This window comes from Microplitis demolitor, chromosome 4 (assembly GCF_026212275.2).
Source record: "Microplitis demolitor isolate Queensland-Clemson2020A chromosome 4, iyMicDemo2.1a, whole genome shotgun sequence".
NCBI lineage: Eukaryota > Metazoa > Arthropoda > Insecta > Hymenoptera > Braconidae > Microplitis > Microplitis demolitor.
In genome coordinates, this window is record NC_068548.1 from 695,319 (window position 1) to 941,683 (window position 246,365).

The 246,365-nt window shown below is 29.4% G+C and overlaps 38 protein-coding genes across 57 annotated transcripts; 19 read left to right on the forward strand and 19 right to left on the reverse strand.

Annotated features, from left to right (window-relative positions):
* The first annotated feature begins 1,325 nt into the window (after nucleotides 1-1,325).
* LOC103574651 (conserved uncharacterized protein) lies at nucleotides 1,326-8,255 on the forward strand. Its single transcript, XM_008554150.3, has 5 exons — nucleotides 1,326-1,622; nucleotides 3,748-4,349; nucleotides 5,606-6,003; nucleotides 6,079-6,417; nucleotides 7,557-8,255. The coding sequence occupies exons 1-5, from the start codon at nucleotides 1,417-1,419 to the stop codon at nucleotides 8,061-8,063; spliced, it is 2,052 nt and encodes a 683-aa protein (XP_008552372.1). The 5' UTR covers nucleotides 1,326-1,416; the 3' UTR covers nucleotides 8,064-8,255.
* A 292-nt stretch (nucleotides 8,256-8,547) lies between these two features.
* LOC103574650 (alkylated DNA repair protein alkB homolog 8) lies at nucleotides 8,548-12,175 on the reverse strand. The gene is made up of 4 exons (XM_008554149.3): nucleotides 11,449-12,175; nucleotides 10,534-10,925; nucleotides 10,317-10,472; nucleotides 8,548-9,733 (listed from the first exon to the last, which is right to left on the reverse strand). Exons 1-4 carry the CDS (start codon nucleotides 12,110-12,112, stop codon nucleotides 9,194-9,196), a joined length of 1,752 nt encoding a protein of 583 aa, XP_008552371.1. The 5' UTR covers nucleotides 12,113-12,175; the 3' UTR covers nucleotides 8,548-9,193.
* Nucleotides 12,176-13,770: 1,595 nt separating this feature from the next.
* Nucleotides 13,771-31,624, forward strand: LOC103574649 (mucin-17). The gene is made up of 9 exons (XM_008554148.2): nucleotides 13,771-13,915; nucleotides 23,395-23,495; nucleotides 23,584-23,853; nucleotides 25,296-25,477; nucleotides 26,600-26,737; nucleotides 28,363-28,741; nucleotides 28,832-28,988; nucleotides 29,472-30,042; nucleotides 30,309-31,624. The coding sequence occupies exons 2-9, from the start codon at nucleotides 23,456-23,458 to the stop codon at nucleotides 31,473-31,475; spliced, it is 2,904 nt and encodes a 967-aa protein (XP_008552370.2). The 5' UTR covers nucleotides 13,771-13,915; nucleotides 23,395-23,455; the 3' UTR covers nucleotides 31,476-31,624.
* A 265-nt stretch (nucleotides 31,625-31,889) lies between these two features.
* On the reverse strand, nucleotides 31,890-34,315 carry LOC103574678 (tetraspanin-2A). The gene is made up of 5 exons (XM_008554179.3): nucleotides 34,113-34,315; nucleotides 33,630-33,827; nucleotides 33,373-33,549; nucleotides 32,971-33,156; nucleotides 31,890-32,359 (listed from the first exon to the last, which is right to left on the reverse strand). Exons 1-5 carry the CDS (start codon nucleotides 34,203-34,205, stop codon nucleotides 32,282-32,284), a joined length of 732 nt encoding a protein of 243 aa, XP_008552401.2. The 5' UTR covers nucleotides 34,206-34,315; the 3' UTR covers nucleotides 31,890-32,281.
* A 1,837-nt stretch (nucleotides 34,316-36,152) lies between these two features.
* On the forward strand, nucleotides 36,153-39,822 carry LOC103574647 (calumenin). Its single transcript, XM_008554145.1, has 3 exons — nucleotides 36,153-36,655; nucleotides 37,521-38,091; nucleotides 39,313-39,822. Exons 1-3 carry the CDS (start codon nucleotides 36,563-36,565, stop codon nucleotides 39,618-39,620), a joined length of 972 nt encoding a protein of 323 aa, XP_008552367.1. The 5' UTR covers nucleotides 36,153-36,562; the 3' UTR covers nucleotides 39,621-39,822.
* A 1,278-nt stretch (nucleotides 39,823-41,100) lies between these two features.
* On the forward strand, nucleotides 41,101-42,560 carry LOC103574677 (conserved uncharacterized protein). The gene is made up of 5 exons (XM_008554178.2): nucleotides 41,101-41,184; nucleotides 41,252-41,392; nucleotides 41,679-41,801; nucleotides 41,890-41,969; nucleotides 42,383-42,560. The coding sequence occupies exons 1-5, from the start codon at nucleotides 41,127-41,129 to the stop codon at nucleotides 42,527-42,529; spliced, it is 549 nt and encodes a 182-aa protein (XP_008552400.1). The 5' UTR covers nucleotides 41,101-41,126; the 3' UTR covers nucleotides 42,530-42,560.
* Nucleotides 42,561-42,792: 232 nt separating this feature from the next.
* On the forward strand, nucleotides 42,793-48,108 carry LOC103574646 (DNA polymerase delta catalytic subunit). Its single transcript, XM_008554144.3, has 4 exons — nucleotides 42,793-42,962; nucleotides 43,071-43,185; nucleotides 44,277-47,296; nucleotides 47,888-48,108. Exons 1-4 carry the CDS (start codon nucleotides 42,907-42,909, stop codon nucleotides 47,982-47,984), a joined length of 3,288 nt encoding a protein of 1,095 aa, XP_008552366.1. The 5' UTR covers nucleotides 42,793-42,906; the 3' UTR covers nucleotides 47,985-48,108.
* A 235-nt stretch (nucleotides 48,109-48,343) lies between these two features.
* On the reverse strand, nucleotides 48,344-50,761 carry LOC103574645 (ADP-ribosylation factor-like protein 1). The gene is made up of 5 exons (XM_014439542.2): nucleotides 50,466-50,761; nucleotides 50,213-50,312; nucleotides 49,995-50,111; nucleotides 48,731-48,842; nucleotides 48,344-48,649 (listed from the first exon to the last, which is right to left on the reverse strand). Exons 1-5 carry the CDS (start codon nucleotides 50,467-50,469, stop codon nucleotides 48,440-48,442), a joined length of 543 nt encoding a protein of 180 aa, XP_014295028.1. The 5' UTR covers nucleotides 50,470-50,761; the 3' UTR covers nucleotides 48,344-48,439.
* A 3,041-nt stretch (nucleotides 50,762-53,802) lies between these two features.
* Nucleotides 53,803-58,642, forward strand: LOC103574643 (fructose-bisphosphate aldolase). 3 transcript variants are annotated; one of them, XR_001345050.2, is made up of 5 exons: nucleotides 53,803-53,921; nucleotides 55,537-55,744; nucleotides 56,399-57,199; nucleotides 58,102-58,326; nucleotides 58,441-58,531. XR_001345050.2 is itself a non-coding variant. In XM_014439541.2 (4 exons), exons 2-4 carry the CDS (start codon nucleotides 55,538-55,540, stop codon nucleotides 58,531-58,533), a joined length of 1,101 nt encoding a protein of 366 aa, XP_014295027.1. In that variant the 5' UTR covers nucleotides 53,804-53,921; nucleotide 55,537; the 3' UTR covers nucleotides 58,534-58,642. The 3 variants fall into 3 exon arrangements, 1 of the variants encoding a protein (XP_014295027.1); XR_549255.2 differs by lacking the exon at nucleotides 53,803-53,921 and adding an exon at nucleotides 55,234-55,345; XM_014439541.2 differs by lacking the exon at nucleotides 58,102-58,326 and having other exon boundaries at nucleotides 53,804-53,921; nucleotides 58,441-58,642.
* A 1,261-nt stretch (nucleotides 58,643-59,903) lies between these two features.
* On the forward strand, nucleotides 59,904-63,998 carry LOC103574642 (protein king tubby). Its single transcript, XM_008554141.2, has 7 exons — nucleotides 59,904-60,362; nucleotides 60,433-60,568; nucleotides 62,252-62,517; nucleotides 62,584-62,751; nucleotides 62,949-63,297; nucleotides 63,572-63,724; nucleotides 63,792-63,998. Exons 1-7 carry the CDS (start codon nucleotides 60,321-60,323, stop codon nucleotides 63,923-63,925), a joined length of 1,248 nt encoding a protein of 415 aa, XP_008552363.1. The 5' UTR covers nucleotides 59,904-60,320; the 3' UTR covers nucleotides 63,926-63,998.
* A 2,741-nt stretch (nucleotides 63,999-66,739) lies between these two features.
* LOC103574641 (uncharacterized) lies at nucleotides 66,740-70,937 on the reverse strand. 6 transcript variants are annotated; one of them, XM_008554138.3, is made up of 7 exons: nucleotides 70,047-70,937; nucleotides 68,815-68,959; nucleotides 68,603-68,734; nucleotides 68,352-68,557; nucleotides 67,890-68,119; nucleotides 67,392-67,799; nucleotides 66,740-67,141 (listed from the first exon to the last, which is right to left on the reverse strand). In XM_008554138.3, the coding sequence occupies exons 1-7, from the start codon at nucleotides 70,602-70,604 to the stop codon at nucleotides 66,862-66,864; spliced, it is 1,959 nt and encodes a 652-aa protein (XP_008552360.1). In that variant the 5' UTR covers nucleotides 70,605-70,937; the 3' UTR covers nucleotides 66,740-66,861. The 6 variants fall into 6 exon arrangements, with proteins under 6 accessions (XP_008552360.1, XP_008552358.1, XP_008552359.1 ...); XM_008554136.3 differs by having other exon boundaries at nucleotides 66,740-67,147; nucleotides 70,047-70,892; XM_008554137.3 differs by having other exon boundaries at nucleotides 66,740-67,147; nucleotides 68,352-68,551; nucleotides 70,047-70,888.
* Nucleotides 70,938-72,922: 1,985 nt separating this feature from the next.
* Nucleotides 72,923-78,655, reverse strand: LOC103574640 (probable cyclin-dependent serine/threonine-protein kinase DDB_G0292550). 2 transcript variants are annotated; one of them, XM_008554134.3, is made up of 5 exons: nucleotides 78,368-78,655; nucleotides 74,844-77,379; nucleotides 74,577-74,697; nucleotides 74,349-74,398; nucleotides 72,923-73,414 (listed from the first exon to the last, which is right to left on the reverse strand). In XM_008554134.3, exons 1-5 carry the CDS (start codon nucleotides 78,475-78,477, stop codon nucleotides 73,259-73,261), a joined length of 2,973 nt encoding a protein of 990 aa, XP_008552356.3. In that variant the 5' UTR covers nucleotides 78,478-78,655; the 3' UTR covers nucleotides 72,923-73,258. The 2 variants fall into 2 exon arrangements, with proteins under 2 accessions (XP_008552356.3, XP_008552355.3); XM_008554133.3 differs by having other exon boundaries at nucleotides 74,502-74,697.
* A 1,838-nt stretch (nucleotides 78,656-80,493) lies between these two features.
* Nucleotides 80,494-82,952, forward strand: LOC103574674 (odorant receptor 9a). Its single transcript, XM_014439515.1, has 6 exons — nucleotides 80,494-80,848; nucleotides 81,110-81,590; nucleotides 81,658-81,757; nucleotides 81,856-81,978; nucleotides 82,689-82,844; nucleotides 82,899-82,952. The coding sequence occupies exons 1-6, from the start codon at nucleotides 80,494-80,496 to the stop codon at nucleotides 82,950-82,952; spliced, it is 1,269 nt and encodes a 422-aa protein (XP_014295001.1).
* A 2,299-nt stretch (nucleotides 82,953-85,251) lies between these two features.
* Nucleotides 85,252-107,179, forward strand: LOC103574672 (tubulin alpha-8 chain). The gene is made up of 5 exons (XM_053738576.1): nucleotides 85,252-85,279; nucleotides 85,370-85,398; nucleotides 105,381-105,813; nucleotides 105,874-106,142; nucleotides 106,532-107,179. Exons 1-5 carry the CDS (start codon nucleotides 85,252-85,254, stop codon nucleotides 107,177-107,179), a joined length of 1,407 nt encoding a protein of 468 aa, XP_053594551.1.
* On the reverse strand, nucleotides 85,809-89,380 carry LOC103574639 (uncharacterized). Its single transcript, XM_008554132.3, has one exon. The coding sequence runs from the start codon at nucleotides 89,301-89,303 to the stop codon at nucleotides 85,884-85,886; it is 3,420 nt and encodes a 1,139-aa protein (XP_008552354.3). The 5' UTR covers nucleotides 89,304-89,380; the 3' UTR covers nucleotides 85,809-85,883.
* On the reverse strand, nucleotides 89,609-94,838 carry 35a-13 (uncharacterized). Its single transcript, XM_008554126.3, has one exon. It carries the CDS (start codon nucleotides 94,830-94,832, stop codon nucleotides 89,640-89,642), a length of 5,193 nt encoding a protein of 1,730 aa, XP_008552348.3. The 5' UTR covers nucleotides 94,833-94,838; the 3' UTR covers nucleotides 89,609-89,639.
* On the reverse strand, nucleotides 95,051-95,937 carry 35a-12 (conserved uncharacterized protein 35a-like protein-12). Its single transcript, NM_001414870.1, has one exon. The coding sequence runs from the start codon at nucleotides 95,911-95,913 to the stop codon at nucleotides 95,074-95,076; it is 840 nt and encodes a 279-aa protein (NP_001401799.1). The 5' UTR covers nucleotides 95,914-95,937; the 3' UTR covers nucleotides 95,051-95,073.
* 35a-11 (probable kinetochore protein NDC80) lies at nucleotides 96,264-97,454 on the reverse strand. Its single transcript, NM_001414772.1, has one exon. It carries the CDS (start codon nucleotides 97,421-97,423, stop codon nucleotides 96,287-96,289), a length of 1,137 nt encoding a protein of 378 aa, NP_001401701.1. The 5' UTR covers nucleotides 97,424-97,454; the 3' UTR covers nucleotides 96,264-96,286.
* On the reverse strand, nucleotides 97,726-99,618 carry 35a-10 (uncharacterized). The gene has a single exon (XM_053737972.1). It carries the CDS (start codon nucleotides 99,513-99,515, stop codon nucleotides 97,830-97,832), a length of 1,686 nt encoding a protein of 561 aa, XP_053593947.1. The 5' UTR covers nucleotides 99,516-99,618; the 3' UTR covers nucleotides 97,726-97,829.
* Nucleotides 102,536-104,569, reverse strand: 35a-8 (uncharacterized). Its single transcript, NM_001414770.1, has one exon. It carries the CDS (start codon nucleotides 104,567-104,569, stop codon nucleotides 102,581-102,583), a length of 1,989 nt encoding a protein of 662 aa, NP_001401699.1. The 3' UTR covers nucleotides 102,536-102,580.
* Nucleotides 107,180-108,443: 1,264 nt separating the features above from the next.
* On the reverse strand, nucleotides 108,444-116,301 carry LOC103574631 (Kv channel-interacting protein 2). 8 transcript variants are annotated; one of them, XM_008554120.3, is made up of 6 exons: nucleotides 116,259-116,287; nucleotides 114,686-114,731; nucleotides 110,103-110,330; nucleotides 109,152-109,222; nucleotides 108,873-109,091; nucleotides 108,444-108,794 (listed from the first exon to the last, which is right to left on the reverse strand). In XM_008554120.3, exons 1-6 carry the CDS (start codon nucleotides 116,280-116,282, stop codon nucleotides 108,684-108,686), a joined length of 699 nt encoding a protein of 232 aa, XP_008552342.1. In that variant the 5' UTR covers nucleotides 116,283-116,287; the 3' UTR covers nucleotides 108,444-108,683. The 8 variants fall into 8 exon arrangements, with proteins under 8 accessions (XP_008552342.1, XP_053593949.1, XP_053593948.1 ...); XM_053737974.1 differs by lacking the exon at nucleotides 116,259-116,287 and adding an exon at nucleotides 116,101-116,209 and having other exon boundaries at nucleotides 108,445-108,794; XM_053737973.1 differs by lacking the exon at nucleotides 116,259-116,287 and adding an exon at nucleotides 116,005-116,084 and having other exon boundaries at nucleotides 108,445-108,794.
* A 155-nt stretch (nucleotides 116,302-116,456) lies between these two features.
* On the forward strand, nucleotides 116,457-119,702 carry LOC103574630 (hypothetical protein). Its single transcript, XM_008554119.3, has 3 exons — nucleotides 116,457-116,724; nucleotides 117,034-117,252; nucleotides 117,330-119,702. Exons 1-3 carry the CDS (start codon nucleotides 116,641-116,643, stop codon nucleotides 118,932-118,934), a joined length of 1,908 nt encoding a protein of 635 aa, XP_008552341.1. The 5' UTR covers nucleotides 116,457-116,640; the 3' UTR covers nucleotides 118,935-119,702.
* Nucleotides 119,703-124,158: 4,456 nt separating this feature from the next.
* Nucleotides 124,159-144,121, reverse strand: LOC103574629 (disintegrin and metalloproteinase-like protein-1). The gene is made up of 13 exons (XM_008554118.3): nucleotides 143,710-144,121; nucleotides 136,372-136,463; nucleotides 135,190-135,345; nucleotides 134,485-134,674; nucleotides 134,028-134,071; nucleotides 133,294-133,458; nucleotides 132,552-132,721; nucleotides 132,263-132,454; nucleotides 130,954-131,550; nucleotides 130,489-130,690; nucleotides 130,207-130,411; nucleotides 129,704-129,839; nucleotides 124,159-127,358 (listed from the first exon to the last, which is right to left on the reverse strand). The coding sequence occupies exons 1-13, from the start codon at nucleotides 143,873-143,875 to the stop codon at nucleotides 124,235-124,237; spliced, it is 5,439 nt and encodes a 1,812-aa protein (XP_008552340.1). The 5' UTR covers nucleotides 143,876-144,121; the 3' UTR covers nucleotides 124,159-124,234.
* A 2,349-nt stretch (nucleotides 144,122-146,470) lies between these two features.
* LOC103574671 (cilia- and flagella-associated protein 206) lies at nucleotides 146,471-150,412 on the forward strand (the record flags this gene model as incomplete). The annotated part of the gene is made up of 11 exons (XM_053738577.1): nucleotides 146,471-146,615; nucleotides 146,694-146,874; nucleotides 146,935-147,104; nucleotides 147,540-147,765; nucleotides 147,830-147,959; nucleotides 148,025-148,132; nucleotides 148,354-148,456; nucleotides 148,538-148,754; nucleotides 149,292-149,390; nucleotides 149,469-149,604; nucleotides 150,199-150,412. Coding segments are annotated over 11 exons (1,716 nt in total), but the record flags the coding sequence as incomplete, so codon positions are not given.
* Nucleotides 150,413-151,410: 998 nt separating this feature from the next.
* On the reverse strand, nucleotides 151,411-156,220 carry LOC103574628 (ADP-ribosylation factor GTPase-activating protein 2). The gene is made up of 7 exons (XM_008554117.3): nucleotides 156,081-156,220; nucleotides 155,539-155,730; nucleotides 155,200-155,331; nucleotides 153,705-154,007; nucleotides 153,354-153,628; nucleotides 152,270-152,669; nucleotides 151,411-151,848 (listed from the first exon to the last, which is right to left on the reverse strand). The coding sequence occupies exons 1-7, from the start codon at nucleotides 156,153-156,155 to the stop codon at nucleotides 151,585-151,587; spliced, it is 1,641 nt and encodes a 546-aa protein (XP_008552339.1). The 5' UTR covers nucleotides 156,156-156,220; the 3' UTR covers nucleotides 151,411-151,584.
* A 1,922-nt stretch (nucleotides 156,221-158,142) lies between these two features.
* On the forward strand, nucleotides 158,143-160,061 carry LOC103574627 (probable basic-leucine zipper transcription factor S). Its single transcript, XM_008554116.3, has 2 exons — nucleotides 158,143-158,334; nucleotides 159,179-160,061. Exons 1-2 carry the CDS (start codon nucleotides 158,278-158,280, stop codon nucleotides 159,863-159,865), a joined length of 744 nt encoding a protein of 247 aa, XP_008552338.1. The 5' UTR covers nucleotides 158,143-158,277; the 3' UTR covers nucleotides 159,866-160,061.
* A 1,771-nt stretch (nucleotides 160,062-161,832) lies between these two features.
* Nucleotides 161,833-165,836, forward strand: LOC103574670 (putative uncharacterized protein DDB_G0286901). Its single transcript, XM_053738106.1, has 3 exons — nucleotides 161,833-161,944; nucleotides 162,770-164,761; nucleotides 165,320-165,836. The coding sequence occupies exons 1-2, from the start codon at nucleotides 161,891-161,893 to the stop codon at nucleotides 163,763-163,765; spliced, it is 1,050 nt and encodes a 349-aa protein (XP_053594081.1). The 5' UTR covers nucleotides 161,833-161,890; the 3' UTR covers nucleotides 163,766-164,761; nucleotides 165,320-165,836.
* Nucleotides 165,837-166,544: 708 nt separating this feature from the next.
* On the forward strand, nucleotides 166,545-169,228 carry LOC103574624 (putative leucine-rich repeat-containing protein DDB_G0290503). Its single transcript, XM_008554112.3, has 2 exons — nucleotides 166,545-166,719; nucleotides 167,210-169,228. The coding sequence occupies exons 1-2, from the start codon at nucleotides 166,669-166,671 to the stop codon at nucleotides 169,109-169,111; spliced, it is 1,953 nt and encodes a 650-aa protein (XP_008552334.3). The 5' UTR covers nucleotides 166,545-166,668; the 3' UTR covers nucleotides 169,112-169,228.
* Nucleotides 169,187-171,620, reverse strand: LOC103574625 (STAGA complex 65 subunit gamma). The gene is made up of 7 exons (XM_008554113.2): nucleotides 171,321-171,620; nucleotides 171,062-171,125; nucleotides 170,902-170,993; nucleotides 170,353-170,566; nucleotides 170,122-170,279; nucleotides 169,878-170,042; nucleotides 169,187-169,296 (listed from the first exon to the last, which is right to left on the reverse strand). Exons 1-7 carry the CDS (start codon nucleotides 171,515-171,517, stop codon nucleotides 169,224-169,226), a joined length of 963 nt encoding a protein of 320 aa, XP_008552335.1. The 5' UTR covers nucleotides 171,518-171,620; the 3' UTR covers nucleotides 169,187-169,223.
* LOC106693162 (MIT domain-containing protein 1-like) lies at nucleotides 171,546-173,524 on the forward strand. The gene is made up of 5 exons (XM_014439548.2): nucleotides 171,546-171,630; nucleotides 171,979-172,194; nucleotides 172,470-172,708; nucleotides 172,827-173,026; nucleotides 173,249-173,524. Exons 2-5 carry the CDS (start codon nucleotides 172,074-172,076, stop codon nucleotides 173,400-173,402), a joined length of 714 nt encoding a protein of 237 aa, XP_014295034.1. The 5' UTR covers nucleotides 171,546-171,630; nucleotides 171,979-172,073; the 3' UTR covers nucleotides 173,403-173,524.
* A 124-nt stretch (nucleotides 173,525-173,648) lies between these two features.
* On the reverse strand, nucleotides 173,649-180,981 carry LOC103574623 (protein inscuteable homolog). The gene is made up of 4 exons (XM_008554109.3): nucleotides 178,162-180,981; nucleotides 175,488-175,943; nucleotides 175,224-175,428; nucleotides 173,649-174,844 (listed from the first exon to the last, which is right to left on the reverse strand). Exons 1-4 carry the CDS (start codon nucleotides 178,752-178,754, stop codon nucleotides 173,894-173,896), a joined length of 2,205 nt encoding a protein of 734 aa, XP_008552331.1. The 5' UTR covers nucleotides 178,755-180,981; the 3' UTR covers nucleotides 173,649-173,893.
* Nucleotides 180,982-183,045: 2,064 nt separating this feature from the next.
* LOC103574620 (T-complex protein 1 subunit beta) lies at nucleotides 183,046-187,500 on the forward strand. Its single transcript, XM_008554106.3, has 4 exons — nucleotides 183,046-183,225; nucleotides 183,458-183,767; nucleotides 184,762-185,498; nucleotides 186,161-187,500. The coding sequence occupies exons 1-4, from the start codon at nucleotides 183,223-183,225 to the stop codon at nucleotides 186,713-186,715; spliced, it is 1,605 nt and encodes a 534-aa protein (XP_008552328.1). The 5' UTR covers nucleotides 183,046-183,222; the 3' UTR covers nucleotides 186,716-187,500.
* On the reverse strand, nucleotides 187,429-190,135 carry LOC103574621 (NADH-cytochrome b5 reductase 2). 2 transcript variants are annotated; one of them, XM_014439546.2, is made up of 4 exons: nucleotides 190,082-190,135; nucleotides 189,000-189,317; nucleotides 188,743-188,934; nucleotides 187,429-187,880 (listed from the first exon to the last, which is right to left on the reverse strand). In XM_014439546.2, exons 1-4 carry the CDS (start codon nucleotides 190,091-190,093, stop codon nucleotides 187,497-187,499), a joined length of 906 nt encoding a protein of 301 aa, XP_014295032.1. In that variant the 5' UTR covers nucleotides 190,094-190,135; the 3' UTR covers nucleotides 187,429-187,496. The 2 variants fall into 2 exon arrangements, with proteins under 2 accessions (XP_014295032.1, XP_014295033.1); XM_014439547.2 differs by lacking the exon at nucleotides 190,082-190,135 and adding an exon at nucleotides 189,512-190,012.
* Nucleotides 190,136-192,138: 2,003 nt separating this feature from the next.
* On the forward strand, nucleotides 192,139-195,651 carry LOC103574668 (NADH-cytochrome b5 reductase 3). 2 transcript variants are annotated; one of them, XM_014439545.2, is made up of 4 exons: nucleotides 192,139-192,230; nucleotides 193,691-194,008; nucleotides 194,074-194,262; nucleotides 195,128-195,651. In XM_014439545.2, the coding sequence occupies exons 1-4, from the start codon at nucleotides 192,219-192,221 to the stop codon at nucleotides 195,509-195,511; spliced, it is 903 nt and encodes a 300-aa protein (XP_014295031.1). In that variant the 5' UTR covers nucleotides 192,139-192,218; the 3' UTR covers nucleotides 195,512-195,651. The 2 variants fall into 2 exon arrangements, with proteins under 2 accessions (XP_014295031.1, XP_014295030.1); XM_014439544.2 differs by lacking the exon at nucleotides 192,139-192,230 and adding an exon at nucleotides 192,272-192,679.
* Nucleotides 195,652-196,318: 667 nt separating this feature from the next.
* LOC103574667 (uncharacterized) lies at nucleotides 196,319-198,071 on the forward strand. Its single transcript, XM_008554168.2, has 3 exons — nucleotides 196,319-196,548; nucleotides 196,738-196,884; nucleotides 197,567-198,071. The coding sequence occupies exons 1-3, from the start codon at nucleotides 196,497-196,499 to the stop codon at nucleotides 197,851-197,853; spliced, it is 486 nt and encodes a 161-aa protein (XP_008552390.2). The 5' UTR covers nucleotides 196,319-196,496; the 3' UTR covers nucleotides 197,854-198,071.
* A 750-nt stretch (nucleotides 198,072-198,821) lies between these two features.
* LOC103574618 (ubiquitin-protein ligase E3A) lies at nucleotides 198,822-206,783 on the reverse strand. Its single transcript, XM_008554104.2, has 8 exons — nucleotides 206,531-206,783; nucleotides 206,102-206,260; nucleotides 205,880-206,015; nucleotides 204,195-204,504; nucleotides 202,337-202,702; nucleotides 200,291-201,644; nucleotides 199,206-199,655; nucleotides 198,822-199,112 (listed from the first exon to the last, which is right to left on the reverse strand). The coding sequence occupies exons 2-8, from the start codon at nucleotides 206,146-206,148 to the stop codon at nucleotides 198,992-198,994; spliced, it is 2,784 nt and encodes a 927-aa protein (XP_008552326.1). The 5' UTR covers nucleotides 206,149-206,260; nucleotides 206,531-206,783; the 3' UTR covers nucleotides 198,822-198,991.
* Nucleotides 206,784-207,190: 407 nt separating this feature from the next.
* Nucleotides 207,191-220,560, forward strand: LOC103574615 (ionotropic receptor 93a). Of its 3 annotated transcripts, none has more exons than XM_053738805.1 (14): nucleotides 207,191-207,542; nucleotides 208,948-209,139; nucleotides 209,258-209,353; nucleotides 210,538-210,687; nucleotides 210,744-210,967; nucleotides 211,028-211,360; nucleotides 211,854-212,099; nucleotides 212,165-212,332; nucleotides 212,395-212,628; nucleotides 212,930-213,615; nucleotides 213,673-213,836; nucleotides 219,041-219,243; nucleotides 219,303-219,627; nucleotides 220,421-220,560. In XM_053738805.1, exons 1-14 carry the CDS (start codon nucleotides 207,500-207,502, stop codon nucleotides 220,558-220,560), a joined length of 3,204 nt encoding a protein of 1,067 aa, XP_053594780.1. In that variant the 5' UTR covers nucleotides 207,191-207,499. The 3 variants fall into 3 exon arrangements, with proteins under 3 accessions (XP_053594780.1, XP_053594781.1, XP_053594782.1); XM_053738806.1 differs by having other exon boundaries at nucleotides 210,762-210,967; XM_053738807.1 differs by lacking the exons at nucleotides 208,948-209,139; nucleotides 209,258-209,353.
* Nucleotides 220,561-220,705: 145 nt separating this feature from the next.
* LOC103574616 (serine proteinase stubble) lies at nucleotides 220,706-228,620 on the reverse strand. The gene is made up of 9 exons (XM_014439554.2): nucleotides 228,343-228,620; nucleotides 226,222-226,311; nucleotides 224,689-225,485; nucleotides 223,687-223,883; nucleotides 223,419-223,629; nucleotides 222,576-223,192; nucleotides 222,211-222,508; nucleotides 222,020-222,145; nucleotides 220,706-220,930 (listed from the first exon to the last, which is right to left on the reverse strand). The coding sequence occupies exons 2-9, from the start codon at nucleotides 226,301-226,303 to the stop codon at nucleotides 220,772-220,774; spliced, it is 2,487 nt and encodes an 828-aa protein (XP_014295040.1). The 5' UTR covers nucleotides 226,304-226,311; nucleotides 228,343-228,620; the 3' UTR covers nucleotides 220,706-220,771.
* Between the last annotated feature and the right edge of the window lie 17,745 nt (nucleotides 228,621-246,365).

The following is a 246,365-nucleotide window of genomic DNA, read 5'->3' on the forward strand; positions in this document are numbered from 1 at the left end:
TCGGTAGATTCTACTAAGTAAAAGGTCAAGTTGGTCACTGAAGACAATTTTAGAATTTTTGTAGAAAAATGGAAAATTTTGAAGTTGGACTAAACGAAAATTTCAGGTTTCGAGGTAGAAAACGGAAAAAAATATTTTTTTGACTTTTCGGTAGATTCTACTAAGTAAAAGGTCAAGTTGGTCACTGAAGACAATTTTAGAATTTTTGCAGAAAAATGGAAAATTTTGAAGTTGGACTAAACGAAAATTTCAGGTTTCGAGTTAGAAAACGGAAAAAAAAATATTTTTTTGAATCGGTTGATTCTATAAAGTACGAGTCAGTCAATTACGAAAATTTCATGTAGGGACAACCAGCCCCGCCTTTAAAGAACAAATCATTTTCCAAAAAACATGTTTTCCAGAAAAATGCATCCTTCATTTTTTTCCGTTCTCTATAAAATTTCTATATATGAATTTTAGACACATATAGATATAGATGTGTAAGGTTATTGTCTTTCAAAGAGCCCGGTTAAAGAGATCAACATCCTTAGAAGAAGATCGGTATGCGGGTCACTAGGTCACTATTATTAGAAAAATAACTTAAGTATCATCATTTTAATTTTCTTCCGCTTTCTGAAGGAAATCTTGTTTATTTTACAAATTAAGATTTTTCTCACTGATTTCTCTTTAAATTACCATTGTTATTATTTCCCTCCAGGCAAATACTCCATATATACACATATATATCTATACATACATCCTTATAAATTTTTCAAGTTATCATAACTTCCAAACTATCAAGATTTCATAAAAATTCATAGACTAGTTTTTTATTCAAAATTTTATCCTCTACAAATTAGGTCCTATCCATTTTTCCCCTATCTTCAATAGTTTAGCCATTATTTTAATTCTAAGTCTCCATTACAAAAATTAGATTTTTTTTTTTTCATATATTTTCATATATATTTTTAGCTACTCATGAAAAATAATTCCTTTCATTTCCACATAAGTGGAAGCACTTTGAAAAATTTTAACCCTGGCCATTTCACCCCAAGATCATAAATAAATTGTCCCCTAAAATCTCTGGCTATTAATAATTTTTTTTTTATCAGCCGCAAGTACAAAAAATGAAGATGATCTACAAGAATATATAGGATAAAATATATCGTGTCAGTTAGCGAGTTGGCAATGAGGTCTCGCGGCTCGCGAGTGAGTCGCGATCGGCGATAAAGCGAAAAATTTCTTTTTCTTTCTCTCTTAACGTATGGCAATACAACAAAGTAATAACTTTCTCAAGTGTACAGTAACTCACGATGAATTCGCCAGTCTTGAGTTGTACGGCCTACTCGTTACTACGGTGTCACTTTATTTTAAATTAAAATGTTGTTTATTTTATTAAACACAATTAATTATTTGATTTATTTAATTTTATAAAAAATGAGCAAAAGAACCACCACGGGTTTTATTAACTCGTGTGAAAAAATAAGACCTGAGCGATCAAGGAATCCTTGTTTGCAACGGCTTGTTTGGACAAATAAATCAACGGATAAAATAAATATCAGGGGAACAAGATACTGGGGATTTGATAACGCGGTTATTGGTGATGATCTTCAAGTTACTAATCCTCGGGTCGCGTTAAGAAGGTTTGATTCGTGATAATTATTTTATTTTTTCGTTAAAAAATTCTTAGTTCAAGAAAATTTCTTCGTAGAAATTTATGTTCTTAATTCAAGAATTTTTTGTTTATGTTTGATCCAAGAAAATACAATTAAGTGGACAAAACCACATTTTTTGAACCAAGTACACTTTTCTTGAGTCAAGAATAATTTAAAAAATTTTTGAATACTTGAATTTCTTATTTCAAAAAAATTTCTTCGTAGAAATTTATGTTCTTAATTCAAGAATTTTTTGTTTATGTTTGATCCAAGAAAATGCAATTAAGCGGATAAAACCACATTTTTTGAACCAAGTACGCTTTTCTTGAATTAAGAATAATTTAAAAAATTTTTGAATACTTGAATTTCTTTGTTCAAAAAAATTTCTTCGTAGAAATTTATGTTCTTGATGCAAGAATTTTTTATTTATGTTTGATCCAAGAAAATACAATTAAGCGGATAAAACCACATTTTTTGAACCAAGTATACTTTTCTTGAATTAAGAATAATTTAAAAAATTTTTGAAAACTTGAATTTCTTTGTTCAAAAAAATTTCTTCGTAGAAATTTATGTTCTTGATTCAAGAATTTTTTATTTATGTTTGATCCAAGAAAATACAATTAAGTGGATAAACCACATTTTTTGAACCAAGTACGCTTTTCTTGAATTAAGAATAATTTACAAAATTTTTAAATACTTGAATTTCTTTGTTCAAGAAATTTTTTCTTGGATCAAGTACAGAAGGAGCTCAACTTGAACCAAGAAAAATGAACCTTAACCTAAAATATCTTAGTTTAAAAAAAAATTTTCTGTAAAATCGGGTCTTAATTAAAAAATATGTTGTTGATACTTGATTCAAGAAAATGTAATTTTCAGTAACGAAAATTTCTGAACCCAGTGCAATTTTCTTGAATTAACAATAATTTAAAAACTACTAAAGTAAAGTAAATTTGAATGACTTTTTAAAAAAGAGAAACTGTTTTTACTATTTTTCAGTGACAATGATTACGTTGAAATTGATTACTTTGAATTAGTTTGTATGTTTGTCTTTTTTATAAAATGAGTCGTGTTATGTTAAATTAATTCGAAAGGTTGTTGTTTAATCAGATGTTATAAATTGTCGATCGCAGAGGGTTTTACACGCTCATTTCCTATGCAAATTGTTTGGGGATGATGCTTACGGGTACATGAGATTAATTTTAAACACACGAAAACACAGTTACCCACTAAATTGTCTTTTACACAAATATGCTAAGCACGTATGTCACGATATATTGCTGTTTAGAACATTTGATATATATATATATATATATAAAGTATAATTTAACGATTTGATATGTTAATTTAATTATCAATCCCTTTAATTAGTAAAAAAAAAGTTTTATGAATTTCACCTCTCGGCCTTCGATCTTTTTTAATTTTTCCTGTCAATCTTTTCGTAAAATGGTTTCCATAGGGACGTCCCTTATCAAATTCCCTGTAAAATGAGTACCCACACTGATATCTTATCATTAATTACTTTAATTACCAATTAATTGCTTACGAAACTGTTTTTTTTTTAATTATATGAAACAGAAAACTTTTTTTCTCAAATTAAGTCAAATTTTGGAGTTATTGATAAAATTCCACGTTGATTGAGTACCAACATCAATACTTTTAAAAAATTATAATTATTGATTAATTGAATCATTAATTAACAATTTTTTTGTATCTCAAAAATTTTTACTCCAAATATACTGTTGTGGGTACTCATTTTACTCAGCATCACATTCTTAATACCTAAAAATTATTGATTTTTCAAAAAAATTTAATTAATCAAAAATATTAATTTTTGAACTTTTTTTTTTTTCTAACACAAATATATCGATGTGGGTACTCAAACTTCATGAAATCACCCAACTAACACAGCCATACGATCAAAATTACAAAAAAATTTATTTAGTCATAAAATCAATAATACGTACATATAAGCAATGAATTTATTAATGTGATCCAAATATATCGATGTGGGTACTTAAACTACAGGAAATTACCTCAGAAATTTTCCCTTAGCATCCAAAATTTTTTTTTCCCATTTTAATTAATTACATAACAATAATAATAATAATTACAGATTGTTAAGATTGTACGAAGGACGTCAGTACCGCGAGGCGGCAAATTTTCTAACAAAACTACCACGATGCACTTTAGCATCAACATTAACAGACTTTCCCGTGGACTTGGTGATCGAAACTCTCCCACGAAGTTTATCACTTCTAGAAGCTTTGTATTCCCGGTTGCCTGAACTTGGTCTCAACAATAACAATAGCAACAATAATAACAGAGAAATACAACAAGATGAATTGTCACGTTTACTGAGGGTCGAACAACTACTCTGGAAAGTAGTTCATCTTATTTCCGTCTGTCAAGATCAACAGCGCATTAAAATTTGGACAAAACTTATCACATATATTTCCCATGTTTATCCTAATACGCGCAAGCTTTTAGTTAATCGTAAAAAAGCTCTAGACGAAACGATTGAGGGCTTGGGAAAACACGGGCCGATACCCTGCCAAATTACCAGTGAGGATAAACGATCTGGACATCAGCAGGATACTAAACTTTTACCGCTAACAGCTAAATTCAAGGATGAACTTGAAACTATGATTGACGCTTACAAACTTGCACTACACAAGATTGATAATTTTGGTAAAGATGCTTCCAGGAGATCGAAAGGTAAGCTGTGAGCTTTAATATGCATTAAAATTATTAAAAATTAACAAAAAGCGGGAAATTACAAACTTTTGAATTTCGTCCAAGACCAAAACTTTGATAACTTGGTGAAAAAAAATCGCAGATTAAAAATTAAAAATTTATTTTCAAGCTCTGGGTATCTAGTTTTGTAGGTGGGCTACCAAAATTTATTTCAAGTTTATTACATGGGGTAATTTGGGTTAGAGTAATAAAAAACAAGTTTCCAAAATTTAGTTTTTGGGTTTTGGAGCCTGTGGGGGGTGGGGAAAATTTTTTTATGGGATTTTGGGGATGGGGGTGGGTAGATTGGAGTTTTCTCGATGGGTTTGACAGCGATGGAAGCTATGGGGTATGATTTGGTGAGGAGTTGTGAGCTGAGAGGCTGAAGGGTTAGGAAAAAAATTTGAAATTTGTAAAATTTGATTATAAAAAATTAAGGGGGAGGATTCTAAGGTTTTTTGAGGGTTGGAAAAAAATTGAGGGCTATTAGGTGTCGAGTAATCAGTCGGTGAAGTCAAAAAAGTAGTTTTCTCCCCAGATAATAAAGGCGACAAATAATCTCCCAGAGCTCATTAAGATCTAATTAATCTTGAACAGTCATTTAACTTACACACTTGAAAAATTTTTACGCGCCTGTAAAATTAACGTAGACTCGAGTCTATATATATGTATACATTTATATATATATTTTTTTTTGGAAAATGACAAGTATTTATAATTGCTATCTATATAGGGCTGTAACTTTTAAACTATTGATTTTATGGTAATTTTTAAAGAATACTTTTTTCTAGGAAATTAAATTTTCTATAAAAAAGTATTCTTTAATAATTTCCGTAACTGTCATAGTTTCGAAGAAATTTTGATTTTAAAAGTCAGTAAAAAATTTTGATCAAAATTACCAAAAATTTTTTCATACATCAAACCTCTGTAACTTTTAAATTTTCAACTTTACGGGAAAATTTATAGAATACTTTTTTGTAGGAAATTTAATTTCCGACAAAAAAGTATTCTTTGATAATTCCCATAACTATCATAGTTTCGAAGATATATTGATTTTACAAGCCAACCAAAAATTTTTATCAAAACTCCAAAGAAAAAAATCTAAAATAATTTCACTACTCAGACCAACTTACCCCAAGTTTTCCTAAACTCTCCAAAAATATCTTTGCCCTCATACTTATAGATAAGATTCACTCGATAAAATATTTTCTCAATACCAAAATCTAAAATTTTATCAGGCGATCCCCATGGACTTAAATCTGCTTCACATCAGCGACTTTTGTCATTGAAATACAGCGAGGTTCAACAACGTCTCATTGATAATCAGAGTCTACTGAATACCCTAGAGAAGGCCAACGGGCGTAACTTGACAGAGTTATCTACCGAATTGTTACGTCGAGTCGAACAGGACAAAGAAGCTCTGCGTCAGTGGACATCTTTAAGGAAATTCACTGGGGAAAATAACATCGAAATACGTTCCAGCTCTACTCACACCCTCTACAACTCAGCCGGTGCCAGTGCTGGTGTTAGTGCTGATAATGCGACCAAAGAGCAGCCATCCCTGGCAGCCCGACTCTTACAATTTTCCCGAGCTTGCGGGATCGTGCTGGAGATGATGAACAAAACTCACGACTCGGTAAATTTCCATACCAACAATTTTATTTAAAAAACCCGCCAATTAAATTTTTAAATTTCAAATAAAAATCTACAGAGGTCTGATTGGTCCTGCGATTTTCTCGCTGCCGAGGATGAAAAATACGACGTGGCTGAGTCTAGTAGCGCTGGGTATCACACTGACGACAGCTACAGCCCCGAACCACCTTGCCCCTACTTCACTGGGTTACCTGGAGAAATTTATAATAATAATAATAATTATTATGATGGCAATAAAAAAGCTCATGCGGTCACAATGACTACGGAGCAACTGAGGGATAAATACGCAGCGCTGTACGCGCAAGCACATTTGCATACTCTTGATGCTCTAGACGCTTTGGAACCTCTCAAAGAAGCTACGGATCTAAAAGCCAAAATCCTCTTTTCTGTTATCGTTGTGAGTTATTATTTATCAGAGTAATTGCATTAGATGAAGCTTTTCAGGCGCTTTGAAGCTTTTTTTACGCGGCACGATAAACGATAAAGCGATTGAGAAAAGCAATTTTCTAAAAGAGCTTTACGTAGATTATGTATCAGTTGTCATTGAGAATTGATGTAAAAGAAACGTTTAGAGTGTAAGTAAATGTAAAAGCTCGGGTAGTTATCGATTAGATTGAGATCGGGGAGTACAAAAATGCCCGAGCTTGCGGGAAGCTTTCATGTTTTAACTGATTAAAAGCTCAATTAATTTTGCTAATAATTTTTTTAGGTATTTTTTGAAATTTTATAAATTTAGTTTTTGAAAAGCTCCAGAAGTAAAAGCTCTAGTGAGTGTAAAAGCTCGGGCATTTTTCTAGTGTGACAATGTCATAGAGTTCAGAAATGATTGAGCTTGCGAGAAGCTTTCATAATTTAAGTGGTCGAAAGCTCAATAAATATTGTAAATATTTTATTTAGATATTTATAAAATTTTAGAAATTCAGTTTTCGAAAAGCCCGAGAAGTAAAAGCTCGAGTAAGTATAAAAGCTCATGCATTTTCCGGTTTGAATTATGTCGGAGACTACAGATATTAATGAACTTGCAAGCAGCTTTCATATTTCAAGTGTTCGAAAACTCAATCGACATTGCCATAAATTTTGCAAATATATTTTCTGATAAAACTACTAAAAATAAATTTTGACTTCAGTTCAAATTCATATAATTTATAAAGCTCAGAGCTTACGACTGAAAGCTTGAGTGACAAAGCTCCTTCACGTCTTAATAATTTACAAAAAATGATATCGCAGTTTCTCTAAATAAATTAACAAAACTAAAAATTAAAGCTCTCTCCGTACGCTCTAGTCTAAAAGCTCTTGAAAGCTTCTTACAAAGCTCAAACTACAAAATTCATATAATAAATAATCTTACTTTTGTAATTATTTTTGATAGCTTTTCATTTTATTAAAAGCTCCCTCATAAAAGCTTGCAGAAATCCGAAAGCTCGGGTATACTTCTATGTAATTTTTCCCCCTGATTCCAAAAATGGCCGAGCTTTCAATCTATCTTATCATTTTCACCGAAAAAAAGCACTAAAACCAACGATAAAAATATTCCAGCTATCCTGGCGAATCGCTGACAGCATCCAATCATCCCGAAAGCACGAGGCGGTAGAAATCTTATCCGGGGCTGAGTCAGCATTAGCCGAGGAACAAGGGCTCATACTGTCGCTCGATGTGGAAGCTTGCATGCGCCGCCAATTAGCAACAGCTGGATACTCAACAGGTACACGGCAAGTTGCATCGCGAGTTATGGACCAACTCAGAACTACACTATACGATTACCCGTGCATCGAAAATTGCAAGGAGCTTAAAAATTACGCCCTCGAAAGCGCACATCTTGCCTGGTCATGCCTAGCACACGACACTCCACTAATTATCGATACTGTCGAGTCTTCGAGAGTGAGATTATCACTCGATGTTGAATTCAGGCGTGAATTACATTCAAGACATCACACATCACCCAATCCAATGGGTAAGAAAATCGTCGGGGTAATTTGGCCAGGTCTACGTCAAACAAACTTACAAGGCCCTTGCTTGTACCGAGCGGTTGTTCTCACCACTTAAACTTTTCACTACTACTATTACGTATATATGAAAGTTGTTAAAGTTTACGATCAGGTGTTGTAGATTATTGGAGCTTGCAAGCTTCCCAGAGTTTAAAACTTCACTTGTTGATCTATTTAAGTTTAAGATTTTTTTTTTATTTATTTATTTATTACTTTTTTTACTTCGCCTTGCATTTATTTAATCAGGTGAATTTAATTTTACGGATGAGTAACTTTAAAACTTTTTAATTTATTTAAGTTTTCCAAGTTTTTTTTTTTTTTTTTTTCTTTTTTTTTTTGTCAAAGTTTGTTAATGGTCACTTGTAGGAACAAATTAAAAGTTTAAGTTTTTTGTAATGGAAAAAAGTTTTTATTTTTTTTTGAGGACATAAATGAAAATGAAATTTAATTTGGGAAAAAATTTAATTTTATAATTTTGGAGGAGCTAAATGAATTTTTTTTTTTTTTTTTTTTGGTAAAAAAAAATTAGGATGAGGAAAATAGGGAGGTGAAATTAGCAGAGCTAAAAATTTTTTTAATTTAGATTTTTGATGATTTGTGAATATTTTGTAAGAGAAATAAAAATTTTTTATTTTTTCAAATTTTTACGAGGGGGTAAAATGGGCCATTTGTTATTTTGGAATTTCAGTCCGTGTAGGGGTAAGTCGGGTCCGAAAAATGAGGTGTGAATAAATTCTGTATAAAATAAGGAAAATTTTTTAATTTTTTTTTAATTTTTAAGTGGGGGTAAAATGGGTCGTTTGCATCTCCGAAATTTTAGTTCATCTAGGAGTAGGTTCCGACAAATCAGACTAGTGTCAATAAATTCTATATAAAAAAAAAAAATGTTCTTTAATTTTTGAAAATTTTTATGAGGGGGTAAAATGGACCACTTGCTATTTTGAAATTTAAGTCCATAGGGGTAGATTGTTGGTCTGGAAAAATCAGTGTGAATAAATTCTGTATAGTAAGAGTGGCATTCTGTAATTTTTTCAGATTTTTCAAAGGGGTAAAATGGACCATCACTTAAAATTTTTTAAAAATAATAAGGATGTAGTCGATTTTAAAATCCATAAGTAAATTTTTATTAAAATAAAAAAACATGAAATTGATAAAATTTAATTGATATATTTTACAAAAAATAATCAACTATTTTTTTTCCAAAATGCAGCACCAATTTCCTTGATCATAATAAATATCTCTCACAATAATATCTTCCAAGCTCTCGCACAAGCTTCTGAATTCACTTTCATCAAAAACATGATAATATCTCAGGAATTCTCCGCCATCTTTGGTCTTCCATGGAACCATGACGTCGTTGTGGCAAAAATCAGTCCTGTTCTCATGGACCGGAAGTTCTAGATCCTCGAACAATTTAATATTTTTATGATTAACGTCCTTAACTTTACCTGGATTTAGTTTGAGGTAAGCGGAGTCCTGTTTATTGCGACGTTGCTCTTTAGCCCAGACGTAGATGAGACATTTTCCTTGGGGCCTGAGGACGCGGATCAATTCAATGAATGCGTCCCGACGACGATCCGGAGTCGATAGATGATGAATTACTGCGATGCTTATCGCAGCGTCGCAGGAATTTGATTTAACTGGCAGTTTTAGACAGTCGGATTTGAATACTTGGTATGATTTTTTTATGCAAATGTTCAAGAGTCCGCTGCTTCGGTCGCAACCGATCTTTAATAATTTCATTGATTAATTAGTCAATTAGCTGATTAATAGAAAATTTAAAGTGAAACTAGTCAGAATTTTTTCAAATTAAACTACTGAATAATTTATATATAAAGAGGGGACACATATTTATGTATATTACATATATATGTAATTAATAAATGAAAAATGTATGGCATGTGGGTACTCATGTGAAAGCTCAGAAAATTCTCTGTAAAATGAGTACCCACAAGCTATATTTATTTTTCACATCTACATATATTTATATATATTAATATATATATATGAAAATAAGTATAGCTTGTGGGTACTCATTTGAAAGCTCACAAAATTATCTTCAAAATGAGTACCCATAAGCTATATTTATTTTCCATACCTACATATATTTATATATATATTGATATATGTATGAAATAAATATATAAAAATAAGTACAGCTTGTGGGTACTCATTTTAAAGCTTATTAAATTCTCTTTCTTATTATATATATGTACATATATGTATACATACACATACCTATATATATTTGCTAAATTTAAAAAAAAAATTGACTAGTTAACTCGACAAAAATAAAAAAACCAAAACTTACTTTAAATAATCCATTTTTTGTAGTCAAATATTTACCATTACCACAGCCGACATCTAAAATTATACTCCCGGGATCAATGAAGTCAATAAATTTAATAACATTTGGCCATTGTTTGTGTCTGGTTTCGTCAAAATGACTTGAAATTTCATCATAAACCTGTATTTTATTTTATTAATAACCCAATAATTAATTATTATTATAAATAAATAAATTTTACTTGATGGACATAAGAAGATTCCAGTAATGAAGCGTTTGATTTATCAATTTGTCTCTTAGATTTTTTTGAATCGCAATGCTCGTGATAATTACACTGACAGTCACCTGTCCGAATTTTACGAAATGTGAAAGATATTCGGGTCCCTCGTTCTGCACTGGTGGTTAATATTTTATCAGATTGTTTTTGTTGGACAATGTCATGGTGACGAGGACAGATCCCGTGGGTCCATGCGTAACGTGATTCGTCGGACATTATTAGCAATGAACGGGCTGGTAAGTTCACTTGGATTTTTTTATTGTCACGTTTAAAATCCATTACACATGAACTGCCGCATGATAAGGATAGAATTGTGTCTTCAAAAACACTGTGGGTATCAATGTGTGGTGGGATGCCTGAAAATTGAGAATATTTTTTTTTATTTTGTGGACAGTGTATTTTTTTGAGAATTTCCTTTCGAATGAATACCAACAACCCCATGTTTAAAATTCAAAATTTTTTCAAAAAAATTTAAATTCAAAAATTATTTTTGAAATTATTATCACTTTCATGCAGAGAATCAAATTTCCTTTCAAATAAATACCAACAACCCCATGTTCCAAATTAAAAATTTTTCAAAAAAATTCAAAATTTTAATTTCAAAAATTTGATTTTTTTCAAAAATTGACATTATCTTCGTGTAGCAAATGAAATTTCCTTTCAAATGAGTACCAACATCCCCATGTTTAAAATTCAAAATTATAATTTCAAAAATTTGATTTTTTTCAAAAATTATCATTATTTTCATGTCGAAAATGAAATTTCCTTTCAAATGAGTACCAACAACCCCATATTAAAAATTCAAAATTTTTCCAAAAATAAAAATCGAAATCAAAAAAATTAATTTTACTACAAAATGAAAAAAAAAAAAATAATTACCTTGTCCTGGTAAGTATCTATTAACTGTCAATTGGTCATATTTGAATTTCCCCCACTCATATTTTTCAAACAAATCATAGAGAAAATTCAAATTTCCCGGTATTGGTTCAATAGGCTCAGGATTAATTCCATTGGTCTTGTAACAAAATTCGTACCCAAAATGTTTAACCTTCCGATGTTTAAGTTCTGAATTATCGTTATTTTCATCCCAGTCGACTAGTTCCAACAATCGATTCTCTTCCTCTCGACTGATAAAATTTTCCAGAACCTGCAGCCCACCCGGAAGTCGATCATCGCCAACTTCGCTCTCACTTTCCCTCGGAATCGATTCGCAATAAATAAAATACAAAGTGATTTTCAAATTTTCATCGAAATTTCCATTCAATTTTTCATAAACCGTCGACGCGAAATTTTCATCCGAAAATTGAATAAAACAATAGGATTTCCCTCGCGGCAAAATTATTTCATAATTAACTGAAATTATTTTGTTTAATATTAATTCTAATAATTCACGTTTTAGTCCGGTAACTAGTCCTGCATTACAAAGTAATAAATATTTTGTCGGTTTGTCGCAAGATTTAATATTTAAATCACGCGCCAATCTTTCGCTCGCTTTCCTCTGTTTCAAATTTATTTTCCGTAATTTTGAATTATTAAGTTCCATTTTTATTTTTAAATTTTATTTTTATTTACAACCTTTCTCAATTATTTTTTAGATAAATTTGGTTAGAAAATAACCTGGAATAAAAATTAGTTCAGATTTTTGTTCAAAGATGGCGCTGTGCGTTTGTTCCAAATTATCAACTAGCGACGCCATGGCATTGATAAGTGGTCAAAAAATCGGGAATAAAAGATTTTATTATCAGAAAATGGTCAAATAGTTCAGAATATTGTCAACAGATGGCGCAAGATGGCGACTTGGTAACGGATCCGTTATTTTGTTGGTCATAGAGGTCACAGAAACTTGATATCTAGTATAGGTGCTGAGACGTTCTAATGTTGGGAGTTAGTCAAAACAGGATGTTTTCACGTAGAAATTTTCTTATTGGGAAAATCATATTATTTTTGACAATTTTCCAGACACAAATAACAATATAGTCGATTATTATGAAATAAACATAAATATAGTTATAAAATATACCTACAGCAGAAACCGACCTTGGAATCATCATATTTAGCCTTTTTTTGTAAAATGAAGGCTTCAGAGATAAAAATTGGGCATATAGGCATGTAGCCGCACGCAGCGGGTTCTGAATTTGATGCTACTATTTACTATTCAGTAATACTATATTCTTAAAAGTTGTCTATAGTTAGAACTGATCCCAAAACAGTCAGACTTTTTCCAAATTGGAGGCTCTAGAGAGCAGAATAGGTCACGAGCATGTAGCTACTCGCAACGGGTCTTAAACATCGCTAATGAATTTACTCTTTCTCACCTCATAACAGTCATTTATTCTGAATTTCCCGCGAAATTGAAGCTTCAGAGCGCAGAATAGAATATAGGTAAGTAGTCTCACGCAGCGCGTGCAGCTACTCTATCCCAATTCTGCGTTTTAAAATTTTTAAAAAATCCCTCTGATTCCAATTGACCCCCGACTTGCCAATTTTTCCAAATTTTCCGCAAAATGGCCCCCTGAGAAGGAGAAATAGGACACAAGCCTGTAGCCTCTCGCGCCAGGGCTCAAACTTCATACCAGTGCATCTACTCCTTAATTTTAGAACTTCTACATCTTTTTTGTCAAATTTACGATACTTCTGACTATTTCTACTCTTTTCTTGACTTAAAACCAATTTTCGTTGCCTAATTTCGATTTTTTCGAGCTCAGATCGATTTCAATGCATCTGAAAATCGCAAACTTGGAAGCTGCGCATTCAAAATTTATTTTTTTTTTTATTTGTCGTCTTTTTAAATTAAATTACCAGTACTCGCATGTTTACTATTACAGTATAACAAGTGCACAGAAACTGAATAAGTGAAAGCAATGAGAGTTTGCGATCGGTAATCGGGTGTAGGAATTGAACAGACTTTAGCGTTACTGCTTAAACTTATTCAGTTTAAATAGTGTTTGTTACTCATGTATATAGACTAGACAATACTTAAAGAGTTGACTGTTAGAGAATGTCAATAAGCAAATACTACAGTGCTTTGCTCACCTTTTTATTCATTTCATTTCACTGACAAGTTACCTCCAGTTGTAGAGCTGGAGGATCTAAGAGGGAGAACTCTCTTCTCGAGTTTTCTCTCTCTTCTTGACTCTTTAGATTCTTTTATAGCTTAACGTTATTTTACAGTCACTCCAGTCAACGTCGAGACAACTAACGTGGAATGTAATAGAGTGCTGTTAATTTTTTTTTTGTGATTTTTTATTAATTTAATTTTTTTTTTTGTGTTTTATTTTGAAATTTTTTATCTTCATATCGTGAATTGAAAAAAATTTTTACGGAAGTTTTTAAATTTTTTTTGGCGGTAAGTTTGAAATTTTGAATTTTTTTTTTTTTAATTTTTTGCCGATTTTTATAGGGAAGTTAAAAATTTTTGAAAATTTTAATTTTGATAGTTTCGAAAATTTGGTATTTTGTTAGTTTATATTTGATAAAAATTGAGGATGTATATAAATATATGTAATTATTATTATTATATGTAAAGAAATTCATAAATAAAATTAAATCGAGAGTCTTACTTCAGTTAAATCGAGAAAGTCGTTGAGATAACTTTGTAGGTCGTGATCCAGAAAAAAAAATATAAGGAAGACTTTTACGTTAATAAATTTTCTTTTAAAAATTATTTATATATTTTTTTTTTTAATTAAAATATTAAAATAATTAATTATTGTTTTATTTAAGCTATAATTTTTTTACCAATTTATTCAAATCGATATATCTATTAAACTATCGAGTTTACAGAAAAATCATAAGAAATCTTTTTTGTAGGAAATTTAGTTCTCTACAAAAAAGTATCAATTGATTTTTTTGTATTTCAAACCATTAACTCAGAAATTGTATTCCAAATTTCAAAAAACCGGAATTTCGTTATTTTTGATAAAAATTTTATTCGAGTTAACTTTTAATTAAGATATCTATTAAAATATTAAATTTAGAGAAAAATTATAAGAATTCTTTTTTGTAGGAAATTTAATTTTCTACAAAAAAGTACTGATTAATTTTTTTTGTATCTCTAACCATTAACCCAGAAATCGTGTTCCAAAATTAGAAAAACCGGCAATTGTCATTTTGAACAAAAATTTCATTACAATTAATTTAAAATCAATGTAACTATTGAAATATCGAATTTACAAAAAAATCATAAGAAATCTTTTTTATAGTAAATTGAATTCCCTACAAAAAAGTACTGATTAATTTTTTTCGTATGTCTAACCATTAACCCAGAAATCCTCTTCCAAATTCAAAGTTTAGAAAAACCGCAAAAATCTTTACAATGTTCACTTCAAATTCTAATTTACACCTCATATATTTCAATAAATATATGACAACAAGTATACATGCGCAACAATAATCCGTCATTACAACCAATATTATTATTACCATAATGATAATAATAATAATAATCTTCCATTAATAAAATTTCCATGCCCTCAAAGGAAAAAAAAAATCTCAAGACCGCAATTAATAAATTTTTTTAACCTTTTACGGTCATGTTCTCACGTACATAAACATAAACATAAACATAAATAATGTGAATAAACTTTTATTTTTTATAAAATTGTCTATTATTTATATTTAAATGGGAAAAAAATAATTAATTTCACTTTCTTATGAATTATTTTCAAAATTTGTCGTTTTACGGTAACATTTTTTTTTTATTACAAAGAAATAACAATAATAGTACATATATACATATAAATATATAATTATAAAATGTATGTGTGTCTAATGTATGATTGGAAAGCTGTGCGAATGGTATATTATTGTTATTATAGAGATAGAATATGAGGATATTTTACTTCTATGGGAAAGATCACGCGTGCCTGACTGCGCTACAACTTTTTATATATATATATATATATATATGAAAAATATATATGAGTATTTAATAATTGTATGTATGTGAGTAGGTACGAGCTAGCTTCCTTAGAAAGAATTAGAAAAAAAATATAATGTATGATGTACACATGATTTTAAATTACGTGGGTGCGTTGTAATGTAAGATTGTAATCTCTGTTACATTATTTAATAATTCATTTTTATTTTTTTAATTATTTTATTAACTTTTGAATCAGATACTTTGAGGAGAGTTAATATTTGTGTATATTTATAATTATATATAATAATGCTCTGAGTAAATAGTTTGCTTTGTTTAAACTTACTAGTTACGATTTTGCAATTAAAGTCTGCAGTTCGAATCTTAAAGTCGATTTTGGAATCGATAATCGATTTTTGAATCAATATCTCGATTTTTGAATCAATTCATCAATTTTTGAGTCGATATATTGATATTTGAATCATTATCTCGATTTTTGAATCGATAATCGATTTTTGAATCAATGTATCGATTTTCAATCAATATATCGATTTTCAATCAACATATCGATTTTTTAATCAATACATCAATTTTTGAGTCGATATATTGATATTCGAATCAATATCTCGATTTTTGAATCAATAATCGATTTTTGAGTCGATATGTCGATTTTTGAATCAATAATCGATTTTTGAATCAATGTATCGATTTTCAATCAATATATCGATTTTTGAATCAATATCTTGATTTTTGAATCGGTACATTGAGCTTTAAATCGATAAATCAATTTTAGAATCAATAATCGATTTTTGAATCATTATATCGATTTTCAATCAATATATCGATTTTTGAATCAATATCTTGATTTTCGAATCGATACATTGAGCTTTAAATCGATAAATCGATTTTTGAATCAATATTTTGATTTTTAAATCGATAAATCGATTTTTAAATCGATACATCGACTCTAATCAATTAATATACTTCTCAATCGATTACTCAACTAATCGACCTATTAATCAATTAATCGGTGTCTTAATCGATAAATTGATTTCTAAATCAATGAATCGATTGTCAAACCGATGCCTCGATTACTTAATCGATTAATCGACTTCTTAATCAATTAATTGATTTTCTCATCACGACATTGAATTCTTAATCAATAAATCAATTACTAAATCGATGAATCGAGATTTTAATCGATTAATCGATTAATGGACTTTTAAATCGATAAATTCATTAATATCCTACTTTCCTTGGAAAAAAAGTCTACTAATTACTTAATTATTTTAACAAGATACAATTAATGCATAAATATAATAACTATAATATATATACGGAAGTTATATTATATTTTTAAAAAAATTATTATAATCATTACATATTTTATTTTTTTTCTTTAATTATTTGTTTGTTTTTATTGAATTTTTATCATTATAATTATTTTATTTTCTTGTTAAATTAACTGCTTACAACCTCTTACATTCGCGAGTGTTATTTCCTCACCAGCGCAAACAGTACTTAGCATTTTGCCTTCTTATATACCTTCTTACCTTCTTACCTTCTTACCTTCTTACCGTATTACCGAGCCGAGTTGAGGTATACCCACTCAGCTCAGATCGGCTTAGAGCTCCGAGACATTTTATAAATTAAATTCACGTACTTTACAGGTATAGGCACAGGAAAAATAAAAAATAAAAAAAAAAAAAAAAAAAAATGAAAAACTCGTTTGCTCATATTGGGTGTGTAAATACTTACATTCTTACATTGCATACCGTTTTTTTTTTGCTTGCTTTAAATTACTTTCCTCGTCTTTTGGTTACAACTTGCACCGTCTTCCTGTTCTATAATTCAGAGCTTGACGTTTTTTTTTTTTTCTAGTCGACAAACTTTCGATTTAATTATTAACTAATTTATTTTATTTCTTTATTAAAATTTCTTAAAGAGGAAAAAAAAGTATTTCAATATAATATTAAATAACATTATTTTATACATTAATTGGCATTGTTACAATTCAAAACAATGAATAAGTGAAAGTTAATATATATATATATATATATATATATTTCGTCACACGAAAAAAATATATAAGATTAATTTAGAATAATAATCAATTACTTAATCTTATAAATATGTAATTAAATTAGATAAAAAATTTAATTGCAAAAAAAAAAAATTTTTGAAAAATCGATTTAATCGATTTTTTAAATCGATTATGGTCGATTTGATAAATCAATAGGATGAATGAAGAAATTCAAATATTATTTGGTGTAATTGAATCGATATATGGAATTTTCATTAAATCGATACATCGATTTGGCTAATCGATATGAATCGATTTATTCGATTTATAAAATTACGAATAAATATTTTAAAAAAAATCCAGTTTATTGTAATTTAATCGATTTATTGTATTTCCACTGAATCGATACATCGATTTCTCTAATCGATATAAATCGATTATGGTCAATTTGATAAATCAATAAAACAAATATAAATTTTTAAAATAGTATTTAGTGTAAAAGAATCGATGTATGAAATTTTCATTAAATCGATAGATCGATTTGTCTAATCGATATAAATCGATTATGATCGATTTCATAAATCAATAGAATGGATAAAAAATTTTAAAATAATATTAATTGTAATTAAATCGATATATCAAATTTTCGTTAAATCGATACATCGATTTAGCTAATCGATATAAATCAATTATGATCGATTTCATAAATCAATCGAATGAATAAAAAATTTTAAACTAATAATCATTGTAATTAAATCGATATATCGAATTTTAATTAAATCGATACATCGATTTAGCTAATCGATATAAATCGATTATGCTCGATTAAAAAATTTTCATACTGAAGTTAATGGACTGAAATTTTATTAAATCGATATATCGATTCGTCAAATCGATATATCGATTTAAATCGATTTTACAATATTTGTCTTGAAAAATTCATTTTTATTCAAATCAATTTATCACAATTTTATCAAATCGATCAATCGATACATCGAAGATCTAAAATTTAATTTTTAAAATTCTTCTGTATTAAAAAAAATAAAATTCATTTAAAAAATCCATCAATTAAAATAAAAAAAAAACTTTATTCACAATAGCAATAGCAATAATCGATCTATAAATTTAATTTAAGGCCAATCTATAATAATAACAATAAAAATAAAGACCTAGAGAAATGACATTAAGTAGACAACTTCTTAAATACGGTATTTATTACACATTATCATATAAAATATATATATATATATATACATATACATATTAACTTTTAGTCCTTGAGAAGAAAGAAGGAAAGAAAATCACGTGTATTAAATCATGCGTAACGCAATTAAATAACACTCACTACTCTATTTCAAATTTAACGATACAATAAATAAATAAAAAAAAAAAAAAAAAAAAAAAAAGTTTATTGAGAAATATTATCGATTTACACGAGCGGCAACGGTATGTTTGTTAGTGTCTGCAATTGAACCGTATTTACTGCAGACATTTTAAAATACTTGACACGGCTCTCTGGATTATTGCTAAATTTATTATTACATTATAATTATTGTTACTGTTATAATCATTATCATTATTATTATTATTATTATTTTGAATCGAACGGGCGAGTTTTTACTTTCTAACAAATTGTCACGTGCCAACGGTTACTAGCCCCAGCTATAGTTCCTCGGTAAATATACGGTGTGTGTAACACGTGCGTACACACTATGGATAATTTATTTATGTAGTTTTTTTTTTTTTTTTTTTTTTTAAATGTATGATCAATGACGGAGATCAAGAGACTACGAATCAAGGCCTCACGTGTTTGATACACTTATATTTATCTATTACATATATATAAAATGTATGTTTACTAACTTGATATTATTATCCCCATATTATGATATTTAGTAATAAATACCAAAGTCATTTGCAATTTATGTGTAAAGTATTGATTGATCAATATCGATTAAATATTTTACGATAATTATTTTTATTTATTTACTTTAGATATTCATAGATAATATTTCAAATTATATATATGTTCATATTATTTGGAGTATCCATAATCGATATATCGATTATCTAAATCGATACATCGATTATCTGAATCGATACATCGATTTCATAAAATTTCACTCTGTATGTATATTTAAATATAAATTTTGTTAATCGAACATAATCGATTATATCGATTAGCTAAATCGATTCATCGATTATTTGAATCGATACATCGATTTAATAAAATTTCAATCTGTATATATATTTAAATATAAATTTTTTTAATCAAACATAATCGATTATATCGATTAGCTAAATCGATTCATCGATTATCTGAATCGATACATCGATTATCTGAATCGATACATTGATTTCATAAAATTTCACTCTGTATATATATTTAAATATAAATTTTTTTAATCGAATATAATCGATTATATCGATTAGCCAAATCGATTCATCGATTATCTGAATCGATATATCGATTTACCTTAATCGATTAAATAAAATTCATATGCATCAATCTAAATATAAAATTTTTTTGATCGACTATAATCGATTAGTTGATTTACTGAATCGATTAGTCGATTTACTGAATCGATTAGTCGATTTACTGAATCGATTAGTCGATTTACTGAATCGATTTATTAAATCGATTTAATAAAATTTCAATTCAACAATTTTAATTAAAAAATTATAAATCGAAGATAATCAATTTATATCGATTAATCGAATCGATATATCGATTATCATCTAATCAATATGAAAAAATATGAAAATTACGATATTTTTTAAAAATTTAACCATTTCAAATTGAAAATTTAAAAAAATCGAATTTACACCTGATCGATTTATCGAAATCGATTTAATCGATCTATCTAATTTAAAAAAATCAACGCGGAAATAACAGATTCATAATAAAATATATAATTACTTATTTAATTAATTAATTATAAAAAAACCCGTAAATTTTTTTTTTTTTTTTTTTCATATATTTATTTAATGCCGTCATATTTATTATTAATAATGCAATATAAGATAATTATATTTAAATAAATATAATAAAGAAAAAAATAAATTAATTAATTTATTCCACCAAAACAAACATAAAAACGCGAGCTTTGACCTCATGTCTAAATAAAAATTGCAAGGATACGCGAGGATGAATCTTCACTTCGCACAAAAGATTCCACAGGATCGAGATGAAAAATAAAAAAAAAAGTCAAAGAAAAACTTTCGAAGGACAACACCAAGATGAAGATACAAAAAAAAAAAATTTTAAGGAATGTCGTGTAGGAGTAAGCGGGCTCTGAAAAAAAGTCGTGAATAAATTAGCCGGGTTTGAAATATATATAGGTATATAAATGTATGAGAAAACACAAGGTCCGTGTTTTGTTAATTTTTTTTAACTAACGTTAATTTATAGTCAAATTTTTCTTAGAACTCTTATTAGTAATTTATTTTTAAAAAAAGACAATTTAGATTATTTTCCCGCCTTCTATTCAAAAATTTAAAATTTATGTTATTTGTCCATTAGTTTGACAAAACGACTTTTTTATTCAATTTTAAAAGTAAAATGTTTCTTAGCTCGGATGATATTTATTTAAAATTTTTCATTATGTTTAATTAACATGCGCATTAGTGATAACGGATTATTATTTATTGCGCGGTGTATTTTTATTATTTGTATCATTGGCTTTGAAAATGGTGAATTAATAAAAGGTACGACAACCTTTGGCTTATGAATAAAACATGAGTGATTATAATCTTGAATTCTTAAAAAACTCTTCTTATATATTATATTATACATGTCCTTATGTGTCTCATGCTTACTAATCACTTAAGGAATATAAATATATGTAAACATTTTTTGTTATATAAAAAGATCATCTTACCCCATTTTGCTAATATATATTTTATATATATAGATATATGACTAAGTAAAGTGATAGAGAATTTCATGCCCTTTAAAATGAGTACCAACAAGCCATATTTATTTTTAATAATATGATAACGATATATTCTTATATATTTATATATACATATAAATTTTGAAAAATAACATAAATAAATATGACATGTTGGTACTCATTTTTAAGGGCATGAAATTCTCTATCATTTTATCAATTCATATAAATATATAAATATAAATATATATGTATATATATATATATATATTTATATGTATATATATGTAAATATATTTGAGTACGTAAAATGATAGAGAATTTCATGCCCTTTAAAATGAATACCAATATGTCATATATTTTTGATGATTCAAAAACTTGACATATATTTATATATATATATATATATATATATATATTTTCAAAAATATGAAAAATAAATATGGCTTGTTGGTACTCATTTGAAAGGGAATTTAATTTCCTATAAATCTACATAGAACAAATATAAATATGTATACATGAAAAAGCGGGGTAAGATGGTTTTAGATAAGAGATATTCAATTATAATGAAATTTTTAAAAAAAATGATACTTCAAGCCCCAGACAACCTATTATTCAAAATTGCATAATAATTTTGAATAAAATCTCAATACTTTATATATATTTGACTAAAAATAAAAATTAATAGCAAAGTAACATAAGTAGAAAATTAGAAATCGTTAAATCGTTATTTTCTCTTCCGCTAATAAAATACAAATAATAAAAAAAAATTTTCAATACTATCATTAGTATTAATATTACTCCAAATAATTATTTTTTTGAAAAATAATTTTTTTAAAAATAAAACATAACATTTAAAGTTAAAAGGAACTAAAATCTGTTGCAATATCGTGAGATAAAATACGCGAGTGAAAGGCATATATTTAACTCACTCAATAAGTTTACTTACTCATGACTTAAACTCATGCTCATACTCATACCTGAGCTCATATTTGCGCTAGTGTTTCATCGCTTGTGATCTTATTCAGCTCCGAGCAATTTAATGCCAATCTCTTGTCTATTATTCACATAACATTATTGTAAATAAACTCATACATACATATACCACATATATACAGTATATATTTGCATACAAACTCATCAATAGAATAACAAAATAATAAATACTTTCATAATTATTTTTTTACTTTATTTATTTAAATAATTAACTTGATTCTTTACAATTACTCAAGTTGAAATAATTATTATTATTTTTATTTATTTACTTGTCGTCTATTTGTTAATTAATTAATTATTAACTGTTAATAATAATAATAATAATAATAATAATAAATATATTATACTGTCGTGAATAAGTAATTTTATGATTCTCACGATAGCCAGGGTCAAGACGAGCAATTATTATAAATTATTAACGGTATTGACACATATATTTAATATATTGTTTATAATAATTGTAAATTATGTTTTTTTTTTTTTTTTTTTTTTTTTTTTTTTGGAGACGAGATGAGAAAAATAATTAGTTTCATGTGGGGGCGGGAATGTCGTCTAGGTTTACGAGGTCGTGTAGTGGGGGAATAAGTGACCCATATTGGCCCGTTAGTGATTTTTTGTTTGAGGTAATTTTTTGTGGCCCATTTTAGCCCGATAATGAGTTTTGAGACCAAGGGTTGAAATTGGGCCACTAATAATAAGTGGCCCATAATGCCCCATTATTTAATTTTGAGACAATTTGACCCATAGATTAAATTGAGTTACAAAAATATTAGTGGCCCAAATTACCCTGTAATTTTTTTGAGGTGATTTGGACCTAGGATCAAATCGGGACACATTAGTGGCCCATATTACCCCACCATACATTTTTATCGTATAAATTGAGTCAAAATGAACCACTAAAATTAGTGGCCCATATTACCCCATTAATAATTTTTTATTGTAAGGAGTATTGGGACAAGTGGGGGTAATATGGGACACTAGTATTAGATGTCCATAATACCCCATTGATAAATTTAAATATGATGTAATTTAGATAATTTTTTTTTTTGTTACAGAAAAATTTTCAATCAATCGATTATAATTCAATGATAATGATAAACTGATATACAAAAAAAAATGAAGTCAAAATATATGATATTTATTATTTTCACCTGCGGTAAGTATATTTAATTAAGTTATTATACTTTCAATGCCAAGTACAATTAAAAATATAAAATAACGGTAATTAATACTTTAAATTACAGTGTCAGGAATTTTATGTCAAGTATACAAGGCCTCTAGTTCAAATAGTAATAGTAATAATAATAATAATAATAATAATAATAATAATAGTAATAGTGATAGTGATAATAAAAATAGTGATAATCATGTAGTTGAAGTAGTGGAAAAACCAGCCGAGGCAGTACAGCCAATTAAAAATGACTTAATAACACAAACTGTTTATGGTTTTCTCGATTTTACAACGACTATTGGTAATACTGTTATGGTGTTTAGTCCAAATAGTGCACCAGCTGGTAATTATAATTTTATTTATTTATTTATTAATTTCCCGAAACAAATAATACTTATTTATGACCATATATGACCAGCGTGACCAATATATGATCATATATGATCATATATGATTCGTATGAACACAAATTACCATATGTGGTCAATATCTGATCATATGTGACCAATATGTGATCACATGTGACCAAATCATAGTTATCTATGATCTGTGAAATCAATATATGATCATATATGACTTGTGTAACACATATGATCATATGTAGCCAATATCTGATCATATATGACCAACATATGATCATACGTGACCAATATATGATCACATGTGACCAAATCATAGTTATCTATGATCTGTGAAATCAATATATGATCATATATGACTTGTATAACACATATGATCATGTGTGGCCAATATCTGATCATATATGACCAAAATATGATCATACGTGACCAATATATGATCACATGTGACCAAATCATAGTTATCTATGATCTCCGAAATCAATATATGATCATATATGACTTGTATAACACATATGATCATATGTAGCCAATATCTGATCATATATGACCAACATATGATCATACGTGACCGATTCACGGTCCTCTATGATCTGAATGATCAATATATGATCATATGTGGCCACTATCTGATCATATGTGACCAATATATGATCATATGTTATCATATATGATTAATATATAGACATATGTGGTTATATGTGGCCACTATCTGATCATATATGATCAATATCTGATATAAATATTGATATATGATCATATATGACTACATATGGCTTATATTTTGAGGTCAAAGACTTCAAATTCAAATTATAGCTTAAATATCAAAGATACGACAAAATTTAAAGAGACAAAATTTATAGGAAATTTAATTTCCTATAAAAAAGTACTGATTAATTTTTTTGATAAAATCGTTAGTTTTCGAGTAATCTTGATTATAATTCAGATAACAATAAAATTTAAAAAATACTGTTTCGAAAGTAAATTATTAACTTTTTAAAATAAAAAATAATTACATAATATATTTTTTTGACCTTGAAAGGGCGTGTTTTAAACTGCTGTATCACTTTATGATCATATTGTGTAGGTATTTATTTAAAAGTAATCATATTTAACAATAGATTTACAACACCGAGGGTCAAAGTGATATCGACAATAAAAATAAAATTTAAGGTATTTTTATACCCACGAAAATAAATAATGCCTCCGAGAGTGTGTGCGTGGATTTATTATTGCGAAATGTGTCAGGGTTTCTCGATGAATCATTCATCAACCAAACAATATTTTTTTTTATTTTGACGAAAAAAAAATTTTTCCCGCTTCTGTATTAAAATAAATTGAAAATTTTTTGAATTTTTCGATTTAAAGAATTGTTGCTTAGTTAATTAATTAATTAATCAATTAAATTTGAATTTTAAATTTTTAGAAGGTGAAAAAAAAACTACGTCATCACCAATCACGACAAAGCCGACAACTACTAAAAAAATAGTTGACATACAACCAAGTAAAATTCACAAAAATAATAATAATGAAGAAAGCAAAAAATCTAAAAATACTAAAGTAATTGTTAATTCAAGCGTACAATCGAAAAATGAACCAAAAATTGAGGTATGTATTTTTTTTTTATTTCATTTAAAATTTTTAAATTTTCGCGGGTAAAATAACCAGGCGGTTAAATTACCGCGTGGATTTACGGCTAAACTATTGAAGATACGGTAAAAATGTATAGAGATAAATTTGTAGAGAATTTAATTTCCTAGAAATTTGTTCTCATACATTTTTGTCATATCTTTTATAGTTTAGCCAGAATTTGGATTTAAATTTTTAAAAAAATTTCCCGGTTATTTATCCCCGATTCTAGGCTTGGGAAGTTCAATCGAAGATTCCGGGCAAACTATCGAAGATACAACAAAAATGTATAGAAACAAATTTGTAAAGAATAAAATTTCCTACAAAAAAGTTCTCTATACATTTTTACATAAATTTAGTCAAAACATATTTTTTTCTAACTTTTAACTTCTCGTGTAAAATTTCCGTAATTTAAATTTCAAATTCCAATTTCCGAATTAAATTCAATTGAAACAGTTTAAATTTCCTTAAACATGTCAATAATATCCCATAATTACATCATGTACCCGTCATACATTTAAATTATACCCGAACTATTCCACGCGCATTAATGGCGGCCGAATCAACTTCCCGGCCTCCATATTTATAATTAACTCCCATTAAATTACATAAATTAAGACAAACTGAGAAAAAGAAGTCATAATATATATATATATATATAATAATTTGACGGATGATTAATCCCACAGTCTTCAATTCTATATAATTATTTATTAAAATATATAACTCCCGGTAATTTGATACCGTAACCTAAAATTTAAAACTCCTTTATATTTTTTCCTATTATAGAATTCATATATATAATTGCAGTAATGATTAGATCGCTTTCATATAATTGATTTATACAGTTTTATTGTGTAACAGCTAACCGCTAATCGCTTTATAAATCCTTTTCCAACAGTCATCACTCTACTAAATAAAGAAATGATTTAAAAAAATCTATTGCGTAAAATACAATATGGATTTTTTTTATTACATTTAATAATAAGTAATTATGTAATTAATCTTCCACTGAATTATTTACATAAATAATTTAAAATTAAGACGAACTTTCTTTGTATGAAAGAAATTTTTTACTACAGTATTTTTATTTTTTTAAAGGCAACTAAAAGTCCGGTTTTGTCGTCAGTCGTCCAAGTGCGCGCTAAAGATGAGACTGCTGTGAAAAATAATTTAGCTGAGCCTGAGTATGATTTTTTGTCGAAACAACCCGCTGAGATTGTTGACGAAACTTACAAGGTAATTTTTAAATTATTTAATTAAGGGACAGCGCAGTCGTGGGTTCGATCCCAGCGCAGGTCACTAAAGTCGCACATTTTTTATATGGGGTAATTTGGACCCCATATTACAGAGAATTTGATGTACTTTAAAATGAGTACCCACATGCCATATATATTTTTGACAATTTAAAAACTTGGTATATATTTAAATATACATATATTTTGAAAAATATAAGAAATATATGGTGTGTTGGTACTCATTTTAAAGAGAATTTTATGCCCTTTAAAATGAGTACCCACATGCCATATATACTTTTGATAATTCAAGAACTTGATATATATTTATATATATATATTTTGGAAAATATCAGAAATAAGTATAGCTTGTTGGTACTCATTTGAAAGGGAATTCAATTTTCTATAATTCTACATAAGAAGTATATATATGTATGTATGAAGAAGCCGGGGTAAGATGGTTTTTATTAAAAGATGTTAAATTTTAATGAAATTTTGTTACAAGGGAGTGGGGGATTTACCGTAAATATTTCGTAATGATCTGGTTAGGGGGGGGGTGTCCGTTTTTCCCCGTTATTCTCTATTTATTAAAAAAAATATATGAGGATATGATGATTTATATTGTTCTTATAGTTAAAAATGTAACAGAAGTAGGTTTGTAAATAAAATTACAGAACGTTGCCTATTAAAAAAATATAAGAAGGTTATAAGTTGTGAGAAAATAAGCGAAGACTTAAAGTTTAAAAGGAGTTGAGAGTAGAGTAGATAGATCTGATATAGAGAATTTACAAGCACCTCTACCTCATCATCATCATCTATCTTCTCCTTTCGCTTTTCAATGCCAGCTTATCCTGGAAAATATATATCTCCGTATATCTATTATAAATAATGCTTTAATCATTAACTATTTTAGTTTTTGTTTCCATTATTGCTATTTTTCCCACGCTTTTTTTTTTATTTCCGTAAAAAAGTATAAAATTACGACATTTCATCAAAGGTGCTCTGAGTCATCGTTTATTTTTGTTAAATAAAAAAAAAATCGATGTATCGAAATTGTGACTATCGATATATCGAACTTGGTCATAAATCGATACATCGAACTTATATGTAAATCAATTGAAAAAATATTGTAATCTTTCTTTTAAAAAAATCGATATCTCGAAATTTTATAAATCGATATATCGAAATATATTTATCGATATATCGAATTTGATCATAAATCGATACATCGAACTTAAATACAAATTAATAGAAAAAAAAATTGTAATCTTTCTTTAAAAAAAATCGATATCTCGAAATTTTATAAATCGATATATCGAAATATATTTATCGATATATCGAATTTGATCATAAATCGATACATCGAACTTAAATACAAATTGATAGAAAAAAAAATTGTAATCTTTCTTTAAAAAAAATCGATATCTTGAAATTTTATGAATCGATATATTGAACTACTGTTAATCGATATATTGATTTTCGATATATCGAAAAAATAATTTTTTGTAAGATTCTGCACGATTCAAAAAACAAAATCGATTTCTCGTTTTATGTATCGATATATTGATTTTAACAATTAATCGATTTATAAAATCGATAGTCTGTAAAAAAAAAAAAATTTTTTTTTAGGTCATAAATTTGTCACCGTCATCGAAACCTTCAGCGAAACCGCGACCGACCTCAAAAAAAGAACGCGAAAATCCAACGGGTCTCGTAACGAAACTAGGCGGGACTATCGTCAAGGACGGACTGACGACGGTCCATGAAACTTCAGTAATCGGTACTTACATTAACGGAAAATATGCACAAGTGTTACAAAGTACATCGCGAATTATAAAACCCGGAACTCCAGCCCTTCCTGAGCTCAAAATTCGTCCGTCTAATGCCCAGAAAATTTTGAAAACTATCGGACCAGCTCATGGAAAATATAAAACTCAGCTGGAACCAACGCCGTCAATGCCTGGTGAATCTTCTCTGCCGCTGGAAGAACTTTTTAGCGCACCTTCAGGTAATTTTTTTTTTTTTTTTTTTTTTTTTTTTTTTTTGATAGACGAAGTTTGATGAATTTTAAATAAATTCAAATTTATTTTCAATGCAGGATCGAGTGTCAAAGTCACACGTAGACCTTCAGCAAATCACGCACCACGCCCTAAGTACCGTAATAAAATAATTGATGATCAAGACAGCTATGAAGGAACTCCACAAGGACGTAGCTATGAAAAAAATCGACCGACGACATCACGACCTAATTACAAGTAATTTTTTTTTTTTTTTTTTCAAAAATTTGAAAATTCTCCTTAAAATCGATATATCGAATAAAATCGAGATATCGATTAAAAATCGATACATCGATTATAATCGAGATATTGATCAAAATCGAGATATCGATATATATCGAGATATTGATCAAAATCGAGATATTGACTACACTTTGATTTATCGATTTTTTCGATATCTCGAAATTCAATAAATCGATTGAAATAATTTCGATTAATCGATTAAAATTAATAAATCGAAGTATCGAAATAACTAAAATCGATAAATCGAATCCATGTTCGAGATATCGTATCGATAAATCGATTTTGTTAGAATCGATATCTCGCTCAGGGTTGATTTTTTTTTGTCATACCAATATCGATATCTCGAAGTTCAATAAATCGATATATCGATTTCCAGTATCTCGATTTCTAATTTTATAGCTAAAAAATGACAACTCATGTAAATTTCTATAAATTTAGAAACCGTCCGCAAACAACAACAACATCAACAACAACAACAACCGAAGCACCAGTACGTCGTCGTACCAGTTTTCGGCCAGCGACATCTCAACAATCATCAGGAAAGCTCCCTCACCGATCAAAATCCGACCAATCCCCAGTTATTTTACCCAAAAGTAAGCTACCCCGTACTCAAGGCCGCTGGGCATACAAGCCCGCGCCCAAAGCACGCGTCGCAATACGGAAGCAAGTCGAAGACGAGGAAAAAGTTAACGAGAGTGTAGTCACTAATGAACCAACAACGTCAGTGATAACATCGTCTTCATTAGCGGAAGAGAAACCAACAGTCGCTGCGAAAAAAACCGATGAGAATATTTCAGACGCGGAATTAGATTCCAGTGAGTCAGAACAAGTATCATCGTCATCCGGATCAGGAAGTGCTAATTCACCAGGATCTGTATCAGCAAATGATCAAAATGATAATGAAGCTATTATACCAGCCGAGACAATTAACGTCGAAATTTCTACGCCTGCTGACATGACTGATATGTACTATCTAATTGCTACCATCAAATCTCCCTACACATACCAGGTAATTAAAACTAAATTTATTTATCCAAAAATTTTTTCCATATTCAAGTTCTCCATCAAATTCCCTCTCACTTGAGTACCCACAAGACCATATTCCTGCCTACCCCCTCCAAAATCCAACATGGCCGCCATTAACCAATCAACGGCGACTTGATCAGAACATAGCTTTGTTGGTACTCATTTTACTCGGAATCGTGTCAGCTACTCAGCCCTCACATTGATTTTACTCAAAAAAATTTTCTACTAACAGAAAATAAATTTTTTCAGGTTGGGACCATGAAAAACACCCGATTCATAACCGTGACATCAACGCAGAAGAAATCCTTCGCCACCGCGGATCCTTCGACGACTTCGACCTCGACTGAACCCCTGACCGAAAACATTCTCGGCAACACCGCAGCAGCATACGAGTCCTCTCTACCCCTGGACTCCTCAATCGCGACCCTGCCCGCAATAACTTTGGAGTCTGGTCAAATGACCCCTCCACTCGAGACCCTAACCGAGACCTTCACCACAACCCAGACCCTTCTCAAAACTTACTTGCTCCCGGTAGTGGCCAACGGGAACACGACCCGCCATACCCTCGTCCAAACCTACAACATAGCGCGCATGGTAACGGCAATAAAGACCCTCCCCCCCTCGGAAATCTATCAGTTCATTCCCTCGAAAACTCTCAATGAGTTTAATTCAAAGCTCGACGAAGCCGGAAGTGAACTTCATCTCGAACTCGACTTCGGCGAGGACGAAAACGACGACGAGGACATTCCGAAACGGGTCCTAAGTCCCAGCGCCAACGAGCAAGACCTCGAAGCTTTCAAATCTCCCGCGAAATCTTCCGGTGGGACTAAACCCGAAGCGCCCTCGCCCTCACCCGAGCCCCAGTTGCTTCCAGAGTCGGCCCAACATCTCGCGCTGCTGAATTACTTCAACCAGGCGGCCCAGGTTATAACGACGTCGCGTCCTGTTGTCGTACTGGAAACCCTCTACGAGTCTCACGTGATCCCACTGATCAGTAACGGCAACACAGTCTTCTCTACTTTATCCCGACCGGTCGGTACTGTCCCGCGGACGTCATATGAAGTCGGTACGTCGACGATAGCGCCGATTCCGCCGACGATCCAACAGATTCCCCAGATTCCCCAGCAGATTCCCCATCAGGTGCCTCAGGTCCCACTCTATCCACCGCAGCCGCAATTTACCGTCACTACGGCGCCACTGGTCACTCAAACGGTGGCCACCATTTCGGACTCGCGGGTCCTGAAACTTACCTTCGGGGCAAAAACGGCCTACACGACTCTGTTCTCGACTAGGGTCGTCCCCACGGAGATTACGACCTACGTCACTACGACGGTAGCAGTGCAACCTACGGTACCGGCATTCCCTGGGTTCTTCGGGTCACCAGTAGGTTACCCGGCGTTCCCATATGTCGGTTAATTAATATTAATTTTTTTTGGTTATGACAATATATGGTCATTTTTTTTTTCTTTTTTTAATGTCTTGACCAAGAGTAAATTTTTAATTTATAGAAAATATTTTTTTAAGAAATAGAGTAGAAGTTGGATTCTATATAATGCCAGTTATCAAATTACGAATATATTTTAACATATTTTTTTTATTAATTTTCTTTGTTGTAAATAAATTATTTTTTTTTTTTATTAATCATTACTCATATTTTATATATTTTACGTAATTTTAATTTTTAAAAAATTAAAAAAAATTTTTTGTAAATAAATTATTGATAAAAAAATTATACATTATTATATATATATATATATATATATATATATATATATATATATATATATATATATATATATATATATATGGGTACGTAACTTGATAGAGAATTTCATGCCCTTTAAAATGAGTACCCACATGCCATATATATTTTCGATAATTCAAAAACTTGATATATATATTTATATATGTATGTTTTAAAAAATATCAAAAATAAGTACGGCTTGCGGGTACTCATTTTAAAGAGAATTTTATGCCCTTTAAAATGAGTACACACATGCCATATATATTTAAGATAATTCAATACTTTGATATATATATTCATAAATATATGTTTTGAAAAATATCAAAAATAAGTATAGCTTGTGGGTACTCGTTTTAAAGAGAATTTGATTTTCTATCAATCTACATATATATAAATCCGATAAAAAATTTTTAATGTACTTGATTATATTTATAATAAAAAAAAAATTATTATAATTATCTGTATATTTTTTTTTACCCTAACGCTTAAAAATTACAGCATCGTCTTCCTTTTGTTTGGCCTGGATTAATATTAATGACAAAACCGCTTGTACAATCTAAAAATAAATACAAATATAAAAATTAAATTTTGACTTAATTCATTAAAAAAAAAAAAATTCTTTATTTTTTTTTATTTACACCCATCCGCAAAATTTCTCCGTCGTACCAAAGTTGTATACATTTGCTATATATATATGAATGTATACATATGTAGTTAGTTTTAAAATTAGATCTCAGAAGATTTAATTATTAAACTGATGTAAAGATTTCGTATCTCGTATTCCCGATCAATCAATCAATCAATTGTAAAGGAGACATCAACTTTAATTAACTTTTTCATACATATTCAATATATATGTCTTATATATTTCGAATTAGATTGATTAAATACAACAAGAGAAAATTACATTAATCAAACAATAAATACTTTATATATATATAATATATATGAGGGAGTAAAAGTGAAAGGATATTTGCGTCCTTAAAAAATCAATAGGTCACGATTAATGTAGGCCTTGATATATAATTGATATAAATTTTTGTTAGAAATGTAACTCATGATATTAACAAAGAAAAATTTTTTTAAAATTCATTAATTTAATTTTTTGAATTTTCAAATTTAAGCGGGAAATTTAAAAAAAATTCAAAAATGAATAATTGAACTTACATGTAACATACAAAGAGCGAGTGCTAGACCAGCGAGCCACCCGGATCTCGACTCGAGATACCAAGTCAATTCATCAACGCACCCATGAAAAAATGCATTTCCGGTTACGGTATCTCGGCATTCTGTAGGCAATGGCTTCAATAAATCTAAATAATCCATCGGTCCTTCAGCGCCACAGCAACCGATCTAAATTTTACGGAAAAATTGAATTAATCAAAACTCGATTAAGAACTGATCGATAAATCGATTAATCGAAGTCCAATCGATACTACATATTATGATTAATCGGCATAGTTCTTTAATCAATTAATCGAAATTTTGAATAATCGACTTCATGATAATTGGATTGATTAATCGATTAATCGAAATATGGATTATCGATTAATAAAAAAATCTACAAACATTTTCTTGGACGAGTTTTAAAATTTGTGACGGTCTTTCATATTGTGAATTAATAATTAATGACGTCATCGATCGATGGATTATTGGTTGGATTTTGCTGTCATAAGTCGAGTAATCCAACAAAACTGCGGCGCCAGCTAATCCGAAGACAAATGCAAACAGGTGGAGTCCAATATTCTAAAAAAATATATATAATAGTATATTCTATATTACCACCATTGATTAATTTTTTTATTGATTCAGAAAAAAGAGCTCACGATATAGAGAAATAGAGGACTTTCCATTAACGCAGCAGCCGATCCAAAAAATGCAATTATCATAACAATAACTGCGGCAATTATTAATATATATGTGCCGATATAATAATCACCTATGTCTAGAAAATCAACCCATTCTTGGAAACCAGGTTCAACGCGCAACCAAACGGCTAGACCAAACATTCCAGCCCCTAAAATCTAAAAATTCCAGTTTCAAATTTTCATTTTTTTCAAATGAAATTTTTTTTTTTAAAATGAATGTGAAATTTGGATAGTTGACCAAATTCCCCGTCGAATGAGTACCAACAACACTATATTTCAATCAAGTGACAATTATTTCCAAAATGGCGACTTGTAATTAATGTCACCAAAATATATCCATGTGGGTACTCAAACAACAGGGAATTTTGTCCCATACTCAAAAATATATATGATTATTTTTTTTTTTTAACATAAAAAAAAAAAAATTGAATATTTAATTACCCATAGAATTGCATTGAGAGAAAATATCGTGTACTTAATGCACCCAATTTGTCTTTCTAATCGCGCTGAGTCAAGTCCTTTCGTTCCAGCCATTTTTTGTGTAAAAAAAACTTTTTTATTTTCTTGGAGTTTTCACGCACAGGTAAATTCACAAAATCTCTTTTTTTTTTTTCTTTTTTTTTTCTTAATTTCTCGGGAACAGGTTGATACACTAACCGTAACAGTCATACTGAGATATTATTTTTCGTGTAGACTTTATCTCAAACAAATACAAGATAAAATGATAAGCACGCCCTAGATATTAAAAAACCCGCGATCACTATAGATATACATATATATACAATCTGGATTTTAACTCATACAAGTCATACAAGAGAATACTCGTATCCTGTCATTCATCTTTATCTAAAATTTTTTTTTTTTAATTAGTGATAATTTTTATATTATACAATGATTCATGCATTGCTACTTTAACTAAATATATATATAGTCATATATGATTATTCGTATAAACAATCAGTGATTAATAATTAAACTTCCCTCCAATATAGAAATTTTTGAATTTTCTTTGAACGAGGGAATAGTAAATTTATCTCCAAATTTTTATGGTTTCTCCTACTATAAGACATCATAATGAACAAAAAACGTTTATGGTATGATGGGTTAATTCCCAACAGGAGCAAAGTTACGGGCCACTTCTTATAATATTGCATAGACAGTGTCGTCTGTCCGGATCTGCCCGTATCCGCCCGACGTCGATCATTCAAAAAATAAATTATTCCTAGGACTTTTCATGGCTGTTCCTACTAAAGGGCATCATAATGAACAAAAAACGTTTATGGTATGATGGGTTAATTCCCAACAGGAGCAAAGTTACGGGCTACTCCTCATAGAAAATCATCTCCACCCAAACCTAATATGGGTCTCAGATCAAAAAATAAATTATTCCTGGGACTTTTTATGGCTTTTCCTACTAAAGGGCATCATAATGAACAAAAAACGTTTATGGTATGATGGGTTATTCCCAACAGGAGCAAAGTTACGGGGTACTCCTCATAGAAAATCATCTCCACCCATGTCCACCCGATACTCATAGAGGTCTCAACTCAAAAAATAAATTATTCCTGGGACTTTTCATGGCTGTTCCTACTGCAGGGCATCATAATGAACAAAAAACGTTTATGGTATGATGGGTTATTCCCAACAGGAGCAAAGTTACGGGGTACTCCTCATAGAAAATCATCTCCACCCATGTCCACCCAAACCTAATATGGGTCTCAGATCAAAAAATAAATTATTCTCAGGACTTTTTATGGCTTTTCCTACTAGAGGGCATCATAATGAACAAAAAACGTTTATGGTATGATGGGTTATTTCCAACAGGAGCAAAGTTACGGGCTACTCTTCATAGAAAATCATCTCCACCCATCTCCACCCGATGCTCATAGAGGTCTCAACTCAAAAAACAAATTTTTCCCAGGACTTTTTATGGCTTTTCCTACTAGAGGGCATCATAGTGCACAAAAAATATTATTATTGTATATAGTTATCTCCCATAGATTCTAATTTACAGGTCATTCATTACAAATCCATGTAAGCAGAGTCATTGCCTCTTCTCTGCCCTACTTGCCTACATTCTCTAATACAAACATTCTTAAAAACCCACCGGAAACCACTCCCCTACTAAAAAACATCATCCATAACAAATCTTATTCATCCGTCCCATAGGATTCGTGAATCTATCTAAAAATCGACCTCTTAGCTCCCTCTGTCGTTGAACTGCCTTCCTTACCATCTCCTCCTGGCGGTATACAATTTCAACTCAAATCCCTACCACCAGATGGCCTCCCTTCTCCTTCCCGGTAGGTGACTCCCAGATTTCTTTACCTCCCATCGATAATTAAAAATTCTCTATCCCTCAGCCACTTCTACCCCCTCTTAACACACATGCTTTTCATATATATGTGTACATATACATATATAAGAAGCCGCAGAACATCTGGCGAATGCACTGAGCCATCTCTTGCGTTCTTAATTTAAGAGAAATAAAAAATTCCTCGCTAAGAAAAAAAAATCGTCAACTCTAGTACTGACGGGTACGAGTATTCTTAACTATATGGATATTCATACATCGATGTGGAATATATATAAATATAAAGAGTGTATTTGTATGCAGAAAAAGTAGGATTTTGTACACTCGTACGGTCAGAGGTCGGGTGGGGGTAGAACATGAGCCCTTGGGTGTATTTGTTAGACGATGATGTGGAATCTCTTTAACATCCTAGTTTATTTGTTTCTATTTCTTTTAATCGTTCAACGTTCATTTGCGCCAATAAATACTAGATAATTTAATCTAGATTATTAATTAGATAGTAAATAGATTTTTTGTTTCCATTGTTCGCGTTCATTTTTTTTGGAATTTTGAATTTTTTTCGCGGCTTTAAGTCAAAATGTTTAAATTATTAGTGACGTGTCTTATGATAACAACGATTGTTGCGGGTGTACCTAAACCCGATGACGTTAATTCCCGTGTTTTTGATAAGGTAATTGCGTTATTATCATTAACATTTTTTACTTTTTTTTCTTAACCTATAACTTATAATTTGAATTTTTATTGTTGTTAATTTTTGCTGATAAAAATTTTATAACTGTGATAAGTAATCAGGAATATTTAGGAATTTTTTTTTTTGAAAGAAATTTGGTAATTTTTGAATTTTTAGTTATTTTGGAAAATAGCGCGGAGATAAAAAGGAGGGAAAAATTTAATTTGAAAATTTTTTTAAATATTTGGTAGGCGGATGTGGGTAGAGGATAAAATTTCTGATAAAATGAGTACCCACATGATATATATATATTTTTTTTTGAAAATTATCTAGAATCTAGATAATTTTGATTTAATTTATCTGTAACGTTTTGTAATTTTTGAAATTCAGGATCAGAATCTTGTTGGCAATGTAAATTATTTGGAAAATTCTAGTAAATATTTTCACAGTCTAGATAATTATCTAGTATCTAGATAATATTTTATCTCATATTTATTTCGATTCCATTTTATTGCAATGAATTCTATAACTAATTTGATTGAGCAATATATAGATAATTTTTTATCTGATAAATTCTACTAGAAAAATTATCTATAAAATTATCTACAATCTAGAAGTTTTAGATTCGAATGACAGTTCATTCGTGAACAACTGACATAATCTAAAAATACTAGATAAGTAGCATTATCTATTATCTGCTGTTTCCATGTGCAGATGATTTTTTATCTATATTATCTACAAATGAAAATTTATGTTTTAAGTTGATTTAGAGGACAAAAAATCATCTGGAGGGTATCTAGATAATAACATAATCATCTATAAAATTATCTATCATCAAAAAATGATCTAAAGTCAATTTTTTTAGGAACTGAGTGACCAGGAACATTTTATAAAATCCCACCACAACCCAGCGTATGATCACGAAGCATTTCTAGGAGAAGAAGCTAAAACTTTCGATCAATTGAGTCCAGAAGAAAGTTCTCGTCGTCTTGGATTGATAGTTCACAAGATTGACAAGGACTCAGACGGTTTCGTTACCCAGGAAGAGCTGAAAGATTGGATCCGTTACACCCAGCAGCGATACATCCGCGACGATGTCGAGCGCCAATGGCAATCTTACAATACCGACGACACCGAAGACAAAATACCCTGGGAGACTTACAAGAAAATGGTCTACGGTTTCATGGAAGAGAAGGATTACGACCCAAAGGTACACGATGGCGACGATAATTATTCTTACGCAGTGATGCTGAAACGCGATCGTCGCAGATGGTCAGTTGCTGACCAGGATGGCGATGATGCGTTGACTAAGGAAGAGTTTATTGGTTTTTTGCATCCAGAAGAACGAGATCATATGAAAGATGTTATTGTGCTTGAAACTCTTGAAGATATTGATAAAGATGGAGATGGAAAGATTTCATTGATTGAATATATTGGTAATTATATTAATTAGATGATTTAGAATTTGTAATGTCGATTTTCGATTTAAAATATCGATATCAGATTTAAAAATTTGATTTCAGATTTAAACTATCGATTACAAATTTACGATACCAATTGTAGATTTTAGATTATAAGTATCGATTTCTGATTTTCAATTTCGAATATTGGTTTTAGATTTAAACTATCGAATTCATATTGAAGATGTAAATTATCGATTTTATACTTAAAATATCGATCTTAGATTTCAAATTAAAATTTCAGATTTTAAATTTGAATCTCACGGTCGATTTCTGATTTCAGATACTGAATTTAAAATATCGATTTTAGATTTAACATGTCGAGTTTAGATATAAGGTATTGATTATAGATTTCAGATTTAAAGTATTGATTTTAGATTTCAGATTTTAAAGATCGATGATAGATTTTAGGTTTAGAGTATCGATTTTAGATTTTCAATTTCAACTATTGGTTTCAGATTTTAGATATCGATTTTAGATTTCAGATTTAAAGTATCGATTTCGGATTTAAAATATCGATTTCAGATTTAAAATGTCAAGTTTAGGTATAAGGTATTGATTATAGATTTCAGATTTAAAGTATCGATTTTAGATTTTCAATTCCGATTATTGGTTTTAGATTTTAGATTTCAGATTTAAAGTATCGATTGCAGATTTAAAATGTCAAGTTTAGGTATAAGGTATTGATTATAGATTCCAGATTTAAAGTATCGATTTTAGATTTTCAATTCCGATTATTGGTTTTAGATTTTAGATATCGATTTTAGATTTCAGATTTAAAGTATCGATGTCAGATTTAAAATGTAAAGTTTAGGTATAAGGTATCGATTATAGATTCCAGATTTGAAGTATCGATTTTAGATTTTCAATTTCAATTATTGGTTTCAGATTTTAGATATCGATTTTAGATTTCAGATTCAAGGTATCGATCTCAGATTTAAAATATCGATTTCAGATTCAAAATCTCGAGTTCAGGTATAAGGTATTGATTATAGATTCCAGATTTAAAGTATCGATTTTAGATTTGCAATTCCGATTATTGGTTTTAGATTTTAGATATCGATTTTAGATTTCAAATTTAAAGTATTGATTTCAGATTTGATATATCGATTTTCGATCGAAGATATGGGTTATCGATTTAAACATCGATAGATCATATAAAAATTGAAATTTTTTTTTCTTTTTACCAAATTACAGGCGATCTCTACAGACCAGATGAAAATGAAGAAGAAGAGCCAGAATGGGTAAAAAATGAACGTCAACAATTTTCTCTGTTCCGTGACAAAAACCAAGACGGTTTCATGGACAACGAAGAGGTCAAAAATTGGATTATCCCCGAGGATTTCGATCACGCGGAAGCCGAGGCGCGTCATTTAATTTACGAAGCCGACAGCGATCACGATGAGAAATTAACCAAAGAAGAGATTCTAGAAAAATACGACACTTTCGTCGGATCACAGGCTACTGACTTCGGAGAAGCTCTTGCTCGACACGACGAGTTTTAAATTATTATTATTATCGCTATCATTGTATTATTAATGCCATTGAAATTACGTGCAATCAAAAAATGTCATTATTTTTCCTATGTTTAAATATATTTTTAGTGTAGATTTATTTTGACAATAATCTCTTATCGAAAGTTCATTATTTATGATATTAATAATTATAATAACTCATAATATAAGAAATCCATTCATTAGAAAATTATCCACTCATTTATTTAATAAAAATTTTAAAAATGTATTAATGAAAATTAATGCACAAGATTTCTTAGTGTATTAATTGATAAATATATAGGTATTTTAATAATCAATAAATCATAAATTTAATAAATAAAAATCATCACAATTTTTATTTTTCATAAATTTATATTCTTTTTAATTTTTCATAAATTTTAAAATTCAAATTTTTTAATGAATTCTGGTACTCAAAATTTTTGATTGGTTTCTATTTTCAAAATTTTTGATAAATTTCGTTTTTCAAATTTTTCATAAATTTTATTATTCAAAATTTTTTATTCGTTTATATTTTTTTTAATTTTTCATAAATTTAAAAATTCAAAATTTTTAATGAATTCTAGTATTCAAAATTTATGATTGGTTTCAATTTTCAAAATTTTTGATAAATTGCATTTTTCAAATTTTTCATAAGTTCTAGTATTCAAAATTTTTCATTCGTTTCTATTTTTAAAATTGTTTATAAATTTAAAAATTCAAAATTTTTAATGAATTTTAGTATTCAAAATTTTTGATGGTTTCTATCTTCAAAATTTTTGATAAATTGCATTTTTCAAATTTTTCATAAGTTCTAGTATTCAAAATTTTTCATTCGTTTCTATTTTTAAAATTGTTTATAAATTTAAAAATTCAAAATTTTTAATGAATTTTAGTATTCAAAATTTTTGATGGTTTCTATCTTCAAAATTTTTGATAAATTTCATTTTTCAAATTTTTCATAAATTCTAGTATTCAAAATTTTTTATTCGTTTCTATTTTTAAAATTTTTCATAAATTTAAAAATTCAAAATTTTTAATGAATTCTAGTATTCAAAATTTTTGATCGGTTTCTATTTTCAAAATTTTTGATAAATTTCATTTTTCAAATTTTTCATAAATTCTAGTATTCAAAATTTTTCATTCGTTTCTATTTTAAAAATTTTTTATAAATATAAAAATTCAAAACTTTTCATAAATTCTAGTATTTAAAATTTTCCATTAATTTCTATTTTCAAAATTCTTACAAATTAAAATCCCCCGAATTTTTCCCAAATTTAATTTTTCCAAATTTGAAATAAAAATGTATTTTTACCCCCGTAATTGTATTTTCCCTTCTCTAACTCCAACAATTTAATTATTATAAAAAAAACACAAAGGATTAACAATCAATAGCAAATTGATAAGATAATCTCTGTGATAATAAAAAAAAATATATACATGTATCACCACAATAATAAAAAGATAAGACATATAATTTAGTTTTGTCGCTTCTATAACTTTAGTATCTCTAAAAAAATGAAAATTTTAACTCCCACACTTATTCTTATCCTCATATATTTTGATTGCGTGTCAGGTAAACTCACTTTATTTAAATAAACCCAAATAATTTCAAGTGAAAAATTAAATTTATTATTTAATAGGATTATTAAGAATACCAGATTCAATTATTCCACTGTGTTTTCAATTTACCTGGCCAGGACCTAGATATGACAACACAACTGAAATAAAAATAGATTGTAACAAAAAAAGCGAACCCTGTTTTAAACCCATGGTTGCAACTCGTAAGTTATTTTTTTTTTAACGCAGCTTCTTTACGCGCTTTTTTGATTGAGACCAAATACAGAAAACGTGAAACGTCATGAAAAAATCCAACGGAAATTAACGAAATTGTGAATGATGTGTACTTGGAGTTTCGTCTTCTGGACACTGTGTGACCATTTTATCCACAGTACCCCATAACTGTTCTTTTTGGGAATAATTACATACAATACCAGCATTTTCCCTTAGTTTTTAAGTCTAATGAATAACAATATTATTATTTTTAATATAGAAATTGTAATATTTAAGCTGATTCAACCCCGCCAAATATAACTGACATGTGGAATAATTTTGAAAATCGTACATTAATAACTTGTCCTATGAGAAATGGTTTTGTTTGTGTAAAATATTCTTGGATATACAACAGAGCTGGTAATTATATTTTAAATTATTTATTTATTTATTGTCAGAATTTCAAAATAAATATAAATATTGACTGAATTTTTTTTTATATTTTTAGTCTTGAATGCGTCATATTTTTGTGGGAAAATTATTGAAGACAAAACTATTGCTATCGAATACGGATGTTATACACAAAAAGTAATTATTTACTCCTTAGTACCAAATGTCTACTTAAAAAAAATTGCAATTTTTTTTTTTTAACGCGAGTAAAAATAAAAATAAATATCACAGTTGAATTAGTGACAATATTTCCTGTAATTTGAGTACCCACATCAATATATTTAAATCAAGTCATTGTTAGCCACCAACTCGCGGTTGATTCGCGGGCAGTCCACATATAATTGACTTTAATTAAATATACTGATGTTGGTACTCAAATTACAGGAAATTTCGTCTACTTTACAAAAATATAATTCATTTTATCAAAAAAAAATATTTTTGAGACAGAAGTTAAAAATTTTACAAGTAGACTTGGACGCTTATTTTTTTTTCTCTAATCAAAAAAATTACTGACACACTTCCATTACTAATAATTTTTTTTTTTTTCTTAGAAAGATGGACATACAATAGAAGTATGCGCGTGTAAATCAAATGGTGGACAAAGGCCTTGTAATTTATCACCTTCAATTAATAATTTAATATTTAAACCAATTACTGCATTGTCATTATTATTACTATGGTTAACGAGTAGTTATTAAAATATTTAATTAATAAATAAGTAAAACTTTTAAAAAAAGTTTAATAATTTTTAATTGTTCATTTCCGAACGCACTATTATTTAAATATTTAATAAATTTAATAGATATATTTGAATAACAAAAGAAAATAGCCTAGACCAGTGCAATTGTATTACTAAACAAATTTTTTTCCCGCCAAAGTTACGCACGCGCACTAAATTAAAATTTACGCATGCGCACGTTTTTCTCAACTTATATTTATATTTTATAACCTAATTTTTATTTTCGCGCCATAAACACAACTGTAGTTTACTAGCGTTTGTTGTGCGTCACAAAATAATAATTTTAATTACTAATTACTTTTAATTTTTTATTTTATTTAATTAATTAAATTTACAATGAACAAACGAAACGCGTCATTTTCAAAAACTCCCGCGAAAAAGGGAAAATTTAAGTGAGTATTTAAAATTTCATTTATTTTATTCTTAACCTCTTTTTGTTTTAAATAATTTACTATAAATATATGAATAATTATAATTATTATTTATTAATTATTTATCAGAAATGACGACGATGATGATGATGATGAGCTGCCGAGTTCTTTTGTCGCTGAATTAGCGACAATGAATGACATGGAGGAAGACTTTGGTGATGTCAGTCAGTTTTTTGATGAAGAGGTAAAATTATTTTCATTTGTTTTTTTAATTAACTGATTAATTGATTAATTAATTAATAATTGATCTTATAGTTTGGCCCCAGTACTTCTGGTGAAAATGAAATAAAAACTGTGAGTCGAGTAATTTATTGATGCTCAGCTCGATTTAGTTTTTTTTTGTTTATTTTTGTAGTTCATGATCATTGTCAAAGTTTCGTTTTTTGGTCAAAATCATCAAAAGTCATTTTTTTTTTAATTTCAGTCATTAGTCTAGTGTCTCAATGCTGCTTAAAATTTTGTTGTAAGCCCAAAGTCATTAAAATTATTTTTTGTAGCCCAAAATCATCAAAAGTCATTTTTTTTAAATGTCAAAATCATTAGCAGTCAATTTAGTGCCTCCATGCTGCTTAATATTTTTTTTTGCAGCTCAGTCATTAAAATTTCTATTTTTAGCCCCAAATCATCAAAAGTCATTTTTTTTTTAATGTCAAAATCATTAGAAGGCAATTTATTGCCTCCATGCTGCTTAATATTTTTTCTTTTGCAGCTCAGTCACTAAAATTTTTATTTTTAGCCCTAAATTATCAAAAATCATTTTTTTCAAATGTCAAAATCATTAAAAATTAATCTAGTCTTCTAATGCTGCTTAATATTTTTTTTTGCAGCTCAGTCATTAAAATTTCTATTTTTAGCCTCAAATCATCAAAAGTCATTTTTTTTAAATGTCAAAATCATTAGAAGGCAATTTAGTGCCTCCATGCTGCTTAATATTTGTTTTTAGAGCTCAGTCATTAAAATTTCTATTTTTAGCCCTAAATCATCAAAAATCATTTTTTTCAAATGTCAAAATCATTAAAAATTTATCTAGTGTTTTAATGCTGCTTAATACTATTTTTTGTTGCCCAAAATCACCAAATAATTTTTTGTTGCTTAAAATCATCAAAAGTAATTTTTTTTCGCCCAGGTCATCGAAAATTTTTTTTCCATCTCCAAGTCATTAAAAACAAGTCAGCTGTCATAACCGCTCATTAATTTTTTTTGTACCTCAAAATCATCAGAAAAAAAAAAACGTAACCTCAAAAAACTAAAAAATAATCAAAACCCTGATTCCAGTGTCCAGAAGAAGAGAACCCGTCGTCAAAATGGACTCGCCCAGCAGCTCCCGAGCTGAACCCCAGCACAGACTCGCTGACCTTCCAGCAAATAGAAGTCGACCACTACATCGGCAAGCCACTTCCAGGGATGCCCGGTAGCTCAGCCGGTTCCATCCCCATAATCCGCATGTTCGGTGTGACCATGTCAGGAAACTCCGTGTGCTGCCACGTCCACGGTTTCTGTCCGTACCTCTTCGTAACCGCGCCCGCGAACTTCACCAACCAAAACTGTCGTCCATTTCGCGACGCCCTGGACGCGGCTCTGCGCAAAGACATGCGTTCTAACCCCGAGAACATATCAGAGACCGTGCTGGCAGTTTCCCTCGTCCAGAAGCAAAACGTCTACGGCTACTCCGGGCCCAACCTCTCGCCCTTTTTAAAAATAACCGTCGCACTTCCACGTCTGGTCGCGGCCTGCAAGCGCGTCCTGGAACGGGAAATCGTCTACCCGACGTTCACCCACGAGTACCGCGCATTTGAAAGCAACATCGACTTCGACGTTCGCTTCATGGTAGACACCGGCGTCGTCGGCTGCTCGTGGATCGAACTGCCACCTGGTAAATGGCACCAGCGAGCCAAACACGGACACAATCATCCTCTGCGCACCCGTTGCCAAATAGAAGTCGACGTCGCCTACGACCAGTTCATAGCCCACGCACCCGAAGGCGAATGGTCCAAAGTCGCTCCCTTCAGGATCATGAGCTTCGACATAGAATGCGCAGGTCGTAAGGGAATTTTCCCAGAACCAAACCACGACCCGGTTATCCAGATCGCCAACATGATAATCCGTCAGGGTGACCCTGAACCCTTTCTCCGCAACATCTTTACTCTAGACACCTGCGCCCCAATCGTCGGTTGCCAGGTCCTCAGTTTCACGACCGAGAACCTCATGCTCCAAAAATGGGCCGAATTCGTTCGCGCAGCAGACCCTGACATTTTCACCGGCTACAACATCAACAATTTCGACTTTCCCTATTTGATAAACCGAGCGAATCACCTGAAGGTCAAAAACTTCTGCTTCCTGGGCAGAATCAAGGACATCAAGTCCGTCATCAAAGACCAGGTTCTCCAAAGCAAGCAAATGGGCCGACGTGAGAACAAGTACGTCAACTTCGAAGGCCGGGTTCCCTTTGATTTGCTCTTGGTCCTAGTGCGCGATTACAAGTTAAGATCCTATACCTTGAACGCAGTGAGTTACCACTTCCTGCAAGAGCAGAAGGAAGACGTCCACCACAGCATCATAACGGACTTGCAAAATGGCGACGCTCAAACGAGACGCAGGTTGGCGGTCTACTGTCTGAAAGACGCGTACCTCCCTCTTCGACTCCTGGACAAATTGATGTGCATTATCATTTACATGGAGATGGCCAGGGTCACCGGGGTCACGCTGACCAGTCTACTGACCCGGGGTCAGCAGATAAAAGTCGTCTCCCAGTTGCTGCGCAAAACTCGGGAGCACAATTACTTGATGCCAGTTAACACCGGGGGAATCAGCGACGAGCAGTTCGATGGCGCCACTGTCTTGGAACCAAAACGGGGTTACTACAGCGACCCCATAGCGACCCTCGACTTCAGTTCCCTGTACCCTAGTATTATAATGGCCCACAATTTGTGTTACACGACCTTGTTATCGGTAGCCGGTAAAAACAAATTGAACATCAACGACGATGACGTCACCCGGACTCCGTCGAACTCCATGTTCGTGAAGAGCAACATCCGGAAGGGAATTTTGCCCGAGATTTTGGAGCATTTGTTGAACGCCCGTAAGAAAGCCAAAGCCGAATTGAAAAACGAAACAGACCCGTTGAAGCAGAAGGTCCTAGATGGCAGGCAGTACGCGTTGAAAGTATCAGCGAATTCTGTCTATGGGTTCACTGGCGCCCAGGTTGGAAAGTTGCCATGTCTAGAAATATCCGCCAGTGTCACCGCTTTCGGAAGGCAGATGATTGACTTCACCAAGCAGCAGGTCGAGGACCACTACAAGGTTGCCAACGGCTACGACCATGACGCGAAGGTTATTTACGGTGACACCGATTCGGTTATGGTAAAATTTGGAACTAAGAAAATAGAAGAGGCCATGGAACTGGGCAAAGAAGCCGCGGATTACGTGACCAGCAAATTTATAAAGCCGATAAAGTTGGAATTTGAGAAAGTCTACTACCCGTATTTGCTGATTAATAAGAAGAGATACGCCGGGTTGTACTGGACTAAGCCGGAAAAGTATGACAAGATGGACTGCAAGGGATTGGAGACAGTCCGACGAGACAATTGTCCTCTGGTTGCGAATATGATGAACACTTGTCTGAAAATTTTGCTGATCGAACGTAACCCCGAAGAGGCTTTAGATTACGCGAAGAGAGTTATCAGCGATTTGCTGTGCAACAAAATAGACATCTCTCAGTTGGTGGTCACCAAAGAGTTGACAAAAACGGATTACACTGCGAGGCAAGCGCACGTGGAACTTGCAGCACGTATGAAAAAAAGAGACGCGGGCACGGCGCCCAAATTGGGCGATCGGGTTCCGTATGTTTTCACCTCCGCAGCTAAAGGAACTCCAGCTTATCTGAGGGCTGAGGATCCTATTTACGTTCTGCAGAACAATATTCCACTGGATGTCAATTATTATTTGGACAACCAGCTGTCAAAGCCACTTGTGAGGATTTTTGAACCCATTTTGGGCGACAAGGCGGAGTCTTTGCTGCTAAAAGGCGAGCATACGAGAACTAGGTCCATTGTTACCTCGAAGGTTGGGGCTCTGGCGGCATTCACGAAGAAGAAGGAGTCCTGCATTGGGTGCAAGAGTGTGCTGACGGCTGATAGGGAGAAAATGGCGGTTTGTAAATATTGCGAAGCTAAAGAAGCGGAGTTGTATCAGACGGAATTGCTGGCTGGGAGGAAGTTGGAGGAAAAGTTCTGCAGGCTTTGGACTGAGTGCCAGAGGTGCCAGGGTAGTTTGCATCAAGAAGTTTTGTGTACGAGGTAATTTGGGAAAATGGCGGAGATGATTTTTTGCTTTTTTTGGGAGGGAAAATTTTTGAGGGAATAATTGATGGGATATTGAGAATGTCGGGGGAATCCCGAGTTAAATGAGTACCCACAACGATACTTTCAGAGTAAGTGATTAATAATTAATCCGATGATTAATTAATTAATTTAATGGGGATTTTTTTTGTAAGTATTGAAGCATGGGCATGTGGGTACTCAAACTAGCGGAAATTTTCTTGGTAATTCAACTGCGGTATTCAAAATTTCAAAAAAAAAAATTCTTTGGGAATTTTGAAAAAAAAAAAAATTTTTTTTAACTTTGAATACTGCAGTTTGATTACTAAGAAAATTTCCTCTAGTTTAAGTACCCACATGCCCATATTTCAATCACTGTTAAAATAATCAGTTCATTAATCATTAATTAATCATTAAATTAATCAACAAATGATTTATCATAAAGTATCGATGTTGGTACTCATTTTACGTAGAATTTCATCAGCTTTTCAAAAATCCCACTCATTTATTTCTCAAAAATTTTTAACTCGAAATTAAACTTAATTAAAACATTTTTTTTTTATTTTTCAGTCGCGATTGTCCAATTTTCTACATGAGAACAAAAGTCCAGATGGATTTGGATACTCAGATAAAACGTATCGAAAGATTCGGGGCTCCTGATTGGTAGACTTTCCATCATAACCAAAAAAATTCTGTCGTTACTATTAATCACTTATTTAATTATTATTATTTAAATTACAAAAAACTAATTGGTCCACTCCAAGTGCTCATTAAAAAATTTCATTGTATTTAATTACCGATAATAAAAAAAAAAATTACATTTTTTAAAAAAATTTGTCAGTGAAAATTTTTCTTTTATTATTTATAATTAATCAATTAATTAACTAATTATATCTACACACACGCACTCACTTTTAATATTCCAAGCAGAAAAAAATTTTGTAATTAAAACACCCAGGTGACATTCATTCTTTCATAATAAATTAATTTATCATCGTAATTAATTGATGATTAATTAATTAAATATATTAGTGTAATAAATAATAATAATAATAATTATTATTATTAATTAATAATAAATATTAAATTTAAAAAAAAATAATAAAATAATTATGATAATAATTATTTCCGACTCTGCAGGGCATTAGCGAGCCATTCCATCGCTTGGTCAAGACCTTCCCCTTTTTTGGCGGAAGTTTTGAATATTTGAAATGTACGATTTTTTAATGCATCTAATCCTAGAGCCTGGTGGACTTCGGCGACACTCAAACATCCTGGCATGTCCTGTTTGTTTGCTAATACTACTAGAATTGCTCCTTGCAATTCATCTTCCTAACATTTAATTATTTTATTAATAATTATTTATTATTTTTTTTTTTTTTATTTATGATTTTATTGTGGAAAATTTCTTACCCGGAGCATGTACAGAAGTTCGTCTTTGGAAATACCTATTCTATCTCTGTCTGCTGAGTCTACCACATATATTACTGCGTCTGTATTTGAGTAATAGCATCTCCAGTAAGGCCTAGAATTTTTAAATTTCATTATTTTTGGCGGGTTTTTTATTGGAGGCGAGAAAAGTTTGTTTTGTTTTGAGGGTAGGGTTGTGGGTACTCGTTGAAAAGGAAATTTTGTGTTTAAGAAGAAAAAGTCTGAGTTAGAACAAAATTTTTTATTTTTCAAAAGAGGAAATTTTAAAAATTTGAATGGTTTTTTTGAGTAAGGGGTTGTGGGTACTCATTTGAGAGGAAATTTTAAGTTTGTTAAGAAAAAACTATCATTCAAAAAAAATTCAAAAATTAAAATTTTGAAAATTTGACTGTTTTTTATTTTTGTTGGAGTAAGGGGTTGTGGGTACTCGTTGAAAAGGAAATTTTGTGTTTAAGAAGAAAAAGTCTGAGTTAGAACAAAATTTTTTATTTTTCAAAAGAGGAAATTTTAAAAATTTTAATGGTTTTTTTGAGTAAGGGGTTGTGGGTATTCATTTGAGAGGAAATTTTAAGTTTGTTAAGAAAAAACTATCATTAAAAAAAAATTCAAATATTAAAATTTTGAAAATTTGACTGTTTTTTATTTTTGTTGGAGTAAGGGGTTGTGGGTACTCGTTGAAAAGGAAATTTTGTGTTTAAGAAGAAAAAGTCTGAGTTAGATTAAAATTTTGTATTTTTCAAAATAGGAAATTTTGAAAATTTGAATGGTTTTTTTGAGATAGGGGTTGTGGGTACTTATTCGAGAGGAAATTTTGAGTTTGTTAAGAAAAAACTATCATTAAAAAAAAATTCAAATATTAAAATTTTGAAAATTTGACTGTTTTTTATTTTTGTTGGAGTAAGGGGTTGTGGGTACTCGTTGAAAAGGAAATTTTGTGTTTAAGAAGAAAAAGTCTGAGTTAGATTAAAATTTTGTATTTTTCAAAATAGGAAATTTTGAAAATTTGAATGGTTTTTTTGAGATAGGGGTTGTGGGTACTTATTCGAGAGGAAATTTTGAGTTTATTAAGAAAAAACTATCAGTTATAAAAAATTCAAAAATTAGAATTTTGAAAATTTTACTGTTTTTTTATTTTGTTTGAGTAGAAGGTTGTGGGTACTCGTTGAAAAGGAAATTTACCGCCTGACAAAATTTAGCTGTCACTTTCCATAAGAAAAAATTAACTAATAAAAAAAAAATCAATTACCGTATACTTGTTTGTCCACCAAGATCCCAGACTTGAAATTTAAGATTTTTATACGTAACTTGTTCGACATTGAACCCAATTGTTGGTATTGTCGTAACAACTTCACCAACTTGAAGTCTAAAATATATTCATTAAACTCTTTAATATTCATACATTCAATTGACCCCAAAAAAATAAGTCTTCTATTAATTAATTAATCAGCTAATTAAATAAATTACCTATAGAGTATTGTAGTTTTACCAGCACCATCAAGACCCAGTATAAGAATTCTCATTTCCCGACTTCCAAGTAAATTACGAAAATAACTGAGTAATCCACCTGTAATTAGTTACAATTAAATACATATACATATATATTGATGTACTTGTCATATTTATAACCAAAAAAAAATTTTATTATCATGATTATTATTATTGGTATGAACATAAATTGAATTAAAATGAATTCCTGATAAAATAATTGAAAACTCACCCATGATGTTGCGATATCATAAAAGTATACGTAGTTTTTAATTAAAAAAATAAAATAATAATAATAAAAGTTGACGGTTATCAATTGCTGGTGATAATCAAGTCCATGGAGAAAAGATCTAGATAATTAAATTTTTATAAATTTGTTTATTTTAAAATCTATCTCGTTATTTACTTTGGTATTAATTTATATATTTGTATATATGTATATATTTAATGCGTATGTAGTTTATTTATTAGTGAGATGTCAAATCATGTGAAGAAGGAGAGACCGACTCGACTTTTGACTGCCATGCTGGCTCTTGTCACAGCGCAGATGCGCGCGCCATTTTTTTAATTTGGCGCCATCTGCCGGAAGGATTTGAATTTGAAAAATTGCGCGCGCTAATGTTTTGAGGTTTTATGGGGTTGATTTATGTACATATATTTATTATAAACAAGATAATTATCAATTTTTATGTTAATTAATTTTTTTAATTGACATTTTAATTAAATTTAATTAATTAATTATTTTATTGCATTTTTTTTGTTTTAAATTAAAATTGCGGGTGAAATATTGAAGATACGAAAAAAATGAATGAATACATTTTTGTAGGAAATTAAATTTTCTACAAAAAAGGTCCTTATCATTTTTTGAATAAAGTCAATATTTTCAAAGTTATCGTAGTTAAAAAAAAAATATCGAATATTTTCCCAAGCGCATGAAAAAACGCGCGCCATTTTGTGTTTTTACAAACAATTTGATTTTTGTTTTTTTAACCATAAAATTAATGAAGTACATTTATTATATATACAAATATGAAGGATTTGAATACAAATTGTCCATGTGATAAATACGAGGTAATATTTTTTTTTGTTTTTGAAAAATAAATTTTACATAAAATTTTTTCAGACTTCGTTTGAAATAAAAAATTACAAAAAATTTGACCATGAGTTGATGTCTGAGTTGAGAAGAGTAATGAAATTACTAATAAAACCCAAAAAAGGTTTTTTGGATTTATCAGAACCCAGAGATAAATTTCCCGCGCCTTCAAGTTTGAAATTTTTGAATGGATTTTCTGACGTTTTATCCTCGGATGAGGTAATAATTAATTAACTTATACTTTAATTTTAATTATGGAAACCAAAATAAATTTTGATTAAAAATTTAGCTGTCGGAATACGTCACTGGGGTCATTGTCGACTCGGGCGCAACATTTTCTATGATATCTTCCGGCTCATGGAAGCTTCCGAAAGTTATGATGCTCAAAAATATTGTCACCGGAGTGAGAATTGATCAGGGAAGAGTTCCACTCTTTGGAACTTATGATGAAAAAGTGACCCAAGGTCTTGATGATCTTCATGACAAGTGTTTGATTTTAAAAAAAAAAAATTTTCATTTCACGACATGGAAAATCGAATTTAAAATTTCTGATCAGTGGCCTAGTTCGTTGGCTGTAATGGACAATGCCCAGGTATCAGCTCGGTAATTTTTTAAACTTACCTTTTATTTAAAATTTTAAATTTTCGCGGGAAATTTAAAAAAAAACTAAAAATTCAAATTTATCCTCCGTCTCTAATTATTTAAATATTAAGACAATATAAAATTACACTTTTATAGATACGCAAGCGTCAGTCAAAGCACTGGGATGGTTCCCATAATTCATGTCCAGATAAAAAATCTCCCGAAGGCCAGCTACTCAATTTTCCGTGCCCTTGACGCTCACCATAAAATTTTATCGACCCTATTTTCGTCCTTGAACCAGTACCACGTCTCCCTAGAAAATTTAATCCTCATGCTGGCTATCATCGAACCTGGGATCAATAATCCTGCGTATTACCAACCATGCGTACGCTTTTTTTATTTACAATCCCTATTCTCAACTTTTCCAATCCAAAATGGTCAATAAAAAAATTTTAAATTATTTCAGACGTTAGCTGACTACACTTCGAGTCTATTAAGCAAAGTACTTCCGGCCTCTGTACCAGCAATTATTTTAACTCACGCCAACAATGGCCCTGAGGAAAAATTTATCATAAATTTGAATGCTTTGGCTCGAGACTCGAACCCTAAATCATGGAAGTTATCATTTCATTGTCTTAGAACAGCAGGCAATCCATCGAAAAATGTATCAATGAGTACTCTAGCTCTTATTGATAATTTTAAAAAATTTTCCGAAGCTTCTGAAGGACAAGCTGACATCCAAGAACTTTACAAAATTTTACTCCGTAACCAGGATTAATTCATTTCCGGCAAAACTATTGATTTTAGAAAAAAACTTTTTCAACAAAAATTATAGGAAATTTAATTTGCTACAAAAAAGGTCTGATTGTCAACTGATGTATCTCTGATATTTACAAAGTTATGGTGAAAATAAATGAGCGGTAAATTAATTTTGAAATACGAAATTTAATTTTGAAATTTTGAATCAAAATTACGGCGGAATAATTAGATTTACGTAAAAATTTTATTAGAGCTTTTTTGTAGAAAATTTTGTCAACTACAAAATTGTTTTAGTACATTTTTATGATATCTTTAATAGTTTAGTCAGAATTTTGATTTTTTCACAATAACTCCAAATTCAATTTAATTAAAAAAAAAAAAAATTAATTACCAGCGACTGTTAATTAATTAATTAAACTAATTTATTATAAAAAATAATTGCTTATCAGCTAAAATATATAAACAATTTTATTCCCCATGAAAAAAAAAATGTTTACGCCCCAAAGGTCACGTAGGCAGAAACTTTCTCTGCGTAATTGTTCATTTTTACAAAACAAAATTTCATATTTTTAATAAATAATAAATAAATATAATTATTATAAATAATTATCTTGAGTTCAAGTTTGATAGCCTTGACCTCGACCTTTCAAATAATTATAAATGTTTATTTAACTCATCTAAATACGATCCAATGCCCTTGATTGACCTCTAAAACCAGTGACGGTCAATTACGATCCCTTAAAAAGACGTCATCAATTTATTCAAATTCTCACGTAATACTAAAATAAAAATACCTCAGCAAATAATTCATGTCCAGGTCATACTCCAGGATATTTTACGTCATCAAATGATGAAATACTTTAGTTATTTTACTACTTGTTACGTCATCAAAAGTCAATAATTCAAATTTTTTTTTCTGCTGTCAAAATTATTTTGAATCTGATATTTAATAAATATATGGTATATATATATATATATATATATATATATATATAAATTTTGGTATATGTTTAAGAATTATTGTATATATTTTTTTGGAGTTGAGAACCGTATTGTTAAATATTTAACCGCGCATGCGCAAGTTTTAGTTTAAGGGATAGGGGATAGAAAATTGTAAATTTAATAATTTCTTCTTGTCGATTGAGTCAGTCGTCAGTTCCCCACATCCAGAAGACCAGATCAGTTCACGAGCAACTGACAATTAATATTTTTTATATTCATTAATTATATAATTAAATAATCAAATCAAATCATGTAAGTAATTTATTAATTATTATTTTTGATACTCAAAGTAGTAGACATTTAATTTTTATTTTTAAATCAAATTTTTAAAATTCTAGTTTTTGAAAATTTTAAATTTTCAAATTTGTAATTGCAGATAATTTATTTGTGAAAATTTATAAATTGTCTAGTACTTTTTGAATTTTTAAAATAGATCTAATTTTTTAATTTTTGACGTCAATTTTTTTTTTTTTTTGGTAAATTTATTATTTTTTTGAATCTACTTTTTACTTTTTGAATTTAAATTGGGAGTAATAAAATCTATTGAGAAAATAATCGTGAAGAAAATTTATTATAAATAGAATTTAAATTTCCATGTGACCTTGATAACCTGGTCAAGGTTATCCTGGTTTTATTTCAAAGTCAATATGACGTTTTTCTAATACAGAATTTTTTTTTTTGTTTTTTAATAAAAAATTCATAAGTTTCAATGTAGCAGGCTTCAAACAAATTTAACATTATGAATAATAAAAAAAAAAAATATTTACAAAAAAAGCACTTATTAATTTTCAAATTTTCTAAATGCGCATTTTTTTTTAATTTTATTTTATCAATTATTTATTCATGTTAATGAAAATTAATAAAATTAATTATGATACTGAAGTAAGCCGATGTTTTATAATTTTTGGAATTCATTCAAAATAATAAATAATAAAAAAAAAAATATGTTAAAAAATTGCACTTGTAGTTTTTAAAATTTTCTTCATGTGCATATTTTTAGTTTTTTTTTTTAATTTGATTTTTCGTTAGCAAAATCCAAAATTTATTTATTGTCTACTAACTTCAGTTACAAATTAAATTAATCGACGACTTCGAATTTTTGAATTTTTTTTAACAAGTCAATTATGAAAAAAAAATAAAATAAAAAAATGCACTTGTAGAAAATAAAAAAAAAATATGCGTGCAATTTTTAAAAATATTTTTTTTTAATAAATAAAAATTCAAAAATAATTACAAGTTTAATTGCATAATGAATTTTATAATTAACAATTAAAAAAAAATGTGTAATCGATTAACAAAATAAAAACAATCGAATTTGGCTCCAAATCAAAATATTATTAAAAAACTAACTAGCGGTCAAAGTGTCATTGATAGCAAATAAAATAAAAATAGATAATAACGTAATAAATAGATAAATAATTGAGTGCAGATAACACAGATAATATTTAAAGATCACTATTGTAAAGATAGTAATTTAAAAAATATATTTTACCACCCGAAACATGTGACTGACGTCTTCATGACAGACGAAGACAAAAATATTTATTGCGCGCGCAGTTGAAATTTCTTTCACGCATGCGCTCCCATTTACTATAATTGCGTCATCTATTTCATCATAAAAAACATATTTTTTAGTTTATCTACAGTTTATATATAAATTACAAATATACAAAAACGTAACTATATATTATATATATTTTATTTAAATAAATTAAAATAATTAATAATTATTGTAAGAGTAATAAATTAATTTGAAATTTGACACCGACAATGTCAATGTCAAGTTGATTGATCGTGTCATTGGTCACGTAGGCAGGGAACCTTAAAAATAATCGTCTATTTTTAATAATTTTCAATATTTTTTTAGAATGTCGGCTGAAAAGTACGCAAAGGCAGACCCAGAATTGAAGGCAGAGCTTAAAAAAATAGCAGAGTCTATTGTAGCACCTGGTAAGGGTATTTTAGCAGCTGATGAATCAACAACAACTATTGGTAAACGTTTGCAAGACATAAATGTTGAAAATAATGAAGAGAACCGTAAGGCTTATCGCCAATTGTTGTTTACAACCAACAAGGTACTTCTTTTTATGATTCATATATTTATTAAGAGATTTATGTTTAGTAGTATTTTGAGCAAGTTGCTTGACGAAACTTCAGCAAGTTTTTTACGGAAGATTTAAACAAGATGAGTTCCATAAGTTCTTTCCAAAGATATAATAAAGTCTTGCTTAAGATTATTCATAAAGACTTATGGAAATCTGCACTTTACTATAACGATCTTAGGCAAGAGTTGCCGCAGAATTGCTTAAGATATCGAGTTTATTTTTTTTATAATTCCTCGAGGCTTAAATTGAGTAGCTGCAGCAAATCCAGAGGTCCTCGTTTAAATTTAAAGCGCTAAAAATTATTAATATTGTCGGTTGATAAAATTAAATCGAACATTAAGTGGGCGCCACTGAATTTATTATTCTGATGCTGAACTCACGTGTTGCAGAGTAAGGGCAGCCATCTGCTGGTATCTTGAGCAATTCTGCAGCAAGTCTGAGCTAACGGGTCTTACTTAAGTGTCTTAGCCAAGTTTTGCAACAGATTTACTTAAGATATCTTATAGAAGCACTTGCCCTGGACTTCCCATGACTGATCATGCACTTGCTTAAGACTTAAGCTACAGATTTACCAAAAACTTCCTTAAGAATCTTACTAAGGTCTTTTAATCTACTTACTTTTAGGATGTCATTAAAGAGCATATCTCCGGTGTAATTCTTTTCCACGAGACTTTATATCAAAAAGCTGATGATGGAACACCATTCGTAGAATTAATGAAAGAGCGCAACATCATCCCCGGTATCAAAGTAGACAAAGGTGTTGTCCCATTATTTGGAACAGATGACGAGTGCACAACTCAGGGTCTTGATGATCTCCAGGCTCGTTGCATCCAGTACAAAAAAGACGGGTGTCATTTTGCTAAATGGCGTTGCGTGTTGAAAATAAAAGGCAACACGTGTCCAAGTCGGTTGGCCATTTTGGAGAACGCTAATGTCTTGGCGCGCTACGCATCCATTTGCCAGAGCGCACGGATCGTACCAATCGTTGAGCCTGAAATTTTACCAGACGGTGATCATGATCTTGCTCGTTGCCAACAAGTCACTGAGGAAGTACTCGCTGCGGTATACAAGGCACTCAATGACCATCACGTTTACTTGGAGGGAACTCTCTTGAAACCGAATATGGTCACTCCTGGACAGAGCTGCCCCAAGCGGGCGACACCACAGGAAATAGCATCGGCAACAGTCATTGCCTTGCAACGCACAGTCCCACCAGCGGTGCCTGGTATCACTTTCTTGAGTGGTGGTCAGTCTGAAGAAGAGGCTTCAGTTAATCTCGACGCCATCAATAAGTATCCGGGTAAAAAACCATGGGCTTTGACATTCAGTTACGGCAGAGCTCTTCAAGCTTCGGTTTTGAGAGCCTGGTCTGGTAAGAAGGAACAGGTTGCAGCTGGACAAGAAGAACTTATCAAGCGTGCCAAGGTAAATATTGTTTTTATAGTTTTTTGTTTTGTTTGTGTAGATACTTTTTAGATAAATTGTCAATTACAGTAGAATCTCGTTATAAGACTATTAGTTTCTCTTTCGAACTATTGCAATTTCCGGTTTATAAAAAAGGCTGCGATGTAGTCTTATAACGAGGTTCGGCTGTAGTTTTAACTTTGAAAAAATACTTGGGGTTTAAATGGTAATGTTAAAAAAAAATAAAATAAAAGAATTGTGGAAAAATTTTTACAAATTTCTCCATTAGGTAGAATATAATTTTAGGAATTTCAGTCTATTGAATAGATGGAATTTTATTTCACGGCAAAAGAAATTATTTATGAAATTTCGTAGGAAATTCTTCGAGATTTTGGAATTTTAAGGAAATTCGGTGGGATTTTATAGAAAAATATTGAAATTCATGGAATTGCATTAAATTTTATGGAATTTCTTAAAAATATATGAGAATATATGGAATTTCTAAGAATTTCATAGAAATATATATGAGAATTGAATGGAATATTATGAACTTTCACTGAAATCTTTGAAATTTCATAGAATGTTCCAGAAATTTACAACTCTTTAAATTTCGAGGAATTTCACCAAATATTACGGAATTTCCGAAAATTCAGTTCTATAAAGTTTCACAGAACTTCCCCGAAATTACAAAAATTCCCGAATTTCCATAAATTTCCTCGAACTCGAGATTTCATTAAATTTCCAATATTTCACAAGCCCGCGAAATTTAAAAAATTCAAATTTCATTCAAAAGAAAAATCTCCATTCCAAGTATTTTTTCTACAGATAAATTCTCTTACTTTCACAACTTTATCTATTTATCTACTTATCTACCTAGTAATGCATGTGTGTGTGTGTTAATTACCAAGCATTTAAATGTTTAGGCAAATTCATTAGCTTGCCAAGGAAAATATCGAGCTGGTAGCATTCCGAGCAAAGCCGCTAATGTTGACTTGCACATTAAAGCTCACACTTATTAATTACAATAATTACTGCACACTATTTAATTACAAACTCACATTCTATTACTGCTCGCAATACTCTAGACTTTTACTTTCTTTTAATTACTCCTTTTATTTGAAATTTTTTCTACAACATTTTATTTTAACGTAAGTACTTCATTCTTTACTCATTTGTCTTTTGTCTCTAATTAATTATTCGCCTGTTAATTAATTAAAATAAATTAATTATTAAATTAATATATAAATTGATATATTTTTCAGGCAAATAGCGAAGCTTCACTTGGAAAATATGCCGGTGGTGTCTCTGGAGCTGCTGGTGACTCTGCATTATTTGTTCCTAATCACGCATATTAATTAATTAATCAAATTAATCGTAATATTATTAATTACTCACAAACAATATAAAAAATATATGAATAGAGTATAAATTTCTTCGTAATAAAACTGATTTTTTTAAAGCCAAGTTACCATGAAAAAAAAAATTAATATGATTATTATATTTTTTAATTAAAAATGTTAATTAATTTATATTAATTTCTTTTTTTTTTTTTTATTAAAGTCATTCATATTTTTTTTAATTATTTATTTATGTAATTATGATTTTAATTAGAGGCTTGATCGCAGTATTGAAGTGTCGGAAATAAATCAAGTAAATAAATATGATTATTAAAAATATGTTTATCGACGTTAATAATAAATATACATATATATATATAATAACAAATATATGGAATTAATGAATGTGTTTATTAGTAGAGTTACTATATGAAATTATTATACTGTTAATTATAAATAAATTGAGTGGTGTTTAAAAAAATATATCATGTGAATTTTTGAAAAATTATATAATTTAGTCCATTGGTTTTTATTTCAAATTTATTGTGTCGAATAAAATGTGTACATTAATGGAGTCTTATTTATTTTATATATAATTACCCCTATTATTATTTTTTTTTAATTTGTGTTTATTAATGGAATATTGAAAATTTTCACTATGGACCCTATGGGTGCACACGGAAAATTTTCTCAACAAAATGGAGTCGGGTTCAAAGTGCGACACCTGAAGTTCAATTTTTAAATGAAATTTTTAACCTTAAAATTAGGGAGACTTAAAAGTTTGATTTTCTGGATTAATAATGAAAAATATGACAAAAATGAATGATACGATAATTTATAGAGAATTTAATTCTCTATAAAAAAGAATTCTTATCATTTTTACGAAAATCTAATAGCTTAGCTGATAAAAATGTTTATCAATTTTTAATTAATTCTGATTATAATTTTTTATCACCTAAATGTAGCAGACAAATTTATAATTATGAATATATAGAGTAAATAATTGAAAAAATGACATTTGTAAACAATGCACTTATTAATTACAAATTTTTTTAAATGTGCATTTTTTTAGTTTTTGTTTTATTTTTAAATTTATGTATAAAAAAAATCCGAAAATTAGAAATTTTAATCATAATTTAAATTTCAAATTTAAATATATATATATATATATATATATATATATATATATATATATATATATGTAACAATAATAATTTACAAGTTACAAATGTCTAAATCTTTTAAATTTCAAATATTTCCTTTAAAAAAAATATTCCCGCCATTTTTATAAAATGGCCGACTAAAGCCGCACTTTCAAATTAAAAATAAAAACTCTCCTTAATTTCTAAATAAAAAACAAAAAACTAAATAAAACGACAATCTTCACCTATATAACCACTGGAATAAATCATTTTATATATACATATATATTATAAATTTAAATAAATAAATATGTAAGCGGAGCTAGTGTAAATAATAAATAAATTTAAAAAACTAATTAGTAAAATCCCCTGGTACTCAACATAAATAATAAATTCTTCAATAAAAAAAAAAATAATAATAATAATAATAAGTGAGGAAATATATATGAACATATATATAAATAAATAATTACACTGGTGTGCGTAATAGGTTGCCTTGGGTACCCCAGGCAACGGTGAATTCACATTTAAGGTAAACAAACTAATTTGTTAACTCATACGTCGACACATTACAAGATTTTATAAAAAAAAAAAATTTCGGTTTTTAAAATTTGAATTTAAAAATTTTTGAGTAAATAAAAATAATTTATAAAATAAAATAAAATGACTTCTTTGGATATAAGACAGCAGAAACTGGAGCAACAAGTGAGTACTTGGATTCAATTACCATATTTTTCATGTATTTATATATTTATATATTTATTTTGTTTATCAGAGACAAATCATAGCACAGAAAATGAGACAGAAAAGACAAACTGGTGCTGCGGGTATGGTACAGGCATCAGCTATACCTGGTGCTACTTTTATAAGTCATTCTGGTAAATGGGTTTCACCATCGACGGACATTCATGGTAATTATTATTGTAGTAAAGTGCATGCGGTTGATTGCTGGATAATTTGAAAATAGATTTTTATTTGACAGTTGTTACAATTTATTTAAACGACAGCGTTCTGACATTTATTAGGTCAGCTGCCGAATCTCTAGATTTATTTAAAAAAAATAATAATATCGTAGTAAATAATAATTATGAGATTATATATATATATATTATATATTATTGATAATATGATTATAAAAAAGTTCACATTAGGTATTTGACAGAGGAAATATTGTGTTGGTGTATGTCAATTTGAAAGTAGATTAATTGTAGCATAGAGTAGGAGAACGTAGGATTTAAATGTTAGTTAATTTCTGAGCAATGGTGGTGGTCGTGGATTTTTTTATGACTAAGGTAGATTTGAAATATAGATAGTAATGTTGATATATTGATTTTTTAGTAAATTGTTTGATTGTAACACCTGTCAAATTTTTTTAAAAATTAGGAATGGTTTGAAATTTTAATTTTTTAATTAATATTATTATTAGTAGTATTAGTATTGTTATTAGTACTATTACTAGTATTAGTATTATTATTAGTACTATTATTAGTATTTTTATAAATACTATTAGTAGTATTTTTAGTAAAACTTCTATTAGTATTATTATTAGTACTATTATTGGTATTTTAAGTAAAACTACTATTGGTACTATTATTAGTATTTTTATAAATACTATTATTATAACTACTATAAGTAGTATTTTTAATATTATTATTAGTACTTTTATTAGTATTTTTAGTAAAACTTCTATTAGTACTATTATTCGTATTTTTAGTAAAACTTCTATTAGTGTTATAATTATTAGTACTATTATTGGTATTTTTAGTAAACTAATATTAGTACTATTATTAGTAGTAGTAGTATTCTAGTAGCACTACTATTAATACTATTATTAGTATTATTATTAGTTTTATTATTAGTACTATTATTGGTATTTTAAGTAAAACTACTATTGGTACTATTATTAGTATTTTTATAAATACTATTATTATAACTACTATAAGTAGTATTTTTAATATTATTATTAGTACTTTTATTAGTATTTTCAGTAAAACTTCTATTAGTATTGTTATTAGTACTATTATTGGTATTTTTAGTAAACTAATATTAGTACTATTATTAGTAGTAGTAGTATTCTAGTAGCACTACTATTAATACTATTATTAGTATTATTGTTAGTACTTTTATTAGTATTTTTAGTAAAACTACTATTGGTAATATTATTAGTATTTTTATAAATACTATTATTATAACTACTATTAGCAGTATTTTTAATATTATTATTAGTATTTTTAGTAAAACTTCTATTAGTGTTATAATTATTAGTACTATTATTGGTATTTTTAGCAAACTACTATTAGTACTATTATCAGTAGTAGTAGTATTTTAGTAGCACTACTATTAATACTATTATTAGTATTTTTATTAGTATTATTGTTAGTACTTTTATTAGTATTTTTAGTAGAACTACTATTAGTACTATTATTAATACTACTATTAGTATTATTATTTTTTTTTAATATAATATCTGTTACTATACTAGTAATATGTATTTTTTATTACATAAAATTTCAAGTAAAATAAAAAAAAAATACTAGTAATTTTAAATAATTTAAAAATTCGCGGTTAATAAATTATTTATCATTTTAAAATAGTCTACGATGGATCAATGCAATATACAATGTCACCAACAAAAAGCAATACAAAAATAACGGACATGAAGACTCCGACCGTCGAGTTGCAACACACCGACAGTGTTTTTGATGAGACACTAGAAACTGGAGACTGCGTTGACGAAGAATCATCACCTCTAGACACAAGAATTGTCGGGGAAAGAGAATCTTTATCTTTAAGATCGACTCTACCCATCGCGCCTTCGGATCCCGACGCGGTCATTGTCAACCGCGAAAATAATTCAAATGTAAATTAAAAATTATTCAATTATTTAGGCAATTTCATATTTTTTATTTAAATTAATTATTTCTAGAGCCCAGAACTAGAGGGTAATGTCGAAGGTAATATTGAACAATTTGTACTACAGCCGGCGAATAAAAAAATGCATTACAAATGTCGGATTACAAGAGATCGTAAGGGAATGGACCGCGGATTTTATCCCACGTATTTTTTACATCTCGAACGTGATTACGGTAAAAAGGTAAATTTTTTTGTCTTGATATTATAATTCAAATTTCATCATTTTTGAATTTTAATTCGCGCCATTAAATTAAAAAAAATTAATGGCGGGAATTTTCGAATTAAAAAAAAAATTTAATGGCGGGAATTTTTCAATTTAATTTTCAATTTTTTTTTTTTTTCAATTTATTAGTAATTTTATTTTTTATTTTTTTTTAGGTATTTTTGCTGGCAGCGCGAAAACGTAAAAAAAGTAAAACGAGTAATTACTTGATATCTACTGATCCAACGGATTTATCACGGGACGCAGAGTCATTTGTTGGTAAATTAAGATCGAATTTAATAGGAACCCAATTCACGGTCTTTGATAACGGATACTCATTGATGAAAGATGATAAAAAACATAATGAAAGAGCAAATCCACGGCAAGAATTGGCAGCCGTTGTTTATGATACGAATGTCTTAGGTTTCAAAGGCCCAAGAAAAATGACTGTTATTATTCCTGGAATGACACCCGATCAAAAAAGAATAGCGATTTGTCCACGTGATGACTCGGAAACACTTTTAGGTAATTTGATTATTATAATACGAATATATATGGATATATATGAATTTGAGTATGCCAAATGATAGAAAATTCTGTGCCCTTTAAAACGAGTACCCACATGCTATACTTATTTTTTATATTTTCCAAAGTATATATTTGTTAATATATATCAAAGTATCGATATATCAATAATATGTATGGCATGTGGGTACTCATTTTAAAGAGCATCAAATTTTCTACTAACTTACATATATAAATATATAAAGTTTGTTATAAATAATTAAAATAATTTCAGAGAGTTGGAAAATGAAAAATATGGATAATCTAATAGAATTACATAATAAAACTCCTGTATGGAATGATGATACCCAATCTTATGTACTTAATTTTCACGGTAGAGTTACCCAGGCATCGGTTAAAAATTTTCAAGTGGTCCATGATACTGACAGTAAGTTTTTTTTTAATTTTATTTAAATTTTTCTTGATACTTGATTTATAATAAATAAAATTTATAGCCGATTACGTTGTAATGCAATTTGGACGAGTTGCTGAAGACGTATTTACAATGGACTATCGTTTTCCATTATGTGCATTACAGGCATTTGCTATCGCATTAAGTAGTTTTGATGGTAAACTAGCATGTGAATAATTTTTATTTATTTTATTAATTTATTTATTAATCGAACAAAAAAATTATTAATTAATTAATCATTTACAATTAAATTATATTTAAACTAAATTAGTTATTAATTATTATTCACAAATATATATATATATATATATATATATATATATATATATATATATATATATATATATATATATATATATATATATATATATATATATATATATATATATATATATATATATATATATATATATATATATATATATATATATATATATATATATATATATATATATATATACATATATATACAGGAAATTTAATTCTCTTTAAAATGAGTACTCACAAGCTATACTTATTTTTTAAATTTTTCAAAGTACATATATATATAAATATATATATTGTTTATGAAATATCAAAAATATATATGGCATGTGGGTACTCATTTTAAAGCGCATGAAATTCTCTTTCGAATGAGTACCTACAAGCCATACTTATTTTTTATATTTTTCAAAAAATATATATATATATATATATAAAGTTTTAAAAATATATATGACATGTGGGTACTCATTTTAAAAGGCATTAAAATCTCTATCACTCTAGGTACTTAAATATTCATATATATAAATACATTCCAGTGAAATAAATAAATATATGAACACTTAATAGATATAATAGTAACAAATACAAATTGTTTGAATATAATAAATATATAAATATATAAAATCTTTTTATAACAAAAAAATAAAAATATAAAATTTGAAAATTAATAATTTTTTATTTTACGACAAGAAAGAGAAATTTAATTATTTTGATTTTTTTTTTTTTGCATGATTTCTCTTTAATGTCTTAAAATAAAATTTTAATTTTAAAACACAAGACTAATTAACATCTGTGTTCACTATTGTTGGTTAAATAAATCTAGAAATTTGACAGTCAGAAATTTAATAACAAAAAATAAATAAAAAAACACAAATAATTATTGGAATAGTTGATAAAAAAAAAATTAGAATGTTCTGATCCGCGTGTTTGCTGCCCTCGCCTTCGGCTCAGGGAAATTACGCGCGTAGGTTCGAACGACCTATTTTCCTCCCTTGGTGTGTAATATACTATAATCATCCGTTTACTTGATAATTAAACTAATAATAATGATATTCATTTTCAATTAATTAGAAAAATATTTTTCTATTATTTTATTATTATTATTATTATTATTATTATTATTATTATTATTATTATTATTATTATTATTATTATTATTATTATGAATAATAATATTTTATTAATTATTGGCAGTATAACTATTGTAGTGTAAATTAATCAATTGATTTTTATCAAATTTTATTATTAGCAATTGAGTAATTATATAATGTGACTTCTAGTAATGGTAGCACTTGCCTTTGGCTTGTGCTGCCATCTTCACTTTTGTAATGAGTGTTTTTACCACTATGCTCACAATATATATGTAGGATGTAAGAAAATAAAATTTCCTTTAAAATGAGTACCCACATGCCATACTTATTTTTGATATTTTTAAAACATATATATACATGAATATATATCAAGGTTTTGAATTATCAAAAATATATATGGCATGTGGGTACTCATTTGAAAGGGCATCAAATTCTCTTTAAAATGAGTACCCGCAAGCCGTACTTGTTTTTGATATTTTTTAAAACATATATATATATGAATATATGTCAAGGTTTTGAATTATCAAAAATATATATGGCATGTGGGTACTCATTTTAAAGGGCATGAAATTCTCTTAGCGGGTGTTATATTTATAAAATAAATATATAAAAAAAAAAATAGTTATACTATCAAATAATATTTTAATTAATGATCTAGTTAACTATTAATTAACTTGATGTAATTGTATATTATTGATCTCAACTCGTGCCTACTTAATATTTTTTTTTCACTTAAAATATTAACAATAAAATTTTTTATAAATAATTTATTAAAAATTAATTTTGCACAATTTACAGTTTTTTTAATCATCCATTTTATTTCTTTCTATATAAATATATATACACAATAAAAATATATACATATATTCGTTGGTTATATAAAAATAAAGTGATATATTTTTTTTTATTTTGATTAAAACAGCAGATTTCAATCATTTTTTTTTCTCATAAATCATTCAAATGCCCGCCGTGGCTAAAATATCAAATTTATGAAAGAAATATATCAGACATAATTTGTAGTAAATTGAATTCTCTACAAAAAACTTCTTATCAATTTTTATCGTAAACTCATTAGATTAGCCGCTACATTAAGTTTTTTATTTACTAGAATTAAAAACCATTAGTTTTTTTTTATCTTTCGTAAAAAAAAAAAAATGTGTCACTTCATTTTTATCAACTGATAAAAAAAAAAATAATGTGTTCATTACTAAAACTAGAACAGCAATGACAGTACACTTAAGTACAGTATTAATAATTAAAAAAAAAAAAATCAAAATAATTAAATAGTTATTTGTATTAAAAAAAATGACAAGCAATGAGCATACATAAATATATAAATATATGTTGTAATAATGACTAACAATTAATGGAATATCATGACAATTATATACAATGAACTTTTAAAAAATTAATCATAATTATCATAATTTTTTAAAATTATTTGTTAATTATTAATAATGATGCACTTGTGTTTTATTTTTGGATAATTAACTGACCAAAATTTGATTATTTAATTTTTAAATTGAACTGCAATCATAATTTCTTAATAATAATAATAGTCTGTTGTTAATTAGTGAGTGTGTCTAGTCTACAATTTGTAATTAATCATAATTAGGTTTAATAAATTAATAAAAAGTATGCAGAGAAATTATTTATTTTTATTATCGATAACCACAAAAATGTACAATATTTTATTTACCAAAAATTATCTTAGTAAAAAATTTTGAGGATAATCTATTCTCTGGTATAATTTTGAGCTTACTCAGTATTCAGTGCGTCAGCCAAATTAATATCATAAATTTTGAATGCCAAAAATCCGCCATAGCACTCATGACCACGATGAATTATTCCCATTCCACCTAAAGGATATGATAAAGCGCCCTCTACATCTTGCGCATCAAAAAATGGTACTGTTGTTTGTCCGGCATCTTTTTTCAAATCCGAATTACGGAATCTTATAAACTGATTTTTCTTAGAATCAATTACATTAGCTGGTGATTTTAATGGATTATCTGGATTAGTCAGGATCAATTCCTCCCTAAAACTAAAGAATGCTCATAATCTGAGGTTACAATAATTACTTAGTTGTTAAAATAGTCCCCAAGAGAGCACCTCGGGCATTTTCGGTTTTTACCCCACTCTGGGTATTCTGTGTACTATTCCCCCACTTTTCTTTACGCTTGCGCAGTCTAGAAATTTTTGGTAGTGGGGACATGCCGAGGTTCAGTCTCTCTCGGACGCGGGACGAGTCAACTTGAGCGACTGAGACGTAGCGTAAACATACAAACCTCGAGGTATATTCTGGAACAATCCAGTGAGTCTGGGTCAGATTAATGAGTTTTCCTGTGTTGTAATCAAAAGGCGTGACGCGGATGTGCAGTTCGATAGCTGCAGCTTCTAAGTCGGGCTTCTTGAATTTATCAACAGCAAATCCTAATCTTACCCCAGTTATGACATAACCTCTTGGTGCAATCAAGTCATCAAAATTAACAATCTTAGGATGCCCATAATCAATTCCCGGTTTGAGTACAGTGTTTTCAGAATTATAAAAAGTTTTGGCTGTTTCATTGTATTGAATATTTTCCAATTCTTTCCACGAATCTGATGATTCAAAACCAGGTCTTTCCATGTGTTTTTCTTTTATTTGCACATGAATCATAAGATTCTTCTCGACAAATCTGACACCTACGACAGCCCTAAAAAAATAATTACATCGACATTAAAACCTAACAGTTTGTTAAAATTCAAATAATTGCTTATTTTTATATTTATGCTAAATACTCAACATGTTATTATTAATATCGGTAACTTGTTCTCTGAAGCTTATCGCTGTAGTAGCTTCTTTATCGCCTGTTTTTTTAAGACAAGTGCACATGCAATAATCGCAGTAACGAAATTTAAAGAATGCAAATTTACTGGACACAAATTTCATCGGAGAATCACATTTTTCAGCCCCATCACCATAAACTACTCCATTGCTGTCATTAAACCACCGATAACGTCTTGAATCACATGTCTGGAATAATATATTTATTTTTCAGGCTTGAAAAAAAACTGTTTTCAGAAGTAACAATAGAATTCAATCAAAAGTATCAAAAATCTGGTTTTAGATAGTTTTGAGTGGATTCTATAGAACTTTTGAAAAAGGTTATGGTGTTCAGCGTTAACTGAAAATTTGTATAAGACATCTGATACAAAAATGTCTGAGAGATTTCTTTAGTTTTTCATTCAATAATTAACATAATTACCGTTTCACATATATTATAACTGGGACTAATATACTGACAATTGTAGTATTCATCACATTCTGTAGTATTAATGATATCTATATGACCTAATTTACAATTATGACTACAGGACCCATCAGTTGTCAAATCTTGTTCTTTGATTATTATCGTCTGTATCATTCGCTCCAATTCATAATGAGACTCTTTATTATCTGAAAAAACTTTATCTAATGAATGGAATTTTGAAATTTATCGAACAATATTGAACTTACTGGTGGATTTTTCTAAATCACATGCGTGAAGATAATGTCGCGTCTCGGATAGCAAATCTCTGGTTATTCGTTTTATTTTTTTTAATTCATCCATTATTGTATATACCCGGATCCAGCTATCAAACAAATTGTCTTTAGATCATGATTCATGAATAATTATTTTCAATGTAATTTTTTATGTGGCTGAATAATTATTAAAACTTCTTACTTACGATCGCGGCACAGGTTATTCAATTTATTCAAATGATGGATCATTAAAAATTCTTGTATATGTGACATGGCAACTTTCTGATGTAAATAATATATACCTAAGTTGAATGACCATGTCTTACCGCAAAAATTGTGCGAATTTTCATCCTGCAACAAATTATTTATGTGTTACTATCAGGATGGTAATATTTACTATTAAGATGGTAATATTTACTATCAGAATGTTAACAGTTACTATCAGGATGATAATATTTACTTTTGCAATAAATTTCGTAACAATTACTACCAGAATAGTAATAATTACCATTAGGATGATAACAGTTACTATCAGAATGGTAACAATTACCATTAGGATGGTAATATTTACTATCAGGATGATAATATTTACTTTTGCAATAAATTTCGTAACAATTACTATCAGAATGGTAACAATTACCATCAGGATGATAACAGGTACTATCAGGATGGTAATATTTACTATCAGAATGATAACAGTTACTATCAGGATGGTAATATTTACTTCTGCAATAAATTTTGTAACAATTACTATCACGATGGTAACAATTACTATCAGAATGGTAACAATTACCATCAGGATGATAACAGGTACTATCAGGATGGTAATATTTACTATCAGAATGATAACAGTTACTATCAGGATGGTAATATTTACTTCTGCAATAAATTTTGTAACAATTACTATCACGATGGTAACAATTACTATCAGAATGGTAACAATTACCATCAGGATGATAACAGGTACTATCAGGATGGTAATATTTACTATCAGAATGATAACAGTTACCATCAGGATGGTAATATTTACTATCAGGATGATAATGTTTACTTTTGCAATAAATTTCGTAACAGTTACAATCAGGATGGTAACAATTATAATTTCTGTCCGTAACTGTTACCATCTGAATTTATACAATCATCTAGATAATATTTACAACTTTTGGATTAATGGTAGAAATTTCACCATAACTAGATAGTAGTTTCTATTGTTTAATTTTCTGAGTGTAGAGTTATCAACAAATTGTTGTCAAGTTGGTTACAAACTAATGAATACCAACGTTTTTATGAGCAACTTGTGCTATCAGGGTAAGTGTTGATTTAACATTATTATTTATATTTTTTTACACTCATAAAAAATGTATAAAGACGGGGTAAAATGGGACACCCCAAAATTTAATTCAAATAAGACAGTCTTTTGTAGCCGTCCAATACTTACTTTCATTACTTCCCTTAGATTTTCAATAAACTCCTGATATTCTCGAAGTATGTTCGTTCTCCCACCATATGCCAGTTTCCTCATAATAGGAACAAGTATCGGACAGTGCTTCATCAGATCATCAGTGGAAACCAGAACACCCATAGAAGATAATAAGTCACCATACGAAGAAATTTTTTCACTCTTATGATTTATCGTGCCCAGTATACGTGAAAAAGGTTCCCAGTATAAATATTCACCCCGAGGTCTATGTCTGTCCAATTGATCGATAAAATGCATCAAATAGATCGACTCAAAATTACCCAGCCGAATTCCACTTCCCTGTATCGCATAAATTTTATTCATCAGATTCACCGAATCATTGAGTAGTCTCTTTGCAATGTTATTTTTATCAACTTCACTTAGACTGTGATTGTCTATTGTATAACTATCCTTAAATTCTATAATATTCGATACGAACTTCTCTATGCTATTGAGATCAGTAAACTCTATTTCCTCAGATCTCACAGCGATCGCAATAAATAACGTGATGAATATTAGATAATTATTAAAAATCATCGTAATGTTTTAAAAAATATTTTGAGTTCAAAATTGGAAAAAAAAATTTAAGGTGTAACGGGCATTGATGTTTTACTAAAACGCACGTTTGTAGTATACTAAAACTTATCAAATAGAGCCGTCTGTTATCGATGACAACGTGGCCTAGAATAGTGGGAATTTTGGTGATGACATTGAGTTATTTTTACTTTCACTTCTGTAAAAATGATTTATATTTTTAATGACAAATTTAATTGTTATTTTAGAAGTTAGCTGATAGGCGAAGGTGAGCGGCCATTTTGTTCTGGATAAAGAACATGGAGGACATTGTTTCTGGAAAAAACAAAGGATGCGACTTTTGATAATGATCTGGATCGTGAGATTAATAGTAAGATATAGTATTCTAGAGATGCTATTTTCATTTAAAGATAGCGTCAACGAATTTAGAATTTACTAATTTTCATGATAGTACGCTTGCGCGACTTTTCAGATCAGTGTGCGTATTAATATTGTTTTGTTTGCGCATGCGTGGATTTGAAATGGTAGTGGGGTGATTTCGCAGGTTGGTCACTTGCAGTAAAAATCTTCAACAAATTTCTGTCAAGATTGCAACTGTGGGAAAAGACAAGATTCGCGTGAAATTTTATTTATAAACACAGCGCATTGGATTTAAAACTGGAAATTTTTTAAAAATTGCAGATTTAATTGAGAATTTTACGAAATATTTTTAATAAATTTCTAGAGAAATTTTTTTCTTCAATTGTGAGAATATATAAAAAATTTTTTTGAGTACGTATATTAATAGGAAATTTGATGCCTTTTAAAATGAGTACCCACATGTCATGTATATTTTTGAGATTTTAAATACTTGATATATATTTACATACATATTTTTTGAAAAATATAAAAAATAAGGACGGCTTGTGGGTACTTATTTTAAAGAGAATTTCATGCCCTTTATAATGAGTACCCACATGCCATATATATTTTTGATAATTCAAATAGTTGATATATATTTATATATATGTTTTGAAAAATATCAAAAATAAGTATAGCTTGTGGGTACTCATTTTAAACAGAATTTCATACCCTTTACAATGAGTACCCACATGCCATGTATATATTCTTGATATTTTAAATACTTAATATATATTTTCATATATATTTTTTGAAAAATATAAAAAATAAGTATAGCTTGTGGGTACTCATCTTAAAGAGAATTTCATGCCCTTTATAATGAGTACCCACATGCCATATATATTTTTGATAATTCAAATAGTTGATATATATTTATATATATGTTTTGAAAAATATCAAAAATAAGTATAGCTTGTGGGTACTCATTTTAAACAGAATTTCATACCCTTTACAATGAGTACCCACATGCCATGTATATATTCTTGATATTTTAAATACTTAATATATATTTTCATATATATTTTTTGAAAAATATAAAAAATAAGTATAGTGGGTACTCATTTTAAAGAGGATAAAATTTCCTATCAATCTACATATATATATATATATATATATATATATATATATATATATATATATATATTGTTAGAGTCGGAATACCTAGGATAACCACATGAATATTTAAAACCTACATAAATAATATATATAATAATAATTATTTATTCATTTATATAAATGTATGTATAAAAAATTTAGTTTTTATTACAAAAAAAGTAATCGCGTTAAATAGGCACTGGATAAGCACACAAGCTTTTTAATATCATCTGTGTTAATAATAATAATTCATTTTTTATAAATATCATTAATAATAACAGTAATCATAATAATAAAAAAAATCATCACTCATTTTATGAATTATTATTATTATTATTAATCGTGATGTTCTTTAATGTTAATCAATAAATTATCTTATTTATTTACAGTCTAATTTCTACAACAGGGAATCCGCTATAATTTATTGTTAATTACTATTTCAACAATTAATTATTTATTTTATTACTCAACAATTATATATCAAAAAAATAATCCAATTGATATGTTATTATTATTAATTGATATGAATGAAATTAATTTTTTATAAATTAATTTACTGTTATAATATTAAAAAAGTTAATTATGAAAAATATTTATATTTTTTTTTTATATTTAAATAAAAATACACAGAAAAAAAAATATTTTTGACATAAGAAATTTTTTCTCCAAGAATTTTTTTTTTTTAAATTTATGATGGGAGAAATTTTTCGCAGCAAAAAATCGTTTTTTTTTTTCTGTGTAATAACAAAATATATTTTAATCATAAATATCGTAATTAATTTTTTTAACCAGTAAAAAAATATAATTACAATATATTTGGTCTTAATTATTTTATTTAAATAAAATTCCCTGTGGCAGTTTTTAAATTTGGTTTTAAACTTTAGATTTCATTAAATAAAAAAAAGTTACTGTTTTTTTTTTTTTTTTTTTTTTAACTAATTTTTTGTTCCGATAAATAATCAGTCGATTTAAAATAAACAGGGACTTCTCAATTAATTGAACAATTAATTAATTAGTCACTTGTTAATTAGTATATTATAAATATTATGATTGTTATTAATTAATTAATTAATTATCTAAACTCTGGTAATAAATATTTTTATAAAAAAAAAGTAGAAGTAATAATAATAATAATTGTTGTTGTTATTATTATTATTATTGTATCATGTGATATTTTTTTTACTGAAATTCGAACGTGCGAAACCGGGAGCGGGAATACGAGATGCTGGACGTGGAATTCCACTCGATCTGTTGGTTGGCGGCCGGATTCCGGATCTTATTTCTTGTTTCTCGGGATTTTTTGTCGCTCTATCGACAATCTAAAATATCAATATAATAATAAGTATGATTATTATATATTTAAATATTAATAAATATAAGCGATCTGCAGTGACTGTATGGCTGCCGAGTATTTCTACAAATTTATAAATTATTACGGAAATAATTGAACTTACACCTTAAGTCATAAGGACCTTTTTTGTAGAGAATTGAATTTCCTACAAATTTGGTCTCTTATGTTTTTTTCATATTTCCCATAGTTTAGCCGTAATTTTAATTTTTATCTTTAGACAAACTGTAAATTTCGAAATTTTCCCAAAATTTATTACATTTTATGTTTAATTCAAATTCTGCCTAAATAATTGAATTTACGTGAATTTTCATAAGGACCTTTTTTGTAGAGAATTTAATTTCCTACAAATTTTCTCTCTTATATTTTTCTCATATTTCCCATAGTCCAGCCGTAATTTTAATTTTTGTCTCTAGACAAAATTTAAATTTCGAAATTTCCCCAAAATTTATTACATTTTACTTTTAATTCAAATTCTGCCTAAACAGTTGAATTTACGTGAATTTTCATAAGGACCTTTTTTGTAGAGAATTTAATTTTCTAAAAATTTTATCTCTTATATTTTTCTCATATTTCCCATAGTTTAGCCGTAATTTTAATTTTTATTTTTAGACAAAATTTCATTTACAAAATTTTTTAAAAATTTATTACTTTTTACTTTAAATTAAAAATTCTGTCCCAATAATTGATTTTACATAAAAATTTATAAGGACCTTTTTTGTAGAGAATTTAATTTCCTACAAATTTCCTCTCTTACATTTTTCCCATATTTCCCATAGTTAAGCCATAATCTCAAACTTTACCCAAAACTCAATTTTTACCCCAACTCCTTTTTTTTTTTAATTAACATAAAATTAAATTCCCAAATTAATTTTAATACTACATTAACAATTAAAAATATTTACCGTCTGTTTCTGCGGAAGACTGGATTTCATAGGTTTGTCATTGTTAGCCGCTAAAAAAAATAAATAATAAATAATTTGCAATAACAACAATAACAATTAATTATAAAAAAAAAAAAAAAAAAAGTAAATGCACATAAATATTCATATATTTACACGAATAATTAACGGTTCGTAATGACGAAGGGCTGATTATGGGTGACGATGTTTTAATACTTGAATCATCGTTACCTTCACAAGAATTTGCTCGACTAAGCGGAGTATCTCCTTCTTTTAAAATTGGCGATGGTAACTCCGATGGGTCAGCTATCCAAGTATTTTCCATTATTTTCCGCTCCTTAAAATCTTTATCCTAGAAAAAAAATACTAGGTCAATAAATTCCCCAGAAAAAATAATTTTTTGCACTAAGAATTTTTTTATAAAAATCTTGTGCGAAAAAATTCTTTTTTTGTCGTCTCTCCCCTTCCCCTCTCTCCTCTCCCCCAAAATTGACTTACATCTGAGTCAACAGACAGACAATCATCAAGATCCGGAGCGGATGCGATACTCTGAGTACTTTCAATACTCTCCGTAGATCCTTGGGCCGCGTATTTTAATTTACAATATTTTTTACTGCCAAATCCTTCGTCATCTCCACTGGCGCTTTCTGAACTTCCGGGTTTGCGCAGCGAATACAAACCAGATCTCATTTTATTTTTATCTCCTGGTAGTTTGAATGTTCCGGTATTTAAATTTGGATTCGACTTTTGAAGACTTTGCGGGAGACGGGATAAATTTTTACCGCTGCCGATTCCACTTCTGGCTCCGAGTCCAATTCTGCTGGCGCCTACGCCTCCACTTCCGATTCCACTAGACTTCTTATTGATCAATTTATCGGATAAATTTTCCAGGGATCTCGTGTCCTGATTATTGAACCCGTAAGTTTTTCTCTGCAATAATTTACTGGGAATTGTTTTGCGATATGTTTGGTAACGATTTTTTATCACGTGATCGTTGGCGTAATTCAGATCGCTCGAGTGATCGTAAGTTTCGTTTAATATTTTGTTGCTATCAGAGAGAAATGTTGAGTTAAGGCACTTATTTTTATTGTCGATATTCAATGGCTCTTTGAATTCACTTAGCGAACCCGGTAACTGCAATTGCTCGTGATCGGAAAATGGGGAATTCAAATTTATTGTTGTGTTCATTTTAGTTATCGTTGTGTTGAGTAAATCTTCGTTGTTGGAATTTATGTTGTTTTTATCACTAAGATCTGAGTGGAGATCTGATTCAGAATTTTCGTACTTAAGATCATCGAGATCGCGATCTGAATTAACGTATGTAAGATCTTGCTCTAATTTTCTGTATTTGAGATCTTGATCTGAATTTTCATGTTCAAGATCTTTATCTGAGTTTTTATACCTGAGACCTTGATTTGAACTTTTATATTTGAGATCTTGATCTGGATTCCTGTATCTGAGATTCTTAAGATCGCGATCTGAATTAACGTATGTAAGATCTTGCTCTAATTTTCTGTATTTGAGATCTTGATCTGAATTTTCATGTTCAAGATCTTTATCTGTGTTTTTATACCTGAGACCTTGATCTGAGCTTTTATATTTGAGATTTTGATCTGGATTCCTGTATCTGAGATTCTTAAGATCACGATCTGAATTAACGGATGTAAGATCTTTATCAAATCTTCTGTATTTAAGATCTTGATTTGATTTTCTGTATTTAAGATCTTGATCTGAATTTTCGTGTTCAAGATATTGATCTGAGTTTTTACACCTGAGATTTTGATCTGGATTTTCATGTTCAAGATCTTGATCTGAATTTCTATAATTAAGATCTTGATCTAATGTTCCATACTTAAGATCTTGATCTGAATTTTTGTATTTAAGATCTTGAGCTGAATTTCCATATGTTAAATTTTGATCTGAATTTCCCTGAAAATCTTGATCTGAATTTTCAAACTTATGATTTTGAGCTGAGTCTCTACTAAGTCCTAGATCTGAATTTTCCGATCTGATTTTACCTTCACCAAAATCATTTTTCATATCCCCATCAGAATTAAATTCCGATCTTTTGTCACCCAGATCAAGATCTTGTCCAACTCCGTCATTGTCCGCGCAGATGACGTAACTCAGATGATTCAATTCATTTTTATCAAACGTACGATTTATCACAAACGATTCGCTATTCAATGCCGCATACAATTCATCAGCATTAAATGTCGCGTCTATTCTTTTCCCACCCGATCTTAATGGTGACAGCGACTGATTTATCGTTACCGTTTTATTTAACGACCCGTTGAAATTCGGGTTTTCAATACAAGATCCGTCAGACAGATCTTTGGCGAACGGATTGTTGGGATCTGTTATATCTCCGAACAAACTCGTTTGCATCATAGATGTCGTTAGTATTTGGGAGTCATCCATTTGAGTTCCAGTTCCTGCGTCACCAGCCCCAATTCCTGGACCCAATGATTGAGTAGAGGAAATTAATTGATCAGAATCTTCGATCATCAGCAAGGAATCTGTAAGACTTGGAGGCTGCTTGTTATTCATCAGTAACGACTCATTAAATTCCGGCGTCTCCATGTTGAGAAACGGGTCGACGCCATTTTGTTGTGAAATATCTAAGAAGGCCTCGAGACTTTTTTGTCCTGTAGAAGATTGTCCGAAATTGGGACCGCAGTATGGGGGCGCTGATGGTGATGATGATGATGATGATGATCTTAAAACCGACGGTATCACATTTATGCGTTCGTTTAAATCGAAATTCAAACGTGATTGTGCTAATTGAGCCACGTGGGGTGTCGACGTCATTAGGTGACCAGCTGCAGGTTTCATTGGACTGTTCTCTAGAGACGCTGCAACTTCTGGTATTGCATCGATACTCAGGCGGGAAAAACGTTTCTTTGGACGAGTCCATGTCCGGGTATCGATTAATTTCTTGCTTTCAGTTGACTGCTGATCATCTAAACTTGGAGAATCTCGTAACCATAATTTCAAATTTGCTAGGCCTTTGGGATCCGATATGTCGAGGAAACTGAAATTAATTTAAGTGTTTTAGTTTTATTTAATTAGAATGGGGAATATGCGTTATTGGTAAATGTGTGTAAGGACTTTTTTGTGGGGAATTTAATTTCCTAAAAATTTTGTCTCTTAGATTTTTATCATATTTTCAATAGTTCAGCCGTAAATTTAATTTTTGTCTCTAGACAAAATTTAAATTTCGAAATTTTCTCAAAATTTATTACGTTTTACTTTTAATTTAAATTGTGTCCCAATAATTGAATTTACGAGAAAAATTATAAGGGCCTTTTTTATAGAGAATCTAATTCCCTAAAAATTTGGTCTCTTATATTTTTCTCATATTTCCCATAGTTTAGCCGTAATTTGAATTTTTATTTTTAGACAAAATTTCATTGCAAAAATTGTCTTAAAATTTATTACGTTTTACTATTAATTAAAATTCTGTCTGAATTATTGAGTTTAATTAAAAATTCATGAGGACCTTTTTTGTAGAGAATTTAATTTCCTACAAATTTCCTTTCTTATAATTTTCCAATATTTCCCATAGTTTAGCCGTAATTTTAATTCAAACGCATCAATAAAAATAATTTTTAAAATTCTGTTGAAATTAAAATATAATTATTATTTTTTAATTATTGTAATTAATAATAATAATTATAATTAATAACCATAATAATAATAATAATAATAATTACAGTAACTAGTAACATTTACAATAATAAAAAAAAAATTTACTGTAAAAAAAAAAACATTTCCACTAATTTTTACTTTTAAAAAAAAAAACCTAAAATTTAAATTTTCAAATTAAAAAAAAAAATATCTAAATAATGAAAAAACAAAAAATAAAATATATGAGCACAGTAATTATTCTAAAAATAATAACAATAAAAAAAAACCGTTATAGCTTTGGAGGTTAATCCACTTTCCCAAAATAATAAATAAATAAAAAAAAAAAATCATAGGTAAAAAAAAAAATGATAATTTCTAAAAAAAAAACTCACCAAGTTTCACAACAATCAAAATTCATGTTATCTACATTTATTAAATCACTATAAATATTATTATTTTTATTGTAATCGCCATCTTGACTGCAATCACGTAATTCTGACATATTTGAACCTTTTTAATTAACTTATTTATATTATTTATGATATTTAATACTTATTAATAAATAATAATACAGTTTATTAACAAAATTTATAATTTATTTATCATTTTAATATATATAACTTAACAACTCATAGTTTTTTTTTACATATATACTTTTTTTTTAAGAGACAACATGAAACTGAAACTCGAGAAAAAAAAAAATAAAAATAATAAAACATAACCTCAAATATTTTACTCTATATTTATATAATACATAAATATATATGTACATATATATGTATGTTGGATATATGTATATAAATTTTAAATAATATATTTATAATTCATGAGTAATGTAATTAATTATTTAAAAATAATAATAGAATGAAATTTGAATTTTTGAATTTTTTTGGGACTTTATGATAAAAAATAAAAAAAAATAATTCAAATTTATGTTACATAAATCAATTTAATTAATAAGAGTAGTCTTTAATTGACATTTCTATTAAAAATCTAAGAAAAAAAAGCGGGAAATTTGAATTATTTAAAAAATTTTAAATTTCAAAAAATAAATATTTGAATATTTTTTATTGTTATAAATGGCGGTAGAACTACTGTCTATTATTATCATCATTTTTTGAGTATTGTAAATAAATAATTGTATAATTTTAAGTGTAATTAGTAGATAAGGTGAATTGTACAACAGACGGCCATATTTCGAGACAGAAAATCCTCAATTGAATCAGGAGATTATGAATGTAAGGAGTGAATTTAATCTTTGGAACATCACTTGTAGTTTGTAATACATGTCGCCGCGCTAATAGTGTCTTCATTGCACGTGCGCGGTAATTTTAAAATCCAGCAAATCATATAAATTTAAAAAAATAAATTCATCACTTTATGTAAGTAATAATTATTAATTATTAATTTATCAAAATTAACAGCTTGACTATGGACTCTATTGTCGGATTCTCAGATTTTTTGATAAATTTATTAAAAATAAGTGAGTTTATGAATAAATATATCTGTAGCTGTGAAGTAGCGTGAGCTGGAGGCAGTGATCTTGCAGACTCATGTGTTCCTGATACACGCGCACATGTGAGTAGGAAAGTAAAATAAATAAAAGTCGAGGTTCAATTAATTTATAATCAGTCAATAGCTCTTTGGCAGTCATATTTATCTGATACAATTCAAGATTTTCAATGCCCAAATCCAACCAACTAATCGGACTTTACTTACCACATTATATTCTATTCCGTTACAACAAAATCTCATAGACTGAAAATGGATTTTTATTTTAAAACTCAATGTTTTCTTTTTTTTTTTTTTAATTCAATCAGACTCGTTTGTCCTATATATACATATATGCACTATACCTCGAGAATAATGCATTAAATAAATACATTTTTACGATTTTTTGACCAATGAAAAATTTTAAACTGTTAACTGAAAGTCACTCTCGATAATTATACAATATCCAAATTTATTTTTTATATAGTACATGACACAATTAAAAAATTAAATGCATCAATTATTGAATAGTTATAAAAAGTGTAATTTTTAAATGTATGTTAATTTATGAGTCTACTTATTTTTTTTTACTTCATTTGAAAATTCAAATTTTCTCCGTTCCCGCCAATAGCAAATTTTTGAAATTATCTAGCGAGAATAAAATAAAATCACGGATTTGATAATTAATTTTGAAAATGCGTCAATAAAAAATTTGTTAAATAAAATAAAATTATGCAAGTACTTTAAGAAGTCTATTTAGTGTCATACAACATGAAATTAAATATAAATCGATAGTTGGTGTGGTAATCGAGACAAAAGCAGCTAAAGAAAAGTTATTAAAGTACAAAAAAAGTTTTAGTAGCTACTGCATAATATATGAGCGCTTATTCATTGGCTTACAATTTTTTATCAAGTATCGATTTCAACAAAAAAACACCCGCGATATATTATAACGTTAGCTAAATTGACTCATTACTTCCTCGGGTCATTATTTATGGAAAATATTTAGTCGTAAAAGAAAAAAAAAATGAAAATTAATCCAAGTGATCAAAATCCGGTAGTACAAAATCAATCTTCAGAACCCGAAAATGTCATAAATAATGAAAAAGATTTCGAATGGGCTATTAATTATCATCGAAAAGTGTTGAAATTCTGCGGGATATGGATCTATTCGAATTCAAATAGATGGTATCTGAAATTGATAACAGATTTACATTCGTTGTTTATTATCGGGGGTGTGCTTATTTGTTTAACGACACCTGAGGCGATGGCTTTGGTCAAAATTTGGGGTAACTTGACACTAATTGTTGACAATTTGTTGTCCTCTGCGGCTCTTATCAGCACACAGATAAAGCTCTTTGTTTTGTGGACCAGAAGAAAAGGTTTTTTTTTTTCGTAGATTTGTGCGTTTTGGAAAAATTGGGAGTGAATGATATATAAATATGAGAAAGATCAGTTAAGTCACGATTTAAGACGATCATGTTTAAATCAAGTTTTATTTTTGAACAAGGTCCTGTCGATCGGTTTTTAAAAAATTCCCGTCACTCCAAAATTCCTCCGTGATTTTTTAAAACTCCGGAAATTCGCTCTCGATTTTTCAGACCGATGTATTAATTCGTAGGCTTATTAAAATTTTTTTTTAGCTATTGCTAGAATTATAGATGCTGTCAAAAGTGATTGGCTTGAACCAAAAACCGAGGCCGAGAGAAAAATTATGAGAAGATATGCAAGAATCGCTAGAATAATGATGGTCTGCGGGTTGTCAAATATTGCATACAATCTTATAACATTCCACGGTAGCGTTCTATTCGGATTCGTATACCGTACAGTCAATAATATAACAGACATAGAGGGATATTTGATTCCAACCCAATCAGTTTTTCCATTTGACATAACTATTGGATACAGATGCTGGATTATTAGGATAGTCCAGGCCCTCCAATGCTTCGGGGCTGGGATAACTTATACTGCGATTGATGTTTTTTGCGGGATGTCTGTATTACATAACTGCGGACAGTTGGAAATTCTTGCCGACAAAATAAAGGATCTGGTTAATCCTGACGACCCACGAGTGTTTCAAGAATTATTGAAGGCTATTGTTCTGAGGCACTATCGTATAATCGGGTATTTTTTTTTATTATCTTAGATTATTAAATAGTATGCATTGCTTATAAATTTTATTTAAATTTAGCTTGATTGAAGAAATAAGAAATATATTTAGTACAGTCCTTTTACTACTCGTTCTTTGCTTCGGAATACTTTTTAGTGTCATAGGATTTCTCATTGCGAGTGTAAGCAATTTTTGTAAATGGAAAAAATAATGATATAGAGTATCACTTTTTTCCGTGAACACAAATCTGGTTATTGATATATATTTTTATGTATGTAGTCCTTCGAGAGCGACGGAACCAAAGTACCGGTATCTCAGATGAATTTTTACATTGGCTATATTCTTTTTTTTGTTGGCCTCCTGTTTGTTTATTCATGGGTTGGGGAAAATTTACTTTCCCACGTAAGTATTGTTATTTATTTACTTTTTTGTACAGTAGGATTCTTAAGGAAGTTTTAGGTAAATCTGTATCTTGTCTTAAGCAAGTGCATGATCAGTCTTGGGAAGTTCAAGTCAAGTACTTCTATAAGATATCTTAAGTAAATCTGTTGCAAAACTTGGTTAAGACACTTAAGTAAGACCCGTTAGCTCAGACTTGCTGCAGAATTGCTCAAGATACCAGCAGATGGCTGCCCTTACTCTGCAACACGTGAGTTCAGCATCAGGATAATAAATTCAGTGGCGCCCACTTAATGTTCGATTTAATTTTATCAACCGACAATATTAATAATTTTTAGCGCTTTAAATTTAAACGAGGACCTCTGGATTTGCTGCAGCTACTCAGTTTAAGCCTCGAGGAATTATAAAAAAAATAAACTCGATATCTTAAGCAATTCTGTGGCAACTCTTGCCTAAGATCGTTATAGTAAAGTGCAGATTTCCATAAGTCTTTATGAATAATCTTAAGCAAGACTTTATTATATCTTTGGAAAGAACTTATGGAACCTATCTTAGTCTTGTTCAAATCTTCCGTAAGAGACTTGCTGAAGGACTTTCTTCAAGCAACTTGTTCAAGACAATGCTACTAGATTTCTTATATGCATTCTTTGGTTCAATAATAAGTAGTAGTAATGTGGGACAAGTGTGCGCACATAATTTATTTTTGTATATAGAGCGAAGAAATACATGTGGCGGTATATAGCTGTAATTGGACGGATCTTGAACCACACCAAATAGCCCAATTGATAATTATACTTGTACGCGCTCAGCGACCACTAGAAATAACCATCGGAAAATTTGCTCCTGCAACTCTTAACACTTTTGCACAAGTACGTCATACCTATAAATATTTATTTACACATATATATACATATACTTTTCAGATACTGAAAACTTCAGCGGGATATATTTCCGTTCTTCTTGCTAGGAATGGTTAAAAAATAATATATGGCAGTCAACGTACGGTTAGACAACACAGATAAATAAATAGGCAATTTCCCATCCAAAGGAACCCATATTTAAGTAAAGTAATAGTATATTATGCTTCAGGGTATAACATAATCTCGACCTTCGTGGGTTGGCAAACGAACTATCAGCGAGTATTGCCAACACACGAGCGACGAATTTCTACTCAGTAGCATATAGTATTTCTTTTTTTGCGTAGAATGGTAAAAAAGCCTCTTAAATGCGATCAACTTGACGGCAACTTCACACTTTGTAACAGTTGGCTCAATTTTCCAATGAAAAACGTGCTTTCTTACCATGAAACTTAAAAAATACATCTTTCAATGCAAATTTAGATTAACACTAAATCCAAACGACTTTTAGGTTATTGAATGACTAATTGTATTTTATTATACGAATAGTAATATGTGTAGTTGCTTGTTATTTTATGTTGCAATAGAACTATTTTATTAAATTTATGTAACTTATTTATTGAAATCATTTTGTCTCATATGTAACAAAAATTATAAATAGTTTTACTGTTGCTTTTGAAATCTTAATAAATATATTAATAGCAAAAATATTTTTTTGCACTACATACTTAAAAGACACGTTAAACCTCAACGTACAATACAAAATATATTAAATCAATAGCCGTTGTGGTTATCGAGATGAAAACAGTAAAATAAAAATTATAGTAAAAAATAAAGTTTTAATAGCTTATGTATAATATATGAGCACTACTTAAAATTTTTTATTATATATTTATTAAGTATGGATAACAATAAAAAAAGGCCATAATAAATAGTAACTTATACAGTTTTCTGATTATTATCAAGCTCCAGAATTTATAACAATAAATTTTTTATAATAAATACGGAAAGGAATAGCGGTAAAAATAATAATATATTAAGTAAGTCTTCTGTGCAAGAAAAAATTTTAAATGTAAATAAATTTTTTTAGCTGCTAAAAACTTCAATGGGGTGTATTTCCGTTCTTCTTGCAAAAAATGATTAAAACAAAAAGAAGAGTAGAATAAATTTTTTCACATCATAAAACAATTTTTTTTATGAAATTGGTGTCCAATAAAAAAAAAAACAATTTCACTGTTTCGTTTATTAAAATTCAAATCTTGCTGACAAGCTTTGCAAGTCATCACTTTATATATCCTTCAATTTATTCAACGACAGCTGGGGTAAAATGGACACTAGAATAAACGCAATTTTTGGGTCCCAATGTTCCATTTTGCCCCATTTGCATAAGTATGAAGCCAAAAAAGTTGAAATAAAAGATAATTTAGTATCAAATCTCCTGTATAAAATTATCAATGTTTTTTTTTTTTATTTATTTACTATTATTATTATATTGAGATATAATCGAATGTATTCACGTATGCAAATCACTTATGCAGAATTATATAGCCAATCATATCACGGTAAATGATCGCACAGAATAAGACCACCCTCTAGCTGCGCGGATAAAATTCAATTATTGCAGCACCTACTTGCGCAAAAGCTATTTTACCATTTAATGAAAGTTTATACAACGTACATCAGTAATACAAATTACTCTCCCTCAGAACACTTAGTAGTCTACGATATTGTTAACAAATGTAATTCAAAAATTTTTAATGAATTATACTATTGGTTTCGAGTTTTCATCATATAAAAAGAATATTTTGCAAATATTGATTCTGCAGACAAATTTGAAGGTAATTTTATTTTTACTCTCAATCGTAATTATTATTATTTTTTTAAAATAATTAATTTATTATTTATATTGTAGATAAATTTTATCATTGATCATTTATTTGTTCCACCATGGGTGTAATTTAATTTTTTTTATCATGATAGCTTTTATATTGAGATCTATTACTTTCGAAAATTTGAACATAAGGTATTCATGTTTTATTAATAATTATATATATATTTTTTTTAATAAGCGAACAGAATGCATAGAAAAAGTGACAGTGTAATATAATACCACTAGATCAAAGTCATTATATGTTTATATATATGTATATGTATATAAGGTGAACTGCACAATAGACTGCCATATTTCGAGACAGAAAATCCTCAATTGAATCAGGAGATTATGAATGCAAGGAGTGAATTTAATCTCTGGAACATCACTTGTAGTTTATAATACATGTCGCCGCGCTAATAGTGTTTCATTGCACGTGCGCGGTAATTTTCAAATCAAGCAAATCATATAAATTTAAAAAAATAAATTCATCATTTTATGTAAGTAATAATTATTAATTATTAATTTATCAAAATTAACAGCTTGACTATGGACTCTATTGTCGGATTCTCAGATTGTTTGATAAATTTATTAAAAATAAGTGAGTTTATGAATAAATATATCTGTAGCTGTGAAGTAGCGTGAGCTGGAGGCAGTGATCTTGCAGACTCATGTGTTCCTGATACACGCGCACATGTGAGTAGGAAAGTAAAATAAATAAAAGTCGAGGTTCAATTAATTTATAATCAGTCAATAGCTCTTTGGCAGTCATATTTATCTGATACAATTCAAGATTTTCAATGCCCAAATCCAACCAACTAATCGGACTTTACTTACCACATTATATTCTATTCCGTTACAACAAAATCTCATAGACTGAAAATGGATTTTTATTTTAAAACTCAATGTTTTTTCTTTTTTTTTTTAATTCAATCAGACTCGTTTGTCCTATATATACATATATGCACTATACCTCGAGAATAATGCATTAAATAAATACATTTTTACGATTTTTTGACCAATGAAAAATTTTAAACTGTTAACTGAAAGTCACTCTCGATAATTATACAATATCGAAATTTATTTTTTATATAGTACATGACACAATTAAAAAATTAAATGCATCAATTATTGAATAGTTATAAAAAGTGTAATTTTTAAATGTATGTTAATTTATGAGTCTACTTGTTTTTCATTTCATTTATTTTTTCAACAATATTTTCAAACGATCCATTCAATTTTTTAATAGTTAGTGTATGTGCATCAATATCTGTTATTATTTTATTATTATTTTCCTTGTTACTACGAGCCATTTTATCATCATAAATTAGCTGCAATTTATTACGTTCATGTTCCAACCACCTAATTCGAATTTCCGATATCAACACTTTCATATACAAATAGTTCAATTGTTTCATATATTTATCAGTATCCTTACTCTTATCATATTTCGCTATCAATATAGCCTGCAGTGGTATATTGGTTTTTGGACCTGCTAATTCTTTCTGTATCATTAAAGATTTCGCGTCCACTTCTGTTATCAATCGTTTGAAATCACAAGCATCTGTCAAAATTTCATTGACTAATGGCTTCAATTTTTCTATAAATTCATCGTCTGCTATCATCGCATCTTTTGAACTTTCTAAACTATCCCACAAAATTTCAGCTTTTAATCTATAATTTCCTGTTTTGCTAATGTAGTTTTCTTCGTTATCACTTTTTTGTAACTCTCCTCTGTTCTTTATTATCTTATTGATAAAGGCTTCATCAAATAGAGGATCTGGACATTTGAAATCACCATATTTTGCAGCTTGTCTTCGAGAATGCATTGTTACAACATCTCTTGGTTGAATTTTTACTCCGGAATTCTCACTTGTGCCTATATTAGAACTACTTGTTTCATCGTCTGAATCACCAGGGTCATTTTGGAATTTCCCTTTGTTAGTACGAATCTTTTTTCTAGCATCAGCAATAGTAGTTCCAGTAGTAGAACTACTAGTTCCATCAATCAAATTACCAGTAATAGCATTAGAACTAGTAGCAGCATCAGAAATATTAGTAGCAGCATCAGAAATATTAGTAGCAGCATCAATAATATTAGTAGCAGCATCAGAAATACTAGTAGCAGCATCAGAAACATTAGTAGCAGCATTAGAACTAGTAGCATCATCAGGAATACCAGTAGCAGCATTAGAACTAGTAGCAGCATCAGGAATATCAATAGCAGCATTTGAATCAGTATCATTTTTTTTCTTTCGTTTACCGGTTTTCGTTTTCTCATTTGATGTTTTACTGTTCTTCGTTATTTGTCTGCGTTTCTCATCATCTTTCTTTTTAGCTACTGCAACTTCTACCTCTTCCTTAATTTTACTTAATTCATCATTGAATTCCGAAATTTTATCACTAATTATATTATTAAACTCGTCAATGTTTTTTAATATTTCATCTCTTGAAAGAAACTGAGGTTCTAATTCGAGAGATTTCGGAGGCGGTTTACATAATTTATTAGTAATCATTCTTAATAAATATCCTATATTGAATATATAACGTTCTAATAATTTTTGTTCTTCCAACAATTCTTGCCCTTCTCGAGATAAATTGTAAAACATATGTTTTGAGACACACCACGGATTATCATTTACATTTATCTGTTCTACGACTGTCACCAATCGTTTACTTAATTTATCATATCTATCTGGCAATCTAACGCACAATTTTCTCAGTAATTTCCTATCATCTTCTGTCAACTTGTAATGTTCACTAAACATATTTAGTATGTTCATGTATTCGGAAATAATTCGCCTATCTAAACAGTAACGTTTTAAGTCTTTGATCGCTGTTTCATGTTTGCTTTCTCTTAATCTAAGTTCGTTCATTATTTTCTCATACTTCGTTGGTTGTTTTGCATAATCAGCACTTTTTTTCAGACGTTCAATGAATTCAGGATCATCCACATCATCATAATCCCCATCATCATCATTATCGTCTTTTATTATGTTTAATTTTTTAGATATTTCTATAACTATATCTTCTGCTTTCGTATAATTTTTTTGGTTCATCATATTTAAATGTTCTACTACCGTTTCAAGATTTTGCTGCAGTAAATCTTCAATTGTCATATCTAAGTAATTGTCTTCATCTGGAGATGTTTCTTCAACGAGGTTTTCGCACTGCTTTTCCATAGCTCTGCCTAATTTCTTCATATATATTTTACGATCATATAAATCTATACGGCGAGATGACTTTCCAGCTTTTTTCGACTTATTCTTTTTAATTCCTTTAAAAGATATTTTTAAGAGTCCACCTTTTTTAACATTTTTATTTTCTTCTTCTTCATCTGTTGTTTCGTCTTCTGTATCTGTTGTTTCATCTTCTCTATCTTTTTCTCCATCTTTTATGTCTGCTTCTTCGTCTTCTTTATCTTTTTTATTTTTTTCTTCGTCTTCAATATTCATTTCTTGGTCTTCCATATCCATTTCTTCGTCTGCTGCATCTGTTTCTTCATTGGATATTTCTCTTTGCCGCTGTTTTGACTTATTTTTATCTTGATCTTTACTTTCCTGAGGTTGAGATCTTTTTCTAGCTATTTTAGACTGAGTCTCATTATCAATCCCTGATTGCTTACGTTTACGTTGTGGTTTTGATTGAACATTTACTGTTCTCCTGCGATTCAAGTTTGCTAAATTTTGATTTACAATAGCATTCAAATTTACATCTTCATATCGTTCGCTTTGTCGCGATCTTGAATAACTTTGATCTTGATCTTCAGCATTCATTTCCAATGGTTCATTTTGCGCGGGTGAAATATTTCCATACTCTCCTCTTATTGGTGTTATTTCCAGTAGTCTTGAATTATTAACAGAATGTCGTAAATCGTTATCCAATTGATTACCTAGTGCAGCAACAAGAGAAGAACGTTTTCTTGTTACTTGATCGTATTCAGCGAGCTCTTTAAACTGATCCAATTCATCGCTAATTGAAACAGCAAAACGCTTACCCGTAGACGTTGTATAAATAAGTGAACGATTAAGAATGTTGCCTTTTAATCCTTCAAAATGTCGTATTCTTTCGTTGTAAGTAATAGCTAACTTGTTGTACTTATCAACAATACTATTTAATATTTGATTACGTGCATACATTTCATGTGGTTCCAAGTCATGATAATTGATGTAGCGTTTGAAGAAATTATCGTACGATTGTTTGTAGGTACTTAAGTCAATGGCAATGTTCAATGTTTCAGCGTAATCTTGGGTGAATCTATTCATGAAATTATTCAATACATTCATAACACGTTTATAAATTTTATTTGCTTTGCGAAATGATGCATAACGTACTTTTTTTATATTTTCATTACTAATGCTATTTATAGATCTTGAATTTAATGTCGGCTGTGTTTGATTAGGCGGTTGATTTAACAATGCGGTAAGTTGGTTTATGTACACATTAAAGACTTTTTTGAAATCTTGACGAAATACATTAATATTATGTTTCAAGTTATCCATGAATATTATCAATGATTCAGAACTTTCATGGATATCAATTTCAGGCTGTGTTCGATTTTCCTGAGTTTCACTATGATTATTCCCATAAAATTCATCCATTTTTATTAGTGTTTTACTCTTCTAACATAAGTATAATTTATCTAGATTTTTATTTTATTTTATATTAATATTCAATATTTCAGATGAGCTCTGTCTAATATATAGGTAAAAAAAAATTTTTTTTTTGTAAAGTAATAATATATAATGATGCGTTGGATTCGTTGGCTTTTGAAAATTTTGCTGAACATTACTACTAGGTTCAACGTTAGTTAAAGAAGTATTCATGTACATTTGTAACTCCGAATCTTACGCAATTAAATTTTTTATTTTATCATTATGATGTATTTTGTTTAGGTAAAAAAATAATATTTTCAATTAGTCAATAGTTACAAAATATCATTCATTAGAAGATATATATTTTCTAAGTGCTTTTTTGTGCGCACTTTCAAGGTCTTTTAATTCTGTTTCACACTTCTTCAATTTCTTGTCATATTCATACGTTATAGAATGAAATGGTCCTAATGTTCTTATTTTTAAAGCAAGAATTTCATCAATTTTATTATTTATATTATTATCAATTTCTATTATTTTACTTCTCAAATCATTTATTCTTAATTTGCGTTCGTCTTTCTCCACTAATTTCAATTCTGCCTTAAGACTTTTTATTTTATTTCTCATCCAGTTGATATAATCTTGTTTATTAAAAATTATATCTTTATTTAAAACATCGAGGTTTTTATTCATACGTTCAACAGCCTCGAAAAATTGACTTTGTTTGTCATTTGTTATCACACCGGAACCTAATTCAAATTCAAGTACTTCACTACGATTTTGATTGAGCAAATAGTAACAGTAGTAATAACTAATTTCGGACAGTATTAATTTATTTTGTAAATATTCAAGTTGAACTTTCTTTTCTTTATTATTATTATCGGTTTTATTTAATTCTATCTCTAATGGCGTAATAAAAGAAGAATCGATCTTTTCATTTTCAATGTTTGTTGCGTGTATTATTACATCATTAAATATTTTTTCACATAATGATTTTATTGTTCTAATTTTCCTGTCTTTAATTGATAATAAATATATATGTCTTTGAAGAAATTTCACTAAATTCGTATTAACCCAAAGTAATTTTTTAATCATATTTTCACGAATTTGTTGAATATTAGGATTATTTGTTTCTGTTCGGAGCTTTTTTATTAATAAATTGATATATTCTTCTGTTTGTAACCATTGTTCTGACTGTTGACGAGTTGTCTCTAGTGATTTCTTTGATGTATTAGAACCAGTCTTCGATTCTTCGCTAGTATTGTCAATTGATAATTTTCTCTTCACTTTTGCTGATGATCTAGTCTCTGCTTGAATTTTTCTGGACCTACCTCGATCATCAGATGATTTACTCTGGTCAGATTTCGAGATTTTAGTGGATAATTTTTCAGGTTGATTGATTGATTCTTCGCTAGTATTGTCAATTGATAATTTTCTCTTCACTTTTGCTGATGATCTAGTCTCTGTTTGAATTTTTCTGGACCTACCTCGATCATCAGATGATTTATTCTGGTCAGATTTCGAGATTTTAGTGTATAACTTTTCAGGTTGATTGATTGATTCTTCGCTAGTATTGTCAATTGATAATTTTCTCTTCATTTTTGCTGATGATCTAGTCTCTGTTTGAATTTTTCTGGACCTACCTCGATCATCAGATGATTTACTCTGATCAGATTTCAAGATTTTAGTGGATAATTTTTCAGGTTGATTGATTGATTCTTCGCTAGTATTGTCAATTGATAATTTTCTCTTCATTTTTGCTGATGATCTAGTCTCTGTTTGAATTTTTCTGGACCTACCTCGATCATCAGATGATTTACTCTGATCAGATTTCGAGATTTTAGTGGATAATTTTTCAGGTTGATTGATTGATTCTTCGCTAGTATTGTCAATTGATAATTTTCTCTTCATTTTTGCTGATGATCTAGTCTCTGTTTGAATTTTTCTGGACCTACCTCGATCATCAGATGATTTACTCTGGTCAGATTTCGAGATTTTAGTGGATAATTTTTCAGGTTGATTGATTGATTTTTCGCTAGTATTGTCAATTGATAATTTTCTTTTTACTTTCGCTGGCACTTCAGGTTGTACAGTGATATCTTGACTATGAAATTGTTCAGGATCCGAGCTTTCATTGGTTTGTTCGTCGGATTGACTATTCGATTCAATAGCAGAATCGGATTCTATTTGGTTAGTCACTATATTCGGTGGTGACATTACTGTGACATTTTTTTCAGACATTTTTTCAAGTGATTGCCCCTGATTATCATTTGATTCTTCATTTACCTCTGATTTATTAATTTTATTTGTAATTCTATCCAATAATTTTGCAGCAGTTGCTATCTCTTTTTTTAGTTTTTGACGTTTTCCTTCAAGCTCCTTCATTTCTATCTCTAAGCCCTCATGATTACTACCTTGATTTGTCTCCATTGTGATTTTGTCATAATTTTTTTGAACTTCATCCAGTTGATTAGAATAATGGTTTTGTAATTTTTCGATTTTCTGAAGTAATTTTTTAAGAAACTCAATATCAGATTCTGTTATCTCATCTTTACGTAGAATATTTGTAAGCTTTTGAGTCGAATAATAATCCTCCCTAGAGTCGGTTTTTTGTGAATCATTACTTTTATCAATATTTGTAAATTTTTGCATTGTAATTGTATTTTCATTGGAGTCATCAGTTAGATCAATATTTTTTTCTGATAAGTTCGATTCTTCTTTTACCTCCGATTTATTAATTTTTTCAGTTATATCACGCACTATTTTTCCAATATATTTTATCTTCCGTCTTAGTTCAAAACTTCTTTTTTCAAGTTTCTGTATTTCCATCCCTAAGCCCTCATGATCGCTACCTTCAATTCCTTTCATTATGATTTTGTCATCACAAATACTTTGAACCTCACGCAGTTGATGAGAATGGCGGTTCTGAAATTCCTTGAAAATCGGAAGAAATTTCTTAAGGTGATTAATTTCAGATGTTGTTATCATCTCTTTACCTAAAATATTTTTAAGGTTTTTAGGCAAATTTGCTTCCTCGGTAGCTTCGGTTTCTCGCGAGTCATTACTTTTATCGAGATTTGTAGATTCTTGTATTGTAATTATATTTTCATCGGAGTCATCAGTTATATCAATAGTTTGTTCTGATAATTCCGATTCTTCTTTTTGATTTGGTTCATTATTATTTTGTTGAGCTTTCAAATTAGAATTTTCGTTGATAATCAGAGGTTCGCGGGACGATTGCTCAATATCCATAGATTGATTAGACAGTTCATCAAAAGATAGTTCACTTTCGGATTTAAGCTTCGATTTTTCATTATTGGGTTCCTCATGCGGGCCAGTTGGCTCAGAGTTTTCGGACTGTGTTGATTTTTGCTGATCATAGCCTACATTGATGTTTTCATCAACGGTCGGACTTGGATTTATATTTGACTGATTGACATCAAAGTCACGGATCGGTGTCGGTTGTGTATTTTTAGTTGCTTCGATATCTGAGTGTGACTTAACGCTGCGATCAAGCGGTGACGGTATCTTTCTGCTTATTGATGGGGCATTGTGATCTTGTTTAGGTAAACTTCTGCTCACTGGTACGAGTGGTATGTCCGTTCGGGCTAGAATATCCTTAATCGTTGGATAAGCAGATTCTCGGTTGACATTTGTAACAGGTTGAGTCTTCAAATTTACAGGTGGTAATGGATTTGCAGCACCGCCTATTGTTTTCGAATGAAGTACGGTACTCGATATTGGCTGTTTCACTGATCGCGAGGCAGGTTTTCGTAGTTGTAAACTGCGTCTCAGATTTTGATAGGGTTTAAATCGAGATACTGGCGCTCGAGTTGATGGCACTAAAAATATTGAGAGTTCTGGATTATTAGTAAGTTTTAGAACAGCTTCAGATTCAGAAGCAGGGGGTTCAGCAGGTATAATAATTCGATTGCCAGTTTTTATTGGTGGATGTATTGAAACTATTGATACTGGTGAAGCTTGTTCATTATCTTTGATAGCCGGTGTCTCCATCTTAGAGTATTGAGAATCTTTTTCGATATTTGGACTCGAACTAGGCATTTGTTTCGGTGGTTTATCTTTTGGTTTCGATAACGCAGCTTCTTCAGAATGCTGACGTTGGTGAATCGTCGATGGAGGTGGTTTATAATTTGACCGAGTGCTTGGCATTGGAGGTGAGGTATCGATATGTTGAACATTACGTACACCCCGGTGAACGTCAGTGGCTTCTTCGATTTTGGTATTTTGTTGGGATGGCTGGTCTACTTGATTAGATGTTCCAGGATTATTATAATTCTGGGTATGCGGATGATCTTGCTGAGAATCATCACGATTTTTATCTGCAACAAAGTTAATGGTCGTTGTCTCCTTCATAGGATGATGGAAAGCTTTTACAATATTGGGACTAGAACTTGGCATTTGTTCCACTGGTTTCGATGATGTAGGTTCTTCATGATGCTGACGATGGTGAATTCTCGGTAGAGGGGGTTCATAATTTGACTGAGCGTTTAGCGTTGGAGGTGAAGTAACGATTGGCTCTTGATAAGTTTGCTGAATATTGATACTAGGTTCAACGTTAGGTACAGAAGCATCCATGTGATGTTCCGGAACATCATCGAATTCGATATTTTGTCGAGATGTTTGGTATTCTTGATTGAATGGCCCAGGGTTTTCACGATTCTGAGTATGCTGTTCAGAAGCATCATTATTTTGTTCTTCTAGAGATTGTAGAATCCAATTGTCCTTCTTTAACGGCCTGACAGGCATTAATACAGTACTGTCAGCAGAATGTTGTAGATCGTCTTTGAATCTGCTGGCAAATGTGGCGTATATTGTGCTGCGTTTTTGCAAAACTTCATCGATCTCAACCAAACGTCGGAACTCTTCTAGATCATCATCTCGTGACAACACGAAATTCTTTCCTGTTGTCGATTCATAAATAAGTATACCGTTACTTAAATTATGTCTTAATGCATTGAAATGCTCGATTCCTGCATTGTACGTAATAACTAACTTATTGTGATTTTCAATAATACTGTCAATCTTTTTGTTTATTTGATACAACTGATTAACTTCTAAATCATCTTTACGGTCATAATATCGCGTTACTAAATTATCAAATTCCTGTTGTAATGAACTTATCTTAATAGCTATTGAATATAAATCTCTGGAATCTTCTGTAAATGTTGTCATAAAATCGCCTAATGATTTCATTGTTGTGTCATAGATTCTGCTAACCTTATGAAATGACGGGTATTGAACTTTTCGCCCGAATTCATTTCTGCTCTTTGCCAGTGTAGCAATTTGATTTCCAGACCGTATTGATGATTGATTTCGAGATCGACTTTGGGGATTTTCAATCAAATTCAAATATTGTTTATATGTTTCTTTAAATTGTGTTCGGAACTCTTGAATTTTGACTTTTATTGAATCCGTAAATGGTATCAACGTCTCAATACTTTCATGAATATCAACTCCGTTAACTCGTCTTTGATTTTCATGAGTTGCACTGACATTATTTGTGCGAGGTTTACTCATATTTTGTATTTATATTATTTCTACTCTTCTAAAATAAACGTTACTTTTTTATAATATTTGAATGTAACAAATTTACATCAATTCTTATCTATAATAAAGTGAAACTAAAAGAAAAATTATTTTTCATTACGATTCGTTCTTAATATAATTTAATAATTTTTTATGGATTTACTTCAATTCCTTGCTATCCTACTCGTCGGGATTGACGGTAGTCGAAGTTGATAGTTTTCGTTGCGATTTTTTATTCGATTCTGCTCTCAGTTACTGAATCCCCACTTGCTTCGCGTTTTGCCGATCTTCGTTCATCGTTCAAATCATCAGCACTAGATGGCACTGGTTGTTGATTAGAAGCGCCACCTAATGGCGTTAATGGAGTTATTGGTAATATATTACTGGCGTCAATTAATCGAGGAATATCATTGCGTAATACAAGATTGAAGTTATTGTAAATATGACGTAATTTTCTTCCTATACCATCAGTTCCAATTAAACGTTTAAATTGACGTAATTTGTCGTCGATTTTCAACACAAATTTTTTTCCCGATATCGATAAATAAAACAAAATATTTCTCTGCAAATAATACATGAGTATAGTCCAAACGTTTAGTACATACTGGGTATAAGAATTGGCTAAAGTATGGTATCGATTAATTACAACATCTAGTTGATTTTTTAAATCATTTAATTGATTATTATCTAAATTACCAATGGACGCGTTATATTCTCTAACTAGTTTATAATATTTATGTTCCAATGTACTCAGTTCAATTGCTGTGTTCAATACGTCGGCGTAATCTTTCACAAATGCTTTCATAAAATTGTAAAATTTTTTATTAACTTTTTTATAGAGATTATCAACTTTATCAAATGATTTAAATTTATCACCTTCTTGACTTTGTTCAAGTTTCATAAGATAATTGAAATACAAAATTTTAAATTGACGACGTATAGACTTAAGTTGATTTTTTAGAGTATTCATAAAGAAGACGAATGAATCAACGCTCTCGTAAACGTTTACTTTTTGAGATTTTCCATTGATATGTTGATATAAATTTCCTCTATCTGAAAATGATTCACTCATTTTTTTTTTGTAGTATTCTAATATGAGATTATGTTCTTTTTAATTTATTTTTACAAGACAATATTCTGTTCACTAATGCTATTGTTAATTTGTGGCTTACTAGTATATAACATAATTATACAAAAAAATTGTGTGATTGGTTAACCTATTAATAACCTATAAGACGATCTTGTGTACTTTTCACCATAACCTGAAAATTTTCTGCAAAATTATTGCATTTTACCGTAAAGTGAAGTATTTCATAGTGTTACGGTAAAAATGCGCAAAATGGCGGTAAATTACAGTATTCTACTGTAAAATATAGTATTTTGCAGTAAGATAAGGTTATTTACCGTAATTTTGAACTTTAGGTAATAAATTAATAATTATTTCATTAATTATCTGTAATTCCTAATTTTTGTTTTATTATTTCTGAAAATTGCCGGCGATTGTTCAACAATTTAAAAGCCATTTTTTTTCTTTCATTTAATTGTAATCTAAGTTCCCGGAAATCAACGTTTTTAGAACTTTCAGTGGCCATATGTTTCATTTTACGATTAATATTCATTAATTCATCTTCCATTGACTTAATAATCAAATTCGAAGATGACAATTGATTTTTCAATAATTCCACCTCTTTATCTGTTAATTTATCGTTTTTATTTAAAATATTGTTTAATTTGGCTAAATTACTTTTTAATTTACCTTTACTAAAATTCATTCTCGATTTATTGTCATTTCTTACTCTCCCTTCGAAATTACGTTTTTCACCAGTTCCTTCATAATTTTCCTTGCCAACATTGTTTTTATCATTAACATTAATATTATGATTCAATGGAGTTATAGGTAGTAATGTTAATCCATTAGCTAATTGTTTGAGGCGTTCTTCAAATTTTTTGGTATACTCATTATTTATTTCTGAATAATTACTATGTGAACTTAATTCTATATGATAATTAAATTCAGCCAATTCACTATTTAATGACAAAGTCAATTTTTTTCCCGATTTTGGTGATTTATAAATGAGCATACCCTTCATTAAACTATTTTTCAAAATTTCTAATTGCGTATTACATGATTGAAAAGTAACAAATAAATCATTATGCTCTTGTACCACATTATTCAATTTTTTTTTCAAATTATACATTTCAGATAGACTTAGATAATTAGCATTATATTTATATTCATCAGATAAGACACTAAATTTTTTTTTTAATTCGTTTATTTTAAGCGCCAAATTCAAAATATCCGTATAATCGTATAAAAATGTTGAAATAAATTTTTCTAGTGTTTTCGACACATGTTCATATATTTTAGTAACTTTATTAAAAGACTTAAAGCCTGGGATGTTTTTCTTTGAAACCGTTGAATTTTTATCATTATTTGTGTTCTTGAAAGCATCTAAATATTTTTCATACGCATGATCGAATTTTTTGTGGAAATTGTCTATAGTTGATTGTAATTCTGTCAGGAAAGATGAAATCGACTGGGCAGTTTTGTAGTTAATGTCATTTTTAAGTGATTCATTCATTTTGAATCTGTTTTACTCTTCTAATATAAGTTCAGTTATTGAAATATTTTTTTTTTTTTAATTATATCTTTATTATAGTGTCTCTAATATAGAGAATTTCAAAAGTCAACCTTAGAAAATTTTCTACGTGACGCTTGTGAGTCGTGGGACTGGGATCTATGTCTACGTGACAATCCATAGGTTAGGGTTCGAATCTTGGCTAAGGTATCTCACCTTCCTTTAGGGAGGGGGAAGGGGAGATGTCACCGATTTCCTACGATATTTTCAGGCCTTCTCAGGGTAAAATAATAGAAAATACCGACAAAAAAAAAATTCAATTGGTCAATAATAAAAATTAATATCCTAAATTTTTCAAAAGCTTTCATTTTAAATGAAATGTTTTCACATTAATAACAATTTTTCTTTTTTACACTTTCTTCTCTAAATATCTCGAATAGTACGCATTACGTAGATCATTTCCAAGTTTTATCAGCCTATCCAATTCTTTCTTTTTAACATCCAATTGGAATTTCAAAACTTGTTTCATATCAGGAGAAACAATATTTTTACGTATTTCAAATAATATCATTGAAATATCTATTTTTGTATTAACTATACTGCTGTATGCTTTATTAAGATGTTCTTTATGTCTATATCTCAAAAGTTCATTTTCATTACTTCTAAAAAATCTGTTTTCAGTTAAAACTCTTTTTATTTTCTTCAGTAATTTTTCTTCCATAAAACTGACTATTTTATATTTGCATATTTCTAATTTCAATGACTCCATTTCTTCAATTTCATATATTCTTTTTTCTATAACAAGTTTATCATATAAATAACCCATTAAATAATATATGTAATAGCAAATCAATTCACGAACAATAATTTTTATTCGTAAATATTCATATTGTTCCTTGATTACTTCAGAATTAGCGGGTTTCAAATTCAAAATATCATCTAATGATACGATATCAACTCTATTTTCCATGAATTTCCTTTCCATATCAATTACATCACCAAATATTTTTTTGATCACTTCAATCTTGTTCGATGAATTATTTGAAATTGGCAATAGATACGAATAAATATCAATAAATTCATTGAAACCTTCACGATTGACAAAATCATTGAAAGTCATACCTAGCCATCGTTGCCAAACTTCTTTTCCTTTTGCCAATGCGTCATTAATTTCATCAATTGAGTAGTAACTGAAATTGATAACGTTATTTGATTTTAAATCATCCGCTGTGATTGACAAAATCGTTGACAATAATTTAGTCATTTTTAATTTTTTCGATGTCGGTTCGCCGTCATCGCTCGGACGTTTACGTTTCGAATCACGCAAATTAACTTGTCGTGGTAGTCCGGTAGATTCTTGGCCTTCCATGTTGTCATTTTCAGTTGAGTCAATTTCTTTGAGAGATGTTATTGGCTGTAGCAATTTTTCATCACCCAATGACTCGAGTTGACTGGCAGACTTAATGATAAATAGACTGTTTATTTTACCACGCAATGATGATGAATCATCTAATTCAAGAAGATTACGAAATTCTTCAAGTTCACTTTTAATTGAAAGCCGGAAATGACTGCCGTTAAATGAAGTATAGACAATCATTTGATCTTGTAAGATACGCTGTAATGATTGGAAAACCATTATTTTGGTATGATATTCATTAGCTAATTCATTGTAATCATTTATTATGTTTTTCATATTCTTGATTGATTGTTCTAATCGTGACAAATCATTTTTATTATTATCAATTATTTGCTGCTGTATTTTAAAATATTTTTTATTTGCTGTTGTTATTTTATTTCCTACTAATAGTATGTCTGCATAGTCTTCTATAAGTAATGCGATGAATTTCTTCAACGACGTGATTATTTTGTTGTAAATACCGTCGGCTTTACGGAATGATGAATATGGAATTGATAATTTCATTCCATTTTTTTCAACTGATGTTAAATATTCATTATAGACTTGTTCAAATTCTTCACGAAATTTATTTATTGTAGATTTTACTGAATCTATAAATCGCATTAATGATTCAATACTTTTGTTAATACTATCTTGACGTCTATCGAAATTTAAATTTATTCTTTCGCGACGACCCATTTTTATTCAACGATTTTTTTTTTACTTTGCTACTATATAAAGATTAAATTTTTTTATAAATATATTCTGTCGTGTTACTAATATATTAGTTAAATTTTTTAAAATATATATTTACTTGTCATACTAATAAAAGTGTTAATTTTTTGTACAATATAATACCCTCTAAATCTGAAACAGTGAAAACTACGGAAAAATAGTATCTATACACTATTTCACAACTATAAGTATACCATTTGGTCTTGCTCTAGATATTTGGGGTAGATTTGAGTTGCAAGTCTTATGGTAACCTTACACAAGAATTTTGGTGGTTATTATTCAATTCTAGGGGAAAATCGACGTCAGAAGCATGTTGAATCTACCTTGCGCATGGCTTGCTCAAGTTCTGCGCAAGTTGGCACTGGTGGAGGAAGGAATAATACATAGAAAGTATTGGGAGTCTTCAGCAAATCTGGCGCAAGACATGTGTATGTTGTCGCAAGTTTTGTTTCAGGCGAAAATTTAAATCTAATAGTCATGTAGGGCGTATGCGCAAAACTATGCATTTCAATCAAAAATGAATGGGTTTGCGCATACTTACCCACGGTGCACACTTGCCCTACGTGACTCTAAGTAGTTAAAAATATTATTATCAATTTTCTTATGATAGTTAACTATTATTCGAATAATTAGAATGGTAATACTCAAGCTTATACTTCCAATCTTTTTCATATTCATCTAATTTAAATCGATCTATATCGTAATTTATGGACCGCATTAATCTTTTGAATGGTTTTTCATCACCATTATTATTAGCAATGACATGTAATTTTGCTAATAATATTTTGTATTTAGTGTTGACAATATTTTTGAATCTGTCATTAATAACTTCTTTAATCAAATTTTCAAAAATTTTATCATTATTATTTTGACTATTAGTTAGTTCATTTTTCTTCATAATTTCGTTTATTTTGTTATTTAATGCCTGTATAATTTTTTCCTCAAAATAATATAAAATGCTATATACATCAGCAACATATTTTATCAGTTCATATCTTTCTCTTATTTGTTCAGTGTGTTCAATCGATTCCGCAGTTCCATGAATATCATTAACTGCGATACCTTTGAGATAAAACATGTAATAGTATTTAAGTTCATGAATCTTTAAGACTTGCCGCAAATATTCCAATTGAAGATTTATCATCTCAAAATTATCATCTACTTGCAAATCTAAAATGTAGTCTAAGGAATTAATACTCTCGTTATGTTTTACTAATTTATTTTCGATGTTTTTTATCTTTACCTTAATGTTTTCTAATACTGAAGTAATGTCTGATTCATTACAATCTTGTAAAAAGTATGTCTGTGTGTGAATAAGATGATGGAAACATTTGTCATCCCACAGAAGTGAAAGGTCCGAATTGTTAATATATATCCATATACTTTTAGCTGCTTTAAGTAGTTTATCAATCTCTCGGAGTCTTTCATCACCTATAAATATTTGACAGAATATTAAATCATTCGCCGAAAGCTCTGCAATCAATGATGGAATTTGACTTCTCGAATGTATGAGTTCTTCATTTTCTTCCTCTTGTTCTTCAGCACTAGGCATTAGTGACTGGGGTGTTTCAGTTGGGTGCTTGCTAGATTCAAAGCTTGAAGCTAAAAGTAGGTCCCATGATGGTTGTACCAATGCTAATTGACATGTAGTATTGGTTTGATCATTCAGCTCAAATGTGGGTTGAACAGTTGTGTTTTCTCTCTGTAACAAGGGATCTGTTAAGACATCGGATTCTGCATTTCGCTTTGATAGTTCATATTTTTGTTTGGAGAGTCCAGGATTTTTGTGGTACTGAGAAGTATTATCTTTCTCATCTACTGCAGTTTTGATGGCCGGACTTTCATAATTTGACTGAGCGTTTAGCGTTGGAGGTGAAGTAACGATTGGCTCTTGATAAGTTTGCTGAATATTGATACTAGGTTCAACGTTAGGTACAGAAGCATCCATGTGATGTTCCGGAACATCATCGAATTCGATATTTTGTCGAGATGTTTGGTATTCTTGATTGAATGGCCCAGGGTTTTCACGATTCTGAGTATGCTGTTCAGAAGCATCATTATTTTGTTCTTCTAGAGATTGTAGAATCCAATTGTCCTTCTTTAACGGCCTGACAGGCATTAATACAGTACTGTCAGCAGAATGTTGTAGATCGTCTTTGAATCTGCTGGCAAATGTGGCGTATATTGTGCTGCGTTTTTGCAAAACTTCATCGATCTCAACCAAACGTCGGAACTCTTCTAGATCATCATCTCGTGACAACACGAAATTCTTTCCTGTTGTCGATTCATAAATAAGTATACCGTTACTTAAATTATGTCTTAATGCATTGAAATGCTCGATTCCTGCATTGTATGTAATAACTAACTTATTGTGATTTTCAATAATACTGTCAATCTTTTTGTTTATTTGATACAACTGATTAACTTCTAAATCATCTTTACGGTCATAATATCGCGTTACTAGATTATCAAATTCTTGTTGTAATGAACTTATCTTAATAGCTATTGAATATAAATCTCTGGAATCTTCTATAAATGTTGTCATAAAATCGCTTAATGATTTCATTGTTGTGTCATATATTTTGCTAACCTTATGAAATGACGGGTATTGACCTTTTCGCCCGAATTCATTTCTGCTCTTTGCCAGTGCAGCAAATTGATTTCCAGACCGTATTGATGATTGATTTCGAGATCGACTTTGGGGATTTTCAATCAAATTTAAATACTGTTTATATGTTTCTTTAAATTGTGTTCGGAATTCTTGAATTTTGGCTTTTATTGAATCCGTAAATGGTATCAACGTCTCAATACTTTCATGGATATCAACTCCGTTCGTTTGTCTTCGATTTTCCCGAGTCCAGTCACTTTTTATTTCAAAGGTATTCATTGTAAATTTTCTAATTTACATCAGTCCCTCTAATATAACCGTTACTTTTAAAAACTAACTTCCTAAATATCGGCACATATAAAAAAAAAAATTTCCAATATTAAATCTCAATATAATTCAGCATAATTTATCCCATTCCACTTTATCGTGCGTTTATCAAATACCGCGAATAATAGTTAAGACGTTCTGTTTCATAATATTTGCCATTTTGTTCCAATTCACTATCTAATTGTTTTAATGATCTCTTAAGAGCTATTACGTTAAATGGATTTTCTTCATCGGAAAGTTTATAAAGTACCACTAAAACTTTATACTTTGTATTAACAAAGTTTTTAAACGCATCATTTATTTCCTGCCTGTACATTATTCTGTTCGCTTCTTCCTCATTTTCTTTATCATTAATAGAGTCTTTTTCTACTTCATCGATTTTATTTTTCAATTTATCAATCACTTTTTCCAACATGAATATAATAACAATGAACTTATCAATTTCTGTTTTATCCAACGTTTCAACTTCCTCTTTAACTTTAGTCATCTCTTCTACCTTTTCCAACTTTGACTCGTAATATGGAGTTAAGACTTTATCGATCATCATATTTGCAGAATAAAATACAAAATAATATATTACCTCGGAAATCAATAATTTTTTATATAAGTAATCGATCGAATTAATATCAAGTGAGTTCATATCTTCATGTTTATTTTTTATCAATTCATTTTCTCGTCTTTTCATATCATCATATATATTTTTCAATTGTGATTGTTTATCAAGCTCATTTGAAATTGGTAATAAATATGGCTGTTGCTTAAGAAAGTCATCGAAACCTTCTAAATTTAATAAGAATCGAATATTTTGGTTAACATAACCTAACCAATCATTAGCTTTTTCGATTAATCGATTAATGTCTTCGTCAGATTCGATGTCCTCCAATATTCCAGCGGTTTTTACTTCAGTGTTCGTTGCTGATAATGCTAACGCAGGTAATTCGGTCACTTCATTGCTTTTTATAATTTTTTTGGATTCGTTAACTGAATCTTCTATTTTAGTAGAACGTATCCCTAAAATACTTGGGTCCTTCATGTCAACGTCCTCGGAGTCGGTTTTGAAGTCCGGCTTAATCATTTTTTTAGTTTTGTGAATTTCTTTCAATTCATTAATCAAATTATCTCTTTCACGTGAACGTTTTCCCAAAATACTTGGGTCCTTCATGTCAACGTCCTCGGAGTCGGTTTTGAAGTCCGGCTTAATCATTTTTTTAGTTTTGTGAATTTCTTTCAATTCATTAATCAAATTATCTCTTTCACGTGAACGTTTTCCCAAAATACTTGGGTCCTTCATGTCAACATCTTCGAACCCGGTTTCGAATTCCGGTTGAGCTGCGGGTTTTTTTATCGAAAATTTATTATTAGGTACTTTTTCGGAGTAATTATTATTTAATGAGGACACTGGGTTCAAAACAGGCTTACTTAACCTCTTTAATCGTTCACCGTAATTATGTATAAAATTATTATTAATTTCATTGCGTTTATTAGAAATGTTATTGAACTCTAAAATACTTTTCAAATCATCGCTATTTATGTTTATTGAAATAAAGAATCTTTTTCCACTGAATGATTTGTAAATAATAACCAAATTTTTTAAACTGTTTTGTAACGAACGAAAATTATTAATTTTTTTATTCAAATCGACAGCTAATTTTTCATATTTGTGAGCTGTAGACTCTAATTTATTTATCAAATGATAATATTTCTGTGAATCATTACCTATATTATCTTTTTCAATCAATAGATTATTATACTGATTATATAATAAACTTAGTTCGCTTAGTGACGTCACGACGTCAAGGTAGTCGTTCGAAAATACTTTCAAGAAATCATCTAACAATTTTATTATTCTGTGATAATGCCCGTCGGCTTTTATAAATGATGAATAGGGAATAGTTAATTTATTTTCATCAGCTTCGAGGACTTTAACGTACGTCCGATATGTTTTTATTAATTTATTACGGAAACTTCTTATAAGATATCTTAACTCAGACAGAAATGATATTAATAACTCTGTACTCCCATTAATATCGATATTTTTATCTGAATAATTTTGTTTGTCATTCGCATTTAATTTTTCCGCCATTTTTATGCTTCTCTAATATAAGCTCGAATTTTTTAAAATTATTTATAAAAAAAAATTCACTGCTCAAAATTGTGGTAAGTTTATCCGGAACACCTAAAACTAGATAATTGGTTAATTCAAAACAATCGTATTGGTTAACAAAGTGCGCGCGCATCTCATGGAAAGCGCGCGATATTTAAATTTAGATTAATAATATGTTGCAGTTTTTTTTGTAGATAAACAAAAAATGATTATGACAGTTGAATTTGGTACGAAATTTCCTGTAATTTGAGTACCCACATCAATATATTTAAATAAAGTGATTGTTAACCTTCAAGTCGCGGTTAATCCGCGACCACAGAAAGTTAACAAATGACTTTATTTAAATATACTGTTGTTGGTACTCATTTTATTGGAAATTTTCTCTACTTGAAGAAAATAAACTTTTTTTTTCAAAAAAAATTTTTTTTTTTTTTTTAATTATCAAAAATTTTATTAATAGACTAATCGAATATTTATAAAAATATTATTTTTGCCCAATTAATTATGTTCCATAGTTTAAATAAATAATATATATTTTTTTAAAAATATGACTATCAAAGTATAAAAAAATTAAATATGCAGCTGAATTAACAATTGAAAAATCACAATATGTCATAACTTCAAAATTAACTGTGATAAATCTTTCAATTAATTTTTAATAAAATAAAAAATTAATTAATAATAAAAAAAAAAAAATTGATAAATTTATAAAATGATGGGAAAAGTATAGTATTAATATTAAATTACACAAAATTATTCATAGGAACACTTATATTAATAAATTTTTCAGAGAGAATGCATATCAATAAACGTTGGACAAGCAGGCGTTCAAATAGGCACAAAATGTTGGGAACTATATTGTCTGGAGCACAAAATAAAACAAGATGGCGAAATAAATCTAGACAGAAAAAATTCACGTCTCGACGACATCGATAGTATCGACACATTTTTTGCGCACACAACTAAAGACAAATATGTACCACGTGCGATAATGTGCGACTTAGAGCCAACGGTTATCGATGAATTTCGCAGCTCAGAGTATCAAAAATTATTTCATCCCGATCAATTAATCTGCGGTAAAGAAGACGCCGCTAATAATTTCGCGCGGGGTTACTACACCGTTGGTGAAAAATTAATAAATACAGTGACGGAAAAAATTCGAATACTCGCTGAGAATTGCAATGGATTAATGGGATTTCTGATTTGTCATTCCATCGGCGGAGGTTTTTTTATTGGTTAATCAAAATCATGTTAAATGATTAATTAATTGATATTTTTTGCAGGAACTGGGTCGGGTTTCACTTCACTATTGATAGAACATCTTTGTCAGATGTTTCCTAAAAAAAGCAAACTGGAATTTGTGATTTACCCGTCGCCGAATATGAGTACTGCAGTAGTCGAACCTTACAACGCAATACTTTCGACGCATTTATCGTTAAATGAAAATTTATGTGCCTTTATGTTTGATAACGAAGCGCTTTATGAAGTTTGCAGACAGAAATTAGATTTAGATAGACCTAAATACTATAATTTGAATCGGTTAATCAGTCAGGTAGTTTTTTTTTTAATTATCGTATTATAATTTAGGTTTTTAATTATAAATTCAAATAATTTCATTGATTAATACGTTTGATTAACGAACGCTACCGATTACTAACGAAAGCTACCGGTGTTTACCGAAAGCCTTCCGATAATTAACGAGTGCTGCCGACGACTAACGAACGCTACCGATGATCACCGAAAGCCTTCCGATGATTAACGAATGCTACCGACGACTAACGAACGCTACCGATGATCACCGAAAGCTTTTCGATGATTAACAGAAGATGTTATTATTACTAACATTTGTTTCCGAATAGAGCCGATCGTACCCGATGATTACCGAACTTAGGAAAATTGATTTATCACCTGAATAAAATAATACTAAGTAATTTTTTTTAGGTTGTGTCATCAATAACTGCAAGTTTAAGATTCGAAGGATCATTGAACGTTGACTTGTCAGAATTTCAAACAAATCTAGTACCATTTCCTCGTATACATTTTCCATTGTGCGCTTATTCTCCCGTAGCAAGTGCTGCCAAAGTTGATCACAATACGATGTCAATTTCCGAATTGACATCCGAATGTTTCGATACATCAAATTCATTAGTTAAATGTAATTTACAAAATGGAAAATATATGGCATGCTGTCTATTGTATCGAGGTGACATTGTGCCAAAAGATGTCAATTACGCAATTAGCTGCATTAAACAAAAACGTATGATACAGTTCGTTGATTGGTGTCCAACTGGTTTCAAAGTTGGCATCAATTATCAAGCGCCAACTGCAGTACCCAATGGGGACATGGCGTCGGTTAATCGTGCCGTTGCGATGCTCAGCAATACCACGGCCATAAGAGAAGTTTGGGGGCGCTTGAATCGACGATTTAATTTGATGTATCGAAAAGGCGCTTTTTTGCATTGGTACCAGTCTGAAGGAATGGAAATGATGGAATTTTCTGAAGCAAGGGATGATTTAGCAGCACTGGAACTTGACTACAGAGAAATAACTTGTGATTCTAATTGTCAGGATGCGGATAATGAATTTTGATAGAAATTTTTTTTTTTAAATTTGGATTTTTTTATTTGCTCGGAAAAATTTTTATCATTTTTTTGTTTTACAATAAAATTTTTTTATTGCTATTATTGGATTTATTTTTAATAATAATAATATTTATGTATAGATAAATCACAAATATAATTTCAACGTTTTTTTTTTTTTTTTTAGGTACGTTATATATTTTTAATAATTATTTATTATTTGATAATAATAATTATTAAAATAATTTAAGCTATTAAATATTTGAATAAATTAACAAGACGAACGTGAAAAAAAAAATCGATGTATCGAATTTTAATTTCGAGGTATTGAGTAGAGAAGAAATCGATTAATTGGAGTTATAGATATATCGTATCGCAAGTTTTTATTAATAGATTTATAAGATATCGATTAATCGATTTTTTCAAATTTTAAGTTCTTCAAGAGATCGATTAGTCGAATGAAAATAAAATCGATTAATCGATTTTCTAAAATTTTAATTTAGTCAAGAGGAATAATCGATTTTGAAAATTTCGATGTATCGAAATGAAAATCGAGATATCGATTTTTCACAAGTCGATTAATCGAATAAAAAAATTGATTTATTTTACGATTTATCAGAACAAAACCGATATCTCGATAATCAAATTTTGAATAATCGATTAATCGAGATCTTGTGCGATACATTTTTTTTTTTTTTTTTTTTAATTAAAAACTTTCTCTTATTAAATTCCCAAAATTTTATTTTGACAAAAATTAGTTTTTTTTTCTACTGCACTTATTCGACTTCTTTATAATTTTTTTTTTTTTTTTTTTTATAATGAACGTGTGCCAAGTAATTGGCATTTTTGAAAGACACTGGGGTACAGTTTTTTTTTTACTTATAGGAAAAGTGAAGCGAAATTAGGTCACAAATTCATTCAAAATTTGAAACAATTTTATACTTTTCCAAAAAAAAAATATTATGAAGAATCAAAAAACAAACTTTTAATAAATTTTAAAAAAAGTAGTTGTAAAATTCCACATTTCCCGATTTTTTTTTTTTTTTTTTTAACTACATGGAGAAAAAAAAACAGCCGCCATAAATTTCAAATTTTTTCTATCAATTTAAAATTGTGCTATTTAATTTTTTGACACATCGCAATTTCTGTAATTACATATATATATATATATATATATATATATATATATATATATATATATAGTCTGATATAAAAAAAAAAATTTTTTTTTCCAAGTGGCACTTTGCGTTTAATATATTTTTTTTAAACAGTCAAAGAATAGACTTTAAAGATTAAAGATTCAAAGAAGACATAAAGGCTTGTAGATGTATATTAATTAAGTTAAACATTAAAGATAAGACTTTTAAGTTGATAAGTAAGATCGATTCCGTAATTTTTTAAAAATTATTTTCGCCTTTTGGTACTAAAAAAAAAATATTTTAAAAAAAAGTATAAAAAAAATTTTTACCATGATATATATTTTGAATACTGAAATATGGTTAGAATTAGAAATTTCATAATACGGTGTCAAGTGTATCGAGGCTTTGGAGTAATTGTTCATCTTTTGAACACCATTGCACTAATTCTTCGATTGTTACAACTCCATCTTTGTTTGCGTCCATTAACTAGAAATTTTAATTTATTGTTAAGTAGAAAAATAAAAAACAAATGTGGAGGCGATTATGAAAAAAAAGGCGGCTCACATGGAAAATTCGTTCGACGTGTTCTTTGGCAGCCACCTGCGGCTCAAGGATCTGCGGCTGCGTGTAACGCCCGAGCATTTCGTAAATTGACCCGACGACGTCGAGCATTTCTTCTTTGCTGATCAATCCGTCGCCGTCGAGGTCGTAGAGCCCGAAAACCCATTGTAGTTTTTCTTCGACTGACCCACGAGATACTTTTGAGAGTATCGTCAAAAATTCCTGAAATTCATTTTCTTGTCAATATTTGTTACTTTAAAAATTTTTTTTTTTGAGTTTTACCTCGAAACTTATTTTTCCAGCGTGCTTTCGTTTCATTGTATTAAATACATAGTGAGCATACTGACTGGCGTCTGTAGGAAAAATTCATTAATTTTCGTTTGAGAAAATTTTCTGAAATTTTCAAAATTTTACTCGAAATTCATTAGGACCTTTCTTATAGAGAATTTAATTTCCTACAAATTTTCTCTCTTATATTTTTCTCATATTTCCCATAGTTTAGTCGTAATTTTAATTTTTATCTCTAGACAAAATTTAAGTTCTGAAATTTTCCCAAAATTTATTACATTTTACTTTTAATTCAAATTCTGCCTAAACAGTAGAATTTAAGTGAATTTTCATAAGAACCTTTTTTGTAGAGAATTTGATTTCCTACAAATTTCCTCTCTTATATTTTTCTCATATTTCCCATAGTTTAGTCGTAATTTTAATTTTTATCTCTAGACAAAATTTAAGTTTTGAAATTTCCCCAAAATTTATTACATTTTACTTTTAATTGAAATTCTGTGTAAATAATTGAGTTTACACCCTAAGTCATAAGGACCTTTTATGTAGAGAATTTAATTTCCTACAAATTTCCTCTCTTATATTTTTCTCATATTTCCCATAGTTCAGCCGTAATTTTAATTTTTATCTTTACACAAATTTTAATGTTCTTAAAATTCATTAAATTTTACTTTTAATGAAAATTATGACTAAAGAATTGAATTTACATAAAAATTCATGAGGACATTTTTTATAGGAAATTTAATTTCCTACGAATTTTCTCTCTTATATTTTTCTCATATTTCCCATAGTTCAGCCATTATTTCAATTTTAATTTTCCAACGATCTAATTTCTACAATTCAGATCATAAATTACAAATATCGATCAAATTATAAATATGTATTCGATATTTCTCGTGAAAAATATGTATATATATATATATATATATATATATTTACTAAACTTACCACCCTGTGGAAAAAATTGTGAAAAAATTTGCTTGAATCCCTGCTCATCAACAAGCCCAGTAGGACACTCCTGTTTAAACCCCCGGTAAATTAATTGAATTTCCTTGCGAGTAAATCGTGTCGTCGCTGCAAGTGTTGCCAATTGCTCCGGGCAATGACGACCTAATGGAATACTAGCGGCTCCAGATGTTCCTAAAACGTCCGTGACATCCTCAAGCTCATCGTCCTCTGGAAGAGTCGAATGAGAACCACAACTGCCAAGACTGTACGTTTTTTTTCCTCGTCTCGAGACTTTTTATTACTACTAATTTTATTTTTATTATCTCTACTTACAATTCGTGCCAATTTTATTTAATATAAATGTGCCATTTATACTTTTTATTCTATTATAATTTATAATTATTGTACATACTCATTTACTTTTTCTTCATCAGCTTTTTTTCAAATAAAAACTACCGACACACGTGCTGTTGAGTGCAGATATTCAGTAATCAAGCAATAAAATAATTACAGTTAATTAATAAATTAGTTGCCTTTATTTTTTATTGAGGTAATTTTAAGTGAAAAAGGTGAAAGTCGACCTCAACAATATTTTTATTTTTTTTTTGAGACTTGAGCTGACAGATTTGAATATTTTATAAAAAATATAGACAACTTTAATGAATAAATTTATTTATTTTCAATCATTCATTCAAATAATCGATAGAAGAGGAACTCTAAATATTTAATTATTTGCAATTTATAGTTCAAAGTTTAAATTTTTGAATTATATAAATATATAGATTTATATATGTATATATATTAGGGGTGTGCAAATAGTTCTTGAATTGAATATTGATGTTAGATTTAACATTTAAATGGAACAATTTAAATTACTTGTAAGTTTTTGAATTATTTAGTTTTGAAATTTGAATATTTGGCGCGAATTTTAAATAAAAGAAGTTTTATCTAGCTTATGATTAATTATGAGTTAAGTCGCTAATAATTCAGACTTCAAATCGAATATTGATGATGAATTTGAAATTTGGGTCGAATGATTCGAATTATTTATTTGAAATTTGAATTTTTGGCGCGAATTTTGAATAATAGAAGTTTTATCTAACTTATGATTAATTATGAGTAAATTTGCTAATAATTAAGACTTCAAATCGAATATTGATGATGAATTTGAAATTTGGGTCGAATGATTCGAATTATTTATTTGAAATTTGAATTTTTGGCGCGAATTTTGAATAAAAGAAGTTTTATCTAACTTATGATTAATTATGAGTAAATTTGCTAATAATTCAGACTTCGAATCGAATATTGATGAACAATTCGAAATTTGAATCGGATATTGATGAAGAATTAGAAATTTGAATCGAATGATTTGAATTATTCATTTGAAATTTGAATTTTTGGCGCGAATTTTAAATAAAAGAAGTTTTATCTAATTTCTGATCAATTGCGCGTTAATTTATTACAATAATAGACGAATAATTCACACTTCGAATAGAATATTAATGGATAATTCGAAATTAGAATCGGATATTGATGAAGAATTCGAAATTTGAATCAAATGATTTGAATTATTCATTTGAAATTTGAATTTTTGGCGCGAATTTTAAATAAAAGAAGTTTTATCTAATTTCTGATCAATTGCGCGTTAATTTATTACAATAATTGACGAATAATTCACACTTCGAATAGAATATTAATGGATAATTCGAAATTAGAATCGAATAATTTTGAAATCTACAAATAATTTGAATTTTTCGTATAATTGGAAACTAATAAATTTTTCAAATTGTTTGTGTGTTCAAATTATTTGCACACTCTTAATATACACATATATATATATATATATATCTATATATATATATATATATAGGGAGAGACAGAGAGAGAGAGCTATAGGATAAGACACTAATTAATAAATAATTAAAAAAAAAAATTATATAATCTAATTACTAATTACTATAATTAAAATAATTAATTAATATTTACAAGTAATATAGACTGTAGATATTGACTTAAATATCAAGCGGTCTATTCATGCTAAATTTATATTAATAAAATTTTATAATTAACATGCTTTGTAATTATAATTATAATTACAATTATGATAATAACTATATTTAAAATTGATCTATATCTATTTTTAACTATGAAAGATATATGTTATATATTAAATGTAACTAATGATTGACTATTATATATTTTTTACTCTAGATGTTATTAGATAGAAAAAAACAGAAAAAATTCTACAGAGAATAGAAATTATATTTTTATTTTTAATTTAATTAAGAATTAAATATCAAATGTTAAATCTATATCTGTAAATTAATTAATGGAAAATCGATCGATTAATTAATGAAATTACTAAAGTGACTTTTCGAACTTTCGAGTTTCTAATTTCCGATATTTAAAAAAAAAATTTAATTTTTTTAATTAAAAAGACAAAAGTTTTTAACTCATTCTTAGTTTTTTTAATTTCTATGAATTTTAATTAAAGCCTCATAACCTACTTAAATTAATTAAAATGCTAATTATCAATAAAATATTTTCTTAAAATTATTAATTACCATAAAAAATCAAATTTAAAATCAATTTGAGCCATAAGTTATTTAAATACTGCAGTAACCTATAGATTAATATATAATATATAAATATATATACATATATTGAGGTAAATGTCACAGTATCGATATAAATTAATTAACTTTTTAAATATTAACATTTACATTAAAAAAAAAAAATTTTCCAGGCTTTTTTGGGGAAATATTTTCCAGGCTTTTCTCGGTGGAAAATTCCATGAAATTGAGAAAATTTTCCAGACTTTTTTTCGTGTCAAATTCTATGAAATTGAAAAATTTCCCAGGCTTTTTCCGGAGGGAAATGTCATGAAATTTAGAAAATTTTCCAGACTGCTTTTCGTGTAAAATTTTTTGCAATTTCAAAATTTCCCAGGCATTTTTCGGGGAAATATTTTCCAGGCTTTTGTCGGTGGAAAATGTCATGAAATTTAAAAAATTTTCCAAACTTTCTTTCGTGTAAAATTTTACAAAATTTCCCAGGTTTTTTCCGGGGGGAAATGTCATGAAATTTAGAAAATTTTCCAGACTGTTTTTCGTGTAAAATTTTATGAAATTTCCGAATTTTCCAGGCCTTTCTCATTGGAAAATTCCATGAAATTTAGAAAATTTTCCAGACTGTTTTTCGTGTAAAATTTTATGAAATTTCCGAATTTCCCAGGTTTTTTAGGAAATATTTTCCAGGCTTTTTTCGGTGGAAAATGTCATGAAATTAAAAAAAAATTTCCAAACTTACTTTCCCGTAAAATTTTACAAAATTAAAAAAATTTCCCAGGCTTTTTCCGGTGGAAAGTTTCATGAAATTTTATAAAAATATTTTTTCACAGGCCATAAATCTCCAATTAAATTTATCTAGTTTTTAAAAAATATAAACCAATAAACTTCAATACTGATACATTTACCTCAAACTAAATAACTACGCAGTTAACCCGGGAATATATTGAGGTCGTCATGGTAACCCGGAGGCTGATGAAGCTAAAGCTCCTATTGCTAAACAAATATATATATATATATATATATATTTATCACTAAAAAAAAACTCTCTGACAGCCTCTTCTATCTCACTCTCTCATGTCCTCTACCCTTTTTCTATAATAGCCGTCACCAACTACCACACACAATATTATTATTTATCCCCTTAATGTCTCATACTCACTACCCCTATCTAAACCCAGGCAATACGTCTCCAAAGCTTTCAACCCATCCCTCGCCTTCCTCACTCTCCACTTTTCTAATAAAATAAGAAAAAAACATTTTCCTCTCAAGATTTCAAGGCTGCTATTAATCATGTCTTGCTAAAATAATTTATCATCCCTATCTTAATTTTTTTTACATCCATACACTCCAATTGCCATATCTTCATTCCAGATAATTAATTACTTGAAATTTATTTTTTAAAAATAAACTCAAGTTTCAATTTACGAGCACGATAAATCTATCACTTTTTGTGGCTTTTTTCATTATTTACCGGAAACTATTGGAGTTACGACAAAATTCGTAAGGACCTTTTTTGTAGGAAATTCAATGAGCTACAAAAATGATCTGATACATTTTTTTCATATCTTTGATAGTTTAGCCACAATATTAATTTATATTAACAACAAAAAAAAATTTTATGGAAATTTTCAAATTGTCGTGTACTTAAAATCGAAATAACTTTGAAAATATCAAGTTTACATGAAAATTATTTCAGACAATTTTTGTAGGAAATTAAATTTCCTACAAGATTGGTCCCCATAACTTTCATCATATCTCCAATAGTTTAGTCACTAGAGGTAAATCATCTGAAACTTCGCTGCCTAATTTTTTTCTCAACCAGCACAAAAAAAAAATAGTAATTAAAAAAAGGAAGGAATAGACAAAAGAAGATGAAAGAAATTTATATTTCTCGAGCGAGCACTACAGTCGTGATAGTGTGGAAAAGCTACTTCTATTTTTTTACTTTTCAACCCTTCAATATTTTTTTTAAAGAATTTTTATAAAAAAAAAATGAGTAATTTAATGACTTACTTTTTTCCCGACTTTTCCTTACGGCTTTCATCGTATTATTTTCCAACTATACAATCAATAATTTTTTTTACTAATTATTAATAATAAATTAATTCACGGTGCAAAAAAAATTTTTATACTTTTTTTTTGACGTTTAATTTTTAAAAAATTATAAATTTAAAAATTACCGCTATTTTTATGAATAAATTTTTTTTTACTACTTGATAAGACGTTTGTTTATTTAATTTATATATTTTTTATGATAACAGATAAGTGATAACTTGCTAATGAGCTTGCGAACACTGGAAGCATGAAAAGCACAAGAGAGATTGCGAGCTTGCGGACGAATATGCGCGCGCGCGTTACGCAGGAGCTTTTAAATTTTAACTTGTGCGCATAATTACTGCGCAGCTATCGTGGCCTTTATAATAAATATATGATATGTATATATATATATATATATATATATATATATATATCTATACATATGTATATCATATATATTTTTTATAACTTTTTTCTATCAAATATCGATACTTTAATTTTTTTTCTCAATTTTATTTATTTTGCTTTTTTTTTTAATAATTAAAATAATTAATTACAATTAAAATTTAATTATCTGAGTAATTTAAATTTTATGTTAATGAGATTTTAATTAAATTTCAAGAATTTGTTTAATTAAAATTCTTATTAAATTCAAATGAATTTTAATTGCTATGATTTTGTTTTTTTAAATCTTGGCGGTAAAAAGTTTTGTGTTTAAATTTAAAATACTGAAATAACATTTGATTATTTATTCTATTTATATATTTATTTAAATATTTATGTAAGATATTATTTTTAAACTTTTTACGGATTTCAAAATTTGAATAAAATAAGTGTCAGATGTCTGTAATTTTATGTCACTAAATTTAAAACATGAATTTAAAAATTTTTTTTGCTAATGACGCTGACAGTAGACATCAAATTCAAGTTTTCTTTTTACTGAGTCCGTAAATTTTGAAAATTATTTTTAAAATTTACTCTGATGCATTTTTTTTTTTATATTTTACTGTCAATATTTAATTTTTTTATTTAAAAATTAAAATTAGCCCGCGATCTGTAGCATAAATTTTTTAAAATTTTTGCATGACAGTTAAATTATCTGACAGGTGAAAATTTTAAAATTCAAATTAAAAAATTTTATGATACCGTAGTTAGTAGACAACTAAAAATTTTCTAAATTTAAAAAAAATGCACGTGTAGAAAATTTAAAAAACTACAGGTGCATTTTTTTGAAATATTTTTTTTTTATAATTTATTATTTTTTAAAAAATTCAAAAAATTAGACGTCAGCCCACCAGTATCATATTAATTTTTTCAAAAATAAAAAAAAAAACAACAATTGTCAGCTGTCACTTTATTTGATTGTCACAAAATTATCACTCGTCTGTTACCTTCATCACTATCAAAAAATTTAAATTTTTAAAAAATAATAATTCCCGCCAATTATTTTATTTATTAAAAAAATAAATTATTTTATTTATTCTGTCACTGTCACCACAAAAAACGAATTATTTAAATAAATTCCAAAATAAAAAAATGGAAGTCTAACCTCAAACTTGGACACCATCACCATCAATGTTTTTCTTCATCGGCAAAAAAAATATTTCCCTAAACTAGAAATTGTATTACCCTATAAATTATAACTATAGATAACTAAACACATAAATATATAAATATGAGTATATTTATTATATAAAATATATACTATAATATAATATATGACCGGCCATTTTGTTTTTAACCCCAAGCCCAAACAAAAAAAACATCAGAAGATAGAACACGCTGACAGTTGTGAATTTAATTGTTGCTGTTAATTATTTAAAAATCATTTACACACCATAAGTGCAATTATTAAAGTAATTTAATAATAATTAATATTTAAATAAGTATATACATATATTTATATATAAATATATATAAAGAATTTAAAAATGGATGAAATGAATCTTCGTAGACTTTCATATAAAGAATTGCAATCTCTAGCTGCCAGATTTTGTGTTCCTGGTAATATTAAGGTAAATTTAATTACAATATTAATTATTAATTAATTCCACTAATTAATTTTTTAATTAAAAAAATTTCGGAAAAAAAAGTTGAGGTTATGGAAAAAATTTTTGATAAATTAAAATTTTTAATTACGAAGAAAATTAATCAATTAATTGATTAATTAATTAATTAATTAATTAATTAATTTTTAAATTTTAAATATTGAAGAATTTTTTTTCGGCGCGAAAAATCAGTTCTTTTTTAAAAATTAAAATTATCAATGACATTGAATGAGTAATTAATTAATTAATTAATTAATTAATTTGTTTATTTTATAGAAAGACATAATGATTAAAGTAATAATTGCCGCACAACGCAACGATTATTATGAAGTAAGAAATATATTAAATGGAATCCAGCATACGCGTAAAAAACGTTTCAAACATTTGAAATTAATGGACGAGAACCAACTGATAGTAAATCCAGCACATAATCAGATGTATCACAACAATTTCATGCAGAACACGCGACCTATATCAGTGCCTCCAATACCTTGGGTAAGATACCTTAATATCCGAATTCCAGTACAGGTCCATGACAGCCTATAATACCATAGTAAAATTATAATTTACAGGCGTCAAGTAAATTAGAAGTGTCATCAGTAAAAACTCCAGTCCATCACTACCTGATCCAACACTACCAGAATACATTCTTAAATACATTTCCTCCAGCTTCCACACCTTCAATTCTATCTCTCCCACCATCGCTGTCCCCTTATCCCCCTCCTCCCCTGACTCCATTTCCTCCTCCTGCCCCTACTCCACTGGCATCTCTGATCCTGCCCCCTCGCAAGGACCCATCATGGCCACCCCCTATAATGGATCTTCGTGTCGACCAGTCACAGACCGATCAGTCTTCGCCCCTTGATCTCCAACGGAAGACCGTCTTGCTGAGTCACTCTCAGCATCAACCTCTGGCAGAGGGTTCAGTTTTAAAGCAATTACTCCAGTCATCACTAAACAACAACAACAACATAAACAAAGAACACGATGATTCTGATACAATGACAGCCAATACCGACAGTACCGATGAAGCTTCTATTAATAATGACAATTCCTACATCAATTCATATGAAACTCCTCCATATACTCGTACTTCATTTACTCCCCAACTTCAATTTAATCCCCACCCCGAGCCTCTTAACCCTCAGTCTGATCTCCCACCTTACCCTCACCCTAATTCTAACCTTCAACTTTACTCTCACCCTACTCCTAACCTTCAACTTCATTCCCAGTCTAATCCTAACCTTCAACTGCTTCCCTATCCCAATCCTAACCTTCAAATTCATCCCCACTCTCAGCCTCAACTTCAACTTCAATCCCAATTAGTATCAGCAGATTTATGGGATTACCAATCAATTCAATCACTAAATAACCAGCAATTAGATACAGAATTAGAAATAACATCCTACGAATCATCAAATAAAATAAATATCATAAATAATTACGAGCAATACAACTATACTTCAATTGAACAAAATGAAGTACAGTCTGAAGATAAAAATACAAATTACTATCAAGACATTAATGAAAACAAAAATGGCTACTCGATTAATTACGAGCATCGATACTATAATAATTACATTAATAATTATAATTCTAACCCTAACCCTAACCCTAATGATAACAGTAATTTGAATGAAAGCTACGATGAGTCATTTGACCATTACGTGGACAATGAGAGCATTAATGCTAATGGGCATGATTATATTAATTGCCATGATTACAAAACAAAGGATTGTTTGATTAACAATAATCATCATGGAGAAAATGATAGTAACATTAATGAGCCACTTAAAGACCTGATTAATTACTCAAGTACTTGGGCAGATTGTTCGAACAAATCTCTAACGGACAAGAGTTTGTCCGCGACATCTATCGGCTCGTCTGAAGAAACGAGGGATGGAATTAATGGCGGGCAGTTGGAGAATATTTTGAATTTACGGGATGTTAATGAAGGCAATGAAGTTGATGAAGAGAAAATTAGGCAAACTTCGAGCGTTTATTGTTACTCGGAGCCGGTAACTTCTCCGAGGTTAAATTACGAGGTTATGGGAGACAAAGTTAGAAATTTTAAATTAATTGCGGAGAAGAGGAGACATTTGTTTGGGATTAAGTACAAGGTTTATGATGACTCACGCACTGGGAGAGCTATGAGTCAGTTTGAGACACGCGATTAATATCTATTGTTTTTTTTTTCTTTTTGATTTATTTTTTGGTTATGATATTTAATTTTGAGATTTTGGATTTTTTAAATTATGGCGGGAATATTTAAATTTGTAGGTTATGAAGTACGAAGAAGTTCTTGAAGTTTAGGCGATCGAAGAGCTGAATTTTGGGCTTAAAGTAAAAAGTGGCGGGAAAATTTGAAATTGGCCTGATTTAAATTATGAGCTTTTTTAAATTGAAAATTTAAGCGCCCGCCATTTTTTCTTCATTGAAAATTCGCGCGTAAGCTGATTTGAATGTGGAAAATTTGAAACGGAGTCATGAAAATTGACGGTTGGAAAATTATGAGTGAAAAATTAATGGGAGTTTAAATTTTAAAAATCCAAAATCTTAAAATTTTGAAATTATTTTTTTATTTTAAATATCAATGTTATGAAAATTTATGAGAATATAAATGAAGTTAATGCATTGAGGTTCAGTGCAAGTTAAAATTTTATTATTTATAAAAAAAGTTTTTTTTTTTTATTTTTTTTTTTTTTGAAATCTGTTGGAGATTTGATGGATAAAAATTTGAGTTTTTCGTTTTTTAAGCTGATAACTTATGAAATAAAGTTTGTTACACTTTTGAAATTTGGTACTTTTTTTTTTGATAAAGGAAAATGAGAATTGATATTTTGTAACGGTGGTATTTGAGTATGGATAAAATGATAAAGTATGAAAATATGTAAGATATATTTTGTAATACAGTTTTTTTGATAAATAAAAAGAGTTTGTAACTCATAAAAACCTGCAATTAATTTTTTTCCTTTGATTTTTAGTATTTGGCTGCATGATTATTGGGAATTTTAAAAAAACGCGGGAAAAATTTATTTTAAAATTTAAAATACGAATCGAAGTTCGATAAATCGATTTTAATTGGTTTCGATTATTAAAATATCGATATTCTGAAATTTTGAATTTTAGAAAAATTATCATACTTGAAGAAAAATTAATCGATTATGAAAATATCGATTATCAAAGAATCGATACATCAACTACTGAAAAATCGATGTTTTGAAATTTTCAAATACTTTAGAAAAGTTTTTATGCTTAAAAAAAATTCATTCGATATATCGATTATCAAAAATCGATATATCGATTATTTTTTTACAATCGATATCTCGAAATTTTCAAATTCCTCAAATAAATATTCGATTTATTGATCTTTACTAAAAATCGATATATAGATTATTAACACAAATCGATATATCGATTATTAATAAAAAATCGATATATAGATTATTAACACAAATCGATATATCGATTATTAATAAAAAAATCGATATATCGATTATTAATAAGAAATCGATATATCGATTATTTATAAAAATCGATATATCGATTATTCATAAAAATCGATACATCGATTATTAATAAAAATCGATATATCGATTATTAACACAAATCGATATATCGATTATTGATAAGAATCGATATATCGATTATTAACAAAATTCTATATATTGATTATTGATAAAAGTCGATATATCGACTATTAACAAAAATCGATATATCGATTAAGAAACAATCGATATATCGAAATTTTCAACTTCAAAAAAAAAAAAAATTTTTAATTTCAACTCGAAAGTTAAAACTCACTATCGATCTATTAATCAGTATCGAATTACATTAGTTTCGATATCTCGATTATCGCAACGAATCGATTTCCGTAACTTGAATCTATGCACTATCGATTATTTAAATTGATCAATTAAATAAATAATCTAAAAATATATCAAACTTCCCATTCAAAAATTTTAAATTTTATGCACGCATGCAGTAATTAATTAATTAATTAATTAATAATGTCCAATTAATTAAAAACTTACCGGCTGTATCTTGGGAATGAAATTTCTCTTTAACGTAATTAATAATTCGTACAGGAATAGATTTACGTCTAACGTTAAATAAAACTTCACTGTCACGGCATTTTGAAGTACTCGGTTGCGCTGACGCAACTGAAACTGTTGATTTTCTTCTCTCTGCTGTCACATGTACCGAATACATCTACGATATAATTATCCTATCAATTGAAACAAATTAAAGTTAAATTTACTTGCAGGTAAATATTTTTTTTATTTATTTTACGAGACAACAGCTTCGACTGCAGTCTGAACCCAAACTGGATTATTTGAATTTTTTTCCTTCCTCGCTGATACTTGAGAGTATAAAAGGTAAAAAAAGAATAAAAATAGAAGAAAAAAATAAAAAATGGGTAAAAAAGATGATACATACATTCATATATTTTATGTATACATGCACACACGAATCAGTAAATTAAAGTGTGCGTAAGTGTGTGTAGGTGTGTGGTGTAGAATCTTTTTATATGTACTTCACTTTAATGAGATACTTAAAACGCAGTACTAATTACTCCAGTAGTTTACATAAGTCTCCTGACACTTTTTTAACTCTGCGGTTTTATTTTTAAATAGAATATAGAAATATTTAAAAAAAAAAAGTTTTTTTTTAAATTTAAATTTTAATTATTTTTTAAATTTACTAAATTTCATAGATTTTTATTTTAATTATTAATTACTATCTTATATCGATTTTTGTATGAACGATACAATACATTTCGATTCGATATATTTCGAGATATCGATTATATTTCAAACGATACTAAACAACTAAATTCGAGATATCAATTATGATAGATTCGACTCAATACGATATTTAAATTTGATTCGATATATTTCGAGATATCGATTAATTTTAAATCGATACTATACAAAAAAAATCGAGATATCGTTTACTTTACATTCGATTTGAAACGATATTAAACTTCGATTCCATATATTTCGAGATATCGATTATTATACAATCGATTCGATATATTTCGAGATATCGATTATTATACATTCGATTCGATATATTTCGAGATGTCGATTATTATACATTCAATTTGATATTTAATTTTGATTCGATATATTTCGAGATATCGATTATTATACATTCGATTCGATATTTAATTTTGATTCGATATATTTCGAGATATCGATTATTATACATTCGATTCGATATATTTCGAGATGTCGATTATTATACATTCAATTTGATATTTAATTTTGATTCGATATATTTCGAGATATCGATTATTATACATTCGATTCGATATATTTCGAGATATCGATTATTATACATTTGATACGATACAAAAAAATCGAGATATCGATTATGATACATTCGATTTGATATTTAATTTTGATTCGATATACTTCGAGATATCGATTAATTTTAAATCGATACTATACAAAAAAATCGAGATATCGATTATTATAGATTCGATTTGATACGATATCTAAATTTGATTCGATTTCTTACGAGATCTCATTTAAATTTCCACTTTCTTCCATAAAAAAAAATTCCCGCCTAAAAATAAAACACAAAATTTTTAAAAAATAATTCAAATAATTCCATAAGAAAGTTCAATTAAAAAATAATTTATTTAAACATATTCCATATATTTTCCAGCTTATATACTTCTTATATATTTATAATCATAGTATTTATAAATCTATATATATATATATATATATATATATTTATATATATTTTATTTAAATAGCACAGTAAGTTTCAATTAAAAATTACAATATGAATGAAAAAAAAAAAAGATTCTTTGGTTTTGAACACTTAAGTGGTTATTTAAATGCACCCATTTAATAAGTTGATATACATGTACATATATATTTAATCCACTTTAATTTCATTCATATATTATACATTGAAATAATAAAAAAAAAAAAAAAATAATAATTAGAAAAAAAAAAAAAAAACATTTTAAAAATTTAATAGAACTTTTATTTCTGTAATTTGCAATTAATACAAAATTATTATTATTAATTTTTTTTTTTTTTTTATATATATATATTGTTATGTTATAATATATAGCAAGTGAAATAAATTAGCGACAAACATTAATAAGCTAAAATTTTATTTACAGTAGCGCTCTTAAAAATATAATTATCTATCATTAATAATAAATTAATATAATTATTCACTCATTTTTTTTTTCTATTAATTATCAATTTTTACCTTAAGTTTAGGTAGTACAAAATTTTAATTTTTTTTTTCACACTTATTTTTGATCGCAAATTGAATTTTTTTTTTTTCACATATTTTTGATACAGATTTTTTGTTTTGATTAATTTGATTAATTAATTGGGTAATTTTTTTAATTTAATTAATTATTAATTTACTTGAATTTTTTTTTTAAGTTTTAATTCATAAATTGAGCAAAACTATGATAGATATGATAAAAGTGATAAGGACCAAATTTGTAGGAAATTAAATTTCTTACAAAAAAGGTAGAGAGTAATTGTACCGTAAAGTCAGTAATTAGAGCGTAATTTTAATTAGAAAGTTATTAGAAAAAAAATTTGACATTTTTTTTTGATACATTATTATCCGCCGACCTTTAAATGAGAATTCTGGCTTTATTATCAAAGATATCGAAAAAATGATAAGAGACAATTTTGTAGGAAATTAAATTTCCTACAAAAAAGGTTTCTTGTACTTTTACCGTAAACTCACAAATTATCGCGTAATTTTAATTAGAAGTTTCCTATCAAAAAATTTTAAAAATTCTAATGATAAATTTTTAGAAGTTGGTCTTAAAATTTAAATTTTGGGTAAACGATCAAAGATACAGCAAAAATGATATGATACAATCTTGTAGGAAATTAAATTCCCTACAAAAAAGCTCTCTATACATTTTTTTCCAAATTCAATATTTCCGTTACAATTTCAATTCAAAGCAAACAGTCAAATTTTTTCTTTCAAAAATTCCTCAAAAAAAAAAAAATTAATAAATTACCCAACTAATTACAAATTTCCACATTAATAATTATCATTACAAGTAAAATAATAAATATCCATATATTTATTAACATATTTACATTAATCAAAATAAATTCATATTTATTTCTTCATCTAACGCGCTAAGCATTTTAATCATCTATTTATCATCATTAAAATCTATTATTTTTTTTTTGCAAAATAAAATTCTAATTTTTTTTTTTCTATGTCATTAATTTTTTTCGATTAAATATTTATCACAGTTGAAAAATATTTTATAACTTGAAATTTAAAAGCTGCATTGCTTAAGCGCATACATATATATATATATATATATATATATATATATATATATATATATATATATATATATTGATTTACAAACTAATAAAAAATAACAGAAAAAAAATAATCAGTCATTTTATATTAAGTAGACTAGATAAAAAAAATTAACATTAATTAATTAATATCTTAATTACTTACCCCCACCACTGGAATTACCAAATTTTTTATTACTATTAATATTTACAAACTTGGGTTCAAATTTTTGTTGCAGTGACGCAACGTTCGTTTTACTATTGGCAGCTTTTTTAATTAAATTTTTATTATCTATTTTATTTGATGGTTCTTTAGCTCCGCTACCCCCACTACCAGAGTTCCCACTAGCGCCACTGACTCCATAACCTTTACTATTAACCCCGGAAATTCCTAACCCCTTAGAAATTCCGGAGTTAATTGAGCCAGTATTTATGTTTTTATTGACCACGGAGTTACTTGGGGGACTGGCCAATTTACCCCCTGTCGGTGACTTTTTGCGCTCGACGAAAGTCGCGGCTTTGGCGACGATACTACTCGGTCGAATGATAACTTTCCCTTTGTTTGCTAAGGGAGTTTTGGGTTTTTCTTTTATTTCATTTTCGGAGTTGACTTTTGCTGTACTGTCCGAATTACCCCCACTCCCTAAATTTCCTTTATTAATATCTGATTTCTTGTCGTTACTTACAATATTTCCTTCTTTTTCTCTTAAATTTCCTTTCGTATTTTTATTTATTTCGGAATTTCCTTCATTACTTTCTGAAATTCCCGAATTTCCTCTATTACTTCCTAAATTTCCATTGTCGTCGAAATTTCCTTTCTTTCCAATACTTCCTGAAATTCCTGAATTTCTTCCATTACCTCCTGAAATTCCAGAATTTCCTCCATTAATTCCTAAACTTTCATTGTCCTTGAAATTTCCTTCTTTCTTTCCATTACTTCCTAAAATTCCATTGTCTTTGCAATTTCCTTCTTTCTTTCCATTACTTCCCGAAATTCCTGAATTTCCGTTACTTCCCGAAATTCCAGAATTCCCTCCGTTACTTCCTAAAATTCCATTGTCCTTAAAATTTCCTCCTTTCTTTTCATTACTTCCCGAAATTCCCGAATTTCCTCCATTACTTCCAATACCTCCCAAATTCCTATAATTTCCTTTCCCTCCCAAACTTCCCCCACTCAGGACATCAGGTTCCGTATTTTTTCCAGAACTACAGCTGGTAACCACATCCGGACTTATGACCTCACAACTCCCACCCCCACTTTCCTTTCCTTTGAGACTACCAGCAGAATCCTGGCGCCCGATTTTTTTCTTGGGACTCCTGTCCTTGGCTAAATTCCTAACCTTCTTATCATCAACTTTACTGTCCTTTTTACCGACCGTTGGTTTTACAGGACTGGGAGGTTTTAGACCCAGTGCTTTTGACATCGAGTCATTGACATTCGGGTTACTCGATTCTAACCTATTTAATTTATCATTGATGTCAATTTTTCCTACCTTATCGGCAGGACCAAGTCCAGGTCCAGAACCAGGACCAAAACCAGGCCCAGGTTCAGCTTCTTCCCGTTCTCTTCCCATGTCCTTGGTCTGTCCCAATCTCGGGACATTAACAGCTGATGGTAACAAGTAACCAGATGAAGTTTCAGATAAAACCGCGGACATCGTGGTCGAGGAATTTGAATAAATGCTCGCTGGTGATTTGTAATGATTTGCATTGTCATTAGCACTTGAATTAACGTAATTAGCATCATTAAGATGTTTATTCTTATTGCGTTTCAAAGTTGACGTCGAATAGATGGAATCAAAATTACGGTTCGCAATCTCTGATACTATTTCCCCAAGTAGACCCAACCCATTGTCAACAGGCTTGGGCACTTTGTAGGTTTTGTCATCAACTTCTTCAATGACCGCGTAGATGTTATCGCATGACTTATTGTTGTGGCCAATCAGATTCATGCAGTCATCATAGTCTGTCTGTTTGGTCAAATTTATTTGGGTTATCGGCGTCTGGTAACCAGGCAGCCCAGGAATTTTGAGCTCTAGGTTCAGAGATTCCTGTTGAGTCGGCACTGGAGGTGGGGGTGAAGTTGGACGATTGTTAGGAATTGATGACGGCCTTTTGAAGACTGATGACCGCATTGATCCAAATGAATGAATCGCTGGTCTCGGTTGCTTGCTATCGCGCATACTCTGTGCTCGCATTACAACTTTTTTGTCTTCTTGCTTTGAATTAACATCCGGTCTACTAGTTTTAGCTTCGGATGGTCTAGAGTCTGGGGAGTCAACGGAATCAACAGAAATCGGCAAACTAGAACCGGTTACTTTGATGTTCTGCTGAGGAATTGGATTTGAAATTTCTAGGTTACGTAAAATTTCTTTATCGACCTTTATTGCTTTTTGATGACGCGATGATTTGGGCGCCTGGGGGCGTAGTATTGATGCGATACGATTCAATGTTGATGATTTAGGTCTGTCTTCAGTGGGATTCGAGGTCAAGGAAGCGGGAATTGATGACAAAGCAGGAACAGTTGATGATGATGTCAAAGAAGTTGATGAATCGAGAGTTTCTGGTGGACGGATTGGTACTTCTGGTGCTGGACGTGATGGAACTGGTAAATCCACGGTAGTACAAGTTGTTGCTGCGAGGACTGGGCTGCTGATAAGTGGACGTGCTGTGCTACCAGGATTTAGTGGTGGCAATGCTGGTGCTGATTGGGAACTAAGAGGTTGGGATGTAAATGCACTGCGGAGTGGACGGATCGTTGGTTTTAGTGTTACTGTTGGCGGTGCTGGTGCTGGTTTGGTTGGTTCATGTTTTAGGTGGTGTCCAGGTTGGGTTATTGATGTACCAGGTGGTAGAGTTGATGATCCAGGTGGTAATGATGATAATACTGGTTGGCTAGGTGGTAATGTTGATAGTCCAGGTTGATTCGTTGATGGAACTGATGGTCCAGGTGGTTTTGCTGATGGTCCAGGTGGTTTTGTTGATGAATCAAGTGTTATTATTGATGCTAAAGGTTGTCCAGGTATGATTGTTGAAGATTCGGTTGATAAATCATCAGATAATGGTTTTAAAGTAAAACCTTTGAAGTGTCCGAATAAATTATTCGAGAATCTTTCGTCCTCGTCACCGGATTTTGGGAGAAGACTTGCGCAGGCTGGATCCGTTGATAGGGTCGAGTCTATTGTCTCGATTCCAGACAGTGGGTGGTGGTGGTGATGTGGGTGGGGGTGGTACTGGTGGTGCGGGCGATCGATTGTCTTGATTCCGAACCCACGGTCATTTCTGGAATTTTAAAAAGCCGGGTATCAAGCAGAGGAATTTCTTTTTTTTTTTTTTTTTGGTTGCAAGCTAATTTTTTTTTTTAGATTTGATTTTTTTTTAATGACATGCGAGCATGCAACAAGCAAGGAAATATTAGTATAGAGATTAAAAATTAATTGCAAGTGAATATGAATGAGAACAGAAAGAGAAAATAAAAAAGATAAGACAAGAACTTTTTTTTTTTTATTTCTTTTATTTAATTTAATTATTTATTTTTTTTTTTTTTGGTTTAAAAAAAAATTAATACAGATGAAAAAAATTAATAACTAAATTTTGAGTATAAAATTATAAACGCATGCTTTATCACAATTTATTGACAACTTCTTTTTTATCAAATGTGCAATTTTAAAAACGGTCTTTTTTTTTTTTTAAATATCTTCGTAAATATTGAGTTTTTCAAAAAATTATACGAGACCTTTTTTGTAGCCCTTGAAATTCTCTACAAAAAAGGTATCTTACACTTTTTCGAAAAAGTCAATATTTGTAGAGATACTTTGAGTTTAAAATTTCTAAAATTAGACGGTGGCTCGAATTAAAAAATCGTCAGAGTGTGACTGATTTTTTCAAAATATCTCTGTAAATATTGAATTTTTTAAAAAGTTGTAGGAGACCTTTTTTGTAGCCCTTAGAATTCTCTACAAAAAAGGTATCTTACACTTTTGCAAAAAAGTCGATACTTACCAAGATATTTTGAGTTTAAATTTCTTAAAATTAGACACAGAGACTCGAATTTAAAAATCGTCTGAGTGTGAGCGGTTTTTTCAAAATATCTTTGTAAATATTGAGTTTTTCGAAAAATTGTAAGAAACCTTTTTTGTAGCCCTTGAAATTCTCTACAAGAAAGGTATCTTACATTTTTTCAAAAAAGTCGATACTTACTAAGATATTTTGAGTTTAAAATTCTAAAAATTAAAGACTGGCAAGAATTTAAAATCTTCCAGACCTCAGACCTCATTAACCCTCAAAAAAATTAAAACTTTATATCTTACTTATATATACTTATATTATTTACCATTTTAATTACCCAAAACCTCAAAAAATAATTTAAATTCCCCCAATAAAATAATTTAAAAACCCGGTGTATATTTTCAAAATTGCACATTCAATTAAATAATAAATAATATTTGTCATGGTAAATAAATTTAAATCCCAGTAGTCAAACATGCAATAAACATGCGTGATTTATTAAAATATCATACTAATATATTAATTAATTATTATAATTATCTAGATATGTAATTAAGTCGATAAACAAATGCACTAGAACTTAAAAATTTTTAATACTCAAAGAGTATTTCAATGAGTTTTAATTAGACTTTTAAATAATTTATCTACTTCATGTCTAGTAATTGAGTTTAAAATTTTCTACAAGAGCCTTTGACTTCTGCAAGAATTTTTAACTCTGATAAAATATGAGTAATGCACTGAGAAATATAAATATTATTATAAAGGGCAGTGAGTATATTTTTTAAAATTTGTTTATCGACAGAGTTCTTATCGACTGAGTTTTTATCGACTAAGAAATTATCGGCAGAGTTCTTATCATCTGAACACTTGCCGACCGAACTTTTACCGACTGTCGATACAATCACCGCCCTTTGTAGTAATTTTAGAAAAATTTACCAGTGCATTCTACAAAAAAATCTCTAAATTATTTAAATAACTTGGGTTTATTATTCGCCGGTGGCGCAGGAGGTGGCGGTGGTTTTTTATTATAAAAAGGCAGTGGTTCATTTATTTTAACCCCATTTTCTAATAAAACTCCTGCAGAATCACTACTACTAGGACTTTCATCCAACTGTTTAAAATTAATTCGCGTGTTTAATTTTAAATCTTTAAAATTTTTTTCTCTCTTATTTTTATCATTTACTTTATCACAATGACTTGAGTGTATCGACACAGCTGGGTTATCACGGTTTATAAAATTACTAACATTCGCATAAATTGCTGTGTCATTACTGTTAGCATTGTCACTAAAAAGTAATGAGTTTCTAGCATTTATATTATTTGAACAATTAATTACATCTTGATTCGTTGTACTGACGAGATTTTTACGCTGAATATTTATCTTATCACGTGACAATGTGTTTATAGTAAATATTTTATTATTTTCATGCCCATGCATTAAATTATTGTCATTACTGCTGCTATTATTGGCGGTATTTTTATCCCGTGATAGTTTAAAAATACTGATAAATTTATTTTTATTCGTCGGGAGGCTAAATTTATTTTTGCTTAGTTTTTTTATACTGGGAGACAAATTTTTGGGTTTATTATTTCTAAAACATGGTAAATTTGATACATACGGTGATAACATATCCTTCTTCCAGCCAGGACGTGATGAATTATTTTTACGATACCACACTCCGATTGATATAAATGATATTGTCGGTACGATACCGAGAAATACTATGTAGAGTACTGTCACAAAGTCACTTCTCGCTGTAAATAAAAATCAATATTTCAAAATTTGTAGGTTTTTTTTTTTTTGAAATTAAAAAAAAAAAAAAAAGATTACTACAGTTGAAGTAGTGACAAAATTTCCTGTTGCTTAAGTACCCACATCCCTATATTTTGATTACTGCCCTTAAAATCCAAAATGGCGGATTTCAAATTTCGAAATTTTAACATTTTTTAAACATAGCGATGTTGGTACTCATTTTACGCAAAATTTTGTCTACTTTAAGAAAATGAAATTTGTTTTTAGAAAAAAAAAAATAATTCCAAAAAAAAAAGACAGAAAATCATTAATCGAATCTTGAGATGATTAAAATTTTTACAGAAATAATTAAAGTGAATGAATCATTACCATTAGGATCTTCAGCAGGGCCACTGTCATCAGATCCACCGTAACCGGGTTGAACACAATCTGGAGGCCGGAACCCACGGTTGCAATGACAATGTCCTAGGCTATTACAAACACCATTGCCGCCGCAATTATTTGGACATATATCGCGGCCGATTGTTAGCGTTCTTAAATCGGCTATCGGCATACATTTCTGATTTACGCACATCTATTAAAAAAAAAAAAAAAACACTTTCTAATTAATTCATTCTCGGAATAAAATTTTATGGCTAAAAAATAAATTACCTTTCCAGGAGCACATTTAGCACCATCTGGTGATAATCCAGGATCGACTTGATTCAATCCCAGATCGACCATCGCTGACCTGCATGCTATTATTTTACCGCCATTGTTTATAAAGGAGTGACTTAAAATAGCCACTGACTCCATACCGAATTCTAATCTTTCATTTAGATGTTTGCAGTGTAACATTCCACATAAAATATTCCTACAAAAAAAAAAAAAACTTATGAGTCAAAAATAAATATGATATTTTAAAAGTAGACTAAATTCTGCGTAAAATGAGTACCAACATCGCTATATTTAAAAAATGTCAAAATTCCGAAATTTGAGAGCCGCCATTTTGGACTTTGGGGACAGTGATCGAAATATAGCGATGTGGGTACTCAAACGAGAGGAAATTTCGTCACGAATTCAACTATGCTAGTGATTTTTAATTTAACTTGAATGACAAAAAAAAATACAACTTACGGGTCATCACATTTGATGTAACTGGAGTTTAATCGATTGTAGCCACAATTTCCCAACTTGGTGCCTTTGTTATTCATATTATAGCACTGAGAGTCAGAAGAAGAACCACTGGGTCCCCACAATAACTTACACTGGTCATTGTGAGTTCTGCAGCTGCCTTGATAGCAGAATGCTTTGCCCATATTGCAGCTCTCTCCGTCTATTTTGAACACATCTTTCGGACAGTACTCGCTCTGCCCGGTGCAGTACTCGGCCAAGTCGCACTCATGCTCAGCGTCACGGCACTCGACCCCAGCATTTTTTGGTTTGCATGTTTTGAGATCGCAGCATTCGCCCGTCGCGCAGCTGGCATTTGAGAAGAGCATGCAAGTCGTAGCATTGCAACACGGATTGTCGCAATTTTCTTTCAACCCACAGTCACATTGCTCGCCAGGTTCGACGAAACCGTTGCCGCATATTGGACTGTCGAATAACTTTAGGGGTTTATTGCGCAGACAGTAATCCATTCCGTGTTCAAATGCCAGTGCTAGGTATTCTAGAGAGCAAGATGACCAATGAATGGGACTTGTTGACCCACTTGATGCTGCCATTATACATCTGTAATTATTAAATTAATTATTTAAAAAAAAAAAAAAAAAATTTCTCATAAATGGAATTTGTTTTTTTTTTTTGTGATAATTTTTTTTCGATAAAACGAACTTCATTTTCTTAAGCTAGACAAAATTTTCAGTAAAATGAGTACCCACAACAATATATTTAAATAAAGTCATTTATTAATTAACTTTCCACAAATTAACCTTGAGCTGAAGGTTAACACCAACTTTATTTAATTATATTGATGTGGGTACTCAAATAACAGGAAATTTTCTCACTAATTTCACTGTACTAACCATTTTTTACTCCATTGAAAAAAAAAAAATTGTATTTATAAAAATTAAAAATAATCTACCCCGATTTAAAAGTTATTGTAAAAAAATTTAAATTCTGGCTAAAGTGATAAATATACGACAAAAATGTATAGGGACATTTTTGTAGCTGATAAAATTCTCTACAAAAAAGGTCAAATAACATTTTTACACAGAGTCAATTCTTTTTCCGTAATTACACTTTGAAGTAATTAAAAAATTTTACTATCACTTCGTAAAATTTACGAGGTCATTTATTTTATCTAACTTTTAAACTATCAGAGATACGTTAATGAGCCTCATGACCTTTTTTGTAGAAAATTAAATTCCCTACAAGTTTTGTTTAAAAAATTTTTTTCTAAAATAAATAGTTTCGCTGATAATCAAATTCTAAACAATCTTACCGATCTTCTGGACAATCACAGTCAACACTGTCGTGCTCCATTCCAAAATTATGTCCCATTTCATGTGCAACTGTCGCGGCAACTATTCCAATGATATTTGAATGATCTATTGACACACCTCCAGAAAATTCGTACGTACAAATTGGACCTTTTAATGCTTTGCCGACAACTCCGTCTTCAAAGTTTATTCGTCTACGGTTTAAATCAATCAATCAATCAACTACATAAATATATATATATATATATATATATATATATATATATTTTATCAATAATAATAACAACTTACGTTAACAATTGAGCATTATCATTAGGTATCTCTTTAACCAGCATTTCACGGCGATAACGTAAAAAATTAGCTAATGTCGTATCACCTTTTGATGATAACGTTATTTCATCAGAGTCTGTCCATACTTCAACGCCGACCAACGCAACGAATATATTTAATGGTGTATAAAGCTGAAATAATAATAATAATGATGATTAAATAATCAATACTTAAACACGCAAGGGTTAAGTTTCTTTGACCTTCGCCATAAAAAATAATTTTTTAACGATTTTTTAAATTAAATAAATGAAATATATTTTAAATATGGGTATCATATATATATTTAAGCGAAATAAATTACTAATCATTTTTTTTTTATTGAGTACGAGAGCCAGTGTTTTATTGCGCGCGCTTGTGAGCTTATTACCCATAGGGTCGGTGAGTATTTTTAAATAAAACCTTGAAGTATATCTGGTTTTAGTTAAGGATATTCAGACGCACTTTTTTTAAATTTTTAATTTTTAATTATAATTTTTTGTAAAATTAATTAGTTTAATTTTTTAAATAAATTTGAATTTTAAAATTGACATGAAAATTTGACTTCTAATTGATGTCAATTAAAAATAATTTTTTTTCATTAGATAAATTTTGACATGTATGAAAAATTGAGTTTTAAAAAGTGGGGGCAAAAGAGCGCGAGTTTGAAACTGGTCTTGGGTGTTTAAAAAAAAATACATTAATAAAGAATAAAATATATACTTACTGCATTGATAATATTTGCGATATCTTTACAATGATGATGAACTTTATCAATATTTTCACCCAATGCCGTAAATTCTTTCTTATCAATAACGAGCACCAGCTCCACATAACGGGACTGTCTATTGGCGTTATAAGGACCTCGTACTATTTCAGTAGCTCTCTTTCTCTATAAAAAATTATCATAAATTATAAATCATTAATTTATTATTTGAATTAAATGATAAGATTCTGAAGACAACAGACTATTAAAAATTTTTGGATTTTTTTTTTTTTAGAAAATTTTTACGAAAACGTAAAATCTGAAAAAATGCACATGTAGAAAATTTAAAAAACTACAAGTGCAATTTTTTAAAATATTTTTTTTTTTTACAATCCATCGTTTAAAAATAAATTTAAAAATTAATAGACGTCGGCTAACTTGAATGACAGTAAAAGTAGCAGACATTTAAAATTAAAAAAAATTTTTTTTAAAAGAAATAATGAAAAAAAAAAATATTTTTAAAAAAATGCACATTTAGAAAATTTCATATACTATACATGCAATTTTTCAAAATATTTTTTTAATTATTAATTAACTCTCAGTCTAATTATTTAGTAAATTAAAATTATTATTTTTTAATAGCCAATAAAAAAATTAATAATTTTTTTTTTTTTAATTAAAATTCATGAATAAAAAAATTACAAAGCAAATAACTATATCCTAATTATTAATTCAATTAATTTAAAAATACTTACACGTAAATTTAAATGTGATGTTGCGTCATGACTTCCTTTATATCCTTAAAAAAAAAAATTAATTTTATTATTTTTTTTTTATTAAAACTATAAATTGATTTTATTTTTTTTTTCCGCCATATTTGTAATGCTGGCAATAAAAGATAATGCTGAGAATTAATGGATAAAAATATCATGAGAAAAATATATATCAAAGTATTACAGTGAAAAATAAGTACTTTACTGATAAGGAAAGACTAGTCTTCTTTTTATACCCGACTTAATAAATAACATTTTTTTTTTTTATCATTTTCTCTTTACCTTATTTCAAATTTAAGTTCCAGAAAATTTTAAAAGAAAAAATAAAACCTCAAAAAAAATTAAAAAACGTTTTAAAAAAAATTTTCATCTTATTCTTGGAGGTAATTTATTTATTTGAATTCTTTAGTGAATATTGAAGTCAAAAAAAATTTCTTACCACATGTGTAATTATTTAAGAGATCGCTGTGTTTGTATAAGTAATGATTTGAATTTATTGTCTCATATTCTGGGTGAATATGATGCATGTTTTCCCCGTCAAAAATAACACCTTTAAATCCATGACAAGTTGACACTGCTACCCATGAGTCTGGTATACCACGAACACTTCCTTGATAATGACAAATTTCCTTAAAAAAAAAAAAGACATTAAATAAAAAAAAAGTTATTCGTAAAAATTTAAAAAAAAACCGCGAAAAATTTCAAAATTTATTGGTGAGCAAAAGTTATGTTTTCTTAAACCCTGACCATCTTGCCCCTTACTCCATAAATGCTCATGTATTTTATGAACTAACAATAAAGTTTGGAAAATTGTCTAGACAATTAACCAGCGAAATTTTTTCAAAAATATTTATTTAATTGCGGTAGAATAATTTAAAAATTTCCCGCCAAAAAATTTATTGATATCAGAAATTTAAAAAAATTTAAATAGGCTATTACACACCGGGGGAGAAAAATAGGACATTACCGTGCGACATCTATACCAAAATGTTAAATTTTTGCCTGGGGAAAAATAGCGCATGCGTAAATTTTAATACTTTACTTTGTCATAAAAGAAAAAAAGGAATTTCTTCCCTCTAGAGGGCGGGAATTTAAATTTTCAACGCAGGTATGGCGTAAAATAAATAAGTAATAGTATATTTACATGTTTGTCAGGCACTTCTGTTTTATATCCACCATTGTGTTGTCTTCGTTGTTTGAACCCAACCGGAATGAGGTCTGTATTAAGTCTTAAGTCTAGAATACGCTCAACACCGTCTACTTCAAAACCAACTGTTAATATATCTGCGTGTTTGTGTTCCTGAAATATAAATAATTATACATTACAAAAAGACATTTATTATACAATTTAAATGTCATTACATTTTTTTACGACATACTTTAGGAATTTTGGTACTATTAAAATATATTCAATTAAAGATGTCAATTTCGTTGGAATACTCTATTAAATAAATTTCTAGACACTTTCACATTGTAAAAAATTGGGTTTTTAAAATATTTTTTAAGTAAACTTAACTCCGGAGTTTGTTTTGATGTTAAAACTCGAGCTTGGAGTCAAATTTACTCCGGAGTTTATATTAATGTTAAAACTCTGGTTTGGAGCAGAATTCACTTTGAAGAGGAGTTTATTTTGATGTTAAAACTCCAGTCTGGAGTCAAATTTACTCCAGAGTTTATTTTAATGTTGGAATTTCAGTTTGGAGTCAAATTTACTCCGGAGTTTATTTTAATGTTGGAACTTCAGTTTGGAGTCAAATTTACTCCGGAGTTTATTTTTATGTAAAAATTCCGAATAGGAGTGAATAAAAAAATTTTTTTTTAAATTCAGTTCACTCCAAAATGACTCCACTGGAAAAACAAACTCCGTATTTACTCCGTATGCGAAGTAATTTTTTTTTTAACTCCAGAATTCCAAGGAGAAAGAAATTTTAAATTAAATCCGTAATTACTCCGAATTCACTCCCGATTTTTTACAGAATATTCATAATAATAATAATTAATATTTAGTAAAAGTAGACTTTAATTAATTAAAGATAAAAAAATTTCAATGTTTCCTTTGTGTTTTAAAAATTAAGATAATTTTTTCAGATAATTTTTTGTATCAGCCTACAATTGAAATAAATGACTTCTTTATTCTCATAAAAAAAAAAAAAATCATAATAATAATAATGAGTTTATTTGTTTAAAAAATTGAAAGCTTTAAATTTTAAAATAAAAAAATTGCTCAATTTTTTTTACTCCATGTAATTTTATTTTTGAATTTAAAAAAAAAATTAGTTTCACATGTTTTTATAACCAGTTGTATACTATAATTAGAAATACTTACATTTTCTCTTGTGTCAAAAATTTCACGTTTACTACGACCGTGAAATATCCGCGGCTTTACTGATTTGTAGGAACTGAACTCTGCTGAAGGCGCTGTAACAAAAAAAAATTTTTTAAATATTTGATTACTTTTTTTTCGCGGTTTAATTTTGTAAATTGATAAATGGATTATAGAAAGCACGTGTTAATGCGGATCTTTATTTAAGTTCCCATGCGCATCCTGAATTGCCATGTGTGGTAAAATTAAACGAATGAATGAGAATGGGCTTTTTAAACCGGATGAAAATATCACATTTATGTGAAGTTTGTTGTTGTTTTGTAGTTTAGTGTACGCATTATTTTTAAAAGTCGCAAAAAATAGTAATTTATATAAATAAAGTTTATGAAGAGAATGAAATATTTAATAGAGAAACATTTCGTACGGTGTCGGACTGATTTTTTATGCTCGGAATCTTTATGAGGTAAACGCACTGTCACAAAAGAATTACTTGATGTATGTTATTATATGCCTAAATATATATAAGCATGAAAACCTGGGGCAAAATGAAACAGATTTTTATTGCGTATTCCGCTCCTTGTGAAGCAGAGCCGATTAATACCGAAAGAATGCGTTTGGCCGTATAAAAAATTTTTTCAGACAAAAGTTGTAGGAAATTCAATTTTAAAAAAAAAATGTCTCTTACAATTTTTTCATAAAACTAATAGAAAAGCCGTAATTTTGAAATTGAGATTTTCAGAATTATCAAAAATTTGAATCATTCATTATGAATCTTAATTTTATAATTACGGTGAAAATATTGATCGTATAAAAAATTTTTTGAAACAAAAGTTGTAGGAAATTAAATTTTCTATAAAAAATGTTCCTTATGATTTTTTCATACGACCAATATTTTCATCGTAATTTCAAAATTAAGATTTTTATAATTATCAAAAATTTGAATCATTCATTATGAATCTTAATTTTATAATTACGGTGAAAATATTGGCCGCATAAAAAATTTTTTCAAACAAAAGTTGTAGGAAATTCAATTTTCTAAAAAAAATGTTTCTTATGATTTTTTCATACGACCAATATTTTCACCGTAATTTCAAAAGTAATTTTTTTATAATTATCAAAAATTTGAATCATTCATTATGAATCTTAATTTTGTAATTACGGTGAAATTAATGGCCGTATAAAAAATTTTTTGAAACAAAAGTTGTAGGAAATTCAATTTTCTATAAAAAATGTTTCTTATGATTTTTTCATACGACCAATATTTTCACCATAATTTCAAAAGTAAGTTTTTTATAATTATCAAAAATTTGAATCATTCATTATGAATCTTAATTTTATAATTACGGTGAAAATATTGGCCGTATAAAAAATATTTTCAAACAAAAGTTGTAGGAAATTCAATTTTCTATAAAAAATGTTTCTTATGATTTTTTCATACGACCAATATTTTCACCATAATTTCAAAAGTAAGTTTTTTATAATTATCAAAAATTTGAATCATTCATTATGAATCTTAATTTTATAATTACGGTGAAAATATTGGCCGTATAAAAAATATTTTCAAACAAAAGTTGTAGGAAATTCAATTTTCTATAAAAAATGTTTCTTATGATTTTTTCATACGACCAATATTTTCACCATAATTTCAAAAGTAAGTTTTTTATAATTATCAAAAATTTGAATCATTCATTATGAATCTTAATTTTATAATTACGGTGAAAATATTGGCCGTATAAAAAATTTTTTCAAACAAAAGTTGTAGGAAATTCAATTTTCTATAAAAAATGTTTCTTATGATTTTTTCATACGACCGATATTTTCACCGTAATTTCAAAAGTAATTTTTTTATAATTATCAAAAATTTGAATCATTCATTATGAATCTTAATTTTGTAATTACGGTGAAAATATTGGCCGTATAAAAAATCATAAAGAGACATTTTTTTTATAAAAATAAATTCCCTACAACTTTTGTTTAAAAACTTTTTTAATAATACCAATATTTTCGCCGTATTTCCAATGAATTACTAACATCTCATTGTAATCAAAATTAATTTCTATCTATAAAAATAATTTAATTTAATATTCCATTAGAAATCAAATGAAAAATAAAATCTGGGCTACTTTGCGCACTAATTATTATTTAATGAATTTTTTTTTTCTATTAATTTTAATTATTATTTTTATTCAACACAATTCCATTCTTTAACAATCGAAAGTTAATACCGTATTGTAGCCTATCCCCGTTATGGCTCGTTACCCAATTAAACTTGATAATTATCCGAGCCAGACTAACATACGGACTACAGTATGCATATATATATTTTAACACGAGAGACTGAACTTCGGATGATTCAACCGGAAGCAATACACACTTTCATTGACGTGACTACCGTTAATAATTATTTACACAAAAAAAAAATTAAAAAAAAATAAAGAATCCTTTTAAAAATATCTACAAAAAAGTAATATATATTTTAATTTTAAAATATGGATAAAAATTCCATAGTTAGAATAATAAAAAAATTGTAAAGTGAAAGTATGAAATTTTACTAGAGCGAAATAATAAGAAAAATAATTGTCTAGGATAAAAAAATTAATATTTGAATTTTTAAAATTTTAATTCGATAAAAATTCAATTCTTGAATTTTTTTTTTTTTATATTTTTTATGTCTGTGAATTTATTTTTAAAAAATAAGTAAAATTAAAACAACGAATGCAAGTATTCCATTTTTTTTTTTTTTACGAAAAAATGCGAAAAAAAAAAATTTTATTTTTTGATTGCAGACAAAATAAAATTAGAATTTTTTTTTTCGACCAAATTTTAATAAATTATTATTGTTATATATTTATTTAGGTTGAAAAAATTATTACAACGTTAATTTAATTAGTTAATATTGAGTGATGCAAACAGTTTGGTAATAAAAGTATGAATAATAATTTCGTTCTAAATATCGTGGAATTCAGGACAAATATATAAAATAATTATCACTGATTTTTATTCATGAGAAAATATATACGATATTCAAATATCTGATGCAATTCTGCGTAGGACAAGTACCCACAACGATATATTACATCAAAGTGTAAATTACATATTTATTTACATAAATTATTCAAGTAATGAAATTTTTTTTCTGATCAAAAATTTTTCCGGCCATTGTCATCAATAAATTTGTATGTTTCATGAAATTCCGATTAAAATGAGTACCCACATCGATATATTATGATCACTAAATAATTAACTGCATTAATTGCTAATTAATTAATTAATTATCAGGCCGCGGGTCAATTTCTAAATATATTGATGTGGGTACTCAAACTACAGGGAATCGCGTCACTAATTCAACTGTAGTAATCTTTTTTTTTTTTTATTCAAACTCAAAATTTTTTTTCAAATTTTCATTAGAAGCGATTTCTAAAATTTTGATGAAAAAAAAAAAATGGATAAATAAAAGTAAGTAAATTAAAAAAAAGTAAATAAATAATAAAATTTAGTATATTTATCTTAAAGATTGTAGTAGATTGTAGAGTAAAGTGCTCTAGACTCTAGACTATCGTAGGATCGAGTATACAACACATGGGGGACGATGACACATGCCCAATATAACTCATGTACTCGATTCCCCTACTCTATGTATATACATATATCACATTGCTTTTTCTATCACCCTGTATCGTTCCAACCCAACGAATACTCATATATATGTGTAAATATATATATGAGTGTGTATGTATACACATACACTTTTACTTCCCTTGACTCCAGCTGTTTCTTCTCGGTTATTGTATATACTCATCTATACATACATATTTACACATATATATACAACAATACTACACTGATATTATACTATTCTTAATATATATCAACTCCAATTTATACAACTGAATTTACTGTATACTTACTTTTTTTTGTTTAAATTCAATTGCCGTAAGTTATTGTCACGTTATTTATTTTATTTATACGGTTCTATAAATATTATATATATATATATATATATATATAAATGAAATGGACTCATGGTTAAATGGTCATTCAATAAAAATGGATCGATATTGAGGGAATAAAACTTAACAGTACTTACTATTGTCCCTCATTCTCATATATATATATATATATATATATATATATATATATATATATATATATATATAAAGCTAGGATATGATACAATAGCATTTATGTATTATTGACTAATTTATTTATTTATTTTTAATAAATTTGAAAATTTTTCTGTAAAAATTGAAATTTTGGGTAAATTTGGAAAAAATTGATAAAATATGAGTATATTCTACTGTTCATATAACGGGTTTTGGTGAAGGGTAAAGTTCGTGGTACTTTTAAATGATCAGTCATGGGTTCGATCCCATCACTGGGTATTCAAATTACGGAATTTGATTTTTGAATTTAATTTTGAATTTTGTAGTTGTATAGAAGTTTTTTTAATTAAATATATATATTATATAATAATTTTTGGATTTTTTTAAAAATGATAAATTAAAAAAAAAAAAATATTTTTAAAAAATCCACTTGTAGTTTTTTAAATTTTCTACATGTGAATATTTTTTTTTTTTTTTTTTTGATGAAAAAAAAAATGATTATCTATTATTTTTAAATTTAATTAAATGCAGAAAATAATTGCGTTCTAAATAAATAAACATTTTACGCAAATGTATTTTCCATTAAAATAAAAACTATTATATTTTTTTTTTCTTTATCAATACTGGGATTATAATTATTTCCTACTGTTAATGTAAATAAAAATAAATTTATAAACTCAGTGTATAATTAAAATAATAAAATGTAGATTAAGATGATGAGGGACTTAAAAGTAAACGTTTTTTTTCTCAAGTATGACAAGTGACATAATTAAACATGAAAAATGTCAGTTGAACTTTTAATTTATTTTCAGGTCATGAAAAAAATTTTTTTTTTCTCTACGTATCAAATTGTTTTTATATTAATTATTAAAACTAATTGTTTTTTAATTGACCTAGTAATTAAATCTTAGAAATTTTGAATTTTTTTTTTTTTTTTTTTTTTGTATTAATAATCAATTTATGCACCGAAATTTCATTACTTCCGGCCTTCAAAATATTTACGCATATATATATATAACATATATTTCCTTATGAATAATTCATTGTTTCTAGTCTTTTCACTAGTGATTCATCCACCTACTCATATATTTATATACATATATATGTATACGTATATATATATATATATATATTTTTCCCGATCCCTGAAGTCATTCATTATTCATTTATTGAGAAAACTTTTATAGATTTTCAATAATGATAGAAAAAAAAAGATTTTCGAATTCAAATTTTTTGGCGCCAAATGAAAACCGCGAATTTTTCGATTTTAAAAATTAATTTAAATATCAAGAATTAATCTCTTATTTTTTTCAATATTTACTTGGTGTATAATCATGTAAATTTTAAAAAATTAAAGTTTTAAATTTTCGCGCGAAAAATTCAAAAGTTTGAAATTTGAATTTTTATAAGAAAAATGAATTTGTTATAGATTTTTTGGATTAAATAAATAGTTTGATACCAAGATAGAGGTAATTTAATGTAAATTCAGTCTTTTATGAAGCTGAGTAAAGTACTGAAAGCTTAATTGAGATTTCCTTGTGATTCAATTTAAATTCTCCAATCAAATTGGCGATTGTCGTGAATAAACTCTCGGCCTCGTTCTTTTATATTTTTTTGTTTAACTAAACAGTTTAGTTTGTATCATATAAATTGTATTCTTTACATATATATCACATATACATAAACATATATATATGTATGTATATGTACATATGTAATTATTATTACATCGTTAATAAAACAAAATCAATGAGTGATAAATTTATCTCGAAATTTTTTTCCACTCGTTCACTCTTTTAACTAAACATATATATGTATATTTGATTAATTATATATGTTTTTATTTTTCTTCAATGATTCAGGGTCATTATATAATATAAATATTTATAGATAATAATTATAGTCGCAGAAAATATTTAGATAAATTTTTTTTCTGATAAAAAAAAAATCATTTGAGAGTAAACTAAGTACCGGAAATAGCAAAATCTTATCATTTTCACGTCCTGTACAGCTTCTACTATGTAGTAAATAAATAAAATGAAAAAGTAAGTCGTTAGTTTATTTTTGTTATCGAAAAAAAAATTCTTTAGTTACTTTGTGATAAATTTCGCTTTTGCTGTAACTTAGAAAATTTATAAACTTAAAATTCTTTTTAAAAATATATGAAAATTAAATAGTGAGCGAAGGAATTAATGAAAAAAAAATTTCTTTTGGTAAAAATAAAAATATTTTATAAATTTTCTTTGAAGTACAGAGAAAATTATCTAAAATAAATAATAAATTAAATCAATGTTTAGTAAACAAAAAATTTTCAAATTTACGCGCTTGTTTTTCAAATTCAAATTTTAAAATAATAGAAAGAATAAATAAAAATATGACCCATACAAAATTAAATGAAACTTAAAAAATTTTTAAATTTTGAATTGCGCGCGAAAATTAAAATTTTGAAAATAATGAGAATTATTATAATTTTAAGTTTAAAAAATAATTAACATTTTCTAATTAAATTAAACTTGAAAAATTAAAAATTTTGAATTTTGCCGCGAAAATTCAAATTTAAAAAACAATAAAAATTATTGATTTTTAATTAAAAAAATAATTAACATTTCCTAATTAAATAAAACTTTAAAAAATTTTTAAATTTTGAATTTTGCCGCGAAAATTAAATTTTTAAAAACAATAAAAATTATTAAGATTTTAAATGAAAAAAATAATTAACATTTACTAATTAAATAAAACTTAAAAAATTTTCAAATTTTGCCGCGAAAATTAAAATTTAAATATCAGTAAAAATAATAATTTAAAATTCAATTAAAAAATCGATCACTCATTAAAAAAGTAATAAAAAAAAATAATAAAAGAGCAAATAAAGAAAAGATAAAGATTTTTTTATCCGCTCCAATAATCCAATTTAAAAATAATTCTACTTAATTGCTTAATTTTTTATCACCTCAATTATTTAAAAACTTTTTTACTTTAGTATAAAATGATTCAGTTTATAAACAAAATAAACCCTAGTTCATGATCTTGATGATTCATGGTAATAAAAAAAAAATGATTATTAGTCACATTAATTAAAAAAAAAAAATAATGATAATAATAATAAATGATATGATGAATAAATTAAGCGTCAAGAAATTATCAGACTATAAAATAAAATGACAAAAAAAATGTTAATTAGTAAACATAAAAAATAAAAAAAAAAAAAAAATTGTATGAACAGGAAGAGTTGACTTACCATGATGAATATTAATGTCAAAAGCCATGACAGTGTCGGGTAAAAAAAAATAACTATAGCACATAAGGACAATAAACCTCCATAAAATAATTTTTTGTAACGAAAAACTAACAATTGACGTCCTGGAAACGTCCGAGCTTCTCCATCTCCATATATCACTGGCCATTGTTTTTATATATATATATATATATTTATATCTATATATATTTGTTGTGATTATTATTTGTTACAATAACTATATTTATATTTAAATTATTTGAACACTGGCACTTGGTGATAGATATACATTTTTAAAAACTTCATTTAAATAAACAATCACGACATTGTTAATAAGTAATAGATATGTTATATATATTGTGGAATTCTAATACTATTTTTTATTGTTGAGGCAGTTGGTGAGAACGACGTTTGGTAACGGACTAAAGACTAAACTAGATCTCCAATCACCTTCATTTCGTTGTCAACTTTAGTGGACTCTGGTGGAAATTTTGAAAACTAGTGACTTGGCGCGCATGCGCGGAGTAGATGCGTTTGAATCTGTTCGAACATAGGATAGATGTCAATTACACAGATCATGATGACAGAAAACTTTTTAGATGACAACATTTTTTAACTCGATATGAAACATTTGACATCTTGATGACGTCAATTTACAAAAAGTTTCATACAATTTTTTGTTATGACGAAGACTCTTAATCACGTTGACTGTTTCCCAGCAATTGATGTCTTGGCAACCATTCCAAGGCGCCAAGGCCCAGACAGAGGTAAAAATTAAAAATTGAGGCAGAAAGAGGAAGAATTGTTCAACATAAAGCAAGAATTGGATAATTTGTGCAAAAACTGACTAATAAAGAAGAAGAAGTTACGCGTAGAAAGCTAAAAGAAGCTCCTTGTAAAGAGCTAGAAATGAATCAAAACATTTCGAAGAGTTAACATGTCGAATTGAAGACAACTCCTCAATTTGAGATGGTGCCAATTCGATTATTAACAATTTTGAAAATGAAAATAGTACAAAATAGAGGTGGGTAGTTTCGAATATGTATAGTTCCATGAAATATGTCTTTTGTCGGATACGTATCCGGTCGTTCCTCAAAATTCACTTTAGTATGCTCACTAGCCCTGATAGCCAAGTTGGCGAGAAACTGATGAGAAACTTGCAGCCGCAACTGGAAACCAAGTTGACCGCCAACAGTTGGTACCTCCAATAGTTGATAAACATTTTCTGAGAAAGTTGGTGGCAAAAGTTGTAAATCCAAAAAGTTGACGATCACTTTCTGAGAAAGTTGGTGGCAAAAGTTGGCAATCATAAGTTGACGGTAAGTTTCTTTTCAATTTTCTCAGAAACTTGCATTCCAGTTGCGGCTCCATACTAAAGCCAACTTTCTGAGAAAGTTGGCAGTAACTTGTAGCCAAAAGTTGCAAAAGCTGAAGTTGTTGACAACTTGTCGTCAAGTTGGTCGGAAATTAATGAATGACCAACTTTTTCACGATTAACTTGTATTATCAGGGTGATTTTTTATGGAATTTTTAGTTGAATACCAATGATAATTCATTCTCTATTTAGTATAAAATAATATAGTTCGCCGTGAATGCGTCTTAAACACGTAGGTCGCATAGCATGATGTTGTGTAAACTGAAATATTTTGTACACTGTGAAAAATTCCCATTAAATTTTACTATGGGTGCATTGTAACCCCGGACCATAAGAAAACTGCTACAAAATTTACAAGCGTCCCATAGTAAACGTATGCGCATAGGTCCCAATCGTGTCGTCTGCGCATACCGTTTACTATGGAACACTTGTAAATTTTGTGTCAGTTTTCTTATGGTCCGGGGTTACAATGCACCCATAGTAAAATTTAATGGGAATTTTTCACAGTGTCTACATACATTCTAAATACTGAACCTTCATGAGAATTAAAAACCTTAAACAGTTCCACGGATATGATTCCAGGAACTAGTTCCTTTTCGCTTTGGAATCGTTACAGGTTCAATCCACAATGTTCCCGGAACTACCCACCTCTATATCATCGACAGATTAAATATATAATAGTCAACCATGAGAAAAATTCTCGAACCAAATATGTGAAAAAGTACGGAATATAAAACTTGTGAAATAAATGTCTAACTAGGGACAACACAGAGCTGAACGCGATCTAGCGGCGAGCGTCGAACTACTGCTGTTGCCTTCCCCCTTCATTCATAAATCTCACACTAATTTCTACTGTCTACACATTGTCTTTTGAAGATTTCTACCTGCCCTCGTAAAACAAATAAAAAAAATAAAATTGCGAGTAATGTTCACTTGAAAAATTAATCAATTGATGATTTTTATCATAAACCTGCCGAATTAAAAAAATTATTTTATTTTAAAAAATCCAATTAAAAATTTACTCGTTACTAAGGGCGATTGATCAAACATTCATATATATATATATATATATATATATATATATATATATATATATATATTTATATATATATTTTTTCTTATATCGTCTATCAATACTAAGTTTTCCTGTTTATTTTTGACTAAATATGAATGAAAAAAAAATTACCTTAAATAAAAAAAATATAATAAATATGATCATCGATGAGTGTTGTGATAAAAATTTAATTTTTAATAAAGAATTTGTTTTATTTTTTGTAAGTATAATAATTTTTTTTTATCATTAACCTTTATACATATATGTATATATAAATATTATAAATAGATTATTGAATTAATTAATATAATTTTTGATATTAGGTAAATTTATATCAATTGAATCCCGAATATTTTTTTAATGCTGAGGATATAAATGAAAAAATAAACGCTATTGTTAATAAATTGACAGACAAAAAAAATCCAAATTTAATAACGATGAGAATGCAATTAAATTTCGCGCGTTATTATTTGAATAAAAGTAATTTAATTAATTATTATTTAATTATTTGGATATAATTAATTTAAATTTTGGTGATAGAAGTAATCTTTTCTTTAGATGAAGTAATAAAAAAATATCGTCAGCGTTTAGAAAAAAAATTATGTCCGTTGATAAATGAAGTTTGTGAAACATCTCGAGTGAATACTGACCGTGATATTGAGAAAATTTATGAAAAAATATTGATTGTCATTACGATTATGAGCGGATTGGGAGATTCGATGACACCAGCTGTTTTAAAGTAATAATGGTAATAATTTGTAATTGAAATAAAAATAATTATCAATTTGAAATTATTCAGAGAAGCTGCAATGGCACTGCAAAGTATTTATCTACCATCAGAAGTAACTAATTTTGTTACTTTATCGAAAAAAGCCAAAAACAAACAACTGATTGAATTAATGAGCATTGTTGCGGGGATTAGATTGTTCAACAAAGATTGTCAACGTGGTGGACATGGAATAGACAATCGTATTTATTTAAATTCATTTTATAAAATATAATTCTTTTTACCTTTCACGTCTTGCGATATTATAGTGGAAATTTAAATGAAATTCGAAAATCGATGCTACTGTCAGATTCGTGATGAAATTCCCTCTAGTTTGAGTACCCACATCAATATATTTCAAATTCATTTTTTTTTTCAAAAATTTTTTTTTTTTCAAAATTTTTTTTTTCAAAAACTTTTTTTTTAATCGTTAAAAAATTTTTTTCCAATTCAAATGAATACCCACATGCCCATATTTAAATTTTGATACCAAAAATTATATAATCATTAATTAATCAATAATTAATTAATCAATTAATTTATCACTTTTTCATAACATATCGTTGTGGGTACTCATTCTACGCGGAATTTAATCGACTTTACAAATATGACATTCATAAATTTTAAAAAAATTTTAGTGCCGAGTATTCTTCAAGAATCACTTGAAAAATCTTGCAATTCGATTCTTAAACTTCTCGAAGATTTAATGAGCAAAATATATCGTCTGACAGCAGCGGTTGAAAATATACCCACTAATTATTTCGATAAAAAAAATAAATCCAGTTGCTATGACGAAAAATTTTTAGACACTAAGTGGATTATTGGGGCACTAGTTACTTGTCGTCAACAAGAAATTTATGTCAGGTAAATAATTCAATAAATTAATTAGTTAATTTTGTTATTTAATGACTAATTAATTTTATTAAAGAAAAGTTTTATCAGACCTTGAGGAAATAAAAGCAGAATTTAAAATTTTAATGGACACATTAGAAATGCGATTACATAAATTACATGATACTGTAAAATTTCGTACTGCAATACCTATTGTTCAAGTTTATGTAAGTGTATATACTTTTAATTAATTACTAATTTCAATTAATTAATTTATTATTATTGATAATAGCCGCAATTTATTGATTTGACATCAATATGGGTGAAATTACAAGATGAAATTATAGTATTGGATAATATTAATAATTTTATGGAAAAATTAAAATTATTGAGCACTGAAGTAAGTTAATTATGATATATATATATATAAAAAAAATTAAATTGAAAAAAAAAAAAAAAAAAAATAACCGCAGCCTGGATTCGAACCAGGAATTTTCAAGTTCCTATTTAGGCGCGACTTTTAAAAAAATTTTAAAAGACCGAAAAACAGTTCGGAGTCGGAAATATTTGAAATTTTACTCTCAAAAATTAATTTATTAATCATATATATATATTTTATAGATTAAAAAAATATATGATGAAATACATCTAGAGAAATTTACTAATAATACTGAAATTCTTTCTGATGCCGAAAGGCTCGAACGTTCAATGGGAAAATTAATAAGTATTCGTTTTCATTTAATTAATTGATTAATTAATTAATTAATAATAAACGATAATTACCATAATTTTTTTAATAAAATAGATGAATGTGGAGACTGTTTAATTTTATATCCGAACACTAGTGAAAATTTTCAAGAAATTCAATTAGAATTTCAAGGATTCTGTGCATGGACTTTCATCGCTGGATACGGTGCATTAATACCCGGAAATCCAAATATCGGTATCGTTAAATGGCGAGCTAGATATTTTGCATTTTCTTCAGATTATGCTGCCAGTCAATTTGGCAAAGATCCTAACAGGTTAATTTATTTTAATAAGACCCTCAGATATTTTTTTAGATTCTTTGCTACGAAATTTTTGTTTAAAAAAAAATGGGCATGATATTCTCAAAGTTCACAAAATTACGCGTAAAATGAGTACCCACAACACTAGATTACGAGCAAGTTATAATTAATCATTTAAATTAATCATTAAATGCATTAATTAATGATCAATTTTTTTTTAATCGAAATATAGTGATGTGGGTACTCATTTAAAAGGAAATTTTCTTCTTTACACTCCCCAGCTATTAATTTTTAAAAATAATTAATTATAATTAATCATGATTAATCATTAATTTTTTTTTTCATCCAAATATATTGATGTGGGTACTCAAATTAACGGAAATGATCTCATTAATTCAAATACACTATAATTTTCAAATTCTAAACCCCTATGAAAAAAATAAAACTAAAAATCTGCGAGAGTCTTTTTCTATTTCCAATCTGTCGACCTGGGAAGCTTTTCTCAGATCCATTTTTAAGTATAATAATAATGATAATTGAGATCATTAATAGATATATGTACGAAGCATTGGATTTCGTGAGAAAAAATCCAGAGTATATTTACTTATTTAATCTCCATGAAGACATCGAAGCTCTCAATAACAAAGAAAAGTAAAAATAATAAATTTTAATTTTTTCTCACATATTCAATGAAATTCCTGAGTTGTTTATGTTATTTAATTGTTTAAGAACAACGCAAGAAGAGTACTCTTTTGAAATGAATAAAGATCAGTTTGTACAAACGGATACTCATATTCTGGACTCATATATTGACCCGGATTACCATCATAGTCTTTGGGAACATCGTCACAAGGCATTGAAACTTGTAATTATTTTTTTTTTTTCATGTTTGTTTAATCATTTGAATATTCGCGGGAAATTTTGAATTTTTTTTTTTTAAGTATATCGATGTGGGTACTCAAACTAGAGGAAATTTGCAATAGAATACGAATAAAAAAAAAATTGTGATAAAAATAATTTTGAAAATAAACGAACTGATAACAGTTTTTTAATTAATTATTTATGTTTGACTTTTAATTCAAATTGTAGTCGAACTATAGAAGTTACGAAAAATTTTAAAGAGACCTTTTTTTTAGGAAATTTAATTCTCTACAAATTTATACTCATACATTTTTATCGTATCTCTGATAGTTTAGCCAGAATTCAGGTTTCAAGTTAAAAATTTATGGAGTTTTTTTTTATATCGATCGCGTTTCTTATTTTAGCTGCTAAAATATCAAAGATACAGTAAAAATATATCAGTATAAATTTGTAGAGAATTCAATTTTCTACAAAAAAGGTATCAGTACATTTTTATGAAAATATCAAAGTTTCTGAGTTATTTAAATTTTAACCGATTCAAATATTTTTTGATTTTCATTAGCAGAGGAGTAATGATTCATAAAATTTTTTATTTCAGGGAAATATATCAAAATGTATGACCAAAAGTACTCAAACATATTTGTCATACTTCAAACGATCGATGAGTATTCAAGCCTCGCTTCAAAAAAGTACTTCAAGCCAAACACTCAAAGACAACGCGTCCAATACACCTCAGTGTCAAAAATTCATTTATGGATTTCGCGCGCAACTCCCACATATTATTCATTATTATCATTAATTCAACAATCATTAATTACTTCATAATGTAATAACAATTATAACACTTTAAATTAAAATCTGAACTGTAAAATTTTAAAATTTTTTAAATCAACTTACTCTTCCCGCGCTTTTTTGTCTCCGCTGCAGAAGCTCGTCTGTCACCGGCACACAAATAAATAAATTAAACACGCAATCACTTACTAAATAAATTAAGTTATCACAAGTAATTAATCACCAGACTACAGCAATCATCTAATAAAATTATTTTTAATTATACTGTCACTTAGATATTTTTATTTGTAACTTTAAATTTCAATAATTAAAATGGCGCAGATAACTTGACAATAAATCCGACATTGAATTTAATTTATTTCGAAATTTACGTTCACTCACCCATCAATTATTATCACAAAATATATATTAATATATAAGTAATTATTTAAAACTGATAGACGACTTATAATATTCGGCATAATAAGTAATTTAATTATTTCAACAGGATAAAATGAAAGCGACCATGGAATTCAATTTCCCGGAGGCTCACTGACTTCCAAAAGTTTTTTGCGCATGCGCCTTAAAATTTTTCACTACTGCGCATGCGGCTTAAATTTTTTTTTACTACTGTGCGTTCGTCTTAATTTTTTTTACTATTGCGCATGCGCTTTACAATTTTTTCACTACTGCGCATGCTATTGATTTTAAAATTTAAAAAAAAAACTTAATGTTTAAATAATTTATTTTTTTTGTCATTATTCAATTAAACAAATGAAATTTTTTAAAAAAGTTAAAGTTTTTGCTGTAATTTAAAATTTTTATTTTAAATAATAAATTTCAGATGCGCAGGTCCTTAAAAATTTAAATAGTTTTAATTAAACTAAGACTCAAGTACTCAAGTACCACAGAGACATCTGTAAGATATCTTTTAAAAGGATAAGGCAAGTTGTGGGTACTCGTTTTACGTGAAATTGCATCAAGTAGACGACAATTACACTCATTAGTCTGTAAAAAAAAATAATTAAAGAACAGATAATTAATAGCGATAACTTTATTAATAATAAACATAAAATCTTATAAACAATCATCAAAGGCAATTTAACAAACAACCTTTACTGTATTTACGATTAACTAACAATTTTTTCAATTTATTTAATTAATTAATTAATTAGTTTATTTATTAATGAAAATATTAATTATTAATAAATCGTTAAAAATAACGATCTTGCAGTGAATTAACGGCCGCATTTGCAAGGGAACTTATTTTACCCGCGACTTTGTTCACTCCCTGGCGTACGGACTCGCGAACGTCCTCGAGGTCGACCGATCCTGTGCGCGCGGCGATGCTGCTCATAGATAATGATCCTGAAGAGTACGATGATCCTGTGGGAGAGCTCTGGTTGTTGCCGAAGAAATCTGATGACGATATTGATGACGATCCTTCGAATCTGCGCAGAGTTGTCTTACGCTCCCACTGAAAATATTTAAATTGTAGAGAAACTTACAGACTTAGAGACTAATTGCTCAGGACCTTTTTTGTAGCAAATTTAATTCTCTACAAAAAAGGTCCTGAGCAATTTGTCTCTAAGTCTGTAAGTTTCTTTGAAAATTTGAATTATAAGCAACGGGAACCAAAAATTTCACAGAAAAATTTAAAAAGCTTTTGTCAGTTACTTTTTTTGCAATTATTGGCTAAAATATTTGATTTACAGGAAAAGTGAAGAGGACCTTTTTTATAGAGAATTAAATTTCCTACAAATTTTGTCTCTTTACTTTTTTTCATAAACTCAATATTTTAGCCAGAATTTGAATTTGAAAAGTGAAGAAATAAAAATCAGTAATTAAGTTGGAGTAAAAATGAAATAATTAATTAATTAATTAATTAATTTAATTACCGAGTCATCGTTATTACTATCCCTGAAATACTGATCAGAGCTAATGGCTTTAGCTTCACCGAATTTTCTCTGAGCTTCCCCGTCGCCAGAAGACAAATGTTTAACATCCGGTTTTGAATTCGTGGATCCAAAAGTTGACCGCGGGGTTGAACGTTTCGGCAATTCCGGTTCGCTGATAACCACAACCTCTTCGTTGGAGGCCGTCGACTTGTAAGATGACTTAGACGACGAATAAGGTGTGCTTATCAGAGAAAAAAAGTCGTCTAAATCATTGGCGGGCCGTGAAGGCGACTCTAATTCTGGATCCTCACGCATCGTGTACTTGGACTCAGTTTTACGTGAGTTCGTTGACTCTTGGGTTATTACTTTCATGTCGCTGAAGGCAGAATGACTTGCTCCACTAAAAAAAATTTTTTTTTTTATATTTTTATTTTTATATTCTTTTATTTCGTAAAATTTCCAGTGGAAAGAGTACCCACATCACTATATTATTACCAAGTACTCATTAATCATTTTTATGATTAATTAATTAATAAAAAATTTGTTTTTTTGAATTCTTTGCTACGAAATTCTTTTTTAAACCAAATGAATGTGATATTCTTAGTGTACGTGAAATTCCGCATAAAATGAGTACCCACAACACTAAATTACGAGCAAGTTATAATTAATCATTTTAATTAATCATTAAGTGCATTAATTAATGATCAATTTTTTTTTAATCGAAATATAGTGATGTGGGTATTCATTTAACAGGAAATTCAATTCTCTACACTACCCAACCATTAATTTTCAAAAATAATTAATTATAATTAATCATGATTAATCATTAATTATAATTAAATAATTTTTTTTTCTAATTTAATTGTCGGTACTTAAACTACCGAAATTGTACAGAATTTTTCATAAAAAATTTAAAAAAAAAAAAAAAATATCATTTTTGATTAATGATTTTAATGATTAATTTTTTTGTCATCCAAATATATCGATGTGGGTACTCAAATAAACGGAAATGATCTCATTAACCCAAAAACACAATCATTTTTAAATTTCATACTTCCACGAAAAAGATAAAACTAAAAATTACCTGCGAGAGCCTATTCCCATTCCCAATCTTTCAGCCTGGGAAGCTTTTTTCGGGTCCATTTTTTTCGTGCGTTCACTAACTAGCTTAGCCTGCTCTGTCAGATTCTGTTCCATCTTATACGCAAGCCGACTGTTTGCTTCTATCTGATCCTCCTTATCTTCCTTATCAACGTTAGTCGGCACGGATGCTGGTGACTGAGACTCAGCGACCGATTTTTCTAGTTCATCGAAATTTGTCGTCACTCTCTGAGCTCCCATTCCAGTTTTCTTCCCCATCTAAAAAAAATTAATTAATTAATTAATTTGATTAAATTATTTAATAAAATAAATTTTTTAAAAAATACCAACTCACACCAGGACGTTTCTGTTGAACTTTACGACCGCCAATAGTCGACTTGTAATTACTACCAGTACTAATTACGCTCTCAGATAATTTTATAGTTGGTCCCATTGAATTTATTAATAAATCAACATCTTGATCCTTATTCGTGAGCTTGCAATTATCTGATTGAAGAGCCGGCTCACTGGAAGTTAATTCAACACTTGGAACTGTCGATTTTTTATTCAACTCTTCGAAAGACTCATGCTCTGTAAAAAAATCTATTTCTTCTTTCTCCTCACGTTTATTTGACGTCTCCGTGTCGTCTAAGTGCAACTAGAAAAAATATTTTTTTTTTATTATCATCTAAAACACTCATAACTTCTTAATAACTGAATTTACAACAATTTTACTGAAGACCTTTTTTATAGGAAATTTAATTCTCTACAAAAAAGGTCTCTTATGAAATTTTGATAAAATGATAAATTTAGAAGTTATTGACGTTCAAAGTTGTTCAACAAGATTTACTACAGAAAATTTAATTTTTTTTTTTTTTAATTAAAAAATTTTTTCGTATTGTCAGTAATTATTTTGCTGGTTATAAAAAAAACTGTTAGTGAAAATAACACACAGATTTTACTCGTTAAAAAAATTTTGTATATTAATTAATTTTGTTTGTAATGACTATGAAATTTTTTTTCAAAAAAACGAAGATGATTTTCTGAAAGTCGATAAAATTCTGCGTGAAATGAGTACCCACATGACTATATTACGAGCAAGTGATAATTAGTCATATTAATTAATTAATAAATATATGAAATGATGATTAATTTTTTGTGGAACGAAATATAGTGATGTGGGTACTCATTCTACAGGAAATTTGAATCTCTACGACCCTTGACTATTCATTTTTCCAGAAAAAAAAAAAATGTATATATATTAGGTGACAAAACATGAATTTTTTTTATTGCAAGTGAACACAAATTTGCGTTAGACAATTAACTTTTTTAGTGGAGACAAAAGCACACGGCTTACGATTCTCACCATTCTAATGTCATAGGCTGTTATTATGACCTATAATCATTAAATATAAATTAATAATTAAGAAAAAAAAGAACAGAAAGAAATTTTTCTTCCGGTACCAGGGTAATTCAGACTATTCTACTTCAAATTGAAATTCTGACTAAACTATCAGCTTGACGCAAAAAGTCAAAGAGAGCTTTTCGATAGGAAATTTAATTCTCTATAAAAAAGGTCCTTATCACTTTTTACCTAAACCCATAACTTTATCCATAAATTCAATTTAAATTCTATAAACATACTTGGGAGTAAAATTGAAAACTAAACAAATTCTTTTTATCTTTAATTTAAATTTCCGGGTGAACTATCAGAGATACGAAGAAAACTTAAGTATACAAATTTGTAGCTCTGGAAATTCTCTACAAAAAAGATTTTTATCACTTTTTCGCTAAAGTTAATCCTCGACCCGTAATTTAAAAGTTTATAAAAAAAAAATAGTAATGAATACCTTAGTTCCATAACGTTTCATCGCCTGATTAGAAGCTTGAGCAAGTTTCTCACGATACTGCATTGCGGTACGTGATTTATATTTCTGTTGAGCATCTGTACTCGTACAATTATGTTGCGTAAAAAATGCCCTCTGAAAAAAAAATTTTTCAATTATTTACTCACCACTAATTGATCCTAAAGTTTTTGGATTTATTTTTGAACGATAAATTATAAAAAAAAAAATATTTGAAAAAAATGCACTTGTAGTTTTTTAAATTTTCTACATGTGCCTTTTTTTAGTTTTTTTTTTTTAATTAAGTTCAGGAATATAATTAATTAAAAAAAAAAAATAACTTACAGCATGTGCGTTACCACCTAATTGCATATTTCTTAATTGCTGCCATGTCCAATTAGTGTCCAATTGTGAGGATCTGACAAACGTCAAATGAACACCAAGACTTCGGTGTATCGCCGAGCAATCGATGCATAAAAAAACCCCATACGTAACACTGCACCATGCTGGATTTTTTGCATTGCAATCAAAGCAGGTCTGCAAGAATTCAAATTTTTTTTTTTTAAATTTTTACCCACTTGACCGAAGGTCAGGGATCGGGTCCAGGAATGGAGTAAAAAAAAAAATCTTAACCATAACCTAGAATTTTTTAATAATTTACTTCCGTGGCCTAATTACCCCGTATGATTAATCAGTATGGGGTAATTAGGGCATTTGATAAAAATAAATTACGCAATTACCGGAAATATTGTAAATAAATATGTAAATATGTGAGGCGTGTCATGGCAATGGTTAGAAAAAACTAATTTTTTTTTTTTAAATTTTATGGTGAAATTATTTTAATTTATGGGGTGATTTTAGAAAAATGTCAGAGGATGAGTACTCACTTTGTTGGTCGAAATAGCACGAAGACGTTTGAATATTTCTTCAATTTCTGTCTTAGTAGGAGCTGAATCTGCCATTTTTGACGTGTAGTCGTGTTGTCACTTGATGTTAGCTCGCTATTATCTTTTTTTTTTTTTTTTTTTCTATTGTGGCTTCTACGCATGATGAGAACTTCCGCTGATAATTCCAACTGCGCGCCAGCGTGCGGGGATTTTAAATTACGCGGGAATTTTAAATTTTTATATTTCGCGGGAAATTTAAATTTGAATTTTTATTTGAGTGATTGGGGTTTATTTAAATGGGTGTGAAAATAGAAATTGAAATTGAGAAGAAATTTAGTCTGAATTAGAAAAAAAATTTTTGCGGGAAATTTAAATTTGAATATTTATTTTTCGCGGGAAATTTAAATTTGAATATTTATTTTTCACGGGAAATTTAAATTTGAATTTTTATTTGGGTGATTGGTGTTTATTTAAATGGGTGTGAAAGTAGAAATTGAAAAAATCAATGTAAGAAATCCCCTCCAAATCCCGCGAAGTTTAAAAATTTTAAAAAAGGATCTTGTATCCTCTGTAATTTGAATGTGCGGCAAAAATTTTGAAAATATATTTAGTTAAATTTTTTTTTTTTTTTTTTTTTTTTCGAGAACATTCGTTTAAACATTAAAAAAATATATAACTTATGATATCAGTGTAATTTAAGTGCAATTAGTGTGGAAACCCGATAATTTATAATTAATACATATTGATAACAGTTTGGGGAATTTTGTTGACTTAATTCCATTGTTAAAGTCATCCGATGAATAGCGATAAGAAAACAATAATAAAAATGGTCATTAGGGATAAGAACGTTGGCTGGTGTAAGCACTCAAAAAATGGTAGGGATTTCCGTTAAGTATTACATGAAATGACCTCGTGGCTCTGATAATAATAATGATAACAGTTTTAGTATATACACAACAAAAATTTCGTTAGAAGTAAAATTAAGCATCAAAACAACCAACAATTAGTTTTTTTTCTGGTTGATACAAAAAAAACAGTTTGTAAAATGTCTCTGAAATGTTTATTGATTTTTTTTTCTTGATTACGATCGCCGAAATGAGGGTAAGCACAATAATTATTATAATTGATTATATTGTGAAAATAGTATATTACACACCTAGGGTGAAAATTTGGGCATTTTGATCCTACGTTATACGCACGAGAACTGTAATGCCCTATTTTAATCCCTTGGGGTGTAATATACTAATAATAGATTGTAATGTGAAAATAGTATATTACACACCTAGAGTGAAAACTAGGACATTTCGATCCAGGCTTATACACACGTGGATTGTAATGACCTGTTTTTCACCCTGGGCGTGTAATATACTAATAATGTGCGACATTACTATTAATCATGATAGAAAATTAATTATAATTGACTGCAATACATTCACAAGCATTATTTTTTATTTAAACATTTATACTTTACTTCACTCGATGTATTAAATATCAATAAATAAACTGTAAAACATCTAAATAGTGTTAAGATTAGAATTTTTTATTTTTATCCAAATATAGTGTTGTGGGTACTCAAACTAGAGGAAATCAGCTCAGGAAGTCAACAGTAGCAATTTCCTAATCTATTGAATCAAAAAAAAATTTCGTCTTAAGGACATCATGTTTTAAAAAAATTTTTTATCTTCAATAACATTCGGACATTTAAGTTTAATGTTTTTACTAAACAATGAAAATAGTTTCGTTAATTTATTATAATAAAAGTAAGAAAAATAATCGACGAAAATGTTTATGCCCGTGATTCAAAATTTACCATTTTAAATAATGTCCTTTTGACATCAGTAGAATTAAAAGGTAATTAATGTGAAAAATTTGAAGTTTACAATGAAAGATAATAACAATAATAGTTGGGGGTATTTTGATGAAAAATTTCCATGAGTAATCTTTTGATGACAAACAGAGATAACAAAACTATTATTACAATAATTACTGGGGCAAAGATGGTCTGCTGACGTGATCGATTCGAATCATTTTATTTTGGTTAATGTTGTACATGAGGTGACATCGTGGCAATGATAATAATAATCATAATTAGTTTGAGTATATATACGACAGAAATTCAGTTAACAAAAAAACATTACGAATTAGAGAAGTTAATGAATCATTTTTTTTTCTGTTTGACATAAAAAAAATTTTTAAAATGTGGCTGAAAAACGTTTGGGTTTTTTTCTTCTTGGTTGCGATCACCGAAATAAAGGTAATTATGATATTATTATCAATTATAAAAAAAAAAAAATAATTGTATAATTATATATGATATATTATATAAAAGATAAGCTTCATAAGTCAGAGCGTAGAAAATGCGATTTTCATTTTGAATTTTTTTTTTTTTTTTGAAATTTGAGAAAAAACATTTTTTTTTTTAATTAATGAATTTTTATTTACAAACTTGAGAATAAAAAATTAAAAAAATATGAATTTTGATTTTAAGGGCCTATATATAATTCCTAAAATAATGACACATAATACTAAATTTTTTAAAAAAACTATGAGGAGTGTGCGATTAGTTTGAATCTACGAATGATTATAAATTTATCGACTGATTATATATATATAGGAATTAATAGAAAATTAAAGGCCCTTTAAAATGAGTACCCACATGACATATTTATTTTTAATTGAAATAGTTATATATATATATATATATATATATATATATATATATATATATATATATATATATATATATATATGTAGATTTCATAAATTATTCAAAATAATTACAACATGTTGGTATTCATTTGAATCCGTATAGAATCTTATACATGTATATATATATATATATATATATATATATATATATATATATATATATATATATATATATATATATGAGAATTGATAGAAAATTGAAGGCCCTTTAAAATGAGTACCCACATGACATATTTATTTTTAACTGAGTAAGTTATATATGTATATATATATATATATATATATATATATATATAAACTACAGCATGTTGGTATTCATATGAATCCGTATGAAATTTTATATACGAATATATATATGTTATTAATTATATATATTATGTTTCTTAAAGGCAGTCAATATAAAAATTCAAGGATCAGTCTTAATAATCGAAAATTGTAACTGGGCTGTCAATAACACATATCAATGCACATCTCAAACTTATGATATTTCTAACAATCATGGTGTACATATTTCCAACGATAAAGTTTCTCTTAATGGTGAAAATATCATAAGTAATAATGGTTTCAGTATTAATTTAAATAACAACGACATCATCGAGGAAGAAGAATCATGTCCAACTGAAACCAGCGGAACCATCGCCATTAATAACGAGAATAACATAGTCAAAAATTGTGTCTTCGAAAGCATAACCGGTTCGCTGGATATTAAGAATAGAAATAATAATAAAAATGACATTACTATCAATCATGATAGCAATGAAATTAAACTTGATAATACAAATAATAATATTAATAAAATAATAATTAATGGCAATAGTGAAACAATAGTTGTTAACAATCGTAACAATAATAATGTTCAAATAATAATTTACGGTAATAGTAAATATATTCAAGTTAATAATCGTAATAATAATGTTTGCACAATTGATATTAAGGGCAACAATGGCCAGATTGATATTAACAATCGTAATAATAACGTCAATACAGTAACTGTTAAAGGATCAAGAGGAATTATTAATACAGTTAACAAGAACAGATGGACTAATGTTAACACTATTTATGCCGATAATTATTAAATTAAGTCATTAAGATATTCGCTTATATGTGAACACATGTAACATATATGATACCTTTTGATTAATGAGATTTAATAATCATGTCTGAATACATTTTTTTCCGGAAAAGTTACGATTGATGTCGGTAATGAAAATTATGTACCACGAATTTTGAATGTAATAAATATAATGCACAATAAAAATTATAAGAAAATAAGATTTGTTTGTATCAATAAATGATGATTGAGGTGATATTGTATGCAAAAAGTGTTTTTACGTTTTCAGGAATGTTGAAAGCTATGTTTAAGATAAGTTGTAGGAGATAGAGCGATCTACGAAAAAGGTCTGATAACTTTTCGTGTTAAGTCTAATAGTTTCGGGGCAATGTCACAATATTAGAATATACTACGATTTCAATTTTGAGGTTAGATAACTTTTTAAAAATCACAGCCTTTTTTTTTGTAGAACATTTAATTTCGAAGTGTCGACTGATACACTTATTTGCTGGTAAGTTGCAAAATTCCATGTGAGAAAAGAAAATTTTTTCGAGATAATAGAATTCAACTGTATGGAAATAATATATATGGTTAAAATATATGTAAAAATATATGATAAATATCAGAAAATATATTTGGTGTATTTGACTATATTTTCTGATATGTTTTATTTTATATTAAAAAATTTAATATTCATCATATACGAGTTCGTATATGTTTAGCATATATAAAATATATATGCCAATCATATACAAAAAATATATTTTCATCATATATGAAATTATATACTCTTGTCATATACAAAATCTATATTTTTATCAAACATAAAAATATATATTTCTATCATATACGAAAAATATATTCTGATCATATATAAAAACATATATTTATATTGTGTATGGAAAAAAAAAATTTTCTTATTTTTATGACCCACTCCAATTAAATTAGATATAAATTTTAATATACTCTTTAAATTGCAGATAAAATTCCCGAAATTAGTTAATTAGAAGCGAATATATAATATACCCATATACATATATATACACCGAATAAAATATATGCTTAAATATAACAAAGAAAATATATGGTGGCATATATGATATAAATTATATGCTACCAGATATTTCATTTCATATAAAAATTTTATATTTTTTGAATATAAAATGAAATATATCAATACAATATATTATAAGGTAAATGTAAATGTATATATAGCTTCATATAAAAAACATATAAGTTACATATATGGACTACATATATTTACTACTGTATATAATTTTATATTAAATCGGCGAAAATCTCTATATGATTTTTTATAATATATCATATATTTTTTTGTTGCGAACACATGATTTTATATATTTTAACCATATATTGTTTTTTTTTTATACGGGTAAAAAAGTTTTTCCGAAATAATAGAATCCAACTGTTAATTTTTGCCGAGTGACAGCCAAAAATTTCGCTTAATCTGGCCCAATAATTTTTTCATTCTGGGACCGCAACATCATTACCAAATAAGACCCATTTTTAATCACAGAAATAATAATTTATCTTTTAGTTAATTTTTAAAAATTACAATAAAAAATGCATGAAAATTTATTTGAAAAACAGTCTATTTATATATTACCTGTGTTTTTAAAAAATTATGGCAGTCATTAAATTTATACAGGTGCTTTTTTTTTATTACTCTTTCAGTGTACACATCTGTTAGATATCTCACTAAAAAGATTTCAAGAAATATTCTCTTCTTCGTAATTTCAGAGTGATATATATTTTATGTCACATATCAGAACATGTAACAATTTTAAATTGTTAACAAATAAAAAATAATTATCATCTTAGTAATTTATTTTATGCGAGAAATTGACGCAGTGTAAAAGATAAAAACCGGAATATGTTAAAATAATTTTGTTGACGTTAACAATAATAATGACAATAACAATAATAATTATAATGACCAATAAAATTATTTATCGGATATAAATATAGTCATAAGACCATTTCGCGACACACCAGTCATCGATTAAGTCGTCTTGTTTTTAAAAAAAAAATGTGTCTTAAAAATATTTTAATTTTTTCAATAATTTCGCTCGCCGAAATTAAGGTAATTATCTATATTTATTATGGTTAGCTATATATGATCATATGTGATGATATGTAACAATATCTGACCATATATGTGAGTATAAATTTGTAACACAAAATTATGCGTGCTAATACTAGGCAATGGTATTATGAGATCTGAATACTCATATATGATGTTATATGAACATATTTGGGAGCAGGTCATATATGACCATATCTGAACGTATGTTCTAGAATGTGGCGTATATGAATAAATATATATGAGGTTATGTAATTATGTGTCGATATTCATACGGGAGCATATATGATCATATAGGAATGATTTTAGTCATTTATGACCAAATATGATCATTTGTACTCATATATGATCATATATTGCAATATATGGTTGTATGTTTACATATATAACCATATATGATGGTATATGATCAGATAAAAGTTATTAGTAGATGTGATCAGATTTAGATACTCATCTTTTTTTGTATATGAGCATGAAAACCTTATATGATCATATATTGTTATAAATGATCATATATGTCACTAAAAGAGATCATATAAAATCAGATGAGCCTCATCAAGACACTGTTTGTTCATGATCATATATGATCAGATAGAGTCAATCATTAAACATGATCAGTCATATATGAACATATATGGTCATAAAAACAACATATCATCACATATTGACATTTCTGCTTATATATGATCATATACAATCAGATATGTAATTTTTCAGTTTTAACCAGATTCTAATGTTCATATACAATCATATATGATCATATCTGACTATTTTTAACCAAATATCATATTATAATACAACAAAATATAATTTTATAAATTAAAGGTCCATTCAATGAATTACTATTCCGGAACATCAACAATTTGCCACCAAATCGGGGGTAGATTGCATTGCTTTTCTACCAATAGTCCTAATTTTAACAATATTAATATTAATAACGGCAACTCATTTTCCTGGTCAGCTTTTGACAGTTATATCAACAGTACCGTCACTAAAGACGATAATAATGTCACAACATGGAATATTAATGACATTAATGAGGAGTATACTATTCAAAATCGTAATAATAATACGAATATAGTTAATATTAATAACAACTACAAGTCATTTATTATTAGAAATAATTATAACAACACCAATGTCGTTAATATTAAGAATATTAATGACGTAATGAAAATTAGTAATAATAATAACAATAACAATACGTTAACTATTAAAAATAATAGTAATAGTATTGCTATTAATAACAATAATAATAATTTAAATGACATTAATATTAAAAAAAGCAGTAAGATTATTAATATTAAAAACTATAACAACAATTTAGATGCGATTAATATTGAAAGTAATAGTGACCAAATTATTATTAATGACAATAATAATAATAACAAAGTATTAACCGTCGGTAAAAACAGTGAGGTTATTTCTATTACCAGTAATAACAATAACAATAATGAAATTAATGTTAATAATGACAATATTGGCAACATTACTATTAGCAATAATAATAATAATGTCAATTCGATTTTTGTTAGAAATAATAACAATGATATTAATATTCGTAATAATAACAATAATGTTATTACGATCACGATTAATGTTAACAGTGAATCGATTACGATTAATAATAATAAAAATAATGTGGTTAATATTATTATTAATGGTGATAATAAGCTTATTGTCATTAATAATGGTAAAAATAATGTTAATGATGTAACTATTAAAGGGAAAAAGGGACAGGTTATTATTAATGAGAAAGATCATCTCACTAATATTAATAGGATTAATGGTGATAATTATTATGGATTCATGGATTATTAATTGATGATGTTAAAATAATAATGAGGATTGATTAATGGGTGATTAATAGCCAGTTGGTTACATTAATTATTGTAAGATTATGGTTTGAAATTATTGTTAATAAATTACTGAGCAAACACCATGGAATTTTTATTTATTTATTAGATGTGTTAATTAATATTGTGATTATTTTTTTTTTATTTTAATATGGTCATGTGGGTACTCAAACTAGAGGAAATCGTCTGGGTAACAAGACTAAGTGTGAAAATTGAAAAATAAAAAAAGTAATTTCGTAATTATGGTAATTTTTGGAATTGAAATTTTTTTTTTTAAATATAGTGATGTGGGTACTCAAACTAGAGGAAATCGTCTGGGTAACAAGACTAAGTGTGAAAATTGAAAAATAAAAAAAGTAATTTCGTAATTATGGTAATTTTTGGAATTGAGATTTTTTTTTTAATATAGTGATGTAGGTACTCAAGCTAGAGGAAATTATCTCAGAAATTCGATACTATCGGTTTTTTATTTCTACTTGACAAAAAAAAATTTTTTTATATTTCCTGTGAGTAATTTCATAATACCGTTTATTGAGTCGCAATAACTGTTATCGATCTCAGATTTGGAAATTCCCATTACCACGACCACAGTGATAATTCTACGCTTTTATAAAATCCATTAACTACTAATGGTATCATTAAAATGCAATTATTGTAAAAAATACCCCAAGTATTTGAAACAAACAAACAAAGAAAGAATCTCTGGAATGTTGTTGACAAATTTTTTTTACGAAATTCTACTAATGACAAAAAATAATAATAATAGTTACTCTCGTTATCAATATTAATCAGTATCAATATATAAAGAATTAAAATAACAGTACTGACATTAGTACTAAACCAGTCATCAATTAAGTTTTCACTCGTACTAAAAAAAAAAATATTCAAAAAAATAAAAATGTGGTTTAAAAATTTATTCATTGCCATTTTTGTCATTGTAATATCGTTCACCGAAATAAAGGTAATTAATTACAATTAATAATAATTATTATTATATTAAGGGTATGCGAATAATCCGAATTTATGAATTATTTTTCGATTTTCGTATATATCCCCTATTTTTAATTTTTTCCATATTGAAATAAATGTTTTTTGATTTATCACATCTTATTCATAAATTCTATGTTCGATATTCGAAAAAAATATTCTAAATTAAATCGAATAAAATTTGACAATTTATAAACTATTAGAAAATTTTAAAATTATTCAAATAATTCAAAAACTTGTTAATACTTTGAATTTTTTGAACAATTTGAAATCACGCTTTATTTTAATATATGCAATTAATTTGAAAACTACTGAATTATTCGATTCAAAAACTATACTTACACCCCGAAATAATAATAATAATAATAATAATAATAATAATAATAATAATAATAATAATAATAATAATAATGATAATAATAATAATAATAATAATAATAATAATAATAATAATAATAATAATAATAATAATAATAATAATAATAATAATAATAATAATAATAATAATAATAATAATAATAATTTATTAAAGGGACGTTCAATAGAAACTGTTAACATTTATAATAAGAATAACGGAGATGTTGAAATAGTTATCAAAGATGGAATAATTACTTATCATGTGGATAAATATAAATATACTACTAACAATACCAAAAATAATGAAAATGCTACTATCGACTTGAAAAAGGTTGAAAATACTGCGACTACTGAAAAAAATAATGAAGTCAAAACTACAATGGAAAATGATAAAAATTCTACTGCGACTACTAAAAATAATGATGAAGTAATAACTAGTACGGAAAACTATAAAACTACAACTGATGATAATAGTATTCTACTGCCGAATGGAAAAGTTAAGCCAGGATATTATACACTAGGCAAAAATGATCCGTTCCCTGAATATTTCATTCCATGCGCTCAGCTTCAGTTTGATAATTTAATTGAATTAGAGTGTTTTTAAATTATTTTTTTTTTTTGGTATTTGTAATTGATTATTGTAATTAATTTTTTTTTTTAAATAATAAAAATTTATGTGAAATTCTATCTTATATTTGTACTGGTTAAATAAATACTTGTAAAAAAAAAATGAAGAAATTTTTTAATAAATTTTCAAAAATACAAGTTACGAAATTTAAAAAAAAATTTTGAATGGATACGGAGTAAGGGCAGCGATCTGCTGATATATTAAGCAATTTTGATATATATATATCACGAAAAGATATAAAATTTGATGCTCTTTAAAAAGAGTACCCACATGACATATTTATTATCAATAATTTATAAGACATATATTGAATTAATAAATATGAATATTTATATTTTGAAAAATATATGAAAATAAGTATAGCTTGTGGGTATTCATTTGAAAGCATTTTTCATTTCCTGTAGATCTCTATACATACATATATATATATATATATATATATATATATATATATATATATATATATATATATTTTTTTTAACAAGTGTAGAAAAAAAAATTATTTGAACAAGTGTAATTAAATATTAGATGGATACAATCTAACGACTAATTTTTTTTATTGCGTGTAAATATCTGTTTCATGTATATGTACATAAAACATATATGTAACCACTTGTTAAAAATTAATATTTGTCCATTACTTAAAAAATAATGATAGTTAATTTGATACCTGCATATTTTTTTATTTTTTTGTTCGATTAATTGAAACAAAATTATTTTTTTTTTTATATTTATACACTAGGAATTTTATCTTTCGATAAAATAGAGCATGAACAAAAAAACACATTAAAGTATATAAGAACGCGGCAGCGATTAATTATTTAGTTTAAAAAAAAATAGCAAAGGAGCGGAAATTAATCATAAATAATTACAAAAGTTATTTTTTTTTTTACAAAATGATTTTGTATTTTTTTTGTGTTTTTTTACTGGAGGCGAGGCAGACTGAGGTAATTTTTTTTTTTTAATTAATTGGAATTTTTGTTTGAAAATTGAGAAAATTTGAATTTTTTTCAATCTGGTTATTAATTATGCAAAATAATAAACAAACGGCTAGAGATATGAAAAAAATGTATGGAACCTTTTTTGTAGTATATTAAATTCCCTACAAAAAAGTATTCTTACAATTTTTATGTATCTCTAATAATTTACCTGTGATTTCAATTTTGAAGTCACCAAATAAAATATACCTTTATAAGAACCTTTGTTTTTAACTTTAAATCTAAATTCTGGTTAAAATATTAGATTTATGAAAAAAATATATCAGACACTTTTTGTAGAAAATTTAATTTCCTATAAAAATGTTCATTACCATTTTTCCATAACTTCAATATTTGATCAGTTATTGCCTATTTCAAGTTACAAGAACTGAAAACTCTTTAACCTAAAAATTAAATCGATCAAAATTTCGAATTCGATTAATCGTTTTATGTTTAATAGGCTACAGGAATTCTCACCGAAGATGTACGGCCAGAATTTCCTAAATTGTCATTTCCAATACCTATGGAACCTTCAAATTACATCGAAAATCCATTGGACGCAACTTTCGAGTACCTAATTCCAAAAGTTGGTGGCGACTATGACGAGTTATCGAATGAAATAATCGATTTCGATAGGGAATATTCAGAAAACGATTATCATGACTTCGAATCTGACGGTGAATCGATTAATAAACCCATTAATAATTTTCATAATCTGATTAATCCTACCTATGGTCACATTAATCCAATTAATCCCATCGTTAATTCCATTTATTCTCTGAGTCGATTAAATCAAACCATTAATCCTATTAATGATGTTAATGAACCAATTAATCAGTCAAAAAACTCTATTAATTCTACTATTGAACCCAAAAACCTTATTAATCCAATTAACAAGCCCATTAATCATATTAATGAACCTATTAATCATAATCTTTTTTATAAATCCATTAATCTTGTTAATGGAATTAATTTTCCCATTAATGCGCCTGAAAATCTTATTAATCAACCTAATAATCATATTAATGAACATACAAATCCTATTAATTCTATTAATGAACCCATTAATGCGATTAATAGACGCATTAATCTTAATAATGAACCCATTAATCCTGTTAATGAAACCGTTAATCCTATTAATCAACCTCGTGAATCCATTAATGTGGTTAATGAACGCATTAATCTCAATAATGAACCCATTAATGCGATTAATGGATGCATTAGTCTTAATAATGAACCCATTAATCCTATTAATGGAACCATAAATCCTATTAATCAACCTCATGAATCCATTAATCCTATTAATAATTCTATTAATAAAAAAAATTCATTTAATTTGAGAAAAGAAACTTCTGTCATACAAATAGAATTAACGTTAATTAATGACACCATTAAATTAATAACAATAGGATCACCTGATCCTCTACCACAATTAACTGATATACAATTAAAACAATTAATTGATGACTTACGTCATAATTTGACAGATTATAAATTTACTAAAGTGATTAATGTCATTAATTCTACTAAAGAATCTAAGCTTCGCGATATGATTAATAGAATTATGAGTCCTATACCTGTGTTCGATAATTCGATATATCGAATTAATGAACCGATTAATCGAATTAATGATCAAGTTATTAATGTCCACTTTAATTTAACGTTAACCGATGGGGTAATCAAATTAATAACAGTTACATCATCTGATTTGTCGATACGATTAACTGGTGAGCAAATTGAACAACTGATTAATGAGTTGCGTAAATTTTTAATGGATACTAAACCGATAGAAGTGATTAATGCGAACAGTAGCGACAGATATTTTAAGTCTGAGGAAGTCATTAATTTATTTAATCGATTAATCCTTCCTAGACCATCGATTAATCATCATCATGTTGAATCTCACTCAGTTGCGATTAATCGAGTGATTAATGGAGTTAATAATGAGATTAATGGAAAAATTAGGGATCCGCGACCTGCAGAATTTGATTACCCGATGGCTCGGTTAATTACTCAACATAAATTTATTAAGGATCAACTGATTAATGGCATTAATAAATCATTAATGAGAAGTAAACGCGATGCCATGGCTGTAAATTTAACGCAATTTGATGAAACTGCGATGGAAGAATTGATTAATCGAAAAATAAAAAAACACGAACAACGTAAGGTATCAATTGATATGAATAGAATTCTTATGTTTAATGATGAAGGCGAATTAATCATCAGAGAATCAGTTATGAGAAAATTGGGATTAAATGATAATAAAAAAAAATATACTGACCTTAATGAGCTGTTTGAGGACTATCTTAAAAAACAAGATGGCGGAGATGGTGAAGATGAAGACGCAGATGATTTTTAGAGTAATTAATCTTATTAATTAGATGGATTTTTGTGGTTTGGAAATGGGATACTATACAGTTTAAATTTGCACATATGTAGAATAAGAATTTATTTCAAATAAACTTTCATAACTATTTTTTTTGTTTTTTATTTATATGCTGCACTGTATCTGTGTCATCTTCTTCAGCCTCTAAGTTATTAAGCCTGAAAAGAAATAATACTCTAGTTAATTATAAATTTTTTTTTTACAGGGATTTTTGTAGAGCAAAATAAAGTTGATTTTCAGAAAGCTGACTAAATTTCCCGTAGTCTGAGTACCCACAACCCCATGTTTTGTTTCAATGCCCGTTAATTCGATAATTAATCATCATTAATGACTTTTCAATATCCAAACTAAATATGTCGATGTGGGTACTCAATCTTCAGGAAATTAACTCACTAAGTCTATGGTATCATTAATTTTGAAAAAAAAATTAATTTCTAAAATGAAATTTCTATTTTTCAAATTTCTTGATTTGTCTACTCTAGATCCTAACTACCGGGCAAATTACCTACAGAATGAGTACTCACAACCCCATATTTCTGTCTTATTTTCCTTTAAACAATTAACAATTAACAAATCCGCCATTAATCATTGAAATACCTACACTACCAAATATATCGATGTGGGTACTCATTCAACTCGCCATGACCTCCTCTATACCCACCTCCCTTCAATTTTTCTTTCCGAGTCATTTCAAAAAAAATACCCGACATATCAATAGAAAGAAAAAATTCAAACTTACTCATCCTGTTCCAAACTATGTAGCATCTGGAACCCAGCGTCCAAACTCGGCGGGAAACCTATTTCCGGGTCAAGTAACTGAAGAGTAGGCACGTCTTTGTATGCGTTAACGAAATTATCCAAGTCATCGAACTGCAGTTTGTTAACGACTTCATCCAGTTCCATTCTAAAATGTCAATTAATTATTTATTAATAAATAAGTCTATTAACTAATACTATGAATGATTAATTGTTAATTAACTCACTTTGCAGCACTACTTAGTTCCAATTGTTGCTTACAAACCATCACCTCAACAGTTTTTTTCATCTTAGCCTCATATTTTATTACGTAATTCTGATAATAATTATGAATATCCGCAACACTTCCAATCCCTGCCTCCACGAGGATTCTCTCCACGGGATCCTGAAAATATTCCATCAAAACTATTCGTTATTAACCAGATTAATGATCATTAATCATGATTAATGGCACTTACGGGAAAGCCAGTGTTGGGTTGCTCGCACGCGTATTTAAATGTCAGTGTAATTTTACGTAGTAAATTGTCTGCTATGTCGACTAATGTCTCGATTGCTGTGTCTGAAGACTGCTCGTAGCCCATATGAGCAATTAATACGCAGACCGCGTGCTTCAAAAGGCTGCGACATGTTGCCGATTGCAAATTGCACGTAATTGCTTTCTTGATAGGGCGCCTTTAAGATTTTAAATTATTAATTGCGGCTGAACTATGGGGTTGGGAGAAAAGTAACAGAGGAACTTTTTGTAGGAAATTTGATGGGCTACAAAATTGGTCCTTATGATTTTCTTGATATTTTTGATAAGTAAGCTGATATTTTGATTTTTAATTTGAGGAGATGAAATTGCGGTGATGGTTTTTTTTTTCGTTACTTTGAATTAGAATTTTATGAGAATTATTGAAGTTACGTAAAAAAGTGTAAGGACCTTTTTTGTAGAGAATTAAATTTCCTACAAAAAAGGTCCTTATCTTCAAATCCCTAAACCTGTAAACTTCAGAAATATTACTTACTTTTCCCTTGGCGGTAAAAATTTGAAAGGATTTTTTGGTTCCTTCAATTCTACGTCGACAGTCGAGACTCCTCGTACAATTAATCCATTGTTCTAAAATTAATTAATTAATATACTAATTACATAATTAAATAATTAATTAATTAATTAATTATACTTACAATTGATAATTTCTGTCTGTGTAACTGCACAGTATTCAGTACAAGTGAATTTTCCATTGGCAGCCTGGAAAATTAAAAAATTTTTTTTTTTTTTTATTAAAATACAAAATATTTTGCTGTGAAAATCAGTCAGAAATTTTTTTAATGACTGGTGGGAATTTATAAAATTTTTAATAACAACCGGGAATTTTAAAATTAAAAAAAAAAAATTACCGCCAATTATTTAAAAGTTTAAATAAAAAATAAAAAATGAACATACTGAATAAATTGCGGCGGTTGTTCCGTTTGATAATTATTTAAATTATCATTTGAATAATTGCAGTCATCCAAAACTTGCCGCCAAATATTTTCAATAATATCCGGTGTTATTATTTCTTGCTTATGATTTTCCCGTGTTGGTAATTCACCCCACAGTATTGTTGTACCTGATCCATTATTATTTTTACTCGATTTCATTTTAATCAATTAATTTATTTATATATTTATTATTCAAACACGACACTAATTACAAATAATTAAATTTTGTAATTTTATTTTTTTTATTTTATTTAAATTTTTATTCAAATTTGGTAAGTTTTTAAAAATTATTATCATTAGTATTATTATTATTATTATTATTATTATTATTATTATTATTATTATTATTATTATTATTATTATTATTATTATTAGTAAATAATAAAATAATTGATATATTTTTAAAATTATATATATATTATTATTATATTTTGTTTTGTTGATTTACGTAAACACTAGAGGTTAGAAGTTCACTAACTACTGCGCTGCCTAGTGCCTGCAGCCATTTTTTTAAATTTAGTTGCGTGCGCATTTAAAATTCCGCGCGAAAATTTAAAAATTCAAATTTTTTTTTTCTTTAATTGAATTTTTAAATATCCCGCAAATTTTTATTCTTTCAGCCTCTATGTTTTATCTGCTGTTTTTAAAAAGAGGATTCATTTAAAATGTTCAAATAAATAAATAAATGAATTAGTGAAAATAAAAAAAAAAAAATATGGAAACTGCGGCGATAAAAATATTGACACGTGCTGTTGATATGGACAAGAAAGAACAGTATACGCTGGCACTAATATTATATCAAGAAGGTCTACAAGTTTTACTCAACACAATTAAAGGTTAATTTTTATCAAAATTCTGTAATTTAATTTTTTAAAAAATTTACAATTATTAATGATAGTAAAGTTAACAGACAATGATTTTCGAATTTTTTTTTAACAATTAAATATAAAAAAATTCAAAAAATGCACGTGTAGAAAATTAAAAAATCTATAAGTGCAATTTTTCAAAATATTTTTTTTTTTAATGCATCGTTTTTTTTTTAAATCCAAAAGTTAGTAGTCAGGTAACTCCAGTATCATATTTTTAAAAAGTTAATATCATATTTTTTTAGAAGTAACTGATGCAAAAAAAAAAGATCACTTACGACTGAAAGCCAAAGATTATTTGGACCGCGCGGAAAAATTGAAAGAAATAATTGAAGAAAAAAAAGCACTTGGGCAGTATCGGGAACAGACGAAAATCGAAGCTGGTGCTACTGGTTATGATTACGACAGTTTATTTGGTAGATTTTTAGATAATAATGTGGTTTGGATACATGTTGAAGATCCTTACATACGAGCTTATCATCAGGTTAGTTATTATTATATATTTTTAATTTATTCTAATGTACTAGATAATCCTAGACGAATCCTAGACAAATCCCAGAGAAATTTTCTGAAATATTTAAATTAAACTTTTTTTTTTCTAGTGTTTAAATTTAGTGCGATTATGTGAATTAGCTGTCCGTAAATGTCCATCTTTAAGTAAAATAATTTTAACAACAACCCAAGATCCAGAAGATCCAAAAAATCAAATTTCACGACTACAGGAATTGAAAGTCAGCTTGCAACAGTCGAATATCAAAATGGACATAAACTTCTCTGAAACTCTTCATGATCGACAAATAACGTAACTATAAACATTTTTAAACCCCCCCCCCCCCCCAAAAAAAAACATGCCCATTTTATAGACAATTGAATTCTCTAAAAAATATTCCTCACAATTTTCATCGTATCTCCAAAAACAAACCCGCAATTCCCTTGCAAACATACTTTCTACTGGCCCATATTCCCCCTCTGAATTTCCCATGTGTCTACTGGACCACAAGCTGACCCATTTTGAATTTTCTAGCCTCAGCAACGGCTGGGTTATAAAAATCGGACGAGGCCTCGATTACTTCAAAGCACCCGATGGCAAATTCAGCCTCGGCGCCTGTGATTTGGTCCTTCGAGCCACTTTAGAAACTACCGTAGACATCTTCCACAAGAACGATATCAAAAACTGACCCCTGGAATCCCTAGATAATCAACTTACCCAGTCCTCCATCGACTTTATTTACAAAATTTTGTGAAAAAAAAATTAATTTACTTTTTTTAATTTATTTTATTTAAAAATTTCCGAGCACAATATATATTTTTAACTACAAATATATGTTCATATACTTAATATATCTAAATATGAGCCTGCATTGGCCTATTTACCCCTCCCATATCACACAAGTCCCCCACCATGCCCCAGCCTCAGAAATTGACATTTGGTCCTTCGAGCCACTGGAAAATCTACTGTAGGCATTTTCCACAAGGACAAAATTAAAAATCGACCAACGGGATCTCGAGAAAGTCAACTTCTTAAGGCCCTCATTAATTTTTTTTTAAATTTGGACACAAAAAAAATTAATTATCGTATTTTTATTTATTTTATTTAAAATTCTTATATTTTATGGCACAATATACATTTTATATTATAAATATATAAATATATGTCTATATATGAAAATTATTCAACAGAGTAATCACAAGCCTTAGCGTCATCGATACACTTAGTAGCTTTTTTACACGCGATTCTCAAACTGTTGGTATATCGGACCAGCCCGCCATCTTGTTGATGGTCGTCCATTTTGTTGAATTTCGGAAGACAGTCGTCGCCTCCGACTGCTACTACTTGCTTGGCGATTTCAGGATCCACGCAGAGCCTCATTAAGGCGGTGGCAGCAGTGACCGTGAGCCTGTGGTACGCGTCCTCGAGTCCAGGTGGCGCCATGCGTAAGAAGCAGACGAGGGCAACGGAAGCTCTGGCTTTGGCGAGATGTTTCCTGGCCTTTGGATGCCGGGCTAGTTTATTTATCAACATGGCGACTTGTTCCATGAGCCAGATAGAGGGCGCTTTCTTTTTTACGCACTTCAGAAGTCGGCGGATACTTTCGTGAGTTAAAATGGCGTCGACAAAGGCGGGAGAGTCACTGAGGTTGTTTAGTGCGGCTGCGCAGAGGAGTAATGTTTGGGCGCAGGCGCAGGACTCGGCGAGATAGATGAGCGTGAGGGTCAGTGGGGCTGCGAAGGGCTCGAAGTGTCGAAGGCCCAAGGCGTCGATCCAGGGGGCGGTCACTTGAACTATGAGAGCCGTGGCCTCGATTTTCTCGCGCTCGGGAGTCGAGGGTGAGGTCAAAAGGTCCACGAGGATTTCGGGGCCTCCTTCTTTGATGAAGTGGTCGATCGCTAGAGGGCAGCAGCACACGCTGGCGAGGGCTCGAAGGCTTGAGGCTCGAAGTTCGGAGGATAAACGACTAGCGGAGACCAGTGAGGTCAGAAGGGCTCGAACGCCAGAACAACGTGCGATTGAGTTCCCGGCTCGAGAACCCGCGAGTCCTAGGGCAGTCAGAGCAGCAAGGGCCCCACGCGCAGCAGATCCTGATTCTCGGGGAGCTTCTTCTAGACCTCGTACTACTCGCTGCAATAAAAAATTTTAATTTCATTAAGATTATTTTCTTGGCATGTGGGTACTCATTCCACGTAGAATTTTATAACAAACCCAAAAATGCGATTTTTTCGTAAAAACAAGAATTTGAATTTTTTTTTGAAAATTTATTTTTTATCATACCCTAGTCATGTGGGTACTCATTCCACCCGAAATCACAACAGGATCCCAATAATTAAGTCAAAGTTTTAAAAAATCAAAAAACCAAAATTTTGAATTTTTTTTAAAAATTAAAATTTTGAAATTTTTTTTTTTTTTTTTTTCAAATCATGACTAGTATTTTCGTGTTCCCCATGAAATTTCTCGTAAAACGAGTACCCACAACCCTGGTGTCCTTCAAAAATTTCCTTACCTCGATATAAAAATCCAATCGCGTGTCCAGAGTGTGATTGACCATATTCTTCAAAGACTCTAACTGATTTAAGATAGTCCTGATACTTCCGTCGTGGATTCTTCGTGGCGGAGGGGCGCCTAATTCAGACAAAATAGAAAAAGCCTCCTCTTCAATACTTCTAAGCCAATCGCGTTCGTCTCTAGCTTCCGCTTGCCCGATTTTTCTGTAAAGTAATTCAAATTATTTTCTAGGAAAATTTAAAAAAATTTTTCGAAAACTTACCTGATTACTTCCTGGACATGTCGATTGAACCCCTCAGCCCTCACGAGCAATTCGGTCGCCGCTGAAGTCGCCGCAGTCGTTAAAAGTTTCAAATCTCTTGTCTGCGCATCCTCAGTATGCAAATTACGCCTGGGTAAAGCTTTGCTCTGCAGCGTGATGTAGCATTCGTTGTCTACGTCTTGCACCAGGTCTTGGAGCCAGACTTGGACCGACGAACTACTGGACTGCGCGATAAATTGCCAAGGAGTTTTTGATCCCGATGTGAATTTCGATTTCGTTTCTTGTGACCCAGAGGACTTTGATGACTCGTTGGACATCCGCGTGTACCAGGGACCGTTGAAACATGGCGTCGAGTCACGGGATGCTGAGCTCGCGTCGTCTTCCGGTGGCTCAACTTCGTAGAGAAAATCTCCTAGACATTCTTGGGATGACCCGGGAGAGTCTGGAAGCTCGATTCTGAAAATAATTTTAGTTTAGTAACTTTGAATTCAAAATTACTGCCAAAGTTATGGAGATATAAAAAAATGTCATAAGACTTTTTTGTAGGAAATTAAATTCTCTAAAAAAAAGGTCTGATATAAATTTTTTGTATCTCTGATAGTTTAGTAGGAATTCTAATTCAAAGATAGTTTCAAATTTTTTTAGGAAGGATTGAATTTTTTTTTTGAGTTTAAATTTTAAATAGTGGGTTAAATATCAGAGATATGAAGAAAATGTATGAATACTTTTTTGTAGGAAATTTAATTCTCTACAAAAAAGATATGATACAATTTTTCGCTATCTTTACTTCTTCAGCGTCAAATTCGTCTTAAAGATAAAAAATATTTATCTCAATAAAAATTTCGAAAAAAAAAATATTTCATTTATTCAATTTTCCATAAAAAAAAAAATAAGAATAATAAATACTGCCCCACGACTATTCTAAGAAACGAGGAAAACGAGCTGAATAATAATTTAATGTAAAGTAAATTTTCAATACAAGTAGAATTGAAAAAAATTTAATTTCCGGTTCATTTTACCCCGAAACCTGAATATATATATATACACACACATATATATATATATATATGAAATCAAATATGCTTTAAAATGAGTATCAACACGACATACTTATTCATATATTTATATATACTCATAAATATAAGTATATATATACATATATATTTTTTTATATTAAATATATCATGTGGGTACTCATTTTAAAGGGCGTAGAATTCCTCATCTATAAATATATATCAACATATATATTTATATACATATATTTATATATTTTCGCATAAACAAAAATTTTTTTTTCTCTAATAAATTCTCCCACCTGTCACCACTTTTTACTGTCCCCCAAAATCACTTTTCCATTTTTTTCAAATTTTTTCTTCGATTCCGCGAAACCGCGAATTATAAAAAATGTTAATTATTTGAATTAAAATAAGAAAAATAAAATTATTACCGTGTAACGACCATTCTAAGAAAGGAGGAAAATAAACTGAATAATAATCTAGTGAGTAATCAGTATATATATTTTGTATATTTGATATAAAAATGAATCTCAGCTCAAACATCTGCAGATGACTAACCACGTGTCTTAGTCATTAGCTTTCATTCTTTGTATATTGTTCACCTTTACCCGCGCTATGTACTCTATATACACTGTACACTCATAAACACATTACACATTACATATATATACATATACATATATATAGAGTGAAATAAATGACAAGAAACTCCTTGAGCGCATGAGCTCCTGATAAAACTTGGATGCTATTTTACAATAATTTTTTTTCTCGATGATAAAATAAATAAATTTAACTAGAGATTATATATTTGACTGATAATAAAGAAGAGCTGTTAGTAACTGAACACTTTTACAAGACAATATTACAGTAGTATTTAAGATCGACGCGATAGAATAAATTTTAATGAATAAAATCACGTAGAGAAGCGACGGCTTGAATTCAAATTCAATTTTATTATATTTTTGTTTGTCTATTTTTAACGTTGTCTTGTTGATTCAATTATCAGATAAAGGTGCTTTGGATAAAAAATTTTTTTATAGAGGTAAAATGGCCCGCGAGCTGGGAGTTAATTTTGACGTACGAGATTTTTGTTTAGTTAATTTTAATTTATGGGTAAACTGTTGGAGATAGGGGAAAAATGATAAGGACCATTTTTGTAGGGAATTGAATTCTGGACAAAAAAGGTCCTTGGAAATTTTACCGTAACTCTGATAGTTCGGCTAATAATTTGAGAAAATGTAAATTTTTGTGAAAATTTGGGGTTTTGACATTTGGTTCGTGACCCATTTTACCCCAGGCTGTTAAAAAATATGTAAACGTATAGGAAATTTCATGCGCTTTCAAATGAGTACCCACATGATATATTTTTTCATATTTATATATATTTATAAATATAAATATATATATTTTTTAAATAATAAATATATCAAGTGGGTACTCATTTTACAGGGCATTGAATTCTTAATTTAGAAATATATATATCGATGACATAATCTAAATGTATATAAAATATAATTATCTCATATATTTGTCTGACTCATCCGTTTGTCAATGAAAGACATTTATTTTTATCTGATTAAATTTTTCTTCTGGTTGAAGTCTCATTTATATATTTATCTTCAATACATACATTTATATATACATAAATATATACAAACCTCTTAGCGCAGTCGGTTGAGTCACAGAATTCGTCAAAGTCCTTTGAGTCCTTGATGTAAGTTAAATTCCTCTGGGTTTCAATATTTTCCGATTTCGGAGTCGAAGTGTGACTCGGTTTCATCCAGAATAAATTTTTGTTGACTACCTTCCCATCGCGCTTTTTTCTTCGCTTCCTGCGCCGACGGCTGGTGTCCAAATTTCCCGACTTGGAATTCTCCGAGTCCGAGAAACCGGAGTCGAGGCTCCCGTGGCCTTGGTCGGGGCTGAGAACTCTCGCGAGTTGCGCGTTTTCTATTTCCGGGACCATTAAGGAGTGGCCATTTTCTTCAAGCAAATCATCTTGGGCCTTATCGGTGACAAAACACGCAGTTATGTTGCAATTACTGTCCACCTGACCACCGGCAGTGAAACTGTTCTCGCTTATTTTGTCAGTGTCCGTGTCACTGTCGCGCCCGAAATTGCAGTAGGAAGCATCTTCATGCTCAATTTGCCTTTCCAGGCTGGATTTACAAATCAGCGGAGCGTTATCGAGATCATGACGAGCCATTTGGTTCCAAAAAACCTTACTCTGCATCCTTTTGAAACCCGACATCTTTTCCCAATTTTCAAATTTTACACCTTTTTTTAAACGTGACTTAAAATTTATCACTTCCAACACTTGAATATACTTTTCCAATGTATTTCGACCTCAGGAACACGATTTCGATAGTTACAACTCTTAATTATGCACTCAGATTCCAAAAATTCAAGCCAAAGTCAAATTTCGGTCGCTTTCTTAGGAACCCTTCTGAAAACGGATTCTAGATTTTACGAATCCCAACACTTGACTACACTTTTCCAATGTATTTTGACCTCAGGAACACGATTTCGATAGTTACAATTCTTAATTATGCACTCAGATTCCAAAAATTCAAGCCAAAGTCAAATTTCGGTCGCTTTCTTAGGAACCCTTCTGAAAACGGATTCTAGATTTTACGAATCCCAACACTTGACTGCACTTTTCCAATGTATTTTGACCTCAGGAACACGATTTCGATAGTTACAATTCTTAATTATGCACTCAGATTCCAAAAATTCAAGCCAAAGTCAAATTTCGGTCGCTTTCTTAGGAACCCTTCTGAAAACGGATTCTAGATTTTACGAATCCCAACACTTGACTGCACTTTTCCAATGTATTTCGACCTCAGGAACACGATTCCGGCCTCCTTAATTCAAAATTATGCACCCAAGGCCCAGAAAATGGGTCCGAAATCAAATTTCTTTACACCCTTCTGAAAACGAATCTCAAAATTTCCGAATCCCAGCATCTAAATGCACTTTTCCACCGTATTTCAACCCGCGGAACACGAAAATGGCGGCCCCGTGACAAAAAAACTAACACCCAGCCCAGAAAATGGCCCCAAATTCAAATTTCTTCAACTTTTGCGCTTTTTTCAGAACCAAATCGCAATTTTTCACTTTCTGGCCCACTTTTTAGTCCCGTATGCCCAAAATCCTGTCTCTCGTGGTCCCAAGCGTCCGACCGATGGTTTCCCGCCTCAAGAACTGAAGCCAAGTACTTTCTTACCCTCGTATTCGAATTCCATCGGGCACCCTGCCGGCTATTGTTCGCTTGAGGTAACACATGGGGCCTTAGATCAGTTGTGCATCAGAGTGTGACGTCGCGTGGGTCCGTATCATCCGCACGCGTATACCGAGGGCCTTATGTCACTTTTTTCCAGTCGGAATCCTTCCGTCTGCAATCGCCCGAGCAAAGAAACTGACTAACGGACTAGAATTCAAATGGAGAATTTTATTCTGACATTGCGATGAGCAATTCACGTTCACTTATGACTAATTCGGCATATATATTTATATTTCCGCTGACTGTTCCTTCAGAGCGATCGTAAAGTCGCGACTGTGAATCCAACCGACAATGTCGGTTATGGAAATCACTCGTTTTACAAAAGATGACACTGAATACTGGGGTAGCGAGTTATGTTTGAATATAACTGACGATCAGTATTAAGCGCATGTGCGATTATCGAACCCGCCCATTGGCTCAAAGGCACAAGAGTTAGAAGTTTATTTTTGAATACAAAACCAGGTGCAGTTGTCCCCTATCGGACGACCCATGTGGGTTCAACTAACGTATGGGGGGTGAAATCCTTCGTGCTGTCTACTAGAGCGTACGGGTGTCGGCACGTGGCTAAAACCATCTGCTTTAATCATTACATTAAATTTTTTTACATAAAATCTATTTTTCAAATTTTATTACTCAGTTTCTAAATTCCAATGCTGATAACTCAACAACTATTAGATTTAGGTCATAAGACCACTGGACCTTTTTTGTAGGAAATTAAATTATCTACAAAATTGTCTCTTATCACTTTTCCGTTATCTTTGATAGTTTCCCCAGAATTTGAATTTTAAACTCTGGCTGCTGAAAATGGCACTTTAATGGGACATTTATGTTTAAATTTAATTTACAGGCGAACTATCAAACTTATGGTAAAAATGGACAGAATCAATTTTGTAGAGAATTTTATTCTCTACAAAAAAGGTATCAGTGAAATTTTCTGGAAATTTGATATTTTAGAAGATAGAGGGGTTTTAAATGATGGTTCTAAATCGGAGCGGTTATTGAAGTGCGAAATTTTTCTATCGATCGACTAGAGTTATATATATATATATATATACGTAGTTATATATGTAGGTATATATACATATATGTGTAGATATTTGTCAAAGGGATATTATAGAAAAAGTCGCGTATGTTTGTGTACATGTGGGTCATTTAAACGTAACGGTTTTGCTGCAGCTGTTCGTTGCGCTATTATACACTCTCCTTTTATTTCATATATTACATATATACCTAAACAATAACATCTAGAGAATTTAAAAATTTGTTTATAGATATAAAATATAAATCATCAAACTATTCGCTTCGCTATTGCAATAAATTTTATATAGAAAGGAATTGATTAAGACTTTCTATAAAAAAAAAAATTCGCTTGCAAAAAAATGTCTAGATTTTTTCTGGAGCCTCTAGAGCCGTAGATTTTCTCCAATTAGAAATAACTCGACAAGAAAAACGTTTTTTGTTAATTTCTAGCTCGAAGTATCGTATTAGAGTCCCGCGAAAAAATGGCCCGAGATTTTTTTCTTGAAAAAAGTTTTTATAAAATTATGAACAAGTTTTTTTTATATTTTAGAGGAATGTAAGTCTGTATTTGAATGACAGGAGAGACAAAAATAAAATTTTGTACAAAATTGATGTAAAAAAAAAAAAATTTTTGCTCGAGAATTTCATTAAATTTCAGCAGTAGTTGGTATTATTTTTTAAGTTTATGGACATCTGTATCGCATTGCAATTTATTATCTGAACCTGACGGACTACAAATGTAGCTTTCACAGCAATCACTATCGAACTCGCACTGAAAATAAAAAAAAATATATATATACATATATAAATAATAGTATAATAATAAATTATCTGAAGTTAAAAGACAGTTGACAATTTTTGGTTTTTTTTTTTAATAAGTAAATTATGAAAAAAAAAAAAATAAAAAAAAAATGCACATGTAGGAAATTGAAAAAACTATATGTGCAATTTTTTTTTATATATTTTTTTTTATAATTTATTGTTGTAAAAGAATTTTGAAAATTATTAGAAGTCGGCTACTTTCAGTACCATAGTAATGATCCTGAGACGATTACAAATTTTTGGATTTTTTTTACCAAGTAAATTATGTGAAAAAAAAAAAATAAAAAAAATGCACATGTAGAAAATTAAAAAAACTATACATGCAATTTTTTTTTATATTTTTTTTTTTATAATTTGTCTTTGTAAAAAAATTTTGAAAATTATTAGATGTCAGCCGTATTAGGAAATTGTTATATTTTACTTACACGTCTTCCTCGTTCAATGCAAGCTTCTGTTGCAACAAAGCCAAATACCGCGATTATGACAAAGATAAGAAAAATTTTCGACATTTTAGATGATTTCGATCTATAAATAGTAAATTACACCAATAGAGAAAAAAGTAAGAAATTAAAAAAAAAATTGATAATATTACCAGTATATAATTTATATAAAAATTACTTACCCAATAAATATAGAAGTTGTAGTTGGGTCAATTAAGTGGATGTTAAATTAATAATTGTCGGTATTTAATTAAAGTCAATGTCTATTAAATTTTACGTGAGCCAATCACATTGCTCATTGACGAGAACAAAGACCGCGAAGGAAAGGGGACATAGATAACAATAAAGGATGATAATAAATTTTTTAAAAATTAAATACTACGGTGCTCGACCCGTTTTGCCCCATAAGTACTTAAGATAAGTGTAATTTAATTTAAAAATAAGTTTTATTATTCTGATACTGAGCTCAGCTGACGTTTGATAATTTTTTGATTTTTTTTAAAATTATAAATTATCATAAAAAAAATATTTTAAAAAATTGCACTTGTAGTTTTTTCAATTTCCTACATGTGCATTTTTATTTTTTTTTTTTTTTTTGTAATTCATTTGGTTGATTTACGAATGATTATTTTTAAAATCTTCATTAAAAAAAAGTGTGTGAATGTATCTGACAGATGAATTTTAAATTATTAATAAATGTAGTAAATAATTTAAAAAATTAAATTTTAAAAAAATGGGCATTTAGAAAATTCCAAAATTAATAAGTGCATTTTTTAAAAATATTTTTTTTTTAATTATTTACTCTATTATTTATAATTATTTATAATTTTAAATTTCACTATTAATTTTTAGGATTTCAAATTTCCCGCGTAATTCAAATTTCCTTCCCTGGCATTTCTTGTCTTCTCTTTACCATCCGCGGTTTGTAAAAATAAAAAAAAATACTTTCAGTGCATCTCCAATCATCGACGAAAAATCCTAACCACTAAAAATATCATCGTCGCTCATAAATTCATAAAAATAGACAAAACTTTACGCCATAACTTTTACAAACTCCATTACCTTTTAAGACTCGATTTCTGTCTCGTGTTTAAAAAAAAATATATATAATAATTATCAAGATATATATAAATATATATTAATTATTTATCACAATGGTAAGTAAAATTAATATTTTTAATTAATTATTATTTTTTTTTTTTTTAAATTCAGTCGCAGAAAATTTGTTTTTTTTTGACGGCCGGTTAAAAATCACATGATGCTGAAATAAATAATAATTATTTTAGTATAATTAATTAATTAATTTGTTGAATTTTTTTTTTTAAATTAAATTTTTTTTTTTCAAAATTAAAATTAAAGTTGAGGTTAATTTTGAAATAAAAATTTTAGGTCTCGTTAAATCCGGTGAGAATTTTGAAAAATGAAGCGGAAGAGGAGAAGGGAGAAATTGCGAGGATGAGCATGTTCGCTGGGGCGACGGTGATTGGAGATTTGCTGAAGTCTACCCTGGGTCCCAAGGGAATGGACAAAATTCTGGTGTCTTCTGGAAGAAACAGCGACCAGGTCCAGGTTACTAATGACGGAGCGACGATTTTGAGGAGCATTGGTGTCGACAACCCCGCGGCGAAGATTCTGGTTGATATGTCCAGGGTTCAGGATGATGAGGTCGGGGATGGAACGACCTCGGTCACGGTTTTGGGTGAGTTTCCGGTGATGGTTTTATTTATGACACTGAATGGAGAGGAGATCGATAACTTGGATTTTTTTTTAAATGATAAATTTTTGAAAAAAAAAAAAATTGAAATAATTGCACTTGTAGTTTTTTTAATTTTCTACATGTGCATTTTTTTAGTTTTTTATTTTTTTTTTAATTTAAATAGTTAAAAAAAAAAAGAAAATTGATGATTGTCTGTTGGCTTTAGAATCGCGCGGTCGGATTTTTTTTGGCGAGGGATTTTGGGAAAAATATTGGAGATAGAGGAAAATGTTTGAGATAAAAAATTTAGAGCTTGAAATTCTCTACAAGAAGTATATCAGTCATTTTTATTGTAGAATCAGTATTTTGGCTGAAAACTGAGTTTTTTTAACTTTTTTTCAAAATTTTGAATTCTGGTAAAATAATTCGTAGGAAATCTTCTGAAAAATTTAAAATATCTCAGAAAATATTACAGATACGGTAAAAATACCTTAGAGCAAATTTGTAGATCTCAAAATTCCCAACAAAAATTTCCTCTTCCACTTTTTTGTAAAACCAAAATTTCACTTCCAAATAAAATTTCAAAATTCCCCATCTACATCAATCCCTCAAAATTATTTCTATTTTTAAAAATATCTCACAAACTATCATAGATATCGTAAAAATACCCCAGAGCAAATTTGTAGCTCTCAAAATACCCCACAAAAATTTCCTCTTCCATTTTTTTGTAAAATCAAAATTTGACCTCTAAATAAAATTAAAAAATTCCCCATCTATAAAATTCCCTTAACATTTTTTCTATAATTCAAAATATCTCACAAACTATCATAGATATCATAAAAATACCCCAGAGAAAATTTGTAGCTCTCAAAATTCCCCACAAAAAAGTTCCTCTTAACTTTTTCTCTACACCCTAAACTTTCTCCGTAATTTAAATTTTTTCCCACGAAAAGAAAAATAATTAAATTCAAAATAATAAAAATATTTTTTTTTTTAGCTTCGGAACTGCTCAAACAGGCAGAGAAATTAATTGAGCAGCGAATCCACCCGCAGATAATAATCACTGGCTGGCGTTTAGCGACTCAGATAGCACGAGAAGCTCTTCAGCTCGCCGCGATCGACAACAGCGCAGACTTCGCGAAATTCCGCGAAGATTTGATGAACATCGCGCGAACTACTTTGTCTTCAAAAATTCTTGCGCAGCACAAAGAACACTTTGCTAAGCTCGCGGTCGACGCAGTTCTCCGTCTCAAAGGCAGCGGCAACTTGTCCGCAATCCAGATCATTAAGAAACGGGGCGCGACTCTCGCGAACTCATTTTTGGACGAAGGATTTCTTTTGGACAAAACTCCAGGAGTTCATCAGCCCCGAAGAATCCAGGGCGCGAAAATACTGATCGCTAACACTCCCATGGACACCGACAAGATCAAAGTCTTTGGGTCCAAAGTCAGAGTCGACTCTCTGGCGAAGATCGCGGAGCTCGAAGTCGCGGAGAAGGAAAAGATGAAGGACAAGGTCGACAAAATTTTGAAACACGGTTGCAATGTTTTCATTAACCGTCAGCTTATTTACAATTACCCGGAGCAATTGTTTGCTGACGCGGGTGTGATGGCTATCGAGCATGCGGACTTTGATGGAATTGAAAGACTGGCTTTGGTTACTGGAGGAGAAATTGTCAGTACTTTTGATCATCCTGAGATGGTTAAACTGGGAAAATGTGAACTGATTGAGGAGGTGAGTCATTGGCACTGTTATTTATCTTGTTTAGGAAAAGTAAATAGATGATTTTGTAACTTGGAGATGGGGGGACATTTTTAATTGCAAAACGACTAGGATACTTGAGTCCCTGATGTGATTGCGCGTTAAATGAGTACCCACAATGATATATTACGACAAAGTCCTTGGTATATATTTTAATTGTGTATAAGACACTAATTATGTTTTTTTACGAGCTAATTATTTTTCATTAAAAAATCACTGGGATTTATGAAAAGTTTAGAAAATTTCCCGTGGAATGAGTACCCACATCGATATCCGGTAAAATCCTCCGTTTATTTTATTGTTAATCATTTTTTTTTAATTAATCATTAATATTTTTTTTTCTTTTTCAAACATATCGATGTGGGTACTCAAACTACCGGAAATTACCTCAAGAATTCACTAGTACCATAAAAAATTCCATAAAATTAACTTTACAATCTCTCACTTTAATTACATGTGACCATTTTACCCATAAAAAATTTTATTATCAAAACATATCGATGTGGGTACTTAAACTAACGGAAATTTTCTCACAAATTGACTGGAACCTTCAAAAAAAATTTCATTTAATATCAATTCCCAATTAACTACAATTTTAATTTTCAAGTCTCATATTTTAAAAAATTACATTGCAGGTTATGATCGGCGAGGACACACTCCTCCGTTTCTCCGGAGTTCCTCTAGGAGAAGCTTGCACAGTAGTGATTCGTGGTGCAACCCAACAAATTCTTGACGAGGCCGAGCGTTCTCTCCACGACGCCCTCTGTGTCTTGACCTCAACAGTCCGGGAGTCTCGTATCGTCTACGGCGGAGGTTGCAGCGAAATGTTGATGGCCGTAGCTGTGATGAAAGCAGCTGCCAACACTCCTGGCAAGGAAGCAGTCGCCATGGAAGCCTTCGCCAGGGCACTTCAACTGATCCCCACTTACATTTCTGACAACGCTGGGTACGACTCCGCTCAGCTGATCAACGAACTTCGTGCCGCCCACAACTCCGGTGCCACTTCTATGGGTCTTGATATGGAGAACGGCAAGATCGGATGCATGAAAGCACTCGGCATTACCGAGTCCTGGGCCGTTAAACGTCAAGTTCTTCTCAGTGCTGCAGAAGCTGCAGAAATGATTTTGCGCGTCGATGAAATTCTTCGTTCCGCTCCGCGCAAGCGCGTCCAAGACCGTGGCCACTGTTAGATTTTACTCACTTTTTTTTTTTCACATACCACACACATTTTTTACACTCGCGGCATTTAAATCTTCTCCAAGAGCCACTCCGGAAGTCCTCTAAAAATTTCACGTCTTAACTTTCATTAGAACCAGCGGGAAAAATTCAAATCCGCGGCTCGACCGCCAAACTCTGCCTTGGCGGTCGCGCCATAAATTAATTTCTATATCTCAGCTTGTAATTAAAATTAAGAGCTCAAATTTTTTGAAGACTTCCTGGGGAGGCTCCAGAAGAGTCCTAGAGCCAGCGGGATTCAAATCTTTAATAATTGATCATATTTATAATTATAATTGTATAATTTTAAGGTTAATTCATGAGTTTGATGATTAATTGGTTATTAATAAGGCAATTAAGGTCTAATTTTTTTAGCTCGTGAGTAAAGAAGACTCCAAAGACCCCTAGGAAGGTCTCCGCAAAATTTTGTTAATTAATTTTAATTAGCGGCAGCGGGAGAGTTAATTAATTGCAGACACCACCGCTAGGAAACAATTCTGGCGGTCGGCGCGCGAACAAATTTTTTTTTTTTGAATTCTGATTAAAATTAAGGAAGGAAATTTTGCAAGGACTTCCTGGGAGGTCCTTAGAAGGATCCTGGATGATGATAATTATAAATGATTGACAGTTGTCTTATTAACGGCCGGGTAATTAAATTAAAAGAAAATTTCACGCTAACAAAAAATAATTCATGCTTACATAAAAAAATGTTATTACATATTTTTTACATAATTAATAATAAAAAATGATTATAAATTAATATATGTAGCGTAATTTTTGATCGTAACCCAACTTGTCGAGATTCGGAGTGCAGGCGAAATTGATCATGGCCGGAGGGCCGCAGACTAGAACGATTGTGTCGTCTGCGGGGGGATACATGTGGGTTTTTATCATCTCGGCATTGATGTAACCAGTCGAGTACTTCCAGTCGTCGCTGCTGGAGTCGATGGTATACCAGCGTGTGAATTTATCTGGATGATTTTTGAGCACTTGCTCCAATTCATCGCGCAGCAAAATGTCTTTTTCCGTTTGATTTGCGAACAAGAGTGAAACTTTGGTCGAGTCCGAAGGATCCTTCGTGATGGCGCGTATCAACTGGAGCATTGGAGCTATTCCAGAACCTCCAGCAATCATTACAACCTTTAATAAAAATATTTTTATTAGTCAACGGAGCAACTGATTCCGTGGATTTATTTTTAAAAACACTCGAGTTTAAATTACGCGGGAAAGGATTGAGATAAACGAACGTTTGAGGAGCTCATTGGAAAGGAAATTTAATTTACTACAATTTTGAATTCTTTGTTAAATCTCGTAGGACCAACGGTTTTTTAGTTTCACCATTTTAAAGACCAAGTCAAGAGTTCGGAGCAAGAAAATTCCCGCGGGCTCATTTTCCGGGCGTTGGGAGACTGCAGCTCGATAACTACTGACTCTACGGATTTTTTTATGAGGATAAAAGTTATAGAGAATGCAATCAGCTTTCTAATGACCGCCACTGAGTCTAATTATCTATGACAGCTACCGAACTATCGATACTTTTATAAAATTCGTAATAAAAAATAGCGATAATTTTGTGAGATAACTTTGGATTCATTTTGCGGCCAGAGAATTCACGTGAGCTCAAAAGTCAATCAGACCTTTTTTATAGAGAATTTAATTCTGAATAAAAAAGGTCCTGAACCATTTTATCGTAGGTCTAGTTTTTCAGACGCAAATGCAAGTTTAAGTGTAAAAATATAAACTACCGAATAAATGAGCCCTTAAACAAATTTTTTGATCCGCAAATGGAATTTCTGGCGCTCCTATAAAAGATAAGAGAAAAACGGTCATAAGCAATTTTGTAGGAAATTTAATTCTGCACAAGTTTATCTATGTCCACTTTAGCCGTATCTTTGATAGATTCCCCAGAAAACCAATTGGAGCATCAGAAACTTGAATTTGTCCGGAATCAGTTCAATTTTGACATTTAAATAATAAAATAATTAATAATAATTCTAATTACCTTGTTGACGGTGTGAAAATCTAATGTTGGATCAGTTCTAGATTTTTTGATCGCAAAATTACCGTTGCCTCGATAAAATAATCTCCCAACTGGTCCATGAAAGTCAATTTCGTCCCCGAGTTTCATGTTCTCTATATACTGGGTCAACTTACCCCCTTCTGGGAACTTCGGATGCACATTCTTGAAGTAAACCTGCGAAAAATCAGCAAATTAACCACCCGCATGAATATAAATAAATAAAAGAATAAAATCCGAACCTTGATGACCAAATCTACGAACCCGCGGTCGTCGTCGCTGGAAACTGGAGTGTAAGAGTGCGAAACTGACTCCCCGTTTATTACTGCAGTCAACTTGACATGCTGGCCAATGGGGAGCCCGAGCACGTGCTGATCAGTCGGTAGCCCGAATCTGAACCTCCTGGTGTCGTGACTTATTATTTCCTTTTCAATCAATGGCAGTTTGTATTTTTTTGACGGATCCTCCAGCAAAATTTGCGCCTTTTTTTTCTTACGAATCAAATAATGTATCGTTACTCCTATTATTATCGTGCTCACAGCTCCTACAACTGCCAATGTCTAGAAAAAAAAATTTAATTAAATTATTTATCAAGTTTACGAAATGTAAATATTTATATAACTCGATATATTTCGATATAAATATATCGATGTGACCAGGCAAAGTATCAGTAATTATCTCATGAATTTTCTCATACCCTCACAAGTCCTAAAATTACAAATTAAATAAAATTTCTCTTTATTTGAAAACTGACCATTTTACCCGTTTATCAATTTTTTATCAAAACATATCGATGTGGGTACTCAAACTAATGGAAATTATCTCACAAATTCACTAGTACCATCAAAAATTCCATAAAATTAACTTTCCAATCTCTCACTTTAATTACAAGTGACCATTTTACCCATGAACAATTTTTTTCTCAAAACATATCGATGTGGGTACTCAAACTACCGGAAATTATCTCAATAATTCTCCAGTACCGTCAAAAATTCCATAAAATTAATTATTTGCTATTCACTTTAATTAAAAACTGACCATTTTACCCATAAATAATTTTTTTACCAAAACATATCGATGTGGGTACTCAAACAAACGGAAATCGTCTCACAAATTCACCCATACAATCAAAAAAAATTTATTCCCCAAAAATTCTATTCTATCTTCAATTTTTTGAATTTTTCCATTTTTTTCTTTTCAAGTTTAACCTTTGAATTCACTTTTATTATCAATTATGCTCCAATTATTAATACAAAATACTCTATCACTATTCTTAGTACCCACAAAAAACTTTTATTGACAAAACAAAATTTTCAAAAATTACCTGAGTCCTCATTTTACAAAATAATTTTTTTTTTTTTTTTTTTTTCTATGATTTACTAGAGCAAGTACGCAATAGATAAATTAATAATAACTTATACAACTGATTCATATATCGTCATTACTCAGTATTTTTATGATTATCTCCAAGGTCTCCATTCACTTTACAGGAAAAGTTTTATTTCATGATTAAAAAAATTTTTTTTTCTTCGAAATGTTTATCTTGAGATTAAGAACGAGGTCTCTTACCCAAGGAAAGTTTTTTTTTTAATTAATATCAATAAAAAAAAATTCAAATTTTCAAAAATAATACAAATAATTTCTACTGATTACTTTCAATTGAAAATTTCAGCTCAGCAATCAATTTTTCAATAAAATACATAGATACCTTTTTTGTAGAGAATTTTGTCCTCTACAAGTTTAGTCCTTATCATTTTTATCATATCTTTGATAGTTAACCCGCAATTTAAGTTCAAAGCTCGAGAAATCATCAGAATTTTTTCTCCTGAAGAAAAAAAAAATTACCTGAGCTTTTAAAATTGAATTTACAGCAGAATTATCTGGTTTTTATCAAAATTGATAAAGAAATTTTTTGTAGAGAATTTAATGAGCTACAAATTCAGTCCTTATCATTTTTCTCATATCTCTAATATTTATCCCGCAATTTGAATTTTAAAGTCCAAAAACTTCTAATACTTAGTCGTCTAGCTTAATCGATTAATCGATCTATCGTTTGACAACTCGACTGCAATATTTTGTCTCGATATCTATTGCTCGACATTAAACAGTCACGTAATCGATCAATCGAACCTCGAGATCTCAATAGCCAGCGCATAAACATCTAGTTTCTGAACTTGTAAAGCGCGGGAAAATTTGAATTCCTAGAGATTTGAATGCTCAGTAAACTTTCTCGGGTTTCATGTTCTCCGGATAATATTTGAGATTTTCAAAGAGCGAATAAATATGATATATTATATGATTTATATATAAAAACTCTAAGATAACAATTTTTTTTTTAACTTCTCATATTTTTAGTATTCTTATTATTATTATTTTATATAACTTTGATATTATAAAAAAAAATTGCTCGTTATAGAATGATGTCGCGTTTAAAATTGAGTCGATTACATAAAACATATATATACACATATATATATATATATATATATATATATATATATATATATATATATATATATATATATATATATATATATATATATATATATATATATATATATATATATATATATATATATATGTATATTTTTTTTTTTTATATTGTAGTGAGTAATTAGTTTTTTTTAATTGATGAAAAAATGTCCTTGTCTTTATTATATTGCGACATATATATATATATATATATATATATATATATATATATATATATATATATATATATATATATGAGAAAAAAAATGAAATTTACTGACAATATATTTTAAAATTCATTTTATAAGAAAACTATCAAAGATATAAAAAAAATCATAAGGACCAAATTTGTAGAGAATTCAATTTCCTACAAAAATGTCCTGATTGATATTTTTGATATTTTTGATATTTTAGCCAGAAATTAAATTTGAAAATAAAAAAATAAATTCAAATTTTTTTTTAATTCATAGATTTATAATTAAACTTGAATTCGTACCTCAACTGTCCATTTTACCCCAAAAGTACCTCAGAGCATTTTTGTTCAAAATTTAATTCTCTACAAAAAAGGTATCTTTGAATTTTTCCCTCCGTCCACTCCTTCCCTCTTTAAAATCAGTTTTTTGTGTTATCCCTTTTTTGAACGAAAAATAAATTTAAAAAAAAATTTTTCCCGCGCAAAGAAAAAATTCAAAAAACTCCCGCAAATTTTGTTACAAAATTTTTGCTCCATCATATCTATCACATAAATTAATATGTCCGTAGTCTATAATTATTCCAATTACATAAAAAAAAAAAAAAAAAAAAAAAAAAAACTTTATCTCCCATCCAAAAAAAATTCCACTGAAGTTTTATCTCATATATTAACATAATATACATAAATATATAATATATAAAATATATCTAGAAGGAATTTTATTCTATAGTTTTCAATGTTCATATATTTCATATATATTTTAAACATAGAAGACCTCGACTAGACCAAAAAAAAAATGGACACCCAGGTAATTTTTTTTTTTTTTTAATTAAGACGCGGATTAAATTCTATCTAATTAAATATATGTATATATGTATATATAAAATACCAGGGTTTATATATATAAATAGTTGTATTCTATAAATATTAAAGCATAATATATATAAATAAAAAGTGTACCCCAAACTTCACTATAGTCTAGACTACACTTTAAATTTAACGCAGCCGCATTTGCGATACTTCTGTGGGAAATTTGCATTTATAAGTTTCTAACCTCATTTATGAAATTTTATCAGAATCAGAAAACATATAAATTTACGTTTAATAAAAAATATGAAATTTTGAATTTAATTTTGATTTTTTTATTAATTAATTAATTGATTAATGGAAATTTGAAGTCGAGGTTGAGAATTAATATTAAAAAAAAAAAAGTAGGAGTGTCTTTTAGAAAATTTTGTCAAAATGATAAATACACGTGTAAGTTTTTTTTGAATTTTGAGAGGGAAATGGGAGCTTTGAAAATTTTTTAAGTGCTTTGGAAAATGTATGAGTTTTTAATTGGAGGGAAATTTGAATTTGATTTTTATAGGAAATTTTTTTTGGTGGTGTGGAGGTTAGTGTACATGGGAATTGAAGGAAAAATGGTTTTTTTGAGGGAGATAAGGGGTAATTTTGTTTGAAGTTAAGTAAAGTGGGGACGGGAAATTTAAGGGGGTGGAAAATTGGTTTAGGGGTTTCTAGTTTAATTTTATGGGGTTTTTGATGGTACTAGTAAATTTTTGAGGTAATTTCCGTTAGTTTGAGTACCCACATCGATATGTTTGAAAAAAAAAATTGTTTATGGGTAAAATGGTCACTTGTAATTAAAGTGAGATATTGGGTATTTAATTTTATGGGATTTTTGATGGTACTAGTGAATTTTTGAGAAAATTTCCGGTAGTTTGAGTACCCACATCGATATGTTTTGATAATAAAATTTTTTATGGGTAAAATGGTCACTTGTAATTAAAGTGAGAGATTGTAAAGTTAATTTTATGGAATTTTTTATGGTACTAGTGAATTTTTGAGGTAATTTTCGGTAGTTTGAGTACCCACATCGATATGTTTGAAAAAGAAAAAAAAATATTAATGATTAATTAAAAAAAAATGATTAACAATAAAATAAACGGTGTATTTTACCGGATATCGATGTGGGTACTCATTCCACGGGAAATTTTATAAACTTTTCATAAATCCTAGTGATTTTTTAGTGAAAAATAATTAGCTCGTAAAAAAACATAATTAGTGTCTTATACACAATTAAAATATATACCAAAGACTTTGTCGTAATATATCATTGTGGGTACTCATTTAACGCGCAATCACATCAGGGACTCAAGTATCCTAGTCGTTTTGCAATTAAAAATGTCCCCCCATCTCCAAGTTACAAAATCATCTATTTACTTTTCCTAAACAAGATAAATAATTAATTCTTTTTTTTGTTGACAGACATTGGCAATTGTGGGAGCCGTAGGCACGATAATAATAGGAGTAACGATACATTATTTGATTCGTAAGAAAAAAAAGGCGGGAATTCTGCTAGAGGATCCGTTAAAAAAATACAACCTGCCGTTGATTGAAAAAGAAATAATAAGTCACGACACCAGGAGGTTCAGATTCGGGTTACCGAGTAATCAACACGTGCTTGGACTCCCTATCGGCCAGCATATCCATTTGTCTGCTGAAATAAACGGGGAAATAGTAATACGCGCTTACACTCCAGTTTCCAGCGACGACGACCGCGGGTTCGTCGATTTGGTTGTCAAGGTTCGAATTTTATTTATTTGTTAATTTATATTCATGCAGGTGGTTAATTTGGTGATTCTTCGCAGGTTTACTTCAAGAATGTGCACCCAAAGTTCCCAGAGGGGGGTAAGATGAGCCAGTATTTAGAGAGCATGAAAATTGGAGATGAAATTGCATTTAAAGGACCCTCTGGGAGACTAGTTTATCAAGGCAAAGGTACTTTCGCTATCAGGTTGTTGAGGAAGGAACCACCCACTCAGTATCATGTCAAAAAGGTCATTATTATAATTATTATTATTTATTTTATTATTTAAATGTCAAAATTGAACTGATTCCGGACAAATTCAAGTTTCTGATGCTCCAATTGGTTTTCTGGGGAATCTATCAAAGATACGGCTAAAGTGGACATAGACAAACTTGTGCAGAATTAAATTTCCTACAAAATTGCTCATGACCGTTTTTCTCGTATCTTTGATAGGAGCGCCAGAAATTCCATTTGCGGATCAAAAAATTTGTTTAAGGGCTCATTTATTCGGTAGTTTATATTTTTACACTTAAACTTGCATTTGCGGCTGAAAAACTAGACCTACGATAAAATGGCTCAGGAACTTTTTTATTCAGAATTAAATTCTCTATAAAAAAGGTCTGATTGACTTTTGAGCTCACGTGAATCCTCTGGCCGAAAAATGAATCCAAAGTTATCTCGCAAAATTATCGCTATTTTTTATTACGAAATTTATAAAAGTATCGATAGTTCGGTAGCTGTCATAGATAATTAGACTCAGTGGCGGTCATTAGAAAGCTGATTGCATTCTCTATAACTTTTATCCTCACAAAAAAATCCGTAGAGTCAGTAGCTACCGAGCTGCAGTCTCCCAACGCCCGGAAGATGAGCCCGCGGGAATTTTCTTGCTCCAAACTCTTGACTTGGACTTTAAAATGGTGAAACTAAAAAACCGTTGGTCCTACGAGATTTAACAAAGAATTCAAAATTGTAGTAAATTAAATTTCCTTTCCAATGAGCTCCTCAAACGTTCGTTTATCTCAATCCTTTCCCGCGTAATTTAAACTCGAGTGTTTTTAAAAATAAATCCGCGGAATCAGTTGCTCCGTTGACTAATAAAAATATTTTTATTAAAGGTTGTAATGATTGCTGGAGGTACTGGAATAACTCCAATGCTCCAGTTGATACGCGCCATCACGAAGGATCCTTCGGACTCGACCAAAGTTTCACTCTTGTTCGCAAATCAAACCGAAAAAGACATTTTGCTGCGCGATGAATTGGAGCAAGTGCTCAAAAATCATCCAGATCAATTCAAACTCTGGTACACCATCGACTCCAGCAGCGACGACTGGAAGTATTCGACTGGTCACATCAATGCCGAGATGATAAAAGCCCACATGTATCCTCCCGCAGACGACACAATCGTTCTAATGTGCGGCCCTCCGCCCATGATCAATTTCGCCTGCACTCCGAATCTCGACAAGTTGGGCTACGATTCAAAGTTACGATTCGCTTATTAATTTTTTCCACTTTTCTATTTTTAATTTAAATATGCGTTTTATTAATGTTGTTAATTAGTATTAATAGTTAAAGAAAGTAATTTATCAAACACTTTTTTTGTAAATTTACTGTACAATAAAAATCTTTTAATTTAAGAAAATTTTCCTTTTTTTCAAGATTTTCTTGGAAAATATTCAACTTGCGGAAAATTCATAAGAGACCTTTTTTGTAGGAAATTTAATTTCCTACAAATTCGATCCTTATCATTTTTATCATATCTCTGATAGTTTGCCCGTAAATACCTTATATACAAAAACAATTACAGATTTTTTCAAGAAAACTTTTCAGAAATTTCGAACCCGAGTCTTTGAGTTCCAATTACTCGTAAACTATCAAATTTTCGGGAAATTTATAAGAGACCCTTTTTGTAGGAAATTCAATTTCCTACAAATTTGGTCCTCATCATTTTTATCATATCTCTCTTAGTTTGCCCAGAATCTTAATTCAAAGTTAAAAAAGTATTTAATGAGTTCCAAAGCCCGCCATTTTGTCGTCAAGTTTTTAAATTCAAAATGTCCGCCCTTCTCATTTTTTTCCAAAAAGGTATCCAGACCTTTTCTACACAAAATCGAATTCTCAGCAAAATAAGACGGGTAATTTTTTGATATTCATCATTTTCACCCAGTATATTTATTCAAACTCGAGAAACTATAAACTCGCGGCCATCTATTGGCGCCTTTTTGAACTTTTTCAAAAAAGTGTTTCTCTAATGGTAAGACTATTCCAATGACTCCATGCTTACCAACAATGATTCTGAATCATTACTATTATTTATTAGTCAGTCAGAAGTAAATAGACGCCACATTTTTATGGGCGCGACCATTGACTTATTTATTAATTATTTATTAATTTACAAAATAATTATCGTGTGTTCAATGACTAATTATTATTAATTATTGATTATAAATAAAAAATAAAAGGAGAAAAAAATTTATAACCGCAACAATGAAACAAATATTTTTTTTGTTATTAATTATTGGACTATTTTATAAACAAGGTAATTATTAATTATTAATTAAAAATTTTAATTAAAAAAGAAATTTCAAAAATTAAAATAATTTTTTTTTCGAAATGCTTTAAAAAAATTTTTTTTTCGGATGAGGGGAAAATAAAAAAATTTGTGGAATTTTTTTTGGGTTAAATTATTTGAATTTAAAATTTTTGATTATAATTTAATTGATTACAGTATCAGCTGCTGGTGGATGGCTACTGTGCTACAAATGTAACAGTAATCAACCAGGATGTGGTACTCCACTTAATTGGTTATGGTACTGGGGTGAATACTGTCCAGAACCTGATGACGTATGTGTCAAAGTCATCGAACGCAAAGGAGGTAATTTTAAAAAAAAATTTTGAATTTATCGATTTTTTTTCGATATATCGAATTACCAAAATCGATATATCGATCGATAAAAGTCGATTGTAAATTTGGAATATAAATTAATCGATTTATATCAATATATCAAATTTCGAGTATCGATATATCGATTTGCAATCGAGATATCGATGGCTTAAGATCGATAATTTCAAATATAAAATATTTGAATTTTTTTTCGATATATCGAATTTTAAGTATCGATATATCGATTAGTAATTCAAGATATTGAATTTCAAGTATCGATATATCGATTAGTAATTCGAGGTATCGAATTTTAAGTATCGATATATCGATTAGTAATTCAAGATATTGAATTTCAAGTATCGATATATCGATTAATAATTCGAGGTATCGAATTTTAAGTATCGATATATCGATTAGTAATTCAAAATATCGATTTTCAAGTATCGATATATCGATTATTAATTTGAGGTATCGATATATCGAATTCATAAGTATCGATGTATCGATTCTTAAAAATTCGATACATCGAATATTTTCGAAACATCGATCTGTAAGAATCAATATATCATACTCCTGAGAATCGATAAATCGAATTTCTAAGAGTCGATTTATCAAATATTTCGATATATCGATTTTTAAAATTATTAATTATTTTGTATGTTTGTTCATTTAGCTGAGACATTAATTACACGTGATTGTTTGAGTACATTGCGAGACTTTCGTACTGATATACCAGCAGATCACTACGAAGGATGTCGTCCAGCAGCAAAAGATGTCCGACTTGGACACTTTGTAAACAACACGATCAAGGAACTCGATATCCATCGCGATTACTATGACGAAGTTAACTGGTGCTTCTGTTATTTCGATAATCGATGCAACTCCGCCACCTCGTTATCGATTACTCAGTCTATTATTCCTTTAGCTTTTTTTAGTTTTATATATAAATTTATTTTATAAATATTTCTGCCTATCGATTTAAGAAAGTCCATTTTGTTAAAAAATTTTTGAGATTTTATAATTTTAACTTTTTTTATAAATTTAATTACAAGTACAATGATACCGTCCAATTTAATTAAATAAGTGTAACAAGATTAATTATGATAAAAAAAATCTCGTCCAAATGTAAGAATTTTATATAAATTTATATATATACAAATATATTTTTAAATGTTAACTGTAGTAAATTTTTTTATTTATAAATTTATAAATAAAGTAAAGAAAAAAAAAAGTAATTTTGTGTTTTTAAATTTCTCGAATAGAAAATATCGATTATTGTTCGATATATCGATTTCGAAGGTTCGAGATATCGATCATTCGATGGAAATTAAAAATTCGATACCTCGATTATTGTTTGATACTCGATATATCGAAGTTTAAGGTTCGATATATCGAAACGCACAGTTCGATAGATCTATTGTCATTCGATATATCGAACATATAAATTCGAGATATCGTTTTTCCCTCAATTAAAAGAATCCGTACGTTCGATTTATCTATTCTAAGTAAATCGACTAAATATATCGATATCTCGAACTGAAAATTTCGATATATCGAATTTTAAATAATCGATAGTTAAATTTTTCTTACATATCTTTCGTAACTGTTCGATTTATCGATATCTTGATTACAAAAGTTCGATATCTCGGTCTTTCAAAATTACAAGTTCGATATATCGATCTATCAAAATCATATGTTCGATATCTCGAAATTATATATTTGATATCTCGACCTCTTGAAATCACAAGTTCGATATCTCGATATTACAATTTCGATATCTCGATATTACAATTTCGATATCTCGAAATTACAAATTCGATATCTCGAGAAAAAAAATCGATACTCGAACTCTTTTATATATTAAGGGTAAGTCATTCGATATATCGATATCTCGAATCGAAAATTTCGATATATCGAACATAAAAATTCAAAAAAAAATTTTTTTTTAATTAAATTTTTTTATTTATTTTTAAACAATGGCATTGAAAAAAATATTCAATAATGAAATAAACTAATTAATAATTCGTGTGATCGAGAAAAAAAAAATAAAATCCAGATAAAACTTAATTTTATAATTAAGAAAGAAATAATAATATTTTCATAACATTCCAAATCCTTTTGAGTAGTTTATCGCCTTCAATAATCGATCTTGCAATTTTTCCATCGTCGAGTAGTCCGGTAATAACAGGGTATTGAAGCAAGTGTGTGCAATCGGTAATCTAAAAAAAAAAAAATTTTTTTAATTTCGTTCAAAAATCTTTTACCCTCCCGGATGATTAGAACGGAGTTTATGAATTTTTAAAAATTATTACCTATCAGAATCGGGTCCATGGCGCGAGATGACCATTTTTAACCTCGAGAGTCCTCCGACAGGAACTCGATCGCTTCCGGTAGTGAACTGTAACAACCTTCTCTGACTCTCTAGTGGCAGAGAGTGAGCGACCCTCCAGAAATTCTTGATCGCCTCGCTTTCTACCGTGTAGCCGTCGTACTCCGTTGAGGCCTCAAGTTCCGCGAAATCAAAAACTTTGGATCCACACACCAGCTGTTCGATCTCCTCTGGCCGGAATAGAAGTCCCAGAGGACTCTCATCGGTTACCATTTGGAATCCGTGACGAAATGCTTTGAATTGTCGCGCCACTGAACGATTCAGCAGAAAATCTGCGTACAAGTCAACGAACTCACGCTTGTTGTCTTGATTGACGTAAATTTCGTCGCCGTTTTCACACAATTCGTGGTATAGAACTGATCCAAAGACGTCCCTGGACACAACATTTTATTTATTAATCACTTCCGGTACTTAAAATATCAAAAAATTCAATTTTTTTCATTGGCGGGAAATTTAAATTTTTAAAAAATTTTAAATTTCGTGGGTTTTTAATAAAACAAGTTTTGGGCCCAATGGGATAGTAAGGAGGGGTAGAAATGGGCCAGACTGAAAAAGGAGAAGGTAACTGGGTCTTAAAAAAGTGGAAGGGGAAATATGGAGGGGATGAAATGGGACAGATAGAGAAGGGAGGAGTGACTGGGCCCTGAGAAGTATGAGGGGAGGGGCCTTATTCACCATCTGGGTCCTACTGAAATTGGCTGAAGAGAAAAATGGATCGTAGAGAGGGAAGGGGTAATCGGGCCTTAGAAAAATGCAGGGATGAGTAAAATGGGCCAGAGAAAAGTTCAAGGAAGAACGGGGGAAGAAAAGGGAAGGGGGTAATTGGGCCTTAGAAAAATGCAAGGATGAGTGGGGGGTGGGACAGAGAAAGGGGGAGGGGGTAATTGGGCCTTAGAAAAATGCAAGGATGAGTGGGGGGGGGGTAAAAATGGGACAGAATAAAGGGAAGGGGGTAATTGGGCCTTAGAAAATTAAGAGGAAGAGTATAGAGGGAAAAAGGGGACTTACTTGTAACCAACTCTGAATGTTTGCATGAATGTGTCGGGCATGTCGTCACCAGTATACTCCAACATCTCAGTGAGTGTACGATAGAGAGTCGGACTCCAGTCCTTGAGGTCCGCAAAGCAGCCCCTGCGCCCCAGAAGCTTCCTGTATACGATCATGGGGAAACGGACGTCAAGGATGACATTATTATAAATCGCCAGTCCCAAAACGACTCCGATTAGTGTGAACTGGGCGTCGCTCTCAAAGGAGGTGGGGTTGAACCACGTGGTCTGGGTCTCTTCCTGAGTGGTGAACATTCCATAGTCCGGGTTGAAGATCTCCTCGACCACCAGCTGGAAAAATTCTTTTGAGACTCCGCCCTCATCCACACCCTGTTCGCCCTCGAACTCCACCACCAGTTGCTTCTTGAGATCCGTCGGGTTATCAGTAGCTATCATCTCTAATTCGACTAGTGCGTCATCTATTATGTAATCACGTCGGACCTTAAGTCTCAAGTATGGATTCGTAGGCTGTCCAACAAAATTTTGAAAGAAGCTCATCCTTCTCTCACTGTACATCCTTATCCTATTGTCGTAATACAGGCCGAGTGTTTTTGTCGCTGGCGTAAGAATGAAAGCATAATTCATAAAGCTAAATTTTTTTGGTGGATCGCTTTTGTAGTACGCGAAGTCTTTGTCCATCTCGACGGTATCGCTCAATAGTTCGTTATAAAAATCAGTGAAATTTATAAACGGCGTGCGTGCGTCCAGCACAGAGATTCCCAATTCAACTGCCAGTGGATCTTTTTCTACATGACTGGTGTTGGTGGTCGAGGAACCAGCGGTCAAGCTGGAGAGCGAGACGATTCGTGAGCTCGCGAATGGTTTGTCATTATCTGTTGTGGGGTTGGTTGATGAACTGGAGTAATCATCGTCGAGGGAAGTGGCGGGGTCCAGTTCCCCGGCCAGCATGCTGGCGTAGTAGACTATTTTCATGACTTTTGTCGGAGCTGTTATTGCGTCGGCATCTTGGATGAAGTAGTCGCGTGTGAAGGTGCCCCCGATTACTTTTACGGTTATCAGCTGCTGAAGCGCTTGAAGAAGATTCACCAGGCGCGTCTTGCAGTGGCGCGCCCAGACCCGAGCAAGTTTCGCTTGGGCTGCGACGGGGAGACAGCTGACAGCTTTGCACAGCATGTGGAAAGCGTACTCAAGGTACTCGGAGGAACCAAGGACTGGAATCTCGAAGACGATTAGAAAGACGTTGAGAAGAGTGTCTGTTGAATCAGCGGGCATTATTCTCAATACACGTAAATCAATTTCGATTTTGTCTGCTAGTGTTACTAATGCGTTGACTAGAGCTGATTCAAATTCTTCACCTGTTTAAATATTTAAATTTTATTAATTTATTTTTTTTTTTTTTTGTGAAAAATTGACAATTCGATATATCGAAATTTTATTTCGATATATCGATATATTGAATTTAGACTCCGAAATATATCAAATTTTTATTTCGATACTTTATTATATAATTCGATATATCGAAGTTAGAATTCGATATATCGATTTCTAACTTTAATATATCGAACGGTAACTTCGATTAATTGAACTCGAACTTCGATATATCGTATACTAAATCGATATATCGAATATTAACATCGATATATCGAATATTAACATCGATATATCGAATATTAACATCGATATATCGAATATCGAAATCGATATATCGAATATTGAAATCGATATATCGAATATTAACATCGATATATCGAATATCGAAATCGATATATCGAATATCGAAATCGATATATTGAACATTGACATCGATATATCGAATACTGAAATCGATATATCGAATATTGAAATCGATATATCGAACATTAACATCGATATATCGAATACTAAAATCGATATATCGAATATTGAAATCGATATATCGAATATTGGAATCGATATATTGAACATTAACATCGATATATCCGACTTCGATTTAAATATATTAAAAATTAACATCGATAAATCGAATTAATACTTCGATATATCAATATTAAAAAAAAAAAAAATTTACCAGGTAATGTCCATAAAGCAGCAAATGAACGTCTTACTGCATCTAAATCGACAGTTGTATCATCGATACTCGGTAATGTTGGTGATGGATCACTACTATCGATATCTTTATCTTCACCCTGTAATGATCTGACAGCTTCCTTACTTAAATCACCAGGCTGCCGCAACAGTGACTCTGGTGCACGATCTAACAGTGCAGCCAACGGCGAATCATTTTTTTCGACTTTTTGAAAACTTCGACTCAGAGCTTCTGTCGACGAAAATACTTCACCCAGAGTTCTTATCAACAATGAATATGATCCCTCTGCTTTACAACGTTCAATTATATCCAGTAATTTTGTTTCTGTTAAATATGGTATCTGTTTTCCTGTAAATTCAATTATTATTAATTACAAAAAAAAAAAAAAAAATTGAATAATTAGTCAGTAGTCAATAAGAAAAAAAAATTTATTCAAGTAAATCTTTAAAAAAAATGTGGAAAAGATTAAAAAAATTTATCTCTAGGGATATTTTTAAATTTTTAGGGAATTTTTTTATTTTCAAATAAATTTTCTTTCTTCAAGTCTTGAAATTGTTCTCCTAATTCTTGAGTTAGTAATTTTGTAGTGACTTTAACACATCTAGGGAATTTTCTAGTAATTTTCAATCATGGATCCAAGATATCTAGGGAATTTTCTATGAACTTTTTACCATGGCTCTCAACATCTCTGGGGAATTTTTCATCTTATCTACGGACCCAATTTTTTTTAGTAATTTTTCACACTTCTAGGGACTTTTTTCTAGAAACTTTTCTCAATTATATTTCTTCGACTCCAAATATCTCAAGTACAACGCGAGTACCATCAGCTCAATAACCGGATCCCTTTTCCCCACTTCCTCATCCCCTTCCTCTTCTTCCCCCTCCATCTCCCTCAACTTCATCCTCTTAACCCCACCCGTCCTTCTATTTTTCCTCCTCTTCCTTCCCCTCCTTCTCCCTCTGCCCCTTCCTCCCCCAGAATTTCCCCTCCCACTCCTTTCAGTCCCATTTTTCCCCCTCCCCTTAATCGGAATCTTGACTTTGCAGTTTTTCAGTATCCGATTAAAACTCTCATTCGATATCAACTTTGACGACGTTTCCGACACATCACTATCACTTTCCTCACTGTCTTCCTCCTCTTCCTCATCATCATCCTCCTCATCATCATCATCCTCACTACCCCCACTCTTTTCCAAGTCCCCTAATTTTTTCCCACACTTCGAACAATTTGAATTTTTCCTCATTTTTAATTTTTGCAATTTCGACCTGTCGTCTTTCAAAATTTCATCATCATCATCATCATCATTATTATTAACACTTATAAATTTATTAAAAAGGTTTTCTTGGGAATAGGACATTGGTACAGGATCTTAAATATTAATTACCATTAATCAGTAATTAATCGAATCATTAAGGAGTAAGCTGGTCTGGATACAAAAAAACAAAGAAGTGAATAATATTTTATTTTTTTTTTCATAGATCCTGTTTTTATAAAATTTTCAAAATTTGTGACCTTGTTAAGCATCATTTCAAGAATGTTCTCCTAAATTTTCAAAAAAAAATATTGAAAAATGAGCCTGTGGTAGTGGGGAGAGACGAGTCACCTCAAATTCGGGAATTTTCCGAGTCTCGTCTCTCCCCACTACCACAGGCTCATTTTTCAATATTTTTTTTTGAAAATTTAGGAGAACATTCTTGGAATGATGCCTAATAAGGTCACAAATTTTGATAATTTTGATAAAGACGCTACTATGAAAAAAAAATTCATAAAAATATCTTGTTTGTTTTTTTTTTAATTCTCAGACCAGCTTACCCCTTGAAATAAAAAAAAAAATATTACCTTCGACAGATGACGACGGATTCATTATTTTATTGGGTAAGCTTTTAGCCAAAAGTGCCGGTCCAGATCCACTTAATGACGTTCCAGTAGCTATAGTTGTCGCTGTTGTCGTTGAATTACTCTTACTATTGGTCTTACTATTACAGTTACTATTACTATTGTGATTACTATTATTATTGTTATTGTTATTGTTAATAGTTGATGCAGTACGAGGTATTTTATTTGGCTGTGTACCGTCGCAAAGACGAGCTTCTTGTGAAAATAATTGTATTGCTTGTGCTGCCGCTTGATTTGGCGTCAAATTTGTCACCTATGTAATTTATTAATACAATTAATCAATTACTTTGATAATTTTATAACTTTTTTAAGTCTTAACTTTATCAAATTAATTTATTAACTGACAATTTGATCGAGTTTTTAAAAAAAATTCATTTCAAAAGATCTAGAATATTGTTAATGGTCGATTAATCATCATTAATTGCATGAATATAATGATTAATATAAATTAATCATGAATAATCTAGTACATTAATCCGATAATTGGCAGAGATTTAGATAAACTCCTCATTTATCATGATTAACTCCTGATTAATCATGATTAACTGTAGATTAATCATGATTAACTGTAGATTAATCATGATTAATCTAGTTAATAGTGTGCATCATATAAACTACTAATTGAAATTTATGGAAATTGCTCATTAATCTAAATTGATGAGCATTAATGTTGTGAAGAATGACGATTAATCATGATTAATCATGATTAATCTAGTGCATTAATCAGATGACGCCTAGATTTAGATAAATTGCTGATTAATAATGATTAATCTGGTCACAAATGAGCATTAATTAAACAATTGGTCTGAATTTACAGAAATTTCTAATTAATTCTAATTAATCGACATTAATGCTATGGATATTTTTGAGTACTCATGGTTAATTTGATTATTAATGTGCATTAATTAAGTGTCTAGTCTTATTAACGCAAGTTGCCAACTAATTCCGATTAATTGGCATCAATATAATGGATATGAATTGCGATTAATCTCGTTAATGGTATGAATTAATCAACTAACTTCTGGTTTTTGTGTAAATTCTTAATTTATTATGATTAATGGGCCTTAGTGTAGTAATAATCGTAGATTAATGGTGATTAATTTGGTTAATAATGTGAATTAAGTGAAAAACCAGTCGAGATTAATGGTAATTCTATATTAATCGTTATTAATTGGAATAATGGTATGAATATTATAGATTAATCTGGTTTATAATCTGCATTAATCGAATGACTGCTCTAAATTCTTGGAAATTTTTTAATTAATTAGCGTTAATCTAGTAAATATTGTCGATTAATCATGATTAATCTAGTTAATAATGTATATTAATCAAAGTATTGATCAAGATTTATGTGAATTGTCATTGACTTCAAACTGGTGGGCATTAAAGCGATGAATATTTGAAAATAATTATGATTACTCTGCATTAATCAATTTTAATACTGCGTTAATCAAATTTTTTTTTTCCTTAAACATTGTCATGTGGGTATTTAAACTTCAGGAAATTTTCTTTGAAATCCACTCCAAGACTTGGTTTCACTTTAACCCGCTTCCAGAATATTCTATCATCCCCTTCCGTATTTTGTATGATTTTAGAATATTAGATTTGTAAAAAAAAATAATAATTACCTTGCCACTGGAGGCACAATAAAGATTGTCGCATTGTAAATTACCACAGCCATCAGTCAATTGATAAAAATAACGTTCTATTAATTTTTTAGCCGCCGCACGCTTCATGTCGCTACAAGGACTTTCAGCTCCTACCCTAAAATAAATAAATAATTGCTATCATAATTAATCAGTTCAATTAACAACTAAATTAATAAATAAAAAAAATAATTTTATAATCACCTGGAAGTCAAATCTTCTCCAGGGTCTTCCGAAGCTTTTCCGTTCATAGATTTATATTATTTTAATATTTATAATTTTTATATATTTATTCGTTTTTAACTCTTCTCAATTAATCAATTAATTAATTAATTTTTTAATTTTATTCTCTGCGTAATTTTTCTGTAAAAAAAAAAATATCAAAAATAAGGTTATGATTTTTTTTTATTTATTTAAAAAAATTGAATGAATTAAATTAATTCTATTTTTAAATATTAATCATACACATAAATATATATACACACATATTTATATATATTTATCTTTGTTCTAATTTTATTTAAAAAATGCGTAGTAATTTTTGTTTGTTTGTTTGTTTTTTTTTTTTTTTTTTTTTTTTTAATAATAATAATTATGTAATAAAAAAAAAGTAATTAATCAAACGTCACTTACATTAATTAGGTGATTAATAAATTTATTAATTTAACTTGAAGCAGAATTTGAAAAAAATGAATTAACTTTTTCGTATTTTCGTTTATTTTATAAAATTTTGATTTTTGTCACTTGAGGTTTTAACAAAACACGATTATTATTGTAGTAACTTTTGTTTACGGCTTAGTAATTAATTGAACTCATTAATTATTATCGATTAATTGCTAATTATTGTGATTATTAATTGAGTTTTTTTATTTTTAATTATTTTATTTATTATTTATACTTTTGTGTTTTTTTTTTACAAAATGATGGAGAATAAATATCACATATATTTATAAATATGTATATATATAAATATATGGTATAGTAAATACCAAAGATATATAGAATGTATATTGTCATGTATTTTGTAAGAAACTATAGAACTTTGTCTGTTTTACCATTTGAAGATTTGAATTTTTTAATTTTCCCGCCGTTGGTAAAATGGCGGCCGTGAGCAGGAGGGGGCGCTGGGAGTTGAAAGTTTGAATTTTTAGCTGACGCTAGAGTTCAGTGGGAATAATATTACGACGTAGTTAAAAATTTTAGTTAATTAATTTAATTATTAATTAAAATTTTTTATTATTAAGTTAATTAATTTGAAAAATAAAATTAAAAAGTGACAGGTTGAAAATAAAAAGTAAAAGTCATAAAAAAATTGAAGATTTTTATTTTTGGAAGTTATAATTAATTGAGTTTTCGTGGTTGTGTTAAAAATAAGTGATGTGCAAGTGATTAATTGTCAGTTGATGAAAATTGATGATTTAAAATTTTTGAATTTTTTTTTGAGGTTAGAATTTTGTAAAAAATTATTTTTCGTTTTAAATTTTTGTTTTTGGTGGTGGTGAATAATTAGGTAAATTAATAAGTGTTAATTAGTGTTAAATTGAAAATTTTTGTGTTAACAATTAGTGAGTGTTGGATTTGTATAAAAATGAAATTTTTACAATGGCGGGAAATTTCAAATTATTTAATTTTGAATCTTCTGATGGTGAGTCTTTATTTTATTTTATAATTTTTTTGGTAAAATTTTGAAAGCTTCGAAAATTTTTACCGGGACGGAACAGATTTTAAAATTGATGATTTAATTTATTGAGCTGCTTTCTTATCAAAATCAGTAAAAATGCACTTCCGGGACATGAAATCTTATAAAAACAACCCGAAACATATATTTATTTACAGTTTTGTTTTACAAGAAATTTCTTAATACTAAATTCATAGATTGAAAATCTATTACTTAAAATATTTATCAGTTAATCTACTCAATAATTCGCTTACTGCAATAACATATTGATTCCGCAATAACTTATTAAAATTTTCATTACTCACAAATGACCCATCGATTTCATCACTTAGCTGTTGCATCGATTCTATCAGTTATTTTCTAGACTTCCTTAGCCTCATATCAAAAAAAAAAATTACTTTTATCATGAAAATAGCAACAATAGTACATTTTATTTTTTTTATCAAAATTGCTAAAAGTGTTAATGATTTTCCATCTCTAATGATTGCCAATGCAACAATGAGTAATTATTAATATTTTTCAAATTTATTTTAATTTTATCTCCTATCCTTTCACACACATGATCATTTTACCCCTTGAAACATGGTGACCATATTCCACCTTATTCCTCCGGATTATTTTACTTCTTCCCTATAGTGATCATTTTACCCCTTTATAAAAATGACCATTTTTACCCCGTATTTTTAGTGACAGTTTCACCTCTTCCCTATGGTGTTCATTTTACCCTTTGTTTTTAGTCATCATTTTTTAACTTCATTATGTTGTTTATTTTACGCCTCCTTATGGTGTTCATTTTACCCCTTACTTATGGTGTTCATTTTAACCCTTACTTATGGTGTTCATTTTACCCCTTATGGTGTTCATTGTACCCATTACTTATGGTGTTCATTGTATCCATTACTTATGGTGTTCATTGTACCCCTTACTTATGGTGTTCATTTTACCCCTTATGGTGTTCATTGTACCCCTTACTTATGGTGTTCATTTTACCCCTTATGGTGTTCATTGTACCCATTACTTATGGTGTTCATTGTACCCATTACTTATGGTGTTAATTTTACCTTTACTTATGGTGTTCATTTTACCCCTTGCTTTTAGTCATCATTTTATAACTTCATTATGGTGTTTATTTTACCCCTTCCTTATGGTGTTCATTTTACCTCATATTTATGGTGTTCATTTTACCTCTTACTTATGGTGTTCATTTTACCCCTTACTTATGGTTTTCATTGTGCCCATTACTTATGGTGTTCATTTCACCCCTTGTTTTTAGTGACCACTTTACCCCATGTCTATGATGACCATATTACCCAATTTAGTAATTTTGTCCATTCTCTACAATAATAAAATAAAATAAATAAATTTCCATCAGTTATTGTCATAGAGAAATTATTCTATGAAAGGAAAGTGTTAATTAAAGAAACGAAAATGCCGACGAGTGAGGCCTTTGAAAAGAGTGTAGCGTCATTCACTAGTGCTGTAACTAAAATAGCACGTGAGCGTATGAATATCAGCGGGTTATCTATTCATTTATCTCAAGACACTGGAACAAATCTGGCACGAGGTAATTACAGAACAAAGACTTCATAAAACCGTTTTTCTTTTTTCTTTTTATTCAAATTGTAATTACTTAAAAATTCTATTTCATTTGATAGTTTCCCTTTTTTTCTCTTTTTATACAGACTACACTATTTTATTGTCTGTCGCCACGTGCAAATCGACTTGGAATTTATTCAAACGAGCTCAAGCTCAAAAACTCGTGCATTTAGCAATCACAGGTAATCTTAATTGAATTTTTCTTTGTCAGAGTTCGTTAAATTCAAACCACGGCAACTTGAGGTAAGTGCAATTAGTCGGATTGTAATTTAACAAACTTTTTTTTTCGAGATTGAAGTATCTAGTTTCATGTAAAAATGAAATATTTACTTTAAAAAAATTTCTTCAGTAATTTTTTCAGTCACAACAAATCCAAAAATAGCAAAATTAGTCCTGAAAAATTCAAATTTTTATTAAATGACTTGTAGGGGTTGTGAGAATCAATTTTTTCATTGAGTAGAGCTAAATTTTGAAAAGTTTATTTTTTCAGCTTTAAAATGAATTTTTTTTTGTTACAATCCGATAATTAGAACCGAAGTTACAAGAATTTGAATTTTAGATTCCTAGTAATGGTTTCGATACTTCAAAATCATAGCAACCGCCCCACTCTGATTTCTTTAGCAACGCCCCCACTCCTTAGCAACTGTCCGATCCCTAGCAACGCCCTTAGCAACGGTGTCAGACCACTATTACCCTCCCATTCTCTACAATCTTCATAGCAACCATCTCTACATCACAATCAGTTCCATAGCAACGGCCTTAGCAACGACCTCTACTCCTTAGCAACGTCCCTAGCAACCATTTCCTTTCCTTAGCAACCATCTTTACTCCCTAGCAACCATTTCCTTTCCTTAGCAACCGTCTTTACTCCCTAGCAACGTCCCTAGCAACCATTTCCTTTCCTCAGCAACCACCTTTACTCCCTAGCAACCATTTCCTTTCCTTAGCAACCGTTTTTACTCCCTAGCAACGTCCCTAGCAACCATTTCCTTTCCTTAGCAACCGTCTTTACTCCCTAGCAACGTCCCTAGCAATCATTTCCTTTCCTTAGCAACCATCTTTACTCCCTAGCAACCATTTCCTTTCCTTAGCAACCGTCTTTATTCCCTAGCAACTCCCCTAGCAGCCATGGCAAATCACTATTAACTCTCCATTCTTTACAATCTTCATAGCTTCGACCTCTACACGTCAATCAGCTCCCTAGCAACGTCCCTAGCAACCGTTATCTCAATACCAATCTCAGAGACAATTATTCCAAATATATCGATGTTTGTATTCATTTTACGGGGAATTTTGTGATCTATCCAATAGACTAATTACTTAGATCGTAAAAAAAAGTTTATAATTATCATTATTTGTAATTAAGACAAAGACTGTCCGAGAATACCCGCTGATAAAGGAATAAGCATTCCGCTGATTGATGTCGGTGAAGAATTGCCTCAGATATTTTACGACTTACGTATGAGCCGTGGACTAGATTGGAACCGGGTCAATTTTATTCACGATGACGCTTATGGTAAATAGATTTGAATTAACGTTAAAAATGTATTGATGAGATGGTAATTACACTAGGTAAAATTATCGGGAAAGTGATCGAAGCGTTTTCTGATGAGCTTCCGGAGTCTAAATTAGGTCTAGCCTCTCATACATTGGCCTCATTGAGCCATGGGAGGTCTGAAGTACTCACTAGACGTCATATCAGAGATCTTTTATCTAAATATCACAATCCGCGGCCTATAGATCAACATTTCCTGGTGATTGTTGATTACAAAATCGTTCCATTGTTTATTGAGACGGTAAGAACTTTTTTTTTATTTTTCTAATATGGAAATTGGAAAGATTTAGGGAAATTTTAGGCCAGGGCGGCGCAACTGCTGCATCCGAAGACCCAGTGGTTGTTTGTGGTACCGGATATGCCAGACTCGAGAGGAAATGTCTCTGTTTTTGTGGACTACCTTGAGGAAGGTGAAAATCTTGCTTTTCTGTATAATTTTACTAAAAGGAATTTGAAGGATTGCCGCGCTGGGGCGGTCTGTCATGCTCGGGAACTGGTCGGGTCACTGGGGATCGCGTTGGAAAAAGTTCTTGCCCAGGAAATTAAACTGTACGAGAGCATCACTGAAGAAGAGTTTGAAGCCAGTGGGGTCAATAAGTTCGTCAGGAGTCGGAATATTATTACATATATGAGGGTAAGTTGGAAATTTGCGGTTGGAATATAGGCTTGTGGGTACTCGTTTCAGAGGAAATGTCATGAGGTATAAGAATCTAGGGTCAGTTTTTTAAAATTGTAATTTTTGGAAAATTTGAATTTCGAAATTCGTAACTTGTGATCGAAATATATCGATGTGGGTACTCGTTCCAGAGGAAATTTGATAAATTACTAGAATGTACGGTCCGTATTTGAAAATAGAAAATTTTGAGTTTTTAATATTTTTCCAAATTGATTATTTTTGATCGAAATATATCGATGTGGGTACTCCTTCTAGAGGAAATTTGATATTTCATAAGAATCTAGTGAAATTTCAGTTCAAAAAAAAATTTGAAAAATTTGAGTTTTCAATATTTTTCCAAATTGATAATTTGTGACCGAAATATATCGATGTGGGTACTCATTTTAAAGAAAATTTGATACTCTACGAGAATCTGAGCTCAGTTTCTGAAAATAAAGAAATTTATTTTCAGAACGAACTCTACAACGATTCAAAATCAACGGGACGCGGCAGCACGTGCAACAGCTGCATACGCTGGGTTCTCAGCTCCGCTATCACTTGGGGTAATAAATTTGGCCAAGCAACCGATCTACAGACTCACGAGTTACAAGAAGCCGGCACCTGGACCCCCGACCCAGGGTACGAGTCCAAAAGTTACATTTTTCCCCACGCCATCTATGGATTCTTAGGAAAAACACTTCCAGTCGCTATTTATCATGTGAGAGTGAAGACTCAGACTCCATCCGCCATTTTGTTAACTAACGTCCGCCATTTTATCAACAGAACCCGCCTTGGCACTTCGAAGTGACTGAAATCGATTCAAATTTTCGTTCCAAGCGGCACTGGGACGGATTTATCATCAATATCATCAATGAATTATCTAGAAATCTTAATTTTACAATCAAATACATCGCGATTGAAGCGCCATCTAAACTAATGACAGTAAAAAATGTAAGAATTTATTTTCCACAAAAAAATTCTAAAAATCTGAAATCTGCACAATTCTATTCAAGGATCCAAAAAAGTCAGTGATGTCAGCTGCAGAAAAAGTGCCCGCAGCTGTGACGGAACTTGTGCGCAACCGCAATGTCTTGATGGCCGCTTGTTCTTACGCGACCAAGATGTACATGAATGACCGGAAAATTAAATTCACAAAATTTATAGCGACTCAGAGCTACGGTCTCCTGTCTCCGAAACCTCAGCCGGTGACCAAGACACTTTTGTTCACCACCCCGTTCTCCAATGAAGTAAAGTCTGATTTTTATTTTAATACTTGGGTCGTGTAATAGGTTATGAATTTTTTTAAATAATATAGTGATGTGGGTACTCATTCCAGAGGAAATTTGATAGAGAATCCAGGAATCCATAAAAAAATCAAAAATCCCAAAATTTGAATTTTCGCAAAATCAAAATTTTGAATTTTTTAAAATAATATAGTGATGTGGGTACTCATTCCAGAGAAAATTGGATAAAGAATTCAGGAATCCATAAAAAAATCAAAAATCCAAAAATTTGAATTTTTGAAAAATCAAAATTTTGATTTTTTAGGCATGGGCATGTTTGGCATCATCGATACTTCTAGTGGGTCCGATTCTTTACTTAGTTCACACATTCAGTCCCCGAAAGGCCGACGAGCAAATTCGGGATCCAGATTCCACGGAGATGTCGGGACTCGGATCTTTATCCAGGTGCGTCTGGTACATCTACGGCGCTTTGTTACAGCAAGGGGGCATGCACTTACCGGCAACAGATGGCGCTCGGTTGATAGTCGGGACCTGGTGGCTGGTGGTCATGGTCATCGTCGCAACGTATTCAGGAACTCTGGTCGCGTTTCTGACGTTTCCGCGTATGGAACCGCCGGTTGATACCGTGGACGCTTTGCTAGCACGTAGGGAAGAGTTTACTTGGAGTCTTCCTAGTGGAAGTTTCTTAGAAAATATTCTTAGTGAAAGTTCTAGTGATGAGTTCATCGACTACCGAAGTCTTCTACCAGAATATGATGGGCATGCGAGACACCACGAGACTGTCAGCTACGAAGACAATGTGGAGATGGTCAAAAATGGCGGACATGTGCTGATCGATTGGACCACTGCGCTGATGACTTCACAGCGTAATTATCATATTTATTCTGGAGAGTGTTTATTTCTTGTTTCTACTGATGTGCTGGAGATAGTGGAGCCTATTGCGATGGCAGTGCCCGCTGACAGTCCGTATTTGGGACTTATTGATGTCCAGTAAGATATTTTTGTATAATTTTGATGCTAATCTATTGTTGGTGATTTTGGGGTTAGGTTGCAGAGAATGCATGAAGCTGGGCTGATTGGTGAGTGGAGTGACAACTGGATGTCTATCAGGGACGAATGTCTGGATGACAGTATGATGGATACTGAGGAAACTTCAAATCATACGGTTGACTTCTATGACATGCAAGGAATTTTTTTCGTTTTATTTCTTGGTAAGTTGGTAGATGTTTTGTTATTTGCAGTGTAGGTTTTGGTAATTTGTGTGTCGTACTTCAAATCGATATATCGAACTTCGTTTTTAAAATACTGAACTTCAAAGTGATATACTGCACTTCAAAATTAATGTTCTGCGCTTTATCTTTTTAATATCGTACTTCAGATCGAGATATTGAACTTCAAATTGAAGTATCGTACTTCAGGCTGAAGTTTCGAACTTCTAACTGAAGTGTTGTGCTTCAAATTGAAGTATTGTGCTTCAAATTAAAGAATCGTACTTCAAATTGAAGTATCGTACTTTAAGTCTAAATATCGTACTTCAAATTGAAGTTTCGAACTTCTAACTGACGTGTTGTGCTTCAAATTGAAGTATTGTGCTTCAAATTAAAAAATCGTACTTCAAATTGAAGTATCGTACTTTAAGTCTAAGTATCGTACTTCAAATTGAAGTATCGTACTTTAAGTCTAAGTATCGTACTTCAAATTGAAGTATCGTACTTCAAGTCTAAGTACCGTACTTCAAATTGAAGTACCATACTCCAAGCTGAAGTTTCGAACTTCTAACTGAAGTGTTGTGCTTCAAATTTAAGTATTGTGCTTGCATGAAAGAATCGTACTTCAAATTGAAGTTTCGTACTTCAAACTAAACTTTAGAACTTCAAAATGAAGTTTTGTATTTCGAATTGAAGTATCGATCTTCAAATTGAAGTATCGTACTTCACATAAAAACGTCGTACTTCAAATTGAAATTTTGCATTTCTAACCAAAATCGAACATCAAATCGTTATATCGAACTTCAAATTCCAGAATCGTACTTCATAATACATCAAAATTTCTCAAAATAACTTTCAAGCCCATTGCAATCGATATCTCGCCTCTCACTCCTTCCAGTTCTCTCTTATCTCACCCAACCAAACAAAACCCGCTTCTACTTCCATAATTGCTCTACAATTATTTATTTACAGGTTATTTACTCGGCGCGATCGCCTTAGTCTGTGAATTTTATCGTCAGTATCGCAAGATGAACAAAGAACGCAATCTCATTCGTCCTTTTTTCCACTGATCCTTGATTACTTAGCAAACATATACATCTATATATATATATATATATACATTTTTAATTGCTATTTAAATTTAACTTCACTTAATAAATATTTACACTGCAATAATAATAATAATAATAATAATAATAATAATAATAATAATAATAATAATAATAATAATAATAATAATAATAATAATAATAATAATAATAATAATAATAATAATAATAATAATAATAATAATAATAATAATAATAATAATAATAATAATAATAATAATAATAATAATAATAATAATAATAATAATAATAATAATAATAATAATAATAATAATAATAATAATAATAATAATAATAATAATAATAATAATAATAATAATAATAATAATAATAATAATAATAATAATAATAATAATAATAATAATAATAATAATAATAATAATAATAATAATAATAATAATAATAATAATAATAATAATAATAATAATAATAATAATAATAATAATAATAATAATAATAATAATAATAATAATAATAATAATAATAATAATAATAATAATAATAATAATAATAATAATAATAATAATAATAATAATAATAATAATAATAATAATAATAATAATAATAATAATAATAATAATAATAATAATAATAATAATAATAATAATAATAATAATAATAATAATAATAATAATAATAATAATAATAATAATAATAATAATAATAATAATAATAATAATAATAATAATAATAATAATAATAATAATAATAATAATAATAATAATAATAATAATAATAATAATAATAATAATAATAATAATAATAATAATAATAATAATAATAATAATAATAATAATAATAATAATAATAATAATAATAATAATAATAATAATAATAATAATAATAATAATAATAATGATAATAATAATAATAATAATAATAATAATAATTGCATTCTATTCAAACAATAACTATCTCAAGCGTGTGAATAGGCAGCAAATCTATAATATATATATATATATATATATATATATATATATATATATATATATATTTTGATTATATAACATAGATTTTCACAGACTTACACTTTGTTACGCTTGATACTTTGTCTGTTTACCCTTCTCTTGTTAAACTTTTATAATTCAACAAAACAACAATTTAAGTTTTAGTATCTTGTAACTTGTCTTAGAATCTCTTACAAAAATGTCTCAACTAATTTTCACTCTGTTGTTATTATTATTAACAAATAAAGTCATAAGTAAACCATACCATGAATGGCAAGTACGGGAAACTCCGGTAAACATAATGACAGATGTTATAAACGATTTAGGAGTTAATTTATTAAATTGTTACAATGATTATAATTATAATGATGGAAATATTGCGTTTTCTTCGACGGGACTCGCGTTTGTTTTGGTCGCTTTGTATGAAGCGGCTGCGGGTAATACAAGACACCAGATTCATGCTCTAATGGGTCTTCCTCAAGACCGGAGGGTTACTAGGATCGGATTACGGGATATCCATCGAAGACTGAGGGTGAGTTTTTTTTTTTTATGTGTTTTGATGTTATAATGGGCAATTTATCTGGCGGGAAACTGGATACGAGATACTAGAGTTTGAATTTTAATTTATGGCTTAACTATGGGAGATATGATGAAATTTATGAGGAACGATTTTTTAGGAAATTTAATTTCCTATAAAAGTTACTCTTATGATTTTTTTGATAACTTTGATAGTTTTTGTGAAAAATCGATTTTAAGAATAACTTTTCCTGAAATTTGATTTTTTGAAATTTTTTTGGACGTCTAATGTAAATAAGGGAATTCTGGCTTAAATATCAGAGGTATGATAAAAATGATAAGAAACAATCTTGTAGCAAATTTCATTTCCTACAAAAAAGATTCTTATCAATTTTTTTATAACTCTAATAGTTTTCCTGAAAAATGAAGTTTTAATATTCAGTTTGAAAAATTTTTCCAAAAATTCAATTTTTCAGTTTTTTTTTATTTTAAATTCAAAATTCTGGCTAAAATATCACAGATGTGATAAAAATGATAAGGAACAAACTTGTAGGAAATTAAATTTTCTATAAAAAAGACTCTAATCAATTTTTCACTATCTTTATTAGTTTTCCTGAAAAATGGATTTTTAATATTCAGTTTGAAAAATTTTTCCAAAAATGCAATTTTTCAGGTTTTTCGATCTAAAATTCAAAATTCTGGCTAAAATATCACAGATACAATAAAAGTGATAAGAAATAAACTTGTAGGAAATTAAATTTCCTATAAAAAAGATTGAAATCATTTTTCCAATATCTCTATTAATTTTCCTAAAAAATGAATTTTTAATATTCAGTTTGAAAAATTTTTCCAAAAATGCAAATTTTCAGGTTTCTCGATCTAAAATTCAAAATTCCGGCTAAAATACCTCAGATAAAAAAAAAATAAAAGAATAAAAATTTGTAGCAAATTAAATTCTCTACAAAAAAGTTTCTTACAAAGTTTCCTCTAAACTGCGTCATTAAACTACAAATTGAATTTCAAACTCAAGTGTACCGTTAATTCTCGTATTGATTAAATTTCGTAATAAACTTTCAGAGTTATCTAAATGCAAATGCCTTTCTGGGCGGTTTAACTCTAAATCGAGATGATATTACCCTACGTACGGATTACGAGGACATATTACGATTCTATGGCTTCGATTTAATAAATTCAACAATAGATAACACAACTACTGCAATCCCATCTCCATTTCCGACTTCAACTCCACCCCCAACCCCGAGTTCAACCCCACCCCCACCCGAACTCCCCAGTCCGAGTGCGACCCCTACCTCAACCCCGACTCCACCCCCGTCTTCCACTCAACCTTCTACGATAAATACTCCAGGGAACTCAACAATCTCAAGTACTGATTCCGCCATGAATTCTAACATTGGTCCGCTTATGGAAAACATTTCGACAATTAGTCCAGATATTGAACTATTAGGGAGCATGACAACAGATGAAATGAACAATCAGATGAATGCAGTTGGAAATTTATCGATTGGTTCAATAAACAATCAGACAATGGAAGAATTGAAAAATTTAAATAGTTCGGAGTCAAATTTAGGAAAATCAGGGCCAGAATCTGCAATGGGAGAAAAAATGGAATCGATGAAAGCTGAAAATGTATCGGAATTGAATTCAAATCGAAAACGTCGAAATATTGAAGAAAAATGGAATGGTTCAGATTTTTCAATTCTAAAATTAAATTCTTCTATTGTAAGATTAGATTTAAAAATTGTAACTCGAAATCCTGAAATTCAATTATTTGTGTCGGCAATTCCATTTTCAAAATATTCAATTCATGGAATTGAATTGATTGTTAAAAATTTAAATTCATCAATTCCAGAATTGAAAAGTTCAATTTTTAAATTAAAATTTCCAACTTTAATTTCACAATTTCCAATTATAAATTCTGGAAATTCAATTCTAGTATCAAATTCTTCGATTCTAAGATTACAATTTTCAATTTTAAATTCGACATCTTTAATTCCAAATTCACTATCTTTGATTCCAATATCAGAATTTTCAATTCCAGGATTCAATTTTTCAATTCTAACATTAGAATTGAAAATTATAATTCCAAACTCTCCAACTCAAGTATTAATGTCTTCAATTTCAACTTCAAAATCTTCAAATAGAAAATTAGAATTTTCAATTCAAAATTCAAAATCTTCAATTCAAAAATCAAATTTTTCAATTTGTAGAGTAGAATATCCAACTTTAAATACACAATTTTTTTATCGAAAATATAGATCTCCAATTTCACGTTTCGAATATGCATTTTTAGTTCTATATCTATTTCCATTCCAAATATTTTCAATTCTAAAATCACAATCTTCAATTCCAACCTCAAATTTTTCAATTTCAACTCCACAATCTTCAATTCCAACCTCAGAATCTTCAATTCCAACTTCAGAATCTTCCATTCCAGTCTCAGAATTTTCAATTCCAGTATCAGAAATTTCAATTCCAACTCCACAATTTTCAATTCCAGTATCAGAAATTTCAATTCCGTTATCAAAATTGCCGCCATCCCCAAAAATACCATCAAATTCAAATCCTACCCGAAAACGACGAAATTTTGATGAAAATATTTGGCTCCATGGTCTAGAAGAATCAAACCCCTGGAGAGGAAATAATCCAACCTTCGAACCAGTTGATGGCCTCGATACCGAAGATCAAAAACAAACAGAATTGCATTTTCTGACCAATAATAATGAACTGATCACAATTACAACAATGACCTACACAACAGTGCTGCCATTTTGTTATTTTCCAAGTTTGCACGCGGCGGGGTTAGAATTTCCATTGGATGTAAGTTTTGCAAGAGAATGGAGGGGGGCGAAATGGGTCTGAAAATTTGCCTGTTATAGGACCCGAGGTACACCATCATGATCTTGGTCCCAAATGGGAATAATTTGCTGAGAGATTTGAGAGGAATCAAGTTGAGGAAACTGAGGCAGGCATTGACCCCGAACTGGGTCAGGGCAACAATTCCCCCGTTTATGTTGAAGGGCTTCGTGACCTTGACGGGTTGGCTGCAGAAGCTGGGGGTCCAGGACGCATTCGAGCCCAGGGCTGCTGATTTGTCGCTGATGAGTCCCGATCTCGGAATTTACGCGAGAGATGTTCAGCAGAGCATTGGGGTCAACATCAGGAACTTCGCTGAGTCTGAGGTCAACGCGACTAAAAGTACAGGTAAGAATTTTATACAGGTTGTGGGTACTCATCTAAAAGCTTTTTGTGTGTAAAATTTAGAAATTTATCATTTTTTGAAAAATTTTGAATTTTTGAAAAATTTATATTTTTATTTTTAAAATATATATTCGAGTCTGGGAACTCATTCAACAGCGTTCTGTATCAATATAAGACCAAATTTATCGAGGCAATTTTCAATTTTGATAAATTTTCAAAATTTGATTTTCAGTTATTTGAAAAAAATTTTTATCCAAAAATAGTCATGCGGGTACTCATTCCAGAGGATTTTATCCTCAGAACCCGAAAATTGAGCAATTTTTCAAAAATCCATTTTTTTAAAAAAAATCACATTTTGGATTTTCAAAAAGTTTCAAATCCAAACATGGCCTTGCGACCACTCATTCAAAAGCTCTTCCTCCGCACTTTTAAAAAATCCTCACCTGAAATACCTTCGCAGCACCAGCTCTCTGCTAGTCGCTTAAATCACCTCGAGCCATATCTCCGTTAACCGAAAAAAACGGCAATAAAAAAGCATTTAACACTCTTTAGCAATACGACTTCTCACAATTAGTCATGAGTCTAATTTTCTCAGGATTGTAATAAAAATTCCCAGCACCACCACCAGCACAATTTAACAGTCAATATCCTGGTTGAGTCACGTCTTCTCCCACCAATTCATTTTAATTCCTTACTTAGCATTTGAGAAATTCCGTCATTCCAACTAAACTTCATTCATTTATTTCCTCGAAAGGAAAAAAAATGAATTTAATTTTCTACCATTTTAATATTCCAGGAAATAATAACCCAAGTACCCGTGACCCAATACCGTTCGTCGTAGATCGTCCATTTATATTTTTTATAATCGATACTGAGACCTCGGTGTCACTAATTGCCGGTCGTGTTAACGATCCACTTAACTCGAGGATTATTTAATAAAGATAAAATTTAATCAATTAAAATATATAGTTTTTATCTTGTTATATATATTTAAATATATATAAAAAATTAAATACTCATTACAGATAGAGGACGGATTTAAATACATAATTATTTAACTATCCTATTTTTTTTTTATTTATAATTATTTATTTATTTATAAATAAACCTTATCCTCAATATAAAAATAATATAATTAATTAATTAATTAAGTTACATTTTTAAGTATCCAAGGTACAAATTTGGATATTCTAGTGCAAACACCAGGTAAATTGGCCTCGGCACAGCCGATTCCCCAGGAAATTATTCCTGCTAAAAAGTACCGGCCGTCTTTGCCACGTACTTGTAATGGTCCTCCAGAGTCACCCTAGTAAAAAAAAATTTGGTTTTTGTTACTATTTTCTTTTTATAGAACTAAAAATACTCATATTTGATCAGATATAACCAACCTGACCCATTTTTTATCATAAATGACCAACTTAGGCCCATTTGTAATCATATATGACCATATATGGCCCATTTGTGACCATATATGATCAAGCTGGACCTATTGTGATCATATATGACCATATATGGCCCATTTGTGATCATATATGACCATATGTGACTCATTTGTGACCATATATGATCAAGCTGGACCTATTGTGATCATATATGACCATATATGGCCCATTTGTGATCATATATGACCATATATGACTCATTTGTGATCATATATGACCCAGCTGGACCTATTGTGACCATATATGACCCATTTGTGGTCATATATAACCCAGTTGGACCTATTGTGACCATATATGACTCATTTGTGGTCATATATGACTAATCTGGACCTATTGTGATCATATATGACCAAGCTGGACCTATTGTGACCATATATGACTTATTTGTGGTCATATATGACCAATCTGGACCTATTATGATCCTATATGACCAACCTGGACCCATTTGTGATCATATGTAACCACAAATAACTAAAAAAAGCCTGGATATTATTCTATATGACCTTATATGACTATAAATGATCGTATATAACATGTATGATCATATATGAGTAGTATATGATCATTTGTGACTACATATCAAACATATATGATCAGATATATCTATATAACACGATCATATTTACAGCCATTAATATAAATGTAGGCTCATATATGATCAGATATAATCATATATGATCATATATGTCCTCATATGATTAGATATGTCCATTTATGGTCATATATGATCAGTTGTGATCATATATAGTCAGGTGTGATCATATATGGTCAGGTGTGATCATATATGATCAGATACGGTCATATATGATCAGATATGATCATTAATTTTTATGGAAATTCTCTAAAATAAGAAAACTTCCTATTTCCGGCTCAAAAAGAGTTTCTATTTCTGATGAGTTTGATCACAGAGGGTGCCAGAGGTTATAATAATAAAAAATTCAAAAAACCCTTACTTGGCAAGAATCTTGGCCGCCATTTTCATATCCCGCGCACAGAAAAATATCCGGAATAAATTCGTGCCTTCCAGCGCGAAGGAACATCGATTTACACTTATCATTACTGACGATCGGAACGGAAACCTGTAACCCAAAACAAGGTTATCAATCCGGAAGTGAAATTATTGAGCTCTAGGTTATCTTCGTACCTCTTGTAGTACGTAAGGCAGCGTTCCCCCTTCTGAAAGACGTCCCCATCCGGTAACAGTTGCGTTTTCCCCGATGAGAAGGTCATCAGTTGCCGGTAAACATATCGGGGAAATATGGGGCGCGAATACCAGACTGGTTTCTAGTCTAACCAATGCCAGATCATACTCGTAAGTAAAGAAATTGTACTTAGGATGTACCACTTTCTTAGCGATTCCTCTTTCGACATAAGGAAGCCTTTCTTGAACGCTGGAGAAATCGTAGTCCCCAACCCGGATCCTTATCTGCGAGGTCAGCAAACTAAAACCCAAATCAGTTGATTATCACCTGGACCCTGTCCATGTCCATCTGATAACCGGATACTCACTCATCAACGCAGTGTCCAGCAGTCGCGATCCAGTTCTCATTCAAAACAGCTCCCCCACATCTGTGAGTGCTAGAGAACCCAAAGAACGAGGTCCTTCTCACACTGACCTGCCACGGCCATCTTCCGAAGGGCGCGTCCTTGCCCCCGACGATCCTGGTCTCGGGTCTAGGGAACAAAGGCGGGATCCCACACTGGCTTCCATGCCGACCATCAACTGCTTGACCCGTCACTGCCGAAACAGTCGGAATCGAGCCCTGGTACTTCCTCGTAGTCGACGCTGTCGTAGTCGACACCGTGGTCGTCGGGGTCTGGGACAGGGACGCAGTTGATTGGTCCTTGGAACTGGCAGTCGTGGCTGCAATTCGTGGTGGCTGAGGTGTTCTTCTTCTCGTTGGTTTATCAGCAGTCGTTATGTAATGACTGTGTTGCTGATGGTTCTGGTTCTGGGTCTGGATCTGGGTCTGAGACTGGGACTGAGACTGAGACTGAGACTGGGACTGCTGGGGTTGATGCTGGTCCTTGTGGTTTTGGGACTGGTAAGAATGGGATTGATGATGAAGAGGTTGATGTTGTCCAGATTGATGATGACTTAGTGGGTTGATGTAATCAGGCTTGTGCTAAATAATCAAACAAGGAGAAAACGGATATATATGAGAAAGCGTTTTCTATTTGGTTTAAGTTATAAAAAGTGTGAAAATACGGGATTGAATTAGAGAAGAGTTTAGTTGCGATGCAGAAAAAAGAGTCACCATTTAAAGTATGGGAATGAGAGTAGGAATGGGAATTGGAAAGTATGGGAGATTCAGTAGTAAAGCATTCAAGGTCAATAAAAACAAGTCTAACATCTTGATTATCTGGTTTGCTGTCATTGTCATTGGGATGATGATTATCGGCGCTGGAATCCTCGTCGTTGACGCGGTCACCGTCATTGGCGGGGCGATGTCCGGTGGTGGTCCATAACTCGGACGTCCAGATGGTTGGCCGGTTGGTGGTCTTGTGTTTGGTTATGAAGGCTGGCTCGGTGGTGAGAGTCCAGTGGGTTGATGGCTCCGTGCTGGGGAAAAAGTAGCTGGTTGATTGTGAGCTGGTAAAACTGGGTGACAGGTCTTACCTGGGTGATTCAGTGGGACGGGTGGTCCAGGGTTTCATTGGTTTGGTTTCTGGCTTGGAGATGAAGTTCGGTCGGTCTACGTTGGGGTTCACCATGGGGTGGGTTTTTGGGTAGGTGGGGTTCGTTGCTAGCCAGGGTGGCTTCTCAGTGCGGATCGAGTTAGAGCTCGCTGATGTTATGTGATCTTGGTTTGTTTCCTGGTAAAATAATTTTTGTTTTAATTCAGTGGTAAAAATTTGGAATTTTGACTTGGAAGTCGAATTTCGATATATCGATTTTGAAATATCGATATATTGATGGAAATTTGATATATCGGGTGAATATTCGAGATATAAAATTGATTTTTAAGTTTCGATGTATTGATTTTTAAAAAATCGATTATCGATTTTAAAAGATCGATATCTCGATTTTAAAAGTTCGATATCTCGATTTAAAATCGATAGATCGATTGGAAGTTTATATTTATCACTTTTAAAAAAATTTGAATGATTGATGAAAATTTCAATGTATCGATTTTTTAAATTCGATAAATCGATTCAAAATCGATATATCGATTTATAATCGATAAATCGATTTTGAACTCATATGACCCATTTTTTATAAAAAATTTGAATATCGATTAAAAATTCAAGGTATCGATGCTTTCAATTCGATAAATCGATTCAAAATCGATATATCGATTTATAATCGATAAATCGATTTTAAACTCTTATGACCCATTTTTTATAAAAAATTTGAATATCGATTAAAAATTCAATGTATCGATGCTTTCAATTCGATAAATCGATTGAAAATCGATATATCGATTTTGAACTCAAATGACCCGTTTTTTATAAAAATTCAACTGCCGATTAAAAATTCTAGACATCGATTCTATAAATTCGATAAATCGATTTAAAATCGATATATCGATTAAAAATTGACTTTGTCTATTTTTGATAAAAAAAATTCTATATATCAATTTAAAATGAATAAAAATCGATGAGGACTAAAAATACTCACATTAATAATATTATTTTCTTCCTGATCATCGTCAACGGGATTAATAATCGGTCTATTAGTTGAGTACTTAACAGTATTAGCTTGTGAATATAATTGATTAGGTGTTAAACCTTGATTAGCCTCGATTTCATCGACCATTTGATTTTTACCATCGTCTGGTAATCGAGCCGGCGATGATTGTATCTCGTGTAAGGAGGGTACGTGGGGTCGTTTCGGCCGATTTACACCCAACGGTCTTTGTCTGGTAGTTGTTTTTATTGTCGGCGTTGTGGTTGTCGACGGTGTCGTAACTTTAGCTGCCGTTGCTGTTGCTGTCGATGATGTAGATGTAGATGTAGATGTAGATAAAGATGAAGATGGAAATGGAGATGATGCAGTAGTGGAGATAATGCTTATTGGCCTCAAAGTCGTCAGGATATTTAATGTCGTGTCGGATAATCGGGATGGCTCACCAGTTGTTATGGTTACATGATTAGTGCCTGTTAAACTGGTTATTGAGTTTATTATTGATGCCGCTCCTGACAGTTGAGCTTGAGTCGATGGTACTCCAGCCGATACTGCTGCAGATGCTGATGATGCTGATGATGATGATGATGATGATGATGATGATGGTAATTTAGTGGGATACGTTTCATTGTTATGGACACAACAGCTGCCGAACATAAATGTATCGACACACACGCCTACATGTGTACCTTGTGACTTTATACACTCCCATACAAACATACATGTTCCGTGTACTTGTTGCCCAGTAATTTGACCAGCAACTCGACATGGTTTCGGAGTTATTTTGTAACCTATGCAAAACAAATTTTATATATACTACTCATGTATGAGTTTTAAATTTTATTTTTTATTTTTATAAAAGTTCATTTTTTATTTTTTTTTAAAAATGATATTTTTGTTTTTTTTGAAAAATTTCTTTTTTTAAAAAAATAAAATTTTGTTAATGTGGAATTTTTTTTAAAAAATGTAATTTTTTTATTTACAGCAAAATTTTTGTTTTTTTGAAAAAAAAAAAATTTTTTGAATTTTTTGAAAAAATGAAATTTTGTTAATGTGGAATTTATTGAAATTTTTTTGAATTTTTTTAAGAAATTAAATTTTTCGATTTATAGCAAAATTTTGTTTTTTCGAAAATTTTGCTTTTTTAAAAAAATAAAATTTTGTCAATATGGAATTTATTGAATTTTTTTTAAAAAATTGAATTTTTCAATTTACAGCAAAATTTTTGTTTTTTTTTTTTTTGAAAAATTTTTTTTTTTAATTTATTTAAAAAATAAAATTTTGTTAATATGAAATTTAAATTAATTTGTTTTTCAGAAATTTTTCGTAAAATTTAAAATCTCAAAAATAATTTTTTTTTAAATTCAATGTTTACAAAATTAATTTTCAAATTTTTAAATTCAAAAAATTTTCTTGAGTCTCAATTTTAAAAATAATTTTCAAAATTTTTTACCTAGCCTAAAAAAAATGTTCACCCCTCCCCAAATACCCCCACCCCCAAAATACCTTAAAAAAAAAAATACTAACTGTGACCTCGATTCAGCGTGCTGAGACAACTGATGACGTTCGACCACCAGAGAATCGTGGCCACGTAACCGATCCACCGCATCCTGGTTCCTAAAACAAACAAAAAAAAAAATCTCCACAATAAAATCATCCATTACCCTCCCCCCCACCACCCACCATCGGTCAAAAATCCCCAGCTCTAAAAATCTAAACCGGTCTATCCACGTGGCCGCTCACGTGCTGACCAATATCCTCCCTATTCTCATTCTCATAAAATCCAGATCAGATTAAGATCCCACTCATCCAATCCGCGAACTAGTATACTATTTATACACATACATATACATATATACGCTCTTATATTACAAAGCGAGAGCGTAACTCCCTCAATGTGCCTTCAAGCTCATCGTAATTTAGGAACCGTGAAAAAAACACCATAAAAGATGCGATTAACAAAATCTTCAAAATTATTAATCGCCTTTTTATTTATTGTTCCTTTTATATTGCAGTCATTATTAAAATTTCCTCAATAACTACAATAGCAATATATATTGTCTATATATACATATATACATATATATGAGTAGAGATTAAATGATTACAATCCACGGGAATCCAATCGAATCGGCTGACCTAATACCACCGATTCCGTTGAATTAAATCTCTAAATTAAAATTATTTATAAAAGAAACTCATATAATTATATATATATATATAAAGGAACTGTGTTGATGTATTAATCATCAAGTGATATGTTAACTGATCTAGATATCACGTTGAATAGTCACCGAGTTGTTAACTAATTAATACGGTGTTTTGTTAGACGACTGTGTAAAATCCATTTGTCTGATTACAATAATAATAATAATAATAATGATTATTATTATTGGTGTAGAGCAAGATGTGTATTTAACGAGGATTAACGGCGATGACAATACGACAATAGCCCGTAACAAATATCTTTTTTAATGGATATAAATTAACAATGAATGTAAATGTTATTGTAATCCTTTGTTGCCTGAGTCTATGGTTATTTTATATTTATATATTTATATATATGTGGATGGGTTTTTAGCTTGATTTTGATGATAAGAGTGCACTTGCTGAGAGCTACTCTACTACTTAGTGTTAGGTTTTACGGGCGCGGTTATACGAGAAATATAACGGGAAAAGCGAGAGGGTTATACGCAACTGAGAATTATATCTTGTGTATATATATAGATATATGTTACGTATACATATATATGTGTGTGAATACGTTTATGGGTTTGAATATAACTCCATATTAAGAATAAATGCTGAAATAAATGATAATATCTCGGAGCCCGTTCAATTTGGCCGTTTGGATTTTAAGTTTTTTAGGATTTTTTTTGGGTTACAAGCTTCTGTTTTAAATAAAACTCAAGCGGCACTGAGATTTTGCTGTGCACAAACACCCCAGGGGGTAATTTTTATTGGTCTCTTACAGGGGGCGTTGTCCGAACGGGGAGAGACCCAAAAACGTCCTCTGAAAGAGTGATTTTGGGTTTAAATGGGATTTTTTTTATATAAATCGGGTTTTTTGGGTTCGGTATATTTTTTTATTGTTTTTCGTGAGTTCATAGAAGACCCCAAAACCGGGACCTAAGAAATCGAGTTATTCATAAGTCTGTAATAATTTTTTTGCGTCACAAAAAAACGTCATTTTTGCGAAAATGTTAAATTTATTTATTTGGGTTAAAAAAAATTAATGGGATTTATATGTACGTTGAAATAAGTAACAATTGGTACGTATGTGAGATAAAAAGGTTGAACTTACAAAACTGGGGCATTTGTCTGTACAGTATTATACGCTTGTTTATTTTTATTTTTTATCGTATATAAATTTTTATTTTATTTATTTAATGTATCTTATACTCTCTAACGTATCTGTCTTTGTTTAAACGGGCCTCAATGTTATGGAGTTCGAGGCCACGGCCACCGCAACGGCCACCGCAATCCGGTGTCTCGTAAAAAGTGACACATATATTTTGCCGCAATCATCTCAACTGAGGATTCCCATTCAAGTTGTCATTATTTAATCAACAATATATTTTTTTTCGCCCACTCCACGCATTTTCCATAATAATATTTATCATATAATTAATTAAAATTAATAATTACCCCATATGCGTAATATTTAGCTTCAAGTTATCAGTTCATTCCACTCACTTATTAAATAAAATTCAAATAAACCAAAAAAACAATTTTTTTTTTTTAAATAAATTTTTTTTTTTTACACAACACTGACTCGCGGGCGCGAGTTATCGATAAGTGAAATCATCACTAATTTTTTTTGTTCGGGCCATATATATAATTAAAATTTCGAAATCATTTAATTTAAATGTGTGTGATGTTAATGACGAACACCACTGGGGTACTGACCAAGGAATGAACGTGAGTCTCACGCGCTCAGGAAACTGAGTAGTGTCTTCTGCCACTTCTCCGTTGGCACAAACGACGAGTGGGAGGGGGAGGGGGCCCAATGCCTTGGGTCTGAGGTCTGGGGCTGGGAGAGGGGAGAGCAGGGGAAGGGGAAAAGGGTCCGTAAGGCTCTGGCGAGACGGCGCCCGCACCCGCGCCCGCTCCCGCCCCACCGTCACACAACACACACTCTTATAAATACTATACTTACGCAGGATTTCTTCCTCCTTCCTGTTTTATTCGTACTCTACCATTACTTGAAGTTGCTGGATTATATGCGAGATATCAAATGGACGGACGGTATAAGTACTGTAAGATCTTGATCCGCATTCAAGGTCATTGGGAAAATATTACAAAAAACAATTAACCGAGTTTGCTTTTTATTTTATTTATAACTCGTTAACTATCAGAGATAGCGACTTTTTTGTTCAGTACAATTTTATAGAAAATTTCATTTCCTACAAAAGTGGTCATGACCATTTTTTCGAAATTTTCAATTCTTTTTGAGATATTTTAGAATTTTAGGAGAAAAATACGGAAGACTACAGTTGGAATTTTTTGAAATTTAGTTTTTACTTTAAAAGTTCGATATCTCGAAAAATATCGACTTTAGGGATTTTTTTAATCAGGTAAAAATTGTAGAAAATTGAAGTTTCTACAAGTTTTGTTTCAATGAAATTTTTTTTAAAGTTACGGTTTTTGAGATATCGGTAATTGAAAACTAGAACTAGAATTTCCGACTCCGAAATTCAATTTTTCGTGTTTTCAGATGAAAATTCTCGATTAATTTGAAAACTATCAGCCCTACGGAAATTTTTAATTATATAAAATTTGTAGGAAATTAAATTCCCTTCAAACTTTATCTCAAAGAAATTTCTCTAAAGTGTACAGTTTTCGAGATATCGATCATCAAAACTCAAAATATAAATTCCTGACTTCAAAATTAAATTTTTCTCATTTTCCCGCGAAAATTCAATTACGAAAACTAAAAAAAAAAATTTAAGAATTTTATAAAATATTATCCAGCCTCCAATTTTCTTCTACCCAAGTCCGTTCACTACAAAAATATCAAGCATTTAAAATTTTTCCCGCGAAATTTCTCTTACAAGATCGAGATCAAATAAAAATTGTTAAATTTCTTGAATTCCGATTCAAACTTCAATGAACCGTTTAGAGGATAAATGCCGCCGAGAATGTAATCACTCAGTAAATATTTTATGTAAGAAAAATACATAAACTTTTTTTTTTTTATTTCTTTTCAATTGAGTTTCTTTTTTTTTCAATTTTATTGTCCGAGAATTAAATGGAAATTTTTTTTTTAATGAGCGAGTTTTCTTGGCAGTACAGTCAAAACTTTCACCAAATTAGCGCACGGCAAGGTAACTACTGACTACTTAACTATATAGTGAGACAATGTCTTTGCTCTTTGATGATCATGATGAGGATGATGAGGACAAAGTATTATATTGCGTACAAACATATTAGATGGGGCTGCTTTACTGCCCGCTTTCGCTTTCGAAATCATAAATATATAATATATGTCTACATCCATTGTTTAAATTTTTAATCATTTTTGTCGACATTTACATGCAATTATATAATTTTTGTTACTTAAGTTACTAATGGGGTAAAATGGCCCGTGGATTTCAAGGCCATGCTCTGAATTTTGAAAAATTTTTTTTTAAACTGATGATATAAAGCCAAATATGGGATTTACAGAAATTTCGATGAGGAAAAAGTTGTGGGGAATTTTGTCCTGAAGAAATTTTGTTATGAGGTCTGAGTCGAAATTTTTGATAGGAAAAAAGTTATGAGTGATTTTAGATTTCGGAGCAGAGGAACGGAGGAACGGGAATTTTTGGGACAGGAAAAAAAAGTAAAATTTCTCGTGAACTATTAAAAATTTCAAAATTTTCAATGAGAAAATTTTTGTTCAAAATTCAATTTCCTACAAATTACTATTCCATACTTTTCTCGATATTTTTGATATTTTCCGAAATATCAGCCTCCAAAGTTATCAAAAAAATTTTCCCTCGAAATCTCTCGATGTAAAATTCAAAATTTCTCATAAACTAAGCTAAATATTGAATTTACAGAAATTTTGATAAGGAAAAAGTTGTGGGAAATTTTATCCTGAGGAAATTTTGTCATGAGGTCTGAGACGAAATTTTTGATAGGAAAAAAGTTATGGCGAGTTTTAGATTTCGGAGCAGAGAAAAAGAGGAAAGGGAATTTTTAGGACAGGAAAAAATTAAAATTTCTCATAAACTATCACGAATTTCGAAATTTTCAATGAGAACATTTTTGTTCAAAATTGAATTTCCTAAAAATTACTTCCTATTACTTACCTTTATATTTTTAATATTTCTCTAGATATCGACTTTTAAAGTTGAAAAAGTCATAAAATTAAAAAAAAAATATAATTCAGGCTAAAAAAATTTGTCTCCAAAAAAAAAAATGAGATTTGAATTAAAATTGAAAGACGATTAACCGCGAATCCGTGAACCCATGAATGTCAATAATTATAAAACAAATATTAAATTATTTGTTTAAAAAAATGTAAAACTAAATAAGAATAATAGATTTTAAAAACTTTCTCTCTACTCGGTTTGTTATAATGGTGAAAGCCGAATCATTATAGAGTTTCGATTACACAGTGAATAAATTTTAATAACCATTTATTATTTATTATTTATATTTTGCTTTAACTTTTAATAATTATATATATAGATATAGATATATATGTTTATTAAATGTTCAATAATATAATTATAATAATATAATAGTAAATGAATATTAAATTACTGAATGAGTCATAAATGTATGCATGCATAAATTCAATAGAAATTATCATAATTATATAGATATATATATATATATACATATTTAAGTGGTATATATATGAAAGGTAAGTAAATATAATGAGATCAGAGATAAAAGAAAAATTTTTTCTAGTGATTTTGGGTTAAACGGAAAATATCTGGAAAATTATTGACTTTAGGAAAATTTTTGTTAGATATGATTTTGTGGAAAATTTAATTTCCTACAAATTTTGTCTGATAGAGTTTTTGGGAATTTTTGATGGTTGAGTAGTTATGAGGAATTTAAGGAGGAAAAGTGGGAAATTGGGGAATATTTTTGGAGGTTTAGGATTAAATGGAAAATATCCGGGAAATTATTGAGTTTAGGAAAATTTTTATAGAATATGATTTTGTGGGAAATTTAATTTCCTACAAATTTTGTCTTATAGATTTTTTGGGAATTTTCGTTGGTTGAGTAGTTATGAGGAATTTAAGGAGGAAAAGTGGGAAATTGGGGAATATTTTTGGAGGTTTAGGATTAAATGGAAAATATCCGGGAAATTATTGAGTTTAGGAAAATTTTTATAGAATATGATTTTGTGGGAAATTTAATTTCCTACAAATTTTGTCTGATTGGTTATTTGGAAATTTTTGATGGTTTAGTAGTTATGAGGAATTTAAAGAGGAAAAGTGGGAAATTGGGGAATATTTCTGGTGATTTATAAAACAGACCCGAAAATTCCTCATATCTCCTCTCCTATCACTCCTATCAAAAATCACCATCTTACAAATTTTGTTCGCCATAAAATTTTCAACAAAATCACTCCTTACACTTTTTACTCTATCTCCCATATTTACCCCATAATTACCCTTCAAAATTACACAACTCCAAAAATCGTAATTTGCCCAAAATTTTTCTGTTCCTCCCCCATAAAATTCCCCATATCTCCTCTCCTATCACTCCCAGGTCAAATTACCCTCTTTACAATTTTGTTCTCCATAAAATTTTCTACAAATTTGCCTCCTACACTTTTTCTCTATCTCCATAACTTTCACGAAAATTCCTCAGTTTTCCACTTCCCAATTTCTAAACTCCAAATTAAGTGATCTCGCAACAGTCCCAGGATATGACAAGCGAAAAAAAGTAATTACATAAAATTAATTACCAACAATAATAATAATAATAATAATTAAATTTATAATTGGAGTCCAGTGTAAATAGATGAATGATAAATAACAAAAGTATATAATTTTCTCTTGTTATTTTATTTTATTTATTTTTTTTTTTTCATTTCTTTTCTTTTAAATTTTTTCTCTTTCTCATTTCGCGGCCTCGTGAATTAAACGAGCGGACATATTTATCGCTATTGAGGCCCAATTAAGAAGGAAGCGGATGAAAAATGCGATTCGCTGTTCGTTCCGTTCTGGATATTGTCCAACAAATATCACACTTTATATATTTAAACATTACATTTTTTTTTTAATTTAATTACGATAATTAGTAATTACTAATTACTAATTAGCAATTATTAGTGTAATTATATAATAGTTACGATTTGCTATGAAAAAATTTTTTCATTATTTAATTTATATATATATATATATATATATATATATATATATATATATTTCATTTACACACAGACACATTTAACCTCATGATCTAATTTTTTTAGCTCATTGACTTGATATATGGTGAAAGGATGCTCTTACATACCATATATATATATATATATATATATATATATATATTGGCAAAAAAATGAATTTGAAATTTTTAATTTTGACTGAAAAAAATATAACTCGGAAAATTGAGGTCGGAAAATGAAAATTGTAGGGAAAAATTATAGGGTTAATTTAGAAAAAAAGTTTGAGGTTCCGGGAAAATTCTATTGAAATTTCTGTAATTTTTTTTTGAGGAAAAATAAAATTTCTCGAATTTGGAATTTTGTAACTCGGAAAAATATGAATGGAAAATGAAAATTGTAGGGAAAAGTCTTGGGATTAATTTTATAAAAAGTTTGAGTCTCCAGGAAAATTATCATGAAAATTTCATTGAAAAGAAAAATTTATGATATTTAAATATCATGAAAAATTGCTCGGAAAAGTGTAAGTGGAAAATGGTAGGGAAAAGTTACGAGGTTAATTAAAAAAAAAGTATAAGACTAGGAAAATTATATTGAAATTTCTGTAATTTTCTTTGAGGAAAAATAAAATTTTTTGAATATGGAATTTTGTAACTCGGAAAATAGAGGTTGGAAAAATATGAAAGGAAAATGAAAATTCTTAGGAAATGTCCAAAGAATACTTTCATGAAAAACTTTAAGCTCTCGGATAATTTACGGAATTTTCTGTATAAAGAAAAATTAATGATATTTTATTATCATGGAAAATTGCTTGGAAAAGCGTAAGTGGAAAAGAAAAGAAAACTGTCAAGTCTTAAGTGATGTCGGGCTTAAAATAGAGGAAGTCTTATCTTTATTGATCTAGAGGATGCTTGAGGGAAGTTGATATAAATTTATAACAAGGAAATAAATAAAAAAGTTTGAATTATTGGCAGTTGACTTTTTTTATGGTTTCTGAGTAAAAATATGTCGGAACAAAAGTAAGTCGAGTAAATAACACTTGACATGAGTACAACTCATACATGACCCACTTGAATGGATGTCAGATGCGATTGGAGATCAAACAGATAAAAAATATATTAATTTTCTAAGATAAAAAAAAAAAGTTTTATTACAAGTGAGAATAATTAGCCATTTTTATTATTCCTCTTCTATTGTTTAATTAAATTTATATAATTTATATACGTATATATGTGTATATATATGAATGCAAAGACTTGAGTATCACTATTGTGGGTTTGGAGGCTAATTACTTGGAAAGTAATAGAAATAGGGTAATAAGTGTCAGAAGTCATTTTGTAGGAAATTTTATGAGGAACAAAATTGTATAGGAGATAATTTTGGGTAGGAGTGATAGGAAAGGAGATATGGGAATTTTTTGGAAAAAAAGCCTGGGGTTTCTTACGGAATTTCGAGTCGGGTAATTTCGGAAGGTAATTATGGAAAAAGTGTGGGAGATAGAGTAATTTTGGTAAGGAATGATTTTGTAGGAAATTTTATGGAGAACAAAATTGGTTATGGGGTAATTTGAGCTAGGAGTGATAGGAGAGAAGATATGGAGAATTTCAGAGGAGAAAGTCGGAAGATTGGGTATAAATTTGATATTTTTGGAGTTGGGTAATTTAGGAGGGTAATTATGGGGAAACTATGGGAGATAGAGTAAAAAGTGTAAGGAACGGTTTTATAGGAAATTTTATGAGGATCAAAATTGGTCATAGGGTAATTTGAGCTAGGAGTGATAGGAGAGAAAATATGGGGAATTTCAGAGGAGAAAGTCGGAAAATTGGGTGTCAAATTGATATTTTTGGAGTTGGGTAATTTAGGAGGGTAATTATGGGAAAAGTATGAGAGATAGAGTAAAAAGTGTAAGGAGTAATTTTGTAGAAAATCTTATGGGGAACAAAATTGGTAATAAGGTAATTTGAGCTAGGAGTGATAGGAGAGAAGATATGGAGAATTTCAGAGGAGAAAGTCGGAAGATTGGGTATAAATTTGATATTTTTGGAGTTGGGTAATTTAGGAGGGTAATTATGGGGAAACTATGGGAGATAGAGTGAAAAGTGTAAGGAACTTTTTTATAGGAAATTTTATGGGGATCAAAATTGGTCATAGGGTAATTTGAGCTAGGAGTGATAGGAGAGAAGATATGGGGAATTTCACAGAAGAAAGTCGGAAGGATTGGGCGTCCAATTGATATTTTCGGAGTTGGGTAATTTTGAAGGGTTATTATGGGAAAAGTATGGGAGATAGAGTAAAAAGTGTAAGGAACTTTTTTATAGGAAATTTTATGGGGATCAAAATTGGTCATAGGGTAATTTGAGCTAGGAGTGATAGGAGAGAAGATATGGAGAATTTCAGAGGAGAAAGTCGGAAGATTGGGTATAAATTTGATATTTTTGGAGTTGGGTAATTTAGGAGGGTAATTATGGGGAAACTATGGGAGATAGAGTAAAAAGTGTAAGGAACTTTTTTATAGGAAATTTTATGGGGATCAAAATTGGTCATAGGGTAATTTGAGCTAGGAGTGATAGGAGAGAAGATATGGGGAATTTCACAGAAGAAAGTCGGAAGGATTGGGCGTCCAATTGATATTTTCGGAGTTGGGTAATTTTGAAGGGTTATTATGGGAAAAGTATGGGAGATAGAGTAAAAAGTGTAAGGAACTTTTTTATAGAAAATTTTATGGGGATCAAAATTGGTCATAGGGTAATTTGAGCTAGGAGTGATAGGAGAGAAGATATGGAGAATTTCAGAGGAGAAAGTCGGAAGATTGGGTATAAATTTGATATTTTTGGAGTTGGGTAATTTAGGAGGGTAATTATGGGGAAACTATGGGAGATAGAGTAAAAAGTGTAAGGAACTTTTTTATAGGAAATTTTATGGGGATCAAAATTGGTCATAGGGTAATTTGAGCTAGGAGTGATAGGAGAGAAGATATGGGGAATTTCACAGAAGAAAGTCGGAAGGATTGGGCGTCCAATTGATATTTTCGGAGTTGGGTAATTTTGAAGGGTTATTATGGGAAAAGTATGGGAGATAGAGTAAAAAGTGTAAGGAACTTTTTTATAGGAAATTTTATGGGGATCAAAATTGGTCATAGGGTAATTTGAGCTAGGAGTGATAGGAGAGAAGATATGGAGAATTTCAGAGGAGAAAGTCGGAAGATTGGGTATAAATTTGATATTTTTGGAGTTGGGTAATTTAGGAGGGTAATTATGGGGAAACTATGGGAGATAGAGTAAAAAGTGTAAGGAACTTTTTTATAGGAAATTTTATAGGGATCAAAATTGGTCATAGGGTAATTTGAGCTAGGAGTGATAGGAGAGAAGATATGGGGAATTTCACAGAAGAAAGTCGGAAGGATTGGGCGTCCAATTGATATTTTCGGAGTTGGGTAATTTTGAAGGGTTATTATGGGAAAAGTATGGGAGATAGAGTAAAAAGTGTAAGAAGTAATTTTGTAGGAAATCTTATAGGGAACAAAATTGGTCATGAGGTAATTTGAGCTAGGAGTGCTAGAAAAAGAGATAAGGGATTATTTTGTAAAAGAGAGCCAAGGGTGTTTTTTATAGAATTTAGAGTCGGATAATTTTAAAAAATTTCCCTCATAATCCTCAAGAATCGTTTTTATTTAAAGGGCACTTCTCTTTCGCTCCTTGTCCCTCATTACCTCCATCGATTTTCTCAATTCCCACTTTATCACGACCCGCCAAAAATAACAATGACCTCCACCCTGACCCCTCACTTCTCCTGACCCTTCTCAAAAATAATAAAAAAAACTACTTTCACTAAAACATTTGCAATCAGCGTCCGTCGTATTTTCACTTACACAAAAAAAAAATAAAAAAATTGTTATAATTCACAGCACGATCCTCCTCTAGTTTGTATTACGTGAGTGGAAACGATTTGCAAACGATCGTCAGCTAATCGGTTTACGGGGGATTCATTTTTTTTCTTGTTGATTTTTTGCGGATTCCTTTTTTAAAGGATTTAAAATTTTTTTAAATTTATTTGTTTATTTATTAAACTTGCTCTCTCTCAACAACCCGCCAATTACAGAGATTACTTTTTTAAATTGCTTTTGTGCACGCAAGACATCAACGATACCATCTGGACTTGGGTCCACCCGACCAATATTAATAATAATAATAATAATAATAATCCGAGTATTTGCCCGGCTGAAAAAATTTTTTCCGCGTCCGCGTTATTAAATATTTATATTTTTCAGAGCTCAATGACCTGGAGGTCTTTTACTTTTTTTATGGGGGGATAACTTTTTTTCCCTTGAAAATTATCAAGATTTATGATGGGAAAATAAAATTGAGATTACGTAGAAAATATTGATGATAGAGGGGTGGTGATGAGGAAATTATTTGCAGATAATTTGATGGGGAACAAGATTGGTCATGAGGAAAAATAGTGTACGGGAAAGTGGTATTGAGATATGAGGAATTTAATGTTAGGAAATAAGAGAAAATAAATAAATAAATACTTTAGGGTTCGGAAGCTGATATTTCGGAAACTATTGACTTTAGGATTATTTTTGTAAGGAATCATTTTGTTCCCCATAAAATTTCCTACAAAATTACTCCTTATACTTTTTACTCTATCTCCCATAGTTTCCCCATAATTACCCTTCAAAATTACCCAACTCCAAAAATATCAAATTTATACCCAATCTTCCGACTTTTTCCTCTTAAAATTCCCATATCTCCTTTCCTATCACTCCCAGCTCAAAATACCCCATGACCAATTTTGATCCTCATAAAATTTCCTACAAAATTACTCCTGACCCTAATCCCTCTATCTCCCATACTTTCCCCATAATTCCCTTCCAAAGCTACTCAACCCAAAATTCCATAAAAAACCACAGGCTCTCTTTTCCAAAAAATTCCCATATCTCCTTTCCTATCACTCCTAACTCAAATTACCCCATGACCAATTTTGATCCCCATAAAATTTTCTACAAAATTACTCCTTACAGTCTGTACTCTATCTCCCATATTTACCCCATAATTACCCTTCAAAATTACCCAACTCCAAAAATATCAATTGGACGCCCAATCTTCCGACTTTCTTCTGTGAAATTCCCTATATCTTCTCTCCTATCACTCCTAGCTCAAATTACCCCATGACCAATTTTGTTCCCCATAAAATTTCCTACAAAATTACTCCTTACACTTTTTACTCTATCTCCCATATTTACTCTTAAAAATTACCCACCTCCAAAAATATCAAATTTATACCCAATCTTCCGACTTTCCCCTCTGAAATTCCCCATATCTTCTCTCCTATCACTCCTAGCTCAAATTACCCCAGGACCAATTTTGATCCCCATAAAATTTCCTACAAAATTACTCCTCACACTTTTTACTCTATCTCCCATATTTACCCCATAATTACTCTTCAAAATTACCCAACTCCAAAAATTCTCTATTTCCCAAAAATTTCTCTATTCCTCCCCCATAAAATCCCCATATCTCCTTTCCTATCACTCCTACCAAAAATTATCCTCAATACAATTTTGTTCTCCACAAAATTTCCTACAAATTACTCCTTTAACTTTTTTCCTTATTTCATATATTTCCATATATATAAATAGCAACATCTAAAGTTTCATAAAATTCGTAAATTAAATTCAAATTTATGTTTATTTAAATCGTATAATTGATTAATTATCATTCGTAAATTAATTATCCATGTCGATAAACATCAATAATAATTAACAAAAAAAAAATAAATATCTACAGTCAGTAATAAATTATCTAAAAAAAAAAAATTTGTAAATTTAATTCAACGAAATTGCGTATTCGTTCGAGGATTTATGTAAATTATAATAATAAAGTATGACGAATAAATTATTAAAATAGCAAAATACATAAACACATAAATTATATATATAAATATATAGTAATGTAAGACAAACGTCACATCAAATGTCAGTATTATTAAATGTACAATTGTGATAGTCACTCTACTGTACAGTACTGAGTCTTTGACCCTCTTCTTATTCTTTTCTCTTTTTATATTTTCTCCTCTCCCTTCTCCTCCCTCTTCCACTTACTCCTCACCGTGTTCAAGTACTACACGATATTATTTTTAATCTCTATCCTGAGTTTTACGATTAAAACCCGTATTTTTGTCGAAAACATTTTTATTTTTATTTCCAATTAACCTTTTTCCGTATCCTAGTTTTAAATCGCTTTTAAGGTGAAAATATTATATTTATGGGAAAATTTTATCAGACATTTTTTGTAGCAAATTTTATTTCTTATCAAAATAGTTATGACCATTTTCTTTGTATCTGTGATATTTTAGTCAGAATTTTGATTTTAAGCCTGACAAAATTATGAGGAAGTCAATTTTTGGAAAATTCTATCAAGAGAATTTTAAATTCAATTTTCTGGGGAAACTATTGAATTTATGAGAAAATTTTATTAGACATTTTTTGTAGAAAATTTAATTTTCTATAAAATTAGTTCTTATCATTTTCTTTGTATCTGTGATATTTTAGTCAGAATTTTGATTTTAAGCCTGACAAAATTATGAGGAAGTCAATTTTTGGAAAATTCTATCAAGGGAATTTTAAATTCAATTTTCTGGGAAAACTATTGGATTTTTGAGAAAATTTTATCAAACATTTTTTGTAGGAAATTTAATTTCCTACAAAATTGATTTCTATCATTTTTGCCGTATCTTCAATCCCTGGGCCACAATTTAAATCCTAAAGTTAAAAAAATTTTCTTTGTAGATTACCATCTCAGAATCAACTTAAAGTCCCTTTTTTAAATTTCACAAAAATTACCTCATATTTTATTCTGTCACAGTTAAAGTTCTTAAAAAAAAAGGCCTTTACGCCAATTACCGTTGCCCAATACGTACTTCTCGTATCGTCATCCCGGGCAAACCCCAGCCATGATCAAAGCTCCAACAAACAAGACCTAGTTACCTATTAATTTTGTTTGCTTACCGTAAACACCAAAAAAAAAAACGTTTAACGACAGCGTTAACGAGTTTCGTCAACGAGGCTAACGAAAATAAATTGAAAATAAAAATTTTAATTAAACTAATTTTTTTCTTTTTTCGATGAAAACAAGTCTATTGTATACAATACAGAATTAGGTCATAGAGCTCGATGCACTTTAATGACGTACATAAATATAAGGTTTTTCATATATATATATATATATATATATATATATATATATATATATATATATATATATATATATATATATATATATATATAAAGAAGAGTGGAGCAAAATGAGTCACTACTTTTTCAAAAAAAAATGAATATCGATATTCAATTTATTTTACATTCTTGGGTTTAATTTTAATCCTACTGGTGAAAAATGAATCATATATGGCAAATTTTCATATATAATTCCCGCATGCCTTATGTATATGGTGAATTTTCACATATGATCTATATATGCTTCAAATGAGTTCGATATGTGAATCATATATGCCCAATTTCCATATGTGATCCATATATGATTCATATATAAACAGTTTTTGTATATGATCTATATGTATGTCATATATATGGTAATTTCTCATATATACTCCACATATGACCTATATGTGATTGATAAATGTCTAATTTTCATATGTGATACACATATGATTCATATATAAACAGTTTTTGTATATGATCTATATGTATGTCATATATATGGTAATTTCTCATATATACTCCACATATGACCTATATGTGATTGATATATGTCTAATTTTCATATGTGATACACATATGATTCATATATAAACAGTTTTTGTATATGATCTATATGTATGTCATATATATGGTAATTTCTCATATATACTCCACATATGACCTATATGTGATTGATATATGTCTAATTTTTATATGTGATACATATATGATTCATATATACTTCATATACGGTAACTTTTTATATATTCTACATATATACCGTATATATAATATGTATATGTGCTTTATATATGGTAAATTTTCATCTGATCCATATACGCATCATATATGAACGATATGTGCTTCATATATGGTAATTCTTCATATATTCTACATATATACCCTTTATATCTTATATATCTGCTCTATGTATACCAAATTTTTATATGATCCATATACGCTTCATATATGACAGATATACGCTTCATATATAATTTTTCATATATATTCCATATATGCTCCATATATCACAAATTTCCACATATGCTCCACATTTGCCCTATATAAGATCCATATTTTCTCTACCTACCTCACATATGATCCATATATGACTACTTTTCATATATCTTATATATATGATCAAATATAATTCATTTCCTACCAAAGAAATTTTTTTCCTATTATTAACCCTATTGCAATTTTCATAAATATGACCAACATTTTTCAAAAATTCTAAGTCACACTATTACGTGACCAACTTACCCCATATTTATTCTAAAGCCATATATATATTTTCAACAATAAAAAAAGTTTTTTTTTTAATTTTATCTCATTTTCGTCAACTCTCTTCTACTAATAAATGTATATATATATATATATGAATATCTACATATATATAACGTTTGAGATACATTTGGCCGGATTTCTTCTCGCAATTATATCCCGTTGCCCCAAGCAGTAATTTGGCTTTAGCTTATTTCTCTACAGCTTTACTTTACTCTTAACATTACTTACACTTGGGTTAAATCTTAACTCAACTTAAATCTTTACGACATTCAACCACTTTTTTATTTTTATTATCAATATTAAATAAGAATAAACTCTCAAGTTTGCAAGTTGATACCTAAAGGTTCATAATTTGCGCTCGAAAAAAAAAAAAAAATATATATATATATATATATATATATATATATATTTATATACATACATATATATGTTTTAAATAAAAAAGAGTTTAAGATTAATCTCAAGCTTAAAATGTATAGAGGTAGGGGAAGGGGTGGAGGTGTGGAGGGGGAAAGTAGTGGGAGAAGGAATTGTGGGGGATAATGGGTCGGTGGAGGGGTAAGGCGAGGGTGGGAGGTGAAAGGGGTGGGGTAGGGTGGAGAAGAAAGATTGTATAGAGATGAAAATAAAAATAATATATATTTTTCACTCTTGCAAAGTTAACTTGTACTTATTTTCAACCGGCACGGCATGGCACTGGTTTTACTTAACCCCCCTCTGGGTTCCTTAATACCTTAATTTTTTTTTATTTTTAATTACTGAGATTCGCTGAGATAAATCTGCTTGGGGGCATCGGACCTTATTACCAATAATTACTTTTTTTTATTTCAATTTAAATTAACGAATTTTTTGCCGGGTTTTTGGGAAAATATTTTGTTAATTGAAATAAAAATCGTCTTTAAATGTTTTATTCATTTTTTTTTATTGATGTCATCGAATACAGTATGGAATATATGTGTTTTTTTTTTTGATTGATCAAAATTTATATTTTCTCATTTTTGAAATTTAAAATTTTGAGTTTTAGGTCTGGTCTTATAAACTATTATTTTTATACGAAATTATTAAAATTAAGACTTTGGATATTTTTTTCCTGAAAATATGACTAATTTACTAGAAAAACTGTCTCATATATTTTTTCGCTCCGACCTATAGAAAAAAAGATATGAATTTTTGAAAATTCAAAATTTTCCCCCCAATAAAATACCGTAGCTTCATTATTTATTCAGACTTCAAAATTAAATTTGACCCCCGTAATATGAAAATTAAGACTTTGGATATTTTTTTCCTGAAAATATGACTAATTTACTAGAAAAACTGTCTCATATATTTTTTTTCTCCGACCCATAGAAAAAAAGATATGAATTTTTGAAAATTCAAAATCTTCTCCCCAATAAAATACCGTAGCTTCATAATTTATTCAGACTTCAAAATTAAATTTGACCCCCGTAATATGAAAATTAAGACTCCATGTATTTTTTTTCTGGAAATATGACTAATTTACTGTAAAAACTGTCTCATATATTTTTTCTCTCCGACCAATAGAAAAAAAGATATGAATTTTTAAAAATTCGAAATTTTCCCCCCAATAAAACACATCTTCATAATTTATTCAGACTTCAAAATTAAATTTGACCCCCATAATATAAAAATTAAGACTTCGGATATTTTTTTTCTAAAAGTATGACTAATTTACTAAAAATAATGTTTCATATATTTTTTCTCTCCGATCCATAGAAAAGAAAATATGAATTTTTTAAAATTCAAAATTACTCCTCAATAAAATACCGAAAATCTTCATAATTTATTCAGACTTCAAAATAAAATTCGACCCCCATAATATGAAAATTAAGACTCCATATATTTTTTTTCTGGAAATATGACTAATTTACTGTAAAAACTGTCTCATATATTTTTTCTCTCCGACCAATAGAAAAAAAGATATGAATTGGAAAACTTCCAATCAAACCAGAGTAAAAAAATTATTCTATTAAAAAAAATTTTTTTATAAAAAGGGATGGGACTGAAATAACTGGATCGATAAATGGAATGACACTTTAAAGTTTAATAAAAATTACAAACCGGACGAAGCGTGTTCGTGTACATGTACATTATTAGTATTATCGGATATCGGAAAATTATTCATGCGAATAAATATTGATTTTTCGGCTTATTTTAAACCTTTAAACTTGCCACCGAGATTAAATTTACTCAAACTACTTTTTCCCCATTAACTGGTGGTTACTAAATTTATAAAAAAACCGAGCGCTCTAAATAATAAACTGAAAAGCTAAAATTAATTATAAACTTAAACTTCAACAAGTTGCTGATATTTTATGCACGCCTTCAAATTCCGATATCTCGAAAACGATCAAGTTTATGTAAATTATACCCTGTTATTATTTTCTGTAGAATTCAATTTCCTACAAGTTTTGTCATTACCCTGATTACTCTATCTTTGATATTTTCCACGTAATTTGGGTTTTAAACTTCCGAACACAAAAATTTTAATTCGCTCACTAAATTTTTTGACTCTCTTCATTTAAAATCCCAAAATCTCGTCTCCTATCACTCCTAGCTCAAATTACCCCATGACCAATTTTGATCCCCATAAAATTTCCTACAAAATCATTCCTTACCTAAATTACTCTATCTCCCATACTTTCCCCAAAATTACTCTTCAAAATTACCCAACTTCAAAAATATCAAATTTACACCCAATCTTCCGACTTTTTCCTCTTAAAATTCCCATATCTCCTTTCCTATCACTCCCAGCTCAAAATACCCTATGACCAATTTTATTTCCCACAAAATTACCTACAAAATTACTCCTGACCCCAATCCCTCTATCTCCCATACTTTCCCCATAATTCCCTTCCAAAGCTACTCAACCCAAAATTCCATAAAAAACCACAGGCTCTCTTCTCCAAAAAATTCCCATATCTCCTTTCCTATCACTCTCAGCTCAAAATATCCCATGACCAATTTTGTTCCCCACAAAATTTCCTACAAAATCACTCCTTACCTTAATCCCTCTATCTCCCATACTTTCCCCATAATTCCCTTCCAAAATTACTTAACCCGAAATTCCATAAAAAAATCCAGGCTCTCTTTTCCAAAAATTCCCCATATCTCCTCTCCTATCAATCCCACCCAAAATCACTCCCTTACCAATCCTGTAGCCCATTAAATTTCCCATAAATTCCACCCCCTGTCCATTTCCCAGCTCCACCCTGACCCGAACTTTCGCGAAACAAAAACCCACTTCCTTTAAAAATCTATACAAAAATAAAATAGCACAGATTTCCACATCACCATAGAGGTACTGTGCCATAAGATGCGTTCCCATTATTTTACATGGCGGGTTCCCCAGTAGGCCTACACCATGCTTGATTTAAATCCCATAAATAAACTCCCTTTCCACTAGTCCTTTTTATCGGACTAACGGCGCGAGTTTATAAATCGGATTCAAATCAAGAAAAAAGCCTGAAAAATTTAAATATTTTAATTAACCCCTAATTTATTGCTACTTGATTTTTATTTCTCAATTTTTTCCATACAATACTTTCAGATAGTTCATTTATGATTTTCCATCATAATTTTTTTTTTTTTTATGAAATAATGAGTATTTTCTGCGCAAATAAAATTAAGCAAAGTTTTTTTGTTTTCTTAAATCTAGTGAATTCTTAATCTAGAGTAATAAAAAATAATTACCATTTTTACCTGACATTTTTAAGCTTTTTTTTTATTATTTATATTTTTATATATTTTATATTTTTTTTTTTCAAAAGCTTTCAATGCACTTACGATATATATTTGGATATATATTTATGTATATATATATGTGTGTATATATTTATACTTTTTTTGATATATTTATCAATAAATTAATTGGTCGGAGCTGTGCAGATTTTTGATATTTTTTTGTTTTTTATTTTGGTTTTTTTTTTGGGTGGACGCGAAACCGCGACGCGGTTAAAATTGACGCGCAATTTTAACCTGTCGTTTAAAATTTTAACGAACGATTTAATTTAAATTTAAAGTGTTTAACTATGGGGAGATAGTATATGCTGAGTATACGATATTTTGAGTGTACCGGCCGGTGCGACAACGTACAGTGAGCGTAATTGTTGAATTTTTACAAAATATTTAATCGGTTATTGATTTTGTTTAAATTTCTTGAGCGCAAGTCCTGGCGCGTGCGTAGAAAATTTACGGGACCTTAAAAATTGAATTTGGAAGGGTGGGGGCAGAGCTGTGGAAGGTAGGGAGGGGCTCTGGTTGGTTGGAGGGAGAAGGGAGGGGTCAGGGAAAGGGAATTTGGAGCTTACTGGAGGATGGTACGGTAGGTGACGGTGGGTAAGGGAGAAAAGAGTCGGTAAGTCGGGAAATTGAGGTCTGGGAGGTTGTGTCGAAAGAAGTTTTTTGTAGGAAATTTTGTGAAGAACAAAAAAGGTAAGAGTGAATTTTTTTGTAGCTCTGATAGTTTAGTGGGAATTTTTGATTTTTGGTTGGAAGACATGGAAATTTTAGAGAAATAGTTGGTTAGTAACTTTCAAGGGAAATTCTGGGAAAAGTATTAAGTTTTTGGGAAAGTTGGTGAAGAACTTTTCGATAGGAAATTTTATGGAGAACAAAAAAGGTAAGAGTGAATTTTTTTGTATCTATGATAGTTTAGAAGAAATTTTAAATTTTTAGGAAAATGAGCAATTTTTTCTATTCCATTGAAAATACCCAGGAAAATTTTGAATTTCAAGGAAATTTTATGATAATTTTCTTATACGAAACTGAATTTTCTATAAAAATGTTAAGTTTTGTAACAGTAGCAATTTCCACAGACTTTTTATGATCAAT

What these genes read in the sequence shown, in the direction of transcription:
- LOC103574642 (XM_008554141.2), top strand. Translation starts at nt 60,321, where the DNA reads ATGACTTCTTTGGATATAAGACAGCAGAAACTGGAGCAACAA. An exon ending in ACCATCGACGGACATTCATG is followed by an intron (nt 60,569 to 62,251) that starts GTAATTATTATT and finishes ATTTTAAAATAG; the next exon opens with TCTACGATGGATCAATGCAA. An exon ending in ACCGCGAAAATAATTCAAAT is followed by an intron (nt 62,518 to 62,583) that starts GTAAATTAAAAA and finishes AATTATTTCTAG; the next exon opens with AGCCCAGAACTAGAGGGTAA.
- LOC103574627 (XM_008554116.3), top strand. Translation starts at nt 158,278, where the DNA reads ATGTGGCTGAAAAACGTTTGGGTTTTTTTCTTCTTGGTTGCGATCACC. An exon ending in TTGCGATCACCGAAATAAAG is followed by an intron (nt 158,335 to 159,178) that starts GTAATTATGATA and finishes TGTTTCTTAAAG; the next exon opens with GCAGTCAATATAAAAATTCA.
- LOC103574623 (XM_008554109.3), bottom strand. Translation starts at nt 178,754, where the DNA reads ATGTCGGGTTTCAAAAGGATGCAGAGTAAGGTTTTTTGGAACCAAATG. An exon ending in TCAACCGACTGCGCTAAGAG is followed by an intron (nt 175,944 to 178,161) that starts GTTTGTATATAT and finishes AATTATTTTCAG; the next exon opens with AATCGAGCTTCCAGACTCTC. An exon ending in CATGTCCAGGAAGTAATCAG is followed by an intron (nt 175,429 to 175,487) that starts GTAAGTTTTCGA and finishes ATTACTTTACAG; the next exon opens with AAAAATCGGGCAAGCGGAAG.
- LOC103574640 (XM_008554133.3), bottom strand. Translation starts at nt 78,477, where the DNA reads ATGTCAGAATTACGTGATTGCAGTCAAGATGGCGATTACAATAAAAAT. An exon ending in TTTGATTGTTGTGAAACTTG is followed by an intron (nt 77,380 to 78,367) that starts GTGAGTTTTTTT and finishes AATTAATTTCAG; the next exon opens with TTTCCTCGACATATCGGATC. An exon ending in GTCTGTCTGTTGACTCAGAT is followed by an intron (nt 74,698 to 74,843) that starts GTAAGTCAATTT and finishes TTTTTTTTCTAG; the next exon opens with GATAAAGATTTTAAGGAGCG.
- LOC103574631 (XM_008554120.3), bottom strand. Translation starts at nt 116,282, where the DNA reads ATGGTGATGGTGTCCAAGTTTGAG. An exon ending in TGATGGTGTCCAAGTTTGAG is followed by an intron (nt 114,732 to 116,258) that starts GTTAGACTTCCA and finishes TTGATTGTATAG; the next exon opens with TTGGAAAATAATACGATGAA. An exon ending in ACAATTTTTTCCACAGGGTG is followed by an intron (nt 109,223 to 110,102) that starts GTAAGTTTAGTA and finishes TTTTTCCTACAG; the next exon opens with ACGCCAGTCAGTATGCTCAC.
- LOC103574620 (XM_008554106.3), top strand. An exon ending in GACCTCGGTCACGGTTTTGG is followed by an intron (nt 183,768 to 184,761) that starts GTGAGTTTCCGG and finishes TTTTTTTTTTAG; the next exon opens with CTTCGGAACTGCTCAAACAG. An exon ending in AATGTGAACTGATTGAGGAG is followed by an intron (nt 185,499 to 186,160) that starts GTGAGTCATTGG and finishes ATTACATTGCAG; the next exon opens with GTTATGATCGGCGAGGACAC.
- LOC103574667 (XM_008554168.2), top strand. Translation starts at nt 196,497, where the DNA reads ATGAAACAAATATTTTTTTTGTTATTAATTATTGGACTATTTTATAAA. An exon ending in TGGACTATTTTATAAACAAG is followed by an intron (nt 196,549 to 196,737) that starts GTAATTATTAAT and finishes AATTGATTACAG; the next exon opens with TATCAGCTGCTGGTGGATGG. An exon ending in AGTCATCGAACGCAAAGGAG is followed by an intron (nt 196,885 to 197,566) that starts GTAATTTTAAAA and finishes TTGTTCATTTAG; the next exon opens with CTGAGACATTAATTACACGT.
- LOC103574641 (XM_008554136.3), bottom strand. Translation starts at nt 70,604, where the DNA reads ATGATTTTTAATAATTATCTAATATTCATCACGTTATTTATTGCGATC. An exon ending in GAATAACCTGTGCCGCGATC is followed by an intron (nt 68,735 to 68,814) that starts GTAAGTAAGAAG and finishes CATGATCTAAAG; the next exon opens with ACAATTTGTTTGATAGCTGG. An exon ending in TGATTTAGAAAAATCCACCA is followed by an intron (nt 68,558 to 68,602) that starts GTAAGTTCAATA and finishes TCCATTCATTAG; the next exon opens with ATAAAGTTTTTTCAGATAAT.
- 35a-11 (NM_001414772.1), bottom strand. Translation starts at nt 97,423, where the DNA reads ATGAATGAATCACTTAAAAATGACATTAACTACAAAACTGCCCAGTCG.
- LOC103574628 (XM_008554117.3), bottom strand. Translation starts at nt 156,155, where the DNA reads ATGGCAGATTCAGCTCCTACTAAGACAGAAATTGAAGAAATATTCAAA. An exon ending in TGAAACGTTATGGAACTAAG is followed by an intron (nt 154,008 to 155,199) that starts GTATTCATTACT and finishes TATTTTTTCTAG; the next exon opens with TTGCACTTAGACGACACGGA. An exon ending in ATGGGAATAGGCTCTCGCAG is followed by an intron (nt 152,670 to 153,353) that starts GTAATTTTTAGT and finishes AATTTTTTTTAG; the next exon opens with TGGAGCAAGTCATTCTGCCT.
- LOC103574649 (XM_008554148.2), top strand. Translation starts at nt 23,456, where the DNA reads ATGAAGTCAAAATATATGATATTTATTATTTTCACCTGCG. An exon ending in TCCAAATAGTGCACCAGCTG is followed by an intron (nt 23,854 to 25,295) that starts GTAATTATAATT and finishes TTAAATTTTTAG; the next exon opens with AAGGTGAAAAAAAAACTACG. An exon ending in AATCTCCCTACACATACCAG is followed by an intron (nt 30,043 to 30,308) that starts GTAATTAAAACT and finishes AAATTTTTTCAG; the next exon opens with GTTGGGACCATGAAAAACAC.
- LOC103574678 (XM_008554179.3), bottom strand. Translation starts at nt 34,205, where the DNA reads ATGGCTGGAACGAAAGGACTTGACTCAGCGCGATTAGAAAGACAAATT. An exon ending in GTCCTCTATTTCTCTATATC is followed by an intron (nt 33,550 to 33,629) that starts GTGAGCTCTTTT and finishes ATATTTTTTTAG; the next exon opens with AATATTGGACTCCACCTGTT. An exon ending in TCGCTCTTTGTATGTTACAT is followed by an intron (nt 32,360 to 32,970) that starts GTAAGTTCAATT and finishes ATTTATTTTTAG; the next exon opens with ATTGTACAAGCGGTTTTGTC.
- 35a-13 (XM_008554126.3), bottom strand. Translation starts at nt 94,832, where the DNA reads ATGAGTAAACCTCGCACAAATAATGTCAGTGCAACTCATGAAAATCAA.
- 35a-12 (NM_001414870.1), bottom strand. Translation starts at nt 95,913, where the DNA reads ATGAGTGAATCATTTTCAGATAGAGGAAATTTATATCAACATATCAAT.
- LOC103574643 (XM_014439541.2), top strand. Translation starts at nt 55,538, where the DNA reads ATGTCGGCTGAAAAGTACGCAAAGGCAGACCCAGAATTGAAGGCAGAG. An exon ending in TGTTGTTTACAACCAACAAG is followed by an intron (nt 55,745 to 56,398) that starts GTACTTCTTTTT and finishes ACTTACTTTTAG; the next exon opens with GATGTCATTAAAGAGCATAT. An exon ending in AACTTATCAAGCGTGCCAAG is followed by an intron (nt 57,200 to 58,440) that starts GTAAATATTGTT and finishes TATATTTTTCAG; the next exon opens with GCAAATAGCGAAGCTTCACT.
- LOC103574646 (XM_008554144.3), top strand. Translation starts at nt 42,907, where the DNA reads ATGAACAAACGAAACGCGTCATTTTCAAAAACTCCCGCGAAAAAGGGA. An exon ending in GCGAAAAAGGGAAAATTTAA is followed by an intron (nt 42,963 to 43,070) that starts GTGAGTATTTAA and finishes ATTATTTATCAG; the next exon opens with AAATGACGACGATGATGATG. An exon ending in CAAGAAGTTTTGTGTACGAG is followed by an intron (nt 47,297 to 47,887) that starts GTAATTTGGGAA and finishes TTTATTTTTCAG; the next exon opens with TCGCGATTGTCCAATTTTCT.
- 35a-8 (NM_001414770.1), bottom strand. Translation starts at nt 104,569, where the DNA reads ATGGCGGAAAAATTAAATGCGAATGACAAACAAAATTATTCAGATAAA.
- LOC103574624 (XM_008554112.3), top strand. Translation starts at nt 166,669, where the DNA reads ATGATTTTGTATTTTTTTTGTGTTTTTTTACTGGAGGCGAGGCAGACT. An exon ending in TGGAGGCGAGGCAGACTGAG is followed by an intron (nt 166,720 to 167,209) that starts GTAATTTTTTTT and finishes TATGTTTAATAG; the next exon opens with GCTACAGGAATTCTCACCGA.
- LOC103574629 (XM_008554118.3), bottom strand. Translation starts at nt 143,875, where the DNA reads ATGGCCAGTGATATATGGAGATGGAGAAGCTCGGACGTTTCCAGGACG. An exon ending in GATAATGCTCAATTGTTAAC is followed by an intron (nt 132,455 to 132,551) that starts GTAAGTTGTTAT and finishes TTTAAACCGTAG; the next exon opens with ACGAATAAACTTTGAAGACG. An exon ending in AAGAAGGATATGTTATCACC is followed by an intron (nt 127,359 to 129,703) that starts GTATGTATCAAA and finishes TTAAAATTCCAG; the next exon opens with AAATGACCGTGGGTTCGGAA.
- LOC103574645 (XM_014439542.2), bottom strand. An exon ending in AAAACTACAATACTCTATAG is followed by an intron (nt 50,112 to 50,212) that starts GTAATTTATTTA and finishes AATATATTTTAG; the next exon opens with ACTTCAAGTTGGTGAAGTTG. An exon ending in AACTTCTGTACATGCTCCGG is followed by an intron (nt 48,650 to 48,730) that starts GTAAGAAATTTT and finishes ATTAAATGTTAG; the next exon opens with GAAGATGAATTGCAAGGAGC.
- LOC103574616 (XM_014439554.2), bottom strand. Translation starts at nt 226,303, where the DNA reads ATGCGGTGGATCGGTTACGTGGCCACGATTCTCTGGTGGTCGAACGTC. An exon ending in CACGCTGAATCGAGGTCACA is followed by an intron (nt 225,486 to 226,221) that starts GTTAGTATTTTT and finishes TGTTTTGCATAG; the next exon opens with GTTACAAAATAACTCCGAAA. An exon ending in GCAAACCAGATAATCAAGAT is followed by an intron (nt 223,193 to 223,418) that starts GTTAGACTTGTT and finishes TTGATTATTTAG; the next exon opens with CACAAGCCTGATTACATCAA.
- LOC103574618 (XM_008554104.2), bottom strand. Translation starts at nt 206,148, where the DNA reads ATGAACGGAAAAGCTTCGGAAGACCCTGGAGAAGATTTGACTTCCAG. An exon ending in ACATTCAGAGTTGGTTACAA is followed by an intron (nt 199,656 to 200,290) that starts GTAAGTCCCCTT and finishes TGTTGTGTCCAG; the next exon opens with GGACGTCTTTGGATCAGTTC. An exon ending in CATGGACCCGATTCTGATAG is followed by an intron (nt 199,113 to 199,205) that starts GTAATAATTTTT and finishes TTTTTTTTTTAG; the next exon opens with ATTACCGATTGCACACACTT.
- LOC103574650 (XM_008554149.3), bottom strand. Translation starts at nt 12,112, where the DNA reads ATGGAACTTAATAATTCAAAATTACGGAAAATAAATTTGAAACAGAGG. An exon ending in TAGATACTTACCAGGACAAG is followed by an intron (nt 10,926 to 11,448) that starts GTAATTATTTTT and finishes CTCAATTTTCAG; the next exon opens with GCATCCCACCACACATTGAT. An exon ending in CAAAAAATGGATTATTTAAA is followed by an intron (nt 9,734 to 10,316) that starts GTAAGTTTTGGT and finishes AAATTATTAAAG; the next exon opens with ATCGGTTGCGACCGAAGCAG.
- LOC103574621 (XM_014439546.2), bottom strand. An exon ending in TCGTAGATTTGGTCATCAAG is followed by an intron (nt 188,935 to 188,999) that starts GTTCGGATTTTA and finishes GATTTTTCGCAG; the next exon opens with GTTTACTTCAAGAATGTGCA. An exon ending in ATTTTCACACCGTCAACAAG is followed by an intron (nt 187,881 to 188,742) that starts GTAATTAGAATT and finishes TTTTTATTAAAG; the next exon opens with GTTGTAATGATTGCTGGAGG.
- LOC106693162 (XM_014439548.2), top strand. Translation starts at nt 172,074, where the DNA reads ATGGAAACTGCGGCGATAAAAATATTGACACGTGCTGTTGATATGGAC. An exon ending in TTTACTCAACACAATTAAAG is followed by an intron (nt 172,195 to 172,469) that starts GTTAATTTTTAT and finishes ATATTTTTTTAG; the next exon opens with AAGTAACTGATGCAAAAAAA. An exon ending in ACATACGAGCTTATCATCAG is followed by an intron (nt 172,709 to 172,826) that starts GTTAGTTATTAT and finishes TTTTTTTTCTAG; the next exon opens with TGTTTAAATTTAGTGCGATT.
- LOC103574615 (XM_053738805.1), top strand. Translation starts at nt 207,500, where the DNA reads ATGGCGGGAAATTTCAAATTATTTAATTTTGAATCTTCTGATG. An exon ending in TATTCACGATGACGCTTATG is followed by an intron (nt 210,688 to 210,743) that starts GTAAATAGATTT and finishes TAATTACACTAG; the next exon opens with GTAAAATTATCGGGAAAGTG. An exon ending in TTCCATTGTTTATTGAGACG is followed by an intron (nt 210,968 to 211,027) that starts GTAAGAACTTTT and finishes GGGAAATTTTAG; the next exon opens with GCCAGGGCGGCGCAACTGCT.
- 35a-10 (XM_053737972.1), bottom strand. Translation starts at nt 99,515, where the DNA reads ATGGGTCGTCGCGAAAGAATAAATTTAAATTTCGATAGACGTCAAGAT.
- LOC103574639 (XM_008554132.3), bottom strand. Translation starts at nt 89,303, where the DNA reads ATGGATGAATTTTATGGGAATAATCATAGTGAAACTCAGGAAAATCGA.
- LOC103574630 (XM_008554119.3), top strand. Translation starts at nt 116,641, where the DNA reads ATGGATGAAATGAATCTTCGTAGACTTTCATATAAAGAATTGCAATCT. An exon ending in GTGTTCCTGGTAATATTAAG is followed by an intron (nt 116,725 to 117,033) that starts GTAAATTTAATT and finishes TTTATTTTATAG; the next exon opens with AAAGACATAATGATTAAAGT. An exon ending in CAGTGCCTCCAATACCTTGG is followed by an intron (nt 117,253 to 117,329) that starts GTAAGATACCTT and finishes TATAATTTACAG; the next exon opens with GCGTCAAGTAAATTAGAAGT.
- LOC103574625 (XM_008554113.2), bottom strand. Translation starts at nt 171,517, where the DNA reads ATGAAATCGAGTAAAAATAATAATGGATCAGGTACAACAATACTGTGG. An exon ending in CAACCGCCGCAATTTATTCA is followed by an intron (nt 171,126 to 171,320) that starts GTATGTTCATTT and finishes TTAATTTTCCAG; the next exon opens with GCTGCCAATGGAAAATTCAC. An exon ending in ACAGACAGAAATTATCAATT is followed by an intron (nt 170,994 to 171,061) that starts GTAAGTATAATT and finishes AATTAATTTTAG; the next exon opens with AACAATGGATTAATTGTACG.
- LOC103574670 (XM_053738106.1), top strand. Translation starts at nt 161,891, where the DNA reads ATGTGTCTTAAAAATATTTTAATTTTTTCAATAATTTCGCTCGCCGAA. An exon ending in TTTCGCTCGCCGAAATTAAG is followed by an intron (nt 161,945 to 162,769) that starts GTAATTATCTAT and finishes TATAAATTAAAG; the next exon opens with GTCCATTCAATGAATTACTA.
- LOC103574668 (XM_014439544.2), top strand. An exon ending in TCGTCGATTTGGTTGTCAAG is followed by an intron (nt 194,009 to 194,073) that starts GTTCGAATTTTA and finishes GATTCTTCGCAG; the next exon opens with GTTTACTTCAAGAATGTGCA. An exon ending in CTCAGTATCATGTCAAAAAG is followed by an intron (nt 194,263 to 195,127) that starts GTCATTATTATA and finishes TTTTTATTAAAG; the next exon opens with GTTGTAATGATTGCTGGAGG.
- LOC103574651 (XM_008554150.3), top strand. Translation starts at nt 1,417, where the DNA reads ATGAGCAAAAGAACCACCACGGGTTTTATTAACTCGTGTGAAAAAATA. An exon ending in CCTCGGGTCGCGTTAAGAAG is followed by an intron (nt 1,623 to 3,747) that starts GTTTGATTCGTG and finishes TAATAATTACAG; the next exon opens with ATTGTTAAGATTGTACGAAG. An exon ending in TGAACAAAACTCACGACTCG is followed by an intron (nt 6,004 to 6,078) that starts GTAAATTTCCAT and finishes AAAAATCTACAG; the next exon opens with AGGTCTGATTGGTCCTGCGA.
- LOC103574674 (XM_014439515.1), top strand. Translation starts at nt 80,494, where the DNA reads ATGAAAATTAATCCAAGTGATCAAAATCCGGTAGTACAAAATCAATCT. An exon ending in AGGCACTATCGTATAATCGG is followed by an intron (nt 81,591 to 81,657) that starts GTATTTTTTTTT and finishes ATTTAAATTTAG; the next exon opens with CTTGATTGAAGAAATAAGAA. An exon ending in GGGAAAATTTACTTTCCCAC is followed by an intron (nt 81,979 to 82,688) that starts GTAAGTATTGTT and finishes TTTTGTATATAG; the next exon opens with AGCGAAGAAATACATGTGGC.
- LOC103574647 (XM_008554145.1), top strand. Translation starts at nt 36,563, where the DNA reads ATGTTTAAATTATTAGTGACGTGTCTTATGATAACAACGATTGTTGCG. An exon ending in ATTCCCGTGTTTTTGATAAG is followed by an intron (nt 36,656 to 37,520) that starts GTAATTGCGTTA and finishes CAATTTTTTTAG; the next exon opens with GAACTGAGTGACCAGGAACA. An exon ending in TTCATTGATTGAATATATTG is followed by an intron (nt 38,092 to 39,312) that starts GTAATTATATTA and finishes ACCAAATTACAG; the next exon opens with GCGATCTCTACAGACCAGAT.
- LOC103574677 (XM_008554178.2), top strand. Translation starts at nt 41,127, where the DNA reads ATGAAAATTTTAACTCCCACACTTATTCTTATCCTCATATATTTTGAT. An exon ending in TTGGATATACAACAGAGCTG is followed by an intron (nt 41,802 to 41,889) that starts GTAATTATATTT and finishes TTATATTTTTAG; the next exon opens with TCTTGAATGCGTCATATTTT. An exon ending in ACGGATGTTATACACAAAAA is followed by an intron (nt 41,970 to 42,382) that starts GTAATTATTTAC and finishes TTTTTTTCTTAG; the next exon opens with AAAGATGGACATACAATAGA.
- LOC103574672 (XM_053738576.1), top strand. Translation starts at nt 85,252, where the DNA reads ATGGACTCTATTGTCGGATTCTCAGATT. An exon ending in TTGTCATTCCATCGGCGGAG is followed by an intron (nt 105,814 to 105,873) that starts GTTTTTTTATTG and finishes TATTTTTTGCAG; the next exon opens with GAACTGGGTCGGGTTTCACT. An exon ending in TGAATCGGTTAATCAGTCAG is followed by an intron (nt 106,143 to 106,531) that starts GTAGTTTTTTTT and finishes AATTTTTTTTAG; the next exon opens with GTTGTGTCATCAATAACTGC.